Raw genomic sequence first — 288,358 nt, forward strand, 5'->3', positions numbered from 1 at the left:
CCCTTTAAAAAATCCTTCTTATCCCTTGTATAACTTCAGTGAACAAAATTTAGTGGAAAGTGTATCACTGGGGGCTGGAGAGAGGGCTCAGAAGTTGCAAGTGCTTGCTACTCTTTGAGGGGACCAGAGGTTGGTTTCCAGCACCCACAACAGGTAACTCACAACTGCCTGTAACTCTAGCTCCAGGTGATCTGATGTCCTCTTCTTGCTTCCATGTGTACCTTCACAGATGTGTATTATGATTAAATCTGCAAACATTTATATAATTCCAGGATTTCTTTATTAATCTTTAGCTTTATTGTGATTAGAAAATAAGCAGGTATGGCTTCCCCCCCCCCCAATTTTTAAAAAGATTTGTGTGTGTGTGTGTGTGTGGTCTACTACATGGTCTATTTCAGAGACAATTTCACATGCTATTGGAAATACTGTAATTTTAGACCTGTGGATTCGCTTTCTGTTGATAAAAATAGGCTATTAAAATATCCTACTATGATTGTATATGAGTATATGTCTCCCTTTAATCCTAATAGCATCTGTTTTGTAGTTGGGTACTGTGATACATGTGTATATGGGCTTGCGATTATTATCTTCTAATGATCTTTAAAGGCTTCTGTTACGGTGTATGTATGATCACTCACAGAGGTTTCCATTCACCTGTTGCCCATCTTTTCACTGTGTGCATCTTTACTAGTGAAGTGAGTTTCTTACAGGCAGTGCGCTGTTGGGTCTTGACTCTTTCTTTCTTCCTTCCTTCCTTCCTTTTTTAATCCATTGATTTGGACTGTATCTTTAAGATAATCATTATCTTTATCTCATTTCTGGTTCTGAGACTTCCTTCATCACCTTTTGTAAAGCCCTGGTAGTCAGGAATTCCCTCAGATTTGGCTTCCTTTCTAAGGTCTTATGCCTCCTTCATCTATGAAGGATTGTTTACCTGGTTATAATAACCTTGACTAGCAATTTTCTTTCAGGACTTTGAACATTTCATTCTACTTCCTCCAGAGCTTCAGGGTTTCTGCTGATGACTCTGTTATTAGTCTAATATGTTTACCCTTAAAGGAAAATTGGAACGTTTCTCTGTCAAATTTAAATGTTATATGCCTTGTATTTTTGGATAGTTTGGTAATAATATGCTACTGATGAAGATATCGTCCCTGTTTATTCTATTCTTCCCTTCTAGATCTATTTAGGTCTTAAAGGCTTCTTGTATATTGATAGTTACAGCTTTTCCAAAATTAGGAAGGTTTTAAATTTTTTCCTTTGACATGGTATTTTGGTACATAGTCCAAGCATCCTGGAATTCACTATGTCTCTGGTTGGTATCAAACTAAAAATGCCTCTAGTTATCCTCCCAAGTGCTGAGCTACAAGTGTGCATAACTAGTCACATTCCCCATGTCCCTACACTGAGAACATAGGATGTAGCTGGTGAATCAGCTCTTTCTGTGATTTTTATGGGGTGGCCTTCTTAGAAGGTAGCTTTTTCTTGAAGATGTGTGGTTTTGGAATGCCAGTATACAATTGAATTTGATTTTAAGTGTGCACCATAGTACTTTCGCGCTCTCTCTCTCTCTCTCTCTCTCTCTCTCTCTCCCTCTCTCTCTCTCTCCCTCCCTCCCTCCCTCCCTCCCTCCCTCCCTCCCTCCCTCCCTCCGTCTTGCCATTGGCAGAGACTCTTGACTGGTTGTCTTACTTGTCTTACTCCATTAAGGAGAGATTTCCCCTCTAAGCTGTGGAGATTATGGAGCGAATGCCAAGGTAGCTTGAGTCTGCCTCTGTCCTGTTGTCCCAGTTCTCTGACCCTGAGAATTTCTATTCTCTTCCTTGCTAACTTCCAACTGTCTCTACATAGGAAAAAGCACAGATAAATAAATGATACAATTTGATTTGATGGACAGATACTCTACAGATGATAGATAGCATTCAGTTTCAGGTACCCACTTCTATAATCTCTGTGATTAGTAAGCGGACCTGGGCTGAGGGAAAGGCATGAGGCTAGTGCAGGCTTTCTCTGCACACACTGCAGTTGGGCAGGGCTCAATGCATTGGCTGTAGGCTCTGAGTCTTTTATTCTTATTTTACTTATTCACTTTACATCCTGCTCACTGCCCACTTCCTGGTCACCCCTTCCCACAATCCTTAGCCCCTTCCCCCTGGGTATCCCCCCACCCCCACCCTCACCCCTGGTTCTTCAAGTCTTTGAGGCTAGGCACTTCCTCTCCCACTGAGGCCACACAAGGTAGCCCAGCTAGTAGAACACATTCCATGTACAGGCAACAATTTTGGGATAGCCTTCAGTACTATTGTTCAGGATCCACATGAAGGTCAAGCTGCACATCTGCTACAAATGAGTGGGAAGGCCTAGGCCCAGCTTGTGTATGTTTTTTTGGTTGGTGGTTCAGACTCTGAGAGCCCTAGGAGTTCAGGTTGTTAAAAGAGATAGGAACTCCACAGGGAGACCAACAGGGTCAAGTACTCTGAGTCGTTTTTTAAAGGGGCATTTTGCATACAGCCTCTGCTCACCATACATATTGGACATACACATGCACCCACACACATGCACACTCACATACACATGGACTCCTCATTCTCTTATAGGAAGGGTATTTCTCTTGCACCATCCCCATTACTCCCAACCCCCATCCCATCCCCCAACACAAGGGAGCACCCAGAAGTGGCCTAAATAGCACTCAGAAGCCTTTGCGGGCACTGTGTGTTTTCAGGAGTTCCTTCATCGCTACAACAGTATCTTCCTGTGTAGCCAGCTGGTGGAACTTGACATCGAGTCATTTCAGGCTGTACAAATGCACAGAGATTTCATTCTTATATGCTAGGCTGTAGCTTTGCTGGGATGCATACACCCACAACCCGTTTCCATTTCCTTTAACAGCGTTTCCCTTGGTACCCTCCCTTTCTGGGTGAGCTACAGTTCTCAGAACCTACAAGCAGCTTGTAGCTGGCTGGCACAGCCCACCACACCACAGAGAGGACCCACTCTGCACCTGGTTCTTCTCAGGCCCAACAGGTGCTGGTTTGGACTCTTTCTGCACACAGCTGTCAGCTTGTTTCTCTAGGCAGAAGGTGGAGTAACAGTTTGTGGTTTGCAGTTTGCAGTTCCTTCCTGCCATCAGTAAATACATCTTTATCACCTTCCACTGTGGGTATCTGGATAATGCTTCTGCCTCGGTGGAATATTCGAGTCAATTTTTTCCAGCGTATCTCATACAGGTGAAGCTCCAACATCCGTGAATTCAGAATGGCTAGAGGCTACGTGATCTGTGCTACCCATGCTAGAGTATAGGTGGTACCAGGTCATTTCCAAAATGCTAAGATGGGGGTGCCTCTGCCTTTGACCCTACAGATAACCATCAAGGACGTCAAAGCAGATATGTTCTGCCTCTAGAGTGTGAAAGGTCCCAGAGGCTCTGCCATAGCAAGTAAACTCTCATCCAAGTGGTTAAAAATGCTATTTCCCTCTGTCATATGTGTGTGTTTGTGTATGTGTGTGGTGGGGGTAGGGGGTGAGAGTGTGTGTAGCATGGAAACCAACAGTGGGGGCTACTGGAACAGGCACAGGCTGCAAACACAGGCATCAGGAGAGAAGCATGTTCACGTTAGTCTCATGGGCCCTGCTTAGCTGAGTGTCCATGAACTTTCTCCAGCCCAAGGCATAGACAGTTGAAAGTATGCCCCATTCTATCTGTGCTGGTGCATCCCATTCAATGTGCAGTTTCACCTGATAACTCCACAGACACTTTCTGAATACAGTTAGAGCTTCTTCTTATAACTCAACAGTCTTCTAAGGGTGGGTGTTGTAGAGGGGCGAGTTCAAGAGCCGAACTCATCTGCATTGAGGCAGACAGGAAAAGTGGGAGCAGATATTTAGAAACTGATAATGACTGTAGACAACACAGGGCTTTTCCTCTGTCCTTCACACCCATTTGTCTATTAGACAAACATGGCTTTGAGCACACGTGGCTTGGGAAACCCTGGCAGACTAGACACTATATCAGAATCCTATTCCTTCATCATTATCAACAAGCTGGCAGAATCAGAACTTTATACCTGAAAAGACCACACCCAATCCATGTGACCAATACAGAAAGTTATGTTCTGAAGAGTGGACTGACTTGTCTCTCTTGATTAGCCAGGGCTGTGGAAGAAATGTGCGCCGAAAATCATGGCTCCAGTTTTTTAGAGATTTATTTATTTATTTATTTATTTTATTTCTATGTATATGAGTACACTGAGGCTGTGCAGATGGATGTGAGCCTTCATCTGGTTGTTGGGAATTGGCTCCAGTTTTTACTTTGTGCTATATGGATCCTCCCAAAAGCTTGCATTTATTCTCAGCAATTTATATAGACATAAAAGATGATTCCCATCCTTCACACTCCCTTCTAACTCAATTCTAGGTTCTAGGACTTCTAACTTTTTTTACTAATGTTATTAAGATATTATTATTATTTTAAATTTGCACATAGGTGCAGTACCGATGGAGGCCAGAAGAGGGCATCAGTTCCTGTGAAGCTGGACTGATGGGCTGTTGCAAGTCACCTGACAGTGGGTGCTGGGAACTGAACTGAGCCGGAAGTGCTCTGAAACACGGAGCCATCTCTCCAACCCCACTGATGTTTTAAAAATCAAATATAAAGTGGGTTTTCATGATCTCTTCAGGGTTGGATCTCACTGTACTCTGTTCGCACTCACCCAGTCAGCATATCCTATCCTCTACGCCGAGCTTCTCCTCTCTGCCCTGTCCCCTCGTGTTTTTTATGCTTTTTACAATCCAGGCTCTGCACCAAGAAATCTATTCTTTGACCTTTTACACCAACACCCTCTTCCTTCCCATTAAATCTTTTCTCTCCACCAAATGGACCCTTCTGATTTCCTTTGGCTGACACTCACAGATGTGTGTATATTTAAAATCTAGACTCCACATAGGAGAGAATGTGATATTTGAGTCTAGCTTACTCATGAACACGAGGATCTTGAGTTCCACCCGTGTTTTCTGCAAATAAGATCATTTCAGCATTCTTTTTATGGTGGAATGAAACTCTGTGGTGTATCTATGCCGTATTCTATCCATTTATCGGTTTACAGGCATCTAGGCTGGTTCTGTATCTTGGCTATAATGAGCAAGCCACAAAACTGTTTGTGCAAATATCCCTGTGATGGCCATATTCCTTGGGGTATATAGACCCAGGAGGGGTGGAGTTCTACCACATGGTAATTCTATCACACGATAACCTCTACACCAATTGCCAAGTGGCTATACCCCTTTACACGTCTCCTAGCAGTGAGTAAGGTTCACTTGCCCAAGCCCTCTTCAGCATTTATCATTCTTGGGGGGCTGAGGGCTGGGTGAGGATAGTCATTCTGACTAGAGTTAGATGCATTTGTGTTTCCCTGACAACCAGGGGTACTGAGCATTATTTTTCATGTTCTCTGGTCATTTGAGAACTGTGCTCATATGGGCATTTATTGAAGGGGTGATTTGTCTGGTATTTAATTTTCTGAGTTCTAGGATGTATATACTTTTTAAAGTCAGAGATTCTCATTATATATGACAGTGCCCGAGTCTATTGTGTGACACGGGCTAAGCTTACCTTCCCTTAACCTCTCCTGCCTTATTTTTAGTTTTCTAGAAGGTGGTTTCATGTGTGTTTAAAAACATTTTAAAGTATACACCAAGTAGCAGAATAGAATGTCCCCTCCCGAGTTAGGAATGTGGCGCAGGTGTGTGGGAAGGGTCCCTGTTGCTCTGCACTGTGCTTACTGGTGAATTTTCTTTTCTTTTCTTTTTTCTTTTCTTTTCTTTTCTTTTCTTTTCTTTTCTTTTCTTTTCTTTTCTTTTTTCTTTTTCTTAACATTGCTCACATTAGGAAAAATATTTATAGAAGAAGGGTAAATAGATTGTGGTACATCTAGGTAACAGAATACTATGCAGCACTGTAAACCAGTGATTGACAGGAAGCCAGAAATACATAGCTCCATCTTAAGAACAATTAAGTTAATCGATGTGTTTCGGAAGAATGTTTATACTATGGTCTAACTTTTATGTCCTTAAAACAAATACATTTAGCCAAAATGTTTATTATGTATAAAGGTACAGTAAAAAAAAATTTAAATAAGAAGCTATAAGAAATGTAAAGTTTGCAATACCCCATAGGCCTTATTTATTAACACAATTCCTAATATAACTCACAAATGTCTAACTGGAAGCTTAAATGCAAAGTTACCTAATAGCATAGGGTTTTTTTTAATTAGATATTTTTCTTCCCTTATATTTCTAGTGCTATCCCCAAAGCCCCCTATACCCTCCTCCCAGTGGTTAATTTTCAAGCCACAGGAAGAATTTACATGGAGGATGTGACTTCATGTAGTTGTTGTTAGGGCACAGACTCAAGCAGGGAGGAAAGTTGTGAAGCCATGCCAACACACACACACACACACACACACACACACACACACACACACCAGATCTTCAAATGGAAAAACAACAATAAAAAACCATTATCACAGGGACTCTGAATCTGCCAGCATCAGTAGCTTGAACCAAGACACAATTGTGCTTTTGCCTGCACATAGTTTCTTAGATGTTCTGCTAAAGTCTGAGTCCCAGGGCCACTGAAAGGGATGACGGCGCACAGAGGACAAGTTAGAACCACTTACTGCCCGTTAACAAAGGGCCATACACACCCAGTAACTGAGTTCTAGTCTCTGTGCCTTTGGAATCCCCCAGTCTGAAATGTGTAGCTGCTGCGGTTTTTCCCTCGAGGTTCTTGTTCCCACACAGATTCTCCTTCCAAAATCAGGCTCAGGCTCCCTGACCCCCAAATCTATTCCAAGCCAAATTCACAGCTAACCCAAGCAGGAATGCCAGCCTCCATCAGCCTCCCTCTTTTCAGAAGGAGCCTGTGCATTGCAGACAGCAGCGAGAACACAGTCCCTTGATGAAGTGTCTTTGACATGGCCTGACCACATCTCGAAGAAGGGTCAAATATGAGCAGACCCTGTTTGCTTTTTAAAGTGAGAAACAATTAAAATTAGCCCGAGTCCATGCTAACGGCTCCTCCTAAAAGCAAGGCTCATTTATCCAGCTGAAGAAAATCAGCGATGAGCTGAGCTGGATAGGGTGAGTGACAGAAACTCAGCAGCCAGGAAGGAGGAGAAATAAGAATGTGACAGTCGAAGAATGAGATATAGCCAGTGACTGGAAAGCTAGTCACGAACCCACTGGTGACTCAGATGGATGGATCTAACTCCAGGATCCTGGTACAACGACATTTCAATACAGCATCATGCCCTGGATTCACTCCAGGAAGTGGGAAATATGTTTTGTAATGCAGTGGCATGATGTGGTGGTGGTGGTGGGGTTCCTTACTGGGTCTGTGATGAGGCATATCCCCACCCCCACCCTCGTACCAGCCATAGATGGGTCTGGTATAAAATGAAGTTTATTCAGGGCATGGGAAAGGGAGGGGAGAAGGAAGGAGAGGCAGAGAAAGAGAGGGACAGAGAGGGGGGAGAAAGGAGAGAAGAGGCTGGCTGGGAACACATGTAGAGAGAAGGGAGGGAGGGAGGGAAGGAGGGAAATGGAGGGGGAGGGAAGGAGAGAGGGAGAGGAAGAGGGAGGGATGGAGAGAAGAAGAGAGAGGGATGAGGAGGCCGAACAATCCTTTTATAGCAAGCTAGACTCCTACCTGGCTGTTGCTAGGAAACTGTTGTGCAGAGTCTAGAAGAAATGCTAACAGCAGATACTGTTTCTCATTTCTGTAACTATCCAACCAGAGGCAACTGAGAGAGGAAAGGGTTACAATGAAAGAGGAGAGGGTTCCAAGCAGGCTCATGGTTTGAAGAGATACAGTCCAGGATGGCAGGAAGGCATGACAACCTTGGATGTGGGTGAAGGCACTTGGCAGCTTGTTCATAGCTCAGTGGACCAGGAAGCAGGGGAAGGGGCGAATGCCCTCTCCTGGCTTTTAGCATAATTCACCTTGGGCTTCCAACTCACAGGGTGGCACCATTTAAAGTCAGAGCAGGTCTTCTTGCCTCAGTTTGTCTTCTCTGAAAGTGCCTCGAGAGATACACTGGACGGTGTGTCTCACCAATGCTCTGAGTGTTTCTTTATCCAATGAGGCAGATAAAGTTAACCCTCACAGTACTTGACTGAGTTTCGGTTTCCATGAAGGGAAAGAAACATGCATTTACTAAAAAGAAAGACTACTTAATAACAACAGCGAGCTACTGTGGACTTGATATTTGCTATATGCCCCGTGCCTAGACAGTTCCCTTTGTCCCATCAGTAACACCACAAAGATATAAGTATTTCAGCTTTTCACAGGAGGTCTCTCCAGTAGGGAGTGTTCTCATGCTCTAGAGATAACATCGAACTTCATCCTTCTCAGACTTACCACCCGGTGTCTTTACCTCGTGGCTAGGTTCCCTGAAGCTGGTTTACCTGGAGCAGGTTGGTAGGAGAATAGAGGCCTAAAATCAGCCGACACATTGCATAAATACCATCTTATTAGGTTAAATGCATTCCAACACATCAAAATGTATGTAATATGCACTCCAAGTCTGGATAAATTTCTCAGAGGACAGTTTCATCTAGGGAGATCTGAATAGCCCACTGTCTACCATCTACACATCTGGAATTAAGTCCCAAGTATCACAGCATGCCTTGAGCATCCACCCTGATAGCAAAGTCACATTTATGGTAAACTTGACTTCCATACACCATGATGTAACCTAGAGCATGGTCTGAGAAAACTGAGGTCCCTAGCGTTGTCACAGCATAACTCTGAGGGGTGTCACAGCCCATCAGTCACACCCTCCTTTTGTGAATATAATTAAAACTGCACAGCTGGAAAGAGGGGAGGGGAATTGTGAACAAATCATTGGCATGGGTCTGTTCTGAAGCAATGGACACCCTTAATGGTTTTATTAAGAACTTCTAGACAGCTCCAGAAAGCTCTCCCACAGAGCACTTTCAGAGTCTCCTGTACAAAGGTAGACATGTTCCACCGTGTTGTAAGGGAGGGGTTTGCTCTGGTGTGACAAGGCCATCATCCATCATAAAGCAGACTGGCTATGATGTCCCACAGAAGATGTGGCAAAAGCAGGAAAGCTGCATAGTTGACAGCTGATCTCTATGGTAATGGGGTCCTTGACACTCTCACCCTGATGGGGAGTGGAGAGACCCTCAAACCACCGAGACGCCAGTCACCATTCCATTCTGCCCTGCTGTCCAGTGACTTAGGGCAGCTAAAGCACACAAAAGATAAATGCTGTCTGGGGCTGAGACCTGTTCAGTGGAGTAGCTGCCCATGAGCTAGCTGTGCTGTGGGCAGTGCTCACTAGTGATGAAGCTGTCCTTGAATCACCCGTGTTCCTGTAAGTAGCCCCAGGGACCTCACTGGCTTAATAAGCTGGACTTAGCTGCATCCTTTTTGGTCTGTAGGCACTTTCTTCAGCTGGAATAAAGAGGTGTTTCCAGACAATGTCATGTGATTCATACTTAAACCACACTCATCAGCTCCGTTTTTCCATTCAGAATGTCAGCTTACTGAGGACACGGGGGTGTGTTTCATTCTCCCCCCCCCCTTTTTTTAGCATACCCATCTACCCATCTATCCACTCATCTAGTGTGGGAAGAATGCACATGCCATAGCACTTGTACGTAGTAGTCAAATGATAACCTGTAGGAGTCAGCTAGGGAATTGAACTCAGGTCACAAGGCTTGGTAGCAGGCACTTTTACCCAGTAAGCCATCTTGACAGCCCAAGGGGTTCTGTTTCATTCACTACTGGGCCCCGACTATGGGATGCCACATATATAGCATATATAAGAAATTCTATATGCATAAAAAATGAATGGGTGGCAATTTGTTCACTGAGCCACTTGTAAAGTTTCAGTCATACAAGGAACCCTTGTTCTCAAGATAATTACCAAGAATTGTTGACACAATTCATGTGGAGATGTTCCTGAGACTGTAAGGGTGCCAAAGACTAGGGTTGCTTAAATATTTAGCCACATCTCAGGCATAGTAACGAGTTCCAATCTCAGTTTGAGAACGAGGCTGGTTTGAATCTCAGGTCATGTCACCATAGCCCATCCACTGGACAGATCAACAGTCTTTGTAAGGAAACCAGGGTCAGACTCAGCTCAAGTAAGCATGGAACCCACTTGCGTGGTCCCGCCTGAGTCTCTACTAAAGAACAAAAGAGGAACATCAAACCTACTCCAGTGTTACTCTTCCTGTATATACCGCTGGCCAGTGACCGAGAAAAGGACCAATCACTACTCTCAAATTCACTGGCTGAAATAAAGTCCATCAGCTTCCTGTTGATGGTGAGAGGAGAGGAGACAGAGACTCAACTCTGCTGAGGTCACATTCACACTCTGCTGGAAACAGTGACAACTATGGAGTATAGGTGGGAAGAGTTTAAAGAAAGAAAAGAGACACATATCCCATGTAGAAAGCAATACAAAGGGATTATATAAATTTATTTCTCATTTAAAGATTACTTTAGAAAAAAATCCCCACTTTCAATATTGATCCCATCTCACGGGTTTTTAAAAAGTGATTAAAAAGGACAAGGACTCCCCACGACATACAATCCAGGTCTGCTCCATATTTACAGATGACCAATCAGGAGAACAGCCAGGTTGGCTAAAAGTTAACATTACTTCGAACAACCCAAATATTCCGTGCATGGCAAAGAACACCAACAACTCTGCAGGCCCTGGTGCCATATTCCCTTCGCTGCATCAAGAGAAAGGGAGAAAAACCTTCCAGTGTTTTTAATTATTCCTTAGCCTCCCTATTTAATCAAGTTGGAGTGGACAGTTTCCCTTTGGCATGAAATCGAAGCACTGCGTACACAACCTAAACCAGCTTACTATTGAATATTTGGTTCCTCTCCTCCCTTTAGCAAATAAATGCATGGCAGAGTCCACACTGAGCTCTCAGTGGAGTGGAGAACCGAATAGTCCTCTGAAGTGGTCAACCGGATATGTGACGAGCCTCGGGCGGTCATCTGAGCACACAATGCTTGCACAGGGAGTGATTCAATTCTGTATCCTTATGCGGTCAAGCTGAGATTGACGCCAGGTAGATTATTACCGCTGTGGCAAGTCCGTGGTCATCGTCTACTCTTCCAGGTAGCCGATGTTTTTCAAAGCAAAAACCGTTTTTTTTTTTTTTTTCTCTGTGTAAAAATCCCTTCAGTTCTTTAGTGACCAGAGTTAGCCTCGGGAAGAAACCGCTAGGCAAGTATTTCGTACCTCGAATTTGCATAGGCACCCAGCTGTGTGCATGATCCTCCAACTCCTCTCTACCAAGAACAGGAGGGAGGGGTTTATTGTACACAGAAAGCCTTAACATATTAACATAAACACATCACTAAAGGTAACTGACAACATGCCCTATGGGAAAAGTTCCCTCCCACCCCCCCAAAAAAAACCTGTGTACATTTGGTAAGAATATAGCTCTGAAGAGAGAAAGGCACTTGAGTGGTTTTCTTCATTGGACCGAAAACCTTTGTATGGTCTGCAAAGACAGGAAATAATGTTCGCTAATCTCTTGGACTTTCACAGTATAAGATTGTAACAATAAATCTGGCCATTTAGAAAGCCTTTTTTTTTTTAACTTTTTCTCCTCCTTCAGAATTTAGCTCTTGGATAAGCTGTCCCCTGGACCCTTTTTATGTTTCCAAGGGATCCAAGTTGACTCCAGGCAGACAAAGGCACTTTGGGGAAAGTCTCATGACCCACAGGGGGCGGAGCTACTGGGTAAGGAAGCTGGGCCTCTTCTCTCCATAATGGCAGCAATGCTGTCTCGTCAAATGGTTGCTTGTCTTTTTTTTTAAATAAAGTGACAACCTAAGGCTCCAGTTATGAATGCAGCTCGATCTCTACCATAAATCTCTAGAAAATATCAATCTTATCAGTTATCTACTGTATGCTTATAATATCTAAAAATAAAAGTTTGATATAAATAAATGTCCTTTAGTGGCAGTTACTAAAAGACCAGCCCCCTGGCCTTCAGACAGCCATTGAAATTTAGCAATACAGACAGCAGCTAACTATGCCAACTGAGAAGAGTTAGTTTTGCAAAGTCCATTCGGTCTGTCTTTTGTACCTGGTCAGTGGACGGCAGTCATGGCCAAGGGTTCCTAAGATGTTGACACAAATGAACTGAATTTGGTCCGGAGCCAAGTGGCCCACATTTCCCAACAGTACAGAAAATCCTGCATGGGAACTAATTAAGGTCCAGTACCATTTCAAATAACCATGTGATGGAGCCAGGAAAAAGTGTACCAATACCAGAAACACAGAGATGAGAGACAGATTCCACAGGAGGGGCAACTAGACCGTGTAAAGTGCTGGAAGACCTCACTCATCATTTTAAAGCAGAAAATTATACCTTGATTATTTTTTTTTCCAAATCCCCAAACACCAAGACAGTTCAAGCCAACAGAAATAACTTCTAAGTTTTCTGGCATCCCAGATGTCAAAATTCTCCTTCATTATAGGTACCATGAAAAAAAAATCAGTGCATATGTAATATAGGTAAATAGAAAGAAACAAAGCCCTACCCTCATTTTGCAAATTCTGTCCAATTGCCAGTTTATAAAAGCATTTCTCCCTTTGGTGCTTTTATGGCAACGTGAGAACATGAGACACTTTTCTTTTCTTTTCTTTTCTTTTTTTTTTTTTTTTTTTGCCATGAAATGAAGTACGGGTACGAATTCAACACTTTGGTCCTGATACCAGACACTCCGAATGCCAAGGACAGGTGAGTGCAGTGAAAACTGTCCACAGATCGTGTCCACCTTTGCAAGATAGCAGGTGCGTGTCCAGAAGGTACCGCTACCAGCGGCCACTGACGCTGGCAATGTCTGAATGATACTGGCGAGGCAGCCTCCCACTGGCTCCGCCTTCCAGGAAGGAGGTGCATGATGCGTTTGGTGGTTCAAAAAGTTTTCTTCGGTTTTTACTTAGCTCTAGGGAAAGAATGAAAGAGAGAAAGGTCAGTGGAGAGATGCCCTGCCTAACGAGAGCACGTATCAGAGCTCCGAGGATGGGGGGGTAGTGGATTTTGTGGGGAAAGCCCCATTGGAGGCAGAAGGTAGACATTCTAGTTACTAGACAGCATCTCTGAACATCACACAGCCTGCTGTGTGAGAGGCACTTCCTGCTCACCTAGGAAACCAGGGCAAATGGTGTGTGTTATGGTTGTGAAACTCAGGGAGGTGTCATGCTCAGAAATCCCTAGCCATCTCAGACAGTATTGCAGGCCAAAATGTCAGAGGCATGGAGGCACATGTGTAGTTTTAACATGAGATGATAAATTACACACATACATACACACACAGACACACTCCATGTCAAACACAGGAAACATGAAGGCAAGTAAGTCAGACTTGGAGAGGGACTCCCATGCCAGAAGGCTACCCAGGAGAGAATTAAGCCACCACCCGACAATCACACCAACGCACCAAGCCTGTGCTTCCCAAATGGCAGCCAGTTAGCCACAAAGGAGAGCTCTGCACAAAAAAACCATCAACTTAGTAAAGATCTTACCCACTTAGGAAATTAATACTTAAAAACAATACTGAAATCTAAATTGTCAGGGGAAAAAAATAAAATAATCCTTCTTTGATGTCAAAGGATCCCGAGTACTTAGGAAACATATCTGATGATTTTCACATGGCGGTACGGAACCAAACAGGAAGGCACACAGCTAACCATTGCAAGCAGTATTTGATAGACCCTGGCGTCACCAGAAAACACAATAGGAAGCCATGCCAGGGGAACTGTGAGACAGGAGCTTAGGATTTCTCATAAGCAGCAAACATCAACCTCTCCAATTTGCTCAACTGTCCATAATCAGGAGGGCGTAAAACTTGCTTGACGTTGTCTATGTTCAGTGGACTTGGGCAGGAGATTCAACACCTCATATTTGCACAGGGCTCTGTTTCATACTACCCCCTCTATATGCATCATCTTTGGAATTCTGCAGTCATACTGTGAGCCATGGGAGCTGCAGGGAGTCTTTGGATGAGAGAGCAATTGGGTCTCTAATGAGTCGGAAGGGTAAGGACCACCAGTCAGCCATACTTCTGTCTGCTGAGTACTGGAAGGTACTCCACACACACTAACAGTTCCCCTGACTGTTTTCAGAATGTAAATGTCTGTACTGTAAGGGTCAAGTCAACCTTGGAGATACCTCTCTTTGTTAACACACTTGTTCTTAGAGAAAAGATAATATTGTTGCTTTAGAAGTGATGACAGATAACCTTAGAATTCCTTCATTTTGATAAAATTTTCCCTAAAGGGTAGATAACACCAGCATTCTCTACTACATAGATAAGAAAACTGGTTTTTCAAAAGTTGATGTCCTTTGCTGGCACACCAATGCAGTGCAGAGCTGAGTTCCAACCTGCCTGATGCAAGGGTCCAGCGAACACTACGTTTCATGACCATAGATAACTAGGACCCCCAATGGTAGTGGGAAATGTCCCCAGAGACATCACCACTTACGTGTGACCAGTGACAGAGCCTGAGTTTGTACTGCTGTAGACCCAGTCCATCCATGAATTATAATCGTTTGAAATCTGTGAGGAGGTAAGGCAGCGCTACGAACAGGGCACACACTGGCATACGTGACGTGGCTCTTGTTTCCATGTCGCTACAGAATATGGCACTCCTTCTAAGAAGCTGAATGGTTTGTAGTTTAAGGCCCACAAACACAGAACTTCAAAAGTCAGATTCAAGATGGGACCAAGTGGGCTTCAAGGCAAACTAAGAGAAGACCAACATCTTTGGTCTCCATTTTCCTCACAGGGATAAGTGAGGAACTCAGGGGTTTGTTCCCATATTACAGAGAAGAAAAAGTAAGGAAAGGGGGCGGACATTCTTCCCCAGCAGAGGAGTATGTGCCAGGGGCACATAAAACAGTGGGGAGCGATGAAGCAATTTTCAGTTGTTTTTTAAAGGTCCCATCAGCCAGCCATCTGAAAGATTACAACGATCATTAGGGGGATGGATAACAGGTCATTCACAAAGGTATAGTTTCTAAAAGTGTAAACCCATGTGAGGCTCAGAAAACAAAACAAAAAAGGAACAAACCTGCCTGAAACAGGTTGTCAGGTCAAGTCCTACTGATGATATTTTAGGGTCTTAGTCATTTTTAAGATTAAAAAACGAGAGCTCCTCTCTCTAGTCGCTTCTTTTGTCTCAGAAACCCTGAGGGGATAGTTTGTTTGTTTGTTTGTTTGTTTGTTTTTTGGAAAATACCAACCTTTTTTCTTTGAAATTCCAAGGTTCACAGAATCCTGGCAGCTCTCAGGATCTTGTTGCGGATCTGAACAGAGTCACAAACTAAAAGAATAGGTCGGGAGATGTTAGATCTACCTGACGCTGTGGCGGGAGGCTTTGTCAACAGGATGCTAATGTGCCTCTCACTGAGTCTGTCCAGCTAGCTAACCAGTTACTAAACTAGTCTCAGAATCTTCTGATTTAAAAGAAAAAAAAATCAGATCTATACTTGGATGCCTCTCTACATCTCAGGTTCATTTCCTATGGTTTTAAAATGGCAGACTTTCTGCCCCAAGATAAAACCTTGTACCAGAAGAACAACTCCCAGGACAAATTTAACAATCTGCACAGTTCTCCAAAGGAGTCTTGTGCGAATCATCTAACCAGAAGACAAGCAAGACTCTGGGCTGCCCAGCCATCCTACATCCATCTGGGGTAGAATACTTGGGGGTTGTGATCGGGAGTCTTTGTTGCCAGGTAAGCGGAATTGGGAGAGGCATCTTTTCGATGAAGCATATCTTGATGATAACATTACGACTTGCAAAGCAAGCGATTTGGTTCCAACAAATGCATTCAGCACAGTAAAGGCAAACCGCCCTCAAGTGAGAGATCAAAGACCCCGTGATGAGTGGAGCCATCCCTTGGCACCTAATTCCCTTTTTAAAGGCAAGAGAACTTGTGAGCCCATCAGGAGAAGCGGTCTCCAAAACATACACACTGACCTCCAAAGAACACACTAAAGAGGATGTGGTGGTTTGTATATGTTTGGTCCAGGGGGTGGCACTACTAGGAGGTGTGGCCTTGTAGGAAGAAATATGTCACTATGGGAGTGGTCTTTGAGACCCTCCACATGGGAGACAATCTTCTCCGAGCTGCCTTTGGATCAAGATATAGAACTCTCAGCTCCTCCAGCCCCACATGTCTGCCTGGATGCTGCCATGTTCCTGCCTTGATGATAATGGGCTGAACCTCTTCTGAACCTGTCAGCCCTAATTCCACGTTGTCCTTATAAGAGTTGCCTTGGTCATGGTGTCTGTTCACAACAATGGAAACCCTAAGATAGTGGACAATTAGAAAAACAGAGGATTCAAAACCCCATCTCTCTTACTCCACATTCTCCCACACCTAGACTGAGGGACATTGCCATATTCCAGAGGAGAGCTTCCTGAGACCCCAAACACCACCTGTGAAAGTGTTTGGGAGCTGTCCTCTGCGGCAAGGGCTGGGGTAGATTCGCTTAAAATCAACCAAAGACTGTGGGTGTATCTAACATGAGAGTCTTAAGAATAATGACTCCATGGTCTGGCTCTATGTAATCATGGTGAACAAAGCAATCTTATTACTAAGGCGGCCAAAGGAACAGATAAGGGTTTGGAACAGCCCGCTAAGAGCATTCACCGATTCTCTAGCTTTCTGTTTTCATCAAGCCTGGTGATGGATTTCATGAAAGGAGAGGTCTGGGAAATGGAAGGTGAGCCACACAGTCTCCACACCACAGTTCACATTCACGACAAGCCAAAACCAAGAGAGATTTGCAAACTGGCCCAGACTCAAGAATCAGGGACTGGGCCCAACAGAGCTGAAGCCTCCTCTCTGAACCCACTGTTCCCCTCTCACAGATTGTGATGAGCTCGTGACTAATCAGGAATTACATATCTACCTGTATACTGTTAATACAGGCTGGTGCCCCACTCCCACCCATGCCGGGAGGTGTGGAATCCTGAAGCTTATATACACAGACGCTACTGTGGAGGAGTCTAAGGCATAGACAAAGATTTCTTAGGAGCATGTGGGTCTGGTCATGCTGCTAAGTGAAATGACCAATCACTAAGGTTTTTGAATTGTATTTTCCAATCTGATTAGCAGACACTACCTAGAAAGGATATTCGCCAGCCGGATGCAACTGTTCTGTTCACACAGGCCCAGCCTGCAAAGTCACAGTCCCCTAGCAAAGAAAGCTGGGCTTCTGCCTTTATTTAGTGACACTGTCTTTTCAAGGGCCGGGCACACATGAACCTGACATTCAAAAGCACTGCTGGAAAGACTTCTTGCTCTCCTCTCTATGAACACTTTAGAGGCGCACTGACGTACGTGTGCACTGCCCTGACGTCACTGGTATGGTCCCCGGTGAGTGCGTACAGACCACCTGCTAAATGAATATGCAACAGCCCGCCCACAAGGCAGACTAGGGAAGCTGATACGAGTGCTCTTCTGCCTATGACTCAAATTCTTCTAAAACATTTGAAAAAGAATCATAAGGCATTAAGTCTGATAGTTCAGACAAGAAGCAACCATGAGGGCCCGGTTCCTCTCAGGCTGATGTCCCTGGCATTCAAGGGCATACGTGTTTGAACATGGCATCCAATCAAGAATAACCACTCACAAACTGAGCACCTTGTTTATCACAAGGGTTAAAAGAATCCAACTGCTCACCCTGTCTTATGTTCTGATACATCTTTTGTGAGGAATTCTATTAGAAGAAACAGTATCACTAAGGCAGACTTTCCGGCAGGGCCTTGTTTAGGTAGGAGGGTGTTCTCAGCATTAGTTACGTGTTGACAGGAGGAACTACGCCCCAACTGTATATTGTGCACCGTGGTATCAGAGGACTGAGTAGTTGATGGGCAGAACCCCCACCCCCCCCACCCCGTGCTGAGACCCCTAGCAGAGTGTTTTTCAGATTTTAAAATATGAATTCAACATATATTCACCTGAGATTGCCAGCAGCATTTTCCTTCGGGCACCAAAGGTGGTGATTCCCAGCTCCTTCAGATCCTGGTCTGTGAGGGTGAGGAATGTCTGAAGATCGATCTGTGGAAAACAGAAACAAGCTAAAGCCAGTCGGTTAAGTGTGCATCTATTTATCATCGTGCAGTCGACCCGTCTTTATATCAATTCGTTAACTCCATCTACTTCCTAATACCAATGGTGGTGGCACCAACCTGAGGGCCCAAAAAATTAGGCAATGGGTGGTGGGGACTGGAGAGATGGCTGGGCAGTTAAGAGCACTGGTTGCAGTCATAAGCGATGTGTAACAGGGTTCCAAAGGACCCTGATTACATTCCCAGCTCCTACATGGTGGCTCACAACTGTCTGTAATTGCAGTTCTATGGTAGCTGATGTCCAGCTCTGTCCTCTGAGGGTACTACACACACATGGTACACAGACATACATACATCCAGGAAAACACTCATACCCAGCAAATAACATCTCAAAAAAACAAAAACAAAAACAAAAAACAAACCAACAACCCACAAACAAAGCAAATAAAGAAATCGGTGAGTGAATGAACTGAAAATCATTGTTAGCAGGAGACAGAGTAAAAGCACAACTCGATTCTACCAAGATAAGCTGAGTCCTGAGCCTCTTGGCAGCTGTGCTTAAAACAAAACAACACAGATATTGTACCACATTTGTGACCTGATGAGGAAGAAGGGTATGGATCTGTCCAGGGGACAGAATGTTTGTCAGCTTTCGATTGTAGGAAGTTACCAATGGGAAGAATGTTAGCTTTTGGTTAAAGGAAGAAACCAAACTGTACACAAGATGATATCTCCCGTTGTTGTATAAGACCATGCATGAGAATCAAGTCCTTGGGTCACCAAACACAGCAGACTCTCTCAAGAATAATATAGGATTTGCTGTATAATAGCGCAGCTGTGTCCTGTGCCCTCAGCAACAAAGTACAAGAGAAAACAGCTCAAGGGCAGGGCTCTTATTTTGAAGGGAGCCTGCAGGACTAGAAAGATAACTGCAGTGAATTCAGATCCTATCTGCCCCATTACTAACGTCCAGCACTGGCAACAGGCGACAAAGTGCCCTGCAGGCTGCGGTTCATTTTGCTTATGACTGAAGATGTGAACGATAAGGCTCCAGGCTGACCTCAGGGGAGCTGTAAATACCCCAATCCCCTTGCATCCATATCCCAGTGCACTCTCTGGGTTAAAATGGGGAAGGATGGTTGGGGTACTTTTCTGTAAACCCCATTTTTCTACTTCTGTGTTACCACGCTATACCAAATAAGAAATGAAACCACATTTTCCTCGAACAAAGCTAAGTAAGGCCTGACCTAAAAGCCCAAAGGAAAGAACAACCACAGGTCAACGGAGCAGCTTCCTCCTGGAGGTCAATCACACCCACAACCCAAACAAATATGCCCAGGAAGGGAGATTTGATCTGGCCGACCTCTTGCTGCTGGAAGACATCTGTGTATTTGCCCAGGCCCAGCTTGCTGAAAAGCTCGGGGAGGTCGGAGCCTTTGAAGCAGCTGTTCAGGTTACAGCCATTGCTTCCCATCAGCGAGGAAATGCAGTCCATGTAGTTGCTGCTGCTTAGATAGTGCTCTCCTGGAAGGCAAAGGAGAGGCAGTCAGGGCCACGGGTGAAGGCGGTTTAATTGAAAGTCTCCATCACCAAGCATTTCAGGTTTCATCGTTCGGCTGAGCCGAGAGCTCAGGCTGGGGGAGCCTGGTAAGATAATCTGTTACCACAGGCTGAGCTGTACACCAAGGAGACGTTGCTGTTTACTGCTGTAGGGAGGCTCCTGCCATTCAGAGGTTACACTTGCGAGGCAGAAAATCTGTACTGGCGTCTCTGCACTTTATAATCATGTGCTGTGTTTTTTCCCTGAGCCTTTGCTCTTTATAGCAGGTTTGACGGGGAATCAAATGAAGAGCCGGAAGGGAACTCTGGGACATGGTAAAGGAACAGGAAGTGACCACAGGTCCAGGCTCCCTTTGGAGAGCAGGGTGGTTCTCTGACCCCCCACCCTGTGCCTCCTCTTCAGTCAGAGGAACTGTGTACCGCTACAGCACACACATTCCATTGCCTTGGAGAGTGCATCTGGGCATTAAATTGGACATCTCCCGAGTGAGTACCATCTGCAACAGCGAGGCTGAGGTGCCTGGGTTTCATTTATGACTCAGCAAATGTGTTTCTGAGGAAGACTGCTAACAGAGCAGTACACTGACAGCCTGGGCCAGGGGAAGTACCACAGAACCATACCAGACACCCAAGCACACTACTCCAGAGAGTCTTAGCATAGGTGTGAGGCTATGCTGGTCTACTGCCTATCTTGGTGAGGATCCAAATCCTCTCACAGCAAGGATGTGCCCCTAAGAGGGATTCTGAGAGAGAGAGAGAGAGAGACAGAGACAGAGACAGAGAGACAGAAACAGAGACAGACAGAGAGACAGGATGTTCCTCCAGGCCAGGCAGGTCCATGCAGGCCACTCCGAGGCTCTGTAGCAGGAAAACCTCAGAGTCTGCTTTGTATGTGATCGGTGTAGTCACCAATCACACCCTCCCGTTCCCCCATGCAAACCGAGCAGCTCTCTGCAACATCCCAAAGGCCAGTCATTCACTAACATTTCTTTTCCTTTTGAAAACAAGTGTTTTCTTAGGGGAGAAATATGAAGGGACCTAAAATAAGATCCTTGGGCCATCATTGGAAAGGAAGGCAGAAGCACCCACCACCACCACCAAAGGGTACTTCAAGGGTGCTACAAAGCCATGTCCTCGGAGCCCCTCAGCGGCCACTGCCCTTGAGTGTGTACGAGCTGACAGCAGAGTGATAGTGTAAATTGTGTCCAAGTGATGAACTTACCTTCCGGGAGAGCAAAGGGGGTGCTACCAAAATGTACACTTGAGCAAGTGGTATAAAGAGAAGACTGCTAAGAAGGAAGAGACTTTGAGGCTAAGACCCAGGGCATAAAGAAGAAGTGGCCACGCCCATGCCCTTTGTGAGCATTAAAGTATTACCTATACTGTAGATCTGGGCTGAGTAAAACATATCCTTAAAAATGTAAACAGATTTGAAAATAGAGACCCCAGTGGGAACTATTTATGATGGCCCATCACTGTGTGTGTGGATCGTCGGTATGTCCAGTACGTCCGTGTTAGCTGTTGACAGTTCCTCTGCTTTCTTTTTAAACCCGACTCATACTTTTACAGTTTCCTGGGGAAAGCAAGACAACTGAGCCCCATTATCCCCCATCCCCATCCCCCTTTTTTGTTTTGTTTTGTTTTTGTCACAAACTCATCTTAAACCTAACTTTTAATTCAACAACTTAGTACCATCAGTGTAAGTATCTAATGTTAGCAGAAGGAAAGGAGAAACTCAAAGCCATCCTACACTGGGCTACAAGGCAAATACCCACCCCCATCCCAAGCCCTGTGTGGAATAGCAGCCCGCCTCTGAGCTGACTGCACTGTAGGTCATTAGAGAATCAGACAGTAGCTGATGGAGTCTCCAGCTACAAATGGTTCAGTGGGGAGACTTGGCCTGACTGACCTCTCTTTCTGATTTGGACTTGGTAAAGATCAGGACCCATCTTCAACTTGGATACACCTGACAATCCAGCCACCCTGATTAACTACAACTTCGAGGGCTATGAGGCCCACTGCACTCAGCTGTGATTCCTTCAGATATCTCATGCTACATTTTTTAGAATTCCCAATTTGCCAAGAACCCAGAATAAGAAGGCATTATCAACACACTTCATGGTCATCGTGCCATCTTTTGTCTGGTTACCCATTTCTACCACCTAGAAGGGTGGATGCCTTTACAGATTAAAACAACCCCACTCCGTCTCAGCCATATCTGCTTGGGCAGAATGCCCGTGATTTGGAGTGATTTTTTTCTGTTTATGCTAAGCCATCTTGTCCAAACAAGATCTGCATAATGACAAAACCAGCTGATAGGCCAATGTTCACTGGGGAAATCCCATAAGATATCACCCCATAGCTGAAGAGCTACAGGAAACCAACCCATGGCTACTGAGAGAGGAAGTCATGGGAGGGAGGGGAGAAAATGGTGTAGCTACAGTACTCATGTACAACATTCCAAAATTTAAAATTTAAGAGCCCAATTTTCACCTTTAATAGTGAGCTTTCCTTCAGTTGTCCAATGTGCTACTTTGATCATACTTTACTCAAGCACTTTCACAGGTGGAGGCGTATGAGTGTGCAAAGGCTTGCATGATTATCTCCACAGATGTCTACAGAATGTGTTCCTGCTAAATGTGAGGCGCGGCCTGGTGCATGGTACTCAGTAAGCATTCCTAGGTATCACAGACTCACAGATCTCAAATCCTACAGGGTAGGTCGGTCAGTAAATGATGGCATTTGGGGATGGCGCGTGTTAGAGTATATGCCAGTACAAAACCCACTGAGAGGAGGGAACTGAGCGCCCTTGACAGGGAGGAATCAGGAAGTCTTTGGAAAGACGCTGCACACACATGACTCTCACCAAGCCCTTCACACCTCGGGAGTGAGCTGCCTACACCTGGCCCCCTCAGGAAAGGCGTCTAGGCCGATGCCTGAAAGCGTAACCGGAAATCGGGCTCACTTGATTTGTTCTGCTTGCGCTTGGGGCTGCCGATTGGTGCTGAGAATTCATTGTGACCCATGGGGCCTATTCCATTCCGGTCTCTCCAGTTGTCTGACTCGCTTCCACTTGCCAGGTGCTCACGACTGCTGGACCTTGAGAGGGACAATGAGGAGCCCTGGAAAGAGTCCAAGCCAGGGAAGGAAGAGTTCAACAAAGTGGACGTCCCAGAGTGGGAGGGAGAAATGGATAAAATAAATGCAGACGATGCCAACACAATGTCTTTTTTTGCCAGCAACTGGGGCACACCCATTCTCAGGAAGATATCAAAGACAAACATATACAGTGTAAGGTCCTCACCAACGGGACCTGACTATGCAGATGCCCACAGAGTCCCCAGTGAAAAGAATCCTTCTTATAGTTTCAAACTGTCATGGTTGAGTGTGGTGGTTTGAATATGCTTGGCCCAGGGAGTGTGGCCTTGTTGGAAGAAGTGTGTCACTGTAGGGGTGGGCTTTGAGAAACCTTCCTCCTAGCTGCCTGGAAACCAGTCTTCTTCTGTTTGCCTTCAGAACAAGATGTAGAATTCTCAGCTCCTTCTTCAGTGCCAGGCCTGCCTGGATGATGCCACGCTTCCTGCCATGATGATAATGGACTGAACCTCAGAACTAGTAAGACAGCTCCAATTAAATGGTGTCCTTTATGAATTGCCTTGGTCATGGTATCTCTTCACATTGCTAGTCTTACTGCCTCCCTCTGTAATCCAGCACATAAAACAAGGCTAATGTCTTAGGGTTTTACTGCTGTGAGCAGACACCATGACCAAGGCAACTCTTACAAGAACAACATTTCATTGGGGCTGGCTTACAGGTGCAGAGGTTCAGTCCATTATCCTCAAGCATGACAGCGTCTAGGCAGGCATGGTGCAGGCAGAGCTGAGAGTTCTACATCATCATCTGAAGGCTGCAATGAGGAGACTGACTTCCAGGCAGCTAGGATTGGGGGGGAGGGCCTTAAAGCCCACACCCATAGTGACACACCTACTCCAACAAGGCTATACCTCCAAATAGTGCCACCCCCTGGACCAGGCATATTCAAACCACGACAGCTAGTATTTTTAAGCACCAAATCAGAAACAATCTATGCTTCCATGTACATTCTTGAACTTCTGCTATACTTAACTAGAGGCAGAGGTGCTTCTTCGACTGTGAGCATGGGTTGGCCTTGATGGAACCTCATCTCAGATGCCCCAGAGCCTTCTGCTCTGAGACCTCTCCAGTGAGTTCTGATGTTAGAACAGCCAAGCCAGTTATCCTTGGACTCGATGCTCTTTCCCAAGATCCTGTGAGATCGGCCCTATTTTGTCACCTACATTTCCCAGCATGCTGTCATCTGTTCCTAAGGTTCGAGCAGCCTCCATGGCAGGACTAGGACTCTGACTGCCCTCTGCCTCCTTGCTCTTGTTGTTTCTCTCCTACCAGAAGGCAATACTGTCTAAAGCTGCACACTCACGTGTGTCTCGTGGTGCCCCACAGGATGGTCTCAGGGATGCTGAGTCACACTCAAAGATTCCCTTTCCTGCATCAGTGAGGATACTTTTGCTGGTTTAAATCAACCCTACAGGGAAATTATGGTTTCTAAAGATAGGGAAAAAAAAATCCCTAGATCTTACAGTGAAAATATCTTTCATATCCTAAACCAAGATAAATCCAGAGTAGCAAGGGCCAACATCCACTGAATTCTGGCAAAGGCTGCAGCCCTGAGGAGCGGCTAGCATCCTATAGCTTGACATCTGAGTGTCCTTCACCACTCGCCTGGCAGACAGATCCAAGTCAAATGATTTCCAAAGATGGTGGCCCCTGCTCTTCCAGTAGCAGATCTAAAATATCCACTGGGCGGTTCACGTGCACACTGAGCTTTGTGAGAGGAAACATTATCAGACCTGTCTTCCTTACTTAGTCTTGGGGAAGTTGAAAACCACTCGTGGTTCCCAACTCATACTTTGGTTTGCTTTGGAGAATATGTGACCCCTGCGCTTCTGAGAGGTAGACGGGGCAGAAGGAAAATGGGAAAAATCCCAAATGCCTTTGAGGCTCAGTTCAAAGCTACCTTGTTTGTTTTTTTGATGATCCACTAATAACACCAAGCAGGCAGGGAAAAGGAAAGGTGGAAAGTGCCTGCCTCTCATCTAAAGAACTTTTAGGGAGGACGGGGTAATTACTTAGCTGTGTGAAAACTTGAAGAATTGCTCAACCCCAGCTTTTCAATAGTTCAGAGCCCAGAACTCAAAGTATCTAATTCTTACACCAAGCAAGCTTCCTGCAGTATGGAGCTGAGGCACGTGGCACACAGTGGGCTAGGTAGCTTTAGGCCACTGGGACAGCAGCAGCCAAGGCTGTTGCAGCTCACATGCTACCATCCATGTTCTCTTTGCTTTTTTTTTTTATAATAAGAGTAAAAAATAAAGAAGGCGAGGGTGGTTCTAGTCACTCTACAATTTAAACATGGCAGACATCTGTATACTGTATCTATCCTATCTACCTATCTATCCATCTATATCTCCCCACCTCCTATCTATCTATCTATCTATCTATCTATCTATCTATCTATCTATCTATAATCTAGCCTATCTATCCATCCATCCATCCGTTTATCTCTCCCCATCTCTCTATCCATCCATCTCTTGTCTATCCATCCATCCATCTACCCATCCACCTATCACCCACACACCCACTCATCCCTCCCTCTCTCCTCCATCCCTTCCCCCTCACTCTCTCATTCTCCCAATAGGAACTGCCCTCTATTGTTTCTTAGATCTTTCCCCACAGCCTTCATCCATGGAAGCCAGCCTGAATCTTTCCTGTTTTTAATCCTTTTGAGCTAGGAGAGAAAAGCAGAAGCTTGTGGAACTGCTGCCACAGATGACTCAGTAATGTTGCATGGGGGTCCTCTCTCTCTATGAAGAAAGACCTGGCACTGAAGCAAGTCCAGAGCATCACTCCTAAGGAAATCCAGTGTCTACCTCTCTTGGCTTTCAGAGAGGCAATGGAAAGAAGCAGATGCCGTGGGGCTTCTCTGTGTCTCACTGTCACTGCCTGCACAATTGGACTGACTGACATCAGCCAGGGAAGTAGAGTAGGCTAGCCCAAGTCAGTCAAAACAACAACAAAGACACAGGAGAAGTTTGGCTACTAGACAGTGGCCCTGTACATTTCCACCCCCAGAAAGTCATCTGTCTGACCCTGGGTAAGTGCAAGAGTGAAGAACATTTCAAGGTCCCTTGTTTGTGTTGTCCAAAAACATCATTAGTGTTTCAGCACTAAACACTCCTTATGGCAGTGTTTCCTTGGATCATTGGCATCAACTGTAGCTCATATCCAAAACACATCCAAGCCAGGCTGTCCCTGTGACCACATGAGATCTTGGAGAACTTGACAAAAAGGTTCTTCTTCCAAGTGATTAAAAATTATGTATCAGTTTGTGTGTGTGTGTGTGTGTGTGTGTGTGTGAGAGAGAGAGAGAGAGAGAGAGAGAGAGAGAGAGAGAGAGAGAAAGAACAGAAACAGAGAGAGATCCATGTCACATGGCTCTACCTCAGTTCATCTTTCCCCGTGCACTCCTGGAGTTTGCTCATTAAGGAGATGCTCTAGTCCGTTCTGTGAAACGAGGTCAAGTCTTTCTCTCACATTTACTGGCCTATGTCTTGATGAAGACACACCCACTCTGGGAGCGTCTTTTTGAACTAGAAGTTTGTGGGGACTGCACGAAATTATCCATGAACACACACCACATAAAGCACAGAAGTAGTAAGCGAATCAAGGGCAAGGTCACTACCACTGATCTCTTCAGTGCCCACGAAACACCCTGAAACTGTCACGTTGGACACAAAAAGCACGAACAACTTGAATGGCTATTCCCTTCCTCCAGCGAGGAAGACAATCTCTTCCCTCAGAAGCCTGGCTTTTCCTATCGACACAGTTCTCCAGTAGAACCCATGGCAGCTTCCTACTATGACTAGGTACCCGACAACGCAACCCCAAAGTAAACGCAAGCTGATGAGAATCACGGAGCCTCACAAAATCTATATACACAACAGGTGAAATTTTATCAGTCACTACAAGTTCTACCCCTGACCTCTGTTGTTGTGCATAATTCCCAACCTGCTATTGTCAGGCTCCGAGTGGGGAAGTGAAGGGCATTTCTAAAGTCAAATGTCTCATTTCAGAACCTACAGCATGGGGGTTGACAACCCCACACTCTACTCTGCGGCAAGTAGAGGCAAGGGAGGCGGACTACTGGACTACTGACTGCAGGGTGTGGGCCAAGTCTCATTGTTACCTTAATTCTTCTGCTAACAAAAGAGGATGCTATTTCCTCTCAGAGCCCTAGTATCGTGAGGGGGAGCGGACACCTACAGCCCCAAAGTGCAGGCATAATGGTCCCCATATCCCTGCTTCTGAAGATCTTAAATAGAGCCTGCCTGCCTGGTGGCTACTGTAACCCGCCCCCCCCCCCACAATGGAATTCCCCAGGGGACGGGCAGGGGACTATTCAATAATGCTTTCTTCTTCTCTTGCTCAAGAAAGAGAGAAAGAAAAAAAAAGTCAAAGTATTTGCTTTTGCCCTGTATGCCGCAACAATCTTACTACAAAGAAGTCAGTGGAGAAAGGAACTCCATCTCCAAATGCTACTATTAGAGTAACAATTCTGAAGCCCACAGCCAGCACACTGGAAGCCAGCGGGGCTGACAGAGACTGATGGTGCTGTTTAATCATTCTTACCCACCCACGGCCTACAATCTCCCAGCTTGTCTGTGTGCAAGTTGGCCAGACCCCCACTCCTCAAGGCCAAAGTCTGACATTCTCAGAAGGACAGGGTCTGCTCAGAGTCACGTGAAGCCTGGCCAGGAGGATGGAGTTTGGGGGACCTTCCCCCGAAAGAATGCCAGATTGCAACCTCGCCGTGGAGCTGTGCAGCCAACATCTGGGAAACATAAGAATGTTGGAACCACTGCTTGAGATGCTTCCTGCCGAGCTCCTGGCATATCTTAACATACTGAAGTTAACTCAGATTTGAAAATCTGTTTTTATTGAATACTTGCCTTTTCCCCTCTGGTGGCTTGATAGTGATACTCTGGGACAAAAGGACTCTTTGTGAGCTTTTATGAAACACTGCAGCTGCTCTTTGCTTGATCTTAACCCCACTTTATCATGTAGGATACCCTCCATCCAACAAAAACTTACTCCCAAATTTAAATGTCCATCGAAAATATAGATTAACAACTTGGAAGGGAGAGAAAAGTCTACAGTGTAAGAGTACATCCATTTTTAGACGAGTTCACGAAAATAGAGAGGGAGCCAAGCCAGTCTATCCCTATGACCATAAAGAGCCAGGGACAGGATGAAGCTAGCTGTTCTGGGAAAAGATGTACCTCATAGGCAGTGGTCATCGTGGGCTTATAGGATACGTGGTTGGCTCTTCTCAATTCCTTAATGGTTTCTGCCGGCATGGACTTTGAGAATCCCAGGCCACTCCACGTATTCGTAGGTGTTCTGATCTCAGTCACCACTGGCTTCTTTAACATGGCTTGGAAAACAGAATAGAAAGCAGGTGTGTGTTTAATGTAATTCTGAGGGGGAACAAGGTTTCTTCAATCTATGAAAAAGTTACAGCTTAATATTATTCCTTAACATGAAATGCCTAAGAATAAAACATTTTATCCAATGAAAAATAAATGTGGAAAGGCCTGCAGGATTCCTTAATTAGGCTCATGTATCTCACAAGATACATTTTACTTCGGCAGAATCCATGCATCATGAACTCAAATGTTTTGGGTTTCTTGTTATAAACACCCGTTTTTTGTTTTTTTTTTTTTTCAAAACACTTGGAGAACTTTAAAATGAAGGGGTACTGAAATACTGGGTAGGAAACACTGCTTGGTCACTTACCTTTGGTGGCTAATAGTTTCTTCTGCTCATAATCAAATGCCTGAAAAAGAAACACAGAGAGAATGAATAATGGCTTTGTCACCATTTTCCAGAGCATCCTACCAATAATTCCTGACTCTGCTTGACCTATCAGCTAAGCTCTGCATCATGGGACCACAAACATACAACACAAGTGTGATGAACTTAAACACTCCTTCAAAACCAACTGAAATAATCTACTTTTGTCTAACTTGACATCAGTGGTGAGAGTAGGGAATTTCCCTACATAATTAAAGTAAATTCTCATTTATTAAGAGTATCTTCCACATCAGGACTACTGTTTGCAAACATGAAGAGCCTAATAGTTGCACAAGCATCAAAGGAATATGTCACAAAATGGCCGCAAGCAACGGTTGTCTCTCCCTCTGTCTCAGTATCCTTCTTTACATAGGTAAGCAAGATGGTTACTGGGATGATACTAATATCACACAGGAAGTTAATGATGGCGTAAGATTAAACCTATATACCCTGGTACTGCACAGACCAAAGGACCACAGGTCCATGCTAAGAACATTAAACAGCTAACTAGGAAGAAACCAGGACGACAGGCCTTTCTGAAGCAAGCTATGCCAGCATGGTTACATCCCAGATGCTAACCCATTCCCACCTCCCCAGTCTAGAGAACAGATAAGACTTGATTTAAAGACCTACCAGGAAGATCAAGAACCTACTGGCAAGAGCTCTTTGGCTCGTCTCCCAGAAGTCTGTACTAGCATATATAAGGTTCCCAGGTTATCATAGTCTGGAATGGAACACGGAAGAGGGTGCAAAGAGCTAAGAATAACCTTGGGCCAGATGATAAACAGCAGCGGCCCAGCACACACGGTAGCATTATAAATATGGTGGTACCTCCGAGAGCCTGGTTTTTAGATGACACTATTTTATGACATTGGGGGGTGGACAACTTAAAATTGAACTGGAAGTTAAAAATCAAGTTTAATTCTTAGGGGCAAGGTGAAGGAAAACACAGAGGATCTACTACTTAAAGACTGTGCTGAGCTCTGTGAAGGATACAATGTTTCAGACCTTGTCTGGAGCCTAAACAACTGGGAGTCTCTGGAGGACAAAGAAGAGAGATGTGTGAAAACTGAGTGCTAGAGAGGCCATTGCCTTAGGGTGATGGAGAGATGGCTATTGTCTTCAGCCATAGATAGAGGCAGGTTTTCAGTATGCCAGAGCTTACTAGGGATTCTCACGGATTTCCTGGTAATTTTGGAGCCAGATTTCCACTAATGGCATAAACACATCTTATTAAGAGAGTCATTGTGAGAATACTGGTCTCCAACCTACACAAATGGACCATAGAACTTACTCATGGGATCCAAATATGAGAACAATGAAGATAGTAACCATGAGATGGCGCAAGGGTCATAAAGGGAACTTGGTTGTTGTTGGTTTTTTTTTTTTTAAACATTGATATATTGAGAAAGCTTTGTATTCTGTCCACCTCAATAGTCAAGAAGATGTTCAAATGCAATGGATTTAAAAGGAAAAACCAAAACAAAACAGGAGGATTCATTCACACACTGGAATGAAAGTAGTGTTGCTTAATTCTATGAATTAACTTAACACAGCAGGTTGGTTATTTATTTGTTTTTATTTCTAGGGTTTTGTGAAGGTTTTAGAGGTGGCAGGGCTGAAGAGAGAGAATTCATTACCAGGCAGGTGCTCCTTCCCAGTAATGCTGTGCAGAAAGGAAAATGTTTATGTGTGTTACCCACAAAGCACTAAATCTTTGCCTCTCACATATGATCTATGTGAAGATGAGATACCAAGTCTCCTGCTTTGAGTCACGCTATGAAAATGGTGATCAGGCAGGGCGGGCTGGAGGAAAGCTGTCTGAAGCCACCATGAACATTTAAGCCACACGGTTGTCATCAACTTCCACAGAACTCAAATTCCACACTCATTCTTCTCATAACCGTTTTTGAAACGGCAAGAAGTCTACTCTCTCTATTTCCAAGGCTACAGAAGAAAATCATATCTACTAATCCAGGAGGCACACCATCTCTTACATGTCTCTAATGCTTCTCGTAACCGACGAGCATCGTTTGCTTCAGATGTAGCCACACAAATCGCCATTTTTACTAGTGTGAAGAATCACTTTTCCTTCATCTAAATCCTGCATTTCGTTCTTAACGCTCACAGCAAAACCCAATCTGAACTCCTGCATATCTGTTTGAGTGTCACACTGACCAGGAAGCAGAGGGACAGGCTAGCTTCTGCAAAGCTGAACACTCTTTTTCCTCCATACCCAGCCCGGCGCCTGCCCTCGGAAGACTGCTGTTGCACCTACGTTACCTGCATGTGGACATATGTTGGCTGCGAGGCTAGGCGGGCCCTCTCCGAGTTCTGCTGGGCAGCTGCTGCCCTCTCAGCTGCACGTTCGCTCCCCGGGGCCTTCTTGTCAGCAAGAGGACTTTCTGTGGCACTCAGTTCAGGGTCTGAGAGTAATCTGTCAGTGCTGCTGTGAAAGAGAGTTGGGAATTCACTGCTCCACCTCACATGCTGACAAGACTGCATGGTTCCTCTGTGCCTGTTCATTGTGTGTGCTTCAGCCTCACCTGCCTTCATATGTCATTCAGTCACCGATCAATGCCACAGCATGGCAACACTGAGACAAAGGTGTTGCTGTCTCCCTACTAAACACATGAGGAAGGACCTTATCCATGGTTCCTGCTCTAGGGTGACTCTGGGTCTCAAACTATAGGTTAAAACTGCATAGCAGTATGAAGGCACCTACATTATAGGCAGTCCACATGGTATTCTGCTTGTGGTACACGAGGAATAGATACATGGATAAGATTTCTGATGTTGGTACATCAACCAGACACCAAGGGGTTATGCAAAATTGGAGCACAGCCTGAACAAGCCAGAAGGTAGACAGATGACAGATACTGCATGCACAGGGTGCATGTGACACTGGTTAAGAGGAAAAATAGCAAGCTTGTGATGTATGGAGATGCACCTCAAGTTAAAAAAATGGGGGGGGGCTGGTTTGCTGACTTGTTCAATTATAACCAATTACCTCCCCTGTTCCTATGTCAGAAGACAAGACATGAGCAATAAGTTTTGCCTGACACATGTTGACATCTGGAAATGAGGGAGCCTTTCAAATTTCCCAGGGTCAAAGGCCCAGAGAGCAGCAACCCAGGGAGCAGAATGCAAAGGAAGGGGTCCAGGATCAAATCAGCCCCAGTGAGGCAGGACTGGTCCAGCTAAGAGAATCATTAGAGCTAAAGAAAGGGCAGGCCACATTGATGAAAGGGCAAGGAGACAGAGCAGGAGGCCAGGGCTCCATCCAGGTGAGAGAAAAGGAAAAGATTCAGAAGGCAGAGAAACCAAAATGGCGGGCATAGGCTTTAAGGGATTCAAGAGGCAGCAGGAAGCAGATCACTTCAGGAACATACACTGAAGAATGACCTTGTGGGGGAATCAGTGGACAAAAAGGTAAGGCAGAGCTGGGGTTTAATAAGAGATGGAGGAAGTAAATATATACATGCCAATGTTTGCATAAAGACTGTCCTTAGAGATGGTGAGGAGCTAAGAAGACAGAAGAGGAAATGGAGTAGTCGGCAGGTAGGAAACCCTTTACTCTGTAAGAGGATAAGAATAATAAACAAACAAACAAACAAATAAAGGCAATCTCAGGATAGCACAGTGGAAACTGATATGCCCAGAGGAGTTCTAGCTAATAAAACTCAAGGGTGGATCCAAAAGTTTACAAGTCTGCAGCTGCCTGCACTGGAGAGAAGGAAACTAAAGTTTAAGAATCCACCTCAATACCAGGTAAGGTGGATTTGTGCCTGGAAAAAACATCTAACGCAAAAGCCAGAGGCTAAAAGTAGCCCCTACCCATTGCTGAATCACAGAGACAATGTGTAAGCTTCAGAGCAAAAAGGGTTTTTTTAAGGACACATGCTAACAATGAAGTCGGGGGACGCTTATAAAAATGGGCAAGGGTGAACACAGGTTATTCCTTGAGTCTTTGAAAGATAATGGTGAGGGGGGATTGCAAAGCCTATGATACTCTCCAGCCTGACTTGAGTTAGGGTCTTAGCCAAGGAGCTCAAAGCAAACTCCCCCTCCATCATTCCCCGCCAGCGGGATAAGCATACATACTGGAGGTGCGAGTTCTTCGTGCCCTGCAGTAGCTCAACCGTCTGCCGCTTGGCACAGGAGACCTTGGAGGCACCCAGCATCTGCTTCAAGTCGCCAGCGTTTCCGGAATGGGAGGGACTTCGAGGCATGCCCACTTCAACAAAGGCATCATTGCAGCCTGGGTCAGGGTTGCGAGGGGCGGGGGGACGTTGGGGGAAAGAGGAGCCAAATGTAAATATCACCTTAGAGATGCCATAGAGAAAATCAAAAAGTCTGTCTCATCAAGACCCAGTTCTACAGAGGCCTCACAATGTTCTCAGCCGCAAAAACGGCACACAGCAGCAAGCTCAGGCTGTCTCCAGAACTCAACCTCAAGGGAAGACCTGGTGTTTCCTGACGATTATTTGGAATAAGAGATGTGTGTGTGTGTGTGTGTGTGTGTACACATATATACATATATACATACATATATGTGTGTGTATATGTGCGAATGTGTGTGTATACACATATATATATACATATATATATACACACACACATATATGTGTGTGTGTATGTTGTTTTCTTGGCTTCCATTCCCTCTCCTTGTTTTCCCCTTTCCCTCTCCCAGTACAGAGGTTTACACAGGGCTTTGGGCACACTAGACAAATATGTCTACCGCAAGCTATATCCTCAACCCCAAATGTAGTCCTTTCTTTCCTCCCCAGTGCTAGGGACTAACTTCTACGCAAACAGTCATTGCGCTGGTGTGACACAATAATGGAACAGTGGTATATCTGTGGAAAGTGCCCTTCAGTTCTTCATTCACCGTGTTCTTTGGAATTTCAGTCAAGACCTTGACTCTTCGTGGTTGAGGGAGGCAGAGTCAGCAGGGATGAGTAGAAACCAACTCAGAATCCCTGCGATCTCCGGGAGCTGGGGGGCGGGGCTTCACCCAAGCTACAAGCCAGTCTGAGGCAGAAAGTCCCAGCTCCTTACCTTCCACCGAGTTTGATTTAGGAGACGCCTGTTCGGGCCCAGCTGTCTGCATGGATGGATCACCATGATTCGAACTCAGCACCTTTTCCCCAAGCGATGAAGTAGACAGCGGACCGTATTTCATGTTTGCAGGCTGAAATCATAAATAAAATAAAAATACAACTGAGAAAATGGGTTTCAAGTAGCTTCTCATTTGCCAAAAGCACAGAACATCCCCCCTCCCCCACCCTCCACCCCCTGAATCTCACAAGGTGTTACCTGCACATGTCCATTTATAGACGCAGAGATGTTTTTGCCTTCTGTCTGCATGCTATTGATGTGAACATCAACAGGAGTCAAGCCAGGTGGGGGAGATGGAGCCGTGTGCCCGTATGTGGGCACTCCAGACAGCAAAATATTGGTTAATGTGGCCTGGGCAGTAGAGGGAAGCATAAGGTGTGGTATCGTCGAGAAACCTGGAATGATTCAGGAAGACAGGTGTTAGGAGGGAACAGCCTAGAAGCAACTGTTACATTTAATAACAATAAGAAACTTTTTCCCCCCTGTGAGTTCAGAATAATTTGACATCTCTGTAAATAGATTGAACATTAATATAGAAACCATAGCAGAGGCTTAGGAGATAGCTTCCAGGCTGGGTAAGGGCTCCTGCTTCTATGTCTGATGCTCTGAGTTTGATACCCAGGACCCATGTACTGGAAAGAACTCAGTGGCTGCAAGTTGCCCTTTGACCTCAACACACACACAAATACAGAACATGTTTTCTTTACACGAAACAATGTTAAAATGAGATAGCCGTGTCTAATAGGTTCGTCCCCCGTAGCTGGGGAGAGCAGAGAGACTGGGCCTGTGACTTTGAACTAACTCCTCCAAGAAGCTGGGCTCCCAGGCTTCACTTGTAACCTTCACTGTGCTTTGGCCATTGTTCGCTGAGCATCCTGCTGCCTTTCCTAATCTGTTTATCACCTGTGCAGATGAAGCCTGGAGGCTTGAAAAGCTCTTGGCTTTGCTGAGCTTCATTTTAACTAATTTACACAGCAGGGGAGTGTAAATTTCCTTAGGGCTAGAGGAAATCACTGTCTTAGAACAGTGATTTTTTTTTTCACTTGAAGAAATGGGAATCCCTTGTAAATTCTATTGAAAGAAAGAAAAAAGGCAGTGTCTATGAATTCTCACTTCTTGGTGCTTTAAGGGGTACTAACCTGTGGCGCTTGCAGTGTTAGCGATTGGGGGTGCCCACAGTGTAGGACTTGGAGTACCAGAACTTGAACTTTGCAAAGGACTGACGGAAGTGTTGAGAGCATTCAGGAGTGAGTTTGGGGTGGCTGACGTATTGAGCGACAATGTGGTGGGCCCCAATAAACCTGTAAAGAATAAAAGCCAAGTCAGATACACCTAAGTTCAAGATTCAAAAACAGGGCCGCCACTCATACTGTCTTGTGGAAATCTTGCCTTTTCCACATCTCCAACCATGGAATTTGCTCATCCTCAAATAGACAATAGATGCCATAAGACTGGGGAGACAGGTGTGCCCAATCTAGCACAAGCAGCCAGCCATACTTAGAACTCCTAGACATAAGCCCGCTGACAACCTAGGATGGACAAACCTCAGCTCAAGCAGAAGCTTGTTTTGTTGGGTTTTTTTGTTTGTTTTTGTTTTGTTTTTTTTAATTCTCCCCTGACTCACTTGTTATCAGCTTCCCAACAGAACCCTTTCCAAGCATTCACACCCGGCAGCGCCTAGGAGTGCCTTTCCTGTGGTAGACTGGCTAGCTGATACTTCTTTCAGAGAATGCTGGACCAGATGGTTGCATGCGGGTCTGAACACACACACTGACTCCTGTGGGCTCCAATCCAATGACTAAAACTTGCCCAGGGATTGTGCTGGCTTAGAGTCTCTCTCCTCTCAAGTAACCTAGTGCCTGCTGTAACCAGGGAGATTCTCCTTTGGGAATTTGGCATCTAAAAGAAGATGTTCATTTCTGTATGTTTTCTGAAGTGCACATGGGTCAGTGTTATAGGGGCTGGGTGGCCAAGGAAACCTCTCCTCCACTCAGGGAACTCAGCTTCTCCAACCACTTTCTCAACTAGAACGTAATAAAATGGGCTCCTTCTAAGTCAGCAGCTCTCACCGTTCCTAATGCTGAATCTTGGTGTAACTGCCATGTAGGATATATGATAGGCAACCCCTGTAAAAGGGTCGTGCAACCCCCTGTGACCCATAGGCTGAGAACTGTTGTAAGTCCACCAGCACGTCCCGGTCCACAGCATTGCTGTGTTGCTATGGCTGTTGAGGCCTGTGTGGAAGAGACAGCTTTGGTGGAGGAAGAACTGCATCAGCATAGTAGTGTCTGAGTGTGACAGTTTGGAGCCCAAACAGGTTTTACACACATGACGTCTTTCAGTGTTGGGGATCGAACCTAGGTCCTCATGCGTGCATCCTACCAGTGAGCTCTAACACAGCCCATCCTACTAAGTATGTGACCTACTGGGGTCTCTTTTTACATGAAGGCATCTGGGAAACGAGATAGAAAATGGTAAGCCTGGTCTAATGCTAACAGAGACCTTGGCCAGCCTACAAGAAAGGTCTTCTAGATGAGGGCACTATTTCAGGATCAGCAAGGACTCACTACACTTTCCATGAGTGGTATAAGCTTGGCTGGCCTTGGGTTTATCAGGCCTAGCCGTAGGGTGGGGGATGGGAGGGGGGGTTCAGGGACTCTCCCCTCCCCCTTCTCTAGCTGCCCTCCAGATTTGCAATTACTTTTTGGAACAAACTGGATAATCTTTATCTCTAGGGAGGGAGGGCAGTACAGCCAAAGCAAGAGAGCACAGAACGCATCCATCACATCCATCACCGTCAGCGGCTCCCCTCCATCTTGATGGCATTCTTAATTTAGCAGAACAAACACGCGCCACGGAGAACAAGAGCAGGCAGGCTGCGATTTTTTTACACCGGCATAGGAGGAATCTAGACAACCCCAAACCACGGAGGCTAACAAAATAAAAAACTCAGGCCAGATGAATCAGGTCCCGACCCGGTTGCTCATCACCATCACCGGGCTTTGGGGCTCAGAGAAGAAAATAGAATTTAGACACAGCACAATGGCAGATAAGGGCAGGGAACCCGATAAGCCGTTCCCCAGTGGTAATAATAAACTTTATACCTAGTCCAGTGAGTCCGAGGCCTGCCGAAGCTAAGATATCCAGGCTGGGACAGGCCAGGCCGGCAGGGCACGATGCTGGGGATAGACTGGTTGCTATGGAAACCCCACTGCTTTCAAGTCCGAGGAGACACTTCCTTGCTTCATACATATTTAAGGCATTTCGCTCAACACTTTTCACAATCACAGACTATGAAAACACATAATGGGGGAAAAAAAGATGACACTGAGGTAGGCATACAATGACCGAAGGGTAATGAAAATGTAAATGAGTGGCCACAGGAGGCTGGATACCACCCCCTATCAGTCTCTGCTCCTGACACTCCCTGAAAGTAGGTGAGTCCCCACCTACTGTGTGTGTGTGTGTGTGTGTGTGTGTGTGTGTGTGTGTCTGCAAACAATCGAGAGCATGATGCTGTGGGCAGCCAGCATGCAGGTCCCGATCCCTACCTAACCTTTTAAGGTATGGATTCCTATCCAGGCATGCTTAGAAATTTAGCAAATTCTTGGTGTCAAAGTCCAGTTGCCCCACTACACAGCCTCTGGGCTTCATACTGAAGCATCCCTCCTCACCACCTCATTACCTGCAGAAGCCAAATCAAACCATCACATACAGATTGCATAGTTACAGTTGGCTTCTTTTTTTTTTTTAACATACACGGTCTAATGGTTAGCTGACATACCTCCAGGCACCACCAACCCTCAGCAGTAGGCGTGGCAGGACGAATGAGCAGGTAGCTCCACCCTTGAGCAAGCAGGTTCAAGCAGGTTGGGGAAAGGGAGACCACATAATAATAATTGTGTATATATATAAATTTTCCTTACTTCCTATATGTATATAGTATATACATATATAATTATATAATTTATATATCTTTTATATACTAAATTTCTAAGCAGATATATGTATATACATAAACATACATGTGTATATATACATATGTATACATATATAAACACATATTATGTGTGTATATGTGTGTGTATATATGTGTATGTAAGTGTGTATATGTGTATGTGTGTGTATGTGTGTGTAGTAGTAGTAGTAGTAGTAGTAGTTAGAATCCAGCCATCAAAACACAATTTCTTCCAGCCCAACATAGGTTCGTTTTTCTCCTGAGATCTTGGAATTCTTTTTATTTCTGTCTTTGTTTGGCCAAGCCCTTCTCTGAACCTGAACTGATGGCAGTTGTGATTATGTTAGTCAAACAGGGCTTTATGATGTCTAAATCCCATGGCCTGGTCTTAATCTCTGAACTCACTCAACCTTGCTCCCCCAGTCTTGGGGCGCTTTAAAGTTTTCTCTAGAAAATAAAATAAGTGTGGTTGTTTCCTCCAGGTGGACAGAAAATACCACATTTACTTGTGTAGAAATCATACGCAAAACAGATACACATAAAGCATTCTGTATACAAGATGGCATCTATGGTGTAGAAATGTTAGTAAAGTGTGGCAGGTTTATCTACCTTAGTAAGTAAGGTTTATCTACCTTAGTAAGTCAGGACTTCCTACCTCAGAATCCACCTGCACATCCTTCTGTGGCCACATGGATACACACGCGCACACACACGCACGCACAGCTCCATATACACCTGTACTTGCACATATACATACATATGCATCAACACACATGCACACACACAAACACTTACATGTGCACACACAAAATACTGAATAGAATTAGGGAAGAGAAGAGATGTGGGGGAAGGAGGGAGGGAGGGAAGGAGGGAGAGGGAGAGAGAGAGGGAGGGAGGGAGAGAGAGAGAGGAAGAGAGAGAGAGAGAGAGAGAGAGAGAGAGAGCACACCTTTCTCTATGAGAGAGTGGAGTAGCACCTGTGAATGTGGACCCAGGTCCTACCCTGACACCAAAGCTGGTCCAGGGTGAATCTTGTGCTCGCTGGTGTCCATGACTACAGACTCCCTTATCCATGGCTGCCCGCTTTGTGGCGCTGTTAAAGCAGCCCAAACCAAGTAGGGTGATTGCTGGTTTATTCTTTACTCAATGATACCTTCCCCTGCACTAAAGCAGCGGCTCTCCACATTGCTAATTCCGTTCACTAGACTTTATAAAGCAATTAAAATCCAGCATTTAATAAACAACAACAACAAAACATTAGGAAAAACTCAGCTGTTCTTCAAAACATCCCACAAACTTCAAATTTTAATTACAGCCTATAAATCTTTTAAGTTTTAAACATTCAGAAAAAAAAGAGGATTAATATAACATTGCCATACTTAATACCTGGAACACAGACAATTTTGCATGTGACTTTTGTTAACCCCCTGGATTTTTTCATAGCCATGCTTTCTCTCCTAGTGGTGAACTTGGGATGCCCCCCGCCCCAGGCCTCCCTACCAACCAATGCTTCGTGATTTGTCAAATATAAGAATGTAAGTACTGCTACCTAACATGTTTTTCTACTCTGAGAGCCTTCGATTCATTTCACCTCTGCTCAGCGTGCACAGCGGCAGGCAGCACAAAGGCTGTCAGTGACAACCGCTGGTGAGGTCCCAGGGTCCCCAGCTTTAAAGGGGCTGCAGCAGCCTTCACAATACTAATGCATAAACATTCTTCCTTTCTCGCTTTCTCAGGGCACTTCAGATCAGACTCCTCCCACTGCGCATTTACTGTCCATGTAATTTACCAGATAGCATCGGGCAGAGAAGGTGCTAAGGCGGCTGAGAGCTTTCATTACTCATGGGGTTTATTAAAGAAAAGGAGAGGACAGAAAAGGCAGCAGCTAAGCTAGGCCAGCACAGGAAGTTCTGCTAATTGATTTGAACATGCGCACACATACATACACATACCATATAAGTCTCCTTAGCTACTCCCTAGCAACTAGCCTGTAGTCAGCAGGTTGCAAATTAAGAGTCCTTCCAAGAAATACTCAGAAGTGGTGTGTCTTGTTCACACAGTAGGTCTGCTTTGGCTTTCTGGCAGAGTTCAGTATTGACTTCTGTTAACAGCTTGGCTGGTTTAGGTCACCACCATCAGTGTGGGAGCACTTCCTTTGCTCCACCCCCTCACGAGCACCTGGCCGACCGCCACCCTGACTGGGGTGACACGGGATCTTCATGGAGTTTATATTTGCTTTCCTTTGATGGCTAGTGAGGCTGAAAAGTTTTATGTTCGCTAGCCATTTGAGCATCATGGTTTGGTTTGTTTGTCTTTTAGAACAGTCTGTTTGTTTCATTAGCCTGTGTATTAATTGGATTGGTTGATCTCTTGTCAAAATTACCAAGTCAGACTTGGTTAAAAATAGACTTTTCTTTCTCCTGTATTTATAGAAAAACAATGTTACTAAAAACTAACTTAACACGAAAATCAAAAACCATGAAGAAAATGGAGGCAGATAATGGAGGGCACTGTTACAAATGTAACTCTTATAGCCAAATATATGTATCAGAAATTAGTCCCTTGTAAATGAACAACCAGAGTGGGTAGGGAAGGCTATTCCAGATGCTTCGTGCAAACTCTAGACCAACCTTGCTTGGCTGTTTGGGCTTTGGTTTAATACTGATAAAGACATCCAGCTGTTCCATCAGCTGTGCGATGACCTGTGGGTCCACTTCAATGTCTTCCTTCATATCAAACATCAACACCAGAGGAAGACACCCCTAGACAAGACAGCAGAAGTGTCAGGGGTTAGTCACTGCAGCACCTGATACCTGAGCATCTCTCCAAATAACACATGATCTAGTATTTAAACTAAATACCATTCACTTCTTCACAACAAGGAGGGTGTGCAACCAAGGGGAGGGGCAGGAGACTATCTGGGGGACTGGAACTGCATTTGTTAAGCTTGTGGGTTTGGTGTGACTCTTTTCTTTTTTTAAGTCTACTCTTTACTACAGAAAAACCCTTCACTGTCTGACTTCAGTTCCAGTACTGAGAGTCTTCACCACTCTGAGGTTCAGGTCATGTGTCCTTGCTTGGTGATTTCCTGGGAGCCACACCACTGTATCCTAATGGAGAACCCAACTGCTGTTTACTAACTTCTGCTTTGGCCCAGCCTGGCCTATCCTACAACAGATTTGCACACCCTGGATCTGTCTCTTCCACCAGGCCAGGCCCAAATCTCAATGTCCTGTAGGTGGAGTCTGTAATCCCTCAGAGCTCTCCTTTCAAGTTGGCTGAAGTTGTAAGTCCTTCTGCTCAGGCATGTGCAGTGAACCACTGTTCCAACCCTCAACCCTTTCTGGGGAGGTGGGGGGAGGGGTCACTACAGTGGCTACCTTTGGCTCTCATCTCTGCTTTGCCCTTCACTGCCTACAACCACGTGGCTTCTCTTCCTCTGGTATAGAATGCTGTTCAGCTCAAGTCCTTGGTCGCTGGATATTTTTAAAGATTTATTTATTGACCTTATATATCTGAGTACATTGTAGCTGTCTTCAGACACACCAGAAGAGGGCATCAGATCCCACTACAGATGGTCGTGAGCCACCATGTGGTTGCTGGGAATTGAACTCAGGACCTCTGGAAGAGCAGTCAGTGCTCTTAACCACTGAACCATCTGGTGAGCCTGGTCACTGGATGTTTTTTTTTTTTCTTTCTTTCTTCACATGTATTGGACAATGCTGGGTACACTGTGATCAAAATGAAAAATTGCCCTTTTCACTCGTGAATAAAAGTGACTCTTCTTTGTGTATGGATAATAAAAAAAAAAGGTTGTTAAAACCTTTGAATTTCTTTCTCCCTTCTTTCATTATTGCGTAATAGTACCTTTCAAAAAACTATACCTTTGGCAGGTGCGGTTAAAGTAGGAATGTGAGTCTGTGAAGTTTTTCAAGCATTTTAAGCTTAAAAATAACACCTAAACACCTTGGAAAGGAAGGCACTACAATGAGTAATTTGGCAGTTTCTGTATGTAAATATGCCCCACCACTAAAGCATTATTGACCATACAGTAAAATAAATGTGGATAAACAAAAAATTATCCACAGAAAGTGAATCTTTAAATCTCCCACTGCCCTGACTAATGAGAAGCTTGATCTGTCAGAGGAATGGACGCAACAGTACAAATCTGGGCTTTCTCAGTTATTTTGTTTATTTGTTTGTTTGTTTAAATGAGTTTGCCAAGTTAATAGTGAAGACCATGCCTGATGCCTACTGAGTCAAATGTCACTAAAGACTGGGCCTGGAACCAAAGAGTCTAATCTGTTTTTCATAAGAGTCTCTACCGACCCAGCAATACAGCTGTCTCTTCGCACCAATCCCCACACACTGGGGTTTCAAAAAAAAAGCACGTGAGGGAGAGAAGGGCCTTATATCAGGATGCTTCTGATGACACAACAGATGTTTGTCTTTCATAGCATTCGAAATTAATGCATGAAACCCATTTTATTTACATAATAAATTCATTAACTGTACACATGTTTTAGATCACCAAGAGTCAAGGTTTTTTTTTTGTTTTTTGTTTTTTTTTTTTTTTTGAGACAGGGTTTCTCTGTGTCACTCTGGTTGTCCTGGAACTCACTTTGTAGACCAGGCTGGCCTCAAACTCAGAAATCCGCCTGCCTCTGCCTCCCAAGTGCTGGGATTAAAGGCGTGCGCCACCACTCCTGGCTACAAGTTTTTATAGATGTGTGGGTATAAAGTGGACTAGCCAAAGGTAAATAGCAGGCAGTTTCCTTGACTATTTTTTTCTCCAAGATTTTTAAAAAAAAAACAAAAAACAAAAAACAAACAGGTTCTTTTCATGAACCTGAACCTCACAGATTAGCTATCCTGACTGACCAGCAACCTACAGGAATCCCTTGTCTCTGCCCCTCCAGCCCTGGGATGGCAGACATGCATCTCCACCCTTGCCTTCCTACAGAAGTGCTTGGGATCCAGACTCAGGTCTTCAGGCTTGTGTGGAAACTGAGCCATCCTCTCAGCCTTTGAAGGCGACCTTTAAATGGTGTTTTTTAGTTTTCTGTTTACAGTTCAAACTGCATATCAGCACCCCCTGTCAAGCATAGCCACCTTCTAGCCACACCACAAAATGCATTCATCTGCAATCCCATCTGTCTTTAGGCTAAGTTAAGAAAAATATAAAAATGCTTCCCTACACAATAGAATATAGCCTACAGCGACACAATAACCCTTATTCTCAAGTTTATTTATTTTTTCCTTTTACCAGGAAATTTCCCTGTTTGCCTGGTATTCCAAATTGCTTTCTTAAATAGCGGGTACCCAGAATCAGAGTGGGAACAGGATGGATTCAAAGAAGCTAAAGAAGAAGACCACAAAGTAGACTCTAGCAGCCTTACCATGAGATACTGCCTTGCTAGGCAGACAGACTCGATGGTGCCCTGGAGGTAGACAGTGGATTTCTTCTGTGGATTGCTGGGGTCGGGAAAGTGGATCTGCGCCCCTGTCCTCTGCATGATGTGTTTGACATTGCTCCCGTTCCGGCCCATCATGAAGAGGTGATGCTGGGCTGCTATGTCCAGTTGTGTGCTCACGGGGATGGCGGAGGCCAAGCTTCCCGCGAGGTGTTCCAACAGCATGGCTGTCCCTTCCTGACAGAGGAAAGCAGAGTGGGGAGGGAGAGGGAGAGGGGGAGGGAGGGAGGGAGGGAGGGAGGGAGGGAGGGAGGGAGAGAGAGAGAGAGAGAGAGCGAGAGCACTGTAATCTCATCAAACACAACTGTCCCCACACAGGCAACGTTTCTATTGTACCTCCAACAACTCTGGAAACATCAGCAGCATGTTCTCTGAGCCCAGAAGTAGCACAAAGGAAATTGCTAGAAACCAATTAGTCTAATATCCATAAATATAAAACTTGTTCTGGGTGTGGTGGTGGTGGCATAGGCCTATCTATGATCTGGAAGGTAAAGAGAACCATGATATATATTTTTTTATTTTTTAATTAATTAATATTTATTTAATGTTCATTGATATTCTGCCTATTTGTATATATGTGTGAGGGTATCAGATCCCCAGGAACTTGAATTACAGACAGTTGTGAGCTGCCACGTTGGTGCTGGGAATTGAACCCAGGTCCTTTGGGAGAGCAGCCAGTGTTTTTAACTACTGAGCCATCTCTCCAGCCCTGAGAGAACTGTAAATGTAAAGTCAGTGTAAGGATCCCCCTGAACCCACACATATATACATACATACATACATACATAAATGCAAGCTTTCATGATGTGTGTTTTGAGGTCATTTGAAGTTACCAACCTTCACAGCATTAGTGTTATTCTGAGAACCTCGTACTATGACGGTAGCACCATACATTCGAGACCTCTGCTTAAAGGACACAGAAACGCTGTAGGTTTGTGAGATGTGCTGAATGGACGGGGTGTTGGGATCAGGGACTGGCTGGAGAATCCCGGCAATCGGTAACTCAAACATCAGCACCAAAGGAAGCAGCTCCTAGGAGAGGCCAAAGCATCAGTGAGCAACCGTGAAGCATGACGTCAGCAGAGAGGCACGTTGCTCATCTGTTTTCTTCTAAAGATGGGTTTTGAGACAAGAACTGCCTTCATGGGAGGCCAGAGCTTCAGTATAGTGTGTACATAGTACATTTCCTAATGCAGGGAGTCTTTTGCCTGAGCCAGGCAAAAGTAACAATGTTTCCACAATGTTTCCAACAGAGAAGCATTTACAAGCAAACCTAGACTGTTGTGGTCTACGAACTGATGGAAAATGCCTCCACCACAGCCCAGATGACAGAGGCCAGAGTGCTCCCAAAGGCACCCCGCTCCACTGTCTCCTGCTTCCTGAAATGGGACTTGGTAACCAAATGGCAAACCATGCTATTTCTGTCCCCCTCGTTATGTAAATATGGCGAGCATGCACGAACGATCCCCAAAGATTAGCGCAGTTACCCGAATCCTGGCTCGGGCTGATTCTACTCCTGCTGGCTGTCCTGCTATAGACACCTGCAAAATAAGAGAGCAAGGCTTATTACTCTGTCACTCATACATCTATCTGCCTTTCTGGGAGCCACACCCCTCCTGCTGAACCCTTGAGCATGGGGCCTCCTGACCAATAAGCCTCAGCCAAACCCATTGAACCTGAATTTGATTTTAATGAGACCCTCTTCCAGTAATATCTGGCCATTGATCTACCCCATCCTTGGGCTTAGCCACAGACAGTAGCTCCCAGGAAGTCATTCTGACCCCTTTGTCAATATGTCTATCCACAGCATTTCCCCCTTTTGTTTAAAGTCTCTTTGAGTCAGTCTGTGAGATACATATTATCTATATCGGACTCTGTAGCCATAAACCTTCATCCTCCACACCAACAGGCAGATAATCACAGCCTTAGAAACCCCCTCTGCAGCTTTCTCCATAGATCCCTGGGCCTCACCATGACTCACCAACTAAAGCATTAGTGTTGTGCTGGGTGACAGAACCATCTTGTCACAGCGATCACCAGGTATTCTGAATAACACCTGTGTCTTTAATCAAGGTTTTCAACCTAAGCCACAGATACACGCCAACGTAAAAACACTTCCCTGAATCACCCTCAGGACTGACAGAACCCCATCATGGGAGCAGCTAAGAAGACAGAACATATCTAAATAACACAGCGGTAGTATGCACTCTTCAAGGACTGGGAGTGCTTGTGTGGGGGCCAGTGATGGCCAATACAAAGCAGCTGGAGTGTATCTAAGCATCCTCTGAGATGGTGACCTCAGGGGCCACTTCTACAACTGTGTAGCTAGAACCCACCAACTGGACAAAACTCCCGGGCAAGACAAGCCTAATATACTCTCTCAGTTCTTCATAATGGCCCTTGGGACTACCTTGATAGCTACGATTTAGAGATCAAGCAGAGAACCAGAGCCTACAGCTCATCCTTGGTCCCGCAGAGTACTCCAGGCTCCTCCACCTACAACATCTGCCATCTAGAATTCCTCTGGTTGCTTTTTGCCCTCATCTCACAGAAGGGATTTGTCTACTGAGACTCAAGGGTGTAAGGGACCAATCACCTGGTTACTCTTCTCTGCCTGGTTGTTCCTGTTGGAGTCTGGGAAGTGGATGTGGCAGCCCGTGTCTTCCATGACCTTTTTAATGTTGTTACCACCCTTGCCGATGACATGGGAGTGCTCCGTGTGTGAGACATCCATCTTCAATGTGACGCGGTTGCTCTGCACGGAAGCAGGGTTATGTCCCGATGTGTTAACACCACCAAACACTCTTACATTTCGTCAGCATTAACAGAAACGGACCACCACTCCATGGGAAACTACAGATTTCTCAAAAGGATTGTCTCAACCTAGCAAATTTCTATCCGTTTCTTCATTAAGACGAAATCTCATTTTATGATAAATTTTTCAGAAGGTGGTGACAATTTTTTTTAACTGTAATACTTTGGCAGAAGAGTACAGTCAGTTGCAATAGTAGATAAATTATTCAGGTTTTTCTTTTCTTTTAAAGGCATTATTCATGAAATGGTTCAAATACCTGAAGACAGATGAAAGTGTGATCACATGACTAAAGATGCCATGTTGGGCAGAGGATCTATGAGGAGGAGGAATCAGGACTATAAGTAAAGCCCCCACTGAGATCATACATGCCAACAACACATGCTGTCTGAAGTCCTACACACAGGAGCGCTTACGTGGCTACCTGCCCAATCTTACGCAGCCACCCGTTATTCCAGCTGATGGGAAGAGAAGTGGAGAACTTGTAAGAACTTCCACCCTGGCAGACGAAGGCACGGATAAACAAACCCCAATCAGAGGCTCAGTTACCTTAAAGAAAGTGTAAAATCCCAAGTGGTGGGGAATAAAAAGGTGGCAGTCAAATTGGCATCTGAACATTGAATTCTGAGGAGTTTAACCCAATGCTACGAGGACAGATGTAAAACTTTTGGGATGTTCAAGGCTGTTAATGGCATTCCTGAACAGGAAGACTCAAGATATAAAACTATCAGAAATTTAAAAACCTTCTGAAATCGTCAGTTTTTGACTTGTGCCCCAAAATATTTTTATTTTGAAGCTTAACTTCTTTCACTTTAATCCTTGAAATACAAGAAAGTATCCCCCTTTTTAGGGAGGAAAAAAAACTAAACTACTTTAAAATTACAAGGTAAATAATTCTCAAACATTAAAAAAAGGAACAAAAATAAATCCAGAAAAACAAAAGGCCAGAGGGCAAGATCAGAAATATTTCAATAAAATATTAAGTAGTAAAGAAAAATAAAAAGCGGGAGCCACAGCCTGGATTTGAACCACCTCCCCAGTTACCAGCTTTGAGATGTTGGCCAAATTATCTAGCATCTCTGTGATGATTTCCTTTTGAGGATAAATCAAATTATTATCTGTACAATATTAAGCACCTGGCATATAGCCAGGACTTCTGGTGTGCTTAAAGAAACAGCATCACAAATGAGTGTAGGCTTACACGCATTCAGCTTCTGTCATTATTCTTCTGTATATGTACTTGTACTGGATCAAGCATCCCGTTCATTCCAGGCCAAGCATGAGCACATGCAAGTGAGCACACACAGGTGTGAGCACACACAGGCCAAGCATGAGCACCCGCAAGTGAGCACACACAGGTGTGAGCACACACAGGTGAGCTCACTCAGGTGAGCACATGCAGGTGAGCCCACTTGGGTGAGCACACTCAGGTGAGCACACACAGGTGAGCACACTCGGGTGAGCACACTCGGGTGAGCACACTCGGGTGAGCACACACAGGTGAGCACACACAGGTGAGCACACTCGGGTGAGCACACACAGGTGAGCACACACAGGTGAGCACACTCGGGTGAGCACACACAGGTGAGCACACACAGGTGAGCACACACAGGTGTGAGCACACACAGGTGAGCACACACAGGTGAGCACACACAGGTGAGCTCACTCAGGTGAGCACACACAGGTGAGCACACACAGGTGAGCACACACAGGTGAGCTCACTCAGGTGAGCACACACAGGTGAGCTCACTCAGGTGAGCACATGCAGGTGAGCACACTTGGGTGAGCACACTCAGGTGAGCACACACAGGTGTGAGCACACACAGGTGAGCACACTCGGGTGAGCTCACTCAGGTGAGCACACTTGGGTGAGCACACTTGGGTGAGCACACTCAGGTGAGCACACACAGATACTCACACAGGGCCACAGGGCTCCTATGACCTCAGAAAAGCAAATGTGCTCATGTCTGTCATCATTGTTACTTATGTAGCACTAACAAGGGCCAATGTGTCTTTCTGAAGATGGTATATTGTGTGTGTATGTGCGTGCACTTGCATGTGTAAACGCGTGCATATACATAATTACTTGCTGTGATAGAAACCATTCACACTAAGCACTTCCGCTATCCCCCTCCCCCAGCAGACTCCCATGCACCTTTCAAACTTTGCCCATTTCTTTTCCCTGGTCCTCCCTTCTCCACACGATTCTTGGGTACCAGCTTGGAGTGTTCACTTACTTTTGTGTCTAAGACAGACATGATCATTTCTTTGGCTTCCTTCACATCTTCTTTCTTCCCAGAAACCTTGATGTGGGGATCTGGAAAGAACCAGAAGGAAGGCTTACATGAGACGTCACACCTCCCTCAACTGCCCGCTTTGAGACCGATTCCGCAATATGAAACATTCCACAATAAACCCTGTAGTTACTGCGCTGTGTGTATGCGATCACTATAATCACAAGCATAGGAAAGTAACCAGCATCCGCATTTATCAGTGGTATTTTTTTCCCTCTTCTGAAAATTGGATGAGCAATTTACCTTCAACCTGTGCAAAATAAGCAAATCACACCACTGCGAAATAAAATAAGGTATTTATGAATTCTACTTGTGAATTGAGTTCCCGTTATATTCTTGGCGGCATTCTAAAGATAATAATTTGTTTAATCCAAGCTATTGCTTTGTGAACTTTTTTTTTTAAACAGAGAAAACCAATGCAGAAAGCAACAATAGTAACTTGCCCTAGAAAAGTAGATTTTACAAGACTCAGACCTGGCCCTATAGTGCAATGTCTTCCAACTCTGTCCACAATTTAAACCGTGATGACGTATTACAGAAAACATCCTCATGGGCCAATGTTCACAGAACAACAAAGTCCACTTGGGAATATTCCATATTTACCCAGAGTTCATTTTGAGTGACTAATACACAGCGTGATTTCTTTATTGACCATGATTGTAAATGGGGAAGTGTCCAGTCACTCAAGAGGGATTACTGATCGCCTTCACTGCACCAAGGTCTGGGGAATGTGTTGGTAAAGACGATTCCAGCACACACAGGCCTGAGTGATGCACAAGGAGGCTACACAACATTTCACAAAGCCTTTTACATGTTATACCTAATTACCGTATGAAGGAGTGTGGGATGTAAGATGTAAGGGTTGGAGAGCCGGCTACAGTAGGGGAGAGGCCCATCAGGCTCACTAAGAGGAACTGGAGCGAGGGCCAGACACAGCCGAACTCTTCCAGCAAAGGGAGGGTCCTGCACAAGTCTTCAGGTCAAGGTGTGTTGCCTTGCTGTTAAGGTCTGAGTCTGTTGTTAACAGACAGCCCTGAGCTCCCTGCAAAAGGGCAGACTCTTTCGTCAGCTGGGGCGTCTTCTCCTCTGAGGGCTCTGGATCCCATCTGAGGAATGTCATGTGATCCTGCACCTGAGATTTCTGGGATGCCTCCCCATGCTAATGAGGCCTCTCAGTGCCTTAGCCTTCAGCCAATGACCTCCCCCCACACCCAGATATTCTCACCTCACAACTAGATAACCATTGGTTGGTTCAGCCCAAAGGTTTCTGTGTACAAGCCCATCCTGAATAAAGGTATATACCCAGGATAAGATCGTCTCAGAGAGCTGTTTCATTGCCGATCATCATCGGAGAAGGCCTTCTCACTCTCTCCCCACCCCCAAGGCACTCGCTTCAGGGGGACCGGGATCCTGTGCGATCTGGACTCTGCTTCATCCTTCCAGCCTGGTGTGCAGTGGCAGGCATCTGGACCCCCCAAGCGGGAGAAATCAAGGACACAGAACCACGAGGATGTGTTTCCATTTCTCTTTCACTGGGTTCCTAGAATTGAGTAGTCTGGGAGTTCTGACACCTTACTGTCCAGCCTGGTGCAGATGAAGACCATCCTGGGGTAAGTGGAGAGTCCTTTGTCCATTTGTATTAGTGATAAAGTCAAGGAACGGATATGATCCTCAATAGGTCATGATCATGGTCTATGAATTCCCTGAGTCCTTTCTGTCCAGTACAGGAGAGAGATCCGTAAACATCCAGGTACCGTCCACAACCATTGAGCCTTTTGTTCTTCCAAAGCAGGAATTAATTACCCAGTTTAAGGACCCAGAGTCACCGAGTAGGGATTATATCTGGACTACATACTTCGGGATGTCTCCACTGCCAGCATACCCCACAGGTCAAGGTCAAGTCCGTGCTGAACACATCACCTATTTTGAGGTGCAACCAGTCAATCCAGGGGGGAGCCCAGGGAAGGAAGGAAAGACTACCCAGCTCCTCTGACACCACAGCTGACCACACCCTGCAGCTTTGGAATGTGGAATATGGGCTGAACCCCCACTTAATCACCCCTTCACTGGCACCCTGCCCTTCTCTGCCCTGTTCCCCCGGCTACTCCTGACTGAGGCTCTCCTTATCCCATTATCTTTTTAGCCCTGTCTCCGACATTTGCAATGACTTTAAGATTGCTCGAAACTTTCCAAAACTGTTTTTCATAGGCTCTAAGTTTAGGGAACCCAAAAGCAAGGCACACCGATGCCCACCCACCACAGTCTATGAACCCGTTTTTATCTGGTTTCACAGAAGTGACAAATGATTCTGAAGAATATAGATCAGTATTATTTACACACACACACACACACACACACACACACACACACACCCGCGCTCCATGTGCAAGGTATGTTAACTTGTAAACCCATTACTTCCCAGGCTGGATAAACACTAACATTCTTATACACACTAAAATTCTTATACACCTGCACCTGTAGAGGTGCAGGCATGCTTAGTTTAAGGATAATTTGGTTATCAACCTTCTTTCCAACAACAGAACAATAAGCAAAAGGAAAAACAAAACAAAACAAAAAAACCAACAAAAACAAAAACCAAAAACCAAAACCACATCATCAGCAAATTTAGAAGTGAATGAGCACCACCTAGTGGTCAGAAAGTGAATTATTCAATGAAGCTGGGACTGTACAATGCCTTCAAACCGCTAACCCCAACCCTCAGGTTCAGCTCTTGTTGGGAAGTGGCTCTTTGATTAGCCAAGCATAATAGAAACAAAGGAAAACAAACACTACCACATCGGGTAAGGGGGCTAAGATGGCTAGGGACATGCTCGCTATCTCCCCCCACCCTTTGGGTCCTCTCTTGCCTTTACTTAGAAGACACGTGCATGCTGCATGCTGCCTGCTTCTAGTTTGAACAGAACCTCAGTTCATTTCTTGCCATGCCTGAGAGCCAGTGCCTGGTGAAGATTTCAGTTTAAGATCGTGTAAAATCACAGGGGATAAATGTTGCATTCCAATTCACCCTAGAAACACTTGACAGTGAGTCGTTGTATTGACCCCACTGATAAGCACAAAATGAATTAGGCATCAGCCAGAAAGCATCAAAAGACAGAGAGCTGCAAGTCTGTTCAGTGGCACTATGGGTACAGACTAGGGATGTTATAAACCAAGCAAGTCACCCACACCCACAGTGGTACTGAACAGACTAGCAGCACTCTATTGTTGAAAATGTCTATATGAAGGAGACTCTAGGCTCAGGTTCCTTCATTTCCGAGGTAACCATGAGCACTGGACATTTCCAACAAAATTCTAACTTTCAGCTAGTCTGATCCTAGTATCAGAGGTGTGCGAGAGTGTTGGTTTTCGGATTCAGACCACACCCATCTGCTCCTGTCTTTTAGGCGTGTCACCTCCCATGGAAGAGAGGAGACTGGATAGCAACCACTCTCATTGAGAAATACAGCTGTGCTGGTATGTGTACACCACAGAGGGAACAAAGGAAAATGGGCCTTGCTCTGTGGAGCTCGATACCTTTCACAGGAGTGTTCTCCTGGCTTCCATCTGTGAGTTCATAGACACCCTTGATGGTTCCAAAACCACGTTTTTGGTAAACATTTTCGAGTCGAGATGCTTTCTGGATCTAACCTTCAGCTTTGTCGAGCTTTTAGGAAGATGGTCTGGCGGTGCAGGATTTTTCCTGTCCAAGTACATTAGTGCAGCGGAGGTCTGTGATTGGACAGGAAAAACGGAGGCGGAGCTAAGGGTAGCCACTAACAAGCTCTGTGGGAAAGTCACAGAGAGACTCTGGAGGTCAGTGGGGAATGGGGAATAATGGGAAAGAAGGGAGAGGTGAGAGTGGTAGGAAGAGGCAGAGAGAAGGGGAGAGGGAGGTAGGGCGGGAGAGAAGAGAGAATATGGGAGGGAGGGAAGGAAAGAAGGAGGGAGGGAGGGAAGGAGATGGAGGGAGGGAGAAGGAGGGAGGAAAGGAGGAAGAGAGAGAGGGAGGGAGGGAAGGAAAGAGAGGGAGGAAAGGAGGGGGAGGGAGGGAGTGAGGGAGGGAAAGGGAGGAAAAGAGGGAGAGGAGAGAGAGGGAGGGAGAGAAGGAAAGGGGGAACAGAGAAAGGGGGAGAATAAATACAGAAAATATGGCACTATGCTTGAATATTCGAGGTCCCTATTGACTCCTGATTTTTGTTGCTGCTGCTGCTGCTGCTGCTGCTGCTGCTGCTGCTGCTGCTGCTGCTGCTGCTGCTGCTGTTTTAATGCTTGCTGCACAGCTGGCGGAACTGTCTAGGAGTCTGTGAAAACTTTAAGTGCAACAAGTAGATCAGGGGTTTAGAGCTCTAAAATATATTACCCTTCACTCCCTCTGTAAACTCTACCCGCTTCTGATCCACAGTGACATGAACAGCTACCGCCCCCCCTCCCCCCCCCCCCCGCACGTTGAGGTAAATATTATTTGGGGGTTTCTACCCCACATTTGATCATTTAGTTACCAAATAAAAGACACAAAACCTTTACAATAAATTTTAATAGCACTAGATCTGGGCAGATATCAGCCCTCTCTGCTATTTTGTCTACTTCCCTGTCAATAACCCTGAGGTATGTTCTGCCTGGATCGCTCCTACTCCAACTGGCCAGGCTTCATGGCCATACTCTCATGATCCACCAACCCCATGGCACCTTCTTCCTTCTCTTCCCCCCTCCTGGTCTCTGCCTTAGACCCTCTGATGGTGTGCATATGCTTGGCCCAAAGAGTGGCACTATTAGAAGTTGTAGCACTGTTGGAGTGGGTGTGGCCTTGAAGTAGGAGTGCCACTGTGGGTGTAGACTTTAAGACCCTCATCCTAGCTGCCTGGAAGTCAGTCTTCTAGCCTTAAGATGAAGATGTAGAACTCTCAGCTCCTCCTGCGCCATGCCTCCCTGGATGCTGCCATGCTCCTGCCATGATGATAATGGACTGAACCTCTGAACCTGTAAGCCAGCCCCAATAAAACATTGTCCTTATAAGAGTTGCCTTGGTCATGGTGTCTGTTCACAGCAGCAAAACCCTAAGACAGACACCAAGCCCAAGAAAGGAAGCCCTGCCTACCTCTCTTCTGTTAACCAATCACAGATAACTTGGGGGGCAAGGTTTACACAACAAAAGCTGGTATATGTGTGAGGATCTCTCTCTCTCTCTCAGATTTATTTATTATATACATGTGAATGCACTGTCACTGTCTTCAGACACAACAGAAGAGGGCATCAGATACCATTACAGATGGTTGTGAGCCACCATGTGGTTGCTAGGATTTGAACTCAGGACCTCTGGAAGAGCAGTCAGTGCTCTTAGCTGCTGAGCCATCTCTCCAGCTCCATGTGTGAGGATCTCTTCTTCTTGAGGAAATTAGACCTTGGGATATAGAATCTAGCCTTATAATACATAGCAACAAACCAAACCTCAGCACACATAGTCGTAGCTCTCTCTGTCTCTCTGTCTCTCTGTCTCTCTGTCTCTCTGTCTCTCTGTCTCTCTCTCTCCACTAAGTCGCTGTCAGCTTTGGTGATCCGGGGCAGACTGGTTAGCTTCCTTACAAATCCACATTGCTTTACTGTAGAGTAAATACTACAATATTTCTGTAATTTACTGTAGAGTAATACTACAATATTTCTAAGACCCCTATTAAAAGTTGTCTTTATTATTTTTAATTACACATATGTGATGTGTGCCTGGCATGGAGGAGGGACTGCACCCCTGGGGCTGGACTTATGTATGGTTTGGAGTCTCTGACAGACAGGTGCAGAAGCCTAGGGTCCTGTGCAGGGGCCACCCAGGCGTTTCACCTCTGAACCATATAATGTTCTTAAACTAACCCGATATCTTTATTTTGCAGTTTTTGCGCTGTCTTGTTGTATGTAGTTTATCTAACCTCTAAGGCATTTCCAAGAACCCTAATGCTAATGTGTTGGCACGGTGCCCTCTGCCCCAGCAGAGGGAGGGAGAGCAGCCCAGAGATCTTGGCGTGGATCAACAGCTGGTGTGGATCAGCAGCTGGCTTCCCAGGCCACAGCTTGGCCTCCTCTTCTGCCTTATTCACTAATGTGTGATTCAGTATCAAAGTAGATGGAAAACAGAGCTCGCCCGGCTGGTATTTCCCTAATAACGTGCTTCATAAGACACAAAACAAACGCATTGCATCTCATATGCTGACAGGATTTGGCTTCAAACTTTCCTTGAACAGAGTCACAGCTGAGATATCACTGACACGACCCCGTCCGTCCCCCGGGTCTAGATTTGATTGCATTTGCTTTAGGTTGGCAAACGACTCTGGGGATCAGCAGAGGTGAATTCAACTTGAGGGTGACCAGCGGCTGCTCATACTTACTGTGGAACAATTAAGTTTCTCTCTGGACACCTCAGAGATAGACTTGAACTTTAGTTAGGGTTTTTATTGCTGTGATAAAATCGCCACGACCAACAGCAACTGGAGATGTTTATTTTAGCGTATAGGTTTAAGTTCATCACTGAGGGAAGTTGGGGTAGGAACCTGAGGCAGGAGCTGATGCCGAGGCCATGGAGGGGTGCTGCTTACAGGCTTGTTCCTCATGGTTTGCTCTGCCTGCTTTCTTATAGCATATAGTACCACCAGTCTGGGGGGGGGGGGTGGCACCGCCCACACAGAGCCGATTCCTCCCAGCCCAGAGGTGGTACCGCCCACAATGAGCTGGCTCCTCCCAGCCCAGGGTGACACCGCCCACCATGCACTGGCTCCTCCCAACCGAGGGATGGTACCGCCCACAGTGTGCTGGCTCCTCCCAAGTCAATCATTTTCAAGAAAATGTTCTATAGGCTGATCTTATAGAGGCCTTTCCTCAAATTGAGGTTCCTCTCCTCTCAGATCGCTCTAGCTTGTATCAAGCTGACAAATAACCGGGTAGGACATTTGCTTTTTACAATAAAAGCTTTACATAGGCTGAGGTAGCAACATCTCACTTTTATCAAAAAGATAGAAAACCTGAGCTGGCCGATGAGCCCTGACTACAAATGATTTCTAGAATAGAACAGGAACAGAGTAATACAGAGCCTAGAGCCAGTCAAGGAAGGTCCTTTCCCAACAGGTACCCCAATAAACTGAGTCTTAACGTGATGTTCAGGGTAAGGCCTAGTCCTCCTTGCCTACCTTGGTTTAAAACAGAAAAGAAATGTTACCACCTCAATAGCCAACAGGAGAGCAAAGGCTGTCTAGAATCAGATATATGTAAATTCAAAACCCTAGTTTGCACAGGAATAATGATCACACACTGGGTGGGTACCCATCTGTTGGAATCCAACAAAGCCCAACATCACAGTCCTACCAAGGCGGTCTTTGGAAGGATGATGCTCAAACTCTGAGAAAGAACAATTTGTGACACTCAGTTGACACCAGGAAGTCAAAGGAGAAAGCATCAGGAAATGGCCTTGGGACATTTTAACTCAGTTGTTCAGCTCTGCTTAGAAACAGCTATCCCTGTCGCTGGAACTTGGAGAAGGCTTTAGCTTTTAAAAAAAGGAAAGGGTGAGAGGTACATCCATGTACCAAGATGGCGCCCATAGGTCCTTCTTCAGTTGGATAGAAGGAGCAATGAGCCTTGGGAGACACAAGGGTCAGGCCTTTTGTGGATGAAGCACTAATTTCTCAACATGGTGACTAAGATTTGGAAATATAAAGATATCAGTCCATCATCATGTCCTCCACCAGCCTCCAGCCTTCGGGGGAAAGGGAACAGGGGAAGGAGGGCTTAGATGCATCTTCTCTGCCTAGAGTCTAGAGGGACTTCCCAAAGCTGTTTGATGCAAAGCAGAGTTATAGAGACTTGGGGGAAACCTAGAAATAATCTCAGAAAAGAACAACAGAACACACACCAAATACGAAGCAGAATCAGGGCGCACCAGCAGGAATAATCAGTACCAGATGTCCTCATGGAGCGTGAGAACAGAATCAGAGGGAAAGGGCTTTATTGTACCGATCTATTCAAGGTGACACAAACTAACCTCTGTTGTAAACCGCAGAGGTGCCCTGCAGGTGGGAGACAGGTGTTTAACAAGTGCAGAGCTGCAGAGCCAGAAGAGAAGGAAGTTAGAAACGTAACTAGACTCGGCTTTTGGCATCAGCCCTCTATATTCCAGAGATAAGGAAGAGGATTCTGGGAAGAGGGAGTTGAGGAAGCCAAGTGCCAGGAAGAAATCTGGAAACAGGGGAGTCTGCACAGGGGTCACAATGAGGTCACTGCACAGGGGACGTTAGACAGGCCGCTTTAATGAGGAGGGGGCAGTGCCCAAGACACGCAACATGATCTTTTAAAAAGTGTTGCAATGACCTAGGACCCAGGAGGGGTATGGCAGGGAGAGACCAGATCAAATACTGGCTACCTGCAATGCAACGGAATCCCAGTCTGACCTCAGAGGCCCCCCAATGAATGGGGGGGAACACATGCATAAGCCAGGAAAGAGCCTCCCCAGGAAACTACTGAGATTACAGCAGGTTATGAGGACAGATCTAAGAGCCAGAAATGACCAATGCTTACTCTCTCCAAGGAATACAGGTCATCATGTGCATGATAGGCCCCGGGGTTCTGCCTGTGGTCATCCACAGCCAAGGAGGAGTGTGTCTTTTTAACAACATCTGGGGCTGTTCACAAAACATCTGACACACAACTGCTGGCTGTCGGTACAGAATAAAGGGGACACACTCAGGAGGCCAGCAAGTCCCGTGAATAGACATGTGACACCACACACACACGAGAGAGAGAGAGAGAGAGAGAGAGAGAGAGAGAGAGAGAGAGAAAGAGAGAGAGAAAGAGAGAGAGAGACTGGAAGAAGAAACCTGAGGAAAGAAGAATTTAAGTCACAATCAAGGATGACAGGAGACAAGCAGCCAGGTACTGGCCATGACCTTGAAGGTACATCACTTCTGTGCTGTCTAGTGAGACAGTTCCCTTTGTTATCATGAAGGACAGCTCAGAACAGGTCCCATGACTGTATGTTATAGCCTGTGTTTCAAGCTTCCTCGCATGATCTCAAGAAACTTGAAAATATGCATGAAAATTTAAAACGTCTAAAATTAAGGAACTGGGCTTTCAGGAAAACTATCATTGGAAAAATGCCTAGGGTCCTTTTTCTTTTCCCTCCACCCCAAAGATGCACATTCTGAAAATGGTCTCACATCCCTCCCCCTGGGCCTGCCTGTTTCTCTGTGCCTTGTGGTCCCCCCACTCTACCAAAGGGAAATCGGGCCTTAACCCCTTAGTCTTGGGAGATGTGTGTCTTCAGGGATGGAGGGCAATTTGAAATAGTTCTTGAATCACAAATATCTTTAAATCAAGATGCACCAAGCACTTGTCAAAAAATAATACTCTGTTTACGTATTGCAAGTAATGGCAACTGTGTGTGAGCTCTGGCTTTAAAATTTTGCTTTTCCTGTGAACAACAACAACAGCTCCTCTCCCCAAAAAGTCTCAGAAAATGAACAAAGAAGCCCTCCTCTCACTTCTAAAAGGAAAGACAGTCAGTTTCTCTATTCCCAGAAATTTGATAAGTCAATTCAAAAGGCACTAATGATCCCATGGGGACATGAGTGAAGGATATGAATAAATAATTCAGTGGAAAGATGGTAATTATATAAATATGAATAAAATTCAACCTTAATCGTTGTATTGATAAAAAATCAAGAAAAAAATATGCTTTAAATAATTTTACAGACAGCAAAGTCTCTCTTACATTCTTCATGAAGTTGCATATTGCTATAAAATGCCTGGAGTAATTTGGAAACATAAATAAAGACTTAGAGTATTATTTCTTTTTAAGGATATACACATATTGAGAAGAAAAAAGCCATATTAATAGTGATTACTTCTAAGTGTAAGAATCATGGGTATAATTTATCTCACACTTCAATCTCCTGTGTATTTTCCATCAGAAACTAAAATATTCCCACATGAGAATTCAGAGGGTGCCATTCACTTCAATTACAAGCTCATGATGTAAAAGCAAATGCATTTAATTTAGAGCCTTTGATATTCCAGGCACTCTTGCCAGGATCCCTTTAAGAACAGAGACCTTTAAATGTTAAGGATGAGGGCTGGACAGCTTTCTCAGGGGCACAACTTGGCAAGGGGCTTTTGGCCATGTACATTGTCAATGTTTTTGTCCGGCATTTGCTGTGCTGTTGCTCTGGGTAACTTACAAACATACTCATTCCCTGAAACCAAGTCCTCCAGTGAAACCGAACAAGAGTATTGGGGACAGCGTTATCACCACTCAAGAACTAGATTTGAACAGAGTTAAGACGAATGGTGAAGGCCCTGTGCTTGTGCCCACTAGGAACTGTCCCTGGGACTCTTTCAAATATCCACATCCACATCTCTTTGTCTTTAGTACAGTTTCTGAAATCCTGGAAAGCAAGAGCAGGATGAGGAGAGGTTGCCTATAATACTCTTTCTTTGAAAACGATTCCTATCTTTTTCTTGTTCTCCCGCGTCACGATCCCACCCAAGAAAGTTGGAAAAGTTGCACATTACTGTTGGTCTCTGTGCCTGAGAGCCTTCTATGAACGTGTGTTAGTAAGAGCCTGAAAGGATGGTACCTTACTAATGGAGGAGTCTCGGTGATGGCCTCTGAAAAGATCAGATTCATCTTCGTAGAGGTGTCCCCATGGTTGGTGGTGGCACTTGGTGATGCTCTAAATGCCCGTCCTGGGGTGCTCTGGCTTTTGCTCTGCTCTAACTTCTTGGGTTTCTGGTTTGCTCTCCTGAAGCTACAGGTATGCACACATGACCACCATTCCACTGAGAAGTCCCTTGGCATGGGTTCCCCCTGTGATGGTCTTGCCCAAATTCACAAAATCCTCCTGTCTCCCAACACATATCATTATCCATCCCTATCCATTAGCTTGCTGCTTCTGCCTGCAATCTGTAAGCAGTGCTTTGGTGGAGCTAAGCAACAGCTCACTCTACTTTCTGCCGGGTCTGATATGATGAACTGTTTCCCTGTCCTTGTCCTCCCTCAAGGAAGACTTCCAAGTGTATGGGAGGAGGGCATTCTCTATTTGCCCTTGACTCTTTTCAACCACAAACATTTGGGAGGGGAATTCTATGCTCTACAAAGGCTATATTCCCAGGGCCATCAAGATGGCTCTGAAGGTAAAGATGCTTCCCACCAGGTCTGATGACCTGAGTTCTAGGACCTAACATGGTAGGAGGAGAAAATAAGAGTCCCGAAAGTTGTCCTCTGACCTCCAAACACACCCCATGGCCCAAGTGTATGGCATTTGTCCACCCACACAAAGTCAATAAATAAATATTATGTTTAAAATAAAAAAAATAATTTTATCCTTTAGATCTTAGTAGATGCTCCTTCCCAAAGACTGATTCTTTCCAATGTAATCAGTCCACGGGACTTGATCTCACCGCAAAGCAGAAACACCAGTACAGCTTACTGCCTGTCTCTGCCCTACCTCCAACCTGCTACAGGCGCATTTTCTTCATCTGCTTATTACTAGAAACATCCTGGCACTGGCAGAGGTTCCTTGATAAGTGTGTGGCAATGTGTTATCAGACCTCTGAGAACTATGTGTGGATTCAACAGCATTTTGAAATCTCTAATGGTTTCCTGGCCTCCTCCAACTTTAACCTCTAAAGGCACTGACTGGTATGTGCCCTCCAGTGGACACCCACATATTAAATAAATAAATGTTGTTTTACGAGCCAACTTCAAATCTACTCAAGGGAGAGGGGTGTAACTACTGATTCAGCCAGTTTCATACGGAGGAGGCTGATGGGTTCCCCCGAGTAGCTTGCAAACTTGCCTATAATCGCACTTAAAGATGGGACGCGTGCCCTTTCAGTTACCATTGGAGGCACAGGAGAAAAGGGCAAACACCAAGGACCAAAGATTTGCATGAGGAGCCGCAGCTGAGTCAAGTTGAAATGCAAACCCTGTTATTAAAAACCTTGCATGCTTCCTCGGAGTAGAAATTCTTCAACTTTTATCCTTTCTCCGCCTTGGCAGAAATCAGTTCTTTTGCATGAAATCTAATTTTTAACTTTCATTAATCTAAACGCAGGTCTCCAGACCTAGAATGGAACACAAAAGCCTACTCTTTCGGGTCCGTTGTAAGGGTTCATCAAACGCCCAAGCTAGACCAGGCCCAGCCTCTGGAGCAGAGTCACAGAGAAGGTGACAACTGTTCATAGTAGAAAAGCATGAGAGGGATTCAACTTCCTTTTCCATAGGAAGGGGGAATTTGTCGAGAAAATGCATGGTGGTCAGAGAGACCCTATCCAAGGATTATTAGACCAGTGGAAGCCAAGTCTGCACCCATGTGAGCCATACTGATCACTGTACTGGCCTGTCTAGAAATACTTGATCCTCCTCAGTTCACCCGATGCGCTTGGGTTTCTGATTCCACTTTCTTTCTTTCAGTATTCCAAGTTCAGCCCACTATTTTACGTCTTTATCAGACAAGGATTAGGAAACGAACATGAAACCTCAGGCCAATGCCTCTTCTGTTCCAGGAGGAGAGAGTGGGGATGTCCACCCTGGAGCCGACATGGTGTCTGAAGTAATGGAGCTTACGGACCTACTTCTAAGCCACGTGTGGTCTCCTGACTTCACACTGGGTTGTAAGCTTGCTCAAACCGGATTCTCTTCAGCGCACTGTCTGCACATGCTCTGTCCTCTGTCTGCACATGCTCTGTCCTTTATTCTCAGCCTGCTTTATTGCAGGACACACACGTTTATTTTTGTCTTCTTCAACCTCAAGAGAATTTTGATTCCTTTCCATGCTAGGGATCTTTTTCCAATAAGCTATCAGGCATAAGATCCAGCAAGAGGGGAAACATGGTTCATGTAAAGGGGCCATCCTAGACTGGGATTGCTGGATCTTATGCAAGAGGCAGCGATTATTCCTTGATTTAAAAGATCTTGGCAGGAATGGGGTGGGGTGGGGCTGAGTAGCAGGGGAACCACTCAGTTTTCTTTAAGGACCTGCCCACTGGGAGTGTGACCATGCTCTAATGAGTATATAGGTAACACACTGGGTTAGATATATTTTTTTCTCTCTCTGTTTTTTTTTGGGGGGGGGGATTTGAGGGGTAGGGGGTAGAAGGATAGATCTGGAAGGAATACAAAGCTAGTGTGATTGGGGTGTGTCTTAGTTAGGGTTTTATTGCTGTGAACAGACACCATGACCAAGGCAAGTCTTATGAGGACAACATTTAATGGGGGCTGGCTTACAAACTCACATGTTCAGTCCATTATCATCAAGGCGGGAGCATGGCAGCATCCAGGCAGGCCTGGTGCAGGAGGAACTGAGAGTTCTACATCTTCATCTGAAGGCTGTTAGCAGAAGACTGACTTCCAGAAAGCTAGGATAAAGGTCTTAAAGCCCATGCCCACAGTGACACACCTACTCCAACTGGGCTACACCTTCTAATAGTGCCACTCCCTGGGCCAAGCATATCAAACCATCACAGGGTGCCTTGTACAAAATTCCCAGATAATTAATAAAAATACTATGTTCGAGAAGAAAATAATAAATAAAAGTTGTCAAAGAACAACTGCAAGGTTGGCTGATGCCTATCAAATCCAACATCACAAGAAAAACTGCCACCGACCACCACAGGTAAATGAGAAAGTCCCTGTGGTCATCTTGGCTTGCTGTGAGCCCTGGCCATCTTTCAGTCCATCCTTCCTCCCTTTACCATAAGGTGGGGGCAGGGGGGGGCGGAGGAGACAGAAAGCTGACTGCGTTCTTAGTCAGTGGCCGCTATAAGCTAAATCACCCAGAGCCTTGAGAGTCTTGATTTTGGCCACTCGCACAGTGTGCTCAGAATTATTTCCCCTTGTTCAGCAAACCTGACCCCCTCCATCCTCCTATAGCTTAGAGGCATTCCGTCAAGCCTGAACCCGGTTCCCAATGTCTGGCTGCAAGCCAGATCTTAGTGGCACCTTTTACCTTCTCTTCAGACTGCTGTGGCTTTGATTTTCCTGCTTGAGCATCCACTCTGTGCCCTCTGAGTCTGTCTGACAAATGTTTATAGAAAAGGTTGGGGTGAGGGTGGGGGTGGAGGTGGGTGAGGGGGTTGCACTAGCAACAGGCTGCTGACACACAGCACCTGTCAACTCTCCTCCAATTCTGAGTCCACAGCAGAAGTGTGTGGCCAGCTGATACCAGAAGGAAATGGCTGGATCGCCAAGCAACAGCTTGCCAAGGAGCTTCAAATGCAAAGGAGAATGCTCCGAGCTCCCCAACCAGTGACTCGAGGTTCTCTCTGATTGGAAACAATTTTGCTAGATAATTCCTTATGAACCTGTCTTGCTTTCTTGATGATGATTTAGCTCTTGAGCAGGGCAGTATAGTCACTCTGTCTAGACCTATAAAGACAATGGTCCAACGTTTAAAAAAAAAAATCAAACCAACAACAACAACAACAACTAGATTCCCAAACCAATATTTTCTCTGTAGGCTCCAGCAGAGCAGCTCAGTCACCTCACCATTCACTGTTTCCACTGTTTTTCCTCACGCTGATCCAATAATCAGCAACCTCAGCTGGGCCATTTATCTTTCAGACATCCAGTCTCAACAAGCCTTCGGCCCTTGAGGATATAACTCATCTCCCCATTACGATTCTGATACACATAAATGCTTGCACATTTTCATAAGTGATTTCATCAACAGACAAAAGGGGGGACACACAGAACTCATTAGTGCTCACAGGGAATCACAGTAAGCTGTCCTCAGAAGCCTTCATTCACAGCATCTCTGCCATCTCTCTTAATGAGAAACTCAGTGGGCGGAGATGTTCAGGGATGCAGTTCTCAGGAAGACCTGTGGCCACATGGGTACATGCTCTCTCCTGGGTTTTCAGACTTTCTCCCTAAACAGCAATGGAATCAGCTTTGCTTCCAGCCCTAACCTTAAGAGACAGAAGGAGCGAGGAGGGTGTACCTCTTGGCCTCTAGATCTCCAGTGTTCCTTACCCCTTACTAGGCAAAATCTCAAAGCAGACCTTTAAAGGATGCCATTTATACTGGGATATGATAGGGTGCACTTCAACCCTCAGGACCCTGAAGCAGGAAGACGTCAGGTTCAAAACTAACCTGGGCAGAATATCAAGACATAGAGAGACCCTGACTCAAAAGTCAAAACCGCTACTTTGTATCTATTCTAACAATGAAGAAATCTTTATAAGGGAATACAGTGACCCGGTGCCATGGAACACAGTTTTCTGTGACCTTTCCGACAACACAGAAGGCAGAAGGTACTTCACTGCACCATCCAATGCTCACACGGATCAATTATAACCCCTGCAAGCACATGCAGCCCCTGGGCATCACTGATGGAGAGGTGTGCATGCCCGACCCGCAGCCCTGGCTTCTCCGTGCCCAGCTTTTCACTGCCTTTGATATACCTGATAATTCTAAGTTTTAAATAGCAGAGGTCTGCGCAGATTACATCGTGTCTACAGCAAGACAAACAAACCGTCCGTGGGGGAGGCCAACTGTCCCCTGCCTCCCATTTGCACTAAGAAAGCCAGCTTCAGATGTGCTCTAAATGTATCTCACATTCCGTTTCCTGCCTAAGTTCAGCCCCTTTTGATTGGTTACCTCTGCCTCATTCTCTCATGACAAATGAGATAAATACAATCTTTAACACATGTTCCTTTTATGTTTATACTAGCGGCATGATTCGCCACATTCTTTTTTAAAAAAGAAGAAGAAGAATCATTTAATACTAAGACAAATGGTCCCCAGAGCTATTAAAAAGGACAATTTAAATCCCATTACAACAGATTCCAAAAGTCATTTGTTTTGGGGGTTTGGGGCTAAAATTACTTCTCTGTGTTATCAGTTAAATAAATGGCCTAAGCAATGTGTTTGCGGTGTCTTGTGGGGTTTGATTTACTGGGGATGGGACCTCACCTGGAAGGAACCCAGGGGCCTCTCTGTGGAAGAAGACCCAGCTCCTGAGCAGGCAGCTTTAACAAGAATCTAAAGGATTAAGGAGAATTCAGCAAGACAACTGGGAAAACAGCAGGAATGGCTGGCCACCAAGGACTTACTGAGTTCTTGCCTGAGGTTACTCGCAGAAAGGCAAAGCTCTACATGGAATGAAGGACCCTGAGAACCATGGGGCCTAGTCTTAAAGCTGTCGGCAGCCAGGCTTCTTTTAAACACCATTCTCTCCATAGTAATGCCAACTGACAATGGGGCTCCTAACCACATCTGGAGACTAAGGGAGGAGTACATTGGCATTAATGCTTACAGCAGGGGTTCTCCACCTTCCTAATGCTGAGACCCTGTAGTACAGCTCCTCATGCTGTGGTGACACTCCTCCCCCACCCACACAATTATTTTCTTTGCTACTTCATAACTGTAATTTTTGCTACCGTTATGAATCATGATATAAATGTCTTTGTTTTCCGGTGGTCTTAGGCTACCCATGTAAAGAGTCTTTAGATACCACTCCCCAAAAGGGGTAGTGTCTTAGGGTTTCTATTTCTGCACAAACACCATGCCCAAGAAGCAAACTGGGGAGAAAAGGGTTCATTCAGTTTACACTTCCTGAATAAACTACATTGCTGGTCATCACCAAAGGAAGTCAGCACTGGAACTCAAGCACGTCAGGTAGCAGGAGCTGATGCAGGGACCATGGAGGGATGTTACTTACTGGCTTGCTTCCCCTGGCTTGCTCAGCTTGCTCTCTTATAGAACACAAGACTACCAGCCTAGGAATGGGACCACCCACAAGGGGCCCTCCTGCCTTGATCACTAATTGAGAAAATGCAATAAAACTGCATCTCATGGAGGCATTTCCTCAATGGAGGCTCCAGCTTGTGTCAAGTTGACACACAAAACCAGTCAATACAGGTAGTAGCCCACAGGTTGAGAGCCAGTGATCTGTGGGAAGCACACAGCATCACATTACACAAAATGGCCTTAATTCTCTCCCAAGGGGTACAATCCTCTGTCTTCTCTCACTCTCCTTTGCTCTACATTACAGATAACTCAATTACTATGTTTTGAAAAACGGGAAGGTCAGGAGCACTAGAGAGATGGTGCCGAGAGGAAAGGGTTTTGCTGTGCAGCATGAGGGATGAGTTTGGATCCCTAACATCCACAGAAAAAGCTGGCATGGTGGCACATGCCCATAAATCCAGGGCTGGGTGGGTGGAGACAGGCGGATACTAAGGGACTCACTCAGCAGCTATCATAACCTAAACTGGAAGCTGTAGGCTCAGTGAAAGACTCCATCTCAACAGCGGAGAGCAAGAGGAAGACATTCAGAATTGACCTCTGGCTTCTACAGGTACATCCACAGAGGTCAAAACACAGTTTTCCACAACCTAGAGCAGCAATTCTCAACCTTCCCAATGCTACACCCCTTTAATACAGTTCCTCATGTTGTGGTGACACACCCAACCATAAAATTATTTCTGTTGCTACTTCATAACTGTAATTTTGCTACTGTTGTGAATTGTGATGTGAATATCTAATAATATTCAGGATACCTGACATATAATGGCAAAGGGGTCACGACCCACAGGTTGAGAACTACTGATCTAGAAGAAATTATAAATAGGAAGTATAGTTATAGCAAAAGAAAAGCTTCATAGCTTGCATTCTGTAATGGCTTTAGTCTGTGACACAGCAAATCACACATGTACAAACACACATGACAGACACATAAAGCTGTGGATGTTACTGTGTCAACCCTTACCACATTCCAGTAAAGGGTTAATGTCCCCTTCCCAGAGATGTGACCTGGTTGTCTTTCTCAAGAAATTTTTCATAGATTTTAGGATTTTCCAGAATTTGTTTATACATAAAATATAGTTTGAGTTCCATAATTTAGGCATTTAAATGTGGGCTGGAGAGATGGCTCAGTGGTTAAGAGAACTGACTGCTCTTCCAAAGGTCCTGAGCTCAATTCCCAGCTACCACATGGTGGCTCACAGCCATCTGTAATGGGATCTGATTCCCTCTTCCAGTGAGTCTGACACACCAGTGTACTCATACACATATAAGATATTTAAATGTGGCTGGGGAGGTGGCTCAGTGGTAAAGAGCCCTTCCAGAGGACCTGGATTCAGTTCCCAGCACTTGTTTGGTGGCTCCCAGTCACCTGTAACTCCAGGTCCAGGAGGTCTGACGCCTTCATTTGAATTCCACAGGCAACAACGGGCTCACATGTGGTACACAGGAATATATGCTGGCAAAATGTGCCTAGGCGTGAAATACATAAATCTTTCCAAAAGGATTTTTAACAAGTGAAACCGGTATCTCTGGAATCTATGTTGAGCTTTGAACAAATGGCCATGTTTAAATTTTTTTCCAAGGGAACAAAGTCTCAATTCTTGTTAACTATGGTCGGTTTCTTTTCTGACTTTATAGAACTTAACCACTTTTATTCCAAATAGCAACATGTTTTTAACTGGAAATAAAGGCGGCCAGTGCCATTTTATTTTGTTGCTGTTGTTGTTGTTGTTGTTTTGGTTTGGTTTTCCCCATTGATTTGCACCTAGAGATAGTGAGAGAAAAAGACTCTGGTAAAATATTTGTGATGTGGGTAGTGCCTGGTAGTGCCTGGTAGTGACTCAAGAGGGCAAAACAAAATCACCATTGAACCCAGCAGAGTAGTTTTGAGAACAGACATGACAATGTGACAGGGGATACAAAGTAACAGTGGGCTGTTACTATGTATTTTAATGCTAAGTGTTGGCCAGAAGACCTGGTTGCCCCAGAGACAAGAGAATCCACGGGTAGACCCAAGTGATGCTATGTGACCTTGCCCCAAGTTACTATTGATTGTTTAAATAGAAATGCCAACAGCCTATAGTTGGGCAGAATTGAGGTAGGTGGGGCTTTGTGTTCCCAGTCTTGGGGTCTGAAGAGACCACAAGGAGAGAGAGAAGATGGAGAGAGAAGAAAAACGCCATGGGTTAGGAGTCAAGAAACCATGGCCCTGAGGCTGGCCAATTGGAGTTAAGAGCAGTCCAGATGGAGCATAGTGAGTAATAAGACAGAGTTATCAATAGGAAAATAGACTCTAATAGCATAGAGGGTAGATGTGCCCAGCTCTTGTGCTGTTTAAGGCTTATTGTAAATATAAAGGCTGTGTGTGTGTGGGGGGTCTTTTATCTGGGAACTGAATGGTCAAAAGTGGGAACAGAAACCCTAGATGGGGATTAAATATTTTCAGCACCCCCACCCCCACCCCCACACATGGTCACCAAACAGCAAGCTTAATAATCACACAGGAATGCTGTGTCTTCTCCAGTTTGTAGAAATCCACGGTACTTGTTCAAAGCTTGCTATTTGATGACTACAAAGGAGAGAGACTGGTTTTTAGGATGCAAAGGGGAATTTTAAAAGGTCATCCTTCAGGCAGGAGTGAGCTTTGTCAGGAAAGAAAATGTTTTTCAAAAGAAAAGAGAAGAAAGGAGTCAAAATGGAGTAAGCAAAGGTGTGCTCTCCGAGGTTACAGGAGAGGCACAGGTGTAAAGCATCATGGGAGGAAGGATCCCAGGGGTGATGGAGAAGGCAACAGTGGGTGGGACCGGGCGTGCATAGCTTGTCCAAAGGGCTGCACAGAAGTTAATTCTTCAGTGAAAACCCACATCTCCAAGGTGACTAGTCACCAAGTCATGGAAAGAGGCCACAGGCAGCACCTGCCTCTCTGGATGCAGGAGAAGGCAGATGTGGTGACCGAGGAAAAACTCCAACAGCTGACGCAATGTGCCTCACCCAGACGAGCAACACCCAAGTTAAAGTCACTTCTAGAATCCCACTTGACACTCAGGCCAAAGTACGTATAAAGGAAAACTTGTTTTCAGGGACACACATTACAACATTCTTCCTTTCAAACTGAGATGAAATGGGAGGTGGGTATATAGCCGGGATGTGGATTCAGGTTGAAGGCTTTGCCATCAGAGAAACAAGAATTCCAGCAGCTAACTGTCTGAGGCCTAGGGAAAGGACACTCACTGACCACCTCGAGCAATCTTACTGGCTCCTCTAATAAATCCTATAATTTATCAGATTATAACCCCATCCAAGACACCTTTTGGGGCTACCTGACACCTTTCTTATCAGTAGAGAGAAGAGGAAAAGGTTTTTGTTAGTAACCTTTAGAGCTACAAAGTGAGAGTTACCAAGAGAATTTAAATGACTAATATTCTGTCTTGGTGACTCCAATACCCACATCTGTGTGAGTCTTCATTTCCCTTATTCTCCATTGGGGAAGCACATGCCCCCCACTGAGGCATCTGTTCTTCTGAGACACCCCACTTTGTCTTAACCCTGATGCTTTTAGTAAAATATATTTGGCAATGTCTCCCACTTTGCTTGATAAGTATTGGTTGGCCCTGAAATTCTTTTCCATGTTGAAACCCTTTCCTGGGTTCAGCCTGAAGAGAGGCCATTAAATGTCGTGGGGGAACTCCTTGGGCCTTTTGAGGGTGGCAGTGTGGAGCTGTGTGTCTGCCTCAGCAGTGCTGAGAAGATCTGAGATGTGTGTCTTCAACTGCGTGTAGAGAACTCAGTGTTCCATTATTACATGATTTTTCCCCTGACAGCCTTAGGGAAGAGATTCCAGATGCCGAGGCCATGGTGCCTGGAATTTTCACTCCGGAAACAATTTAGCAAAGGTAATGTAATGAGAAACTAAACTAAATGTGAAATGAGAAGACAGCGAAGGCGGGGAACATTGGCTGTCCACCAAGGAGCCATTTGTAACTCGGGATGATGGACTCTGTGGAGACTCTCTCCAAGTGTAAGCAACAGCAAAAGCATGCCCTCTGAGGAACAAAGAGCAGGTTAGTGCTGACAGGGGTGTGTCCCTGGCAGGTGACCCAAGGAGCAAAGAAACTAAAGCTCACCAGGCTAGAACAAGGGTGTCTGTTTCCCTCTTTTGTTTGCACCTGATTTATATAAACAGTTGCCAAATCCCAGAACAGCATCAAGACAACAAAACCGGACAAAGCCATGAGCTAGGTACAAGGAAAAGGTACAGCTTTTCAAAAGTTTTGCGGTCCAGCTTCCATGCCGAGAGCTTTTGATTTACCAAGGAACTTTTAAGAGGAAACAGATGTAAACGCAATGTCTGCAACCCACACTGTAATTCATCTGGTATTTGAAACGGTGACACTTGCATCTTCAGGGTACTCATTTGCCCCTCTCAATTCTGTTGAAGGCCAAGCATGGAAGGCAAGAAGGATGCTGGAGGAGAAACATCTCCAGGACCCAGGTCCTTCATAGACTACCCATGACACAAAGAGCTCAACTGGAGGTTAACAATAGCAGCTTGGAAACTGGGGCTCGTGCAGGGCTTTCCAAAAACATAGACTTACACACTCACACCCTTACACACACATTCTCAAACTCTCCCATACACACACATCCATCCACATGCTCACAGTCACACCTGTGAACTCTTATGCTCATGTGCCCCAACACATCTGTGCACACACATACTCTCATGCATGCACAGGTATTTTATCACACTCCCTGCCCCATAGACACACAGTCACATGACTGTACTTACTGGAATCACAGACTGGAGGGTCTCAGCATGCAGGAGGTATCCCTGTACTCCCAGATGAAGATGACCCACCCTGTTCAATGTCTTGTGAGGACTGAGGAGAGGGTGCCAACCCTTGGCTACTTGTGAGATTGAGTAGAGAGCTGGAGGAGATGCCCACCTTGAAACTGCTGTGCATTTTCTTAGCTACTGATGCTCCAAACACTGTGACTGACACCCGTGATCTTTACGTTTCCTGAAAATTCTCTAGAGTTATTCAATCTTTCAAGTGCCGTTAACCTGACTTTTCAAAACAGTCTCTCACGTACAATAAAAATAAACACCTTCTCAAAGACAGTCACTCGAATGTCCCAGTGAATGAAGTTTTTTGACAAGACAAAGTGGGCTGAGAAGATGCTTAAGATGGGAGAAAGTAAAGGCCACATTACACAGAGCTACGCCACAGCTGGAAGGAAACACTTCCCCCAACCTAGCAGTGCTGAGAAAAGCAAATCAAAGCAAACAAACAAAGGGCGAAATAAAATAAAATCCACAAGTTTGGCGAGTATACGGTAATTTTCATGTCCTTTTAGACTGTGACTGCCGATTCCAGACTTCTTTCAAACCCTGTACTGGAAACACAGTCTCGGGTTCTATTCCACAGTGAGAACAGACAGACACATCCTAGCACAGAGACCCAAGCTCTATTCCACAGTGAGAACAGACAGACACATCCTAGCACTGCCATTTTAAGGTATGAAAGGAAATAGAAAGGGAGGAAAAAAGAAAAAAAAAGGCATTTTCATGTTTCTTGGTTTAGCATATATTAACATTACGAAGAGACCAATGGAAAAGAACAGAAACTTTATAAAAACAATAGAGGGAATATATAAGTAGGATATGTAGCTGTTTATGTGGGTATGCATGTGCACATGCTTATGTGTATACATGCCCAATGTGTATGTACATGCATACATGACTATGACATACAACATGACTGCAGGTATATGCATTGTGAATCATGTTCATAAGTACATATGTGTATGAATGTGTATATGTGTGTGCATGTGTGCATGCATGTGTATGTGCATGTATACAGGTATGTGTGTGCATGTGTTTGTGTGCATTTGAATGTATGTATATGCACATGTACAGCTGTGTCTGTGTGTGCATATGTATGTGTGCACATGTGTGTGTAGATGTGAATGTGTCTCCTTATGCATATATGCATGTATTATATATAAACGTGTATGTGCATTGATGTATATATTCAAATATGTTTGTATGTGTAAATGTGCATGTATATGCCTATGTGTTTGTGCTCAAGCACTCAAAACAATTTGGTTGACAGGATAATTTACATCATAAATCTGTGAGCAACAAACATATGTAGGAACTGATGCTCTCAGTAGGAAAGTAGTAGATTGCCAACTGTCATCACAAGACCACACTTCAGTTGGATCAAAGATCCCCTTAGAAGGGTAAAATTAAGCCGAAGCAAGGAGTAAGGTAAATTGGAGACGGTAGTCTCCATGGAACCCATCAGAGCAGTGTAACTCAGCAGGGGAGAACACTGGGTACCACGTGGCCTTCTAGCCTTCCCACCTTTCCTGATGCTCAGAGATGTAGCCACCATCTGTGGCCACCAGTGCCAAGCACAGAGAAAGCCAGCAGGGCACCTCTAGAGCAAGCAGCTAGGTCTGTGGCCATGTGCATTAGCTAGCAGAACCAGCCAGCTTCCAGTGGAAAGGAACCTCTTATCTTCTGTCTGAAGCAATTGCTGATCAGGGTATTGGTCCTCTACAGTGTGACTAATGTGATATGGTTAAGTGTACACCCAAGGTCCATACACAGGCTCACAGATGGAATTATTGGGTTGCCTCATTTTCTCTTTCCTCATCTCTTCATGTATTAATCTGAACCCCACTGCAAGTCGAGACTTTCAGGAGAAAGAACCAATTCACCGATACCATTGGGATGATGGGGTCCCTAATACTTTATTCCTATGGATATGCAGCACATGCAAGACATTCTAGCTTACACTGTAGTCTTTACCATCTACAGCTCCACTAGAATGTGTACTCCTCAGGACAATTACACATTTTGTTTACTTAAACATCCCACTGGGGGCTGCAGAGGTAGCTCCATGCTTAAGAACACTGGATGCTCTTCCAGAGGTCCCAGAGTCATTTCCAAACACTCACTTAGCACCTCACCACTTTCTGTAACTCCAGTCCCAGAGGATCCAATGCACTGTTCTGGTCGCTGTGCACACAGACATACATGCAGGTAAAACACCCATACACATAAAATAAAAATAAGTTACATCTCACTGCTTAAAGCACACTGGCTGTCATGGGGGTATGCCAACAGACCAAAGTCAACCCATTTGAGAAATTAAATAAAGAAATTTAAATTTGATATTTTCATTGCTCAAACTCTTAATAGGTCTATATTCATCTATATCAAGACTTCATTTCTCAGTACAACTCAGCAGGTATTATGCTCCTTGCCTGTCTAGTCTCTCTCTCTCTCTCTCTCTCTCTCTCTCTCTCTCTCTCTCTCTCTCTCTCTCTCTCTCTCTCTCTCCCCTTCCCTTCCCCCTTCCCTTCCCCCTTCCCTTCCCCCTTCCCTTCCCTTTCCTCCCTTCTTTCTTTCTTTGTTTTCTTTTTTTTTTCCTGAGAAAGTCCATGGTAAATATTTCAAGCTTCAGGTCCTCAATTTTGGACACAAAAGAATTCAGAGACACAGTGGGTGAGTAATGATGTTAATTCCAACCCAGCTTTATTTACATAAACCACAATTATGTCAGAATAGGCCTGGGATACAATCTCTTGACCAAAATCAAAAGAGCACACAACTATTAATGGCTTCCAGTTAAAAGACAGATTCATTTGATGGGGACAGATGATCTAGCCTATAGAGGGTACTTGAATATTTGCTACTTAAAACTATCCTCATCAAGAAAAAGGGTGCACCCTGGTAGAGACAACCTTGGTTGCTCAGGCCAAGTCATCTCTGAGTTGGTCAACATCAAGTACTTTTCATCTTTTCTTTTCTGGAAGATGCTAAGACCTACTCAAGATGGGTGCTAAGGAAAGGCCAACTTTATTGTTTCTTTTACGCCCCTGTAGCTGAGGGTGATGGAGACAGTACTGATTTCTTTATCAAACCCAAGTTTACTTTGGCACATCCAAGGAGGCTTTAACACACCAATGAACATATGACTTTATATTCCCATTTTTAAAGAAAGAGTACTTCCTTTGCGATCATAGTCAGGGAAAGACATCCTAGCCAAGGGACCACACAGCTGCCTGGAGCAAGGATAAATCATTTGGTCCTTTGGACATAGAGGGAGAAAAGGAAGCCAGGAGCCGAATGTCACCTCTGAAATTCTTCTCTGTTCCTGTGATCCTGGTTATTGTTATTGGCACTCATTTTTCCAACGGAGAATGAAATATTTCTTCTCTGTTGGTGTCTCAGCTGACTTTACATTTTTTCCCTTTCTTTCTTTCATTAGTGACTTTTATGAACTCAGAATAGATTTGTTTCTGGACACCGCCTTTTATTACGAGATCCCAATGAGAGCTGGAGATGTAGGCTAACTCCAGAACAACTCCCCTCTCTGCAGACCATTCATGCAAATGAACCACACATGGAGCAAGAGAAGCAAACAAGACCCCAAAAGAGACACTTCACTTCTGCTCACGGTCAGCCCTTACAGTTTGTTTGTTTTTCTTTAAACTAAAAACTAGCCTACACACCCGCCGGCTTCTTCTCATCACCCATATCACTGCCATTTATTTACTTTTAATTAATTCATCTCCTTATTTATTTTGGAGACAGGGTCACACGTATCCCTGGCTCTGGCTATGGAGCTGAGGATGGCCTTCAACTCAAGACTCTCCTACTCCCTCGGCCAGGATGCTGGGATGCCAGGCGTGTACCATCACTAAGGGTTTACAAGGTGAAGGCGACAGAACACAGAGATCTGTGCGTGCTATCTGAGCATTCTAGCCACCGAAACATCTGCAGCCTAGAGGATTATAACACGGGAGAGGAAGGCACCCCTGGCCCCTTTGGCAGAAGGGATGAGCACACTTACATAGAGGGATGATGCTAAAACCTTGAACTGTGTTTATTTCTTCAAACGCTGAGACAGACAATGCAGTGATAGTCATGAAAACATTTGGCATCTTACAAATGTTTAATTTTTTCCCACTGTTTTGAGGCCTCAACTATTATAAATCAGAATATTTGACAGAGTTCAGTCATGTTTTATGGATTAAGTAAAAAATATCTTAATCTCTAAAATACAAGCCCTTCTAAGATTAAGTTTAAATACTTTCCAAGGCTTTAAATACTGTCCAAAGCTTATTATTTCTCAACAACCCTTCAAAGGATCACCAAAGGGAAGTGAACAATTTGTACTGCTACAAAGATCTGACAGAAGGAGCTGTAACTGTAGCCTGGCAGTAGATAATAGCTTAGCAGGCACCAAGCCATGGGCTTAATTCTCAATATGGTAAGGAGAAAAGAATTCTTTACCTAGTGGTGCACACCATCACCTAAGCGCATAAGAGCTAAGGCAGAGGACCTCAAGTTCTACATCAGCTTGGACTGCACAGTGAGGTTTAGGCTAGCCTGGGCTACACAATTCCCCATCGTTCTCTGTGTCTGTCTCTCTCCTATATATGTGCATAGATCACTACCACCATCACTATCAAGAATTTTTTTTCTAGATTACATCCCAGCTTTGTATCTCTTAGGCCCACTTCACTTACCTATGGTTTGCTACCTGTTCCACAATAGAAACATTCATGGGAATATATTAACACCAAGTAGGAACGAGAGAGAATAATGACCTAGCTAAAGACATCCTTAACCTCTGAAGCTTGAGAGCATGTGGCTTGTAAACCAGGGAGCATGCAGGTGCCTAACGAAGAAGCATGAGTCTTTAACCATGGACAAGTGAGGCAGGATAGCAGGGATGGGAGAAACCAATGGAGGATGGGGCCACAAGCACAGGATGGTGTGATGTCTCAGCTAGGAAAGTAAAGAAGATTGTTTCTTCCAGAAGGGAACTTTGAGAGGCTGACACTGTTAACTGACACCTTTATTGCAGTTCTTATCTTCAAAAGCATGGTTAGTGTCTATAAACATGCCTTGCATTGTCTTAAAGGCACCAAGTTCATAGTGTATCAGAGTAACAGAAAATGAACCCACTAGCTAGTTCTAATTATGGACCTACAGCCTTAGTACAAAGATGAGTACCGTCTGCAACTCACAGGTGAAGACTCGACAACTGGGCACATTACCAAGTATGCAAGACCATGAGACTCCGCAGCCCTAACCCTTAAACCAGACTTTAAAGGTTTATTTTCAATTGTGTGAACATGCACATGTGAATACTGTGCTCATGGATCCCAGAGGCAACGGATCCCGGATCCCAGAAGCTGGAGTTAGAGGTGGTTGAGAAATATCCATCAATCTGGGTTCTCTGCAAGAGCAGGGTGCTGCTCTCTTAACTGCTGAGCCATCTCTCCAGTCTGTAAAGTAAGACTTAAAATCATGAAAGATGTGACACAGCGGAAGACAGGCTCGTCTTACAGTTAAAACCGGAAGCTTCCAGAACCATTCAAAGATGAGCCATGATATTGACGGAGGGAAGAAAGCTGCTCATCAAGACTGAATCAAGTCACAACCGACTATATAAAGTCTAGTGACAACTCTCAAGGTAGCTCAGTACACTCATTTCTTCTAGTTGGCCAGCCAGTTCCATCTGCTGCCCACATCCTACAGTGTAGCCTATAGAGTGATCCCTCAACAGTGACCCCTCTCACCTCCAGGTGTTTCACTCTTGGCCAAATCTAGGGGCAGGGCATAGCGATCTGTGTCCTTCGAACAATATAGAAGTGCATGTTGTATCAAGTCCCAATGAGCCCCGATGAGAGGCACTGACTTTGACAGAGTCTTACTGGCAAATGGCTTCTTACCCAAGAACTGAAAATGTGAATCACAAAATGTCATAATAAGAATGTATTCCTGCCCCATGACCAACAGCAAAACCAGTAGACAATAAATGAATCACTGCTATTAAAAAAATCATATTAAGATTCCATAGACAATGATATTCCCCCCCCCCCCGGCCTCCCCCCCAACGCCAAACTGAATCCATTATGCCTGGATAGCTGTCTGGTTTTTAAAGCAAATTGTAAAAAACACACTTTACATTGGCCATTGAACTAAGACAACAAAACAAAACAAAACAAAAAACAAAAAAATGGTTTTTGTTTTAAAATGCCTATTCTAAAAAGAGCCATTATCTTTTAACAATTATATAGCTATTTTTGTGTTGCAGCTAAAAGATGAAGCCAGGTGGCAGGAACCTGAGGCGGGTAGTGCCAAAGCCCAAACTCCATCTGGAGGAGGAGGAGGAGGGTCCGAAATACCATCTATTGCAGCCACCAATGTGTTAAGTTTTTCTACGGTTTAAAAAAAAAAAAAGAGTCTGCCAACGAACAATTGAAATAATACTTTTTTTTTTAAGGGAAGAAAACATCATTTTGAGAATATGACACAGCCTGATATCATTACTCAATTTAAGAGTTCACTTATAATTGTAATTTTAGTAAGCCCTTAAAATGATTTTACAGTATCTGCCCACATAGTACTTTGAATAAGCTACATTTTTGCCTTCGTTTATTGGGGTAACATGAGGATGAAAGGAATTTTTGTGGCATGAATATTTTACAGTAGATCTGATACTTGGTACTTGCACTAAGTTTTGTTGCCATGGAGACCATCTAGAAGAAACCATTTAAATGCCAGAACATCAAACCCATTAAAACCCATTGCCTTCAACTCTGGTTTCATTTATAACTTGGAAATCAAGGTTGTAGTAAAACCACTTTTATTATTTTTTTTACAACAATGTATAACCCATCTGCTTTCAAAAAAAAAAATAGTATTGACGACTTTTTGAAAAGCCCTGAATTGCCTTTTCATGAAAAAATTCTGATATAACCCGGGGGGATTTGGCTGCCTAGCAGGTAGCCATGGAAACAGGAATATACACTGTGCTGGCTCTCAAGCTAATGCGAGCAGACTGTAGCTGAGAACTCTGGAATATGTTTCTACAGATGCTTTTTAAAAATCTACCTGTGAGATGAAAGTCAGTTAATTTTGTCTCTTCCTTTAGCCTTATCTGTCGATTATCATATATATATATATACATATATATATATATATAATTTTTAAATTTTTTTTAAAAATTCCAGCACACAGAAAGACCACATAGTGCTTTGAATATACAAATTCAAAGCAGAGCGATGAGAAGAGGCCTAGGTTTCCAGTCAGTGGGAACCCTATGCACATCTAACCAGCCTGAGTCTTCATGGTCTCCTCACAAATGACCACAGCAGGACTCACTGAAAGACCTAGAGATGGAACTCTTATAGAAAAATTCCTACCTGCCTTGACCCCAAGCCACCTTATGTTGAAACTCCTTCTGGCTGCTCCTGCCCATGGACCAGCATCCCTAAATGTGTTTCTTGACCCTGCTCAGCAACACTTGCCTCCCCAGTGCCCCTTGCCCTTGTCAGCCTAAGAGAAATGACTTCTTTGTAAAGACTAGATCAATCTTCTACAACAGGTACCTTCTGCACTAATATACCATTGTTTCTCATCGTGTCCATTTGACATCTGTTTTAAGCCTCTCAAAGCAGTCAGGTGTCTCTACTGCCTCTCCAGGATTATCGTAAGCATTTCAGGCCGGGTGGCTTTTGTCTAGCAAGAGACCTCCCTCAAATTTGGATGAAAATAACAGAAGAAAGAATATTTTTTAAAAAGGAATATTGATCACAATCAATTGATATTTAATAATTCCGAACTATAACCCTCTAAGCAGATCAAGCCAAACTACATAAGGCATACTATTATGGCAATTAAAAAAAAAAAAAACTGTTTAAGTCACCCACAAGTCTTGTGCCAGAAGTTCAACAACTCAGCAACAGCAGCAGCAGAGACGAATCAATTTGTAAAACATGAGGACCTGAGGTCAAATTTCCGGGGCACATGTCTGTCACACTAGAACTTGGGAGGGTAGAGTGAAGCAGATCCCCAGAGTGCCCTGTGTAGTTAGCCTAGCCCAGTTAGTAAGATGTGAATTCAGTGAGAGACCCTGTCTCAAAAGCTAAGATGACATGCAGTTAGAGCAAGACATCCGACGTCCACTTCTGCCTCCCCCATACATGTGCGTACATATGATATAAGCAAAACAGATAGCTTACTAAAGAGGCAAACAGCTCTTGAGCATCTTATGATACATCAATTCTCATGGATACTTAGTCATGACAAGAAATTCTTATAATACTCAACAAGAGCCAGAGAGTGTGATACTCTCTAAAGAAAAGGATTAGAGAATATTTCCCTAGAATTTGCCCCTAGATTTCTGTTATATATATATATAACAGAAATATATATATATATATATATATATATATATATATATATATATATATATATAATATGATCTGACCCGGGTATGAAGGATAATTGAACCTAGGGGGTAAAAGTCCCCCAAAATGTTCAAAGTAACTCTTCTTTGAGTTGTAGTGGAAATCAACTGAGAACTATTTTAAAAGCCATAATAAAAGTGAATGTTCAACTTTTAATGGTCCATTTTAATAAGGAAAGAGGCTAAAGTTTTTGTCAAAGCCCAAAATTTATCCCTCACTTTGCCATATTGACCTGCCTGGTGAACATCTCTGCTTGTTCCTCAAAGGCACCCACCCACTCCCACATGAACTAAGCAACCAAGCAAGATGACCTGCCCCGATCTACGGCCCCTACTTCAGTTTAAGAGCAAGCAGCAGCCAGGATTATTCAAAACTCTAGCCTCAGGCTCTAAACTGATCAATTCCAATAGCTAAAGGGCATTGTAGAAACTAGAGAGTGTGGATTTGAAATACATGAGTCATCTTAAAAGTTTTATAATGCTTGGGCAACGTAGTCAACAGTTTTGTGTCTCAGTTCACCAGTTCCTAAGGCAGGAATATAATCCTGCTCTCAGTAGGAGTCTTAAAAGAAATATTATTGAAATTAAAGCAATTTTCAAAGCCAGTGTGGTGGTACATGCCTACAATCCCAGCAATTGGGAGGCTGTCAGACTGTGTGTGTGTGCGCGCACATGTGTATACTTGTATCCATGCATGTGTGTCTACACACATGCTCATACATACATATATAGAAACTTCAACTAATACCATTCGAAATACCCTCTGAGGCTGGAGAGAGAGCTCAGCAGCTAAGAGCATTTGCTGCTTTTGGAGAAGACCCAAGGTCAGTCACCAGCAGCCAGGATCACTCAAATCTGCCTGGTCTTTATCTCTAGCCCCAGGTTTTAAACTGACCCATTCCATCAGCTAAAGGCTACAGGCCCACAACTGCTGGTAACTTCTGCTGCAGAAGACCTGATGCCTTCTTTAGGCTTCAAAGAACCACATACACACATGTGGATTACACAGAGAGATACATATACTTACACATGAATAAGAATGCACTTTATAGCAAGAAATACTTCTCTATCGCTCTTTGGGGGATTGATAAAATACTTGAACAAATTAAGGGTCACATAGCTAATTAAGTTAAGTGCATAGTTAGAGCAAACATCTCTTGTCTTAACCACTCCATCAAATGTAGCTGACTACAAGCTTCTCTTAAAAAGCAATCCGTGAACATTTCTTTCAAAAGCCAACACCTGTTACAAAACAGAAACTATTCCAAGGTCTGTCACAAGGGTGCCTGTGTGCTGTATAATATACTACTCCGTGAATATTAATTCAGATCTCGTCTATAGCACATTGATCTTGCCAGCTAAACATCTACTCCAGTCCACCTCTCACCTGACCTGAATCAGACACGCTTCAATCCATCTGCTCTCTGATCATTCACTGAGAAATCTTCCTGTATAGGCAGGCAAGCCCTGCCCTCCAGGCAAAGTACAGATTCTTCCAAGACCCACGGCCTTCTCATTTGTCCACAGTGCTTTTCCGCCATCTACACTATACCCCTCAATTTGAAGCCACTCCTGCACAATTCTGGGATGCCTTTCACATTGCAATTTCTTAGGGTCCCGGTCACTAAAAGCTGAGCGTTAGTGAGGTATATGGGCTTTCTGGGGTCCAGCTTTCCATGTGTCACTCCCCTGGTCTGTAAAAGCCACCCCACACCCATCCCTTTCTCCATTTGGCAAATAGTTTATCTCTCAAAGCCAACTCAAGTCTCATTCCTCTGTAAGCCCTTCCAGAAGGAGCTGGTCAACTCTTTGAGGAACTCCCAGGGCACTTTGTTCTCAGTTCTGTCCTTGTAAGATATTGAAATTTGGAAACAAGAGCTGGAGAGATGGCTTCATGGTTAACAGCACTTGTTGCTCTTAAAGAGGACCCAGACTCAGTTCCCCAGCATCCATATGGTAGCCTATGGCCTTTAGCAACTGCATATCCAGGAGATCTGATGCCCTCTTCTGACATCCACAGGCACCAGGCACATGTGTGGTACACATATAGGCATGTAGGCAAAACACTCATTCATATGTGTGTGTGTGTGTGTATAATATGTATGTGTGTATGTATGTATGCATATATGTATATGTGTGTATATATTATATATATATATATATGTATATGCACACATATATACATACATACTCTCTCTATATATATATACATATATATAATAAATTTAAAAGAACTTAAAAAAAACTTGGGAACAAAAATTGAGAGGTCAAAAATTTAGAAACGATTAATTCCTAAAACACACTCATAAGCCAAATCCTAGGCATTCTATGTGTTCTTTTGACTAAACACACTATACACTTGCACATGTACATACACACGCACACACAAATCAGATCCAGGAAAATGTGGGAACAAGAAAAAACAAACCCTTCAGTCCAAATAAACTGAGAAATATCCAGCTTACCCCCGATGAATCAGACACGGCCTTATTTTGAAATACCTGATGGTGCCTTGACCACTTTTAAATGTCAAACGAATTTCAGAGAGCAGCCAAAAACATTTTAAGACTCTTGTAAGTTTCCAAAATATAATTATAAATTTATAAGTCCTCTTCTTTATGCATGCACAGAAAAAAAAACTTTTAGAATTCAATGGGGAAATAAGCCTTCATCTCAAAAAAAAAAAAAAAAAAGAAATGAACTTGGAAATTGGGAAATAAAAACACACGCTATTTCCAGGCAGTGGCCATCTTAATAATAGCTACCATTCCTTGAGAATCTGCTGCCAGAGCCGTGCTGGGCACTCTCTCCAAGAAGTCTTCTCTGCAGTCCCGCTGCCATCCTAGGGAGGGAGCCTTTCCTTGCTCCTGATTTTCAGATAAGGAAGCTGATTAAAGATAAGAAGCAATTGTAGCCAGGTCTGGGTCTCCTGAGTCTGCTAACCCCAAAGGTGCTCTACAAGTTAGACTGCATCACCAGAAGGCCAGACAGGCGACTTTTCCACAGAGAGAATGACAAGCCTGCTCAGAGGACTGAAGGCTAAGAAGCGATCGGCTTAACTCGGGGGAAACTAGTGTCAGCCACTCACCTGAGATTTACACCCAATCCCCCACAGTGCTGATGAACTCAGGAGTAGTCTAATTTCTAATTACGATAGAAATTACACATTTTCTTTAGAAAGAGAAAAAAACGTGTGTGTTGAAGCACTGTTCAAATAGAAATAGAGTTTCTAATAAACAAAACTGCAAATTCCAGGTAGATCAGCTCTAACTCCAGTCTCTTCAGCTACAATGTATTAATTTTGTTATCAATATATCAAAAACTCAAGAGAGGACACAAAACATTGCCTGTGAGAATTATCAGAGAGAAACTGTTTCTGCAAGGAAGGTACAGAAATGTGACCCATGGGTTTTATAATCTTAACTCTGCTTTCTCTACTTGTTCCATTAAATCCAGGATCTTTATGCTGCTTACCCCAGGGACATACGTGGATTCAGACCTCCCTGGCACTGCCTGGCTCACCTCTCTGCCTGGAATTTCGTAGCATAATGCAATCTGCTAAGTCTTCTACAAGGATGACCTGGAGTTATCGACCTCACTAATACAGGTTTATCTCCATTTGCACAGTGTGTATGTACTTAGAATAGATGCACCTTCCGATATCTGCTCCCGTATTTGCTGTTTCTAAAATTACATCCATAAAGCACTGGGCAGGCCAGGGAAAGACACCAGGATGACAAAGCTTACATTTCAGACTACAGTCTTGCATCGGCTCTCGGGTACTTGCTTGGTTTTTCACGCAACAATTTCAAAGAAGCAACAGTCCATTGAGTTTGATGTATGACTAGTTAAAGCGGTTGTTGAACTGGATGATAGGAATGTCAAGTTGGCTATACTGTTTGAAGGAAGGGAAACTGTCCCTTGAAACTGGTGACAGACAATACTGTAGTCTACCTTGGGATAAGGCTGTTTTCTGGGTATCCATTATGCACACTATTCCCTCTGGAGACATGGTGGGACCATACACCACTGAGCCTCCTACAGCATCCACTGCCCCAGACAAGAAGGACAATAAGTTACTCAAAGAAGAGATGCGGCTGGCTTCAGCTCTGCAGAATAAGAAAGTCAGCACCCAGAGCTTTCCTGGAGGCACAAACAGGAGTATACGGCAGAGGAGGGTTTCTCAAAGGTCTGAGGCTACAGGGAGAAGTCAGGTGTGGCTGAAGAAAAGATCCCTTCAGGATCAAAGACTTCTTCCTAGAAGATCCAGGGAGCGTTGTCAGCCTCCTACAGGACCCATGGACTCTTAGAATCCTGCACAGGACCTGGCCCTCCCTCCCAGCGTGAGCACCCTGAGGTCACAGCATGCTCAGCTTCCCTTGGAATAGGATGCTTGGCAGCTGGCTGCATCCCTTTGACCAGCTCTGCTTAGCTTTGTCTCCCCTTCCAGGTGTTGACCTCCAAGTTTTCCTCAACAAATGCTGTAGATAAACTACCTGGAAGGGTCCTTCTAGCAGCCTGGGACCTGAGGCGCGCTAAAATTAGAAGCTGGAGAGGCAGGTAGAGGAAAGTTCATTCCAGGCCTTATCTGGATTCAGTGTAGGGGTTGAAACAAAAGTATGGGGCCATAGCTAATAACTTCTTTATAGATGAGCTCACCAAAACACTGACAGAGGAATACAAATGGGGAAACACAGGGAACGAAAAACATGACTATAGAACCTCTGGCCTTAAAGCCTGGTACACTCCACAGGAACTACCTCAAGATTTTAATGGGAAAAAATATACAATAGAATGCTAAACAGGGCCATGCCTCTGTATGTCCTGGTGGTCATTCATCCCAAGGGGTCACACAGTTCCTGTGATGTCCAAAGACCAGAGAACAGGGGATGGCACCTTTAAACACACTTACATGAAATCACCAGAACCCAAGTATGGTGGTTTGAATATGCTTGGCCCAGGGAGAAGCACTATTAGGAGATGTGGTCTTGTTGGACTGGGTGTGTCACTGTGGACATGGGCTTTTGATTGTTTGTTTTTTCGAGACAGGGTTTCTCAGTATAGCCCTGGCTGTCCTAGAACTCACTTTGTAAACCAGGCTGGCCTCTAACTCAGAAATCCACCTGCCTCTGCCTCCCAAGTGCTGGGATTAAAGGCGTGCGCTACCATGCCCGGCTGGACATGGGTTTTAAGACCTTCCTCCTAGCTGCCTCGAAGCCAGTTTTTCTCCCATTGGCCTCCAGATGAAGCTGTAGAACTCTCAGCTCCTCCTGTACCATGCCTGCCTTGATACTGACATGCTCTTGTTTTGATGAGAATGGACTGAACCTCTGAACCTGTAAGCCAGCCCCAATTAAATGTTGTCCTCTTAAGATTTGCCTTGGTCATGGTGTCTGTTCACAACAGTAAAACCCTAAGACACCATGAGTGAAACACAGCCCATGAGACTCCAGCTGCTGATCTTTTAGAGAAAACACGAGACAATTTTAAAAAATGGGGTAGAGGTGGGAAATTATCTTACTTTTCTATTGCTGTGACAAAACACCATGACCAAAGTAACTTATAAAAGAAAGTATTTAGCTTGAAGGCTTATCATTCCAGACATTTACAGTCCATCACCATCATGGTACACTGGGTAGCATGTTGCACCCAAGGACATCTGCACTCAACAGAGCACCATAGGAATGCTGCTTTCAACCAGCTTGATCCAGAAGAAGAAAAACAGCCCTTCCCTGTGGCATCCAGATGGGAGACCCTTCCCAAGGAGAACCCTGCTCCAGTGGAAACAACAGCCAGGAGCTTGAGAAGAACACTGTCAGTGTGTCCTTACCAGGAGAGCGCATGTGTAAAACAAACTGCTTTTGTAGATTTTTGTTCCTCTTCCTCATAGAAAGAAAAGAGTGCATTCAGCCAGTAAAGGCTCTTGCCATGCTAGCCTGATGATGTGAGCTCAATACCTGGGACCCACGGAAAGGTGGGAGAAGAGAACTGACTCCATAGAGCTGTTGTCTAACCTCCCCATGTGTGCCTTAGCACCTATGCTGAGAGAGTGAGAGAGGAAGAAGAAGGGGAAGAGGAAGAAGAAGAGGAGGAAGAGGAAGAGGAGGAAGAAGAATGAGAAGGAAGAGGAGGAAAAAGAATCAGGAGGAGGAGAAAGAGAAGGAGGGGGAAAGGAGGAAGAAGAAGGAAGGAAGGAAGGAAGGAAAGAAAGAAGGAAATTTTAAGTTGGGGAGCAACTTACCTCAAATTAAGGCAATTATACATCAGCCTATTACCATTTTTAAATATGTTTTTATTAATTCCTTGAAAATCTCATGTAATATATTTTTATTATAGTCATTGCTGACTCCTCCTACTAACTCCTCTCAGGTTCAACCTAGGCCCCTTCCAACTTCACATAGATAGATACAGATACAGATACAGATACAGACAGAGATACAGATACAGACAGAGATACAGATAGATACAGATACAGATACAGACAGAGATACAGATAGATACAGATACAGATACAGACAGAGATACAGATAGATACAGATACAGATAGAGATACAGACAGAGATACAGATAGATACAGATACAGATACAGACAGAGATACAGATAGATACAGATACAGATAGAGATACAGACAGAGATACAGATAGATACAGATACAGATACGGATACAGACAGAGATACAGATATGTATCACCAATTTGAGCTGTTCATTGTTCATACACTCCAGTATGAGGCCATCCACCCGAGTGTGGTCTACCTGCCAGAAGCCACACCCTTAATGAAAATTGGCTCCACCCATTCCAGAAGCTATCAATTATCAATAGCTCCTCAGGTGGGGTGGAAGCTAGGAAGGCCTTTCCCGCTCCAGACTGGAATGTTGGCTGGATTGATCTTGTGCAGATCTTGTACAGGCAACCGGAGTTGCTGTGAGTTCATGACCATTTCCAGAGATGATGTTTGACTCTAGTCCTTTCTGACCTCTGGCTATTAGTTTTTCAATCCCCTCTTCTGGAATGCTCCCTGAGCCTTGGGAGGAGGGTATGGTACTGTCTTAGTCAGGGTTTCTATCCCTGCACAAACATCATGACCAAGAAGCAAGTTGGGGAGGAAAGGGTTTATTCAGCTTACACTTCCACATTGCTGTTCATCACCAAAGGAAGTCAGGACTGAAACTCAAGCAGGTCAGGAAGCAGGAGCTGAAGCAGAGGCCATGGAGGGATGTTACTTACTGGCTTGCTTCCCCTGGCTTGCTCAGCTTGCTTTCTTATAGAACCCAAGACTACCAGCCCAGGGAGGGCACCACCCACAAGGTGCCCTCCCCCCTTGATCACTAATTGAGAAAATGCCCCACAGCTGGATCTCACCTGAAGCTCCTTTCTCTGTGATAACTCCAGCCAGTATCAAGTTGACACACAAAACCAGCCAGTGCAGGTTCATATTTTTATTCTATTTTGGCTGAGGACTCAACAGATACTATCCCTTGCACTGTGACCAGTCACGCTTACGTGGTTGTTTCATTTACCTTTTCCAGAAAAGCCACTGTGATTTATTCCCCCAGAGAACTGGAATTTCCATGGCCCTAGGGTGGGAATGCAGTCTTCCCTAGATCTGCTTGACAGACAGAGAAACCAGCCCCACTAGCAGATGTGGAAAAGATACATGTCTGAATCTACTGCCCTCTCATTATAGACCACAGAGGACTCTCCCTTCCCAAAATGCTGATTTAATACATAGACAAAGAAAATGATTTCTTCATGTGCCAAAAGGTCAAGTTGTACCCAACACCGCAGTAAACTTGGCAACAAATTCCCTCAGAAAAGAAGTTTTTCTTAGTGGGAAAAAAATGGGCCATTTGCCTCTTTGTTGAGAATTTTTCAATTTGGTGGGTTTTTTCTTCAGCTAATATAAAGTTACCACCAATTTCCTGAAAATCCAAACATGATTTTGAAACCCTGAAATTATTTTGACAAAGAAATATTGCCAGTTCACTTTAGCATCAGGATAAAGTGAGAAAAATATTTTATCAAGATTTCCAGACCAAGAGTCCTCTTTTGCCCAATTCTCACATTGGGAAGGGAGAGGCAAAATGGTTATGGGTCTATATGCATGCCTGGATACATGAGGGGCTGTATTTAAAACAAAAATAAACTCAGCTATGTCGGCGTTGCAGTAATTTCAAGCCAAAGACCACAGCTAAGACACGCCAACAATCTTATGCTAACCAGAAAGGGCTTTCCAACGTTCCCAGAATGAACATTTTTATCATAATGATCGTAGGCTCCAATTTAAGTACCCTCTGGCACCTGAGGAGAAACAGTGACCTGGAAAGCCCTGGCAGGCTAGCAGGTCACAAAGAGCGGTCACTACCCATTAGCGGCTGAAGGTCAGAGTCAGGGTGGCAGAGGTGTAATTAAGCATAGCTCCGGCTTGCATGTTATCATCATCCTGTTTATCCAGACTCCTGTGTGGATTAGTGTCAACAGTCAAGGGCTTTTCCCATGATGAAGGGTAGGCTGCACAATCTAGGGCCATAGAAAACCGTCTCCTACAATGTGCCAGCTACTGTACGAAGGCCTGGCCAAGGGAGGCTTCCATAGCTGCTCAGGAGGGACATCCTCATTACACTGACTGAACAAAGAGTCTCTTGAAAAGAAAGACAAACGCCTCTGGAAAACCAAGGCCAGCCATACATAAATGTGGCAAGTGGCACTGATATCCGCGACAACCTGTCTGCAACAGCTGACTGTTTAGCTTGTGATTTTAGATGGATATCAGAAGGTGGGGAACACAGGCTGACAAGAGAACAGCCATTCTAACTGTGTCCTCAGGGACAGGCTCAGCTGATGCTGTCGGTGATGACGCCTGGAGGTCAGAGGGGCTTCCAAAAAAAGGACTGGTTCCTTCCCATGTCACCCCCAACAGCAGTCTCCACCTGAATGTACTGTGGACACCTGCATGTGTACCAGTAGCTTCTGGGGATGCCTGAAGAAGGAGCCATTATGACAAGAGCCACCATTTTTAAGATGAGGATCACACTGTGCTGCCCTGGCAGACAAAGGAGAATGGTGGACAGAAGTTACAACATCACTTTGTTCATGCAGGAGCTTGGTCATGGTTGTTACTCTTATTCATAGGCTCACAGACCTTTCCCAGTACTCCCTAAGACTGACAACTGTTTCAAAAACCATCTCTTCCCAGAAATTCATTTAAAAAAACAAAAAACAAACAAACAAAAAAAGCATGGGTACTCATTTTTTTTTACCAATGACAGCATTTAGTCAATCTTCCGTCATGTTTAGTAGTGTTGGATATTATTAAGAAACCATTAGCTGAGGCTAGAGAGATGGCTCCACAGTTAGGAACACTTGCTGTTCTTCCAAACGACCTGAGTTCTATCCCAGCACCCACACTAGTCAGCTCACAACCACCAGTATCTAGCTCCTGGTGATCCAATGGCCTTAGTGCCTCTGGAGGCAGCTGAACAGATGTGGCACATGTGCACACACACACACACACACACTCCACCCTCACACACACACAGAAACACATACACATAAAAATTTTTTAAAAATCATTTTTAAGTAGCCACTCACTGATATTGCTCAGTCTGCTGCTAAACTGATTTAATCTCGGTTGAAAGGCATTTTTAATGCAAATTGTGGTTCCCTTTCATAGGAACTTTGCTGAGAATCTTTTTGTATGAAAATCATTTCTGAACTTACCTGTTTAAGAACTTTAGATCTATAGAGCTAGAGAGATTTCTCAGTAGCTAAGAGTATTGGCTGCCCTTCCAAAGGACCTGGCTTCTCTTCCTAGCACCCACAGGGCAGCTCACAACAGCCTATTAACTCCAGTTCCAGGGGATCTGATGCCTTCTTCTGGCCTCCACAGGCATTAGGCATGCAGGTAGTATGCAGATATGCATGCAAAAACCAACCAAACAACAAAAATAACTCATATAGAAGACAAATCATTGAAAAATGAAAAATAAATTTTAGATATGTAGATATTCAACATTGTCAAAGAGGCAAACACACAAAAACTGAACAAGGAGGGGGGAGGGGGGGAGGGAGGGAGGGAGGGAGGGAGGGAGAGAGAGAGAGAGAGAGAGAGAGAGAGAGAGAGAGAGAGAGAGAGAAACTTCAGTCACATATATATTAAATTCTTACTCTCCTACCAGAAATTCCCCTTTTTCTCAGTAAAATTCAGTTGGTCTTGTGTACTGAAATCCAGCATCTTTAAGATGGAGTCAGAGAGGTCAGGGCTGCTGTTGTTTTTGTCAGATGCTTACCTTTCTCAAGCTACTTTCCCCTGGGGCTTCTTCCCTAACTCACACACTCCCTCCTCCTCCTCCTGGCTTCAAGAATCTGCCAAGTTCTAAGAGGCTAACATTTCATCTTTCACAACAACCTTCTGAGGTCAGCCCTCCTGTGGAGCAACCATGTTCACCGAGATAGTTCCCATGATCTGAGTTACTCAGCCTGAAGAAGGTATAACTTTAACGTCGTCATACCAAGAAGGCCAATTACATTCACCCAAAAGGCAGAAAGCAACGGCATGGTATGAGTCTCACTCAATGATAAGGCTGAAGAGCTGAGCTTTCTTGGTGCCTACGAAGTGTAATGAAGAACACCATCTGAGGATATCAGAAAGAGGCCACGATTAAGATGCTCAACACCGGGCTGGAGCAATGGCTCATGGGTAAAATGCTTGTGGTGCAAACATGAAGACCTGTGCTGGAACCCTAGAACCCATGTAAAGCTACACAGAGGGGTCTGCAACACCAGTGCCAGGAGCAATATGATACAGTTAGAAGCCGAGACAGGAGGATCTCTGAAGCCAGCCTTCAGACACAGATATCCATTTCTTTCCTTTAGTGTTGTGCCTGCATGCATGCATGTATGTATGCCTCATGCATGCACAGTGTCTATGAAGATCAGAAGAGGGTGTTAGATCCTGAGACTAGATTTACAGATGGTTGTGAGCAACCCTGTGCATGCTGGGAATCGAACCTGGATCCCCTGGTAAAGCACCCAGTGGACTAAACTGCTGAGCCATCTCCCGCTCCGACCCCTTGTAATTTCTATTTTTGACTTCTCTTGTTCAAAGCTGCAAAGCCTTTGGTTTCCTGAGGGAGGCAAAACGTATGCATGGCACTGAAAGGTCTCCTAATTAAAACTAATATTACACAAGAAATGCATTCTAATCTCTCAGGGATATAAGAAAGATATAACACAGGAATGTTTTTTTTTTTTAAGGCATTAACAAATAGCAGAGCTAGAGGAAGGACTGAAGGGGCTGAAAGGGATTGCAACCACATAGGAAGAACAACAGTATCAACCAACCAGAGCTCCCAGGGATTAAATCACCAACCAAAGAGTACACATGGAGGGACTCATGGCTCCAACTGCACATGCAGCACAGGATGGCCTTGTCAGACATCAATGGGAGGGGAGGCCCTTGGTCCTGTGGAGGCTTGATGCCCCAGCATAGGGGGATGCTAGGGCGGTGAGGTGGGAGTGGGTGGAAGGGTGGGGGAGCACCCTCATAGAGGCAGGGGGAGGGGATGGGATAGGTGGTGTGTCAAGGGGAAACTGGGAAGGGGGACATTTGGAATGTAAATAAATAAAATAACCAATAAAAAAATCCATATGAAAGTGGGTTTTGCCGCCCTCTAATAATAAAAGGCATCTCAATGTACCAAACTCCCCGTGAAGTTAGCTGTATCAGAAAAATAATGAGGCAAGTTATTATTTCTATCTTATAAAAAATGGGGGAAAGGGAGCCCTGTTACGTAAAGCATTATATGTGTGTGTGGGGGTATGTTATAGCTTTATAGCTAAGCGCAAATGACTACTCATGCTAAGCTTCCATCCTGGAATGGAGGGACATCTCAGGCAGGGGAGGGCAGGGCATACAGAACACTCAACTCAGTGCGACTCCAAGTGATCTTGTACATGGCTTTGCAATGGCCCAGCCCATAGCCTTTGATGTCCTAGGGCTGAAAACAGTAACCAAGATGCTCTCAGCTACAGGCAGGCAGGAGGATCCAGAGAGAAAGGTCACATCACACCTAACTGCTTAAGTATCTTGTGTTTCAAATACAACAACAATGACAACAACAACAACAATGGTGCCCAAGTTACACACACATACACACACACAAATCTTTGGTTTTTTTTTTTTTCACTGTAAGAAATATCTTTAGAAAATAAAAAATAAAAATAAATAAAAATTTAACATCTTGTTTTTTCTCTTTGTAAAGAACCCTGAGATGGTGTGACTACACATTACATAAGTCATAAATTATGAAGTCCCTAGATTATGCAATCGTTCAGAGCCATGGCCACATTCATTGTCTTCAGCTGATAATGTTAAGTCCCCCCGGGAAGCATGCATAAGTTATGAGGTGTTTGCGCTTGGAACATCTGGAAACTGGCTTACTGAGCGCTGGCGGGCAGTTATATAAGACGTCCTTCCATTCATGACACTGTTAATCCAGGAACGTGAGCTTGCCTGTTCCTGTCTTAAAGTCACATAGGACATCTTAAACGATAGCCATGGCAATACGGTCTCCAGCTTACTGGATTCTAAGTCATCGGTGAGTTTTGCTTTACCTGTTCAATGGAGTATGATTTGACTTAGTCAAGCTCTTCTGATGATGCTGAACATTGCTCAGTTGTAGACTAAGTATGCACCAGGGACCTACAGACATAGTCATCGCTTGGACTTCTACACAAGCACACCCTCTCCTCCAAATCTATGGTGACCTGGATGCCGTATGCCACGGAGGCAAAGGGTTTGCCTTGCTCACTAATGTGTGATCAGGGAAGTCAGAAAGAACCCAGTTATGCTCAGATATGCAGCTATGAATTTACGGGGCTTCAGCTGTCGGCTCAACTCCATTTGGTGGGGTTTTTCCTCTCTGTGCTTTCTGGAAACAGTGGTTCAGAGCCATCTGCAGTTCCCTCAAGTCCCCAAACATCCTCTACTAGATGCCTATCACTTCTTACGTAGACTGAAGCTTCTCTTCTCGACCTCAAATCTAAAATGTTCTTCCTACCCTCCCCCTCCTTTTCTAACTCAGGGGAATACATCACACCCGTTTCGTCAGCCAAGGACCTGATACAGACCAAACATTTCATTCGGGCTCACATCTGGCAGAATCAGTGGCTTCAGTCACGAGATGTGTGACCATACCTAACAGAGGGGTTACTGAAGTTACTCTATGTCCCAAGCAGAGGCCACATGTCAGCGGAAGGGCTCAGCATATGCCAGTGCCTCTACCTCAATACCAGTTACACCTGGAATTCTTTCAAAGTCCACTTCTCCTCTGCAGGCTCTCAGTCTAGAAGCAAACTCAGATGACTCTCGCTTCTTCTGGAAAAGCAAACCAAGATCGGAGGTAGGATTGCTCATGGAAACTGGATGAGTTCACTGTAGCTTTCAGTCAAAAGCAGCCTTCTTGCCATTATCTCTAGGTCTCACATCCAACAGTGAGTTTCCGAGAGACCAGGATGTTAATGTCACCACCGGGCCAGAACAGCAAACTGAGAGGAATCAAATGTTTATTGCCATCAAGTAACTTCTTCGGATTCCCCGTGGAGCACACTTAAGAACTAGATCGCTAGAAACGGAAATACTTCCCTAACTTGGCTCAGATCGCTTGCCGTGACATTCAGGAGAGTTGACAGGCATGATCTGATGGCTGGTCCCTCCCGCCCCTCGACCTCCATGATTGATCATCAGTGATTGCTATCCTGGCGGGAGCCATGTCCAAATTGCCAAGGGCTTGGGAACCCTGAGCCACCTGGGTGACTCCCAGGGACGAGAAAACTCAGGAACTCTGGCTGCTCACACGCTGATGAGATTTCTCCTGGAATGCTGAAGTCAGGACTTTTAGACCCTTTCTCTCTTGATTCTCGCTATAGTGTATATTTTTCTTCTTGTTGACAACAATCTAATGTGCCTGGAAACCACTCTGCGAGCCTATGCTCCACTTGGGAACACCTTAATACTTTTGCAGATGGCTTGGAGCCTTTCATTTTTTAAAACAAGCCATGAACCCTAAATCATCCTGCCATATTTCTGCACTGCTATAGAAAATGCACCGGAGGTAACTGCACTCATTTTTCTCAAGACAACAGAGCTGTCAGTGAACCTGGACAAGGAGTCTGAGTTCATTAGCTCAAGGAAGGGATCCAGGACGCCCACATTTAGTTTGAGTTCTCTCCAGAAGGCCTTAAGACAGGACCCTTGGTTGGCTTGTGTCACATAGGATAGTTAATCCAGAAGGCAGCCATAGGAGTACAGGTCAGACTGGGACTGTCTCTGAGGATAATGGAATGCTAATGATATTCAGGACATGTAGCAGTCAGTGCTGGGATTCCATTCCCCCAGAGCACGCTGAGACATGAACAGTGCATCTCCGATTGCCTTACAGAGGGAGTGGGTGGGGTATTTGTTTTCTGGCTTCTTGTGAAGGCTACCCTTGGATACTGAATATCCAGAATCTTCATGCACATTCCAGGCTGTTGTTGAGTCAGAAAACATTCCCACGGGGCCCTCCAAAGAGGTGAAGCAGATCTGCAGAGACTAACACTAGATAGGAGGTGTCAATATGCACAGGAAATAGCTATCATGGAGTTAACCAGAAGCTGGTCCCAGGGCAAAGCAACAACGTCTTCACCAGCATAGGCAAGCAGCCAGTTCCTGGCTCAATCGAACTGACATGATCAGCTAACTCTAGAAAGTTCTAAGGCTTTTTCCAATGCCTACAGAGTAGGGGAGCCTCTCATGGGATCATTGCCCCTCATGGCTTAATCGAGGGTTTCTCTTTCCCAGGCTCCCCTCTTCAAGAAACATCTATTTCCCCCTCCCCACCACCCCAAGGTTAAGCCTCTGCTATGGCTTCCATTATTCAAATTCACCCCACCTTTGCAGATACATCCTAAGAAGGATAAATCCCTGAAAATGCCTTCCTTGGCTGTGGCCTCTACTTCGCTCCTCTTCAAAGGTATTCTAGTGGTGATGGTGAATTTGGACATTTTAAAGCATTTTTTTTTTATTGAAAAGAGCAGGAATCCTCAACCCCAAGGGCAGACACTAAGATGAATGTTTTGTAAGCTCCTTCAGTCTCACTAGAGTACCCACTTAGCAAAGCTCACCCATGACAACTGGAGAAAAATGAGACACGGGTTCTTCCTGTCTCTGCACCAACAGACAGGGGTCACTTGTGTTTGCTGTGGGTGATTCTGACAGGGGTAAGCAGTGGACAAGTTAAGGTTGGAAGCTTTGAGATCTTTGACCTCTAAGGATACTGTGTGCATGCACAGACACACACACTTTAAAATATTAAATATAACTATTTTTTAAAGTGATCTTACTTTTTTATGTCTGTGAATTACTGAGGATATAAATCCTATGAGATATTTACCCAAGAGAAAGCTTGGGCGGGTTGTGTGGAAATACACTCACTGGGTTATAAAACAAAGGAAATCAAGACATGGTGCTTGACCTCAAATATTAACATCTTTGGTGAATGAAAATTGTGCCTTTCCTTTCTTCTTCCTTCCTTGGTTTACACAATTCCCAACTAAGCAGGACAAACCAGGGCTCCCCAGTGCTGGGTCACACCTTCGAGACAGGTGGGACCACACAGAGAAGGCATGTGGCACCTCTGAAGTGCTGAAGGTCAGAAATCGGTGTCTATCCTTGGTAAGAAGCTGAACGCCAAGACAAGGAGAAATCACTCCCAAACCTGAATGCTCTTAGTTACAAATCTCTCTAGAAATAAAGACGGGCCAGAAATGGAATGCAAGCCAACCCCAAATCACATACTGAAGTTACTCTCTCTTCGCTGGAATATAAGAAATTGGAAACAATTCGGAAACTTCTGCCATTAGAATAGGGAATCAAAGCCCAACACTCAGAAATAAAGCCAAGCAATTTACTGGGTATCCTTTCTGCCCTGCCAAGAAAACTCTGGAATTTGATGACTCTTGTACAATATTTGTAACGACTTCTCATGTCCTGACAAAATAAACACAGACACACATTTTCATGCTATTAAAAATCTAAGGTCAAACCTTTGGGTGATTTACATTAGCATTCCAAAGTTCTACATGTTAACACGCACTTTTTTTTTTTTTAAGCCTTTAAAAAAAATCAACACACTGCTATTAAAGTCAACCCACTTCTCTGCAGTTTGGAATGGAAATACTCCGTGAATTGCTTACACTACCAATAGAATGAAACAAGAGCCAGAGATGCTAAGGAAGTGTCATCTGAGTAGAAAAACCATTTAGAGAGAGACAAGGGAAGGGTATGAACAACGAGCCAGGAGGAAGGATGGACGGCTCTCAGCAGACCATGAACGTTTCATGAACACATGGACAGTGCTTGGCCCCTCTACTCATTGGGGTCATGGCTAATCCTGGTTGTCAGCTTGACCACATCTGGAATGAACTACAATCCAGACTACAAGTTTCTGACCTAGATCTTGACATGTAGATCTTGAGGAATGGTGGCCATGAAAACCTTAGGCCCAGGCAAGGTTGTACATGCCTTTAATTCCAGGAGACAGAGGCAAGGAGATCTCTGAGTTCAAGGTTATCTTGGGACAAAGCAAGTTGTAGATTCAGGTGTGGTGGTACATACCTTTAACCTAGGCCACACCTTCTGCTGGAGACCTATAGAGGGACAGTGGAAGAAGGAAAACTCACTCTTCTTCACCTGCTTGCACTTACTTGCCAGCACATCTGTTGGAACCAACTTCTACAGAAGACCAGCAGAAACAACTAGCCTTGTGGGACTGAGCAACTACTAGATTCTTGGATTTCCCATTCACAGTTGCCCATTGTTGGGTTAGTTGTATGTAAGTCATTCCAATAAATTCCTTAATACATAGAGAGACATTCCATAAGTTCTGTGGCTCTAGAGAACCCTAAGACAAAGGAGGAAAAGACAGCAATAACAGTGCTTTTCAATGGGTATCAGAGGCTGGCCAAGAGCCGAGGAGCTGTCTCTCCCGTCCGGAACTCATTTCCACATGGTGGAATAGCAACTTGGAAGACAGGATGAAAAAAATCTGGAAAACATTGGAGTTGCTCACATCCTGTGACCTAGGAATTCTACTTGTGACACTTCAGGGAACCTGAAAACATACAGACACAGACAGATCACTCTGAGTGTAGAAGAAATAGAACTCTCAGCCGGCTAGCTATGAGACAGATTCACCCAGTTACATTATTACCTATCCGTCCCTTACACACATACAGTGGTATTTCAAAAAGTGACAAAAATAAGAGGTTATTTGTATCCCTGACCAGGAAGATCTCCATGTAGTATTCTTCTGAGAAAATCTGATTGCAAAATGATGCGTAGAATGAGCCTATCTTCAAACAACAGAAAGACGCAATGTCTGTGTAAACCAAGCAATCAAAGCCACACATACGGGGCTGTGATATTCATTTTTACTTCAGGCAGAAATTATTTTCCTTTGAGAGTACTTTCTGGCAACAAGGATAGAAAGGGAACATACCTCCTCATTCCTGAAATCTCTTTAATATCTTTTGATAAGAATGTCTCTCCCTATCCAGGACTGTATCAAATTGCAGCAATGGGCCACTAGTCATTCTGTAATGACTCCAAAGGGGCCACTGGGTAGAAAGTAGACGCCACCATGATTTATGATCTTCAGCTAATGAGCAGCGCCACATAACAGCTCAGTACTGTCAGCAACTGCAAAAGCCCTTCATGGGAATAATTTAATTGCTACTGACAGGCCTAATAGATGTCACTAGAATCTGTCCCAGCAGTACCATGACTGACAGAGCCGAGGGAGAACTGGGAAAGGTCCACACAGGATTTGGGAAGCCATAGAAGCTGGGTGCCCATTTCCAGTCCATGACAACCAGCATCAGCAGCCCTGTGACACTGAATAATGATGGTCAGAAACCCACAGGCTTGTCACTTATCAAAGAGACATGTGTCAGTAGGGAATGGAAGACAACAGGCATAAAACCAAAGGATAGAAAGTCTGTCCCAAAGCTCCGAAGCCAAAGGCATGAAGTATGAAACACACAGAGAGGACACAAGTGGGCACCTTTGCACAGCTACCCATGGGACTCAAACTTAATCACAAGGTAGCTTCTAAAATACACTGTTCATGCAATATAGAATATATGAACTTCAGAAACTTCTCACCATGAGCAAGCTGCATCCTCTCTCGCATCAGTTATTAGTATACACACACAAACACGCACACATGCATATCCACAAAATACACACACACATACACAGATACACAATCATACACATACACTCACACACACACATATGCATACACAAACATGAACATACATATACATACATACAGACACATGCATGCACCATACATATACACACATGCATATGCACCCCAACACAATGCACATAAACATGCACATACACAGACATGCACACACACATATATACACAACATGCATATATATACACTCATATACATATACTCACATGCGTACACACACATATGCATATACACGCCAACATGAGCACACATATACATACATATACACACACATACACACATGCACATATACAGCCATACTTACACACACATGCATGCACACACAGACTCACACACACACACAGTGGCACTAGTAATATTCTGTCATGCAGGTTCTGTAAGGAAACCAAAATATCCTTCTGAGGGAATACTGCACAGTTCTAACAAGAAATTGGGTACTCAATCCACAAGAGGACACGGAGGAACACCTATAGGCACCCTGCTAAGTAGGGGACAATCAGTGAAATGAAATGCAGTAGATGAGTGGCGGATATGCCTCAGTACTTTCCAAAAAGAAAGCCACAAAAGCCCACAGAGGGCACATAAGTGTATATTACCAAGAAAAGGAAGTCTTTAAAGACTGGCTCTCATTTAGTCATGTGCATTTGAAGTTTCTCAGCTGCTTTGGTGCTTAGTAACTCATGTCTTTTTAGCTGCCAGCTCCACGGTGCATGGCTATATCCATCCAGTCACCACTTGGAGAATATCTTGGTGCTAAGTTTTGAGAACCATGAACAAAGCCCCTATAAATATGTATGTGCAGGTTTTCTCTGGACGTGAGGTTTTATTTATTGATTGATTGACTCAGTTGGCCACACCAGAAAGTGTGATCTCTGAATCATTTTGGAAAGGCTCTGTTTACCATGAAACTATCTTCCAAAGTGGCCTTTCCATCCTGTAGCCTACCACCTATGCATCAGAGTTCCAGTTGCTGCACTGTATCAGCATCATTTGCCCTTGGGCAGAGCCATTCTAACAGGCTTGAAGTGGGATTTCATTTAACATACATACAGAGACCTAGATGGCCAGCCTCTTACCATCTGTTTATCTCCCTTGATAAAGTATCTATTTGGATCCTTTGAGCACAGTCTAAGCTGTGTGCCTGGTTACAGTTGATGTTTAAGAGTTCATCCTATATTATCAGCTATGCCTTTTGTAGCTATCTCCCCCCCCCACCTCTGGATTGTTCTGCCCCTGCTTTCCCATTTCTATTATTTTATAATATCTCTATCCAATGCCAACTAATGTGCTTCCTAAGTTAATGGAAAAATGCCTTTTCAAAACAAAAACAACATCAAAACAAAACTACTGGATATAGAATATTATGTTTAACAGGAAATCTAGAAGATTAGGAAAATCCTCACCTCTGTCCCAAAACTCATACAGGAGAGAGAGAGAGATTGATTATCAGTGCTGCTCAGAGCAGTGGCTGCCACTCATACAAGAAAGAAAGAAAGAAAGAAAGAAAGAAAGAAAGAAAGAAAGAAAGAAAGAAAGAAAGAAAGAAAGATTGAGAGAGAGAGAGAGAGAGAGAGAGAGAGAGAGAGAGAGAGAGAGAAATAGATTACCCATGCTTGTTACTCAGAGCAGTGGCTGCCACTCATACATGAAAGAAAGAAAGAGAGAGAGGGGACAGAGGGAAAGACAGATATTATTCACCAAAGCTGCTGAGAACAGTGGCTGCCACTCAAACAGAAAAGCCACCATTCTAAACCACGCTTCAAGTCTCATGTACATCAGGGGTTCCTGTGTCAGGCTGATCAAATGTGAGCTGAGGGCTCACTATGCACCAGAAGCAAAACAATGAGGGCTGACTATGCGCCGCTAGAACTCAACCTGCGTGTTCTTGACCTCTAGAGAATGAACTACCAACCAAGCCTACAGCTTTCCCTTGTCACATGCATACACAACGTTATAATCTAATAATACACATGTGCACACACAACATTATAATCTAATAATATAAATGTGCACACACAACATTATAATCTAATAATACACATGTGCATACACCCAGCGACAGATGGGGTGAAAACAGTGTCCTCGAAATCTTTTCCAATTCATCCTGACAATGTTACAACTTTTTGACACCCAAGCAAGTTACAAACTCATTGATGGGAATACTATGGTTCCCCCGTATGGGGTCATGTTTCTCTTTCCTCTGACACTGAAGCATTAGCTAGCCAGCCATGTACATCCCCTTAGATGCTCAGCCCGGGAAACAGTAACGAGTGTGTGGCTTTTCCTCATGTGAAGACAACCTATCAGATACCCATTTGCTCTAAGAGGATGCAACCAAAAATAATAAAACTCAGGGAAATGTTGGCGATGCTCTTGTTTCTTTTGGGAGGAAGAGAAGAGCCAGATGTGATTCTATTCACTTCCAAGCCAGGACATGCACCCAGCAATCCAGAGAATGCCTGGTGTCCTTGCTGGTCCTGAGGGGCATCCAATTTTAAACTGTCACTGAAGCGACCCCTGGAGAGACTAGTGCCTGTCACTTTGTCTAACTCCGGAATGAGGTTCCATCAATGCTGACCCCAGAGTTACTTGTAATTGGACGTAAAAACGTTAATATCGACCCCCATTTACCTTCACTAGTCTACAAAGAGATTGATGAACCCATTACAAGCAAAGAGAGACTGTAAGAAAAATATTTACCTAATTTAAGAGACCGAGCCATCCAATTTGAGTATGCAGTACAGTCATCCCTGTGTGATAAGTTCTCATTACTAACCGCTTTTATCTCTGTGTTAGGGCCGATCTAGCCAGAATTCCATTTGGAAAAGCAAACTTGTTCAAAATGCTATTCATATTTTAATGAAGTTTCCTTAACTTAAAATAGCCCACAGCTCAGAAAAGCACACTCAGAGACTGAAAAGACTGCCTGAAGTTATTCCAGGTTAGTAAAACTTTATAGTTTTAAACACTTTAATCCTTAAATACTGGTTTCGCTAGCACAGACCTCAAGCTTTTTCTATGTAAACTCTTTGGCTTCAACAGCTCCAGTTTTATATGCTCCCACACAAAATAAATTCATAGAGGAGAGAAGAAACATGAAGTATTTATTTGTCTTAGTTGTAACTCCCCTGAAGAGAATCTTGGAGTCACAGAGGCAGATGCCTGTTGCTAGAATCTCAAGTTCTCAAGTCCTCTGTCTTAAATGAACCTTCTGCCTTCCAATAACCCAAACACTTTGGGGAAGAGCTATAAAAATTCTTTATTCCTCAGTCTACACACGTGCATGCATGTGAGTGCACATGAGTACCCACATACGTACATGCAGGCAAACACACACAAACACACGGTCACAGTGTGTTTCTGTTCTGCTTGTCTGTGTGCACTTCTATAAAATACTGTGAAGAAAACAACTTGGCTGATATACTTCCTACTCTGTTCTACCAAGCATTTGCTCAGAGGGGAAAGGAAGAAGGAGGAGGAAAAAGAATGAGAAGACTTGAGTGGGGAAAGGAGAAGACAAACACCAGATGTTCCTTTGCTCGGAGCCGCACGAAACGCAGAGAGCTCTGGGTTATCTTCACTGCAAATGTCTCCTGACCATGATGATTGGCGGAAGTATCTTCTGCAGTAGTGCGCCTCTTAGGACGCCAGGACAGACAGCATGGTGGTGCTTGAGAGTGGGCTTCTCTTGTTGTCAGCTGTGGCTGCCCCTGCCCCAGTACCTGACTCCACATTGTCTTACCAATGAGAACTCTCCGACCCTTTAATAACCACCATAGGAACTTGTCGAACACAAATCCCCAGCCCACCTCTTCCTGGGTCACCACTTCGGAACGATTGAGAACTTTCTAGAGAAGAATCTAAATTTTTCTAACTGAAGTAAACTCAGGCTCTGGCTTTCTGCCTGTGTGCCAGGCAGTAACCACCCGCGCCTTTGCCAAGGTGGGCTGCACAGGCATCCGGGCAGCCCTTCTGATAAAGCAAACACGAGGGCTTAAAAGATAAGGTTTGAAGAGAGCTACTGGGAGCTAAATTTGGAAAACACAAAACTGGACTCCGGTAAGATGGAGGAGGCGGCAGACAGGAAAAGAGGGAGCCATAAAAAAAAAAAAAAATCTTTGTGTGGATGCAAATATTTAGGCAGAGCACCGGAAAAGCAGATGGAACAAACCCATAGTGGGGTCATCCCTCAGCAGGGCCCGGGGTATCTCCACATCTCTGACCTTCACACCACCGTGAAGCTTAGATTTAATAAACCATCTAGTACACAGCCCGGGCCCAGGAACACACATGCATACTCTAATCTCTTTCATAATGAGGGCTGGGAATGAGGGAAGGTTTGAAAACGAACAGCCCTCTCTCTTACACACAGGGCCAGAAGGCAACAGCCTGCCAGATGAGCAAACAAATCCCTTCCCAACCCCCTCTTGCTGTTTAATTTTATTAGCTACAGAATAGAGTGGAACTTCATCTCAAAAATTAAACCATCTTAAAAGAACAGGAACATTTATGTATATTCCGTTCTATATCAAGAAGGAGGCTGGTAGGATGTTAGGCCCAGAAATGATCTATCAGCACATAAAAACAGTAATCAAGCCAACTGAACAGTAAATCCCTCTGAGGTGCACCTTCAACTCTTTCTCTCTTCCTTGATCTCTTCTGGCATGTTGCTCTCCTTGTGTGGCATTATGTACAATCAGAGTACTTCTTCAATAACAAAATGTAAAAATGAAGTGGGTTCGGCCTGAGCCCGCAGAGGCCAGTCCCTAAGCAAAAATCCAGAGGTTAACATCAGCCAGGTGAAAACTGACCCAAATACTCTTGGACGCACTGCTGGAGCTGTTGTATCTGCTAAGTGTGATACATCACCAGGATGTGCGGCGCAGCTGAGCACCCCAAAGAGCCAACGATGCCAGTGACAGAAGCCATTCCGAAACCATGACATGGTCCTGCTCATCCCCACAGTCCCTAACTCTCTAAAGTTCAAGCCACATTTTCATCAACAACAACCATAACAACAATAATAATACCAATAGCAAAATTTATCAACAGTCTCTCACGAAAATGGGGGGAAGATCACCATGGATACAAGAACAGAACATTTGATATCATCCCAAACTATCCTAACATTCATATTTCTTCAGGGTTTCCATTGGGACTGGTTAAATTTTGTTCTTATTAATCCAGAAATGTAGTTAATGTCATTTCTTAAATAAAAACACTCAACAACAGGGACTGGGGCCCGAGGGTATGCTTACGTTTCAATTCACCCACTTGGTTAAACAGGGATTTTTTTTAACAGTCAGATAAACAGAAGACAGGTGAGGAACTGGTTTCTTCTATTGCACATCCAGAACAAGACAGCGAGACCCATGACAAGAGGACTCAATGAATCAGGACAGAAGCATCTTCTTTAGCATTGAGCACACGCACAGCTTACACAAAGACTTGGAACCACACACAAAAACGGAACCTGTCTGATTTTGACACTTAAAACTAGCGGTCCCAGGCTGGAGAGATGGCTCAGTGGTTAAGAACACTGGTTTCTCTTCCAGAGATCGTGAGTTCAATTCCCAGCAACCACATGGTGGCTCACAACCATCTGTAATGGGATCTGATGCCCTCTTCCGGTGTGTCTGAGGACAATGACAGTGTCCTCATGTACATAAAATAAATCTTAAAAAACAAACACCCCCCCCAAAAAAACTAGAGGTCCCAATTCCTTGTCACCATGAGCTAAATAAAAAGTAATAAGACTGAAGTTTCTATAGGCATGCCTTATTTATACTCAGACAGACAGACACACACACACACACAAAATGCTCTGTAATATTATTTCTATTCTACAAGATGGGAACACAAAGTGAGACTGAAGGAAATCTAGACTAAAACATGAAAGGAAACCGAGACCCCATGCCATGTTAAAATGCCACTTAGCAATATAGTCACAGAAGGTAGAACAAGACGACAAACTGAGCCACAGCAAGATGACAAGACAAAGGGCAGACCACAGGACACAGCTCAGCTTGCACGAATGCTATATGTAGAACTGTTTGGTGGCATTTGTATTATTCTCCTGATAGCTATACAAATTTGTATTCTTCGTTAAATACAGACAAGCAGGATTCCTGAAACTATAGTATATTTGAAAAAATACATATATTTACATATATACTATGTATATATATAGCATATATTATATTCCTATATATTATATTCACATACCTATATTTATATCTATATAAATATAATAATAAATATTAATATATAAGTATATATAATACATATTCTTAAAACACGTACTGGAAAGTCACATTTGAGAATACATAGAATCCTAGAAAAAACAAATAAGATAGTGTTCCCTCCCATCTCTGACCATCTACGGGTAGGCAGTTCTATACATAAGGCAGGGAAATGTCTGATCTAAAATGCAGTTCGTGCAATACTGTCATGTAGATGGAAAAAAATTCATTTGAGAAAGGAGGAAGTTACAGCTCATTCATGTGGAAGAAGGGCACAGTATATAACAGCTCATAAATATAGGCCATGACAAAACAAAAAAACAAAACAAACAAAAAACAAAACAAAGAATAAAAAAAACAACAACAACCAAAAAAAAAAAAAACCCACCTTAAGGTCTACACAAGGGAAACACACAAGCTACCACCCCCATGTAGAACTGCCATTCTGCCACAACGCCACCTATTTATTTTAATCATGAAAATCCTCCCCAAATACAGCTATTTGACAAGCACTTGAGGCCAAACGTGAACAGAACTGAGCTCCAGCAATCCCGGAAGCTCGTTTTTCAAACATACCTACTCCCCGTCCCAAATTTACCTTTCTTGGATTTGGCCCCGATCTTCAGTTTGGACGGCCATGCAATCTGCGTGTTTGTCTCCTCCATGATCTGAGTCAGGGATCAAGAGAAAAATATTGACTCAATTAAGAACTTGTATTTACAGATAAGATTTTCACACGTTCAAAAAAAAATTCTTATTTTCATGTTTCTGGCTTTGTGTTGATACAACAAGATGATCTCAGCTTAAAACAATGCAAACATCTTTTTGAAAGCTCGAGGGAGAAGAGGGGGTGTGTTTTCCTAAGCCCTTAATCTACTGAGAGCATCCAAGTCTGTGTTGTTCTCTCCATGAATCCGGAATTTTAACAGAAACAAGACCTCAAAGTACACGGACAAGTGACTAACCCAGCTTGTTGCCAGGACCATCAGAGATGTTTGCACTGAATAAAATTCACCCGAGACCATCATCTATATACTAGATGTGACCCTTGTAATACAGAGTTAAGTCGTACTAAATGAAGATTTCCTCCCATCCCCCAAAATGAAACATCTCCTTCTCCCACTCTCTCTCCATTTGTATTTCATTAAAACTGATGAAATGCTTCTAAACACAGCATCCCTTCATAACGCTCCATTTCCCGTCAGCCTTCCTGTGGGCCAAGATAGTGTTTATGCTATCGCTCCACCCATTCATATATGCAGATAATACCAGCAGAAGGGAGCCTAGCACATAACGTGAGAGAGGACAGGCAGCAGGCATCGAAAGTGGAGGTGGCAATGACGAGGCAGAAGCCACAGACGACAGCATGAGCGAAGCCAACAAGTAATCGGAAAGGAATCAGAGTCTCCCAAGACAAAACAGTCTTTCTTGCTTGCCAATTCCACGGGGCTGTTCACTTGGGAACACGAATAGAAAACTAACTCTGCACAGGCTAACAGGAACAGAAAATGCAACAAACTAACAGCACGTCACTTCTAGGTCTATCAGCACCCGACAGTCAAGAATTACTCAGAGCAAGACCCAAAGCAGAAAGACCAGGCAGAGCAAGATGAGACTTATTTACTAATATGGATTTAGAGTTAATTAAACAAATCAATGGCGATGACAACTGAACGCACTATGAACACAACTAACAGTAATTTCCTTCTCAGGCTTGTGTACCAGACATGAGAGTAAATGGTTGACGCAGGTCTCCTTCATTCAAGCACCCGACAGCTCTCAGCAGATGTCTCAAGCTGGCAGCCTACCCATGGGTTCAGGCTGCTGTCCAAAGTGTTAGGGGTAGGGCCAACATTTGAAGATCCAAGAACCTGGCATAGCCATTCTGATCTCTGATTTTCCAGAAAAGTTGGTGGATTCGGCACAAGGAATTCATGACAGCATTTGGCTGGCACAGGCAATAGTTGCCTGCTGTGCACTGGGCCAGTGGGCCCTCAGATGCTCCTGAGCCCAACTGTGTCCCTGATGCTGAGGTCAAACGTCACTTGTATGCTGCCCCTGACTTGTTTGTAGTACTTACTGGTCACTTGGCCCAGTGTCCACACTGCTGTTTTTCTTGGAAAATATTTCTACTTGAAAGCAAGAAAACAAAAACCAAGCCCCCACTGTCTTTGCTTGGTTTATATACGAATCTGATCCAGAAGAAATGTGGGCGCTCTCACCCTCACCCTCACCCTCTAAGTCCTGATCCCTGCCTGTCTCACCTTTGCTAATTAACTGAATTGACATCAGCATTCATTTGATTAACTATGTTATTGGTTTGGGGTTTTGATACTGTTTTGGTTTAAGTGGGTTTGTTTGGGGGACGGTGGTTATTTTTGGTTTTTGGAGGGTTGTTTTTGGTTTTTGCTTGTTGTTTTGAGACAAGGTCTCACCTACACTGGCCTCAAATCTCCAGTCTTCATGCCTCAGCCTCCCAACTTCTGGGATTACAGAGTGAAGCAATCAAGCCCCCTTCCCCACCCCCGGGAGTATTTTTTTAAAAAAATAAAATTAAAAAGAAAGAATGGCTCACTGGTTAAGAGTACTTGCAGTTCCCACTGAGGGCCTGAGTTCTGTTGCCTGCACATACATGGCTGCACACAGTCATCTGTAACTCCAGTTGTAGGGGATTTGATGCCCTCTGTTGATCTCTATGGGCACTGCTCAAACAAGGTGCACATATATACACCTATCAGAAAAGCAAATCTTTTTGTCTTTTTCAAAACCATTTCTTTTTGGTTTTGAGATTATGATATAATTACATCATTTCTCCCCTTCTCTTTCTTCTCTCCCAACCTCCCATATATGCCTCCTGGCTCTCTTCAAAATTCACGGCCTCATCCAGAGACTGCCCCACCTGGAGATCCATCCTTTATACAGTCACCAAACCCAGACACTATTGTGGATGCTAACAAGTGCTTGCTGACAGGAGCCTGATATAGCTGTCTCCTGAGAGGCTCTGCCAGTGCCTGACAAATACAGAGGTGGATGCTCTCAGTCAACCATTGAACTGAGCACAGGGTCCCCAATGGAGGAGCTAGAGAAAGGACCCAAGAAGCTGAAGGGGTTTGCAGCCCCATAAGAGGAACAACAATATGAACCAACCAGTACCCCCAGAGCTCCAAGGGACTAAACCACCAACCAAAGAGTGAGTACACATGGAGGGACCCATGGCTCCAGTCGCATATGTAGCAGAGGATGGCCTTGTCAGGCATCAATGGGAGGAGAGGCTCTTGGTCCTGTAAAGGCTGTATGCCCTATTATAGGGGAATGCCAGGGCTAGGAATCGGGAGTGGGTGGGTAGGTGAGCAGGGGGAAGAGGGAGGGATAGGGTTGTTTTTGGAGGGGAAACCAGGAAAGAGGCTAACATTTGAAATGTAAATAAAGAAAATATCTAATAAAAAAATTTATGACCTCTTTTCATTAACTGTTGTAATGTTTATATATGGCTATGTATGTACATATATTCATAAGTATAATCACAGCAAACCTTTTCAAAAAATAAATGAATTAATTAAAAAAAATACTATCCTTTTCAACTGCCTCTATACCAGCTGCCCAGTAGATGATGTCCCCTCCCTGGCTCACCACTTCAGGATGTAGGAATCTACTGGTCTCTCTTCCAAAATGTTCCAGTCCCAGCTCCTTCTCACACTGAACCCATCACCTGCTCAAGGATTCTTTCCATCCTTCTGCCACCCAGTTAGAATCACCCTGACTCATTACAAAAACTTGACTTCTCTCTTATCCTGATGTCACGCAAGTGTTTTCTTACCTTCCCTGTTTACAAGTTCACAGTCCGAATGATAGAAATTGTGCTCACTGTCCAAATGCACAGTAAGCACCAGGTATGTTTAGGCAAACGCCCTTACCTAGTTCCCTACCTGGAGTGAGGTCTCATTCTCAGCTAAGTTCAACTACATCATGCGGGGCAAGTTAGTCTCCTTCACCCTCTATGTAAATTGTTTGTAGTATCTACTGCTTGAGCAGTCACAAGGACTTGAGAAGATGGATGAAATCCTGATTCAGTAACTGCTTACTGATGCTGACGGCTCTATGGAACCAGCTACTTGAGAAAGGGCGCAGACCCAGTCTGTAACGCAGGAGGAGTGCTTAGGGGAGATCCAAAAGGACACGTGGGAGAGCATCAGTCGTCACGAGAGGGGCCTTGAGTCTCAACTTGTGTTGTGAGGAAGGATCAGGTCTCCTACCATCTGCATGTATGGATAAGCCCCAAACAGACTTGAAGACGTGGCACAGACCAAGACGTTGAGGCTCATGTGATGGACTGTCACTTCGCTACTCATGACCAGGTAAGAAGCTAGAGCAGGATGGAACAAATTATTTTGCTTCCAGAGTCAGAAGTTTCCCTCAAGAGCTTATCAGTTAATCAGATAACTTGTCAGTCTCTTCAAGGATGCAGGGCAGGTGTATCCCAGTCAAGTTGGAATCAGAACAGCTAGGAGGAGGGGGAGGGTGAAGGGGTTCAGGAGGGGGAGGGTGAAGGGGTTCAGGAGGGGGAGGGTGAAGGGGTTCAGGAGGCCCAATCTCTTTAAGCAAGGTGCACAGAAGAGCCATAGAGATGGAGCTGATTCCAGCACAAGAAACAGCTCAAAGGATGTTCATGCAGCAAGCTATGCAAAGCTATGCTTTGGTCTGCAGCAGACCAAAGCAGAGCTGGAAGAAGTGAAGTTAGGAAGATGGGAAGGGAAAGGAAAGACACCATATGAAGCCCCCAAGAAGAAAACAATCATCTCAGTCTCAGGAGGAAAAAAGACAATTTCTGAAATGACTTCCAGAAAAAAACCAAATGGTTCTAGGTTTTCTTCTGTGGTTGTTTGTTTCTGTGACTTCTGCTGTTCTCGTTTCTACGTGCCATACAACCAAAGCCCAGAGAACAAACTGCTGACTTCGCCTCACCTTCTATAAACAGTAAAAAAAAAAATAAGTATCCTTTTAAATTATGGGACTAGGAAGAAAATTTTGTGGCTTTATAGTGGGTGGAGGCACCTTCTTCTCTTTAATAAGAGGGTCTCGTGTGTTTCCTAAGGTCGTTTAGTTATTACCAGGAAGTCACTTCCCAGAAACCTGCTGTGAGCCTTAGTTCACATGTAAATCAATACTCTGTCCACAATGTTCTCTATCCATCCCTGGACTAATTGGATTAAGTGGCTAATTCTGACCACCTCTCTCCCAGGAGGGTGCTGTCCTCAGCCAGGTGAAAAGTGACCTCAGAGTTGGGAAATGGCCTAAAACGCCTCTCGCTTCCTTATGGAAATAAAACTATAAATACCATCGTGTCTGCTAAGCTACAGAATGCAGAAGGATGCCAAGCCACAAAAACCTTGGACAAAAAGAAGAAGACTGTTCTCTGCACCGAAGGGGGAAAACCTGAAAGTGAGTTCAAGTAGACTCTGTGCACACATGCACATACCACTTGCATGTGGAGGCCAAAGATTAGCAGCTAATAAATGTCATGTATCAATCTTGGTCTTTTATTTTTCATGTCCTTTATTTGTGTGCATAGGATACAGAGGGTGATGGACACGTTGTGGTGAGTGTCTGGAGGTCTTTCCTTCTATCATCTGTATCCTGGGACTGAACTCAGGTCATCAGATTTGGCCACAAGCACCTCTGCCTGCTAAGCTAACTTGCTGGCCCCTCTGCCTTATTTCTTAAGACAGGATCTCTCATTGAGCCTGGAATCCATCAATGTATGAAGAATTTCTGGCCAATAAAGTCCAAGGATGCTCTTTTCTACCATCACGGGCACTTATGTTATAGATGTTGGCCACTATAGTCAACTTTCTACTTGGGTTCTGGGGCTTCGAACTCAGGTCCTCAGACTTGAGTGACAGGCACTTTACCAACTGAGCCATCACTGGAGTCCCTAAGAGCTAGGTTCTTAAAAACCTTAATATTGTTTATTTCCATCTTCCTCAAACCAAAACTCAAAGAATAAACATCACATTGTGAATAATCTTCTGTAAACATTCAATCATTCCTTAGGTTATATATTTGAGACAATGTTTCACTTATGTAGCCTAGACTAGCTTCAAATTCTCCATCCTTCTGCCTCAGCCCCTCACGTTGTAGGCTCCTGGGATCACCAGGATACAACATCCTGGCCAGCACACCACGAAGATTTAAAGGATGATTTTTCTCATTTATTTTAGCTCCTGTATATCGGATAGAAGTCTTCTATGTTATGACAACAGAAGAGATTTTGAAAAGTCCACCTAGAGCAGTCAACTCCACCCTGCTTCTGACTGGCCACATCTCAGGATGGCTGAGGATAATGGCCTGAGACATCCATAGATGTCCAAAGATTGACACCCAGAATTGGGACATAATCATAAGTAACTTTTTAAGTTTCTGTTAAATTAGACTTACTGTGTTCGGGACTTACAGAATATGAATAACTGAGTCACAACTCAATGATTATGCTACTATCAGATTTGATGGGTAGCAAATATTTATAGCTAAAAAATGTTATTGCTAAGACTATCAACCTTCACAAGGAAGCAACTAAAATATGGAGAGGGGCAAGATACGAATATACAAAGCTACTTGCCTTCCCCTCTTAATTCATAAAGTGTACTTTTTATTTTACTTTTCTATGAGTACATTATAGCTGTCTTCAGACACACCAGAACAGGGAATCAGGTTTCTGTTACAGATGGTTGTAAGCCACCATGTGGTGATTGGGAATTGAACTCAGGACCTCTGAAAGAGCAGTCAGCCCTCTTAACCGCTGAGCCATCTCTCCAGCCCTTCCTTTTCTATTGATTGAGAATTTTATACATCCATGTGTGTTTTGTGCAACCCTCCTCTCCTCTATTCCATCACTCCCTTCCTCCCAAGTTCATGGGCTCTCTTATTTAAACCCGCTGGGTCCTCTTAGTGCTGCCTATGTGTGTGTGTAGGACCATCTCCAGGACCATCTACTGGGTACCCTTTCAGGGGCTGCATCCCTGAAGAAAAGAGGAAATTGAGCCACCCTTCCCCACCTGCAATTCCTAAGAGCTCCTCAGCTAGGGCTGGGACTCCATAAGCTCCCCCAGCATTGACAGTGTGATGCTGCCTGGCTTGACCATGTGTATAGATCATGTGCATGCAGTTGCAACTACTATGAGTTCATGTGAATGACAGCCCAGCCACGACCAGCAAATTCTGTTTCAGCACAGACACCCTATACTTCTGCCTCTTACAGCCTTTCTGCCTCCTCTTCCACACTGATGGATGAGCCCTGGGGGAAGGGTGTGTGGTATAGAAGTCCCTTGGAGAGACGCACACTCGGCTGTCTCTTGTTCTCTGCAAGCTAACCAGTTGTAGGTCTCTGTATTAATCACTATTCAATGAAAAAATAAAATTAAAAAGGTTCCCTGACAGATGAGGAGAGAGGCAGTTTATTACCACATCCACTTAGCAGGTTAATGGCAGGATAAGCTACTCCCTAGGTCCTCTGACCTAGCCAGCCATAAGCTTGAGCCCAGTTGACAGTATCAGGATTACAAATTAAAAAAAGGCGGGGGTGTTAACATTCCATCCCCCCGGGGCCAATGTTTTCTTTTTCTTTACTATAAGTATCCTTAATAAATATAAAATTATGTGTCTCTGCTAGGCTGTAGTTTATGCAGGGGTGGAGAGATTTAGGTGGGAAGAGATGGTACCACTTACGTTGGAAATTTTTTACCTGTTTGGAAATTTTCCACCATTTTTTTTTAATTTCAGAGATTTACAACAAACTGTTTATACAATTTTATCAGCCTAAAATAGACCAAAAGTTAGGCCAAAAATGAGCAAGTACGAACTCGAGTTCTACAAAAACAATCCCAGTCCTGTCTGCAATGCTCATCACAGATTTCAGGTCTCCAGCAAATTTCCAATTTGTATGCCACAAGAGAAGAAACATCACAAAACTACACGCTTTGCAGGTTTGCGGCAATTACAGGATAATATGTTACAGGTGAACAGATCCCATGCCAAGCCCCAATCAGCCAGTCTACTAACATGTTTATTTCACCAGTCTTCCCAGGCAAGAGTAATCAGCACCTGAGATCAACCCAAGGCAAGGGACGTTTACACCGACTTTACATGAAATCTGCATTCTCCGGCCAGGAAAGGAACACTGGACTCCCTGACTGGAAACTTCTCCTCTAATCCATTGTACACTCATCCAATGGCTACCACATGGGGGCCACCTACAGCCTGCTACAACCATGAAGGAAGCCAAGCAAGAGGTGAGGAGAGTGTAGTAAACTCTCTCTGGAGGGATGTCTGAAAGCTTAAGATGTTTATTTTGCTAGGACATTATGTATATGTATAATGTATATGCATATGTATATATACATGCACATACATATATATGCATATATACATACACATATACATGTATGTGCATATATGTATGCATAAATATATGTGTGTATGTACATATGCATACGTATATACCCATACATATATACATATGCATACATATATACACACACACATATATATACATATACATACATACATTCATATATACACATATATACATACATACATTCATATGCATATATATATATATATATATACATACATACACACATGTGTATATGTATATGTAATGGGACATAGTGGGTCCTGCTAGTTTTATTTTAAAACAAGAAATCCCTTTCATCCTCCTGGATCTTCATAGCCTACCAATGTCTCTTACATTCACAGTTGTCATACACACTCTTCTTGTATGTGCCTCATATAATAACCTCGTAAACATATATGATATTTGAAACCTATCTGCAGTTGAGGAAAACAGGACTCAGAATTTATGTGTCAGAGTATGAGGCTGCATGGAGCCAGAATCAAGACCATGTGGTCCTTCCTGCCTGGCTTAGAAGCTGAAGGAGGAGAAGGGTCCCATATACCAGGAGGCTATTCAGAGATCCCAAATTCTGTGCCCCTCTCCTCCCCAACACCAAAGTAACAGAGGGTAATAGACAATTCCTCAATACTTCATTAGTGGAGTAACCCAGGGATGGCTGAGGATAATTGTCACACCACAAAGCGTTCCAACTCCTAGTTCCAAACACACAATGCGCATGCCAAGAGTGGAGAAGAATTGAGTTGTCATGGTGAGCAAATTAGCATCAGGTGGCCAAGGCTATAGTTGCCAGACTTTGAACAAAGGACCGGACATATCTACACAGAATGTCAACACACAGCCCCTGTGGTGTACAGATCTGATACACATTCATTTTGTTACCATAGCTTACGAAACAAACCCAATCCCCAACGAGCTCCCAGCAACATGGCATGAGACTGAGCTTCAATCTCGTCTGTTACAATCACTACATAAATAAAAATGTTCAGAGAAACCCATGGCCAGTCATGAAACTTCTAAGTCTGGCATGACTACACACAGAGCTCTGTCCAGCATCTCCACAAATACAGACATGCCAGTCATCCCTCAGTATCCATGAAGAATGGATACCAGGGTCCTTGTAGATACCCAACCCAAGCCCATGGATGTTCAAGACTCCGGTATAAAAAATGCACATTGTTTGTGTAGAATCTACACAGTTGCCTTCCATGTTAAGTCATCTGTAATTTAGTATACCTAACATCCTGTAAACATCTCTATTGTTTATGGATTGATGACAAGCAAGAATGTCCAGTCCTAGTTGGACCAGATGTAATTTTTACATGTATCTTTCAGTTCAAAGTTGGTGGAATCCACAAATCCAGAAGGCCTAGTGTAGGCATGATGAGCCCTGGTTTCCTAGGCTTAAAATATAGTGGGGTTTGATGGACATAGGTCATCAGAAGGGGAAACAGGCTGGCCACATAATAGCATAATCCAGATGGCGAGAGCTAAACCAATCAGATGGCAAAGAGCAGAGGAAAGCACTGAGTGTGGAGTGTTGAGAGGCTCCCTGTGGACAGCCAGAGGAACTCTGAGATGGCTCAGTGGATAAGAGCACTGGCTGCTTATGCAGAGGACCTGGGTTCAATTCCCAGTCCTTGCATGGTGGCTCACTACCACCTGCAACTTTAGTTCCTGGAGTTCAATACCCTCCTCTGGCCTAGTCAGGCACTGTACACACATGGTACCCAGACATAGTTACAGGCAAAACAACACGCAAATGAAATAAACAAGACTTTTATGAAAGGGGATTCTGTCTGCTGTTTTTCACTCTCTGGAGACTCTCCAAAATCTAAGCAGTACATAACTGTGGCACACACCACGTGCCATTCGTACATTTTTATGTATTTCCCTAGGAAGACAGTTGACAGCTTCCATTTTTACTATCGGCCACAAAAGCTTTTAATTAAATCAAGACCCCCTGATCCTTTTCTCCAAACACCAGCAGTGACAAATTATGACAGGCGTCAGCGAGTTTGACTAAATATTAATCTTCAGAGAACAAAGCCAAGTGGTCCTACTAATTAAAACTTAGAAGCTGAATTACCATAACTCACTGCAAGCTAAACTGCCCCACAGCCGCTCTCACGCAGCCAATTCTTGTAGGGACTTTAAACAGGGCAAGCACGTCCTTAAATACTATTGTTAAACTCTTCCGGTTAGTTGCACTAACAATGACCTACTTGGTTATACACATTGAGGAAACTACTGTCACACTCTCAGAGATGCGATTTCGTTCTTAGTACAGAAGCAAGCACCTCACAATGCTGAAATGATTTTCTTTATCACACACACTCTTAAATATCCCCCCAATAACATATGGCTTTTTATAAATTGTATTCATTTATTTTAAAAGTTATAAAATTCTAGCATGACGTTTATTAACCCTTCATGTAAATGCATGGGCATTATCTTGTCCTAGAGCCCCCCTGTTGGTGGGGTGCTAAGAGAACTCAGGGTAAGTCCCATCTTCAGTTTCTGGACCCTTCTTCACTCTGACCCATAAACATACTGAACAAGATGCACACACCCATTTTAGAGGGGAAAAAGGGCTACGTTCCTAACTTCCTAGGTACTGTAACCAGCCCAACCCAAGCAATGTGCGTGAATAAGAGTGGCTAACGAGCTCAGGGATTACTAACATCCGTAAAGCTGAGTTTTCCTAATTGAGGAGACGTCTCATGTGGTTCCATCTACACCAAGGTCTTCTCAGAAATGTACCTTCCGTAGAACAGAAACGATGTAGGGAAGCCCAATGGGACCAGTGAAACCCAAGACTCTTCATTCATGGGCAAACCTTAAGGTGACATTCAAAACATTGAACTTGTCTGAGAGGTGACGGGACGGGGATGAGTGGAAAGTGTAAGTTTTCAGCTAACTTCATAAGCTCATTTGGTGATGCTCAAAGGTGTGTATGTGTGGGTATGTGTGTGTGTGTGTGTGTGTGTGTGTGTGTGTGAGAGAGAGAGAGAGAGAGAGAGAGAGAGAGATTGAAATTTTCTGATTACATAAGTTGGTGCACCTGGCCCAAGACTCCAGCGGCATCTGAGTGCCTGTGGTGAGATGATACCTCGTCTAAACTAAACTAAAAAGACTGAGGAGCTCTTCCAGGAGAATTTTTTTAATACATCTAGCCTGCACACTTGTATGTTTTCTTAAACAGTAGAAGACCATAAAATGTTTGACTCTGTATAAACTGTCTGCTGGCAGTGTTTAATATATAATGCTCTAAAAATATCATTTACACTAAGCCAGGATACAGTTACTGAACACCTGGGTATGTGTGTGTGTGCGAGTGTGGAGAGAGAGAGAGAGAGAGAGAGAGAGAGAGAGAGAGAGAGAGAGAGAGAGAGAGCGCGCAAGTCTAGAACCTAGAGGCTACTTGGTACTGACCTGTAAGCCTGGACTATTGAGCTGTGGGCCTGGCTTTGCCTCTAAGTCATCTCCCTATCATGCCATCTCCTCAGAGGCTAAATTAAAAGGACCCAACTAACACTGAAAGGCAAATCTGATCTTCCAGGTACAGTAATAGTTTTCAGACTCCTATCTCCCTCCTGACCTGCTGCTTTGTCTTAAAAAGATGGAGGAAGAGAGGAGGGAGGGAGAACAGAGGGAGGACGGAGAGAAAAAAAAATCTTGAAAGTTTTTATCCTAGAGAATGCATCTCATTTTTTAAAATCCTGAAGAGAGGAGCAGAAAACTATAAGGACCAGAGGACCAGGAAGCAAACGTGCTATGAGATTGTGTCTACTAGGATGTCAGAGCTACAGCCATAAAGTCTCACCAGCATGACCCTCCAAATGTGAGCTGAACAAGGACAACCATAGACATGGGCATGGGAAGGACTACAGTCCTCAACCCCAGACAAAGAACTACAGGCAACTACATACAAAACGCTGACAGTGGGGGAAATAGTCTTCCCCAAGTAAGGACAATGCTAATTATTTATCCACTATCAAATGGTCAGCTCTGGAAACATATGCTTACAAGTAACATATATATTATATATACACACACACACATATATACATACACACACACACATATATATATATATATTTCAGTAAGTGTTGCTATAGATGTCTGATTTTCTAGGCATGTCAATATTTTCATACATACTATATACATATATAATACACATATGTCTATATTATATGTATATAATATACACATGTATTATACATGTTTATATGTATATGTGAATATCATATATGTGTGTATATATGTGTGTATACACACACATATATGATGTATACACACATATATGATGTATGTATATACATGTACACACATATACATGTACACATATATATGTATGTATGTATATATATACATATATATATATATCAACAATTACTGAAAAAGAGGCCATGAATTTAAGAGAAAGAAGAGGGTGTATTGGAAGGTTTATTGGGAGAAAATGATATAATTATATTATAATCTCAAAAGTAAAATAATAGAAGATATAAGAAGAGAAGGAGGAAGGAAAGTCTACTATGCAGGAACTAACCCTAGACTAACTCAAACAGGCCGAGTCTGGCTAGAAGTACCTGTCCTTCTTCTCCCTCTAAGGAAAGTCACACTTCTTTATCTTATATGTCTCAATTCTGCTTCCCTTAGCCCAGCCTTGGTCCTGCAGATGCCCCAAGAAAGAGTCACCATATCCATCAAAATAAAATTTTCAAGTTGATTCCCCTAGAATCACAGGAGGAGAGTACATTAATTTTATCATGAAGCCTGTACTTAAGTTACTCTGCTTTTGACAAGTGTTCCCATCGTGAACAGCCTGAGGAGCACAGCCTGAGCACCACCTTTGCCCAGGACTCCTTAAATCTATTGTATTATTGGTGAATCCTGCTACCATTAGTATATGGCTGCAGATCTGTAGTCAAAATCTGGGGGTGGGGGTGGGGGCGGGGGCAGGGGCGGGGGCAGGGGCGGGGAATGCCGCCACTGCCACCAAGCCAAAGTTCAGCACTCATTGCCACTGCGTCACTAAAACAGAAGTCTACTCTTTCTTCCTCTGGCACTTCATGCATTTCTGATCTGAACAAGTTTTTCCAAACCCTCTCTTCAAACCCAGGCTGTAAGGAGCAGGTCATCACAGATATTTCCAAGGCCAGTGCCGATGCTAGCTCGCTCCTTTCCTTATCACTTCCGCTCACTCCAACAGTATTTTCTTACCTTATTAAGTATATTGAGATATATCTGGGTATGCAGTTGTGGTGGTTTGAGTAGGTATGACCCCACAGAATCATGTGTTTGAATGTGTGGCCCTTAGGGAGAGCATTATTAGGTGTGGCCTTGTTGGAGGCAGGGTGTCACTGTGGGGGTGGGCTTTGAGGTCTCCTATGCTCAAGCTATGCCCGTGTGGCACACAGTCTCCTTCTGCTGCCTGCAGATCAAGATGTAGAACTCTCAGCTTCCCCAGTACCATGTCTGCATGCTGTCATGCTTCTCACCATGATGATAATGGACCAAACCTCTGAACCTATAAGACAGCTCCAATTAAATTTTGTTCTTATAAGAGTTGCCTTGGTCATGGTGTCTCTTCACAGCAATGAAACACTAAGATACCAGTTGACCCTACTGCTATAAACAGGTTTTATATGGGATCCTCTCAGAACACCTATGTCTACCCTTCCACGCCTCTATAACAGGGATGTGGATCAGAAATCATGGGCTTCCTTTTCTCTAGCCAAAAGTCTAAAGTGACATGGGTTTATAAACTTTGACACTTCTGGTGAGGCTCACAGTCACAAAAGTTTTTTTTTTTTTTAAAAGCTTTTTTGGCCAATAAGATACTATCAAAAATTGTTCTTGCTTTAAATGATCCTCAAAAATATTTGTAAGAGGCAACCACTAACCAAGCTGCTTTCTTAAATCCTGGGAGCCTGAAAGGGAGGATTCCCACTCCCCACTCCCAACTCTTTCCCTACCACAAGGGAATCCTGCACCTGAGGATAAAGGCACTAAAAAACACAGGAGGGTGGGGTGGGGTTGCTGATGCCTGGGAGTGGCAAAAAAATGCTTTTCCTCACCCCAAATCTGCACTCCAGCCTGCCACTCAGCTTAAAGTGGCTGTGGGAGACTCCCAGCAGAGAAATATGGAGTCTGTGATGGAATCACAGTAGCCATAGCAACATAATTTCAAAGCCTGCTCCATCAGCAACAATACCGATCAACAAGCTGCCCACCTTAAGGACATGAAGGAAAGGAGAAATAGCTATCTGTGAGCCCAGGTGGCGTGTTCTTCAGCAGAGCTGCTTGTCTTGTGTGTGTATTTTCTACCTGAGCATCTGTTTCACTTTTTTTGCTGCCTTAACAAAAAAGCAACTTAACGAAGAAAGGGTTTATTTTTGACTCAGACTGACAACTGAGATTAGTCATGACAGCATCTGTTTATAACCTTCTGTGACCAACAACAACAACAGCAACAAAAAATATTTGTTTGGTAGGATTTATGATTTTGGATTATCAGGTTAGGGATTTTATTTCAACCAGCACTGATTTGAGGTGCCTAAGTCTCTGTGGTGATTTGAATAAGAACAGCTCCCACAAGCTCATATGCTGGAATGCTTAGACACCGGGAGTGGCATTACTTTAGAAAGAACAAAAATAAGCAGATGATATACCTGAGGACCTGGATAAATCTCTGAAGATTTTTTCAAATGGTGACTGAGGACTATTGACTGTGTGTGTCTTAGTCACAGTTACTATTGCCGTGTTGAAAAGCCATGGCCAAAAGCAACTTGGGGAGGAAAGGGTTAATTTTGCTCACGGTTCCTTATAACAGTTCATCTTCAAAGGCAGTGAGGGCAGAAACTCACACAGGGCAGGAACCTGCAGTCAGGAGCTGATACAGAGGTCATGGACGGTGCTGCTTACTGGGTTACTCCTCATAGCTTGCTCAGCCTGCTTTCTTATAGAATCCAGAACCACCAGCCCAGGGTTGGCCCCTCCCACAATGGGCTGGACCCTCCCCCATCAATCACTAATAAGAAAATGCCCTGCAAAATGCAAACCAAAATGGCTCTGAGACTCCATCTTTACACCTGTCAGAATGGCTAAGATCAAAAGCCCAAGTGACGGTGGCGCTTGTTGGTGAGGAGGAGAAGCAAGGGAAACGCTCCTCCATTGATAGTGGGAGTGCAAATTTGTACAACCACTTTGAAAATCAATTTGGTGGTTTCTCAGAAATTTTGGAATAGTTCTACTTCAATACCCAGCAATACCACTCCTGGGCATGAACCGAAAAGATGCTCAATCATATCATAAGGACACCTGCCCAATGATGTTCATAGCAGCTTTATTTTTAATAACCAGAAACTGGAAGCAATCCAGTCATTGTCTCTCAACTGAAGAACGGATAAAGAAAATGTGGTACATCTACACAATAAGATATTATTCAGCTATTAAAAACAAGGACATCATGAGATTTCCAGGCAAATGGATGGAACCTGAGAATATCATCCTGATTGAGGTAACCCAGGCCCAAAAAGACATGCATGATACTCACTGATAAGTGGACATTAGCCATAAAGTACAGGATACCCATGCTACAATCCACAGACCCAAAGAAGCTAAGTAACAGTGAAGGCCCAAGAGAGGATGTGTGAATCTCACTCAGAAGGGGAAATAAAATAGTCATCTGAAGTGGATGGCGGGAGAGAACTGGGTGGGAGAGGGGATAAGGAGGAGAATGGGGGAGGGGGGAGTCAAGGGTTGGGAGAGCAGGAGAGAGGGCTGGAAGACAGGAGGGAGCTGGGTGCAGGAGCATCTCTGGGACCAGTTAGAGACCAGGGTCAGGGCAGTTCACTAACCTTGATGAACTGGGGTGGGGAGAGTAGAGGTGGGGGGAGGGGGTGATCTCCATCCCTGGGAGGTGCGTAGAACTCCTCGGAAAGCTCACCTTGTCTGCCTGTTTAAGAATGGAATGCCGGGGGCTGGAGAGATGGCTCACCGGTTAAGAGCACTGACTGATCTTCTGAAGGTCCTGAGTTCAAAGCCCAGCAACCACATGGTGGCTCACAACCATCCATAATGAGATCTGATGCCATCTTCTGGTGCATCTGAAGACAGCTACAGTGTACTCACATATAATAATAAGTAAATCTTAAAAAAAAAAAAAAAAAAAAAAAAAAAAAAGAATGGAGTGCCAGGGCCCAAGGATAGAGCTCAGAAGAACAGAACTTGTAGTTTTCCATAGATCATTATCTTTTACCTTAGACAAAAGAAGCTTTGAAAGATTTTTTTAAATTCCTACAGGTAATCATTGTGTCTGTGAGTGTGTGTGTGTGTGTGAACTCCAACAATCCTAATCTTTTTATATCAGCTATTGAGCTCTTCATTTCTCTTATACTCCCTGAACATTTCTGGGAGCATGTTGATTTTTTTTTAGGTTGGATTAATTCCACACTCACTGAAGTCTGCTTTAGCTACATTGAATGAAGGAAACACACATGTACACACACACACACACACACACACACACACACACCACAAAAAAATCTAACAATCAATCTTTAGTCAAATGAGCAACACTATAAAACTCTTTCTTTCTTAATTGATTGATTGATAGGAGTCTCATATAGCCCAGGTTAGACCTGAACTTGCTATGTATCTGAGGATGATTTTGAACTCCCAATCCTTTGGTCTCCACCTCCCAAGGACTAAGGTTACATGTGAATATCACAACATTATTCTTAGGACTTCTTATTTCAAAGTCCAAATTTCATCAGGTTTAAAATCAGTATAAACTCAATAATACTTAACCCAATTTTAGGTGTGTTTTAAAGTATTTAGTTACTTTCCAATGACTTCAGCTATTTCCCACTGTGAAAGAAATTATGTAACAGATACTCGTGTCATACAGTAACAGAAACTCGTGACATATAGTCTTTGCTGGAGGAGCCTGTGCCAGCAACTTAGTAAACCTGAACACAGATCAAGCAGCTAACTCTATACCTCCACATTGATTACTGAACGGAAACACTGTGAGGACGGTAACGACTCACACAACAGACTCCGGACAATGGGAAGTAGGTGGAACTCCTCAGACTTCCATGAACCCTGCAGCTGCAGACTTGTACTTCAGATCATACTACACTTCTGTAGTCAGGGCTGGGGCTTTGACAGTGACCAGCTTGACCAGGGTCCTCCTGAGAGAGGGGAAGGAAGGCTGGAGGGGGCCTGTCCTCTTTAGACGTTATTTCTAATACCTGGGTAGAAAGCACATAGAACAGGCTTCTGACTCCAATGAGGAGGGAGAAGCTGGGTCAGGCATGAGAGAGCTTAAGAGGCTCAGAACACGATCAGCATAAGACCCCTTAATATGTTATTCAGTTCCACATGATCAGCGCTGAACACGTGTACATACATGTAATCCAAGATGGAGTCACTAGGTTTTATGGGTTATGAATTTTGAGAGGGAATTAGGGTAAGAAACACGGGAGAGATTGAAGAGGGGATAGATATGGGTGGAGATGTTATAACAGTCTACTCATGTTTAAAATTTTGAGAAATAAAAATTTAAATAAAAATTATTTCACAATTAAAAAAAAAAGTCACACACCCTTAAAATACAACACTGGCACCAGGTTGAGACCAATGAACAAGCCTCTCCCCTTGCCCAAAGCTTTGTCCTACTAACTGCAGGAAACAAAACTATTAGCCCAAAATACACCTGAACCCTACGATACAACAAAGATTAAAGCAAATTACTCTGCAACTATGTATTTAAAAGGACATACTGCAAAACACTTGGCAACTATGTATTTAAAAGGACATACTGAACACGGACAGGTGACAGAGGTCATTTGGGATGCTGACAGTACCTCCCATTACCTGGTTACCTTGGTTACCCAGAATCACTGTGAAGACCTGCCAGAAGTGACTTCAGCAAGGAAAGACTTTGGTTCATGGTTTCTGAAGACCTCAGCCCACCATAGGAAAGGCAGGGTGGACATCTGGGTTATGGCATCAGGAGTAACTGACAGGATTCTTCATATTATGGGAGACCAGGAAGCAAGGGGTCACAAAAGAAGCAGGGCTTTCGAGAAGGGGTCCTGGTGACTTACTTCAACCAACTAGGACACTCTCTGTGTTTCAGGACCTTCCCAGATGGCACTACCAGCTGGGGACCATGCACTCACAGCATGAGCCTCTGAAGGACATGTCAGATGGAAAGCATAAGGAGGGTGCGGGATTGGGGGAGGGGGACTGAACTCTTAGTCCAGCTGTGATGGGGGCTGTGAGCAGGTGAGGATACTATGGAGATGAATGGGGATGATGCCAAGGTGGCACAGGGTTGCTTTGGACTCTGAGTAACATTGAGCAAAATTAACTGGAAATAAACTTAATCCACTAAGGATTACGGAAACCTGACTTCGCACCTTCCTGGAAGAAGGTCAGCTACCAACAACCCTGAAATATAAGGTTAGAGCTGTTACCAAAAAGTACTCATCCTTAAACTAAATGTAATGAGCGTTCTTGCATAGGATCCTAGCCAGAAAGTGGAAATGAAAATGACTGGGACATTTAATAACACATGAATTCCACATATGGCCCTGGGCCACAGCAAGGGATGCTGGAGACCCAGAGCACATCACAAGATGGCTTCTAGGCTCTATGGTCATGGGCCTGCTGGATGAGGGCAGCTGAGGTGGGCTTTCAAGAACATTGCCTTGTGCCAAGTGTGTTGCTAAGCATCAATAAACCCAGCATTCAGGAGACTGGGGCGGGGCTGGGTGGGTGGGTTGGGGGAAGACGCAGACAGCAAGAGTTCAAGCTCAGCCTGAGCTACTGAGTGAGTCTAGAGCTAGGCTGGTCTGCATAATGGTACCTGCCTCAAACTCAGAATCATTTTTAAAACTAAGAGTTTGTCAGTAGCCAAGACTGGGATCAGGTGGAGCCTGTAAGCTTATGGGAATCTCGAAGTTATATCTGAGGAGCAGCCAATGGCCCATATCTTGACAATGATACCTCAAGTAAGATACAAGAGGCTACAGTGTGGCCTATAATGCTTTGCCAACCCTAAGTGGGTCTCTGCCTCTCATTCACACGGTGACCAGTCACCTTGGCTGACACCCGTAACACCAGCATTAGAAAAAATAAAAAATCACTGCAGCATGATTTTGAGTTCAAGGCCATCCTGGGCTACACAGTGAGTCTAAGGCTAGCTTGGACAACCTAACAAGACTCTGGATCCAAAAATAAAATGATAAGACTAGAAGCTCAACATACATGTTCTATCGATGTCTGACCTTGTAAGTCACAACAGCAATGTCGCTGAGATTGTATGCAGTTTACTAAGTTTTGAAGGAGTCTCAGTAGAGGACAGGGGAGGCAAGGACCCAGGGAGGCGTGTTTTTTTTCCTCCTCCCCTGGCCGTGAAAACATGAAGCAAGCAATAGAGCTGCGTTCTCAGAGCAGCAAGAGGGCCAGAAAGTCCTGGAAGACAAAGCTGACGAAATGCTCTAATGCAAAGTCTGCACTGGCTATGTGTGCACATATGTATATGACTTGCACATGCACACAATGGAGCATGTGTGTGTGTGTGTGCGTGCACATACACACAAACATATACACACACATACACACATAAATGCTGAGACAATGCAAAATGGCATCCTTGTCAACAGATGCCCAGGACACTGCAGCAAGTAAGACCCACAGTTGAAGAGCCTACAGAAAAACCAGACCAGCAGGCTCCAGTTTCCACACTTCATTTAGACCCTGGGCTTCAGATATTCTGAAGACACAGAGTCACATTCTCATGGGAATCAGCATCCTCTTCAGAATAAAAGTCAACGGCCCATTGTTGGCCCGCCACGGGGCTGGGATGGTCTTGAGTGTTCTGCCTCAACGTGGGTGTGATTATTGAATATTTGTCCCGTCAGCAGGGCACAGTTTCAGAAAGAAGTGAAAACAAACCAGAGCCGCTAAGAGGATGTAACAGCCCTGGAATTTTGGAGAGAACACCATGAATCCCTAAAGTATTTCTGGCTGCATGGCTAACCTCGGGGCAGCGTTTGTCTCCTCCTGGCTCTGAATGATGTACACCCCCTCCTATAAAATCCGGCAGCTCGGGCAGGCGCCGTCGCCCATCAATCTTGATTCATGTCTACTAGATAGTCCACACATGTTGCAGAAGGCCGGCTTTTAAATGCCATGGTCCCGTTGACTTTATAAAACTAAATCCACGGTCAGTCAAAAGTGGCCCGGCACAAATTTGTTTTCCTAGTGATCTGACTTTCAAGGTTAAAACTACTTTTGCATGCCAAAAATATTCCAGCATAACACGGTATGGAGGAAATGGTTTAGTGCCGTGTATAGACTTTTTTTTTATTTTTTATTTTATTTTATTTTTGGTTTTGAATTAGAAATAACAACAAAGAAATTCAAGAAAAGAGAGTTCACTGTGCACTGTGTTAGGTAAGGTGCATCCCCACCACCACCATCATCATCAATATCCCCATCATGACCAATATCACCATCAATGAAAAGGATGTACTTAAGAAATTTGAAATAAAGAAAAAAAAAAAGAGCAAGAGGCCACAAGACAGTAACAATTTTATGTATCCTTCTTCCTCCAAACCCTGAAACAAACAAAAAAAATATTTAACAAAAGCAGTATTCTAAGGTCCCTTCCAAACTTTGACATTTTATACCTGGATAAAATTTCTTTTCAAATGAATCTCAAAACAGAGTAACATGGCATTTTTTAAATTGGCAGTTTTTGGTGGAAGATGCTTAAAATTCCAAGCCAGAAAAAAAAATTGTCATTCTCTGTATACCTATGATGGGCACATTAAAACCCACCATGAGGGTAACTGGGGGCATGCCACCCTTCCGTGACCACTGTGGTCACACGTATGTGTGCTGTGTGAGAACATGAACTTTCTGCTCTGCTTCGCTGTAAGTCACTGCTGTACACAGAGAAAAACCTGGGGGTCCTGGGTTTGGAACCCTGGTTACCAGCTCAGAATAGCACTCAAAATCTGGGGGTTCCAATACTCACGAGGCATCGCTGATGCTTCCAGACTCATGAGATCCAGGATCTATGTCTCCAAGCTCTGGATAAATCCTCACCCTGAGGCTAATTTCCGTGTCTGACACACTCAGAGCTCAGGTAGTGGCATCTGCTTGTCTAGGTTAGACCTCGAGTTCAGAGGATCAAGGGGGGATCCAAGGCTATGAAAGCTCCATAGTGTTCACAAGATACGTCCCACACCTCTCTTCTCTGAACTACCACATAATTACTGATTGTGGCAACACCTGGTAGCTCCCTTTATTTTAATGTAGCAGGGGTGTAAGGAGTGGTTCTGACACTAAGGTCTTGTTCTCTAATTGGTTCTTGACTTGTCAATAAAGGACAGGGGGTCAATTGCTGGACAGATGGTATAGGTGGGACTTCCAGGTCCCAAGAGGAAAAAGAGATGCAGGGGAAAAGAGAGGGGTTTTTCTGCCATGCTATAGAGCAAAGAGGATGCTGCAGTCATGTAAGGCCTCAGGGCAGCTAGGGCCTACAGCCTCCACTACAGGCTGACGGCCAAGGATGTTGGCAGGGGCTACTGATACAAGCCATTAAGTTTATGGCAGAGGGAGAAATAGAGATAACAAGTTGGTAAGGGCACGCCTTTCCAGGTGCAATTGTGCCGCAGAATGCAAGCTGTGAAGAGACAAGCTGAGTGTGTGTCTTTCATCCTCAGATTCAGGGTCTTAGGTTAGGGCTTGGTGGCAGCTGATCCTGGGCGGAACAAAAGGAAACCGGGAAAGACCAGAGTGTGGGCTGTGGTCCCAGGCATAAGGCAGCAGTGTGTTTTTAAACTACCTGCAACAGTTGTCTCTACAGAGCAATGATCATGAATGTTCACCATCTAAATCCTGTCACTTCAAAGAAAATAAATCTTTTGTTGTTGTTGTTATTGTTTTTGTTTTGTTTTTCTAGACAGGATTTCTCTGTGTAGCCCTGGCTGCTTTGGAACTCACTCTGCAAGCCAGGCTAGCCTCAAACGAAGAGATCCACCTGCCTCTGCCTCCCAGGACTAAAGGCCTGCGCCACCCCTGCCTGGCAGAAAAAAAAATCTTTTTATATGTTTTTTTACGACACATTTGTGAGAGGGAGCTGCATGACCCCAGCACCTAGGTGGCAGTCAGAGGGGAGCTTGTGGGCGTCGGTTCTCTCTGTCTACCATGTGGGCACAAGGGATCAAACATGGGTCAGTGGGATTGCAGGCACGAGTCGTCCCCCTCCCCCGCCCCCCCCTCCCAAATCCATCTTGCTAGCTGGGAAAAGTCACTTTTTCCTTACCTTTGGAAAACCTAAAACAAGATTTTGGGTGTATAAAAAGCTGTGGACCCAAGCTCCTGCACTTCACAGCCATCGCTTACTCTGGGGGATAACCTCCGCTACTTCAGTCGGTAGATAAAAAAGGAGACTGGCATCTTCAAAGCACAGGCTGCCTGGATCGGTGGTTCAACGTGAGTGTGCGGATAAAACAAAAGCTTCAAATGGAGTCTCGGGAGGAAAATAAAAAGAGAAAAAAAGGAAGCCAGGAGCAGGAGTGGAATGTGGAATTTCCTACCCCAGGGCTGGGACAGTTATTGGGACTCCTGCCTCTCTAGAATAGACAGAGAGAATCCTGTATGGACACAGCAGCAGGGCTGGCGAGTTATCAGCAAGCCACTCAAGCAGGATGGCAGGGGCTTTGAACCATCTACCCAGGGCTCTGCATATGAAGTCCCCAAGGTGCCTCTGGGACAATGACCTCCACCCACAGCTCCAGTGTGTGCTGCATCTGCTCCATCTCTCAGTATAGACAGATAGTCTGGTGCCAAAACAGAGACAAGACAGAGAACCCACCTCACTCTAGAGAAAGCCAAAGTCTCCCCCCTAAGAGCCAAGCCTGGCTTCACTCCACCTTCCAGACAATGCTTAGAGCCTGCCCACAGTCATTCCAGCCTGGAAAACACCCAAGGCAGGCATTCTTCATGAAAGCGACTTGTACGCTGTGGTAAGGTGAGGTGTGCCCTCTTGAAACTGGTACCCTCTGCCAATGTCCCAGCTGTGTCTCACCGACATTTTTATGGCTGGTACAATTTTTGGAACTGCTGGCTTCAGCTCTTCCTGCCAGAGCATCTCTTGGCTCATTTATTTATTTTTAACAAGAGGTCCGGGCTAATTTTAAAAGCAAAAGACATGTAAAGAAGTGAAGTTTGGCTGAACAGAAGTTATAAGCAGGGAGAAGGATGGATATGGAGTGTAGTACTGAAAGCAGAAATAAACACAGCACATTGAGCCAAATGCATCTATTTCAGTAAAGCTTCTGAGCCCCACTAGGCCCACTTCAGCCGTTAAGAGACAGACAAGGCAATGGCCCGTGGCTAACCCCTGGGACGAGACAAGGCTGCACTTACGAGACTGAAGTTCCTGGTGTCGCCTGGCTCATCGGGCATACGGGAGCATGGACTCTGTCCGCCACTGATCTTTCAGCTCTGACCTCTGGAATCTCCTTCCCCCATCTTCGCTAAGCTAAGAAGCCAGAAACTTCTGGTTATTGCCCATGTTGGCAATACACTCTAATGAAGGGGAGCGTCTGAATCCCAGAGGCAATTGATTGGAACACAATACTAACATAATACCCCATGGCCAACTGGACTTATTAGGAAAACTCAGTGCCGTGGGGTGCAGTGGGGGATGCAGATAATGCACAGTGGGAAGGGATGGGAAGAGATGGCCTTCTTATTCCTCCAGACCCCTCCAGACCATTGAGTAGATACTGATCAAGGATATTAGTGAAATAGGAGGCATAGAGAAAAGGGTTGGATTGATATGATATATTGTATTACTTTTATGAGTTTTTTTTCTTGAGTAGGTGTAAAGTGGGATGCAAAATGTTTCTATGCGCGCGTGTGTGTCTGTGTATGTCTGTGTGTATGTGTGTGTGGTAAGTGTGTATTTTCTTTAAAAGTCAAAAAGTATTAAAAAAAAAAAGAGTTCTAAACAAGTTTGAGTGTAAAAAGGAACAGCGGTGCCACCTCTATGCAAATGTCAGAGCCCTGCAGCCACAAAAGCATCTCCTGCAGGAGGACCTAACTGAAGACTTCCTGAGAGACCAAGGATTGCTGACGCAGGCAATGCCAGACAATCAGGAACAACTGTTTAGAAGAGACCCTTTCTTGGGACCAATGGGATGCCAGTGGAGGGTATTAAAGGAGCTTGCAGCAGTGCTCAGATGAGCTTGCTGCTGCATTTCTCACCTGCTTCCAGAGTCTGTGTCATTGATTTCTGTGCCACCTCACCTCCAACCCCCAAGGACAGGTAGGGTCCGGCGTTAAGTACTTAAGTAGTCCAGGGCACAGGCAGCATGTGAGGACCACAGCTCAGATCCTCAGAACCCACAGGAAGAGTCAGATGGGTGGGAGCCTGCTTATAATCCTAGCAAGTGGGAAGTACAGGAAGGAGATCCCTGGAGCAAGCTGGCTAGCCAGGCAAGCCAGAAGCTCCAGACTCAGAGACTGACCAGACCCCGTGTCATATCTAAGATAGGAAGTGATCAAAGAAGAAGCCTGGTATCAACCTCAGGCCTCCACATACCCACATAGACATGCACACACACACACACACACACACACACGTTCTCAAACACATGGTAACACACACCTGTTGCAGGATTTCCCTGTCCAATCACATTAGGGCAGTGGGAGGCTTGTGATTGCACAGGAGAAGGGAGGCGGATCGAGGAGTTGTGGAGACAGACAGACAGGTCTGAGAAGGAGAGGGAGAACCAGAATGGAGGCTGACATGGTGTTATCAAAAGGCAGGAATAATTGTGTTAAAGCTTTATCATTACCATTTGACTCTGAAATAATTGTATTGGCATCTTGTAAATTGTGTTATTATTGATACATAAATCTGACTGGCTAATTAAGCATTAAGAGTCTTGATTCTACCGGGTAATTAGCTATTGAGATGGTTAACCAGGGTGCATGGGGAGTTGCATAAAAGCAAGAGGGGCCCGACTGAGAGATGGCCTGGTGGGAGCCATGTGACCTAGCAGGGCTGGCGAGTTGGTGGGCCGAGACAGCAATCAAGTGAGATCACCTGGTACAGGGGCTAGCTCTAGTTATTTCCCTCATCATGCACACACAAAGAAATTATTGAAAGGAACTCCTTGCAATGTTAGGGGGTAGGGGTACTTAACTTAGTACAATATAAGGGTGATGGCTTGGTTCCCGAAACCAGATCACCTGCCTCTAACCCCAAGTGCCAAGACTCCTGAGTTTTGATTTTCCAATGGATACAAGATGAGAACGGCAGTGGTATTAGGGCCTGGCAGAGTAGCTCATGGGCTCACACACAAAAAGGTCAGAGCTTTTTTAGCAAGATTCACTTGCAAATGCTTCCCACTGCCTTGCTGGTACCCACAGGCTGCCATTGCCTCTTGGAGAAAGTCTGCAGCTACACCTCTCTAATTGAGACTTCTGTGTGTACTTTGAAAAGCTTCCCACAAAGGCTTCCCTTGCCTGTCTCATGGGAAAACCAAAATTCTCCGGATCTCCTTTCAGGCCAGAAGCATAGCATGGCACACATCAGCAGGTGCTGTACCCAACTCACCCAGGCTTGGAGAAGAGCTCCAACCTGGCCACCATCAATGGCACCTCCTGCCCTCTGCTAAAACATGGGAGAGTTCTTCCTCTCCAAGTCTCACAAAAGCATGCTGTCACACAGAGGGCATGCAACAAGAATAAAATGCTGGTCTCTCCATCCACACTAGCCACGCCTGATGACCTCCTTCTTCTCTCTCTTGTCCTCTTGAGAAGATGCGTGTGGGGGCAGGATGCTTTTCCTCCCTGGCTGTTATGACCAGAGAATTCTACTAAGCCTGAAGGAAAGAGGCTTGCCCTTTGCTGCTGGTAGGTCTTCCAAAGTTCACCTTGCCAATTATGGAGTCATAGGTCGTCAAGCCCTACTGAAATAATGTGATACAAATATTCACAGTGGAGCTATCCACAGGTAAAGAAGAGGGCAAAGAGATGTCTAGAGAGAGAATATCTTATGTACTGTATGGATGTATCACCTATCAATTAAGAAGCCTCTGGCCTATAGGAAAGGGTAGGGTAGAAGGTGGGACATCCCGAAGGTAGAAAGTATTATGGGATGGAGCCAGGTGCAGAAGGAGTCTCCAGGACAGACCCATGCATGGTACCTTAGCACAGGTAAGCCACATGGCAGAATGTAGATTGTGTGAATGGGTTGTTTTAAATTATTAGCTAGTCAGGGAACAAGCCTAGCTATATGGCCTAGGTAGTTGTATATATATTTTCAGTCTTGAGTCTTTACTCTGGGAGCTTGGGGTGGGAGGAAAACATTCCACAGTGCAACTGAAAAGTGAGCAGAAGTCCTCATCTTTGGTAAAAAGAAAAGGTCTTCCATAGTCCTTCGGAACAGCAGAGCATCAACAGAGCAGACAGTGTGGACAGGTCTGCACAAAGCATTCTTGGGGAAAGAGTGAGGATGAATACCATACAGGAACTAATTCGGGTGCTAACATACCGCAGGCTATCTCCACAGAAAGAAAGTCCAAGAGCGAAAGACTGTCCCACAGGAGCACTGTGCACACTACTGAGTCAAACGCCACGTGAGGAGGGCTTGGACCGACTCCAAAGCTTCTCCTGCAGAAGGCAGAGGGAAATTAAGAACATGAGGAGCTGGGACAGGAAGATCCTGCAGGGGCAGCACACAGCTCAGGCTGCCCAGGGAGCTGGGAGTGATGTAATACTGAGGAGTAATGGGAGATGTTTTCATACTCTGAGCACCTGCAGCTTCAAGGGGCCACACCCTCCCTTCCACAGTAGGTGACCTCAGATGGGCTCTACCTCGCCCGGAGGAGAGGGTCTCTGTCAAGTTGACATCATTCTCCCTGTTGATGGGCCAGTGGTTTGCTCAAAGGGTAAAGCTGTTGACCTGCTTAGGTTTTTGGGTTTTTTTGTTTTGTTTTGTTTGTTTGTTTGTTTTCCCCCTTGGACACATGATCTCACACTCTGCAGACCAGCCTGACCTGGAACTCTTTATGTACCTCAGGCTGACAAGAACTAGAATTAGACTTGTGAATCATTAGGCCCAGCTTTGTCTCTCTTTTTTTTTTTAATATATTTTATTACGTATTTTCCTCAATTACATTTCCAATGCTATCCCAAAAGTCCCCCATAACCTCCGCCCCACTTCCCTACCTACCCATTCCCATTTTTTTGGCCCTGGCGTTCCCCTGTACTGGGGCATATAAAGTTTGCAAGTCCAATGGGCCCCTCTTTCCAGTGATGGCCGACTAGGCCATCTTTTGATACATATGCAGCTAGGCTGGCGAGGATGTGGAGAAAGAGGAACACTCCTCCATTGTTGGTGGGATTGCAAGCTTGTACAACCACTCTGGAAGTCAGTCTGGAGGTTCCTCAGAAAATTGGACATAGTACTACCGGAGGATCCAGCAATACCTCTCCTGGGCATATATCCAGAAGATGTCCCAACCGGTAAGAAGGACACATGCTCCACTATGTTCATAGCAGCCTTATTTATAATAGCCAGAAGCTGGAAAGAACCCAGATGCCCCTCAACAGAGGAATGGATACAGAAAATGTGGTACATTTACACAATGGAGTACTACTCAGCTATTAAAAAGAATGAATTTATGAAATTCCTAGCCAAATGGATGGACCTGGAGGGCATCATCTTGAGTGAGGTAACACAATCACAAAGGAACTCACACAATATGTATTCACTGATAAGTGGATATTAGCCCAAAACTTAGGATACCCAAGATATAAGATACAATTTGTTAAACGCATGAAACTCAAAAAGAATGAAGACCAAAGTGTGGACACTGTGCCCTTCTTAGAATTGGGAACAAAACACCCATGGAAGGAGTTACAGAAACAAAGTGTGAAGCTGCGACAAAAGGATGGACCATCTAGAGACTGCCATACCCAGGGATCCACCCCATAATCAGCTTCCAAATGCTGACACCATTGCATACACTAGCAAGATTTTGCTGAAAGGACCCAGATAGAGCTGTCTCTTGTGAGACTATGCCGGGGCCTAGCAAACACAGAAGTGGATGCTTACAGTCAGCTAGTGGATAGATCACAGGGCTCCCAATGGAGGAGCTAGAGAAAGTACCCAAGGAGCTAAAGGGATCTGCCACCCTATAGGTAGAACAACATTATGAACTAACCAGTACCCCGCAGCTTTGTCTCTTTTAACACAGTTGACCACATCTTGTGTTTTTCCAAAAATACGTTCTAATTAAAATGAGGCATGAGAATGTGCTAGATGGGGCTTGAGGGAAGATCAGTATTCTACAGTGCTGGGGTAAGCTGGAGGGTTCTGAAGAAAGCCACCAGACGCAGCTTATTATAACTGACAACTCATTAAAAAAAAAAATCAGTAGATCATATCGATCACATTAACAGGATCAGCCCTTCAAAGATGGGACCAAAAGGCGCTACAGAAAACTACTGGCTGACTGTTGGCATGTAAATCTTACCTCTGAGGAACACATAGGGACAAGCTATCTTTGCATCCCATCCTGAGATAGAAAAGTATCTAGAAGCAAGAAAGGCTGATGACACAGAAAACCAAGCAGAGCACACCCTAGCTGGCAAAATAAATGGCTAATAGGAGGTGTCTCCACACACACAAGTCTCAGGCAGGCAATGAGAAAGAGAACTTCAAGGGGCACACAGAACCCCATGGCGAGGGTTTCTCCCTTCTCCGTCCTTTATTGAAACCATCTACTTTTCTTGTATTTACTTCCCCCTGATGACTCTAAACACTAAAAGGAGGAGTCTGTCCAAACAGAAAAATTAACAAGCAAAAAGAAATGTTTTCCCATTGCCTTTGAAACCAGCATATAAATCCTTAAAACAGACTGAGGTATTTGATTTAAAAACAAACCCAAGAACCAGGCACGATAGCACATGCCTTTAATCCCAGCAGTCTAGTGACAAAGATGGGTAAGATCCAAGTTCAAAGCCAGCCTGGTCTATAGAGCAAGTTCCAGGACAGCCAGGTCTACAAGCAAACCAACCCAGGAGTGTACCACCCAAGCTCAGCACCACATGTCACATGTCACTTGTATGGGAATCCCCACCCCCACCTCCACCCCTACCCCCGACTGCTTCTGTCACTCTTGCTGGGAAGTTCCATTTGGGAAACATGCCTAGCTTGTGTGCTGTTCTCCATCAGAATGTCCCAGACACACGAAACTAAATAAAAAGAGTGAGGGGTGCTAAGCTCATGCAGAGCTAATCTATCTTTGCTGCTGTTGTCCTAGCCTCGTGTCTATGGTGACTACCCTGATAAGGAACATCAGCTGTGAAACCCTACAGGAACTTCGCACTAGGAGCTTCGAGAGTCGTTCCTCAGGAGGAAACAGGAAAGAGAAAATTCTGGGGCTGTACTGTGGAGAATCTCAACCCAGATGAAGGGTATGCCTAGGGCTTCGTAGGTGGCCTTTAGATCAGAACAGAGAGAGGGGCAGAGGGAGGGAGGGAAGAAGGGAGGGAGGGAGGCAAAAGAAAAGGGCTATGCACATCTATAACCCAGCACTGTGGGGTAGCACAAACCAGAAGGTGGGGGGCTTTCTGGCTGTCAGGCTGGCTCCAGGTCCTGGTTGGGGATAAGTTGACAAAAGATAGAGCCCGACATGCCCAAGGACTCCCTCCAGCCTCCACACCTGAGCAATGAGTTCACCAGCTCATGCATGCAGAGACTAGTAGGCCTGCCTGCCTCTTACAGATCAGGGTGACCTTCTCTGTCACACTCTTGTCGCCTCCTGGAGAGAGTGGGCAGCAGGTTCTGTCTATCAGCAAGCTGCGCTCTGCAGGACTAACACATTTAAGGTGCTGTCTTTTAAACAGCCAGCCTTCATGAATAGTGTGTATTTGTTAATAAATGGTGTGGTGCCATCCTCAGGAGAAGTTGCTCTGGTGGCAGTGAAGCCAAAACAGACAGACCTACAGACAGTCAAAGTCTGCAACGGGCAGACTTGTAGATACACCATTCTTACATCTAATCGCTAGTCCAGGAAAAAAAAAAAAAACCTGTATTACTCCAGTATCTCGAGCATTGCTCTGAATTAATGGAGAAAGCTCACTGCAGTAAACACTGTCTGCACAGGGGTGTCTAACGACTTCTTCCCCTTGCCAGGCAAGAGAGGAAGACAGACTGAGGGAATGCTCAGCAGGACAGGCCACTGATCCCTGGAGGGCAGCACATGGGAACAGAGCCAGTGCTGACTCAGAGACAGGTTTACTCTAGACAGTTTCTCGTCACCTTTGAGAGGGCCAAGGGAACCAGCCCGAAATCTTGGATAATGACAGTATGCCCTTCCTTTAAAGTCAGTCAGCTGGTCCCCTGGGGGAACCTACCTCAACTTCACAACTGCCTCAGAATGCCCACAGGAGAGCTGGCAAAAGGCGTCACGGGTTCCAGGTTCAAACAGAAAGAGGGCACGCTGCCTTCTCAAGCCAGGGTCACAAAACCACTTGGCTTGAGAAACCTGCCAGGCAGCAGGCCAGCGATGGCCTCTGTGTTTGTTGAAGTCTGCCTAGCAACCGCTGGCAATTTCTGAAAGCACGTTCGGTCATCCTGGAAAAATAAACACCTGCCAATGGAACGGCGAGGTTCAAAGTGTGTGCCCTTCCCTCCTGGAGAAGAAAGATTGCTGTTAGCCTCCCTTCTGTGGACAGAGGTGCAGTGGCTGCAGCCAAGAGCATGAGGGTGGGGGTGGCAGAGAGGAGAGTGAACTCTCGGTCCAAACACCAGAGTGACATTCTTCGGAATACAAACCCGAATGATACTTGGAGAATTCTCACTGTTAGGAAGTGACATTTATTTCACTTAATATAATCATCCCCAGATCCATCTGTTTCCGTACGGTGCATGCTTCCTCACACTTACATTTAAATACACATGCTTTTGACATGAACATAGAAGGGGCGTAATGAGAGGGAAGATGAAATCTAAAGTGAGAGGGAGGAAGCGAGAGAAAGGTAATGACCTCGATATGTCTCAAAGAAGCAGAAGGGAAGAACTAGACAAAGAGAAGCGGGAGATGGGACAGCAAAAAAGCAGCAGGGGCTGGAGGAGGGCCCACTATACTGACATACATTTGTCCATACATACACACATATATGAAGACATCACAACCAAACCCTTCTCTTTGTACATCCACTTTAAAAATCAATCTTAAAAATCGAGAGAGAAAAAAAGAGTTGGCATCTAAAAATAACTGTGTGGTCTGGAGAGATGGCTCAGCAGTTAAAAGTGGAGATGGATCTAACAGAAGCCCTCAAGTTTGGTCCCCAGCACCCAGGTCAGGTGGCTCACAATGGTCTGTAACTCTAGTTCAAATGGATCTGGCGCCTTCTTCTGGACTCTGCAGGCACCTGCATTCGTGTGCACACATCCACACATAGACACCCACACACAGACACATACACACACACACACACAAGTACAGATGATTAAAAAATGAAATCAATGTTCACAAATAATTTTTGCCTCTGGGTTAAAGCGTATGTAGGACCTTATTAATGATTTGAATGTACGCTAAATGTTACAGTGGTATAAGCTGGCAATCTACACAATTGCTCTTAACTTAAATTTCTAATATGGAAAAGACACAGAAGTATTCTCAGGTTTCTAAAGTCTTTACATGGAAGACAGCTTCATTTTCTTCTTAGAAGGCTGACCTTCTGAACAACAATAACAAGTTCAATTCAATTACAGTTTCAAAGACTAACAATGTTTAAAAGTCCAAGAAATTAAATACTGTTCTTATCTAGTTGTTTCAAGCATGCTCAGGTGGCTCTGGATGGACAACCTCCCCAGAGTCTTGAAAGGCACTGGCTGTGGAATGCCACAAACACAGCTTGCCTGGAACACACATGTCTTTAATGAAAACCAGAGGTTCCCAGGCCTGGGAGTAGATGGGTCCGTGCACTGCACTCTGACCAAGCTAATATGAGAAAGGGTAAACTGTGGGCTCCAAGAGCTAAACACACACACACACACACAAACTAACTCTCTTATGCAAGCTATCCTTCTCACAGAACTCTCTTACACAACTGTGGTAAATGTATAGGTTCTAGTGGCCCCATTGTCCTGTGGTCCTGGGTGGGTTGTGAGCAGTATTATGAGTTTTTATTTTTCCCTTTTAAATAAGCACAAAGCATCCGAGTACATAATGCCAAGAAACAAGTCTATTACATCCTACACTTAGAACAAGAATCATGGGCAGGGGAACTCAGCTGGTACAGTGCTTGCTCAGTATGCATGAAGCCCTGGGTTTGGGTGTAATAACACAAGACCTGTAATCCCTTGGAAGGCAGAAGCAAAAAACAAACAAACAAACAAACAAACAAAAAAAACATCCACAGTTCGAAGTCACCTTTGGGTTCATAGCAATTTTGAGACTAGTTTAAGTTATATAAAACCCTGTCTTAGAAATATAATTAAATGGAAAAACAAAAACCCAGTAAAAGGCAAGTCTAGGTTGATGGGTTGCCTGCTGTGGAGGGCTTCTACTACCTGCGCCCCAGCATCTCCTCAAGAAAGTTAACAGAAGCCTTTCCAAGCTTGAGCGGATGCCAAGTCTGTGGTCTTCCAAAGCCACTGGTCCTGTCTTCCACAGTCTGCACCCCAGAGTCTTGTAGGTTTCTGATTGAGCCCTGAATGACATTTGGGATGTTTGTGCAAACCTTCTGTCCCTCACCTCGAGGTATGTCTAGCTGTCCCTCTTTTTTGCACTATTTATTCAGTCTTTGTCTCTTTGTCAATTCCTAAACCATTTCCAGTCCCTTTCTGGAAAAGGGTTTAAGATGGTATCGTATAAAACTCCATTTCTGGGGCTAGAGAGATAGCTCAGCAGTTAGGAGCACTGACTGCTTTTCTAGAGGTCCTGAGTTCAATTTCCAGTAACCACATGGTGGCTCACAACCATCTGTAATGGATCTGATGCCCTCTTCTGGTGTGTCTGAAGACAACTACACTGTACTTATATAGATAAAATAAATAAACCTTTAAAAATATTTTTAAAAATTAAAAATTAAAAATAAATAAATAACTACATTTCTGCAATTCAGAGTTGACTTTATGAATGCCAGAATCATGCAGTCCAACTTTGCCTAGCCTTGCTCAGACGTGAATGTAATTGAAGATGCCTCTGAAGGTCTGGTAGTGATTGACAACTGTAGAGGGAGTTGCTTCAGAAAATATCTAGACTACTTGGCAAATGTGAGACACAAGAAGACAGTGAGGAGTACTGCAATCAGAGAGCTCCAAACTGAGTACACAATCAGTTGACATATAGCCAAACTCTCTAAGGTGCATACAGTTGCCATGCAGTCAAGAACACCATCCCTCCCTTCGATGTTCATGTCCCAACTTGTCTGTGAAATGTCACAAAAACATTCAGTGGCCCAACAAAGAACAGGGACCTCAATATCCCAGTTTACAGTGGAAAAATCAGCTTATCTTTAAGTCATGGTTTGCTTAAAGGGGTAAAAAGCACAAAATTTTATTCACTGGCATTAAAAAAGGGACAACTAGTTGACCCACATACTAGTAAATGACACTTGTAGGCATGAAGGTATATGAAAGATAAGGAAGAAAGGCCCACATTTCCAGAGCACACGAGGCTTGGGTGATCTCCATAATGGAGGTTTGCATGGTCAGACACAGGATGCGTGCAGTGGCTGCCCTGAACCAATAACTGCAAGTCAGAGTCTGAACACAACGTCTGCAGATGTCCTCAAATCACCAGGAACTTGTTAGAGGAAAAGTTCCACAACATTCCAGGAAGAAAGCCAGCCTCGAAATCATCTCTGTGACCTTCTCCTCTCCCTGACTAAGCATCATTGTTTTATGTCCTAGAACACAGCACACATGGACTGAATAAACATTGCAGGGAAGATGGGCTGGGATCTACACAGAGCAGAATTTAGCTCTTGACCCTAGAAGCCTCAGTGCCAGTTACCCAGGAAGCTCAGAGCCCAGATCACATCACACAGATATTCTTAGCCACTCTTCTAGGCAGGTTGCACCACTAGGTAATTAACAAATTTGAGTACCAGCTTAGGGTAACTGGGGTTTATTCACAGAGCAATGCCAGCATTTTGGAGCCCTGGCTACTTCTATGCTAGCACAAACTTGTGACACCTCTGCAACGTCACAACTTGCCTTTTCCACTACATAGTTTTGTACCTAGGCTCAATTTCAAGTCTGTCCCTGTGAACATGAGGGGTCTCTCTCTCCCGGCACCACCATCCCTTAGTGCATGCACCACCACTCTTGGTTTTTACAGGGATGTTAGAAACCCAGACTCAGGCTGGAGAGATGGACCTCTTCCAGAGGTCCTGAGTTCAATTCCCAGCAACAACATGGTGGCTCACAACCATCTGTAATGGGATCTGATGCCCTCTTCTGATGTGTCTGAAGACAGCCTGTGTACTCATATACATTTAATTAATTAATTAATTAATTAAATCTTGAAAGAAAGAGAGAGAGAGGGTGGGGGGATGAAGGGAGAGGGAGAGAGAGAGAGAGAGAGAGCAAGCAAGCCAGACTCTGGTCCCCAAACTTGTGTCTATCTATTTTACCCAATGAGCCATCTCCTCTAACTCAACATTTTTAATGAGTGAGTGTATTATTTCCTTCACTCATTCAGCAAGCACTGCTGAGTGCCTTCTTATCCCATGGCTATAATAAGCAAGTTATGATTCAACGGGTATGTAGGGGTGTGTGTGTGTGTGTGTATGTGTGTGTGTGTGTGTGTGTGTGTGTGTGTATTTGTGTGAAGATCCTCAGTAGTAAAGGAAGGTGATTCTTTGGATTCTAATTTGGCTTATAACACTTCAGCCTATTAAGAAGTTTAACTATACCCTTCTCTGGAAACTATGGATGGTTGATTATCCCATGGCAGTCTGTTTGTAGGCAAACATTTTTGGTACACACACACACTTTATCAGCTTCTTTTTTATACAACCGGTACCACTTAGTATCCAAAGAGTCCACATGGATGTTGTTGCTGATAGGAAGGATAACTGTGTCACACTGTAACTACACAGGCATCAACAGTAGACAGAAAAGTTGTCATAGTTAGGGTTTTACTGCTGTGAAGAGACACCATCACCAAAGCAACTCTTAAAGAACAACATTTAATTAGGGCTGGCTCACAAGTTCTGAGGTTCAGCTCATTATCATCAAGGCAGTAACATGGCAGCATCCAGGCAGGCATGATGCAGGAGGAACTGAGAGTTCTACATCTTCATCTGAAGGCTGCTAGGAGAAGACTAGGTTTCAGGCAGCTAGGAAAAGGGTCTTAAAGCCACAACCACAGTGACACACTTCTTCCAACAAGGCCACACCCACTTCAACAAGACCACACCTCTTAATAGTGCCATTCCCTGGACCAAGCATATTCAATCCACCACAACAGTGTAGGCTCGAGTCTTTCTTCAATTCAATCCTTTATGAGATCTGTAGGCTGCTTAGTTCACGAGACATTGCTGTCAACAGAGAAGGGAACAGAGAATCGTTCTGGCTTATTTTTAATGAAATATGGCCACTCCTGTCCAGATCTTACTTAGCCATGAACTGGGTGTGAGATATGGGGCTAAAAAGAAGCCCCCTGCTAGGTCTGACCCTGTTTCTCAGTATCATGTTCAACAAGATTAATTAGATTTAATTTTGGTGGCAGGCACCCATCATCAAAGATCTCATTACCCAACTTACTGAGAAGTCCAAGAAGAATCGGAACCTTGGAAAACACAGGAGGACTACATGCCTCTCACAACGCAAACACCCAGTGAGCTGAACCTTCAACCTGAAACTGAGAGGAAGTCTCTGTTCCCAACTTTTGTACACAAAAACAATTAGAATTTTTAAAATTTGTTTTTAGATAGGATCTTAAGTAACCCAGGCTGACTTCCAACTTGCCAAGTAGCTGAGGATGACCTTGAACTATTGATTCTCCTTGCCTTTGCCTCTGAGTGCTGGGATTACATGTGAGCACCAATCTGCCCAGCTTAAATGATGCTAGGGATTGGACATGGAACTTTAGACATGCTAAGCAAGCATTCTGCCCACTGAGCTGGATCTCTAGCTTTAAAATGTTGCTTTAGTAAGACAGGAGAAATATGCTCAGATCCACCATGCATCATGGTGACACCCCAGTTAATTTACCGCAGCTCAATGATTGCCAAGAGTACATCTTAAATGTTCTGCCACAATATAATCATAGGAAGGATCGACTAGCTTCACTTTACCATATCTCAGCATCTACAGATACCAATCAGAGCATCATGCTGAAAAGCATAAATCTGTGTATTTGTCAATTGAATGGGGAGGAGTACGGAGAGAAGGGAAGAGGAGGAGGATTCCAGGGCTACTACAGACCTGTGACTCCATGCCAATGCTGATGCATCATGGGAGAACAAACCCTATTGTTGGGCTAGCCACCCTTGGCTTTCTCCAACTTGTGTGCTTTCAGGACAGTAAGCTATATCTCCCTTGGTATGTGGAGTCACTGGGCACTCTCATCTTCCTGTGTCACAAACCCTAGCCCTTGTTGCTCCCTGGCTGACACATAGGCTCTTTGGACGAGGCAACTTTGTAGTCTGTGAACTCTGGGTGCCCCACATGCTGTGCCTACTCACAGTGAGACATGATCAGTATCTCAGAGACATCCAGACCAAAAGAGGGAAGAGAAGCAGAAAGACAGGAAGATGGATGGAGGGGATAACAAGAGTCAAATAAATTAAGCTTTCTCCTTGTGACTATGACTTCAGTGATATCAATTCAGAGTCCATCTGTGCAAAGAATAAACAACACCATGCTCCCCACCTTCCCTGCCCCTTTCTCCCCTCCCTCCCTCCCTCCTTAGAGGGCAGGACTAGAGATTGGATTTAGGGCTTCATGTATACAAGGCCAGCGCCCTATTAGTAAGCACAGTCTAACTTTAGCCATTGTTTTCCCAAATGGCCTTTCGAAAGCTCTCGTCATTATTTACCTTAAATAATTACATTTGTTATTTTCTGTACGATTAAAGAGATGACTAAGAAAATAAAATCCATCTTCATAGGCAATTCTGTGCAGACCCTCTGCTGCTCCTGGGCATCCATTCACTCCTGGTAAGATACAACTTCCATCGTCAGGGTCTCCCCTGAATGTTGTCTCTAACATTCCTATCTGGACTTCGAAGTCAATGTAGTAGATAGAATTCTGCTTTGCCATTGAAAAATAGCTCTCCAGTAGCTGTCATGCACCTGCAATTTTTTTAGGAGAGACAGTAGTCACCCCTAATTCTCTCCTGCTGATCCTCTTCGTTCTAGGACATCTTACAAAGATTCTTGTGCCTCTTTGTCTTCATGCATACCTCCCCAAAGTCTCCAGGTCACCCTTGCTCCACGGTTTAAGCAGCTCCCTGAGAGCACCACAGCACTGACTTACTTGGTGCCCCTAGTCCACCAGGCCTGAACTATCTGTGACATCACTGATATCCACACTGTCCACCAACAGCACACACACCTTTAGTCCTTCTCATGTCTAACAGAACAGTTCTTATTCAATACTAACAAAGAGCTTATATGGTGATATTGGTTATGGCCCTGTACCCAACCCAGTGGGTCACAGAAGTCCCTGAGCAGCCTGTGGGTGACTCCCATTGCCAGTCAAGGGCTCCAGACCAATAGGCTAAACATGGAATGCTCAAGGAGCCAGAGTGACAGATACTGCAGCTAATATGCAAACCATTTCCTGAGCTACAGAAATAAATAGCCATACCTGGACAAGTCACTTATACTGTCTGTTTAGCCCATTCTGCAAACATAATTATTCTTGCATTAAAAATGAATCTCAGGCTGGTGAGATGGTTCAGTGGTTAAGAGCACTGACTGCTCTTCCAGAGGTCCTGAGTTCAAATCCCAGCAACCACATGGTGGCTCACAACCGTCTGTAATGAGATCTGATGCCCTCTTCTGGAGTGTCTGAAGACAACTACAGTGTACTTACATATAATAAATAAATAAATCTATAAAAAAATGAATCTCAGTCTGTCCTGGTACCTTCAGTCCATCCTAATTAAGCCATGGCCTTTCTGTCCCGGAGGATTTCATCCTTCACAATATAGGATCAACAGAGTAAGGCCCTTAAGGTGACCAACTGCCTGTTACATGTGCATTTACCATGTCATTAGCAGGAGAAAGGGGAGGTGAGAGAGGAGGACAAAAGGAATATCTATAGGTAATAAAAAACTGTCTGCCCCGAAAACATAAGATATAGACATCTAAATAGAAACAAATTGGTTCTAGGGTATCACCCTATAGTAGAGCACATGCTGTCTTATACAAAGTCCTGGGTCCGATCCCCCGTATTGCAAAAGAAAAATAAATTTTAAAGAAAATCAAAGCAGCAAATGAGACAGAAGAATTAAGAAAAAAGGATCCTCCAAATACAAGACACAACCAACTCAACCCTACGGTGAGACAAGCTGCCATATGTATTCTAGAACTGCATGTGTGTTCAGAGGAGGGCCTTGTCCCATGATGCTGGCAGCTGTTCCACCATCTTTTGTCTGTAAGATGCAAACTTTATTGTCTTCTGTCAATCAAACCTCCACTTAGGTTTGTTACTATACCTTCCTGCTTAAAAACCTGGCATGAGAGCATTGTGTCAGCTCATTTTGCTCCCAGATCTATAAGAAATTACACTTTTTTTTTTTTGCAAGAAAGCTGACACCCAGGTCTTCCAGGGCCAGTCCTACACTCTGCAGCCACTGGTTGTTTTAATGCTGAAGGCCAGATCTTGTGGCTCCTACCTCAATGCAGCATCCCTGTCTCTGGACCATCCAAGCTATAAATAACCTACTTCGCAGACCCTGACTCGCACCACGGCCTCTGAAGGGACCCACGGCACCTTTGTGTATGTGTTGGGAGAGGGCCCAGAACTGATCAGGCTTTTAGTAGCAATCTTTAAGTGCTGCGTGTTCCAGTTAAACAAGAAGACAGAGGTGAGATCACCTTTCTCCTTGAAAAGGCGTGTGGATTTGGGGAAGATATGAATGACCTAGGAGAGGCTTTATGCAGAAAGGCCACACAGCATCCGTCTGTTCACAACTTGGGCAACTGGCTTCAGTTCCCAACGTCCTGTTTTCCCCATCTATCCAGTAACCTAGGAACTCTCTGAGGTCCCACACAACACCGACATCCCTTAGTCCTAACCAGATGCACAGAGCAATGTGCTAGGTCCCCAAACAGAGACTAGATGGATTGCAGGAGGGCCTCTCATTTGAAACCAGAGTTCTCTGAGCAGCTAGTCTGGCTGTCCAGATTGCTCCCAGAAGCTCCTATCTCTGCCTCCTCAGGTGACAGGGAGCCACTATGCCTGCCCAGACTTCGAGTGGTCCTCAGCATGTGAGAGCTCCAGTCCTCAGACTGCACAACATGTGCTTCACCCATGAAGCTATCTCTCCAAATCTGTAACATTAAATTTTATGGAATAAAGCTGAACAGAGAGTTTAAGTCATAAGTAAAGGACATACAAACAATAAATAAGATATATCATTATATATAATTAATAGTGCACGGGACTCCAGAATCACTTTTATCGGTACTGGTGATACACATGAGTGTAGACTCTGTCCCTGCCTGTTACCCACACTCCATCCCAGTGCCTCCCAACCCTGGTTTAAAGTCACCTGACCTCCTTTTAAAGAACCAATGCCCATCCATGCCTTTCTACCAGGACAACAGAGCAGGAACCTTCCCTCGGAGCCTCAGGAGGTTAAAATCTTATGAGCAGACTTGTAGACAAAGCTTTGAGGTTTCAAGTTCCCTCTGAGCTTTAACACCAGGACTGAAGAAGTGGGAGGGCTACAACATGAATTCCCGTCGGTGACTGAGCTGGAAGATCCTTCCCAAGAGCTCCTGGGCCTCAAAGGCTCTTGGCCTTGCCTCATCGTGCGCATTTATCATTACACTGGTGGTTTAATGCTAATTGTAACATATGCTAAAGTGATAGCCAACAGTTCCTTAATCCTACAAACAGAACCCAATTTCCCACGCCTTGCCAAATCTAAATTATTCGTATCCATTTCTCAGAAAGTTTTTGTTTCCTTTCCATAAAACGGGGCCAGAAATAAACTGCAGCAGCCAAAACTTTCGACTTTTTTCCGCCCTGAAAATACATTTTTAAGTGACATATCAAGGATCAGAACTTAAATTAAATACGGTAACATTTATTTTATAGACATCATTCCGAACTTGGCCATTTTATGATCCAAAATATAATAAAGGTATCGCAATAGCTGAGAACCCGTGTTGCAAAACCTCATTAAAAAAAATAATAATAATCTTTGCTGAGACTGCCATGGTTCTTCGGGAGAGCAGTATTTATGTGCTCCTAACCCCAAGCGAATAAAGGAGTCAGGGCAGAAGATCTTCCCAGCAGGCCTGTGTTCCTGGGCTCAAGATCCAACAGCCATAAGTATTAGAAAAGCAAACTGTATGGCCAAGTATCTGATCATCTTGAAGACTGATTTGATTTGGTTTGTGGTTTTGTTTTGTTTCTTTCTGGGTTTTTTTTTGTTTGTTTGTTTGGATTTTTTGTTGTTTGTTGTTTTGTTTTGTATTCTATGACAAGGTCTGACACTGTAGTCCAGGTTAGCCTAGTGTTCGCTATATAGCCTAGGCTAGCCTGGAACTTACAGCAATTCCCCTGCCTTAGCCAACCAAGTGTGGGGGTTACAGGACTAAGCCACAACAGCATTTGCAACCGTTTTCAATTTTTGACTCTTTCTGAGGAAACAGCTCATGGAACAAATGATCTGCTGAGTTCTGGATTCAAATCCTTCCTCTCATCCTTATGACTTTCCAGTGAAAAACCAGAGGCCATTATAAGCACACATGAAATCATTTTATAAAGTTTAACCTGTTTTATATATATATATATTTATGTATTGTATATATATGTACATATATATGTATATATGTGTGTGTATGTGTGTGTATATGTATATATATGTGTGTGTGTGTATATATATGTATATATACATATATATATATATATATATATATATATATATATATATATGAATGAAGGGGTATCCCTGCCTCTGCAAAGGTTCCCATTGATTCTTTTGCAAAGATGTCTTTCCACAGAGCCCAGAGCCTCCTTTAGACACTATGGGGCTATGGGTATAGAAGACACCATAACCCCGTTAAACCCTGCCCAGCAGCTCAGCCACAAGGCCTTCCTTCCCTCAACACACCAATTGCACCAAAGACACTCCCTTCCTAAAGGAGGCAGTCTCTGGAAATCAAAATCCTACTCAAAACATGGGCCTCAAGGAAGCCTTGAAGTCTCTAGAGTGGAAAAAGGATCATGGCCTACATTTCCCCTACGTTTCCTACCCAATGTGTGACATTTACAATCTCCTTCTCGAGTGTGCTACCCGAGGACAGGAGCCATCTGGGAACCCCTGTCTCTCCACAGTCATGGCTTCCAAGGATGACGGCATCAGTGTCCGTGAGTTCAGCTTTGAAACCAGCTCGCTCTCTCTCTCTCACTCTAATGCCTCCAGCTAAGGGCCTGGTCTCTCAGAGTCAAGCTTTTTGGAAGTCAGTTTTGCCTCTTCTTTAGCATTCCCAAGAGACCCATCAGACAGAAGGGATTCAGGATTCCTTTCTTACAAAAGAACAGGTCTCATTATCAGGAGACAAAAAGCATAAACGGAGAAGTACTCAAATAGGAAGAAACTCACAGCCCTGTTCCCATCAAGCCCTGAGAAAAATCACTGCCTCAAGTTTGCCAATACCTCCCTCTCAAGAGCTGGCTAGAGCCAAGAAGAGCCTGGCCTCTCCAAACCTCCAGAGCTGGGGAACAGGCCACACCACATGGCTCCCAACAGCACCCACCACCAGAGAAGATCTACTTAACTTAAAAACAACGCCAAGCCCTCAAAGTTTCTTGCTCTCTTATTCAAGGGATATTAAGGTTCCCCAGTAATTCCAGAGTAACTAGGCTCATGGGAAATACAGTTTTAATCATCTTCCAAAATAAATAATGGAAAACTCAGGAAAGAAAGTCAAAAGGAAACTGGGGGTTGGGGGGGAGGATCCACATTACACCTGTCCAGTCTGTTGTCATGGTGATAACAAACAACAGAAACTGTGGGCGATCAATGGTCACCTATGTTGACAAATTCCTCAGTCAATGCAAAGGAAAGGAAGGCATTCACGTATGGTTCTCACTTCACTGGGGGCGAAGGGGGCAAAACAAAAATGAAAAGGAAACATTCCCAAGTCCATTTCTCCACCACGAAAATGCCCGAGACCACTCTCTTTCAGGAAAGAATGTACATCCGAATCAATTTTTTTAAACTGCCAAAGAGCGGGTTTAGAAAAGCCACAAGTGCTACATATTCGACATCAGACAATAACATCCAGGATATTTGATCACTTAATTCAAGGGTCAAGTTACTTAGAGAAGAATAAAATGATAAGATGTCCCCCTGAACCATTATTACGGAAAACAGAAATATTTACATACTGTACTGACTTCTCTGTGTATTGGTCACACACACACTCACATGCATGCATGCACGCGCGCACGCGCACATACACATACACAAATACACACACACACACACACACACACACAGAGAGAGAGAGAGAGAGAGAGATAAAAACAGTATCAATGGGCACTGGAGAGATCACATAGCAGTTTAGAAAACTTGCTGCTCACCTAGAGAAGCCCAGTTCAGTTCCCAGTGCCCATGGCCAGCAGCTCCTAATCTCCTAATACCCCAGCTGCGGGGATCTGAGGCCCTCTTCTGGACTCTGCAGCTCCTGCACCCTACATGCCTTGCCATACAGAGACACACAGATACTTTTTGTTTTCTTTCAGAGTCTGTCTTATTTTCTTTTGCATGATGACCTCTGGCCTATCCATTTTCTTGAACATTTCATGAATATTTTTTTCTTTTTTTATCTTTTATTTATTTATGTATTTATTTATATATCTATTTATTTCCCCTCCTGGTCCACCCTCCAACTGTTCCACATCCCATACCTCCTCCCTGACCCCTGCCTCCACGAGGACGTCCCCATCCCACCCACAAATCTAAAAGAAAAAAGAAAGAGTACGTTTAAGCATAGAGACTCGGCATTTGAAAAGTCACCTTTGTAAATCACAGTCAACTGAATACGCTTTTAAACGATGAGACAAAATAGAGGAGGGTCAGGCTTCCAACACTTACAGAGCAATGAATGGCCAGCGGAGGAGACTCCATGAATTTTATCACTTCTAACACCCTTCCAACTAAAGACTAAGGTTGTCTCAGCTGAGACAACTGACCTATCCATTCTGGGGTACAGGGGACTAAGCTTTCCTTGAAGCAATTTTTCCTCTAGAAGGCCACACTCCTTAACTTTGTAGTTTCAAAAAATACCAAAAGCAATCTTTTTTCCTAAAGGGCAGGAGTTTAGGGTGATAACAGTATAATATTAGCCACCGAGGAGTATCTCTTCCAAGTTAGTTATGCCATTAGCCCTAGGCCAGGGCACAATTGATTGGTCAATTTCCAAAGAAGCATCCAATATCTAATTACAAATAAAATAAAAAAAAACCCTTTGTTTAAAATATGTGATGTGTGCTTTGGGGGGTGCAGTGCATAGCCCCGTGCAGAGGAGCCCTGGGGATCCCATCAAAGGCCACAGAGATGCTAAGTGGACTTCAACTTCATCAGCCATCAAGACCCAAGTACCTAAGAGCCTTTGGCTTTGATGAGTCACACTGGAAAGACATCCCCGAATCCATCCCCACCTTATACACTGTAACACATTTTCCTGCCAAGAAAGGGCTGATTAGGATCATTTTCACAAGAGGAGGGAAAAAAAAGATGAAGAGGAAACGGAGTAGACAATGAGTAAGCCATGAACCACTGCCCAAAGGAAAAAAGCCACAAGGAAGAAAACAACCTGGAAGATCACTTCCATGTGCTGAGATGAAAGTTGCTGTTAGGCGTGGAGAACAAATTAGAGAGACCACTGATAAGCTGAGCCACTCCCTCCCTTGTAAAGAATAGACAGAGCCAAAGAATGAAAGACATAATTGTTAGGGAACGTTGCAAAGCAAGCTTTCTCTCTCTCTCTCTCTCTCTCTCTCTCTCTCTCTCTCTCTCTCTCTCTCTCTCTCACACACACACACACACACACACACACACACACAGAGTGCAAATAGTTTAATCCATAGCCCTGTTACCCAGAAAATACTGAAAGTCACCTTCATATACGCGAGCAAAAGAATGATTACATCTACGGTTCTATTTCAATATAATGTATGGAATCACAGGTTAAGTCTTTTCCTTTCTCAGATTGATTGCATTTTTGTTTAGAGATGACTTGCAACGATGGCAATAGAAAAAAAAATAATAAATGACAGGCAATTGAAATATGTCAATCAAACCGAATATATACATTTAATAAACAGCACTTTACTGTGTTGGTCTATTTCTCTGTGACCGTAAATATTTCCTACAGAATCATTTCCTACATTAGAAGGTGAAGAGGTTTAAGCTTTCCTCCAGGATGATATATATTGAATCCTTCACCCCCAGCAGCTTACTCGGATACAGGGCAACGACGGATGTAGTGAGTTAAAAATCACCGCATGTGACCACAGAGAATAGGGTGGGCCCTTAGTCTTGTATAAAGAATGTGCTGTCTACTTTTATATCAACTTGACCCACATTATAATCGTCTGAGAAAAGGGTACCTCAACTGGGAAATCACCTCCTTAATATCAGACAAGTCTATGTTCTATAAGTGAGGCCCAGCCCATTGAAGGGGGTGGTACACCCATGGGATGGTGGTCCCGACACTATAAAACAGCAAGCCGAACAAATCATGATGAGCAAGCCAGTAAGCACCACTCCTCCATGACTCTGTATCAGCTCCTGCCTCCAAGTTCCTGCCCTGCATTGATTCCTGCCATCAGTGATGAACTGTGATGTAGAAATACAAGAAAAACAAATCTTCCCCTACCCATGTTGTCTTTGGCCATGATGTTTGACCACAGCACAACAGTAACCCTAACTAGGAGGGAAATGAGCACCAGGATAATAGGGGGTTGCTGTGACAGACTTGGTCATATTCTGGGGAGGATTGTAGAAGGGCATTGGAACTCAGGGCTAGAAAAGCCATTGAGTGTTCAATGCTTGGTGAGCTGTTCTGTAGGAGTCTGGAAGTGTTGAGAGAAATGCAGATAATGGAGGTCTGGCTTGTGAGAATTCAGAGAGAAACAAAGACTATCAGGGCTGTTTGACATTCTGAACTAAGAATTCAGCTGGGCCTGAAGAATTAGGTGGGATTAACAACAACAGACCAACACTACTGAAGTAAAGCCTTGGCTTCGCTGGGACAAGGGATGCTGGTCAGCTGTGGTTCAAGAATCAGTTGTGATTAAGAAGAGACCTGCATCACAGAGGTGAAATCTTCTTGGGAATGTTGCCTCAGGGCTAGCACACAGAAGCTGCGTTAGGCCAAAGTTGTGCCTAGTACTGGCAGCTGAACTCTGTCTTATGGAAGAGTCTCCCAGGTTGTACTGGTTTTAAAGGCAGGAAGGGATGGTAGAAAGGAGCTGAGGCTCAACACTATGAGAAGCAAGGAGAAGCCATTAGTGAGGTGCAGCCTCAGTGGCTGCTGAAGCCCCAGGATTGAATGGGTCAGAGAGAGAAATTGAGGCTTGGTACCAGGTGAAAGATCAGGAGTCTTTGAATAGAGCCCAGGAGAGGCTGTTAGAGAAGCTAGAGCCCTCATCCCTTTGGAGATCCCAGTACCATGGGACAACAGCCAAGGACTGCAGCAGCCATGGACGGGAGCCAGCCTGAACCTATAAGACAAGCTGTGTGTACGGGTAGCAAAGCCTTTAAAGGAGCTCAGAAGACTGTGACTGAATCCCAGACACTGGATGTGGGGTTATTTATCCTGTGGAGTTTGGTTTTGCTATGATTCGATTGTGACTGCACTCTGCTTCTCCCCTCTTGGAAGAAGAAAGGTCAAGCCAGTAAAACAGCATCTCTCTGTGGCCTCTGCATCATCCCCTGCCTCCAGGCTCCTGCCCTGTGTGCTCCTGCTTTGACCGTTGTCAATGATGAACAGTGTCGAAATGTAAGGGGGGGAAAAAACCCTTCGCCCTGGAGTTGCCTTAAGTTACAATGTTTCATCACAGCAACAGTAACCCCAACCCCCCCCAAAAATGTGTCCTTAGCAAAGGAGGGAAGTTTAGACACTGATGTACAAAACCAGAAAGCCCCATGAAGATGCAACAGACATCAGCTGATGCGCAGATGACACCTCAGCAAACAAGAAGACCGACATGGATCAGACCCTACCCCGGGGTCCTCGAATAGACCCTGTCTGCACCCCCAACCCTACATAGCTAGACTCTAGAGCAGAGAGAAAACAAACTCTTCATGGGGTTGGGGCTTCCTATGTGCGCTCCAACAGCCCAGAGACACAAAAAAATGTACCATGTGATGGCTCTGCACATGAACCACACGTCTTCCTAACCATTTAGCTTTTGGTGGGAAGCATTTGAAGAGTCCCTTTTCTTTTGCTCCAGATGACCCCTCCCCCAGCTGTCTCCTCTCACTCTTTGCCCTATTTGTGGTTACATTTAACTTCCCATCCAGGCCTGGCTTCAAGGACACAGCATGCGATACCTTAATAGACCCATCCACTCTGAGCTCATGCCTGCACGTGGTGGCAGCCAGATTCAAACAGGGACACAACTGCCCCATGCCTTTAGGAGTGAGCCAGCTGCATGGCAAGAACTTGGGTCTCTTGTTGGGGTTGGTCTTATGTGCCGTGTACTCAGATGCTGAGTTCTGTGCCCAAGATCAGGTTGCAGTCTGGGCAAGGGCACTGTATTGACAATGTGCTGTAGAGAATGCTCCCCAGTAATCTCTGATTGGAGGATAAAAGCCTAGAGCCTGTGACTGGGCACAACAGGGGGCAGGGGGCACTTGAAATGTGGGGAGTCCCAGACTAAGACCATAAGGAGAAAAGGGGGGTGGAGAAAAAGATCACCATGAGGCAGGATGGACCATGAGCAGTTGGCAAAGAGAAGCTCACCCTAAGGACACATATGAATCAAAGCATGTCGGGCAAGATCCAGACTTCAAGTGACATAGGGGCTATTGCAGGGATGTAGGTTAGGATAGTCTCAGAACTTGCCCAATTTAGCTTGTTAATAAATTCTGATATTTGTTTTTGCGGGAGCTAAATGAGAAAGTGTGGGGCAGAAATGCCCCCCAAAATTATTTCAATAGTCTCTCTGTAGTGCTTGCCCAGGCAGGGCCACTATTAGGAGGTGTGGCCTTGTTGGAGGAAGTGTGTCACTGTGGGGGTAGGCTTTGTGACCCTCCTCTTAGCTGCTTGAGAGATAGACCTCTCTTGGCTGCAGTTGGATCAAAATGCAGAACTCTCAGCTCCTTCTCTAGCACCGTATCTGTCATGTTTTCCTTGGTCATGGTGTCTTTTTCTCAGCCATAGAAACCCTAACTCTCTCACTGTAAGATGGGAGAAAATAACCAGAAATCTGGACCAGCATCCCCTTGAATGTTACAGGCCAGAGAAAACCAAGTCTGCACCGACTGCCAAACTCACCGAATCCATTCCTTAAGCTACGGAGTTGCTCGTTTTCCCAGTGACAGAACATTAAGTCTTTTACCCCATCATGTATATAAAACATTTCAAGAAAACATGCATGGTATGAGAAAATAATGGGCACAGAGCTAGGAGATGTCTGGCCTCCACATGCATATATACAAATATGCATACACATCACACACACATATATGTGTATGATATATATATATGTATATCTATGAATATATGTATGTGTATATATATGTGTATATATGTATATGTGTGTGCATATATATATATATATATATAGAGAGAGAGAGAGAGAGAGAGAGAGAGAGAGAGAAGAAAGAAAACCAAGCATATCTTTGGTAGAAGCAGTAACTGGGGTTCTGTGAGAGAAGACATCTAGGAGCAGAAAGACAGTAACCATAGTAGCTTGACAGACATGGTATTTAACAAACTTTACTCTTGTTAAATTCTAGTTTAAGCTCTGTAGGCTTCTGTGATTCCCTATTCCAAACAATATATTCTATTTTTCTAATTTGAAAAAGATGACACAGAGCAATTTAGCATATTGCAGCAAGTACTCTCATGTTTAATATGACTTTTACATAGATCTCCACAACACATAATGCAAAGTGGCACAACGTCTTTCCTCCCCTCTTTAAGAAGGGTCACAATAAAGGAGAAAAACCAACCTCTCCAGACCTGGAAAAATGTCTGAAAATCTCCAGATGAATCGAACTTGAGTCTCGGAAACAGAGGGGTTTAAATGTTTGTTTGGCGCTCGCACAAGCACGAGCACACATGCACACACACACACACACAGAGGAGGGGGGGAGGGAGACCCCAACAGTTAGAAGAGAGGGTATGTATGTTCCTTTACAGACACACAGTAACCACCAGGTATACCAGCTCACCCCTGCAATCCCAGCACTAATTCGGAGACAAGAGAACTCCTTGAGTTTAAGTCTATCCTGGGCTACAGAATAAGATCCTGTCTCAAACAAACAGATGTGTGGGAGCACCGGTGTGTCACTCTAGGAAACTAGAGAGTATATGGTTAGGTGGCAGCTCCTCCATGCCTCATTACTCTGCAGAAGAGTCATGGTTCTGTTGCTGTCTGGTCCAAACACTGACATGTTCTTTCCAGTAAACTTGGACATTTGCCTTTTATTAAGTTGATTTTTTCCAACATGAGCCTTCAAAGCCTTTGAGGGCACCAGTCCCTCCCACAACAAACCTGCAGACCTTTTCACCTGAAGACAAGAGTGGCTTCTGCACTTCCAGGTAAGAGCCCGAGTAGTACACGACGTGTGCCTGGATTTAGACACGTGGTTCCATTTACACAGCTGTGTGAATATAGATATATAGACAGACACAGACAGATAGATGGATAAACAGATATATGAATGATATATACATATATGTGTGTATACATATACATTTATGTATACATGTTTCATATATGATATGTATATGATATACATATATGATACATATACACATGTATGTATATATGGTGGATATATACATACATACATACATTTATGTGTGTGTACACATGTATATGCATATATATATATATGTGCACACACACACACACACATATATATATATGTATGTATATATATATATATACACATACATGTATATATATACATATATATATATATATATATATATACATACATACCTATACAGCAGGTACCATGTAGTCACCTAAGGCACACTTGCCTGGCTGGTTTTCTTCTCTCCAGCATGCAGGAGAGATAAATGACAGATAAATGACAGATAAATACTTTCAAAATGGAGAAACAGTTTGAGCCCCAGGTATAAGGAAGCCTGCTTTTCAAACTTTTGGATGGAGCCACAGATGAATGATGAATTTGACACCCATTCCCCATACCACAAAACATGTACCATACGGAAAACAAGATAAAAACGACTTCCCAACGGTTCCCTCCCCATTATTATTTAACCTCCTCCACACACCCGGCTTCCTCTGCTGTGGCTGTCTCTTCCAATGTGCTCTCCAAATCTGGATGCTGGGGTTTGAGCACAGTGATACAAGGAGAAAAGGAATGAAAACCACGGACTCCAGCCCATCTTTTCAAAAGGGAAAGCCTCCTCCCAACCAAAGGCTTTCTGAGGAAGAGAACTCAAGTTCATCAGCTAGCATTCTAATTTCTCATCATCATCTTCACAACTGGACCCGACCATAGTTCTCCTTGCTATGTGTGTGATGGGCCCAACTGGCTTCACTGACGGTCAGAACATTCAGGGGACAGAGGAGACAGAACAGGCATGGTCCCGACTTTGAGCAAGCAGTTCTGAAGAGACATCCTGTCACTTGTTACAAAACCCAACCCATGTTCTGCTCACTAAAAAGAAGGACAGCGTGAGAGATGCCCACCCACCTCTAGGCCAGACACGGTTTGAGCAGGAACATGCCAAGAGCAGATGAGTAGAACAGGTCGGTGTTGTCCTGGGTGGGAGAAACCAGCCCGGCATCACCAGCATAGCCGCAGACACAAGGGGATTTCCTATACATCCCCCAAGCCAGAGAAGGGCAAAATGCCACTCACCTTTTGAAAAAAGTCTTCCCCACTTCGGCCTTTTCCTTCAGCTGCAGCTGTAAATAAATAAAAAAAAAAATGTACACATTTAAAAAGACTTTCTTTGTTTCAATGTTTATATTTAAAACCCTCAAGCACCAGGGCTGTGATCACAAAGATAAAGACAATCCCATCCAGACCTCATCAGGGATTGAATTGAAGCATGAGATACAATATCTTATTGATTACCCATTCTTGATTAAGTGGAAGACCCAAGAGAGTCTGTCTCCATGCTAGATGGAAGCTGCCCTACCCTTCCACACTAACAAAGCTGGGAGAATGAACCATAATCAAAGCTATAGTTCCCCATACTTCCCATCTGTAATGGATCTTGGGCATCAGGGCATATCCTAGTCAGCCCACTTCTGAGCTGGTTAAGTTTTATGCTCATGGGAACTGAAGTTTCCATGTATGAAAATGTATGTCTATATCGGATATCTGGCTAGAACTAATTGAACGTAGAGATTTGGAAAGTTTGGGTTATCTTTAGGTCCTGTTAAGTCACTGATCACATCTGTGTCTGAAGCAACATCCTTGTGATTATTGGGGTGATACCTTTTGTGATTATATTAACTCAGCAAACCACTAGCTTCTACCAAATCCAAGCAAAGAAGGGCCTTAGCATCTGAGACTACAGCAGGTTCCCCACTTCCATGCAACCCAGGTGCCGATATTCCCACCAATCTACTTGCAAAAGTGCCTTAGAAATAGGTCTTTTGTCTGTTACTAAAAGCTGTTCATGAAACCATTTCCTTGTAGAAACACATTCCTTGGGATAACCTGAATCCATGTCCCCAGGTCAAGTCACTCATCTTTGGCTTCAGAATAGACTGACTCTCTTTGAGGTGAGGGCTGTGTTTTATGTCAATAGTTTAAATGACAAAATGCCATACTTGGACCTCAGTTCATCTCTTGCAATACTTCAATCCCCTCCTCCATTCACTCCTACAGCAGGAAACGTGGCAACATAAGAATAAGCAATGGCAGTCAAGGTCAAGACCAACAACAAATTTAATGTGGGATGAGGGGTTTGTTACCGTGTCCTGAAACACCCTGTGACCTGTGAGCGTTTTAATTGGCTTTCAGTGATGAGTGGAGAATCGGAGAGGAGGGAAGAGACTTAGCCATCAGCACAGGGATATCATGGTTATCACAGTCCCAAGCTGATTCTTTCTAACAAGAGATGCAAAGATGTAGTAGTGGTGACTGGACAGGCAGAAGCAGGAGCACCAGCTCCTGGATGTTAAAGTCCAGAAGGTAGGGTGACCCAGACACATGCGTTGTGTAGCATGTTTGTATGTGTTTGTGCACATGTGGGAATGTATATGTGTGAATACATGCATGTATGTATGTGTCCATATGGCCATATGTGTACATGAGTAATGTGTATGAAGACATGAATATGTGTATTAGTATTTACACGTATTGTTAGAATACGTGCACGTATTAGTATTTGTGTATGTGGATGTTTATATGTATGTGTATATATGTGTATGTGCCTGTAGATGCACATGTGTGTTCATATGCACATGTTCATAGCACTTGTTAAAATGACTAAAGATGCAAGAAGTGTCCCCTTAAGAATGACACTTGCCCCTACTGTGAGTCTCACAAACAGAAGTAACAAATGATAAAGCTTAAATTCTTCTTTCATCAACTGAAATTTCACAACTACTTATATGTAAGTGCTTTTTTTTTTTAACCAACATTTCTTTTATCAAAACAACAGAACAGAAAACATGTTTCTGGTATTTCCAAAGACAATTAGATAAAGGAAAACAGGAGCTAAAATGAAATATAATAATTCTATCTAATATGTGGTGGGATTGAAATAATAAAGATACTCATATCCTAACCTCTGAGACCTGGGATTACATAATAGAAGGAGGAAGATTGCCCTGGGTTATCCAAATAACCATCCTTAAAATAATGAAGCATGAGAATCAGGATACAACAGGACATCGTGACAGTAAAGGCACCGGGGAGAAACAAGACAGAGATCAATAATGAGAAAGACTTGAAAGAGGAGGTGGGGGCCACAAGAGAAAGAATACAAATGGCTTCCAGAACTGGAAGTCAAAGAAATGCAGGATTCCTACAGCCTCTGAGGCGACATGGCCCTGCTAAAACCTTGACTTTAGCCCAGAGAGATCCACTGCAGACGTCTAGCCTCAGAACTGTAAGATGGTGAATGCCATCTGCTCTGGGCCAAGAGAATGGTGGCAGTTTATCTCATCAGCAATAGACACTAATCCCTAAAGCTAACCCCCTTATACTCCCTTCTGCACCAACCCCATACAGTCAATACACACTCGGTGGCCCTGTCATTGGAAAAGCCTTGTGTTTATTCTGTGGGGTCAACTGCCTAACTTGGAGACATGTCAATACTAATATACTAAAACAAACAACAACAAAAAAGTAAAACCGAATTCTGAATTCAGAACAACTGATCGACCCCAGCTGGAGGGTCTGAAAGGTTTCTTCTAGCAGGATAAAACTGACAGCCTAGCCCTAAGGATATTAACCAAACAGCAAATGTCTTCGAGACATTGCAGGCCATCCAACTCTTGAGCAAAGTCCTTACTTGAGGATAAAAATAGTTGAAAAGGGATGTGTTCACTCACTGACAACTTCATGGAAATAAAGTAGCAAGTACAACAAGATTTGAAAGAAATCTAGTGACAGCAAGGGTTCCCTTAGAGAGAGAAGGTTTAGCATCTCAGATATTTTCCAACATCCATACTGGAAACAAAATAATATGCCTTTGACTGTATAGTCTCCTTCAGAGCAAGTATCTGCAAATGTCAAGTCCCTGAGGCAAAGGGAACATACTACAGATGTTCCCTTCAGGAGACCGCTCTACTCAGAGTCAGCTCACCATGTCATAACCTCCAAACACCTTCAAATAACAACAGCAAGGAAACTTCTCCAATTGGAACCAATATATGATGGCCTACATTCTCGAACTGAGTAGAACACTAAAGATCAATCAGAAATAGGTATTGTTAGAATGTTGATGGGGTTTTAAAAGAAACAGCAGGCCAAGGAGTCACAACTGGATGTTTACTGGTATCAAAGATCATGGCTCTTTTTGACTCTATAAATTTCTGTAGAACACCCACCCCTACCCCAATTTATAAGGTGTACAATCTAAGGCCACAGACAGAGGACTGAACCTCAGTTAAGAAACCCTACCTATGCAACTTGTCCCTTCATACAGATACCTAGCATAAAGTTTACTTTGTAAATTAAACACAGTAAGAAATTAACAATTAACAGATAATCATAAAATGAACAATTAAAAATAGGCTGTCGTTAAATTTGTTGCAGCAAATAGGATCCAGCAATGCATTATTGTGGCACTCAAGCCTCTTGGGATGATGTGAACAGCTGCCATGCGTGTGTGAGGTGACAAAGCCAGGTGGATGTCATGGCTCTTAACAAGAAGCTTTAAGCTCCTGTTAAGGGACCTTGAACATAAGCTCTGTGGAGCCATGAGTCTACGGGATAACTGAGAGATGGAATTCACAAACAGGTAGGTATAGCAAGGGAAGCCAGCTGGACAAGAAACTACAGATGAGCCTGGCTTTCCTTAAATTCTGATGTGAGTTTTTCCTAAGTTCCTAGAGTCAAGGCAAAACATCCTGGTTGGATGCTTGGTTGAATCATTGTCTCAGACACCACTTTGGGCTCATCTATGCCTGACATGTTGTAAGAACTCTCTGTACTTCGACCTGAGGTTGCTGGACCTCCTTGGGGACTTCTACTGACTCTGTGAAACACATCTGAAAAGGCTGTAGAAGTCAAGAGAGAACAGCATGCCCCTGCCTTCTTCTCTTCTCTCAAACACAGGTCCTTCAGAGCTCTAACGGGAGAGTCCTCCTCTCAAATGCACCCGATGTTCTCAGTATGGAAACCCCAAGTTCCTCCCAAGAAGTTACAGTTTGGGGGGAGAGGGATGGGATCAACATGGAATGTTTTTCTCAATGTAAACTCAAGACATTTGACATGCTGAGTCTATAGACCCATGATAAAACAGAGACGGTTACTCTCCATCCACAAATATCTGGGGCCTCTGCCAAGCCAAAGAAGCAGCCATGTCCAGACCTTTATTCAGCCTACACCCCTCACCATGCTAAGAGCCAAAGCCACCCAACCAGTGAGGCAAAAGCAGAATGACAACTTAGCTCTACCACCAACCTTCCCAGAAACCTTTGCATACCGCCAGTGCTGTCCAGATTAAACTTTACACGAGTTTGATTATTTCTCTTCTTGTAATAGAAGCTACATCCAGTTCTGTCCCCCACGGGGAAGCAGCACAGCTAAGCTACTGCTATCCCTGACCAGGAAAGAGGACTTTGGGCGGACCACCAGAGAGCTGTATTCCAAGGGAAAAATAAGAAACACAATACTATCTTAACCCAAAGCATTTCAATATGTTTGGAAAGGAAAATGTTGCCTATGAAATAAACCGACCTATGCTTTATGTTGGGGGGGTTGCTTGATGACCACTGAAGTCTTCTTATATTCTGTGGGAAAGATACTCTCCCTTAAGCTTAAGCCTGCAGCCCTTCACAGTAAGACTTCTTTGTCCCCTTCTCCCACAAAAACATGGAAAGCGCATCACAATTTAGTGTGATTTTTATTTTTTTTTTTCACCAATCTTTACACTATCACACTGGCACGATGTTCCAAAGCTTACTTCTCTTGGATTTTTAAAACCTTGTCTTTTTCCTGCCAATGAAAGCAGCTGCCTCCCTCCTTCCTAACACACAACTCCAGGATTAAATTCCTTCGATACTACTGAAATATGGCTGGCTAAATGTGCAGGCAATGAGTTTCATGTTTTGAGCTGAACAATTCGTTTTTATGTTTATTATAGTTTCTCCAGGGCTCTGCCATGTTTTATTTCATATTTTTACCTCACAAGAAATATGGGATGGCACAGTCCCTGCCAATAAAAACGGGAGAGGTTGAAACAGGTGTAAACTATTACCAGAACGGCCCCCCAACTCCAGAGCACTCCTGGGTAATTACCGAATTAAAGGGGTTGGGGGTTCTTTTTTAAAGTCTTCCTAGGGCTCAAGGAAACTTCTGTTTAAATATCTTTTTCCTTTCCAACTGTTTTTTTCTTTCATAGCATTTGATGCTTCGTGGACCTAAGTCTAAAAACACAGGGATGAGGAATTTTAGATTTAAAACATAATATGAAGTATCTTTCAGCATGACCTAGACAAACAATGAGATTTCCCTGAAAAAAAAAAAAGCTTAAATTAAAAATAATAGTTGTAGCGCAGCAAGATGGCTCATTGGTTAAGAGTACTTGCCACCAAGTCTGATGACCTGAGTTCAATCCCTGGGACCCACAAGGATGAAGGGAAAAGAACACACACACGTTGTCCTTTGACCTCTACAAGCATGTTGTGGCGTGCACCACAAACACACACACATACACACTCAAATAAATAAATGTAATAATTTTTAATAACTGTAAAATGATTTTTTCAAGTATATACATTCCTGTTTCCTTTTCACATATGTGTATATGTGACAGAGAGAGAGAGAGAGAGAGAGAGAGAGAGACACGTATGTGCAACTGTGTACGTATGTAGGGCAGAGGACAACCTCGGGTATCAGTCAGCTTATTTCGAAAGCGTCTTTGTGATTCCACCACACTAACTCTGAGGTCTTCTGGGGAAGTCTCTGTCTCCCACAGAGGAGAACTGAGATGACAGACCCACACTACCCTGCCCTGGTTTACATAAGTTCTGGGAGTATGAATTCAGGTCCATACACTGCACAGCAATGAGCACTTTACCTACTGAGACAACTCTCCAGCCAGCCCTGTTTTTAAATCCATCTCACGAAGTTTTGTTTTATTGCTTTTTTACTTGGAGCACAACCTACTAGAGCATATGTGCAACAAAGTTGCTTTCTGGTTACCACATGGACAAACTTTGCTGTTCAAGAAGCACCATTCTTGCCTGCAATGTTGCGAATATATTTAATTACCAATCGCTTTAACTTAGCTATGAAAAAAAGCTATACCATACATTGTATTCTGCACACTAAACCATTTCCGGAAAACTTCCCTGGGAGGTGGCCAGTTCTACTGAAAGGGGAATGAGATGTAGTTTAGGCTTCTACTCCAGGAGAAAGGTAGACGCCAACCCAGCAACAAAACTTGCAACCTACAATTCCTGCAAGATATACTGGTTCCACTGTGGCATAAACTGGGCCACTGGCCTAAGGGAAAATCTACTACTATTCTGCTAAAGAAACACACCACTAAAATGACTCCTGGCATCATAAGGCTCCGCCCATAGATCAGTGCCTTGCTCAACCCACATCAGAAAAGCTTCTAACAGGAGATGGCAATCAACCCAGAAACCCACAAGTAGACAATGTACAGAGAATAAGAGACTTAGAAGTACTCAGCCCTCAATAGGATATCTTCATCAAACCCCTCCCCCAAGGCTCAGGGAGCTATGCAGAAGAGAGAGTGGAGACCTTGTATGGCTGAGAGGTGATGGGGATTCAAAGTAGCCAGTGTCTTCCAGATGCAACAGAAGTAACAACATGTTAACTCACAGATACCATGGCAGCATGCATGGGGTCTTCACAGAAAGACAGGGGCGCCCACCCCTAACCAAGAATCTATTTCCAACTGACCTCCACTTGCAAAGGGAAAATCAATTTCTTCCAAGGAAGTCAAGTGGTTAGAGATGTAAGGAGATTCTGAGAGGGATGGGAACCTGAGGGATGGAAAAAGTATGATCAAAATACTACACAGAGAGAGAGAGAGAGAGAGAGAGAGAGAGAGAGAGAGAGAGAGAGAGAGAGAGAGAGATCACAGGATGGTGGCCTTCTTGTATAACAATGTGCACATGAGCACAAATAAACACATACATGTTATTTCTGTGTGTATATATGTTAGGAAAGCCCAACAAATAAGCTCAAAATGCTCACAGTTCTCATCTGAAGAGTAGAAACATTGGGAAATTTTTAGAAAAAGCATTTAATAGCTTGCTTCAGTTCTTGGGTTTGGAATAAAATCCTTCTCAAATCTACCTTCCTACTGAAGAGTGAAACAAGTTATTGCCACTATTGGCTTGTGACAGTGTCATTTCAGCTTAGAAGGCAGCCAGGAAAATATATAAGACAGAGACTAATTGAGGAGGCAGGACAGACAGCACCATGTCAGAGGAGCACAGTGGGAACAGAGAGCATCTTGCCAGACTTGAGTCCCAAACCTGCTGGTACTTTCAAGACTGAAGCACTGACATTACTCAGATCTTGGATGACAAAGGTTTTATATAGCCCAGATGGAAAGCATGCATGCCTTCCCCAGACCCCGGTTTTGTGGGAAAGATAGTAAACCAGACAGCCCCTATCCACAGACCTTCAGATATGCCTGGAACACATTTGTTTCTGATTTGAAACAAGTTGACTTGCCTATTGTCGTGTTATTGCAAACCAGAAGAAATATAAACTTCAGCCCATTAAACAGCTATCCACATAAAACTCTTAAATGGTTTCATGGCTGTAGGTTGGGGCTAGACATTAAAGAAATGAACTTCAATGTTGCATGATACATTCAAACTGCTGATACTTCCTGCCTTCCCAACAATACCAACAAACCCTTGTCTTCCCTCTTTCAAATGTCCCCAGGAATTTAAGACAACTACAGCCCAGGTCTCATTGTACTGGTTCCCATCATGTGGAAATGTTTGTTTTAAGTCCTTTTGAGCCTGGGGCTGTACTTGACATTAGCATCTTTCTGATCCTTGTTGTATAACACAAACGTGAATTATTAGTCCCCAGCGTGCTGCTGTACAGTGGAAAGATGATGTTCACCTCTGATGCAATTCCAAGTTTTATAACCATATTAAGAAGGTTGGAGATCAAGCAGGTGAAATCAGTTTTACTAGTAATATCTGTTTAGTCTTCTATATAAAGGTCTTATCATTTTGACATGTAGTCCAACATCAGTGAGACTTTTGGCTTTTGTCTTGCTCTGTCTTTAAAGTCCTCTGTTTGCTCTGTTGATCCTGTGCTTCTGAACTCTCAGACTATGTGTCTCATGTTCTCACAGTCACATGTAGCTAGTGACTGCTGGGTTAGACAGTGTGTGTTGACCAGGTTGTGTAAGTTCATTATGGGATGCTAGGTGTCCAGAACTCTGTGACAAAGGTAATGAATATCCTTTAGCTATTATTGACAAAATTGTTTGAACTAGACTGACGCTATACAAACACCCAGAGTTGTAAGACAGTGTTAGCTAGGCTCAGTGGTGCTTTAGGAATGTCACAGCCAAGAACAGAGCCTCAACATAAGACTTTGCCATTACCCAAGCTGTGGTTGACCAGTTCGACTGAAATTCCATCGATGTGTGCTGGCATCACTAGTCCACAAAAAAGGCATCATAGTCAAACCATGATGTAATGAGTCTGAGCAGATGCTCCCCCAATTACAAGGAAGGTTCATATTAATCTGTTGACATGTGTGCATGTAGTATATGCTCAGATTTTCGTGGATACCTATTAACTTACATTTATAATAATCGATGTTTCCTGATACAAAATCTCATAGATAATAGAGAACTTTGGACTCTGAGTATAGAGGAGCAATCACTGAGATTCTGACCAGAAGTGGGATATCAGCAAGGCTTCATCATTCCAAGAAATTGGATGTGTTATCCATGTGTGGAACAGTATAGTCAGACACCTGACAAAAGCCCCAGTGGTCCTCAGTGGCTCAAGTCGATCAGAACTCCTCCAATGACTTCTATAGTCTTTGTTGGCTTGAAATGCAAATTTTACATATATGTATGTGTATATGTATATGTATATAATTGAAATAAAATTTATACAACATATTCTGATCACAGGTTTCCCTTTCCCAATCCAGATCCTCCACACACCCCACCCACCCAACTCCACATCCTTTGTTCTTCTGTCTTCAGAAAACAAACAAGCCAACAAGGAGAACCAGGGTAAAACTTTAAAATAAATAAAACAAACACACAAAAAGCTCAAGAAACAATTTAAAAACACAAAGGCAAAAGGCGGAAAGGCCATGAAGACAAAAATATCCCAAACAAAACCATATGAGAAAAACAGTCTACAAAAATACCATTGAATTCATTCTGTGTTGGCCATGGCCATGTGCTGCTGGGCATGGGGCCTACCCTAAGTGTGGTTTAAATACCCAGTAAGATTCCATTTGAGAAAATCAATTTTTCCTTCCCAAGAAGATAGCAAGTGGAGATAGGTTCTGGGTTATGGGTGGGAGCTTGTATCCACTTCGTTCTTCTCAGCACTTGGACCCTGTCTGGCCTGTCTTGAACCTGTGTGGGCCCTGTGTGTCCTGCCATAGTCTCTGTGGGTTCATAGGTGTGTTAAGTTTGGTTGTGTCCAGAAAACACTGTTTCAGGGGAAAGCAACTTTAAAAATCGCTTCGGTGGGTACCTGAGGCTACTGTAGCGGTTCTGTTGCTTACTTGTACCCCTGGCCCAAATTCCCATGAATTAACAATTGATCTCCTTTCTTCTCATGCTCTTAGCCATAGAGGCAAAAAGAGAAGCAAAACATAAAGGGGGGTGGAGAAGGAGACTAAGCTGGGAAGAAAAGGGGATGAAGGAAAGGAAATAAGACAAGGAAGAAAGAGGAAAAAAAGGGTGAAGGGACTGGGGAAGAGAAGGGAGAAGAGAATGTCTTTATTTCCAATTAATATTATCAGAAAGGAGATAATAATGAACAAAAGAAATTTTTGGAAAGAGGGATACTTTTAAGTGGGAACATCTAAAGAACAAGAGAGAAATTCCTTACATTCAAATATGTTTGATGGTTTATATATGCTTGGATAGGAAGTCGCATTATAAGGAGGTGTGGCCTTGTTGGAGTAGGTGAGTCACTGTGGGTGTAGGGTTTAATACCCTAGTCCTAGCTGCCTGGAAGGGGATCTTCTCTTAGAGGCCTTCAGATGAAGATGTAGAATTCTCAGCTCCTCCTGTACCATGCCTTCCTGGACATTGTTATGCTCCTGCCTTGATGATAATGGACTAAACCTCTGAACCTCTAAATCAACCCCAATTAAATGTTGTCCTTATAAGAGTTGCCTTGGTCATGGTGTCTGTTCACAGCAGTAAATCCCAAAGACAATATGGAAACAGTCCAGTTCTACCAGAGTGTGTATCTGTGTGTGTGTGTGTGTGTGTGTGTGTGTGTTTGTGTGTGTTTTCCCAAAAAGAAAAGAAAACATACACACATTGTTAAATGTCAATCCAAGAGTCTACAACCAACTGTACGTTCCTATGAAAATACATAAAATATTAACTATTTTAAAAATCAGATAGAATAGACATCCTCCAGAATAAAGTGGTATTTCCCTGATTTACAAAGCTAACTATATTTACAACTGAATGAAAAATCACTCAAGTAAAGGCATATGCTTCTGAAATTTCACAATTATCTGAAAGAGAAATTGCCTTAAGAGCTTCCAGGAAGACCAAAAACCAAACCAAATAAATAAATAAACAGTCATAGCCAATTAAGATGGAATCAAAACTTTCATTCAAGCCCCAGGAAGCTTCTTGATGATGGAGAAAAGCCCCAAGTGATAAGAGGAAACAATGTTCAACCCAAAACTTGGCTGAAGTCTCAGCAGATGAGAAGAATGTAACAATGTCTTGGGGCTTGCAAAGTTGACAAAGAAACAAAGCAAAACAGAAGTCCCCTTCCTGAAACTTTCACTGGTAGCATTTGTATCCTCCAACGACCCAAGAGAGCCCAGGACTTTCCTTGACTCGGGAAACTTGGAACTGAATAAACAAAGGCTTGTGGGGGAGCTTTCAGAGACAGAAGCAAAATCCCAAGTCTCAAAGGCACTGGCATGAAAGCCAGCCCAGAAGGAAGGGGTACAGGAAGGTGCTTGGGACTTAGCTCAGTGATAGAGCTCTTGCCTAACAAATACAAGTCCCTGGGTTCAGTCCCCGAGATGGAGAGAAAATAAGGGCACAGAATTTAAAGTAAAAGAAGAGGAGCAACAGACGTCAAGAGGGCAAGTTGTCAGTGTCAGAGAAAGGCGTTTTTTTTTTTTTTTTTTTTTAAGTAGCTGATTTGTTATCTGATGGCGTACTATGAGGGAAAGGATAAATCTAAGAGGATTTACAGGGTGTGGAAAGAATTTGTGCTAGGCAAAAGAAAAAACAAACAAACAAACCTGTTAGAGCTGCAGAAAAACAATAAGGCAATTACCAATTCAAGGAAAAACAAAGTTCTGGCAAAAATATGGTACTTGTATATTCTCTGACATGCTCAGGTAACAACAGAAAGTGTAAATACTGAATACAGAATTAACTAAACTTGATATTCAAAATACTGAGAAAAAAAGGGAAGATAGGGGGGAACTGGGTCCTTTCTCCTACATAAGAAGACATCTACATATAAGAAAACGACCTCTCCTATATAGTGAAGACATCTAACATTAACTAATGGGCAGAAGCTATGCATCTAAGCAATTCAGGAAACAGACACAAACATGATTGGAACCAAGAAACAAGACATCGCAGGAAAAGGACATTAATGTCCCATAAACCACCTTACACCATCTCATTTTCAAATCATGTATGTATTGCTGGGTGATACTTTTACTCTGTTAGCCTGGGTTAGCTTAAAATTCGAAAAGAAAACAAAAAGTACCTTATCTGTCCTATGTTTAGGCTCAAATGCTCTCGGAAAAAGTTGTTATGTGAAATCCTCTCCCTGAAATGTAGGATTAAATTTGGCACCTTTGGGGCATGGTTGGATCCTGCATGTGGCACTGTCATCAAAAGGATTAGTGACCGTATAAAGCAGAACCTACGACAATCCCTCAACTCTTCCAACACTTGAAAGCCCAGCACAAGGGTAGCCCTTATGAAACACAAAGTAGGACGTCATAAGATATCAAATCTAGAGGCTCCTTAAGTTTAGGGTTTCCAGTCTCCAGAGGTCTGAGACTAAGTCTTTGATGTCTACAAGCTATCTAATCTATAATACTCTATTATAGATATTGTATCTACTCAAACTAGCCAAGACACCAGGACAACTACAGATTCTCAGGTAGAATGTTTGAACCTTCATAGATTATAAAAATTATAAATTGCGCTTTTAGTTAATTTCATTCTTGACCTAGTATTATCTGTGTTTGAATTGTGTTTTGGAGGAATATGAAGTTCAATGGTTTAAAAATCACCACCATCAACTAAGACTCAGGTCAGCTTCCTATCACCCCAGCAAGCGGTTCCTCTCCCCAGAATCTACATTGTGTCTTCACCTCAGTACATAAAGAAACATGGTTACTTAGATGCCAAGAAGGAGTTAACCTAAGAACACTCATCACTCTACACAGGTAGGCCATGTGGCCTCCAGGGTGCTCAGCATAAAATATTGTAACAAAAAAAGCTGCCATTCAAGACTAAGGAGTTATGTAGAAACATGATTTTGCTTTAACACAGAACTGGTTCCAGCTCTAAATCTGCTCCCCTCTATTTGTGTCTCCAAGACTGCCCCATGCTCTGTGTCATTGGAAGGGCCAGTTCTGGAATGACCAGGCAGATGGACCAGCAGAACTGGGGGACATTCTCCTACTCCAGAAGATCAAGTCTGTGACCCATAGTTACATGCAATGACTGAAATCAAAGGCGAGACTGGTAGTCACTCCGCATGGACCTGGCTAGCATCCCAACAGGTTCTGCTTCAGCCTTTCTAAAAACTGTGGCTTTGCAAAATCAAGTCACTGTAAATCAAGGCAAGCCTGCTCAGAAGGCCTACGAAAACATTCAAGGGATCTCATTTCCTAACTTAAGCATTTTGTGGCTGATAAATCATGGGCCTATTTGTATAAAATTATACAGGCCTCCTCCACTTGAGATGTTTAGGTTAAAAAAAAAAGATGAAGGTATGAAGGACTAAGCCATCAACTTATATCTCAAAAAAAAAAAATCGTTTGCTTTGGTTCAGCCAGCTCCGAAGCTCACATCTGATTACAATTTAGTCCATTTAAAGCCCTCGCTGTGTTAACATGAATTTTGTTTTTCATTGGTAGGTAGAAGACTCACCTTTAAATGTGGTTTCCATCTCAAATAATGCCTAGAGAGTAATTTTAGGGTAATAGCCTTTGGCCTCAGATAAAAGTTGGAACAGGACACCATTACCTCCGTTTCCTGACAAGAAATGTGTCTGTGCACCTACAGTGCAAACCTGGCGGTCATATCCTAAACCATAAATGCATTCCGACTCCCAGAATTGTTACAGAGTCGGACTCTATCTGGATTAAAATGTATCCACTGAAGTTGCAGAGTGGGACAGTGTGTATTTGTACTCCTGGATGGGTTTGTGGGCTGCTGTTCACACTGTTGAAACTTGTTTTTCTGAAGTTCAAGGAACTGGCTGTCAAAGGTACAGACTATCCATCTGCCCCAGGATAGTCAGGCTTTCCTGGAAGCTTAAGGGTGGCTTTGTTTCCTGCCAATTGGCAACAGTTCTGGGTGTTTAACTCTAAGTTCTTATTCTGAAACATATAATTAAAACAATAAAGCAAAAATAATAACTTCTAGGTCATCATTCTGGTTTGGGTAAGTCTGCTATCATCTAGATCTGAGGGTTCTAGAGTTAAAATCCTTGGCCCTGGCGAATAGTGATGGGGTGAAGGTTTGAAAGGGTGGAGCCTGGGAAATGAGGTCAGGGCCTTATAGACATATCCTTCGAATCACAGTCTCCATTCCCATCTCCCTTCCTTTCTGGCCTCTGGAACGTGAAGAAGTTTCCTCAGCCAGGTGCACCTCACCATGAGGCTCTGCCTCAGGCCCGAAGAGATGGGGTCGAGCGACTGTGTAGTGAAACCTCTGTCAAAACCAACCTGCCCCTGGGGTGCTAGAGAGCTGCCTAATGCAATCTGTTAATTTTGGAAATGTTTAAAAAGCAATTCTTTCTTAGATTCTTTTCTTTTCCTATTTCTTTCTTTTCTTTTTCTTTTTATGTGCATGGGTGTTTTGCCTGCATATTTTAAGTGCACATGCAGTTCCCTCCAATACCAGAAGAGGGTGGCAGATCCCCAGGCACTGGAGTTAGAGGCATTTGTCAGTGGCCAAGTAGGTTCTGGGAACTAAACCCAGGTCCTCTGGAAGAGTGGCCAGTGCTCTTAATGGATGAACCATCTCTCCAGCTCTGAAAAGTAATTCTTTTTATATATGATCTCTCAGGAACTTTTATGGGGGGGGGGTATTTTATAATGCATATAGCTCTGAAATTTAATAATGTCATAATCAGCAATTAGTGGTGGCCGTATAATACCATACATGTAATACACAGGTATCTTGTAGACTAATTTGATCTATAAGAGGCATGACTTATTTCTCTGTACTTGACCCAGTAATTCTTCCTGCTAGGCAGTCAGGCCTCAAAAATGGAAGCGTTAATGACTCAAATATGTTCATCTGACAAACATATAGTCAGCAAAAGCCGAGAGAAAAATGATGTGAGAATTAAGAAAATTTAGTTTTAGGCCAACAGTTCTCAGCCTTCCTCCTGCTGTGACCCTTTAGTACAGTTCCTCAGGTTGTGGTGAACCCCCCCCACACACACACAATAGAATTATTTTCGTTGCCGCTTCATAACTGTAACTTTCTACTGTTGTGAATCATCATGTAAATATCTGATACACAGATGGTCTTAGGAGAGCCCTGTAAAGGGGCCATTTGCTCCTCAGGGGGTCACGACCCACAGTTTGAGAACCACTGATTTAAGCATTCAAACATTTTTATGGCCATTAAGGAAAATGATATACTAAACTACTAAAAAAAAATAAACTAAGCATAGCATTTGGCGCTCATAAAACTAAAATATGATTTTAATGATTATCCTTTAAACACACACACACACAAACTAGAGACACTCAGGGAGAAGTCTAGGTTATGATTATATTTTATTGCCTTCAATTTTCTTACACTATAGATAAACTATTGAAAATGACTCCTGGGTGCTGGCGAGATGGCTCAGCAGATAAAGTGCCTGTTACACAAGCTGGAAGGGAAAAGCTAACTCCTGAAAGTTGTCCTCTCACCTCCATATTCACATGCACGCCTACACACATACATTCATCTACACACTGTGCACATGTACATACACTGTGCACATGTGCACACAGGTACACACACACACACATGAAAATAAATTTTTTTAAGTTAAAAAAAAGGCTCTTCCAAACATTATATACAGAGAGTAAAACCAACTAAGGGTTTTCCTAAATCTAATTATATCATTCAGTGTTTGTGAGAAACATGAAATACCGTGAATTGGTCATTACTCGCAGATCTAACTAAAGCCAGGTGTGCATTTTAAATTCAAATCTCCAGAAAGGTTATCCCAAGCTTGATGAAGTAAAAATGAATGTGCGGGGTTTTTTTTTTTTCAGCTCTCTCTTTAGGCCCTAAACCCTCACATTCTGGTGGGACCTCCCTCCAACCCTGTCTACAGCAGCCCGACTCTCCGATCCCAGATGCTGTCCTCACCACATTAAATGCCTTCCGCTTAATTGTACCTACTCGGTGGCTATAAACAGAACTGCCCAGCTGCTGGCTTTCCAAATAACCACCTTTGCAAAAATAATCACCAGCCAGCAAAAAATGATTTTGAAAAATAGGGTGCCATGTTACCCTCTAGTTCTTACAGCAAGAGCTGTGAGCAGACCTCTGTCACCCTCTGAATGAACTCTGAGAATGTCACTTGCAGGGGATCATGGGAGATAAAAGGGAGCTAAGTCTGGCCCAGAAATGGGAAAGTAGAAACTTGAACTTCACGGCGAGCATGCTACAGCAACTGTTTTAAAGTCTTCATCAAAAGTTCCAAGAATGTAATGAATCAGAAAATGCACAGAGACTCGGGTAGTTCTCTCCCTCCCCCTTAAATTAGGTTTTTGTGAAAGATGATCAGAATTACACAGAGCACCTCTGTGGACACATCTCGTGGCTTCTGTTCATAGAAAGCCATTCCCTTCTCTCAGCCCTCTCTTGCTGCTGAAATGGAAGGAACCCAGGAACTGGCCTGAGAATGCTTAAAAGAAAATGTCCCCACTCAGGCAACCAGCCACTTGCTTGGTGCTATACCCAAACCTCCCCAGGGACAAGGTGAGAAAAGGAATAGAGAAGGGGGAAGGCAGAGACAGAGGTAGACAGACAGAGAGGCAAATACAGAGAGACAGAGAGAGACAGAGAGAGACAGAGAGACACAGAGATAGAGAGACACAGAGATAGAGAAACACAGAGAGATAGAGAGACACAGAGAGATAGAGAGACACAGAGAGATAGAGAGACACAGAGATAGAGAGACACAGAGATAGAGAGACACAGAGATAGAGAGACACAGAGAGAGACACAGAGATAGAGAGACACAGAGAGACACAGAGATAGAGAGACACAGAGAGAGAGAGACACAGAGAGAGAGAGACACACAGAGAGACACAGAGAGAGAGACACAGAGAGAGAGACACACAGAGAGAGAGAGACACAGAGAGAGAGACACACAGAGATAGAGAGACACAGAGATAGAGAGACACAGAGATAGAGAGACACACAGAGAGACACAGAGATAGAGAGACACAGAGATAGAGAGACACAGAGAGAGAGAGACACAGAGATAGAGAGACACAGAGAGAGACACAGAGAGAGACACAGAGAGAGAGAGACACAGAGAGAGACACAGAGAGAGAGAGACACACAGAGATAGAGAGACACAGAGATAGTGAGACACAGAGATAGAGAGACACAGAGAGAGAGAGACACAGAGAGAGAGACACACAGAGATAGAGAGACACAGAGAGGGAACTCAGAGGAAGGGTTGCTTTCATCTGCGTCTTTAATAATTTAAAGGATTTATAGTTAGATCAGAAAAATCAATGTTGATTCAGATTACTCTCTAAAGAAATTGACTGAAAAACCATCTGCAAATTTCTCCACCACTGCTCTTTCCCAAAACATTAAAAAAAAGAAATTCCTGATTTTAAAATTACTATTCCACCTTTCCTGGAGTACAGCCTGTATCTCTCATCATAGCACATGAGGGAAAAGTCCTGTTCGAGGGAGAGTGCTTAGCATGAGGAATGAGGTTAACATTTTCCCATTAAACCATTTTGTGGAAATTTCACTGATTTGTAGAGAATCTAGAGAGATTATAAAAACCTTTTCAGAGGTAAAACAGGAGCTGATATTAAAGCTATCCTTATCAGTTACACAGAAAAGTCAACGCCTGCCTGGGCTATGTGAGATTCCCCATCTCAAAATGTGTGTGTGTGTGTGTGTGTGTGTGTGTGTGTGTGTGTGTGTGTTGACACACATGTGTAATGCTAGCTGAGGCAGGAGGGTCCTGACTTCAAGATCTGCTAGGGATACAGAATGAGTTCAGAGCCACAATAAATAATGTAGCCAGACCGTCTCTCAGTGTTTAGAGATGCTAAAGCTCAATGGTAGAAAACTTACTCAGGATGCAAGAATCCCTGGGAGCCATCCAGAAAACTGTAAAATACTTACATTTATACATACACACAAACACACACACACACAATATGGAAAGAAGACAACGTTCTATCTTATTATGGAAAAACCTTCTGTCTGTCTTGACAAGCAGTAGCCGTTTCCCTTTGAGAAACACTGCTAACCACTCCTTCAGATGCAAGCAGTGCGCGTAGGTCAAATTTGGAGGCACAGGCTGAAAATACAATTATAGTTAAATAAAGAGTTCGTGGGCTGGAGAGTTGGCTCAGTGGTTAAAAGCACATGGCTGCTCTTCCAGAGGTCTTGAGCTCAATCCCCAGCAACCACATGGTGGCTTACAACCATCTGTAATGGGATCTGATGCCCTCTTCTGGTGAGTCTGAAGACAGCTACCATGTACAAAAAATAAATAATTCTTTAAAAAAAAAAAAAAAAAAGCTCAGAGGAATTCATGTGCTTCATACGGAAAGGCTGGTGTGTGCTGGGTTATCAAGCACACAGTTACAACCTGAGGAGACAAAGGGCTTCCTCGAACCAAGGCTGAGGGCTTACCTTAAGACCCCTGACACCATCTCCTTACTATGCCTAATTCCCAGAGAGTGAAGCTTCTATCTCCTGCTGTTCTCTGAATGGCTATGACCCCCAAATCCTTATGCTGAAAACCTAACTTTGAAGGTGGTGCCTTTGGGAAATAGAGAACTTGCAGGGTGCCAGAGTCATAGAGGGATGCCATCCTGAAGAGAATGGTTATCCTTGTGAAGAGACTTCTTCAGTGCTATCATCATGTGAGGCTGACAGGCGGAGGGTGAGCCATGAGCAAAGAAAGTGGGGCAGAACATAACGAGACCCTGACCTTGCTCCCCTCAGTCTCCAGATGATGAGAATGATGCCCTAGCATTTCTAAGCATGAGGGCTTCGTGGGGAGGAGGGGGCTCCAATCATTTGACATTGTAACATGACATCGTCATCTATCACCTACCAACATGGTGGACCTTGTTTGTGACTACCTGAGCTGCCTGGGGCCCACAGGTCATAGGATGGGCATGCCTGGAAGATATCTCCCATAGATTTCCCCCAGCAAACAACAAGAAAGATGGATCTGCTCTACAATCTTAACCATGAGAAATGACCCAGAAGGAAGAGCTCCATGCAGGGTTGGATGTGTCCTAGCTTCGCTAACCTTCTTAAATGAGCATCTAAATCGAGTCTACAGGGAGAGATGTCTGTGGCCTCTGTGGAACATACTGCCTTGAGCAAGACTGCGGCGCTGCAGCAAGTATGCCTGGGGAAGGGAGGACACTCTAGCTAAGGAATGCCTGCCCAGAGCTTTGCAAGAAGGGAGATGTGAGCTAGCAGGAAAGATCTGAAGTCTGGGAAAGACAAGCCTGGTCCTGGCACAGTCTCCACAGCAAGATCGGCTTCTCAGAAACAAATTCATTTTCGCATCCTCGCTGAAGTGAAATACATCCCATGGATTCCAGAGAGCGGGCATATGGTTGTCGTCTGCACTTGCACAATGTCTCAGCATGTCAGTGGATCATAAAAGACACTGCCTTTTCCTGACAGCTAATCTGAAAAATCTAATAAAACCACAATGAGGGATTAGAAGCGGCGGAAGAGAATCTTAAACACTAAGGTAAGTGAAATTGCTTTTATTAGAGCAACATGGGGCAATTTCCATTAGGTGCTGGGTTCACTTCCTCTCCAAGTCTAGTCTGGTTCCCAAGTCTTTCTAGCCAGTCGAGGAAGCTAGACTCACTTCTGGAAGTGACCTTCTTCGTAAGAAACTGACAAATACTCAACCTTCCCCTCTGTGCATTAAATTTCTTGCCAGTAAGGGGAACGGAAGGTCCTAAAGCTCTTTAATGGGGGTGGGAGAGGGGAATATGAATCTTAAAACAAAACTTAAATTTAGTTTTAATTTATACATATACTATAGATTGTATAATATATACAATAGTATAATATATAAAATATATGTTATGTATATATACTATATATTATATATGTATGTGTATATGTATGTCTATAACACACAAATGCATACATACATATAATACACATACACACATATATGTATACACACACCATGTATAGTATAATATATTATAGATGGTAGGGAAAGCCGAGTGAACATGAGCACAGTTGCCAGAGATGGCCAGAAGAAAGTATGAGATACACAGAGCCAAAGCTATAGGCGAATGTGAGCCACTGTGGGAGCCAAGAGCTAAACTCAGGTCCTCTGGAACAGCAATATGTACTCTTTAACAACTGAGATCTCACTCTAGACTCAAGAAACTTTCTCATAATGGTGATACTGGAGATACAGAACTCCAGTACAGTGCCTAGACAGGCACATAGAAGTCCTGGGTACAGCACACAGGTAGTTTACACCTAGTTCTGCCCTCCATCAAAGGCATGAGCACTTAGTTTCCCTCAGTGACTGCTCTTGGTTTAGAAGTGTATATAGGGGCTGGAGAGATGGCTCAGCGGTTAAGAACACTGGCTGCTCTCTTCCAAAGGTCCTGAGTTCAAATCCCAGCAATCGCATGGTGGCTCACAACCATCCGTAATGAGATCTGATGCCCTCTTCTGGTGTGTCTGAAGACAGCTACAGTGTACTTACATATAATAAATAAATCTTGGGGCTGGACGAGTCGAGGTCCTAAGCTCAATTCCCAGCAACCGCATGATGGCTCATATTCATCTGTACAGCTACAGTATACTCACATACATAAAATAAATACATAAATCTTTTTTTAAAGTAGTATATATAAAAGATTATTTCCTACATGGGTTTAAAAAACACACCTCTAAAACCATTAGCATCAGGGCTTCCTGTATCGAGCTCCATCCTCTGACAGAGTACACCAGACACACACTAACATAAGGGATCCAGGGTCTCACTGGGCTGCTGATTGCTTAGTGCTAGTCCCATATAAATAAGTGGAATTGAAGACTTTCTGGAAAGAACCATGAACAATGAGAACAGGAACAAAAGCCTCGGCCATCACAATGACTGGGAGCTTGTTATCAGCACTGCATTGGTAAAACCACAGAACCTTCCTGCCTCCATCAGCTCTTACTGGCATCTGTGACACCCATGTGACACCCGTGACATCTGTGACACATTGGTTTATGCTGATTCCCTCAGGAGCAAATCCTGTGGTGAGAATTAGAGTCAAGACCTTTATATAAAATAAAGTGGTCCAAGGGGTACCTGGAGGGAGGAGGCGGCCTGCGGAGCGGTGGGTGGGCTCTGCCAGAGTCACAGCACCCATTCTGAGGGCCTCCTCAGAGTGAACAGGGGCATCCTCATCACCGTCTCACAAGTGGCCAGGAAGATGGAATATTCTGGATACCCTTTCATAGTCTCTCCTTCCATAACTTCCTCGTACAAACTTTAAGCCAAACCATAAACTCCCATGATTCAACTGTTTGAGAAAACAGGCTTGAGCTAAGCTGGGATGGCTCAGCAGTTAAAAGCACATTCTGCTCTTGCAGATGATGTGAGTTCAACTCCCAGCATCCATGTCTGGCAGCTCACAAATGCCTATGACTCCAGCCTATAGATTCAATACCCCTGCCTTCCAGCGGTCTCTCTCTCTCTCTCTCTCTCTCTCTCTCTCTCTCTCTCTCTCTCTCTCTCTCTCTCTCTCTCTCCCTCCCTCCCTCCCTCCCTCCCTCCCTCCCTCCCTCTCTCTCTCTCTCTCCCTCCCTCCCTCTCCCTCCCTCTCTCTCCCTCTCCCTCTCTCCCTCCCTCTCCCTCCCTCTCCCTCCCTCTCCCTCTCTCCCTCCCTCTTCCTCCCTCTCCCTCCCTCTCCCTCTCTCCCTCCCTCTCCTTCCCTCTCCCTCTCTCCCTCTCCCTCTCTCCCTCTCTCTCTCTCCCTCCCTCTCTCTCCCTCTCTCTTTCTCTCTCACACACACACACACACCACCCAAAAAAAGAAAATATACACACACAAAACATACATACACACACAAAATACACACTTGTACACACAAATAATGTAAAACGTTTAAATAAATATAAAAAACAAAGAAAAGAGTCTTGTCCAAAGAATATTTGTTCATTTTTAGTTTAATAAATTCAAGTTTTTCTAAAATCCCTTACTCTATGAAATATTTATATGGTATGTACTGACTTAAAACTTCAAATATGAAAAATTATTTTCCCTGAAGACTATAGGCACTAAGGTTGATGGAAGTTTATAATCAAGTAGCTATGAGGTACATTTTTTACATTGCTTGAGAAAATTCAATTCTTCCCTTTAAGACAGGAAAATGGGTGGGATGGAGAAACCCAGGAGAGCTTAGGCACAGGTTAAGGAATAAGGCATTCGAGATGAGCAAGAACCTACTTGTGTGGAGGAGAAAAGGAGAGTCTGAGGGGCCTAATCTTCATAGGGTACCAAATAGGCACTAGGTTTCTGAGGCACTGAATATTCATGGGTCATAAATTATGTGAGCCGTGAATGACACTGAATATTCATGAGGCCTTAAGTACCATGTTAACACCCATTCTTGTTCTCGGCACAAAACGCCTCAAGGACCCATAGCTGTATGAAACAGATCAATAATGATGTGTGGTGTTTACTGAGAGGAGGAGGGCATATTTAGGACAGTCTCTGTTATGAGATGTTTCAACAGACTGACAGGCAGACCTCTCTGTCGCAGGAGAACAGTTAAGAGCCAGTTCAGAGAAGAACATGGCCACAGGTTAACCCTGCTAGCTGATCCTTTATCTCTCCAATCCCATTCACACTAGTAAGTGTCCTGATTTAAACACAGATACATGAACATGCATTTCCAGATGTCTGAGTGTCTCCTGACCCGCACACGCAAATGATTCTGCATATACCGATGTGCTGTATCTGTGGTACGTGTAACATGAAGGTACCGTTTAAAAGATTTAAATGGAAGAAAATGTGTGATGATGGTTTGAGTGAGAAATGTCCCCCTTATGCTGAGGTATTTGAACACTTGGTCCCCAGTTGGGGGCGCTGTTTGGAGAGGTTATGAGGAGGTGCAGTCAGTAGGTCAGTAGGTTAGTAGGGGCAGGCTTAGAGAGTTCATAGCCTCCCCTGCCTCCAGTTCAATCTCTCTGCTCCATCCCTGCAGTAAAAGATGAGATCCCTAAGGTGTCTGTTCCTGTCACTAGTCTGCTGCCTGCTGCTGTCACCATGATGGACTCTCATCCCTCTGGAACTGTAAGTCACCCCACCCCCGCAAAACAACAACAACAACAACAAAAACCACTTTTCTCCAAGTCTCCTTGGCCATGGAATCTTATCACGACCACAGAGAAATAACTGGCACAATACTCAAAGAGAATCCCTGAGTAGTTTGCGCAGCAAAGCACCTTCTGCCTCAGAAGAGAGTCTGTAATTCTATCATTGTATTGCGTACCATGAACTGGCTTAAGCAGCCCTTGGATGCCTATCACTTACGAAGAGAATAAAACCTGTACCGCAATGGGCAGTGTTTTAAAAGGGTGAACTAATGAGTAATGATTATTAATAACTTCACCGGGGCTGGCGAGATGGCTCATCAGGTAAAGGCACTTGAAAACCAGCCCCTAAAAATTGTCACAGACTTCCACATACATGCTATGGCATGTAAACCACAGTCACACAGTAGTTTTTAATTATCTCAAATATATTTTTAATATTTTATAATATTAGTATATTATGTTACTAATATATAACTTTGGGGGTGTTCAAGACAGGGTTTCTCTGTATAGCCCTGGCTGTCCTGGAACTCACTTTGTAGACCAAGTTGGCCTCGAACTCAGAAATCTACCTGCCTCTGACTCCTGAGTGCTGGGACTAAAGGCGTGCACCACCACACCCAGCTATAATAAGTAATATTATGTAACATGATATATGTCATAAATTATATTATTATATCATATATAACATTGTTTAATACTATATATGCTATATGCTATATAGCATATACTATATTATATATAATATATAGTACAACAATATCATAATATATTATATTATAAATTTTAAATATATAATTATAATGTTATAGTTATATAATATTATATGTTATAATATTAATGATAAATATATTATAAAATATTTTAAATATTTTAAAAATATATCAAATGTATAAATAAATACATAGAACAATCTATTTTTCTTCCGATTGCTCCATCAAAAACAGAAACTATAGTTTACCATCCGTTTGTATGAAAGAGAGATCAGGGCATAAGGTATTGTTGTTTCTAAACAGGCAAGTTCAAGTTCTTATAATGTGCTCCTCCTGCTTCCCCTGTCAGCTTAGGACATTACTGATCAAGATCGCAATAAGAAAATATAAAACACAGAGAGAAACTGCAAGAAAGGAGCTGTCAGTTTACCAAAACAGACATTTTTCCATTCACCTATGTTTATATTGTGATGCTCAGAAAACAAATCACTAATAAGGTGTAGACACATCCTGATATGATGCGCAGTAGGTCTACACCTTCATTAACGATCCATGATCTTTAATAACAGCACTTGTCCTTCTCAAACACTGTTCACAAGACCAAGACTAAGCCCATCCTAACAGTCTGCAAACAATCCTGTCAGGAGCGTGCTGCAGCCTGGATGGAAAGAGACCACACAGACGACTTAAGCCTCTCCTGCTAAGGCAAAACAGTGCTGGGGAAGAAAGGGAAACACAGCGGTGCCGCAATCTATCCTCAGTACCCGGCTCTCCTCGCACAGAAAACCACAACTGAATTACTGTTCTGGCTGGCGCGGCATTAAGTCACACTTTACCTCTGCAATGCTTTGTTATCACTTTCAAAGGGAATCTTTACACTGCACATCTGAGTTGCCTTAAATTCTCATCATTGCTATGATTTTTAAAAAAAGTAAATAAGCAACACTCTGACAAATAACAAAACTTAAAGAGAGAACAGGGAACGGGTTTACTTGGCTCACAATTCCAGGTTACAGTCCATCGTTGTGGGGGAAATCAAGGTGGCAGGATCCTGGAGCAGCTAGTCACATGGTCCATCCATAGTCAAGAGCAGAACGCAATGAATAAGCATATGCCAATGCTCAAACAGTTCTCTCCTGTACATTCGGCCAGGATCCAGCCCATCAAATGGTGCCACACATATTCAGGGTGGGCCTTCTTACTATAACTAGCCCAAAGAAAAATTCCTCGTGGGCATGCCTACAGGCCAACCCAAGTCAGAAAATCCCCATGTTGCTCCCTTCCCAGGTGGTCCCGCATCTTGTCAAATCAAAGGGATCTATCACATAAGGCAAAAGAGATTAATCACCAAACAAATGGAACTGGACCATGACTGGCTTTACTTGTTCTGAATTTTTATTAATAAAGATAAACAAATCAGAAGATGGGTGACCCACCTTGTCACCTACTCTCAAACTCTCCCATGCTCTCTCATGAAAATTGATCCATCTTAACTTCATCATTGAGCTCTGTAAGGGAGCTGGGCTAGGACAGAGAGGTGGGGGTGCAGCTCAGATCGGCAGGGTGCGTGTGTGCATACATGAAACCCTGCCTTCTAACACCAGCATTCCGTAAACTAGCACACAGGGGTATTTACACCCCAATTCCAGCCTTTGGGAGACAGGACCAGAAATTCAAGGTCATCTTCTGCTACACTGTAAAATTCCAGATCAGCCTGGGTAGCCTGAGACTCTGCCTCAATAAAAATATATTTTTAAAAGGCACAAAGAAAATACTTAACAGCCTAAGCTGCCCAAACAACGTGCACAACGGTTTTCTGGCTTTGGTACTAAAAGCTCCATGCCCTTCGAAGTCCTGAACTATGCAGAACAAGTCTTACAACAAGGAGAAGTCAAGGGAATAGAAGAAATATCAAGACATACTCCCCTTCCTCGTGAGCTTCCCTGCTCAGTAAGGGAAAGGGAGAATTAGTTAATAACCACAAAGACAGATGGCACTAATGCCAGCAAGCCATGACACTCCTATCCAAAAATCCAGCTCTAGAGTTAATCCACGAAATGGACAGCCACTGAAAGCCAGACCGGCAGCTGATCTTGTAGAAGAACCTTTTCTTAGCCTCTAAAGAAGATGCAAGGGCTGGCTACTAGCTCCACTATCCAGCATTCCACCCAACCCACCAACACAAGCAGAAGGGGAATTCAGGGCCTGGTCAGCCTTTGAGGTTAGTGTGTTTCATGGCGAGAAACTATTTCTTTCCTTCCTTGAAAGCAGGAGCTATAAGATGAAATGAAAGGGAAATTACAAAGTCTTTTTCAAGTATCAGTAAGGAATATCCTGTATTCTATCTTCCAGGAATAAGAGCGTCACCCGTGCAGCTGAGGTAAGTTATACTGAGCCGTTCTGTGTGTAGTGGAGGCGGGAGCAGGGGGCGGGGCCACTCCATGTTTACATTCAAAGCAGAGATCTGAGCTCAACAAGACAGAAACAATCGATCAATTGATCGCAGATGCCGACAGCAGTTGTAAGAAAGGATGGAGAGAGGTCTGAGAGCTTCTGACTGGAGTCTTCGACACAAACTCAAAGTACAAGGCCCCTGCCCCTAAAGAAGGGTATTGATTAAAAACAAAGTGTGTGAGCCAGGCGTGGTGGTGCATGCCTTTAATCCCAGCACTCAGGAGGCAGAGGCAGGCAGATTTCTGAGTTCGAGGCCAACCTGGTCTACAAAGTGAGTTCCAGGACAGCCAGGGCTACACAGAGAAACCCTGTCTTGAAAGAAAAATAAAAAAAAGTGTGTGAGCAGAGTTTACAGAGTTCACTGGGCAAAGATGGCAAGAATGGGGTGAGACAACTTCACGGCAGAGAGTGTGGAAGCAGGGAGCTTGCATAGAGCGCACCAGAGAAGGGAGGTGGCCATTTAACAGGCTCAGGTGTTTGAGACTTGGTCCTGAGTTGGTGGAATTGACTGAGGAGGTGATAAAATCCTTTTGAAAGGACAGCTTTGCTGGGGGCAGGGATGCATCACTGAAGCAGGATTTAAGGATCCATAGCTTTACCACACTTCCTGAATACACTCCCCCCACCCCTTCATAAGTGTTGATGAAAGGAGAGCCTCCTGTTCCCACCACCACACCATGCCTTCCCCACCACTACAGACTAGCCCTCTGGATCCATAAACCAGGACAAACCCTTTCTTCCTTACGATTCTTTTGAGTGTGGTATTTAAACATAATCTAAGTCGCTAGCACAAAGGGCAAGGGGGAGTCCTTCTTGAGACAGCACACTTTTTTTTTCTTCCAAAAGCTTTGCAGAAGGGAATTAGAACCTGCATATTTGCATATTTAAATTGCCACCTTCAACCAATGTGTGGGGCAAGATAAGTCAAAGAACATACTAAGAAAACAGAAAATCTCTGGTAGGGGCTCCATCCGGACCTAAAGGTGCCTTGCTGTCAATGGGACAGAGAAATCACTCTTGGCAACAACGTCCACATAGAGAGATGATAAACGAGTTCTAGAAAATGAAGGAGAGGGGTGTACTCCAGGTGGTAAAGTATTTGCTCTGCAATATATAAAAGTCACGGGTTTAAGCCCCAAGAGCCACATAAATTAAGTATCATGGTACATGCCACCATCTTAGGAGAATATCGGACTTGGGAGGTGGAAGCCTGGGGATCCAAGGTTCAATGTGGTCACAGAGGGCTGAAGAAAAAAAGAGCCTTGGCTACAGAAGGCCATGTCTGGTGGACGGAAAACTAAGAATTCTCCTTGGTCCCACTGAGGTCCCTCTGTTCTTAATTGTCTGTGTCTAAGAAAACTTTAGGGAAAGCGTAGATCAGAGAGCGAGGCCCACTCTTGTGGATGTATACACTGGGTTTGGCAATGCAGCAGGGAGACCAGTGCTCATTCTGGTTCCTGGAAACAGAATTCATCTAGCTTCCTAGTGAGAGAAACAGAAGTTACAGGTAAAGTAGGGTCACTGATTGCATCGGATTCTCTGGACGGGCTCCATACACTGCAAAGGGTCCTGGAAGAGAAAGTGCTATGCAGGTTTCTCAGTCAGTCCAGCCTTCATCACACTCACATGAAGAGTATGATCCCACACCCATGTAAAACCTGAGGGTGACCGTGCTCAACTTTTACATGAGTAAGCGAACCGCTGGGGCGTGGAGACAGGTGGACTCCTGAAGGTCACCGGCTGGCCAGCCAGTTCAGACAAATCAGCTCCAGGTTCTGCAAGAGGCCCTGTCTCAAAAATTAAGGTGGAGAGCAACAGAAGATACCTGATGTTGATATCTGGTCTCCACATGGACACACACACCAACACCACATGCAGGGGGAGGAGCAGGGTGGAACAGGAGGATCAGGAGGAACAGGACCAGGAGGAGGATGAATAGGAACAGGAGGAAGAGGACCAGGAAGAGGAATAGCAGGAGGAAGAGGAGCAGCAACAGGAAGAGGAGGAGCAGCAGGAGGAGGAGCACCAACAGGAGGAGGAGCACCAACAGGAGGCAAATAATCATTTTAAACGTAAATATTACCACCACCACCACTTAATTTCTGTGGGTCTATGACATGCTCAGATTGAGAAAAGCACAGTTATTAAAGACAACTTCATTAGCATCTTCTGAAAAGATGATTCGGCGTGTATTATTGTTGTTAAACACAGCCCAAGACTTGAACCATCCTTAGGAAATAAGTTCTGTAGAGATTCTCGCTGCCTCCATAAAAAAGACTCAAGGTTTTATGGATTTGAAAACACAGGAAAATGAAGGTACCATTTATTGTTTAAAAAGTAGCAGCAGCCTGGAGAGACAGGAGATGGCTCAGCAGTTAAGAGTACAGAGTACCCGGGATTCCATTCCCAGCCACCACAGCACACAAAACCACTGGCAACTCTAGTTCTAGGGGATCCAATGCCCTCTTTTGGCCTGCATGGGCACCAGGCATACATGCACATACATATGTACAGAATAAAATGTATTTCTGAAAAGAAAAGAAATTCTCTGGCCACCCTAGCAACTTTCTAGACACAGTTAATTTCCAAACTTGAATATCACAGCCCTTGCCCCTGACTAAAACCTTGTCTAAAGTCAGGTCCACTAGCTGTCATATCCCTTTTGTTCCTGCTCCCATTGTTGAGATGCCATAAGTAGACTTTAAAATGTAATAAATATAAACTCCTCATGATGTCTTGTCTTTAAGCACCCCTCCCCAGTATACACTGAGTTAACTTTTCAATTACCCTCCATCGATAAGGGAGGCTTCAAATTTAATGGAAATTCTTGATCCTAAAAAGTGGGAGGCTGTGTTCTCCGCTTCTTTTTATTATGACTTGAAGCATGTAAACAGAGTGGATCTGTTTTTATTCTAACCATGGAAAGAAATCAGGATAAAATATATCACAGTCGGTTCTCATCCAGTCATAAAACAGAAGCAATTGAGAGCAGGGTGCAATATATTCCCTTTATTATCCAAACACTGGGTGATTCAAAGAGTCACTGAGATGATGTCAGTGCTCTCGTGGAGCTGTGAATTCGCCTTATGTGATCAGTATTCCTTTAAGCCAAGCATTCCTTCTGAGAAAGACAAGTCAGCCCAGAGCAGGTCAGGTGCCAGGACATTGCTCCATCAACTGACTTGGCCAGAAAACAATATACTTCACTGCCTTGAAAACCAAGGGTGGTTTAGGGATGAACAGTGCCTACTTAGCCACTTCCTGAAAGATGGAAGCCAGAACATGGTGGGACAGGGTACCAGTCAGTAGGAGCCTGTACAATCAGAGCTTGGCAGCTAGGAATAGCTTCTTCCTCATGAAGCTTGGCTCTGGGATCTGCCCTGTATCATTAATGTTAAGGGCTTATAACACATGATGCCCATATACACATAGCGACTCCCCAGTGCAAAGGATTCTGGGTTGATCATCAATACAAGACCATCTCCCTGCACTTCTTTTACTTCTACAAGCAAGAGAAATATAGAGTCAGGGCAAAGGCTTCTCTCCACAGAGTGGCCCTTCCTAGTAAACACCTTCAGTCCTAAGAACAATGGTGATGTAGGTCAAGGGGCATAGTGGCAGTCATGAGCTCAGCTCAGTGCCAAATGTGGGACATCAGGTGGGGTGTACAGCAACAGGGGCTGTGGTTGATCACCATGGCATCCGTGAAGAAGACCTCCAGACTGTTCAACGAATTTCACAGCTGAAACTTTATGAGCTGGACTTTGGTGAAGAGTCAATTCTGAAGTCTAGATAAGAGGATTAGCCATAATTCTGTGGCTGAGCCTAGCCACCTGGGGAATACCTCCTCATCTCCTGTGCATGACACGAGAAGTGAGGAAGAGGAGGCCCACGAGAAGCAGCCTCATCAGGGTAGAGAAGGTTGACTGCACACAGGTAAAGGGCGGTGAGCTTCAGGAGGGGCAAGAGCCAGGTCCCATGCCCTCCTGACAATCCTGGCTATCTACGTGTATTCCTTTCAAATCTCTACTTAGACACAGAGAGGGAAGTCTACAGAAGTCATTCAAAGTGGCAAGGCGGCGCAGGACCTGAGACTGCTTTGGTTGGGGAGGCAGAAATCCGGCCTCAGTAGGGCCACAAGCCTCTCCGGTCAGAAAAGCGCCAGGGTAGCTAGGGCGCAGGGTCGGCTGACATTCGCCAGCCACCCACAACACCCGCCACAGGATCTTAAGACTTCTGGTGAGTGGAACACAGCTTCTGCTCCAATCCAATTGTGCAGGACCTGAGACTGCTTTGGTTGGAGAGGCAGAAATCCGGCCTCAGTAGGGCCACAAGCCTCTCTGGTCAGAAAAGCGCCAGGGTAGCTAGGGCGCAGGGTCAGCTGACACTAACCAGCTACCCACAACACCCGCCACAGGATCTTAAGACTTCTGGTGAGTGGAACACAGCTTCTGCTCCAATCCAATTGCGCGCGGGACCTGAGACTGCATTAGTTAGGGAAGCAGAAAAACGGCCTGAGTAGGACCACAGGCCACTTCTGGCCAGACCAGCACCAGGGTAGCTAGAGTGCAGGGTCAGCTGACACCCGCCAGCTACCCAGGACCCCCGCCACAGGATTTTGAGACTGCTGGTGAGTGGAACACAGCTTCTGCTCCAATCTTTAAACAGTGACAACGACAACAACTAACCCCAGAGATTACCAGATGGCGAAAGGTAAACGTAATAATCTTACTAACAGAAACCAAGACCACTCACCATCATCAGAACCCAGCACTCCCACTTCGCCCAGTCCAGGGCACCCCAACACACCGGAAAAGCTAGACACGGATCTAAAAGCATATCTCATGATGATGGTAGAGGACTTCAAGAAGGACTTTAATAACACACTTAAAGAAATACAGAGGAACACTGGTAAACAGGTAGAAGACATTAAAGAGGAAGCACAAAAATCCCTTAAAGAATTGCAGGAGAACACTGCTAAAGAGTTACAAATCCTTAAAGAAAAACAGGATAACATAATCAAACGGGTAGAAGTCCTTACAGAAAAACAGGAAAACACATCCAAACAGATGATGGAAGTGAACAAAACCATACTAGACCTAAAAAGGGAAGTAGACACAATAAAGAAAACCCAAAAGGAGGCAACACTGGAGATAGAAACCCTAGGAAAGAAATCTGGAACCATAGATACGAGCATCAGCAACAGAATACAAGAGATGGAAGAGAGAATCTCAGGTGCAGAAGACTCCATAGAGAACATCGGCACAACAATCAGGGAAAATGTAAAATGCAAAAAGATCCTAACTCAAAACATCCAAGAAATACAGGACACAATGAGAAGACCAAACCTACAGATAATAGGAGTGGATGAGAATGAAGATTTTCAACTCAAAGGACCAGCAAACATCTTCAACAAAATTATAGAAGAAAACTTCCCAAATCTAAAGAAAGAGATGCCCATGAACATACAAGAAGTCTACAGAACTCCAAATAGACTGGACCAGAAAAGAAATACCTCCCGACACATAATAATCAGAACAACAAATGCTCTAAATAAAGACAGAATACTAAAAGCAGTAAGAGAAAAAGGCCAAGTAACATATAAATGCAAGCCTATCAGAATTACACCAGATTTCTCACCAGAGACTATGAAAGCCAGAAAATCCTGGACGGATGTTATACAGACACTAAAAGAACACAAACTCCAGCCCAGGCTACTATACCCAGCCAAACTCTCAATTAACATAGATGGAGAAACCAAAGTATTCCACGACAAAACCAAATTCACACATTATCTCTCCACGAATCCAGCCCTTCAAAGGATAATAACAGAAAAAACCAATACAAGGACAGGAACCACGCCCTAGAAACAACAAGAAGGTAATCCCTCAACAAACCTAAAAGAAGACAGCCACAAGAACAGAATGCCAACTTTAACAACAAAAATAACAGGAAACAACAATTACTTTTCCTTAATATCTCTTAATATCAATGGACTCAACTCCCCGATAAAAAGACATAGACTAACAAACTGGCTACACAAACAAGACCCAACATTTTGCTGCTTACAGGAAACTCATCTCAGAGAAAAAGATAGACACTACCTCAGAATGAAAGGCTGGAAAACAATTTTCCAAGCAAATGGTATGAAGAAACAAGCTGGAGTAGCCATTCTAATATCTGATAAGATTGACTTCCAACCCAAAGTCATTAAAAAAGACAGGGAGGGACACTTCATACTCATCAAAGGTAAAATCCTCCAAAAGGAACTATCAATCCTGAATATCTATGCTCCAAATACAAAGGCAGCCACATTCATTAAAGAAACTTTAGTAAATCTCAAAGCACACATTGCACCTCATACAATAATAGTGGGAGACTTCAACACACCACTTTCACCAATGGACAGATCATGGAAACAGAAACTAAACAGGGACACAGTGAAACTAACAGAAATTGTGAATCAAATGGATCTGGCAAATATCTACAGAACATTCTATCCTAAAACAAAAGGATATACCTTCTTTTCAGCACCTCATGGTACCTTCTCCAAAATTGACCACATAACTGGTCACAAAACAGGCCTCAACAGATACAAAAATATTGAAATTGTCCCATGCATCCTATCAGATCACCATGGACTAAGGCTGATCTTCAATAACAAAATAAATAATAGAAAGCCAACCTTCACGTGGAAACTGAACAACACTCTTCTCAATGATACCTTGGTCAAGGAAGGAATGAAGAAAGAAATTAAGGACTTTTTAGAGTTCAATGAAAATGAAGCCACAACATACCCAAACTTATGGGACGCAATGAAAGCATTTCTAAGAGGAAAACTCATAGCTCTGAGTGCCTCCAAAAGGAAACTAGAGAGAGCACACATTAGCAGCTTGACAACATACCTAAAAGCACTAGAACAAAAGGAAGCAAATTCACCCAAGATGAGTAGACGTCAGGAAATAATCAAACTCAGGGGCGAAATCAACCAAGTGGAAACAAGAAGAACTATTCAAAGAATCAACCAATCAAGGAGCTGGTTCTTTGAGAAAATCAACAAGATAGATAAACCCTTAGCCAGACTCACTAGAGGGCACAGGGAAAGCATCCTAATTAACAAAATCAGAAATGAAAAAGGAGACATAACAACAGATCCTGAAGACATCCAAAACACCATCAGATCCTTCTACCAAAGGCTATACTCAACAAAACTGGAGAACCTGGATGAAATGGAGAAGTTCCTAGACAGATACCAGGTACCAAAGTTGAATCAAGATCAGGTTAATGATCTAAACAGCCCTATATCCCCCAAAGAAATAGAAGCAGTCATTGATAGTCTCCCAACTAAAAAAAGCCCAGGACCAGACGGGTTTAGTGCAGAGTTCTATCAGACCTTCAAAGAAGATCTAATCCCAGTTCTTCACAAACTATTCCACAAAATAGAAACAGAAGTTACTCTACCCAACTCATTCTATGAAGCCACAATTACTCTGATACCTAAACCACAAAAAGGCCCAACAAAGATAGAAAACTTCAGACCAATATCCCTTATGAATATTGATGCAAAAATCCTCAATAAAGTTCTTGCTAACCGAATCCAAGAACACATCAAAACAATCATCCATCCTGACCAAGTAGGTTTCATCCCAGGGATGCAGGGATGGTTCAGTATACGGAAATCCATCAACGTAATCCAGTATATAAACAAACTCAAAGACAAAAACCACATGGTCATCTCGTTAGATGCGGAAAAAGCATTTGACAAGATCCAACACCCATTCATGATAAAAGTCTTGGAAAGATCAGGAATTCAAGGCCCATACCTAAACATGATAAAAGCAATCTACAGCAAACCAGTAGCCAACATCAAAGTAAATGGTGAGAAGCTTGAAGCAATCCCTCTAAAATCAGGGACTAGACAAGGCTGTCCACTTTCTCCATACCTATTCAACATTGTACTTGAAGTCCTAGCCAGAGCAATTCGACAACAAAAGGAGATCAAAGGGATACAAATTGGAAAAGATGAAGTCAAAATATCACTTTTTGCAGATGATATGATAGTATATATAAGTGACCCTAAAAATTCCACCAGAGAACTCCTAAGCCTGATAAACAGCTTCGGTGAAGTAGCTGGATATAAAATTAACTCAAACAAATCAATGGCCTTTCTCTACACAAAGAATAAACAGGCTGAGAAAGAAATTAGGGAAACAACACCCTTCTCAATAGTCACAAATAATATAAAATATCTTGGTGTGACTCTAACTAAGGAAGTGAAAGATCTGTATAATAAAAACTTCAAGTCTCTGAAGAAAGAAATTATAGAAGATCTCAGAAGATGGAAAGATCTCCCATGCTCATGGATTGGCAGGATCAACATTGTAAAAATGGCTATCTTGCCAAAAGCAATCTACAGATTCAATGCAATCCCCATCAAAATTCCAAATCAATTCTTCAACGAATTAGAAAGTGCAATCTGCAAATTCATCTGGAATAACAAAAAACCTAGGATAGCAAAAACTCTTCTCAAGGATAAAAGAACCTCTGGTGGAATCACCATGCCGGACCTAAAGCTTTACTACAGAGCAATTGTGATAAAAACTGCATGGTACTGGTATAGTGACAGACAAATAGACCAATGGAATAGAATTGAAGACCCAAAAATGAACCCACACACTTATGGTCACTTGATCTTCGACAAGGGAGCTAAAAACATCCAGTGGAAGAAAGACAGCATTTTCAACAAATGGTGCTGGCACAACTGGTTGTTAACATGTAGAAGAATGCGAATCGATCCATTCCTATCTCCTTGTACTAAGGTCAAGTCTAAGTGGATCAAGGAACTTCACATAAAACCAGAGACACTGAAACTTATAGAGGAGAAAGTGGGGAAAAGCCTTGAAGATATGGGCACAGGGGAAAAATTCTTGAATAGAACAGTAATGGCTTGTGCTGTAAGATCGAGAATTGACAAGTGGGACCTCATGAAACTGCAAAGCTTCTGCAAGGCTAAAGACACCATCAATAAGACAAAAAAATCACCAACAGATTGGGAAAGGATCTTCACCTATCCTAAATCAGATAAGGGACTAATATCCAATATATATAAAGAACTCAAGAAGGTGGACTCCAGAAAGTCAAATAACCCCATTAAAAAATGGGGCTCAGAACTGAACAAAGAATTCTCACCTGAGGAATACCGAATGGCAGAGAAGCACCTGAAAAAATGTTCAACATCCTTAATCATCAGGGAAATGCAAATCAAAACAACCCTGAGATTCCACCTCACACCAGTCAGAATGGCTAAGATCAAAAATTCAGGTGACAGCAGATGCTGGCGAGGATGTGGAGAAAGAGGAACACTCCTCCATTGTTGGTGGGATTGCAAGCTTGTACAACCACTCTGGAAATCAGTCTGGCGGTTCCTCAGAAAATTGGACATAGTACTACCGGAGGATCCAGCAATACCTCTCCTGGGCATATATCCAGAAGATGTCCCAACCGGTAAAAAGGACACATGCTCCACTATGTTCATAGCAGCCCTATTTATAATAGCCAGAAGCTGGAAAGAACCCAGATGTCCCTCAACAGAGGAATGGATACAGAAATTATGGTACATTTACACAATGGAGTACTACTCAGCTATTAAAAAGAATGAATTTATGAAATTCCTAGCCAAATGGATGGACCTGGAGGGCATCATCTTGAGTGAGGTAACACAATCACAAAGGAACTCACACAATATGTATTCACTGATAAGTGGATATTAGCCCAAAACTTAGGATACCCAAGATATAAGATACAATTTGCTAAACGCATGAAACTCAAGAAGAATGAAGACCAAAGTGTGGACACTGTGCCCCTTCTTAGAATTGGGAACAAAACACCCAGGGAAGGAGTTACAGAGACAAAGTTCGTAGCTGTGATGAAAGGATGGACCATTTAGAGACTGCTGTATCCAGGGATCCGTCCCATAATCAGCTTCTAAACGCTGACACCATTGCATACACTAGCAAGATTTTGCTGAAAGGACCCAAATATAGCTGTCTCTTGTGAGACGATGCCGGGGCCTAGCAAACACAGGAGTGGATGTTCACAGTCAGCTATTGGATGTATCACAGGGCTCCCTATGCAGAAGCTAGAGAAAGTACCCAAGGAGCTAAAGGGATCTGCAACCCTATTGTCGGAACAACATGATGTACTAACCAGAACCCCGGAGCTCTTGTCTCTAGCTGCATATATATCGAAAGATGGCCTAGTCGGCCATCATTGAAAAGAGAGGCCCATTGGACTTGCAAACTTTATATGCCCCAATATAGGGGAATGCCAGGGCCAAAAGAATGGGAATGGGTGGGTAGGGAAATGGGGGGCGCTATGGGGGACTTTTGGGATAGCATTGGAAATGTAACTGAGGAAAATATGTAATAAAAATATTAAAAATTTAAAAAAAAAAAAGTGGCAAGGCCTCTCTGCCTGTCACAAATCAGCCAGCTGAGGTCATGAACAGCAGCCATGAGGGCTATGGGTTTTGACACAATGATCAGAATCAAAAGGTGTACAGAAGACACTGCCCCCCAACTCTATTAACGCAAACACAGGTTAACGGAAAGCCAGTCCTCTAAGTCTCCTATAAACTAAGGAGCATTGGGATTAAATTTGTAGCTAGCTTTATCAGGATAAAGTGAAAGAGAGTACAGAGTGTGTTGGAAGAAAGGATCACGGGGCATGTAGCTCTCACCCATCGTCCCAGCCCTCAGCAGGAGAGGGCAGGACTGTCTCAAGTTCAAGACCAGCCTAGGCTACATAGTGAGTACCAAGTCAACCTAGGCTACAGAGACCCTGTCTTGAAACACTACCAAAAAATATCCAAACTCATAAAAGTTAAATGTACAGAGGTAGTTCAAGCCTTTAATCCCAGCACTCAGGAAGCAAAGGCAAGCTGATCTCTGAGTTCAAGACCAGCCTGGTCTACAGAGTTCCAGGACAGCCAGGGACACACAGAAAAACCCTGTCTCAAAAAAATAAATAAATAAATAAATAAATAAATAAAAATAAAAATAAAAGTAAAAAATAAAAAGAAAGAAAGAAAGAAAGAAAAGAAAGAAAAACAAAGTTACAACCAGAAGAAACTCCTATAAGGATTCAGAAACAAAAATAAAAAGAAAAAAATAAAGAAAAAAACAAGAAATAAACAAGAATTAGGGGGAGGGGCAGACATTGCTGCAAGACTCTGGAACCAAAGGAGTAACGTAAAAATACTCTCCTGAAAAAGGGGAAAATATTGACCTAAAGCAAAGCCACACAAGCTGCTACCTTAGTAACGAGGACGACACACAGGAAACAGATAATTAGGGGACAGAGATTACAAATAAAACAGACCTTTCATAAGAAAAAAATGGCCTTGTCCTCATCCCCCTCTGGGAACCCATCAGCGGGTGACAGAAATTACCCTTCCCCTTAGGACAACCGAGGAGAAGCTCATGGGCCTTTAAGTACAGAGTTGAAAACAGCGCAACGAAATCTCCTTTGAGCACCCCCACACACACACACATTACGAGATAATTAACATTTTAAGTAGGAAACATTCCATGTATATGTGGTAAGAGATAGCTAAAGACAACTTTAAAAAAAAAAAAAAAAGCAAAAATAAGGCTCACTCTAGCTACAAGGACTGCCAGCGCAGAAATCTCTTTTCCACTTGGAAAGAAATACTTGCAATAGCCATCTGGGCTGCTCCCCTTCTCTCTCCCACCATTGCTATTACAGAGGAGATAGAATTTTAAGAGCATATTTTGGATTCAATGAGCACGGTTTCAAATTCGTGTATGTATATTTTAAAAGCTCAGAGCAGCTTTGGCTAGATCGTTGAGCGGGAGTGGAGATCCAGAAAGTATGGAAAGACAGCCAAGAAAACTTTTGGATAAATAACATCTGGCCACGGGGGTTTGTATTCCTTGAGTTTCTCAACTTCCTCTCTGGAGAAACCTAAGTCCCCGCTGGCCTTTCTCTGACTTCCTTTAAAACATTTCTACAAATGGATACCGCTCTATCACTCATTTCTGTATCTGGAGGAATAAATGCAGCAGGAGTTGCTACCAGGAAATGCCATGAAACTGGAACACGTGTGCTGCAACAAGCTTGTGGGCATGCCCCAGTCCCAGTTCCATACCTTTGAAACGTGCAGGGAGGAGGAGCCTCAGCATCAGATGGATATGGGTTTCACCCCAGCTCTGCCACTTAACAGCTTGTGGGCCATAATGTCCTCTTTCCCCTCCTGAGGGATGCTGTTACCAAGGCTGAGGTTCTAGGAAAAGGGACCCACTCCTGCTGGTGACAAGTGTCAGAGAACCAGGTGTGACATGCGATGGTGTGTCATCCAGATGGCAGGTCATAGAAAAGAAGCTCACTCTTTCAAGACTATCTCCTGGTGCCTGTTCTAGCCCAGCCAAGCTACTTATCTGTTCCCCTTCATTTTCTCAGCTGTTGCTCCTTCTGACCAACTGTAGCTTCCTTCCTCTTCCCAAGCCTCCAATCGAACAGCCAAAAAAAAAAAAAAACCCCGTGAAGAAAAAATAAGCTACCCTGCTCTTCCCTTGACTCCAGACACCTGGGGAAACTCGAGTTGTTCATTCTCTCATTCCTTCCAAACAAGTTAAGCAGTGACCTACCTTAGGACAGTGGTTCTCACCCTTCCTAATGCTGTCACCCTTTACTACAGTTCCTCATGTTGTAGTGACCTCCAACCACAAAATTATTTCATGGCAACGTCCTAACTGTAATGTTGCTACTGTTATGAACTGTGACGTGAATGTCTGATAACGCAGGATATCTGATACCCTGTGGGAGTTATGATCCACGGGTTGAGAACCACTGCCTAAGAGGTTTGAAAACAGCCTGCTTCCTTAATCATATACTTTGAATGTGAACGCTTGGATTTTTCTAGCAGTTTCCAGTGCTTAATATTACTTGATATTATTTAAGGACGCAAAGGGAGGGGAGAGGGAGAAGAGAATTATCAACCTAATCTGAGGCTGAAGGAAGGAGACAGGATGTAAAATAGATAGAAAGATAGACAGATAGATAGATAGATAGATAGATAGATAGATAGATAGATAGATAGATAGATAGAATCCCAGCTTTGAATTACACGAGGCACAGTGATAGCAATAAGAGACACTGGCGCTGTTAAGTCTGTACTGAACCACTGCTGCCATGCAAGCTGTGAATTCCCAGCAAGCAACAAGGGATGGGCAAAGCACAGAACTTGAAGACAGGTGCTTGGCTCTTCTGACAATAGCTCCAAACGCTATTGCTCGTGCTCAGGGTAAACCAATAAAAACCCGGGGTCATGATCTGAATGTCTATTGTTTTCCTGATGACTTTCGTTTTTCTCACAGCTCACTGTATCAAATATTGAAAGCTTAGTAGCATGCATGGCCAGCATTAAAGTGTTAAAAACCACAAGCCTACAACTTGTATTCCTGAAATGTTTGGAAGACAGACCTGCCCAGACCTCCACAGAGGACAGACACCAGACTGTGTAGAGAATGAACACAGCCAGTTAGGGCCAGGTGACATCCTGCTAGCCCCATACGCTCTTCTAGGAAGTGAAAGTAATCTGGGTATGGATGAGAAGATAAAAATATTGCCTTTGCATAACAGACTTAAATCATACACCAAAACGATACAGGAAGGTAGTAATCACGACTGCCATGATTTTAAAACCATCTGAAGCTGTAAGTATCTGCAGGTGATTCATCTCCTAACCTGTCTCCCTGAACTCTGCCTGTCAGAGAAGGTAAGCAAAGCTACACAGTGAAAAAGAAGCAAACCAAAAACAAAAATCCGACCTTCAAGACGAGGTACCGAAGTCATGGAAGAACTTCCTTTAACAACGTTCGATGGGAGCCTTCCCGGATCCTAGCTTGCTCAACCGAGTGATGGAGTGGATATTTGAGAATAAGAATCAAATAAGAAAATGGGGGGGGGGGAGGCGGGGGAGTTGGAGAGATGGCTCAGCGGTTGAGAGCACTGACTGCTCTTCCAGAGGTCCTGAGTTCAATTCCCAGCAACCACATGGTGGCTCACAACCATCTGTCATGCGATCCGATGCCCTCTTCTGGTGTCTCTGAAGACAGACAGTGTACTCACATATAGAAACTAAATAAATAATTCTAAAAAAGAAAAAAAGAATGGGGGAGGGGCGGTATCCTTGGATGTCCTTGATAGCCTTGAGTATCTGCAAGTGTAAAGCCATTAGCTCACTTGTCTACAAGGTTTTCAATGGAGAGAGGCAACTCAAATTCATTTACACCATAGACATCCACCTTCTCCCTAACACTCCAGATCTGCCCAGGATTGCGAAAGAATAGCCCAGTATCATTTAATTTGAAAACTGAGGGGGTTCTTAATTACAATAATAATAATAATATAACATACCATTAATATGTAAATATAATATAGTATAAAATAATATATAATATAAAATAATAATAGTGATAATTGTAGAGTGGAGCGCTGGCTCAGTAGTGAAGAGCACTTTCAGGGGTTCTGAGTTCAGTTTCCAAGTACTTACACCGAATGATTCACAACTGCCTATAATTTCAGCTCCAGAGAATCTGACACCCTCTTCTGGACTCCACTGATGCACTCACACACACACACATGAATAATAAAAATAATAAACTTTTTAAACAAAATTATTTTATTTGCATGTAATCATGTTAGACTCACATTGAAGTATATTAATAATGGCATTAAATAAACTTACTGTATCGAGTCTATCATCAACACCAACAGCTATAACTCATAACAGTAAAATCTTGGGGTCCGTTATAGTTTCTTCAATGAAGGGAGGCTCTGGTACCAAAACGTTTTGAGACTTTTGACAAAGGTGGGAGGGGAAGGCTATGTGTCTAAGCATGTCTTATGAAGTTGGTGTCTGTTAATAGACAGGATTCAATGGATACACATAGCTGACAAGAAGGAAGCCTATGGCTGGCTTCTACACTTGTATTTCGCGGCTCAGCCGTATCTGTTCCAAAGAAACAAGATTCAAACTGCTCTCTGGCAGCCATTTGCCCTAGGTTTTCTGGGACAAACTTCACATCCAATCTGTTTCTAATTCTTTCCCCCATCGACCACAAAAATGTTCCCTATATGTCAACATTTTTGTGTCCAAATACGTCTCCCGATCTGAGTAGCACACACAGAAACATCTTAAACCGTCTCCCTGTTGCGGTGCCTGTAATTATTCTCCAAGTGTTTCAGCATGGCTCGTGTGACCGACACACGTGATGGTTAGGGATAATCTTCACCTCTCTCAGGAAAGGCATGTTCTTCAGCTGAGCCTGGCCCTAGAGGGCTCCCTTAGCATTGAGAGCCCTCCACCCTGTTTGCTATGCACAGTTAATAAAAAGTCTGTATTCTTCTTTATCTCGGAAAAACATTGGATGTTTTCTTTTCTTTCCGTTTCATTTTTTCTTTCATTTATTTAAAATTTTTTGGCATTTATATGTGTGTGCATATCACTTGTGCCACAGCATGTGTGTGTGAAGGTCACAGGAGCAAGGTTCTCTTTTTCTCCCACATGGATTGCCAGGGTTTGAACTCGGATCATAAGGCTTGGCTTCAGGTACTTTTAACTACTAAGCCATGTTGCAGGCCCACCATGCAGGTTTCCTTAATCAGCAAGATAGATAAACACATGAAATACTGATAGGAAAATATAGGTTGGTTGCAAAGACTGCCCAGCCGCTCTGCTCGTATTAGATGAGGTCTTTGAACTGAGGAAAGCCATGTCCCCAAGGTCTTTAGAAAGGATCCCCACTTTAGGCTTTTGAGTCTAAAGCAGATTATTCAAGCTGCTTGAATAATCCCTTTCCCCTTTAGATGAACATTTCGTGCCCAGAGCAGTGAGGTGGAGGTCCTTTTCTGGATCATGGAATAGACTGGAAAACGGAATACAGCATGCACGTCTGTCACAAAAGGGGGCCAGAAAAGAAGAGGCCCTTCGGCAAGCCTCAAACAGAAACAGCATCAGGAAGCAGCTCGCCAACACGGGTGCCTACGCCCCTATTTCCTGTCTCACCTAAAGCGAGGGCATCTGTGAGAGCCTGGAAGCCAGGCCCGATATGCATTTGTTTCTGCTTAGGCAGTGTCGATGCTAAATTAGCATTTGGCTTTTGTGAGTCCAGGTTAAAGTGGGTTCAGGTCTGGGGAACACACGGTTTTGGTTTAGATTTCCCATTTGCACATAACTTCCCTAACCTTTAAGTTCCCTCATGATGTTTGTACAAATTAGGCACCAATTCCAAACCCTGGTGACTCAAATATCTCGTGGCTGGAGAGTTAAAGGAAAGGTAAACACATACAAACCAAACAGGCAACAGCTAGTTATAAGAAGGAAAAGCCAACTCCAAGAAAGCGGTGGATTGAGAGTCGGTGGCTGTCTGTTTTACTGTCTATCACCTTAACACCAGGTTCCAGTCCTTGTGGCTGCTCCGGTCCTGGCCTCCAGCCTATCACACTGAAGAGTTCACTACGAGGGCTGGCCAGCCTGGAGAAGCCAAACCCAAGAAGAGAACAGCTAGAGCGCAGAAACACATGCAGGCCTCATGCAACTTGTGTGCACGTCACTGCTTCGAAGCAAGACAGAAGATAACATTAGCCAAAGATAATTTCTCCTACCCCTGGCATCAGAACGGGACACCACGTGTGTTGTTTTTAAAACAAATTCACTGGCAAACGTGCTTGTAGCTCTCCTGAGTAAAAAAAAAAAAAAAAAAAAAACTAAGGAATACCTGCCTCGCCCCTGCTTCCTGCTAGGCGGCCATGTTTGCCTGTTTACAGCTCTCTGTGCTTCACTGGGCAAGCATCTTAGGTTACAATTCCCAAAGCTATAGTTTTGAAGAGTACTCATAAAAATAAGTATTTCCCCCTCAAACATTCCTGACATTCCATCCCCGTTCCAGCTTGGAGCGTTTGAAGTGTTTCAGTATTAGGACTGGGATACGAGTTCCCGTTGGTGAAGGGGGATTACAGAAAGAGGAAAACACAACCCTGTGCAGTGAGTTACTGACATTCTAGACTGAGGGACTTCCAGGAAACTGTACAGACAATGTTGAGTCACGCCATCTGTAAGCGACTGTTACTGGATGTATGAACTGTATTCTGCATGTGTGACTCAACTTGAAATTTGAAATGCGCACACACACACTGCTTATGAGACAATGTTTTAAAACTTCTGATGGAGGCCAAAGGAAAGGCTATGTATATGAGAATGTATTAATAAGTTGGTGTTCGTTAGTAGACAGGGCTTAATACATATACATATACATACGTATCTGATGGGGGAAAAGCATAAGGCCGGGTTCTGAGTTTGTATCTCGCATCATCATGTATTTTTAATGAACATACAATCTGCAGGTCTGCTGGAGTTTTGCTAGGCTCACTCACAGTGGTTTCCTAAGCTGAACTATTTGGAGTAAGGAAAAACAAAACTAAACAAAACAAAACCAAACAACACAACAGAGCCCAAACCGAGTACTCTTACGCATAACTAACGGAAAAGTGGAACATCTTGATTGGCACCTAGCCGACGTCTGCCCTGAGAATGCAGAAGGTAGTGGAGCTAGGGTGGGTGGGGCAGCCTCAATACTCTCCACTTCCAATCCGAGGCGAAGGCTCCAGCAGCCTGCGGCTGTGGGGAGACCTCTTCCATTCTCAGAGAGCCTGACATTTGTCTGTTATTTGTACAAACGGGATGGTTTACTCGTGGTTCTTAGTTCCCCTCTTCTGATAATCCTTCCTGGAGAGAAGGTGGGGGCCGGCGACAGAGGCATGAGCAAAGGAAAGAGAGTGCGAAGTCCAAGACAAACAGCTAACACAAAACAGCTAACATGCACAGCGACTCTTCCCCAGGACAGCTCTCAAGTAGGCAGCTGCACACATGCCTCTCCTCCATGATTCTCTGGCTTTCCCTCCATCGCTGCCAGGAGAGTCTTCAACTTCATCTTGAAGGTGAAGCAACAACACATTGGAATGTTAAAAATAATGCTCCATTATACAGTTATCTTTAGAGCGCTGTGGAACAGATCTGAAACAGACTTCAGTGAGGCACTCTAGTGTGACCTCTGCCCTGGAAGCAGTAACTCCAGGGGCTGCCCTGAGAGTTCTAGCAATAGTCAAGGGACTCCCTGAGGACAGCAAGGGACAGGATGACAAGACCGGGGACCTTATTCCAGACTGTGCTCAACGCTTGTCTGTCTTCCCATCATCCTTCGAGAAGCTCACCCAGCCTGACATTGCTGATCACACAGAGAAGGGAGCCAGGGAGAGCCAGGAAAACATTGATCAAAGCAAGACAGCAAGCAAAGTCTGTAAACTTTCTACTCCAGGAGGGGCAAACTTTTCTCCAGCTTCTGCTCTGCTCTAAAAACACACACACAGAAGTACACAGACATATGCACAGATATACACACATGCTTAGACACACAGACACATATACACACATGTACACATATAGAACTTATTCACAAACATACATACACACTTATAGAGGCTACACACAAACATAAGTATACACATGTATATGCAAACATATGAATAAACATATTCATATGCAAACACCTGCATATATATGCATGCATATACACACAAATACATATATGTGCAGATATTCATATATACATAATATACATGCACACATGTAAACACATACAAACTCACATGCATATACACATAGACAGATATATATATACATACATATAAACACAAATGCACACATACACACTACCATAGACACATTCATATTCATACACAAATACAAACACACATATATTCACACACATACATTTACACATATGCATATATACACATAAACACAAATACATCTATAGGCACACACACATATATACATGCCTACATACACAGACACACACCAGCATCTAGTCCACATAAACTCTGAGTGCCCTATAAGCACAGTCCTTTCCACTTCTGCACTGAGGGCCTCTCTGCCTGGTGGTCAGGAAGTTGGCATGGGAAGGTATAGCCACCTCCTCTGGGCTTGCCTTTCACTCTCCAGGCTGGCCAAGGGGTACTCTGGACACAAAGAACTTCACAATGGTATGAGAAGTAACTGTCAACCAAAAGTATTTAAATCCCAATTTCAAGTGGCTGGCAGCTAACTGTCTAGAATCTTACCTGGCTATGCCATTGATCACATTTGACCGTGAAGTCAAAAGACACAGCAAGTGAGCACTAATACAAGAGCCACATAAACAAGTCAGATACATACATGTGTACACACATATATGCTCACATATGCACTCATATGCAGACACACATGTGGACACCTATGTACACTCTCATGCACATATACAAACACACACACACACAGAGTTTCCAAAAGATTACAAATCACTGTCATTTTCCCATGTAATTCTTAAAGAGTGAATTGTTTCACAGAGATGAAATAATCTTTAGGGCTAATATAGAAAGTTGATTATTGAGATACATATAGATACATACATATCCAAACCTTAACTTTGGAGACTGGGCTCTCATAAAAACTGTACCCTTACACCCTTGGCCGAAATGATAAAATTTAAGGTCAGAAAGCACAAAAAGTCTCCTGTGAGCCAGGTGTTTCAGTGGAGGGGAGAAATCCCAGAAAACAAAAGTCCTCTCAAGGTGTCAGAATAGCTTCCTCTGTCCTCCATAAGGCCTGGGAGGTGACACAGTCGCGCACACACAACTCTGAAGTTGGAGGCCTGTGGGGTATATGCAGCAGCTGCCATTTTCCCAGAGCTCTCCACCATCCCGATAGTATTCTGTTCTTCTCGTGCATCTTCATACTTCTCAACTTCAGCTGTGCTTTGTGTCAAGGATTCCTTCGCCAGCCTTCCAGTGACTCACTCGTGTCTAGTTAGCTGTGGATCTCAATACCAGGCAAGTGAGATGCTCTTGCTGTGCTAAGAAAAGCATACACACATAGGTTCCAAGTAAGAGCCTCAAAAGTCAAGTAACAGAAAAGGTCCAATGTCAATAAGATGCCCTCTTCTGGACTCCAAGGGTACCTCGGCTGACAGGGCAAGAAAAGTGGAATTGGGTCAAACTGCCTTAATAACCCTGGGTTATTATCACACTCCACACGGGTCAGAGACACCTTTGGCAATGGATGACAGTTAATGCAGAGACTTGCAACTGGCCAGAGTGCTAAGAAAAAAATGATTGTTCACTGCTCAGCTCTTAACCAGGACATCTATACCATCCCCTCCCAAGGAATCAACAGATACAAATATGTACCCGGTATCTAATAGTTTATGCAAATCACAGAAACAATGTATACATAGTCACCTGATAGCATAGGGTCTAGGAGAACATTTGCCAGCAGGCCCTGGAACTGGTAACTATTATTGCCAAGACAGCATGGAAGAGGACACAGGGAAGCTCAGCCGAGGTGTGCTCAGCCCCCTCAAAGATCAGAATAAACTCAGCACCTCAGATTTAACTTGTGGTAATGTTATTCAGAGGTAGACAGCCCTCCAGCCCCCCGTTTGTGGAGGAGTACTAAATAGATGTGTTATTTGCACATTTATTTTACCTCTGGCTTTATCAGGAAACTTGAAATTTGCACCAGAATCTTACCCTGGCCTGCCCTAACTGACAACTAACTCTTCTTTTAAAGTAGCATCTCCCGTTTCTTTCATAGACTGCCCAAAGCTTACACAGACCTCTCAGGAGTTTCCAAATGTTAACCAGTGTCACAGCCTGAAACAGAGACCAATGCGGTGGAGCAAAAGGTCCCAGCTACAGCGTTCTTGCCTTTGCATGTCTGGCACCTTTCCTGGGGCAGGCACTGTGTGGCAAACGGAACACGGGATCCAGCTGTGATGAATCCAGCTGCCATGAACAGCTCACCCCTGCCACACAAGCCTGCCTGCCTTCCCAAATCCTCAAGTGACCAGCCACCCAGAACCGAGGAGTCTAGCCAGTTTAACTGACAGCTCCCCTGAGCACAAGAAGAAATGAGCTCTCCTCCTTATCAAGGTTCCAAAACCCTGTGACCCTTACACGGAGATAATTAGAGATGAAGCCCGTCTTATCTGCACCATTGCGGGGCACAGACCTGATGTACATACCTGATGACTGACACAGGCTGCCTTAAAAGCCACAGGTAAAGTACACGGGCCAATAAAATCCTAAATGCAGACTGTGCCCCTCATCAACTATCCTGTAGAGAATATTCTCAGTAGGTCAGAAAGCAAACAGGAGAGACTCAGGAGTGTTGGGACTTTGTGTATAATAAAGGTTTCTCAGGGGACAGGGAGCACAGAGGCTGAAGAGATTGCTCAGTAGTTAAGAGAACGCACTGTTCTTCCAGAGCCTGAGTTCTCAGCACTCATAGTCAACCACCAGTAATTCCACTTCCAGGGCATCCAACGCCCTCTTCTGGTGTCCACTGGCACTGCATTTAACAATAATAATTAAAGATGATGAGATCATAAATTTGAAAGGGAGTCAGGGGAGATGAAAGAGAGCTGGAACGGAGAAAGACAGGGAGGAAATTATATAAATCCATTACTCACATATAAACGTATCAAAGAAATGTTTAAGGTTTAAAAAGTTCAAATCAGTAAGTACTAAACTAACAGATTAGTTCTTAAAGAAAAAAAGTCTATCATTTCATAGGCTTTTTCTCAAATTGCTACTTTACTAAAATCATAGAAAGTGGTTTTGGCCTCCTTATTATAAAGCACTGACTGACTCTGAAAGAATATTGGCAAGCTGGTGCTCCCAGCGACGAAGGTACAGTAGCCTTCACGATGACAGACTGCCCATGGGGAAGGCGGGAAGCCCTACTGTTATGGTCTGCCTGGGACTCACTGACTTGCAACGGAAGGCTCACTGTGGCCCTACTAAGTGTTCATCTATGCTATGGGGACCCTGCCTTAGCTTGGTGGATGACACACACGAACCACTACAATTCTACACAGCCATGCTCAGCCACACTGGTCCAGACGCGGCTGGGCCCTGTGGTCTCGCTAAAGAGGCCAGGACCATTTTCTCTGTTTATGGACTTGATTTCCAGCCATAGCAAATAAACAGTGGCTGAGAGGGGAGGTTTTGTAAAGACAGCTTTAATACAGTCCACAAAAGAAGGGAAAGAGCTAAGATGGTTTCCCCTCCCCACGCCTTGATCACACACAGAGCAAAATAATACAAGGCCGCTTTTTTTTTTTTCTTTTAACTCAAAAATCAACAGTCACAGGTAATAAAATGTGAAAGAGAATTCTAAAAGCAATCAGACCCCAGCCTCAGGGTACTAAATTTGAAATCCATTTCTCGGGACAAACACTAGGAAAATTCTCAGGATGTTTTTTCAATAAGTTTCAACAGCCAGTTTGCAGCATTAAAACTTTTTATCACTTATGAAATATGCAATCCCAAGAAAATTATTTGTTTGCCGTTGCCAAAGATAGCAGAGGCGGCTTTAAAGTTGTTGGCTTCTGAATATTAAATCCTGTGCATCCCACAAGATAGATACACACAACCTGTTGCGTAGGCTTTCAGAAACATAGACATAAGTACATGAAGATATTATATCTCAGTCTTAAACAGAACAGTGGGGAACCTGAGTTTGTTGTATTAACAAGGCACATTATCAAGCTCACAACAGGGACATCACTCAGTCTACTGCTTGAAGGGATTGTTGTTGTTGTTGTTGTTTTGGTTTCTTTGTTTGGGTTTGTTTGGGTTTTTTGGTTGTTTTGTTTTTTCAAAACAGGGTTTTCTCTGTTTAGCCCTGGATATCTTGGAAATGGCTCTGCAGACCAGGATCTCAGCAATCCCCCTGCCTCTGCCTTCCAAGCACTGGGACTAAAGGTGTGCCCCACCACCATCCAGCTCTTGAATGGGTTTCCTGTTTTACCTTGTATTTTTTTTTATACTGGGGGACCAAACATGTTCACTGGGCATGCTAGGCAAACACTGAGCTGCATCCCCAAACTTAAAACACTTTTATCATTCCAAAATTCACTTGCTGATACCTAAGCTCCACGGAGATGTTAGTAAGAGGTGGAGCTTTGAAGAAGTTATGAAACGGGACCACCGCCTTCTGAACTGGGTTCACATCCTCATCCAAAGAGGCCCAAGAGCTGCCTTGCCTCATCCATCACGGAAGGACAACGTTAGTAGAGGCCCTCCACCAGACACCTGCCCTGCAGCAGCCTGAGCTGCACCTCCAGACCCTAATGCTGGGGTTCCCAACCTGTGGGTTGTGACCTCTCTGGGGTTAGCACATCAGACATTTACATTATGATTCATAACAGCAGCAAAACTACAGTTATGAAGTAGCAATAAAAATAATTTAATGGTTGGGAGTCACTACACCATAAGGCACTGTATTAAAGGGTCGCGGCATTAGGAGGGTTGAGAACCACTGCACAATAGGGAGAAACAGATTCCTCCTGCTCTGGAGGTTTCGTTACAGCAGCCCCAACAGATGAAGATGCTAGCAATGTTACGGGGGGGGGGGGGGACTAAGATCTCCAAGACAACAGGCAGGAAGAAGCAGATTATACTTAATTTCACATCTGAGCATCTTAAAAAACAGACACTACATCTTGAATGCTTTACATATCAAAGCAGTAAGAGCAGAGACAGGTAACAAGCTGGGAGACACACGTCACCCAGTTCAGATCTCGGTACAAGCTTCAGGTGACTGCAAAAAGAGCCAGCCTTACACCTGGAATAGGAACCCTTCTCTAACAGACTCCGTGTGTTGGATGCCTGGTCTCCAGCAGGTGGAACTATTCTGAGACTTCTGGAAATGTTAGGAATTGGGGCTTAACTGAGGAAGTAGGTCAGTAGGGCACATCTCTGAATGGGCACACCTGGTCCCCGTCCCTTCTTCTCCCTCTCCGTCCTGTCCTCCCTGAGATGAGCCTTCTCCCACACTGCTAAGCTCTAGCTAGCTGACATCATGGGCCCAGAATCAGCGACACCAAGGATGGTGGACTGAAGCTTCTCAAACTATAAATCAAAATAAATCTTCCTCCTTTATTCCTTCTCTCTGGACACAAGAAGAATGAAGTGACCGACACTTCAGTAATACTCCAAAGAAAGAAGTCATTCCAAGAGAAGTAGTCCGTTGCCTGCGACAGCCTTCTCTGTCCTGTACATTGAGGAATTGAAGACTGTTTTGGTGTTTTGCTTGTTCAGTTGGTTGGTTGAGATTTTTGTTTTGGTTTTTGTTTCTTTGTTTTTGTTTTCCTTTTTTCTTTTCTGTAATATCTTCAGGCACACTCTTTGATTTGGCAGCAAATAATATTGACATAATATATCGATGTAGTTTTAAGACATTAAAAAATCTTAAGCAAGAAGGAAAGTGATTTAATACAAAATTCCCAAGGTGCCTGTCTGCCTTAATTATCTGTCATATTCCTTCTCGGTTTGCAGTTATGGTGGTCTTGGGGGCAGAGTAGCACACGTGTGGATGTCTGAGGACAACTTCTAAGAACTGGTCCTCTCCTTCCACACGTGGAACTGGGGATTGAACTCAAGCATCTTTACCCAGAGTCACCCCACCAGCCCCGCCTTCTTACCCTAAAGGGGGAAATTCATCACTAGAGAGGTTAAGATTCTGCCGTCTGTGTCTCAGTGTCTTGTAACATTTCTTGGTCAAAGTTCACTTCCCTACCCTTCCATTAGCCAGGTGGCGACATTATACTGGGTGGCTTGATGAACCATCAAATCTTTCCATCTAATTGAGCACGCATTTTCCTTTGCACAAAATGCTTCACTGCACGACTAAAATGACCTGCTGTGTTTGTTTTTATATCTAGCAATGGGATTTCAGATTTTCTGAAATACTGCAAGAAAAAAAAAAAAAAAAGGATCATTTTCTGATTGCCCATCCCCCACCCATCCCACCGAGACATCAGACACAGGCAAGGCTCCATTCAGCCAGAAGAGACGGGAATGCTGAACACCACCTAGGAGGTATAACTTTAACCGTCGTCTCAAGTTAATAATTTGTCACGAAATTAACCATTGTCCAACTCTAAATAGCAGTTCCAAAGTCTTACGAACAGGCTTGATCACCTTATAATGTAGGAATTACCTAAATAAACATTTTTTTAAAGCATAAAATTTAATATTCCTTCTTCCGGTGTGACAGGACTTGAGGGACTGGTTCCACCTCATTGAGAAAGGGGTCCTCTCCACAAAAGTGATTCCTTCTGGTAATAATGCATGGGGTTACACATTCTTGCTTGCCTCCAACAGAGCTGAAGGCTTTGAAGTCGCTCTGCTCGACAGTTTCTCCCATTTCCAATAATGATTAAAACCCATTCGGCCACTGTCTGAGTTCCAGAGATTCCAGGCCAACACTTGGTTTCACATGAGAGACTGCAGTGGCCCAAATGGGTCACTCACTGGAACTCCCCTGACATAAAGCTGCCAATCAACCTGGTGAGTTGAGCTGAGAGCTCTGATCCCCGAGAATTAACAGAAGATCACATTAAGCAGACCCCAGCTTCTCTTGATTTGATCTCGATCATAAGAAGAGAAACTGCCTGATGTTTGAAGACTCCCGCTGGAATGAGAAGTAACTGTATTTTTATCGAGCTGTGTGGTCAATGATTTGAGGGAGTAACAATGAATCCAGTTAGCTCTACAGACAATAGACCACACCTGGAGTGTGCTACTTAACCTCCTAGGTCAACTGTTAGAAACAAGACCAACAAGCCTCACCTCTCTTGAGTCCTTCAACAGAATCAAGATCCACCAGGGTGTCACAAGAACAGAATCGAGTCTCAGAAGTCTCTACGGAAACGTAATTAAAATTTTGGGAGACTAAAACTGGGAGTAAAGGAATCAAAGAGATGGCTCAGTGGTTAAGAGCTTTGCAAAAGACCAGAGTCTTGTTTCCAGCACCCACACTGGGCAGCTTACCTCTGATTCCAGTTCCAAGAGGGATCCGACTCTCTCTTCTAGTCTCTGAAAGCACAGTATCCCATGCACATATGCACATACAGGAATATACACACAATTAAAAAGAACATACTACAGGTTTTTTATTAACGCTAGAAATGCACTTTTATTTCCAAATGATTATTCTAAATAGAAACAATCCCAGCTAAAGTAATTACTTTTCCATCCCTACTATGTGAATTACTTCTTACTAAGCACTTTTATTTTTGAGGGGATTTGTTTTTAACTCCCACATCAGGACAACCTTTCAAGTTGAAAATAATGAGTTCAGCATTCACACATTTATTTACGTTCTTAATCAAGCACAAAGCCAAAAGAGAAACACATATGTTAGGTGTCACCTGCTGACTTAAGTAGTAAAATGTTAATTAATATTTATGATAGAAAAAGACACATATGTAAAAGAATTTGCAGCAGAATTGGGCAATTGAAACAAAGCCTGCTGAAATGTCATGTATTCTCTTGGGAAATACCAGAGCTACCAACCTCCCCTTGGCCTCTCCTTTGTTCCTTACCAGTTGCTACTTGGCAATTCTTCACTTCTGCTTTTCCTAGTTCTTCTGAGCAGATAGCCATTTAATGGCATGCCTGGGTTTTCAGATAACCACAATAGGACAGTCTACACTGCTTGGTCTACTATACTAAAGTAGAACCTCTCCGTTTAAAAAAGGAAAAAGAAACTCCCATTTTTTTCTCCTCTTAGTTTTAACTATTCAGATACAAGGGTGCATCAGATATTAACTTTTAACAAAAACAAGCTTTAAAAGGATTTCTTTAGAGCTTTATCTGTGGTTTTGTTACAAAGTAGTCCTTGGCCATTCAGGGATTCTTATAATGTGAGTATAAATCATATTTTTGGCTCTATGTTTGACAGTATGATTTCTTGATGTTTTAGAAATTCTACTGTCAGTCCTTTAAAGTCAAAACTAAAGAGAACCAATAATTCAAGAGACCCAATAATTACAGCCAAACTTAATATTCTATATATGGAATTACATTAACAGGGACAAAAGTGCCTTCTTCTACTGTAAGGTCTTAACTTGGGTTAACACTCCCAAGAAGACTACAGTGTCACTTACACATTTGTTGAAAAAGCACTAACAAAGTATGGATACACCAGCCAGGCAGAGTTAATTTAATTGGAGAAGACAATTGAATTTCCCAACCCAGTGGGTAAACAGATAGATGTAGAATAATGTAACAAAAGGGACCTGAATATAGGACAATCTTTTTTTATATTTTATTGATTCTTTGTGAATTTCACATCATGCACCCAATTCCACTCATTTCCCAGTCCTTCCATATCGTCCCTCCATCTTTGTACCTCCCCCAAAACAAAATAAAATCATTATACTATATATATAATGATATATATATATATATATATATATATATCGAGCTGTATCACAGTGTGTCATCATTGGTCTGGTTCGAGGCCTCTGGCTTCTGCTACACCATCAATACTAAACCCTCACCATCAATGCTGGCCTCCTCTCTGACATCCTGCTGCTACCCTGAGTCACTGAGATCCTGCAGCTTTGGTTCTGCAGGACCAGTGCTCCAGCAGCTCATAGGTGGAGAATAGGCCAACCCAAAGCCCTAGATCTGGGCCTGGGTGGTAGCTGAGTTGGTCAGCCAATCAGCACTCCCAAACCCTCTATCTGAGCTGCCTAGGCAAGGTGAGAGGGCGTGTCTCATCTGGGGAGGGGCGGAGCCAGCTGCTGGTGACCTCTCCACTGGCTGGTGCTATCTTGCTGTAGCTGGTGAGGGGCGAGGCCACCTCAGTGAAGCCCTTGAACATCACCATGATGTAAGGTGGCAGCCAAGCCTCTCACATCAGGCTGTTCCTCATAGTTCCGCCTCTCCATCTTCCCATATCTCCACCACACACTTGCTCAGCATAGAGGCCCGTGGCCTCAAGCTGTCTTCTCCCAGGCCCACCGAAGGTAGGACATATTTAATAATAGCAAAAAGTACGGACAACTGACTCCACATGATTCTGAGTCTATATTCTATCTACTAACACCAGCCGGTTATCACACATACGGGAATGGGGTCCAATGAGAACGTCAGGAAGATCTTCCCGTCACTGTGACAGGAAAGGAGGAAGGGAAAGAAAGGACCATTGCATCCCAGGCACCATGCGTATACCCATCACTACATAAGCTTTCTGACCAGAACATGGTGCGGATATCCTGTCTGATATCGACAGTGGAGGCTTTTTTGCGACAAATTGAAACCAACATGGTGACATCCTTTGACACAAATCGTTATATCCCAGCTCTTTGTCCTTGGTTACCTGCTGTTTGATTCTCTCCCGGGTTATCCTCAAGGTTCACGTGCTCATGACCCATCCTCCAGCCTAAAGGCAACCCTCTCTCCTTTCTCCTCCTTCCTGGTCTCTCCTGAGAGCCCTTACTCGATCCTCAAGTCTTGCCTTTCCCTCTCTCCTGTCACAGGCTCCAGCCTCTTATTAACCAACTCACTTGAAATTGGGGAGCAAGGTTTACATAATGAAGGCTGGTGTACATGGGAACTGTCTTGGGGCAAGCAGATCTTGGGGGTACAGAATTTAGAATTTGAACACGTAGCAGAACCAACCAAACCCCCCCACACACACTTGTTCACATGAGACACATGTTCTGTAAAGAGAAAATCCTGGTTTACACCCTTAACAAGCCTAAAGCCAGAAGGTAAAGAGAAAAAATTTAGGAAAACGGGAGCAGTAGCCACTCCCTTGATGATGTCATAATCGCGCGCACCTCAGCTCTCAACACACACTCACTCCCTAAGCCAGTCACAGATACCCAGACCTTCCTCAGCCTCTGAAGTTACCCACTCCAGCCCCGCCCCAGAAGCTGCTCGAAGAGTTTTGCTGCTCAACCTACCTTAACTTCTGACTCAGATAGAGTAACTTGACAGCTAAAAAGAGAATTTGACTTTCTTTGACTTTTCAGAAAGTAAGCCCCCTTCCCTTCCCTTTATCCCTTCCTGCCTCCCTCCCACCATCCTTCCCCTTCTCCCTCTGTCCCTTCCTTCTCATCCCATGTCCCTCCTCCCAGAACCCACTAAGATAGCCAGCTTCCTGCCCTGCTGTTTTCTCCCACTGGGTCCAATAAAATTGTCCTTGAGTTCCCTGTGAGGCAATTTTTTAAGTTCTTTTATCTATGAAATCAAGAACCTGAAGAAAGGTCTGTGTATCCCTTCGCAATACCACCCACATACGAAAATGAGCTGAGTTCTAGAGAAATGATAACTTTCCTAAGGCCACATGGGAAGGGAGTTTCAGAAATAAGAGATTAATGAATTTCTTGATCTCTGGCCAAAAATAAGGGCAATGTTTAATTGTACTTTGAAAATATCAGCTCTCTGCACAATTATTAAGCTCCTAATGTCACAGAAAGACAAAGTGTGCATTATCTCAGTTATGCAATCTAAAAGTGCCACGTTCGTGAAAGGGACTGACTGGGTTGGGGAAGCTAGTGAGAATTAGCAAGAAATTGGTCAAAGGAGCCGAAATTTGAGTTAGGAAAAACAAACTGAAAACATTTACTGTGCACAGTGTGAACTATAAGTAACAGGAATGCAGTATCAGGGCCAGCAAGAGGGCTCAGCACATACAGACGCTTGCAACACAGCCTGGGTGAGCGGGGTTCAATCTCCAGGACCCCTGTGAAGGTGGAAGAAGAAAACAGACACCATAAAGCTGTCCTCTGACCTCCACATGTGTGAAAAGGGGTATATGTGCACACACATCACCCATTCTGTTACTCAGATGAGAGTAGGGTGGAGAAAAATTATATAAATTCATGTAAGATGCAAATAATTGGTTCTTGGATACACAGAGCTAAGGAAAAAGAGCCAGTCTAAAAGGCTACATACTACACAATTATTTTATTGATGTGCTGTGCACTTCTGTCAAAAGCCAGGGAGCACAGGGCAGACCTTACTGTCTGCATGATATGAGAGAGATCATACCTGGGAAAGAGCTATAATGACAGAAATGGATCAATGTGAAAGTCAAGGGAGGCAGAGGTGCTGACCTATGTGTCACCAGATGCCAGTAAGATGTGTAGCTTGAGGCAAAGAAACTGTGCACTGGGCTCTGCTGATGTCAGTCTTTCATAGGCTATCGGCCAAGAAGTCAAAGACAGGTCTACACTGTATCCTAAGTCAAACAATAAATGAACACCGATCACAGGAATCCCTGTTAGCAGCCAGGGAGAATGCTCAAGTGACCTCTACTGTGAAGATTAGAGATGGTGCCTCACTATAAGTCCTGTCTGGCTTACAATAGCTACAGATGGATACTATCACAACTGCTTACAGAACCATTTATAGACATGTATTATACAAACTATGCGCTGCTGGGTCAGCTGGAAGGACCTAAAGGAACAAATCCCAATAGGGATGAGAGCACCAGATCTTAGCTCTAACGCCATTTTCTCATCAAGGCACTATGACTCCTTTGAGCAATGGAACCTGGACAATCGTCTGACACAAAATAAGAACCATGTTCAAAAGTAATCAAAAGGGAATGCAAGGGGCGAAGAGGGTAAACCAGAGGGGCCATGATGCTCCAAAATGAAACTGTCTGAGCAATCAAATACGGAACAGTGACGATTGATGTAAGCCTAACAAATACGTACAGCTCAACTGCAGTCCAGACTCTGTGACCCCAGAGCAGCACAAAAGCAGCAGACAAGCCAAAGACGGGAACCAAGCACTAGGACTGAGACAGTCACAGTTCAGAGAGGGGGGCGCTCACATGTTAGTGCACTGTGTTGTCCTGAGCAGAATTCTGGAATGCAGAAAGGAATGGATGGAGACGGGGAAGAAAAGAGGAAGACTGAGGTGAAGGGAAAGAGACAAGAGCAATCAGAGAAACCCGGCTGAAGCATGGACTTTGGATCAGAGTCATGTGCCCCTAGGGTTCATTAATTAATGTAAATTGTGAGTAGCAAGGGAGAATTGGGTATGAAGTATGTGAGGACTTTTGTCAATTTTAAATCTACTGCAATGAATTACAAGTTCACATAATGAAGGAACTAAGATGCCTCCATCACACCTCCAAACACCAATTTAACTAAGCGTGATTTTACCTAAGCTTAACATACTCTTAAAATATTAAAACAAATATTAAAAATAAAACCAAAGCTACTACATTCACAGGGTAGAGGCTAACATGTTTTTGGTCTGTTTTAAAGATTTATTTGTTTGTTTGTTTGTTTATTTTATGTCACTACACTGTAGCTATCTTCAAACATACCAGAAGAGGACATCAGATCTCATTTCAGATGGTTGTGAGCCACCATGTGGTTGCTAGGAATTGAACTCAGGACCTCTGGAAGAGCAATCAGTGCTCTTAACCACTGAGCCATCTCTCCAGCCTAAGCCAATATATTTTAAGCCTGTTGTTTCTTTTCAATAATCTAGATATTCTCTAGGTTGCAAAACTGGAATATTGATTTTTTTCGAGCATCTAAAACTATTGATAAGAGCATCCACAGATAAACTACAATAGCAAGAGAGCCTTTCTTTCATCAAGCAAAACTGTGGCCTGGGCCTTTTCCATAATGAAGGGGCTGTTCAAATCACAGAGCCCCAGAGATGGAGCTTAAAGACATCAGCAAAAACACAGGTGGGGTGGCATTACGTAATGAACATTTCCATAATCTGAGCTTGTTGGCAATAAGCGTCGGGAGACTGTTTGTAAGCATTGAAATCCTACACCCTGGTTTGAACAATTACTAATTCTGTCTACTGGAAACCCACAGTGCTCCGGGCAGCAGTGAGCTATGAAAACTCTGGTCTCTCACCATAGGGAAAACGTTGCTAACTAGATCAGAGAAAAGATTAGCCCAAGAAGCCACCTGGGACACAGTGTAATTCCCAGAGGACATTATCCAACTCAGCCAAACAAATACTCAATCTTAAGTGTTTCTATCTCAAAAAAGAGTCATGATAACACCCCACAAACAGCTCATGGCCACAACAAGCGGCAATGTGTGTCATAAGGACACAGCAAAGTCAAAATTCTCTATTTTAATATTTCTGTGGGATTTTCTGTTTTGTATTTTTTTTTAAACTTTGTTTTGGTGGTGATGGGTGGAGTTTTCTTTTGGTTTTGCTTTTCTATGGTTTTGTTATTGGTTGTTTTGTTTTGCTGGGAGACAAGGTCTCCCTGTCTACACAAGCTTGGTCCAGCCCAAAACTCCCTATGTAAGTCCAGGCTGGCCGGGAACTCAGAGATTGACCTGACTCCTTTAAAGTATTAAGAAAAGGTCCTGTGCCACTACACGCAGGAGAAACATCTCTTTTATGAGCTTTAATCATGAATAATGTTCAAATGTACCTACATTTCAAATACAATCTGACACTGTAACACATTCTTGGAGTGTCTTGTAAACACTGGCCACATCTGTGTAAACAGAACACAAACGGATACCAGATCAGGTAAATGAGGATATTTGATATTTAAGACTCCACAGTAGAAGAACCTGCTTTTGTCCCTCCTGCCTTAATTACAGGCACAGATTAATCTAGTTCATAGTCCTCTATTAGACCTCCTGAAAGCTCAATTCTAACTTTAAGACACTGGCTCTAGTTTTTCTAAAACATCAAGAAATAATATTGAAAAAAATAGAAGCTGAAATATAAGTCCTTTCTTTGCACAAGAAATTTTCTAAAAAGCCCAAGGGCTGTTTTGCAACAAAACCACAGATAAGTTTTAAATAAATTCCCTTAAAACTTGTTTTCACTAAATATCAATATCTGATGACACATTTTTCTCTATTTAAAGCCAGTAAAAAAATGAGAGTAGTTTTATTTTTCAAACATAAAAATTCTACTTTTAATTAATAGCAGAACAAATAATATGGACTTTCTCATTGTGGATAAGTGACTGGAAAACGTGGGCATAATAACACACACACACACACAAACACTCATGCTCAGAAGCAATAGAAAAATATCAAGAAAGTGAAGGATTGCTAAGCCAGCAACCAATAGGGGAGCAGAGAGCTGAGACAGCAAGGATATCCATCAAAAGCATTATCCATGAGAACAGATGCTAATTCTGGGGAGAGTAACATGAGAGCCCAAGTCACCAAGTTAGCCGACTCTCAGGCAGATGCAAAGAGCCAGGCACTGGTACCATGTAAAACAATGTTACATAAATAAGTACAATGTGATTCCCAAAGTGACTCTCCAAACAGCCAACAGACAGGAAGAGAAGCCTAACCGTCATCCCTGATGGAGGAAGGACCAATGCACTGACGAGTGGCTCTAACGAAGAAGACTGATGCCACTCGTGAGGACTGGCAAGTTTACTGAGCATACGGAAAATCCTTGTTTTGTTTTGGCGCAAGCTGGTTTTGATCCGCAGCCCACGCTGACCCAGAATTTGCTACATAGCCCAGGCTCAGGACTTCAAACTTGTAGCAAACCTCCTGTCTCAGCCTTCCAATTCTGGGATTTCACAGGTGTGAGCCACCGCACCTGGCTGAAAATTCCCTTTTGAAAGAGCCTACACAAGGCACTACAAACAACCCTTTGGGAAATTAGAAGGTAGTATTCACTAAAGCTAAACCTATCCTTGGTTTATACCTTGTTTTACCCCTCTTGGACCCGCGAGAAATCAGCCTCCACAACAGCTGTGGGCAAAACATGCACAGCTGCTTCATCCCAACAGCCAAAGCTAAATAGGACATAAAGAGCTGACCACAAATGAACCCTGGAGTGTTTATATGTCAGAATATCCCAAACACAAAGGAGCAAACGGGCAACAGAACACAAACGCAGCCGGTTCAGACAGGAGAGAACCCACAGAGCTGGTCAGGAAAAGCCATAGGCCAGTTTATCAGGACAAAAGTCAGTATTGTGACAAATCTGTTATTAAACCAGCTACACACAACATTCATGAATCTCAAATGCAGAGTGGGCAAAGCCAGACATAACGGATTATGTCTTATGGAATTTTATTTCTGAAGAACATACGCAGGCAGAGTGCTTAGGGATCCATATCCCTGCACATAGTTAAGGCTATCCGGAAAACTCCAAAGGATACTATCTCAAAACTAACGCAGCTGTAAGCATCAGAGGTAAGGGGGTGGCCAAGAAGGGAGCATGTCTTGGATGTGTGCAGTATTTTCTTCTTTTGAATAAAAGAAATTTTATTGATCTGCACCTTCTGCCTATATTTTATTGGGCATTATTCCTCATGATTTAAATGCTAGAAACAAAAACTTTGAACTGAGGAATTGGAATAATTTTTAATCTAAAAAGATCTGGGTAGTTGAAGTCTCAGACTGAAAATGGATATAAGAGAAGCAGATTCATATTCACCAAGGCCACTCATGATGATGCACAGAATAATTCTGTCCTTCAGAAATAGTGTCGTCAAAGCCTCTAACTCATAAACACAACAAACCATAGATTATCCCTCAACTGACTACATGTAAACATGAAATTCAATTTTGGAACTCATTGCTGAAGTTTGTCAATAAATATTAAGACCACGGTTCTGAATAAGTTTGAGTTCTGCGTTGCACCAAACACTTTATAAAGTCTCACACTAAGCAACACTTGAAAACCTTTGGAGGCTGGAGAGATGGCTCAGTGGTTAAGAGCACTGACTGCTCTTCCAGAGGTCCTGAGTTCAATTCCCAGCAACCACACGGTGGCTCACAACCATCTGTAATGGGATCTGATGCCCTCTTCTGGTGTGTCTGAACACAGTGACAGTGTACTCATATACATAAAATAAATTTTTTAAAAAAAGAGAGAAAGAAAACGCTTTATTACATGACATACCTTGGCATGTTTGAATTCCTAAAATATCAGACAACTCGGTGTGACTGAAAAATGCAAGTGCCAGCGTAACAACCCTGCTCTCCTGTGTTTGTGTGTGTGCACTTGCGTCTGCACATGTATGTGTACACAGGTGAATGGGGAGTGTTTGCATGTATGGATGTGTCCATAGGTGTGCATCCGCTACAGGGGTGGGCGCTTGTCCACGCATATGTGTGTGGAGACCAGAAGTCAACATCAGTGACTTTCTCTCTTGTTCTCCACTGAATCTTTTGAGGCAAGGTCTCTCACTGAACCCGGAGCTCATCCATGGGCAAGATTGGCTGGCCTCTGAGGTATTAGATCCTATCCGGCTTTCTATGCCTCTCCTCCAGTGCCACAGTCACTGAGGCAGGCCACCATGCTTGGCTTTTAGATGGTGTTGGAGATCTGAACTCAAACCATCTTGCTTTCAAACAAGCACTTTACCCATCTCAGCATCTCCATCGCTCTGCTTTCATTTTCTTAATCGAAAACCATCTTTCAAGCCTGTCTCCTCCGCAAAGTTCGTTCTTAGGTCTGAAAACTCAAGCAACCACAGAACCATTTTCACCCGAGATTAGTATTTCTCAGGAACAACGTAAATCAATGTCCCACTAAACCAGCCTCCCGTTCACCACTGACATGTGTTCCCCAACCCAGGGTCTGGTCATCCAGTGTTCCTCATCCACTGGGCCCCACAGACACCCCAGACGCCTCAAGCAGTGTAGAGGGGTGGAGGGACGGAGGGGGAGAGGGGTGGGACTGAAGACCACCACACCTAGCCTCACAGGCGCTGAACTCCACTGAATTTCCCACTGAGGGCAAAATGAACACAATTCAACAGAACGAAGGGCAGTGGAAAACTGATCATCTGAACACAGCATCTGTTTCTAATCTTCAGGAAATTTAATTTCAACATGTGGACTTTTGAGACTTTATTTTTTTTTTCTCTTCATTTCGGTGCTGGAGACGAGTGAGTGGGTGGGTTGTTTCTGACTCTGCCTTTCCAATCTGTCAGTGGGCTCGGCTGCTGCTACAGCTGTTGCAAACGTGGAAACTCCTCAATTAGGAAGTCTGAGGATTGTTATGCAAAATGGGGTCAAAGGGCCAGAGTCCACTTTACACATAACTGCTTCATCCTAGAACGTGATTTGAATTTCTCTCTTGAGAAATTAGGAAATGGATTGTGGGGTGGGTGTATGTGTGGGGGTGGGGGGGTGTGCATGCCAGAAGAGGTTGTTCAGCATCTTCCTGTGTGTCTCTCTACCTAATTCGCTTAAGATGGGATCTCTCACTGACTATAGAGCTTGTTCTGTCAGCTAGATGGGAGGCCAGCAAGGCCCAGATATTCTTCTGTCTCCATCCCACACTCCATGGCAGAGCTGGGCTATCGGCACACATACCTCTTCTGTGAGTGCAAGAGCTTCATGTTTACACAGCAAGCACACTTGCCCATGGAGCCATCTCTCCAACTGCATAAATCCACTTCTTAAGAGTTACGGGCTGGAGCGATGCCTCCGCTGTTAAGAGTGCCGATGCTCTTCCGGAGGTCCTGAGTTCAAATCCCAGCACCCACATGGTGGCTCACAACCATCCACAATGAGATCGGACGCCTTCTTCTGGTGTGTCTGAAGACAGCTACAGTATACTTACATAGAATAATAAATGCTTTTTAAAAAGAGAGAGAGATGAAGAGAGAGTAAAGAAGTATCAATTTCGATTACTATGAGCAAAATAATTCTCCCAAACTTCCTGGATAACTTTTCTAAGGAAAACAAAACGCGTTTAAGGTTGTGAGCATTAAGTTCACGTATCAGTTATATAGGAAGGCAGGCAACAATTACCAAAATAAATAAATAAAATAAAATATTTAAGCATGAATCGATATTGCTAAGCATACATATCCTGCTTTGTGTTAATTAACCGTCTTTTCTTTTTAATATGCACTGGTGTGTGGGAATCGGATGCCCTGGCACTGAAGTTACAGACAGTTGTGAGCTGCCATGTGGTTGCTGGGAATTGAACCTGGGTCCTCTGGACGAACAGCTAGTCCTCTTAACCACTAAGCCATCTCTCCAGCCCCCCTGGTTGGTAGTATAATAGCAATATACATTTATTCCAGTTCACTTGAATTGCCATTTGGTAAAGACCCCAAAACCAGTTGTAGAAACAATTCTAGAGAAACAAATCCCAAACCAAGCATCAACAGGTGTTCTATCTGAGGGCCCTAAGAGAGAAGTGTGAGTTCGACGTACCAGTTGGTTACAGATAGCTGACACTTCCTGTGTCTCACACATTGCCTTCCCTCCACACTGTATCTCAGTAGCCACGGTTCCCACTTCTCACAGGCCCACCCTAATACTTTTAACTTGTTACCTCTGCAAGACTCCATCCCAAGTGAGGTCACATTTGGAGACACAAGGAGCTAGATCTGAATATTGGATACACTCCAATCTGTAATGTATGTAGACCTGTATGTGTGCACAGGCAGTCATTTATGTCATGTCTAAGTGCATATGAATACATACATATATGACCAGAACCATCCTCTTCAATTCTGGGGGATTTAGTTGAGTTCTGTCCCCATGCCATGACCGAGGCCTGTCACATCCCTAATGTTGTCTACCTACTCTGCTCATAAGCTTATTTCTGCTTTCTTTTTTAGACACATAATGAAGACCACACATCCATACATCTATACGTTTCAAGACTAAAGAGAGCTGCTTCAAGCCAAGCAGCCTTAAATGCCGATTTATGCCAATAAATGCCGAAAAGGAAGCATACTTTCCAGTGGAGGTAAAGCTCACAGTGAAACCAGGAGGAATGTGCAAGCCAGCAGAAACTGAGCTCAGTTGGGCCAAACCATGATAGTCTACTTGAAAAATATGGAAATCCGAGAAAGTCGTTCTGTTACGATTGTTAGCTGTGGAACTCAGGCAGGCCCTCTAAACGGCAAGTTGCACAAATCCGTCTCATGCATCTACTGTTGAAAGAAGTGTCTACTCTGCACATTTGGGTTTAAAAGCTTGGAAATAACTGAATTTTGCCTGCTGTGGCCTCCTCAGCACTGAATGTAAATGCTGTTACCACAGGGGGCTGGCTGCCTTTAGGAAGGTAGGCTTTCCACAAGTCTCCAGAGCAAGGACTCGGAGCTCAGGTTTCTTGGCAACCACGCTTTTACCCTTACAAAACAGAATTTTTCTCTTTCTTTTCATCTAGTAATGGGTGAACTCTTTGAGGCATCTTGAACTTTTTAAACAGCTTTTATGGAATTGGCATAGATGTCCATCCATCCAACAGATGAGTGGATCATGAAAATATGGTATGTACACACAATGGGATCTTATTTGGCTGTAAAGAAAAAAAGTGAAAGTGTGGAATTTGCAGGAAAATAAATGGAACTAGAAAATATTATATTAGGTGAAGTAATCAGGGTCAGAAACACAAATACCCATATGGACTCTGATAGATAGATAAATAGGTAAACATATCGGTAGATATAGATAGATAGATTAGATATAGATATACACACATACAAACACATATTCTAACTTCTATATATGTAAGTTTACATGAGTGAGTTTGGATAGAGAACAGAAAACTGGAAATGAGTCCAAGAGATATGGAAAGGCAGCTTTAAGGACCAGGTAAGAAAACACAGGGAAGTAGGAGGGGGCTTAGAGAAGGCGGAAGATCCAGAGTGCACATTGTAAAATACAAGCAAAATGGGTTGAAGGAGATCAACCAAACTTGGCATGTATGAGGCTAACATACGAAAGCCTGCTACTCTGTAATGACAGTTAATTTTTCCCCTAAAGATCATGGAAGTATCTTTATACAAAGAATTTGCTAAGGCAAATCTGTTTTGTCTGAAAAGAAATCAATCCGGAGCCGCGAGTGGTGGCACACACCTTTAACCCCAGCACTCAGGAGGCAGAGGCAGGCAAATTTCTGAGTTCGAGGCCAGCCTGGTCTACAAAGTGAGTTCCAGGACAGCCAGAGCTACACAGAGAAACCCTGTCTTGAAAAAAAAAACCCAAAAAATAATCAATCCGGGTATTTTGTTTTATGGGGGAAACCGTGTAATATAAACATTACTATCTGAACTATTTTAAGTGTGTGGTGCTTGCTGTGTACAGAGTGGTGCTTGGAACGGGCACAGCTCAACAGATCTCAGATGTTTCCTCATCTTGCAACATTAAAACTCCATTTCCAGGAGCTACAGAGAAGGCTCAGTGGTTATGAGCAGGTACTGTTCTTGCAGAGGACCCAAGTTCACTTCCCAGCATTCACAGTGGACCACTAAGACGGATACCCATATATCTATCTGAGTCCATGTGGGTATTTGTGTTTCTAACACATATATGCAAACAAACCCAAAAACAAGTTCCTCAAAAACTAAATCTATTAAACAGCCCTAATGCTTGCCTCAGTGTGTGTGTACAGGTATGTGTCTATGTCTACGTATATATGTGTATGTGTGTGTACATGTATGTGTGCATGTGTGTATTTGTGCTCACTAAGGTTCACTAAATATAAAATTACCTCAGGCGAGTGAAACCGATTGTCCTACTGTCCTATCTAGATGCTTCCCAGTTTTGAAGCCTAGGATGCTCTTCAACGTGGCATTTCCATATCCCTATCCATTTCTTCTTCTTGTCTGGTTGCTCAGATGAAGATGTGGTTCTCCATTAGACAAAGGTAGTGGGAGAGAGAATCTGACATTGCTGCTGAGCTTAGTGGGAAAACATTCGATTTTCCACCCTTGAGTGTGCCTGGCTGTTCTCTCTCACTCTGCACTCCCTGCGCCCTCCTCTCGCATGCGATGCGGGATTTCACATGTGGCCTTTATCTCGTATGTGTGTTGTACTTTCCATTTCTTAATCTTTTGAATATTTTCTTTCGATAGAAAACTTGGTTTTTCTCAAATGCATTTTCCTCTATCCACTTAGTTATCTTTCCATGTGTTAAAATAAAAACACAAACAGTAGCAGTGATTTTCATATTCTGTCTCCTTCCTGCATTTCAAGAAGGAATCTCATGAGGTCACAACCTGTGACCAACAACGTGTGTTGTTGAGTTCTGTCTGCCCAGATTTTGTAGCAATAGACACAAGAGACAGTGTCCCTGGTCCAGTTTCCCTGAAGTGCTGTTGCTTGGAGCTTCTCCTCCTGGTTGATTTTTGGAAGAATTTGAGGTCAGTGCCAATTAAAACTTCTGGAAGCTTAACAAAGTGAAGCCAACCCACTTTGGGATTTTCTGTTGAGAGGTTTTTGTTTGTTTTTTTATTCTAATTTAGTCACCTAATTAGGTCTGTTCAAATACTGTATTTTTTTTCATAATTCTGTCTCAGCAGATTATATATTTTGACAGTCTTCGAGGTACATGACTGTTCAAGCACTTCATTATGACCTTTTGATTTCCGTGGCATCTGTTATAATGTCTCATTTCCCATACCTGATTTTTCTCATGATTTTTTTTTCTTTTTGATTCCACATTAGGTAAAAGAGGTGGTGGTGGCGCACGCCTTTAATCCCAGCATTTGGGAGGCAGAGGCAGGCGGATTTCTGAGTTCGAGGCCAGCCTGGTCTACAAAGTGAGTGCCAGGACAGCCAGGGCTACACAGAGAAACCCTGTCTCGAAAAACCAAAAAAAAAAAAAAAGAGGTGGGAGAGAGACTCTTACATCACTGCTGAACTTAGTGGGGAAAAATCAGATCTTTCACCAGGAGTTTTCATTTTACAGTTTTCTTTAAAAAAAAAAAATGTTGATCTTTGGTTTTTTATTCTTTTCATTTGTTTATGCTCCACTCTTCCGTCCTTCTCTCATGGGCTTCAATTCAGGGTGGAATTTTGGCTTTTTGATGTTTTGGTTTGGTTTTGGTTTGGTTTTTGGTGTGTGTGTGTGTCTGTGTCTGTGTGTGTGTTTGTGTGTGTGTGATTGTTGTTCAGCCCACAACCATCTGCCAAGTGGGTTCTACTGGGCGGCTTCCAAGAACAGAGCCTAGGTCCCCTGCAAGAGCAGCAAGTGCTCTTAACCACTGAACACTTGCTCTGTCCCCCTCGAGTGGCTTCTCGTGAGATGCTTCTCCATCTCCGTCCTGGTTTATTGCCAAGTGCTAGATTCCTGGTGTGATCAAATATGGGTTACATAGATCATGCAACCCCCATGCTCACTCTCTGATACCAACCATCTTATTGCGACAATCTTTTTTTTATTTTGGCCACTGTGAAACTTCAGACAATGTTTTCCTAAATTGTAAGCCCCTGGGGGAGAAAAAAAAAATCATACAAACCCTACAGATCTGCAATGATTCTGTGTTTCATTTTCCAGTTTCAGCAAACCTAATCTTAAAATCCCCTTGCGAGATGGGGGTGGTAGCTTAATCAGACGACCTGTGACACCAAACAAGAGGGCCTGAGATTAGATTTCAAGAACCCACACATATACCAACACTTGCAGAGGTTGCTGAGAGACCGATCTCTGGAGCTCAGTAGCTTGCTTTCAGTGAGCACTAGGTTCACAGAGAGAACCCATTTCCAAAAATAAGGTATCGAGTCACGGAGAAAGATGCCCATTGTAAACCTCTGTGGCTTCCAGACACTGTACATCTACAAATGCACACACAAATATGTACATATCATACGCAAACACACATGCACGCACGCACGCGCACACACACACACACACACACACACACACACACACACGGTAGGGGAGGGCTAGACAGATTGTTCTGTGGTTAAGAGCACTGGCTGCTCTGCTTGAGGGCCTGGGTTTGCTCCCCAGCACCCACACAGTAGATGACAACTACCTATCACTCCAGTTGGAGGTGATCCAAAGCGCTCTTCTGGCTTCCGAGGGCACAGCACACATGCAAGCAAAACATACCTCTGCATAAAATAAAATATCTCTCTTACAACTTACTAAACAAAAATAGATTTTTAGAAACCCGTATTAAAACTGACATTTCTTTCCATGACTGTATCCGCACCACTCAAGCCAAATAAATTTTCTAACTTTTTCAAATTAAGCCAGTTAATAATCGACCAGTTAATAAGACGAATCTCACCAGGATTGGCTTTGCTGTAATTGGTTCTTTTAACAACAGCAGCAGACACAAGAACAACAACAAAAACCTCAGAAGTTGATTTTAAAAGGCCGTCTGAGAACAGAGCAGAGCACACATCAGGGGGTCTTCTGTGACACCCGAGGAGAACATTAAACCCTTCTCAAGAACTCATTGAAACAATTCTGAAAGGTGGAGATCTGGCCATACAGGGGTCCTCACGACATTTAAAGTGAGAATATTAGCCACAGGGCACAAACCCTACCCCAGGAAACAGGATAACTGGAGTCACTGGCTGAAGAGAAGGAAACTATGATGAGACCTGCTACATGGGAGAGATCACTCTCTGCTGTCGTGTAACAATGTGTCAACACGAACAGGCGCCAAGGATGGTTTACTCAATTACTATAGAAAAGCCCAAACAAGCTGCTGTCCAGCCCACAGGATACCGGGTGCCGCCAACCTGCCTGCCCAGAGGCCAGGAAAGAGAGCGTGTGGTTTGCTCTCTCTTAAGCACTGGACCCTCCACCGCCAAGACACTCCAGCTATCCTCCTGGGAGACGTACACACAGAGACAAAATCCTACCGATGCCACCCTCGGGGATCACTGATGGAGAGCCCAAAGTACCCACTCACCGTCCAAACAGACAGAAATTCAAAGAACTGGTGGGTCTGCAGCTCGAACTGTGCAAAGGCTCAGGACACAGGAGCTTCCAGGTGTCTTAAAGGGTTTTCCCACCCAAACCCCTGAGAATTTTTTTGAAACAAAGTTTTAAAGGCAAGAGTTAGCCACCAGCCTGTACCTGACTGCTAGCCGGCAGGCAATGTACTAAAAGAAGAGGAAGGCTCAGCTAGTTAACATGAAAGAGGTCTCATTTTCCAGAGTGGATGGATTATGTCATCTGACAGGTTTTTAAATTATGTTTATGATAGCCAGGGTGGTGCCGGCCTGTAATCCTAGCTCTTGAGAAACCGAGGCAAGAAGACCAAGGGTCCAAAGCCAGCCAGAGCAACGAAAGTAAAATAAAATTTAAATCCTATTTTAACCACGGATACATGCTTGCCTGACTACTAGATGGGCCGGTACTTACAATTAATTTGAAATTTTCTAATAAACTTGACTAATTTTAATTTAACACCGGCCCAGGTGAGATATGTTTAAGAATTACCCAGCATTCCCCTCCCTTGAGTTGATTTTGCATGTCCTCCTCCACAAGGCCATTGTCACATCGGCAGTCCTCTCCGCACTCCCTCAGCTGAGCATGGCAGACCGCCCTGTGTGTGGATAACACCTCTGTCTTCTTATAAAACACAGCTGCCCAGTATCTCTTGAGACCAAATGCAAGCCCTGGGTGTAAAGTTCCATTCCATGAGGCCGTTAGCCCAAAACGGGCCAGTTTTTAATTCAAACCCACTACGTGTCAGTGACTTTGTGTATATGGTTCAGCTATTTCACAGCGCTGGGCTAGATGCTACAGTCAAATAGAAAATGGATATGAAAAACACAGACCATCCACAAGGCACCAATTGTGAGTCAGCTTTATAAACATTATTGTGTAATCTTCACCACAGCCCCAAAGAGAGGCATTATTATCCCCAGTTCACAGAGGAGGGAAAGACAATTTAACCAAAGACAACAGAAGGCAGAGCCTTTTGCCTACGCTCCCACTGAGATTCTCAGCCATTCTCGACTCCACTACCAAGACCCTCTGAATTTTCACAGGATTCAAAAGGTCCCTTGCCCTGTGGGGAGGGTGGCATACCATACCAGTTGTGATGTCTCTCCTCCCCACATTAGAGCCTGGACTCTAGAACAACCCTTGAGGATACTGTTGCCCTGAGTCATTCAGAATTCCAAAAAAGAAACCAGAGCCCCCAACTTAAAGAATTTATGGGGTTGGTTTGTTCATGGAAATGTATGTCCCGACAGCGTCCATGTCTCCTGGGTTGTTCCTGAGAGCTCAGAGCCCTGGGAACCATGTCTCAGACACAGTGAGCACGCAATAAAAGCTGCCAATGCTTTCAAGGTCACCCTCTTTCCTCAAAGTCCACATGCTTCAAAACTTGCCTTGCAGTATAGTTCCCCACCCACCCAAAATTATGTAATAATCACGGTCACTACAACTCTGCCTATAGTCAAAGTATGTTTCTGACCAAATGTGTCACAGATACAAATAATAAAAGTGTATTTCTAACATGTGCTTAGAAATACAGGAGTAGCTAATTGGTTAGGTAAAAAGGATGGACCGAAAGCAGCAATCACAACTTTAAGAACAACCCCAAAAACCATGCAAACAACCCATAAACCTATTCACGTCAGGAAGCTGAGACAGCTCCTAGGATGCTGAGATTACTTGTAATTATATTTCCTTTTAAAAGTTCTCTTCAAGGGGCTTAAAAGATGGGTCAGTGGTTAAGAGCACCGACTGCTCTTGCAGAGGTTCTGAGTTCAATTCCCAGCAACCACATGGTGCCTCACAACCATCTGTAAAGGGATTTGATGCCCTCTTCTGGTGTGTCTGAAGAGAGTAATGGTGTATTCATATACATAATAAATAAATCTTTAAAAAAATGAAGAAGGAAGAAAGCATCTTAAGTACAATGAGAACACCATTCAGGTGGAGTAGTTCCAGGGTAGCTGGGAAGCCAGTGGCATCCTGAGAAAGTCTCACCCACTGCTCAACCTGGTGCTGGACAGAACCACTGAGTCTAAGGGAGATCCTGATGACCGGTACAAGCTGAAAGAGGACATGAGGCAGCTGGGGCTCGTGCTGTGCCATGGCACCTCAGTGATGCTCACCTGCCTGCAGGATGGCATGGATGCTATCCCTCACCACTTCATGCATCAGCAAGACTCTTAGCAGCTGGTGGAGGGGAGCCTGGCCCCAGGGACCTCCCTCCCTTCCAAAGGGTGAACTTCTGCTTGGTGTTTTTGTCTTTTGATTTCGTTTGTTTATTTGTTGTTTTTTTAAATAAAATTACCCATGTGGGGAAAAAAAGAAGACTATTTTGCTTGTCTTGGTATGTGTTTGTATGTGTGTCTGACTGTCTGTCTACATGTGTAGGAGAGGTCACAGGTGTTTTATGTGTGTCCACATGACAGACATCCAGCCTTTACTGTCATCCCTCAGGCACCATCTGCTTTAGTTTTTGAGATCTCTCACTGGCTTGGAACTCACCAAATGGATGAGGCTAGCTGGCCAGGGAACCCCATCATCCCCCTGCCGCCTCCTCCCTATCACCAGGATTATAAGTGCACGCCACCACATCTAGGTCTGATGGGTTGTGAGGCTCAAACTCAGGCCCTACAAACAACGACAGAGCCGTTTCCCCAACCCTCCCACTCACCCCTCCCCCCCCAAAAAATGTGTTTTTAAAACTATTTTATAAAGTACTTAGTAACTATTCTATCAACCCACTAAAGAAAACACATTTAAAAACTGAATGCGGTCTGAATTGCAATGCAGCAATGGAGACAAGTTCTCCCCTTCGCCAGAGTGTAAACAGCTGTGCGCTCCCCTGCCAAATCCATCCAACGAGCCACTGTACACAACCCACAGACACTACACTCCTAGATGCAAAGTCTCAAGATGGCCTCATAAGGAGGCAGAAATGCTAGCTCCTAGGGCAGCAAGGAACCCCCCGGAAGACAAGACTCTGAAGTCCCTGGAAGTATTTAACCATCTCTAACCACCTACTCGTGTTTCTCAATGTTAGGTCCCAGGACCACCTACAAGAGTCTTGGACTCAATGGTTTCAAGACACAGATCTCTCTGCCCCCCTCCCCTCCCCTACACCCTGCTCAGACATGAAGAGCCTGGACTCAGAGAGGATGAAAGCTGGCTTTCTTAAAACAAACCCTGGATTCTGATATATACATATTTTAAGAAATCCTGATTCAAGACATGCTAATCAGATAAGACGGACATTGCTTAAATTTTTCAGTCAAAAAAGATAAACAACTCTCACCCTGCACTGGCCATCTTGCTGCTGCCAATATCTCCCAGCTGTCATAGAAAACAAGCCACGCTATCAGAACCATGGGTACAAGAGGCAGGTAGCCTTCAAACCTGCTTCTCTTCTTCCTAACCTCCAAAGTCTTTTAGAAAATTATCTTTGAAACATCGCTCAAAAGCCTTAGAACGGCCAAGCGTGGTGGCACACGCCTGTAATCCCAGCCCTTGAGAGTCTGAGGCAGGAGGATGGTGAGGATGATGTGAGGCCAGCCTGGGTTCATAGTGAGAGCCCACCAGGAAAAAAACAAAAAACAAAAACAAAAAAAAATGGAAGGAGGACTGCAGGGGGGTTGGGGGGACCAAAAGATCCATCGTACTAAGCCCCAAATTTTACCAATAAGATTTCCTTCCCTACTGAAATAAGGGAGGATTCACGCAAGGGTTTTAGGGGAGTGTCTGGAGCTTATGGATGATGTATCTCCATCTCTGCCTCGCCTTGCACTGTATGGATTTCACACAGAGCATCTCTAGTCCTCACAATGTAGAAGAGATTCTGTCCCCATGTTAAAGATGAAGACACCAAGCCTGAAAGAAGTGATTCACTTGTCCCAGGCCACACAGCTAATGAGCACAGCGCCAGGAGCTGAACCCTGGTGAATGGATGGAAACGTGATTAGGCTCTACTGTGGGCCCACCTAAGACATTCTATACTGAAACAGTTCAACAAAGTCAGTCAAAGGGATAATAGAGACCCTTGGAAGTATGTCCTTCAAGAATTTCAAAGAGAGCGGGGCAGCAGAGATGCGTGTCTTTAAATCCCAGTACTTAGGAGGCAGAGACAGGCAGCTCTCTGTGAGTCTGAGACTAGCCCGGTCTATAGAGTGAGTTCCAGGTTAGCCACGGCTACACCGAGAAACCATGTATTGAAAAACGAGAGAGAGAGAGAGAGAGAGAGAATGAATATGAATCTCAAAAAGAAAAACACCAATGATAAAATTCAAAGGACAAGAGAGAGAAGAGATGCTCTTGCAGTAATTTAATTCACACAGGCTGGGAGCCACAGTTAGCTTAGGCCATCTGCTTCCCAGCGGGACAGCAGGAACTTCATATGGTTTTAAAAATATATGATGTACAGACATATGCTTTCAAGACCAGGAAAAAGCTTCCAAAATACAATCACCAATGATTGACAAATTTTAGATCCAGTGGTGGAGTCTGTGTGTTCATTTTGCATACCTGTCTCTAATCTTCAAATATTCTGTAACTTTGTATTTGCTTTTTAAATCAAGGGATAAATACAGTGGGTAATTTTCAAATCCTGTCATTTAGTACCTCCCTATAAAGGAAATGTCATTGGGTTCTAGATCAACTCAGTGTAAAGTTTTATGGGGTGTCTTCTCTATATTACATACCTAACACACACACAGAGACACACACAAACCTACCACTCGGTTAGAATGTGAATGTTGTTCCTCCAGGATCCAGCCTCATAAAGGGGAACAGAACTTAATACTTATCTCAAATAAATGTGATCAGAATCCACAGTTATCGGTGTGTTAGCAGGTAAGAAAAGGTTGTGTAAGCAGGGCTGAGGAGTGGTTATACAACCATAAGGAGCAGAGTTTGAATTCCCACTATACATATGCACATACACACACATACACAAACAAACACATACATACATACAATACACAAACACACACACATGCATACATATACACATACCCACGCATACATACATGCACACACACACACATATACACATATATACACATACCCACACATACATACATGTACATACACACATATATACATACACACACATACATACATGCACATACACAAACATGCAAATACACATGCACACACATACCTATACACATACACACAAAAACACACATACATACACACAAACATACATGTACATATACACACATACAAATATACAAACATACCTACATACATACACATAAATACATACACACACATACACACACATATGCATGCACACACGTAATAGGCAAATGTAATGTTAAAGTTTAAAACAGGAAACTGTGAAGACATGTAAGTGCGCAGTGCACTCAGAGCATTTCCGCTGATGGCTTTACACATCTTGGACCTTGTGCTAAATGCTAACACTAACGGGCTAAGCATTAGATGAGCTGGCACTTACAGACTCACAGTTAAGCTCACTTGCTAAGCATCCACACCCACTGCAAAAACCTTCAAAAATTAGCCTAAGAACTGTGCTTCACCCCCTACACTTCACTAAGTATTTAATGAAAAGAGATGGTCCCTCTTATCCAATGCATCCTTATAGGAGAAATCTAATAAAATAAACACCACACGTCAGGTGCACAGACTAGCACACTGTATTAGCTCATCCTGAGAAATTTCAAACTACAAACGAGGGCACACGCGGATGCTCACCCTATCACACTACCTCAGAGAGATTTCAAGAGCAAGGCTTTGTAGGCCAGACTCTGCTAGACCAACCAATTAACAAGAAGGAGAAAAGAGGGAATAAGGAGCTATATTCCAAAAGAAAGAGCATGGCTGGAAGGGAAAAGGGCACAAGATACAGTAGAATGAGATAAAATGAGTATTTGTATATGATATTGTGTCACTTTTTGTTATTAAAAAAAAATTAAGAAAAATGGTGACCATACAGAGGAGAATTTCAGGGACGGGGGACACTTATGGAGAGGTTGTGTGGGGGACAGTTATGGAGAGATTGTGTGTTCCGCATCTGTAAAAGCTAGATCTACAGTTCTATGGTAAAGCCACATCCGGGACTTGGGGGTCCTGGGTCATCTGGTGAAGGAGCAGGGAGAGGTGGTCCTCTCTGAGACACAGGCATCCTCCCTGTGTGATGCTTGTTAATGCCTGCATCACTCTGAGAACATTACCCACCACTCCAGGGTTACAAATACTGCCCCAAACCCTCCAACGCAGGTAACCTTTGGCTTCTGTCAGGTTTAATCTGTGCTTTGCCCACAGTCAGGAAACTTGAATCAAATGACTCAATGAATGTCCGCTCTTAAACCATGCTTGCTTGCATACTTCATTCATAGAGGGTGGAAAAGGAGCCACATTCCCCAAGACTCTTCAAGAAACGATGGCCAAAGGACAAATGGGTGAACTTTCAGGAGACTATATTCTTCGTCACACATAAAGGTGCAGCTTTGCCTGCATAGATCCCAGATGTAGCTGTTATGGGCTGATACTTGCAACCATACTGCATAAAACAAAGCAAAGGTCCCAGGCTGAACTAGCGATGCCCCACAAGAAAGATCTGAGCTCCTTGAAGTCCTTGCTCATCTACTGAGGCCTGGACCACATGACCCTGCTTTGTGTACGTCAATGTTTGTTTTTTGGGGTCTTTTTTCTCCCCTTCTTGGCTGCTGCCAAATACATTCCTACCTACAAAAGTCATTGATATAAAGAACTCTCCAACTGTGCTTGAATTTATTAATGATCAACTTGACCAGAAACCCCCAACAGCTTCACAGAGATAAGACTTACTGAGCGTGTACACATTAATGAAAGTGCTTATCCTACGCCCTTGGGTAAAGGGGACATCTTCCCAGGCCTCTTCAGCTGGTTAGGTGGCTAAGACAAAGCCCAGTCCAGGACAGTCTGAGAGATAGTCCTGGTTGCTTCATTGCAAGCTACAGGACCTCTGAAGTGATTTCAACATTAGGCTACAAGGTAAAGTCAGCTTTGCATGCTGTTCTCTGGCTGAATTACAACAATCCTATATAACATCCTGATTTTACTCAAGAAAGAGTTTCACTACAAAATCAATCAAGTAACACATACACACACACACACACACACACACACACACACACACGATTCACTTGCTGGCATGCTTGCTTGCTTGCTTGCTTTTCTTAAAGAGACCTTGCAATGCTTGGGGGCTTGTGTTTAGAATTTTTGCCTGCACATATGTGTATGCAACACATGAGTACAGTACCCATGGAGGCCAGAAGAGGGCACCAGGTCACCTGGAGGTGGAAGTTGGCATGCAGTGGTTGCTAGGAACTGAACCAAGGTCCTCTGCAAAAGCAGCAAGCATTCTTAACTGCTGAGCCGTCTCGGTAGAGTATGTTTTGAACATTCTCAATCACAAGGGACATGGATGCTGACGCTGCTGTCACTGCACTGACATCTCCAAGTGTCATGTGCCCTGCTCTGCAACAACATTCTACACACAACTCAGTTTGTGCTTACATCCTCCTATAATGAGACAAATCTTTAAAGATTTTTTTTTATTCTATTCATGGGTCTATGGAAGTATATGACTGTGAAGGCCAGAGAGGGCATTACAACCCCTAGAACTGGAGTTATAAGGAGTTGTAGGCTGCCCCACAAGGCAATTATTAACCTCTGCGCTTCCTCTCTCCCTCCCCTGTCTCTGCCTCTCTCTAGCCCCCTAAGATGAGAGCACCCCTTCCCCTTCTGCATAGGTAAGTAAATGGAATCTTTTCACTGAGCAGATACATCCCCAGGTACAGTATTTTCTTGTAAAAATGTCCTTCCCACATGCTGATGAGAGAGGCTGAAGAACAGAGAGTTTCTAACAGAAGAAGTGCTAACAAGCCCTTGAGAAAGTACTGGGTGCACGGGAAGCCTTTCACAGAATGGAAACTACACAAAGCAAGAAGGATCACACAGCTCAAGAGGTTCCAAAGACCTCTGCTTCCCCAGTCCCATCTATAAGAGATCTACTCAGTCATACACTTAGTCATATGCAGGGCTAAGCTGCCAAAGAGCTGACAATAACCACCAAATAGCTGTGTGAGTCCATGATATTTATTCTTTAATAAAATGGACTTAGATTCTTAATATATGAATACATACGCTATGCATTGTGGCTCAAGAATGAATATTGTTTGGGTGCAAATATGGACAGAAGCTGCTGACCCCTGTGGTTGAATTAGGGGAAAGCTGGAAGAAGCTGCGGAGGAGGGTGACACTGAAGGAGGACCAGCAGTCTCAATAAACCTGGACACCGCCCCCCACCCCGAGATCTCTCAGAGACTGGAACACCAACCAGGCAGCATACAACAATTGTTATGAGGTCCCCAACACACACACAGCAGAGGACTGCCGGGTCTGGGTTTAGTCCGAGAAGATGCACCTAACCCTCCAGAGACTGGAGGCCCAGGGAGTTAAGCTGTCTGGTGGAGTGGGGGTGGGGGGAGTGGGGACATCCTCATGGAGACAGGGGGGCAGAGAGGAGGTATGGGATATGGTATGGAGGTGGACCGGGAGAGGAATAAAATCTGGAGTTTAAAATAGATAAATAAAAAGAAACAAAAGAAATAACAGAAGTATAGAACTTTGTATAACACCCCCCCCAAAAAAAAAACAAAATAAGAGTGAATATTGTTCCAATGGAGGAGCTAGAGAAAAAGTATCCAAGGAGCTAAAGAGATCTGCAACCCTGTAGGTGCAACAACATTATGAACTAACCAGTACCCCGGAGCTCTTGACTGCATATGTATCAAAAGATGGCCTAGTAGGCCATCACTGGAAAGAGGTGCCCATTGGACTTGCAAACTTTATATGCCCCAGTACAGGGGAATGCCAGGGTCAAAAAGTGGGAATGGGTGGGTAGGGGAGTGGGGGGGGAGGGTGTGGGGGAACTTTTGGGATAGCATTGGAAATGCAATTGAGGAAAATACGTAATAAAAAAATATTTTAAAAAAAGAGTGAATATTGTTGCTATAACTGAATTATTCAGCATTTCCTCTGCAGCCAGCACTAAGATATATATTTTTTGATTTATATGTATGTCTATGTGAATATATGCTACCTGTGGTCATCTTATCCACAAAGACCAAAAGGATTCTGGTTCCTTGAAGCTGAAGTTACAGGCAATTGGGAGCTGCCAGATGTAGGAGCTGGATACAGAACCGAGCTCCTCTGTAAGAGCAGCAAGTGTTCTTAACCACTGGGCAATCTCTCCAGCCTCCACTGTGATATTTTATATGCATCTTTTTTTTCTCCTAATTGTTACAACCACTTCAAGGTTCCAAAACAGCTCCTAACATTCCTTTTTAGAAAAGATAGCATCACGTAATAAAATCCCAACATACAAGTCTTGATCCTGCCCAAAGCCCTGTATATGTACCCACTGTCCTTCATAACGCTATTTGGTTTCTTAATATTTGTTAGCCTTGATGAAGCACCAGCTAGAAAGCTCTACTCGCTTAAGTTTTCCTCACTTCCGGAACTTCTGCATCTTCTCGTATTTTTGCTTCGTATTGCTTCCACCTCCACGACAGTATCTAAGGCAGGATGACCAGTCACAGGAAGCTATATGGTAATTATATGGTAATGTGTGCTGAGTTAGAGCCATGGCACACTTGCGGCTTGCAGAGCTAGCCTGCACTGATAACCAGTCCTCCTGCTTAGGCAGAACAGGATCCCAATTTGTCCCAGCGCTGTGAAAACCCTACGTGGTTTCTGAAGTCTTCCCTGTCTTAGAGGTTTGTAAAGCTCACTGGAATCAATCTCTTTTACAAACCTCTACCTCCCTCGACCCCCTCTCTCCTTTACTACTCTGCTGAAATGCCTTAGGATGCAACCCTGAAAATGTTTATGCTTCAACACTCTCTATGGGGGAATTCTCGTTCTCTATTGAACACGTGATCTGCGATGACAAAAATGAAGTACTCATACAGGGATCCCGTCTTTGACGCTGTTCCCTGGCAGGAACCACCACTGTATCCTAGACACTGGACCACTTCCCCATCTCTTTCAAAGCAATCCCTCCTTTAAGCAGAGTATAATTCATTTAACTGATGTGAATCAACACCACGACTCCTTGGTGAAGTCTATCAAAATGCTGAAGGCTAGTTATGAAAGAAATAGAACATAATGATCCCTTACCACCAAAAAATGCTAGACATGGCATCCATCCCAAGGTGAGCATGCCCATGAAGAATCTAAACTCAAAAGTAAATTCCCATGCCAGAGAGAGAGAGAGAGAGAATATCACTGACTAACAAGATCGATAATTATCATCAAGATACCAACAAAAATGCCAGACATTCTTTATGGCAATTTCAAAGTAGTTGGTTTTTTAAGGAAGGAAAAAAAACTAGTAATTTTCCCTATATTTTGGTCTAGTGGTTTTTATGTATATCAATTAGACTCCGTGATCATACAAGAATGGTATTTTATTTCTTTGACTACGACCCTACTGCCCATTTTAACCTCGGTGAATTTTTGGTCCATTACATAGAAGACTCTATCCACTAATAAAAATGCAACCTATTAAAGATTAACTTGCCCCCAGGACAGTCTCTCTAAAAACAAATTCCAAGCATTATAATCGACGATTTACACTCTGAAGACTTGAAGGCCAACAACCTTACTTACCCTGGAAGTTTTAAAATGGAAAATCCCATATACTTTTAAAGGCTATTGTAAAAAGAAAAAAATGTAAATCACAAATTCACAATAACCAGAAATACAAACAAATGTAACTTCTCCATCCTTGATCCTTTCCACAGAGTTTCCACCTAAAAATACCTTTTTTTTTGACAGATATCAGTTTTTATCTATTTTGCTTTTGCAACTCTGAACTGCAAACGATCTGTGCTCCCCAACTATCTGTCAAATATATCTCACATGTTACAAACTGTGGTATGTACTTGAAATGAACTGGACCCAGGAGGTAACGCTGCTTTGTGAAGCTCTTGGCATTTACCAACACTTCAGCAGATCTTGTTCCTTGGGCATCAAATGTTTTCACTTCCTCCAAAAAACTACAAAGGTTCTAAAAAAAAAAAAATCAATGTCTATTTTACAAGAGGGGAAACTGAGGGCAGAGAGAAGCCTGGGAGCTAGCCCACGGTCCCACAGAGATTTGAATGCTAGTGTAAGCAACTCTGAGGCTCATACCCACTATAGCATAAAGAAAATAAACACAAGGTCACCCTTGGTTCACAAATGTGGTGATTCTGTGGAGTCTTAGGTAGATGGTTAAGAGTAATGAGCTTCCACGGTGCGCTGTGCCCTCAATGGGTCCTATCCTCTAGGACTTCGGGGCTTACTTTGCCAACAAGGTAATGTATTTGTTAAGTAACTCTGGAAAAAGACTCAAAGAACTTTCCAAGCACTAAGTGCTTAACTCATTATGTATAGATCAATACAGGCTCGCTGCTAAACAGTTGACCACTGAAAAGTGATTCAGGCCTTCAGATGTTAAAATGGCCTGCCTACAAGAGAGTTAGCCACAGTTCGTGTTTTCTAAATATTCTACCCATATTTCATTGAATCAAAAATGAAAATTCACTGAAAAGAAAAATCCCCTAGGAGAACTCAGATTTTACAAGTGAGTTGCCCAGAAACTGGCACCCACCGCAGCATCTGAGCAGTGTATCCCTAAAGGATGATACCGCCATATCCTTTGGAGGAATCACCCTTTCTGTTTCCAACACAAGAAAGTTGGATCCGCCTGGGAGTCTTCCGGTTCACTACGATCTTACAATCCGATCTTACAATCCGTCTGTAACATAATTGTAACGTTTTGTTTGTAACCCCCCCCCCCAAAAAAAAAAAAACTAGGCAGACTCGTGGAACTAATAAGAAAGCTTCACAAATGAAAAATTCCTGAAATGTAACCCGGCTTCAATTTTCAGATCCATTACTTTCCTCCAAAGTTACATAATCTCGAAGGGGAGGGGGGGACCAAGACTTGACATTTGGAATGTTTATCAATACAAATAAGCAACAAAGGAGAGGAGCTCTCAGCCCTTCCAGAACCGCTTGCCAAGCACTCCTGATACTTATTTCCACCAAGTTATTGTTTAGGAAAACATGTTGTTCTCTCTTAAAATAACCCTCTTAATTGTTCCGAGAAGCCACTGCAATTTCCAGAGAGGAATAACTTGCTCCCATACTGCGATACATTGACAGATAAAGTCAAAATAAGTCACGCAGACAGCTATAAAAGCGGGTCTGTGGACCTCCAAGCTTCCCGGGATGAAGGATGAGAGCTACCGAATCCTCACCTCTCTCCTTTCCTGGGAGCAGGGGCCAGGACTCCTCAAGTCTTAAAAATAATGCACATTCCAGCTACCTCATCTCTGCCTTTGGATGTGGGAGGTGAGCCACACAGGTAGGCTGCGAATGGTCATTTTTAAAGGTCAAAATGACCTTGGATCTGTTACCGCTCACTAATCCTAAAGCAATAAATCAGTATTTGCTTCCGATCCAGTGTGGAGAAAGTTTCTCTTCCTGGGAAAATCCCAGAAACTCTATAAAGAATTTGAAAAAAAAATTGTTTTTAAATTAAAAACCCAAATTATGAAAGTCAAGTCAGACTCCCACAGCTGCAAGGGAGAAGTTTATGGACTGAATGTAACTCAAGATGTCTTTTAGGACTGCCCTGACACATGCTACCCTGACACATGCTACCCTCGCACTGCCAGGACACAGATCCCCACGCCTGGGTGACTTGCTCCAGCCCAAGACTCCGGCGTGGGGGCGGGGGCTCCCAGCTGAAGCCTTGACATCTGCAGCGCTTTTCCAGGCGACGAGAGCAGGCCCTAGCTGGAGGAAGCGGATACTAAGGAGGGGAGGGAAAAGACGCGGCAGGGGTGGGCTGCGGGAAGCCGGGCAAAGTCCCGCACACTGGGCGGTCCCGTAGTGTAAAGATGCCACGGCCCAGATGTCCCAGCTGCAGCTGGCACCGCCACTGTCCTAACGGCAACTTCGGGACTGCAGCACAAACTCGGGCCTCCAGCTCCTCGGATCGGAGCAAGCTGACAAAGTTGGGGGGAGGGGGTGTCCCGTGAGCGGACTGGGAGACGATCTTGTGGCGGACTTGGGAGAGGATCCGGAGCAGGGGCATGCCTACCTTGGAGCATGGCCTCGAGTTTCTTCCTGTCCACGCGGAAGCGCTCCTCGCTCCACTCCGGGCTGTGCAAGAGGGGCGCCGCGGCCACCAGATCGTCCTCGGAGCCGGCCACCGGCGAGTCGGTGCTGCGCTCGCTGTTGGAGCCGGGGTCCGACTGCGCCGCCGCCAGGTAGCCCGGCTCGCTCTGCGAGGCCATGGTGCGAGCGGCGCTCGGGCTGCCGCCGCCCCGGCCCCGGCCGATGTGGCTCGGCGCGCCGCAGCGCTAGCTCGTGCCCCCGCCGCCGCCGTGGCCGCGGGAAGCCCTGCGCATCCCCGCCTCGGGCGCCGCCCCCCGCCCCGCCGCGCCGATCGCTTGCACCCCGGCCCCCGCCCGCCCGCCCGTAGCGCCCGCTCCGAGCGCACAGAGCCGCCCGCGCCTCCGGCCGCCGCCGGCCCCGCCGCCGCCTCGCGCGCTCATTGGCCGGCCAGGCCCACGGGGAGCAGCAGGCGGGAGCGGCCAGCCCGCGCCCTCTCACACGCACCACGTCCACACGCCGCGCGGCGCCGCCCGGAATGCCTGACCCATCGCGTGGACCCTCGGGCTCTTGGTCCCCCTCACCAAGTTCGAGCCTAGTGCTCCCCGAGTGCGTCCCCGCCAGACGCCCTCCTCAATTACTGCCACTTTTTTGTACTTTGATGGAGACTCCGTCAAAAACTCACAAACTTTGATGGAGACTCCATCAAAAACTCACGCCTGCCAGGCGTACAAGCTTGCTTAACCACACCCGAGTCCCTTACTGTCACTTTTCTGTCCCTATACCCGAATTCTATCCCTCTCCATACTCAGAATACTCCAAACTTAGATCAAGTTCACCCCAAAGTGCTCAAAGGTTGTGCTCCCAAGTCCACTCCTATTTACAGACCCTCAGAACACCCTGAGTCTGTCCCACAAGCCTGAATGAGAATAGAGAGTAATAAAAGGAGATCTGGGGACAAGAGGGATTGATGACCAACTTTTGCAGATGTCAGACTTGACTTGTGTGCACCTAATTGGTCCAACCCAAAGATACCTTCGCCAGAGGTGCCCTTCTCTGACTTTAATTTCTGGCCATGATTCAACAAGACACTAACTAGTTTCACCACCTGAAGCATCTATCCCTGTCTGAGATCACAGAAATGGCTGGCTCATTCTCTAGACAGGCTGGGAGCTCCTCTCTGTTCTAGGCGGCCCACAGATGAAAGCCTCACAACTTCTGATGCTGACTGCCCACCAGCCCACGCACCATCACTCTCAAAGCGGAGCACAGAGCTCAGAGGATGAAGTCCTGCTGTGAGCTTGGAACACTCGCCCCCCACGCCACACAGACTCGTACTGCCTTTTATTGAATGACCAAACGCACAAGAGTATCTGTTCTACGTGGGAGGAGGAGGATGTTAAATATGGTAGAAAAGCACTGTGCTACCGAGGGAAGAAGTAGGTTTACGAGCCATAGGGTTCACCTGGGGCCCATAAATAATCATGAATCAAAACTCTGACAGGGGCTGGAGACGTAACTCAGAACGTAAGTGCACTGGCTGTCAAGCCAGACAACCTGATAGACCCTCAGGTCTCACATGGTGGAAAGAGAGGCCCAATGCAGGCAAGTTGGCCTTTTTGACCATACCAAGAGCACTTTGGAATACACACTCTCACAAGCATACACAAATAGATAATAAAACGGAACTTTAACATATCTCCAGCTGGAGAGGTGGTTCAGCCGTTATAGAGTTCTTGGTGATTTTCCTGGGGACCAGAGTTCCATTCCCAGAGCCCACCTTGCAGGGCTCACAACTGCCTGTAACTCCAGCTCAGTGGTGTTTGGTGCCCTCTTCTGACTTCTGGCATCTGCACTTGAGGACATGTACACACACACACACACACACACATACCCCATAGATAGATAGATAGATAGATAGATAGATAGATAGATAGATAGATAGATAGATAGATAGATAGATAGAGAGAGAGATAGATAGATAGATAGATAGATAGATGGATGGATGGATGGGTGGATGGGTGGAGGAGGAATGGGTCGCATCTTTCCCTTGGTTCCTGCTACAATGAGAAAACCAGCAGGGCCAGGACATGGAAGTGGGGGACTGGATGATGAGAGTTTCAAGTTCGAGGTGAGTTAAAAGAAGAGAGTTCCAGCTTGAGACGCCCCAATCAGCCCAGTCAGGGGTTCTATCTTTATTCTCACAACAAAGGGGAAGTACACAAACATTTTAGGTAAAAGGTGGCATGGTTAAATACGATCATTAAAGAGGTGCCAGTGTATTTCAGAGGACATTGCAAGGCAAGGAGAAAAGAGTTGGACCAATGTAGACGATACATGGAAATCTTAGACCATAACAATGCCAATGGTATCTGAGGCAGGGACAGTGTAGAGAGACATGAGAGGATTGTGGAAAGCCTTCCTGTGAGTCATCAGTTACACTGGCGGAGGATGAGCCACAGGATGATGGGAAAGGTATGTCTACAGGATTACAGCTGACACAGAGCGTGGTGCTGTGAGCTGAATTAGAGATTACTGGGAGATTGTTGTACCAGAGGAATGACTACAATGTCCACCTCAACCTAGTGAGGATAGGGAGTCGTTGAGAACTCCGAAAATATGTCAGATAGACAATCGGATATGATGGTCTGGGCTATACAGATGGGGGAAAGACTATGATTTTTGCCTGTATGCAATCATTCTAGTGAGATGCAGGCATCGGGCGTGGCTGGTTAAAGAGGAGAAAAATAAATAAAGCTTAGGAGAGAGTTAAGTAAGCATTCTTCTGTGGGCTGCTCACATATCAGACACAGGACACAGGGCAAGATAGAATCGGCAGTAAGAGAAAGGAGAAAAGCTAGCGTGGGTTTTGTGATGTCGGCCCATGAGAAAGATGGTTTCTCAAATGAGAACACAGCCATGCCTGTGCAGTGTGGGGAGATTGATATGCTCTCTACTAGAAATCACTGAGACTTTAGAAGCAGCCTGGAGGGCTGGAGAGATGGCTCAGAAGTTAAGAGCACTGTCTGCTCTTTCGAAGGTCCTGAGTTCAAATCCCAGCAACCACATGGTGGCTCACAGCGATCCATAATGAGATCCGAAGTCCTCTTCTGGTGTGTCTGATCACCTACACTGTACTTAGATATAATAATAAATGAATCTTTAGGCCGGAGCAAACGGAGCTGACCGGAATGAGTAGAGGTCCTGAATTCGAATTCCCAGCAACCACATGATGGCTCACATTTTTAAAAAAAAAAAAGAAGGAGAAGGAGGAGAAGGAAGAAGGAAGAAGGAAGAAGAAGAAGAAGAAGAAGAAGAAGAAGAAGAAGAAGAAGAAGAAGAAGAAGAAGAAGAAGAAGAAGAAGAAGAAGAAGAAAGGACTTCCACTTGTGTGGATTTCAGGTCGGAGGGAGCATTTCTAAGGAACACCCCAGGACCCATGCACTTCATCTCAGCAGCCTTTAGACACTGCAGAATTGATAGTGTGGACTCTTTCAAGATGAGCTTCCTCTTGCCCAAATTGACCAGCAAGAAAGAAATAGACCAGGCGATCAAAAGCACTGTGGAGGTATTGGTTCTCAGGTTTAGGAGGGATGAGGACCCCGTCTGTCTGCAGCTGGATGATATTCTCTCAAAGACTTCAGCCGACCTGAGTAAAATGGCTGCTATTTAGCTGGTGGACGTGGACCACATGCCGGTTTACACACAGTATTTTTTCATCAGTTACATTCCCTCTACCGTATTTTTCTTCAATGGGCAGGACATGAAAGTGGGTTATGGGTCTCCGGATCACAGTAAATTTGTAGGAAGCTTCAAAACCAAACAAGACTTCATAGATTTGATTGAAGTCATCTACCAGGGAGCGATGAGGGGGAAACTTATTGTCCAGAGTCCTGTTGATCCCAAGAACGTGCCCAAATATGACCTCCTCTATCAAGACATTTAACACACTCACTGCTGTTGGAGCTGAGAGAAGCAGAGGTTGAAACAGGACCTGAACCCAGAGGGAGTGTGATCTGGAGTCCCTCAGAGACATGTTCATTGCCTGAACAAAGAGATTTGTGGTGTCTGTAATCAACAGGCCCTTTTGCAGCAGCCCCAGTACTCCAAGAATCGTGATGCCTGAGCGTCTGTTCTCTGAGAGCCTCACAGCAGTGAGGCAAGAGCCCAAGTGGTACCTGTTCGTGACTTCCATTTATCTTGACTTTGCTTTACCCATTAAGGTCAAACATCCTCCTAGACACTGTGAGAACAGCTTGGTTAGCCATGTTTGTGCACACATTCTCCCCCATGCCTCCGTTCACTTGCCCCCTTCTGCTCCCTCCTACTCCAGCTTCTCTTGCACTAACAAAGAATTAGATGCAGGTGAGTTCATGGTTTCCTCGCAGTCTGAAAGCAGTACCCTGTCCACGTGTTTATAGCCATCTGGCCATTGATTGCCAGGAGAAAAGTGTGGCTCTTCACCATCCTGCACAGCTTGAGCTTAAACAAGAAGTTTGGGAAGTAAGGGACAGAGCTCCCCAGAAATCACTGCCACCACCCATTACCTCAAGGACTAAAGACCAAAAGGATGTCAGGTTTTAAGGGGGAAACGCCTTGAGGGGATTGCAATTCTGTTCAAGGGCTTTTGAAGAATGTGACCCAACCTCAGGAAACTTGTGTTTCTCCTAAGCCTTATTAGAGTGGTTGTCCCCATCACTCTGGAATGAGAGAGCAGGCACAAAGCTGGAGGGCCACGGCCAAGCCGCTTGTGGCCTGCTGGGCAGCAAGGGACTTGTTGCCAGCAGTGGCCCAGGTGTGCAGGAGGCAGGGCCGACCCTGGCATCAGCTGCTTATTTCTAAGCTTGTCCTTTAGGGGAAAGTAAAACCATGACTTGATTCTCACAGATGGGGCATAGAAAGAAGGTTGTTTGGGTTTTCTGTGTCCTCTGCCCAAAGCTGAGAGATGCTTCAGGGATGGGCAGAGAACCCTTTGCCATCACCTCCTTAGGATGCTCGGGGCTATGGAAGCCACCCTGGACATTCTAAGAGTCAGATCCCTAATGCTACTGAAGTCCTAGGTGAACAATAAACGTCCCTCCACATCCCTATGGTGGAATAAAAGGTCTTTGTCCAAAAAAGGAGGAGGAGGAGAAGGAGAGGAGAAGATGAAGATGAAGAGGAAGAAGAAGAAGAGGAAGAAGAAGGAGGAGGAGGAGAAAGAGAAGGAGAGAAGGAGGAGAAGGAGAAGAGGAGGAGGAGAGAAGAAGAAGGAGGAGGAGGAGAAGGAGAGAAGGAGGAGAAGAAGAGGAGGAGGAGGAGAGAAGAATAGGAGGAGGAGAGAAGAAGGAGGAGGAGGAGAAGGAGAGGAGGAGGAGAGAAGAATAGGAGGAGGAGAGAAGAAGGAGGAGGAGGAGAAGGAGAGGAGGAGGAGGAGAAGAAGAAGAGGAGGAGGAGGAGAGAAGAAGGAGAAGAAGAAAAAGAAGGAAGAGGAGGAGGAGGAGAGGAGGAGGAGAAGAAGAAGAAGGAGGAGGAGGAGGAGAAGAGGAGGAGGAGAGAAGAAGGAGGAGGAGGAGGAGGAGAAGGAGAGGAGGAGGAGGAGAAGAAGAGGAGGAGGAGGAGAGAAGAAGGAGAAGAAGAAAAAGAAGGAAGAGGAGGAGGAGAAGAAGAGGAGGAGGAGGAGAGAAGAAGAGGAGGAGGAGAGAAGAAGGAGGAGGAGGAGGAGGAGAAGAAGAAGAAGAAGAAGAAGCCACCGCCGCCTGGAGAGGAATGGTCAAGAACGAGCAGGGATAATTAAATGAGGGAAGAGGACTCCCCTCTTTGGGAGGCATCTCACTCAGAACGGAAGAGGAAGTCCCTAGGATAAGAGGCAGAGAGCAAAGACTGGAGTTCGTTGGTTGGTGCTGGAGTATTGGCTTCATGGTTTCTGAGGTTTGAGTATCGTAAATGCCCAGGAAAGATCCAGAAATGGTAGAAATTGACTGTTCAAAAACAGTCTTGATACAGCAGGGCTTTGAGACTGTCAGTAACATTATTAAAAGACCTACAAAGTAGAAACCTATCCTCTGTCAACCTGCAGGTCAACTGTTGGGTTTTATTCCTACAGAACAAGGAATCCCTATGTCTCATGGCTTTTCTTTTCCTAAGACAATAGTGTCAAGCTAGTCTGAGAAGAGTTTGGAGAAACGAGAGTTCTCGGTGGAGTGGGGAAAGTAGGGGGGTTGGTTTTGCCTTTTGAGAAAATGTTGGGCTTTGTGTGCAGCTGCTCATGTGTGCACATGCGGGTGGAACTCCAAGGACAGCCAGTGTCATTCCTTGGGAACCTTCCATGTTGCTTTTTTGAGACATAGTCTCTCGCTGATCTGTGGCATGCCACGTAGGCTAAGCTGACTGGCCAGTGAGCCATAGACAGTCCAAGACTCTGACAGTCTGCCTGTCTCCACTTCTCCAGAACTGGGATTATAGGCACATTCCAACACACCTAGATTTTATGTGTGGGTTTTGGGGAGGGAACTTACAACTTGTACAACAAGCACTTCACCAACAGAGCCATTCCCTGGGCCTTTAAAAACTTTTAAAACTAGCCTTTCCTTCTGTGAAAGGCTGGGCCGGCCTGGATCATTGATTCACGTGGGCACTTACAATCTCTAATTGCTTCGGGATGCTTGCCTTGAGATTTTCTCCATGTCCAGTCCATGCTGCTTCATGGGTACAGACACAGAGAAACCATGAGTCTCATCAAACATATACATCATCGGGAATTAGAAAGCAATGGATCGATGCCTAGTGGGAAATCATTTCACATGCAAACTATCCATGAAACGCAAATCTAAACCTCGTTCTTAAAATAAGAGAACTGTGGATGGGTGAATGGGTGGGTGGATGGGTAAATGGATGAGTGGATGGATGGATGGATGGATGATGGATGATGGATGATGGATGATGGATGGAATAGATAGATAGATAGGGCTGGTAGATATAGAATTTTCATTATACTCTAAGGCAGCTAGTAAAGACTGCATAGAACTCCAAATAAGAGAACAAAACAAGAACTAAAAACCAGAATACAGAACCCGAATGGCCTTGCACAAGGGTGTGAAGGAACAGTTCAAGACAGCAGTGCAAGAACCTGAGCAGGAATAGGTCGAAACGGTGAAGATCCGATGTCTTCCGGATCAAATTGAGTTCTTGAAGTATAGGAACGCCCAAAGGCATTTAAAACACCTGGTGAAAGCTTTGATATCATCGACTGACAGCAAGCGTGAGCTGTGTATGAGCTCCGATCTTGAGACCGAGTGCAACAAGCTGTTCTGCAGGAATGTCAAAGTTCTTGGTCTAAGCAACATAGCTGAGCTGCAGCCAGTGGCCTACAGATATGATGGGGGCCACTAGGGACACCCACCGATCTACCCCCAAAGTATGTTTGGAGTTTGGAGTGCCGAGAAGTGTCTGGGGGTGCAGAGTGGGTGAAGGAGCAGTGCTTCTACAAAGAATACGTCACTCCTGAGGAGACGTCAATAAATTGTGACGAAATCTCTTTGAAGATCGAGAATTAGCTGTCTTCCCAGGTTGTTCAAAGATGTCTGAGTGGACATAGAGTCCGTCAAGAGGTTGGAAGTTGCTACCTATAGAAATTGGGGGATGGAAGTGGCCACCTTAGAAAGCAGGGGATGGAAGTGGCTACCTGTAGAAAGCAGGGGGTGGAGGAAAGGCATTTCAGGCTTTTATTTTGGATTGTTTAAGTTGTATGGGTGTCTTACTTTCATTTTGGAAAAGCAATTAGAAGAACGTATTCTTATTATATCGTCATTGAAATGAAGAAAAAGATGAAAATAGCAGAACCAAAAACTCAAGGGAACTGCAATCTTTCCACGAAAATTGGAGCACACTTGAAACCACACCTTTTGTTTTCCTGAACATGAGGTTTTTGTTGTTGTTTTTTTTTCCTGGCTTTTTGTTTTTAACTTTCCATTTCTTGAGGAAGAAAGTGGTTTTTAACCCACTTGAAACTGAAACTATAGAAACAGATCCATCAATGAATCAAGCATCATCTCTAAAAAAATAAAAGTCACTTGAAAAAAAAATTTTTATAAAAAAACTACAAGTACATCAAGTCTTCAAATTTGCCTGGTACTAGCAACCAATGTCTTTAATCCCAGCACCTGGGAAGCAGAGACAGGCAAATCTCTGAGTTCGAGGTCAGCCTGGTCTACAGAGCAAGTTCCAGGATGGCCAGGGCTACACAGAGAAACCCTGTCTTGAAAACAAAACCAAACAAACAAATAAAAGAGTCCCAAATTCACTAAATAAATAAATAAATTCTTTAGAAAAAATAAGATCCTCATGTTATTTACCTTAAAATATATATCTAATCTTAACTAATGGACACTTGATGGAAAGACTACTTGGACTGTTTCAAGAAAAATGGATTGGTAGTTTTGTTGTTTTGTTTTTGTTTTGTTTTATTTTACAGGCACGATGTCTTCTGGTTTGTTTCTTCTATGGCAAAATACAAAAATACCAATCCCAAACTTAGAGAGGGCTCAGTGGTTAAGAGCACTGACTGTTCTTCCAAAGGTCATGAGTTTAAATCCCAGCAACCACATGGTGGCTCACAACCATCTGACACCTTCCTCTGGGGTGTCTGAAGACAGCTGCAGTGTACTTAGATATGATAATAAACCTTTTTTAAAAAATAGAGTTTATATTAAAGAAGCTGTTCTACTTTTAAAGTTGTTTTCATTTATTCTTTGAAAACTTCATACATGTGAACATCATTCTTGCATCTTGTTTCTTCATTTTCTTTCTTTCTTGTTTGTTTAATGAGACAGGGTTTCTCTGTGTAGTCTTGGCTGTCCTTGAACTCACTCTGTAAACCAGTGTACCAGCTGGTCTTATGTGTCAACGTGACAGAAGCTGGAGTTATCATAGAGAAAGGAGCCTCCCTTGAGGAAAGGCCTCTATGAGATCCAGCTGTAAGGCATTTTCTCCATTAGTAATCAAGGGTCAAGGGCCCAGCCCATTGTGGGTGGTGCCATGCTTGGGATGGTGGTCTTGGGTTCTATAAGAAAGCAAGCAGAGCAAGCCATGGTGGACAAGCCAGTAAGCAGCACCCCTCCATGGCCTCTGCACCAGCTCCTGCCTCTAGTTCCTGCCCTGTGTGAGTTCCTGTCCTGACTTCCTCCAATGATAGGCTACAGTATGGAAGTGTAAGCTGAATAAACCCTCTCCTCCCCAACTTGCTGTTTGGTCAACGGCGTTTCATTGCCAACGATGGAAACCCTGACTAAGATTGGCCTTGAATCCAAAGATCTGCCTGCCTTTGCCTCAAATGTTGGGATTAAAAACCTGTGCCACCATTGCCTGGTGGCATTTCTGTTTCTTCAGCCCTTGGCATTCTCAACACATGGCCAGGTACTTCCCAGGTGGCAGCTCACAGTGCTCAAACCAGGCTCCTACCGGACCGTTCTGCCTCAGACTCCAACAGCAGGGAGCTATTTGTGATCCAGACCAGTCCAGCTCTCTCCTCAAAGTGCTTTGCCAATGCTGTCTCCCCATCTGCATATTCTCCTGTTTAGTTCCCTCCGCCTCCATCAATACCCACTGCCAGCTTAGCCAGCTTCCCTGACCTTTAATTTCCAAGGATGTCATGCTGGTCCTATTAAAACAATTGTTTACGCATTCATGATATCTTTACTGTGTCATCTTCCCCACCACCGCCACCATCATCATTATTAACATCACTGTTGTCTTCATAATGCACCTGATGTCTGAGAGTCTCCAGGGAGGGCGCCTGCCTTTCATGTTGTGTTTCCTAGCCCCAGCAATTCTTTGGTTAAAAGTTCAGGGTCTTTTACCCGAGCAGCTAAAAATTCACACTTGGGTTTTCATTCCATTTAGACAACTGTGTAGCTACAATGTAACGACTTGAGGAAAAAACACAGAGTTCAGCGAGACCACAAGCTGCCTTTAAAGACGATCAGTAGGAAGCAGAATTCTCTGCCGGCTGTGAGATCAGACCCATCGAAAGACACAGGAGTGTCATCTGACACAAAATAAACATAGACTCATGGGGTCAGGCTGCGAAGATGGCTGTGACACCCCAGTTTGATCCAAGTGAAGACTGAAAGAGGGAGAAAACTCTACAAATGTGTCCCCTGACCTTTGCATAAGGTCACAGTCACATAGCCAGAAGCCTCAGGCTGGCGGGGGGTGGGGGGGGTGGGGGGGTGGGGGAGGGTGTTATCACTTTCTAATGGGAAGAGGAGGTGTTGAGTACATTCCAGTTGTGGGTAAAGCCCTTCTAGGTGTAGAGAGACTGGTTAGAGTTCTCTTGCTATTTCCATAAGATGAATCTGGAACACCATCAACAGAAAATTCTCAAACGTAAAAACTTACCATTGGTATTTTCAAACACCTCAATGCAAAAAAAAAAAAAAAAGCAAACAAACAAATAAAAAACCAGGACCATCAAAAAGAGACCAGGCTGGATGGATGTGGACAGGTAAGGACAGACAGACAGACAAGGATCCTGACGATAGACATAAGCTTTCACAGTTATCCGAATCTCAGACAACGGTAGCACCCTGCTGAGACCACCACCCAAGGAGGTGATCCACCCAGACTCACAGCTTCTCCCGTTGTCGTGGTTTCAAGGCTCCTGTTAATTGTGCTTTTGATCTACAGTGCTGACATCACCTGTGGTCCCTTTATCCCTAGACTAACAACCATGTGTAAGTCTGTCCGCAGGGCTCCCTGGAACTTAAGAGAATGGAATGTTTTGGAGAAAGACAACAGTGAGTATGTGCAAAGTTGTACCTTCCTGTACCGTGTTTTTTAACGAACTGACAGTCTGCTGGCAATATGACTTGTAGGTTTAGCCAGAATGGAAGCGTTCAGAGCCAGAAAAGCATCCAGCCCTCAGGCTGGCTGGGTTTCTGAGGCCACACTCAGTCACAAGGTAAAATGCCACCATGACCACTTACGTGCTAAACCTCACATCAAACGAGGAGGAGAAATCGCTTCCAGGAATAGGAGCCGGTGGCATCTTCAGAGTGAGCCTTCCCGGGCAGCTTCTGTGGGAAGTGTGGGTCATAGCAGAAAGAGAAGATTCTCAAAAGCCAGGGCCAGGACCAAAGTGCACAGAAACCCCAACGGCCAAGTCCACAGCTCTCCCTACACCATGCCCGGCCTCTTTGATGGCTGCCATTACTAGCTGATCATAGCTCTTTTCCACTCCAGGTCAGGAAATGCTTTTCCACACACAGTCTGCGCAGCCAAGGCTAAGCACTCGCAGTTGGCTCTCACTAGGAATTTCGCTTGCCGAGTTGGATCCACCGCTACGGTTTAAGCGACTAGAAGACAGCTCCCAACAAGCCTCTTCCTCAGTGGAGGTGAGCCTGAGAAGAGGAGACAGATACGCTGGTCACTGTGTCTCATCCCTTCAGGGTCTTTGTACAGCTGGAAATGAGTAAGAATCAAACAAATGCACCCCGATCAGACTGGGGAATGAGCGATGGCCAAGTGTGATTGTGAATCAATACCTTCAAGCATCAACAGCCCTTAACTGGACCTCAGGAGATGCAGTCTTTAAACCCACACATGCATGCTTTCTCTAATTATGTAGCTCTGGGCTAGTCTTATTCTTGATGGACTAAATTCTGCCTATAGTTGGAGACATGTTGTTGTGGACTGTATGAAATTTGAGGGGTTGCTCATAACACAAAGTCTTCGCCATTTGAGGGAATTACTCACTTGGAAGATCAGTGATGGGTTCAGCCACAGGCTGAGGGAAAGTTGGACACACGCAGAGAAGCCCCCAAAAGATGATGGATTTGGTGACCATGTGGGCAAACCGCCTCAGAATGAGGGAGGTGAATCAGTCATTGTCAGGTGGAGAAACGAATATAGCCCCTCCAGCCAAACCCCTGGTGCCACCCACTGGGCCACCAGCCACTTGGACCTGGGTCTATTAACTATTTCTGCAAAGCTAACTACTCCCAAATTTAGCAGTTTAAAATGGCAAACATTAGTTATTTCTAGGTCTTGGGTATTTTTTTAAACTTTACTATGAAGATCTTGCAAATTAAAACAAAACAAAACATAGCTGGGATATTTCTGCCTTCTAGAGGTCAAGAGTCCCTGTATAGTCTAACTTGGGTGCTGGCTGGCTGCAGGTCATTCTGAAGGCTTCACTTGGGATTGTCTAGGACAGTGGTTTTATGCCAGGGCTTAACTGAGTGAAGATAGGCTTCCGACTCCCGTGGTTGTTAGAGCAATCCATTTCCTTACGGGCTGTCGGGTCGGGGGCCTCATCGCCTCTCTGACAGTTATGGTTTGGATCTTCAGTGTCTCCCAAAGGCACATGTTTTAAAGGCTTGACGCTGCTGAGAGGTGAGACCAAGAGGTTGCATCCTGGAAGGGAACACTGGGACTTCAGCCCCTGCGGGTTGCTGTCTTTGGTTGCTGGCCATCAGGAAACGAACAGACCTCTTATGCCTCGTGCTCCCTCCAGAGCGTCCATTACAGACCCGAACCAACGAAACCGACAGATCACGAACTGAAACTTCAGAACTAGGAACCCATCGGAAACCCTTCTTGTTTTCAGCTGTTTATCTCAGATACGTGCCACCACAACTGAAAGTTGGCAACACAGTTGCCTTGGGCTAGATGCTCCTGTGGGTTCTGCTTGGTCCTTTCCGTAGAGCAACTGGGGAGTGGAAGCTTGTGAGCTACTCAAGACGTGACATAATATGGGGCTGCAGAGATGACTCAGAGGTTAAGAGCGGAAGACCTGGGTTCAGTTATAAGCACCCACATAGCTGCTCACAGCAGTCTGTAACTCCAGATCCAAGGGAGCTAATGCCCCCTTCTGGCCGCTTGGGGGCACTGCACATATGTTATGCCCCTACGTACATGCAAGCAAATCCCACCCAGTACACATAGGTAAAATAAATATATCTGTTTTTTAAGTGGCATAATGAACTTTGTACATTTTCTTCATTAGAAGCATACAGTTCGTTCAAGGGGGAGGAGAGAGAGAGAGAGAGAGAGAGAGAGAGAGAGAGAGAGAGAGAGAGAGAGAGAGAGAGAGAGAGAGAGAATAGAGAGAATGAATCAGCAGAACTGTTAACCAGCTCCGTTATGACCTTGTCCACTGCTCAGGAAGCGCTTCAGTGATGTCATAGCACTATGTCAATGAGGTTTGCACATGTTATAAGGTCACCAGGGCTCCCTGTGGCCTGCTGAGAAACAAGAAAAGTTAGAGTTCACAGTGTGACGTGTCAGCGTGTCTCTTACTATAATACGTGCAGCTTAGAAAGCAGCTTTCAGAAAAAAAAATTCCCTGTATATACTGAGATTCTTATGTTATGAATGTATAGTATTCTTAAATTTAAAGCTTTTAAATCCTGACTGTGGGGCTGAGAGATAAGTTCAGTGGCTAAGGCCTCTCACTGCTTTTACAGAGGACCCAAGTTCAGTTCCCAGCATCCACGTTGTCAGTTCACAACCACCTGTAACTCCAGCTCTGTGCTTGTCTGAATTTTACACACACATGAGACAGACAGACAGACAGACAGACAGACAGAGAGAGAGACAGAAAGAGACCTAAAAACCAAATCTTAACTATGACCATGTGATAGTACATGGGGCTGGTGATATATAGATAGAGATATTGAACTTAAATGCTTATTTTAAGTAGATTATAATTATAGAATTTCAAACAGTACTTGGCTTATCTGTATTTTATATTTTATCTTTTAAACAAATGTAAACAATATAAATTTCCATCTATACACATTGAATCATGAATTAGAGAGACTTCTTTCAAAATTATAATTATTCATCTTCCTTCCTACTAAAGAAAATTAAATCTCTGCATTGTGTATGAGTAAAAAACAACTTTTAAACCCAACATATCTTTGTCCACCCTTCGTGAAGAGTGTCACTGCTGGCAGCTTCCTCCCCTGTCCACAAGTTGTAGGCACAGTAGCCTTCACATGGCTGAACGCCCCGGCACAACACCCCAAAGTTGACTTGATTGTCATCTTGAGCATGCGCCGGCCTAAAAATGAGTATGTGACACCAATCCTTGTATTTCAGTGATTTAAAAATATATAGATCATAAAACCAAAGGCTATCCGTAAAGATCCTAAAACTGGAGACGAAGCAAAACAAAGCTGCATTCTTGAAACCAATGGCATTTGTTGTCTGGGGAGCTGTTTATTCTACGAGTGCCTTCTGGTCTGGTCCATTCATTCTCCTGTCTTTGGCCTTTTTCTGTATACCACATAATCACAGCCATCTCTAGCGAGGGAACACATACTATTTGTGCTGAGAGAAAATAAATGCCTTGGGCCCTTCCGTCATAAGTTTCTTATTTAGGAGGTTTATGTTCCTCTTTCGTTTTCTTAAGATTCACATTGCCACTCAACACCAAGTCAGGGATTATAAAATTGGGGGCATTTTCTACCTTTGAGACGTATTCTATCTTTGCCTTTTGATGGTAAAATTAGACATGCGTACAGGTGTGTCTGTATGTCAAGACAAGCTGGCATATGGAAATGGACTTCCCAAAAAGCAGAGATGTGGTGTGCCCAGAGCCCTCAGCAGTGGCTCTCGACATTAGGTGGTGATATTTACATTATGATTCATAATTGTAGCAAAATACAGATATGAAGTAGCAATGAAATAATTGTATGGTTGGGGGGAGTGGGTTGTCTCCACAACATGAAGATATTAAAGGGTCACAGCATTAGGAAGGTTGGGAGCCTCTGCCTTAGAGTTAAGAGATAGTGTGTGCTAAGCCCTGGCTTCAATCTACAGTGCAACAAGCAAACAAAGTGTTCAAAAAGTAAATGAAAATGTCAGTCACTCTAATTCCAAAGGCAGGTTGTGTACTAGGACCAGAGGAGGCTTGGAGGAGATATTGGCAGGCTAAAAAACAGAAAGCATTAAGAAACACTTCAACCTAAATAAAGTATGAAGTGTCTGTAGTAAACACACTTTAAATGCTTTCACCGTGTTTTAAATATGTTTACTACAGACACTTCATCCCTGCACACAGGAGGTAGAGGCAGATGGATCTCTGAGTTTGAGGCCAGCCTGTGTCTACAGAGCAAGTTCCAGGACTGCCAGGGCTACACAGAGAAACCATCTCAAAAAAAGGGAAACAAACAACCAAAGAGATTCAGGAATGGATTTATATTGTATAAAAGAGAAGCATAAGATTGGAGACGTATCTCTGAGGTTCAGAGCACAGGCTGCTTCTGCAGGGGGCAAGGATTCAGTTCCCAGCACCCACATTAGGCAACTCGCAATGCTTGTAACTCCAGCTCTGGGGATCTCGCGCCCTCTTCTGGCCTCCTTTGGACACTGCACACATCTGCACATACACTCAACATATACACACAGAAAAATTTTAGGTCCTTAAAATAGTTTGCTTGTTCTTTTTTTTTTTTTTTAAGAAATGCATAAAGTAATTTAAAATCGGTGGCATCAGGAACACTCATGTTCTTAGATGAGGCAAAATGTCAGGATGATAAAGAGAGGCTGAGCACAGAGGCCTGCCAGGAGCCAGACATCTTCTCTTTCCACACGATTCGCCTTTTGTTCTTCCAGAGTAGACTAAGTGCCGGCAGACCATCGAGAGCTGTGGAATTTTTACTATGCATATTTGATAGCTCATACTCCAAAGCTGTCCCATTCCATCTGCACTGTGATGGGGGGCAGGGGGAGGGGATGGTGACAAGACACTTTCACTACAGAGAGAAGCTGATGAGTTACTTGGAATCACCGAGCTAAGGGAGAAAGGAAAACATGTGGAGCTAGAACAAAGATTTTTGAGAACCGAATAACCATTGTAGACCCGGGATAATATCTATTCATGTTTCTGAATACTTTCTGTTTATTATTTCATTTCATGCTCTTTTTTTTTTTTTTAAAGCAGGGTCTCCTTATGTAGGCCAGGTCAAACTCAAGCTCACAAACCTTTGGTTTCAGCTTTCCAAAGGCTAAGATTAGAGAGAATTGGGGGAATCACAGACTACTATCCCTGCCTTAGCCAACCATCTTCTAAGGTAGAAGTCTATCATGACCCCCCTGAGAAGTGAAGTCTAGGACTGAGAGACAGGAAGTACCATAACTGGGGACACACAGCTACTAACTGTTGAAGCTGAACTAACAGCATTGGTTTTAACTCTGAACATTTTTTTTTTACCCAATTTATGGGTACTTCAAAGCTTAACTATGTCTTGTGGTTCATTCTTTATTATTATTATTATTATTATTATTATTATTATTATTATTATTTTCTGGAATTTTAATGTACTCCACCCTACCGGTTTTCCTGTTGATCATTTCTGTATAGACACTTTTAGAATCACCTTTCTCATGCTTTGAAAGGTTGACTTTTCTAAGCAAGTACCACAGTAGCTATTTTGGGAATTTATTTGACAAGAATTTTATTTTCCCATAAACTAGTTTTTGAGCAAACCGTGAGACACTCAAAACCGAACAAAGCTAGCGACGGTCAAACTCATTGGCGGTCCGGCAAGAGGTTGGAAAGAACACGCATGCAAGAACGGTTTAGCTTCTCCTCCTTGTGAACCTCTAAGACATCTGAAAAGACTTAACCTTTTCCCAAAAATGTTCACCTTTGGGCTGGAACCAAGTAGGAAGAACTTGGGCTCCAAAGGAAGCATTCTTTAAAAATCAACTCCTGAGTGAATTACAGGAAGCAGGCTGCCTGGAATCCGGGCGCACATGAAGCTGTGTTTTCTGCCCACATGTGCACCGCTATTCACTTCCTGCTTGGTCAGCACCGATCATTATTATTCTGGGAAATAAATATTTGCTTCTTGGAGCTCTACATTCCAAGACCACCGTGGATTTCATCTTTAATGGATTTCATCTCATAAATCAAGGAGGGACGTGGGCTGCTTTTGTTTGGGTAAATGATTTAGATGTCGGGTTTCCAACCTGCCAACCGAGTCCCATTTTGGGGAGACCTTAATTATATCTTCCAGAAAAAATAACTAAGACCCTCTCAATAATACAGGCCATACCTCCTTTGCTCTAAATCAAGTTATGGATAGATTTTTGGCTGGGGATAGAGAAAGAACAAAGACAGTACTCACTGATGGGGAAGTGTCACTAGATATAACAAACGCTGCATTGCATAAAGGGGCATCTTTAGGGCTGAGAGATGGCTCATCTGATTGGCTCTTCCAGAGGATCTAAGTTCAGTTCCCGCCATCTATGTTGAGTAACTCACAATCACCTGTAACTCCAGCTCCAGGAGAACATGACATCTTCTTTTGGTTACCACAGGCATCTACACGCACCTTTCCTTGTCTCTGTCTCTCTGTCTTTGTCTTTGTCTTTGTCTTTGTCTTTGTCTTTGTCTTTGTCTCTCTCTCTCTCTCTCTCTCTCTCTCTCTCTCTCTCTCTCTCTCTCTCTCACACACACACACACACACACACAAATGACACACACTCACACACACACATACATACAAATGGCACACACTCACACAGACATACATAAATAAAAAATAAAGAACTACTTTAATACTCCAGAGTAAAATTAAAACGATTCACCCCAAGCCAGAGCATTCCCAGGCTAGGTTCAAATTAAAACCTTCCCCAACTCTTGTAGTGGTTGGCCTAATGCTGCTTGTATTCTAATGCTAATTAGGGGCCCCAAGACTCGTGCCCAGGAAATGGGAGAGTCCACACAGAAGACACTGAGTGACACTGCCCCCAAGTTACTTCTGATTCATAAATAAAGACGCTGACAGCCAATAGCCCTGCAGAAGAGACAGAGGTGGGGTCGAGGTTTCTCAGGAGGAACACAATGGGAGAAGAGTGGTGGAGGAGAGGGAGAGGCAGCCACGGGTTGGGTGAGTCATAAGAACATGGCTGGGATTAAAGGCATGCACCACCAGCACTCGGGAGGTAGAGGCAGAGGCAAAGGCAGGTAGATTTCTGAGTTCGAGGCCAGCCTGGTCTACAAAGTGAGTCCCAGGACAGCTAGAGCTACACAGAGAAACCCTGTCTCAAAAATAAAAACAAAAGCAAACAAACAAACAAACAAATGGCCCTGAGGGCTGGCCGACTGGCGTTAAGAGCAGCCCAGATGAAACATGGTAAGTAATAACTCAGGGTTATGCATTGGAAAGTAGATTCTAATAACATGGAGGGCAGACAACTGCCCAGTTCTTGTGTTGTTTAAGGCTTATTGTAAATATAAAGGTTTTAAGTGTATCCTTCATTCAGGAGCTAATTGGTTTAAAATGGGGTAGAAACCCCAGGTCAGGATTTAAATAATTTCTACAACAAACTGGTCCCCTTTCTGGTCTTCCCAGCCATGAATCAACATTATCTACTTCCATGTTGTGTGACCAAAGTTGGATCTGCGTTGCCTTTGAGAAGCCATGCTCCAGATGGTAGTTGAATATCCATATAGCACCCAGCAGCTTGTCTTACCTGTCATGGATCTGCTGCCCCCGCGGTTTACTTAGAAAACAGTCTAGGAAACGCTGTAGGAACGGTAGTCACTAAGCAAAAACAGGACGTGAACTAAGAATGCTCTCTTGCATTTTCAGTATTTGTTTTAAGAAAGAACATTTAGTGGGAATTCTGGCCAACTCCAGAGAACAGGTCTGGGTATTTTCCAAGGCTTTGGAGATTGTGGGAGATCAGAACTTCTCTACTGGGCTTATTATTACTAACATCAGAATCCAGCACCGTTCAAAAACAAAAACCAGGCTAGACAAATAGTACCTCAACCGCACCACCACCTCCCCGCCACCCCCAATGTCTTCCATGAGGCTCTGTCCTGCTTACTCAGATGTCTCCACTGCTCAAACGTTCAAAGCCAGCATATGTTACTTTTAGAAACAGATCGAAAGCAAGAAAAACAAAACAAAACAAAACACAAAACCCCTTACAGCTTCCTTTCCTAGGACGGTGCTATCTTATCACAGGCCTCCATGTTTGTTTACATTAGTCATGTCGTTTTCAATCAGGGTTTCAATATGCATTTCAGTATTGAAATACTCACTCCATAGCCCGTGATAGCCTCTATAGCCCATGATAGCCTCAATCCTGCAGCTGTCCTTCTGAGCATTGGGTTCATAAGCATGTGCCACCACGCCATCAAAGGCCCTTTCTCTTGTGCACAGCTGAACCCTGAGGGAGGATTTGAGGTGCGAGAGACCGTGGTAGAGTCAGAAGCTCCTGAGCTGCGCTGGTCTAAGCATCATCACTTTGAGAAAGAAAGACACGGGGCGCATGTTGAGAGTGTTCCCACTTCCTCGGACCTAGCAGGATCAGCAGATTAAAGGGAAGGCTCAGGAAGTGTGCACACAGACTGTCACAAAGAGCACACACTTGAAACCAGGGAGCAGGGCTGGAGGGATGGTGACAGTTCAGCAGTTAAGAGTGCTTGCTACTCTTCTTCTTGCAGAGGACCTGAGTTCAGTCCCCAGCACACACAGTGGGTGGCTCACAAGCACCTGTAACTCCAGCTCTGGGGAATCCAAAGCCTTCTTCTGGACTTGGGAGGCCTTGCACTATGTGTACACTCACAAATACACCTAAGTAAAAATAAATCCTAAAACTAGAGGGGAAATCCTCCATAGCCTATAGGATCATGAGCATGAGCTAACATTTAAGGCATTCTGAGTATAAATTAATGTATATAAATTATAATATATTAATAATTACATACATTATATAATCATTAATCATATAGTTATTAATTATACAGGTCACACAGTTATTAATTATGATTGTTAATTTGTTATATTATTATGTGATTATTGTATAATTGTTAATTGTTATATAAATTTAATGAAGAGTTGTTATTGATACGATACTAAAAAGTGAAAAGCTGTCCCCCTCATCATGATGCTTTATCCTCTCACAGAGCCTGTCAGGGATGACCACACCAGACCAAGGTTGCCAGTACCACAGGGCTACTGGAGTCCCGGAGGCTCCTGAAAGAGATCTCACAGATCCTGCCCGGGTACATTCTGCTTTGACCTAAGGGCAACTGGGCTATCATTTGATTTTTTTTTTTTTTTTTTTTTTTTGAGACAGGGTTTCTCTGTATAGCCCTGGCTGTCCTGGAACTCACTCTGTAGACCAGGCTGGCCTCGAACTCAGAAATCCTCCTGCCTCTACCTCCCGAGTGCTGGGACTAAAGGCGTGCGCCACCACACTCGGCTGGGCTATCATTTGAAAGAGGGAAATCGCATCACAATGACAGGTAGGAAGGGACACAGAAAACAACACGGGATACCCCTGAGCCCTTTTGTTCAGAATACCGCAGAAGTGGGAATGTCAATTCCCTGCTCCTTAGACAAAGGTGGGTAGACACCCTGTCCCAAATTCTCCAGTTTTCTCACCTGTAGTTTGTCCATTGTTCTGTCTGTCTCTTTAGAGCTTTGTAAACAACGTATACAGATCCCTCACACACACTCTCCCAACACACACCTTATAAATGGGGTGTGTGTGTCATTTGGAGGGAGTTTCATTACAGACAACATAATAAATACATTTTGTCAGCCTAAACAAAGGAGACTTCATAGAAAGCAATGGCAGAACAAAGAGTAGGCCCCCAGTGTTTACTTACAAGTCAGCAGAAAGCAACATGGTTGCGAGGGCTTTTTAGACATTGGGAGCTACAGGACTGGTATGAGAGCTTTTTAGACATTGGGAGCTACACGACTGGTCTAGGTATGAGAGCAATCGGAAAGGAATGAACTTTACAGGATTAAAAAAAGAAAAGAAAGAAGAGAAAAAGAAACAAATAAAAGACCCAAAGCTATGCTTTTTCTATGTCCCATACTCCAAAACTTTGGTACTCTAGCACTGAACCTGAAGCCACCTGCAGGCTAAGACAAGAGGGGACAGGTTACACTTTGGTGGTTTAGCCAGATGGGCACCTCCACACTGCAAAACTGTACACAATGGTGAAGCCTGTGTGCTGTAGACAGAGACAACTTCTGCTGAGAAACCATAAAATGAAGCATATTCTTATGCCACATAAACATGAGGTAATTTTGAAATGGAAAAAGTATAAATCAACCATGTATATGTGTATGTGTGTATTTATTTCTAGATTTGCTTATTTTTATTTAATATCTATGACGCTGGACTCTGTGTGTGTGTGTGTGTGTGTGTGTGTGTGTGTGTGTGTGTGTGTGCCATGTGCATGCAGTGCCCATGGAGGCCAGAAGAGGGCACCAGATCCCCCAGTATTGGAGTTACAGATGGTTGAGAGCCACTTTGTAGGTGCTGGGAACTGAATCCTGGTCCTTTAGAGGAGGTGAGCCAGTGAGCCGCCTCCCCAGCCCCCCAAACCCTATATTATAAAGAGAAACTTGTGGAAAACGAACAGCAACAGTGCTTGCCAGCTGAGGTAGGAGGAGTGTGGCTTTGAATCCGATTAAGATATGAAAGTGTGTAGGACCCATCACCAGCAGGGTATTGGCTTCCAGTGTTTGAAGATTGAGCGCCCAAATTCACTCAAAGACATTGACTTTTTTTACTTTAAAACTGAAACTTGCCATTTAGACTAAGCTGGCCTCCAGTTTACAAAGACCCGTGCCTGCCTCTGCTTTCCTGACTGCTCAGCCAGGTCCCACTAATGCAGAGGGTGCAAGGCACTGTAGACTTCATAATGCATAGGATAAGACTAACATCCCCAAAACATCCCATTTCCATAACTTCATGAAACATCTATCTTTGAGTCTGCGTTTTAAAAACTGGGATACAATTTTGAAAGCAGCATACAGTATGAGTTTGACATGACTTGACACATTATAAATCTACACAAACACATCTACATCAGAAAGGAGTGTTTCCACCACATCTAACTGTTCCCTGATGGCCTGTCAAGTCTCTCTGGAGGACACCACTCTCCATATTTATATTGTCAGATATTAATTTTGCCTGTATATTCTGTATAAATGTCTTTCTCCTGTATCAGCTCCTTTGAGCCTGTCTTTGGCAAAGCAATCTTTTTTAGTTTTCCCATACTGCCATAGATATAAGCTATTTTTCTTGTAAAATGTTAAATAAATTATAAATTATAAATATGTGATGTCACTGAGCCAGGTACAGTGGTGTCACCTTTAATCCAACACTTGGGAGGCAGAAGCAGGGAGATCTCTGAGTTCCAGGACAACCAGGGCTACAAGAAGAAACCTTGTCTCAACAAAACCAAAACTAATTAATTAATTACAGCTTGGAAATTAATTAATTAAATGCCTCATCAAACAAAAATAAGTGAACAGCTTAGGAAGGTCCGTAGGAATGGCACTGGAGGATGCCCTTTGACCTCCACATGCTCACATAAACACACACACACAAAGTACAATAAATTTTAATTGTTAATTAAATATAAACTGAGACTTGAGGGAAATGAATGATGAGCTAGAGTGGTAGGCTGACTTAAAATTAGAACAAGGCAGACTTCTTCCCCAACTGCTTCCCCAGGTTCCCCTGGGGATTTGCAAACATTTGCCAACCTCCCCTGTTTCCCAAGCCTGAACTTCAAAGGCCACAGAGGACTGCTGGCATTTCCTGGTGCTGTGACACCCTGGTCCCCCCTGGTATGATGAAGCTCAGAGCTTCTTCTGGGAGCACTACACCAAGTGAGGAAGGAGGCCGGATATGGGAAAGAGGACATGGAAAGTCTAGGAGCTAGAAAGCCCTGGAGAAGGGAGTCCTCCCTAAAGAGGAGGTAAAAAAACAGTAGTTAGTTACTGTCACAAAAGAAAGGGGACAAAAAGCCAAACAATCAGTCATCTTGCTAAAGAAGCAGCCATCTTGGCAAGTCCACCAAGAGGTGCCCAATCAGTTACCAGCTGCCAGACAATGAAACCTCTCATACCCTCTCTGGAAAAAAACACTTCTCATGACAAGTGATACACTGTAACTGTCTCAGGTTGTCCTGTCTTGTGTGTACATTTTTGAGTTATAGAAAGGAACTGAAGTAATGAATTATAGCTATATACAAAACTCTTTACTGTAAAAGAAAAATTAAAATATAGTCGTATCAATGAAGTTTAGCAAACTTACCTTCAGGCCCGGTATTCTCTGTCACATCTCTGAGCCCTGACACGTCCACTAGAAGAATACATTAACAAATAACTAGGTTTTGATAAATTATTAATAAAAAGCCAGGCAGAGATCAGATTTGGCCAGTTTGCTGTTGATATTTTTATGACTGTGTGTGTGTGTGTGTGTGTGTGTGTGTGTGTGTGTGTGTGTATGCATACCATAGAATGTCATAAAGGATGACCTTGGATATCAGTCCTCACCTCCCTAACACTTGAGGCAAGCCCCTCTGTTTTGTGCTCATCCTCCAGGCTAACTGGCCTGTGGGCTCTGAGATTTTCCTGTCTTGGCCTCCAATTCCCTATAACAGGGCTGGGATTATAGACAGTGTCTCTGCACCCCTACCTTTGTGTGCCTAGTGCTTGCCCACTGAGCTGTCTCCCTCACTCATCCCTTGCTTTTGTGTTTGTGGTACCTAATCTCAAGCTTTAGTGCCCCAGAGAAACATAAGACCAGCGGGTTAAGCATCGGCTGAAATTCCTATAGAAATGATAACACTGACTATAATTTATGAAGTTCTTCCCACATGGCTTTATTTCATCACTCCACCAGTCCTAAGAGGTGGATACTAGTATGCCTTTCATGATTTTTTTAAAAATAAATAAGTATACATATTGAAATAATAACCTGGAAACTTGGGGTGGGAGAGAGAGCCTGTCTTCACTGCATTTCAAGAACTTTCTGTTCAGTTCCATATACATATATACACATACATATATGTATTATGCATATATACATACATGTATACATATACACATTTGTATATACATATATACACATATATACATACATAAATGTATACATACATACTCATATACATGTATGCATATATACATATACTTATATGTGCATATACATATTTACATATATATGCATGTACACATATACTCATACATACATGTACACATATAATCATATACACATATACATATTTATATACCATATATACATATATGCATATATGCGTATCTACATCTATGCATATATACACAAACATATATACATACATATATGCATATGTACATTTATCATATATACATATATACAATACATATATGGACATATATACACATAATACATATATATATATTTATATATGTATATATGTTCAGTTCATATATAGATGAGTTTAAATAGAGTTACCCTGTATGGGTCCCAAATATCATAAGACAGCAAATAAAAAGAATCTCAGTGCCAGCAGTGGGTTGCTTCCCTTTGGGGTCCCATAGACACCCCCCCAAACAATACACTCCTTACAGTCTCCATTCTAACAAGGCAAGGGGCTAGACTCACATTCCTGCCTTGAAAACCAGCTGCCAGAGGAATTCGATTCCTCAGCTATGAGGAAATATCTTCTGGGGTCCTAGTGGGTTAATATTGGGCGTTCCTATGCAGGCTAGCAGATAACACTGTTTGCTCTGATAACAAGCTGGCCTCTCTCCCTTCGCTTAATCTGAACGTGTCAAGCATAGTCATGACATCTTACATTTTTTCCTTTTTCTCCCTCTTGCCCTGGCCCCTGTTGGGGATAGAGCCAGGTTTCTGTTTGCCCCATACGCTGATGGCTATAATCCAGTATTCGCACCTCCACTGCGTTCAATAAAATCTTGACACAGGAAGAGCTCTCATTTGGAAAATATAGATTTTGTAACTTGGGGCAGCTACAGAGGGAGAGTGTGTTAACCGTTCCAACTCCAGTGTTCACCTACGTGGCCTTGCTCTCTCCTGTTAATTCAGCTGGTGTAAGAGGTCATTCCCCAGGTGGGAAGGTAGCAGCTAGATAGAAGGAAGAAGGGAGGGGGGGAGGGGGCCCAGGCTGGGTTACCAAGTGCTTGCAGGAATACACCAGCTTTGTTTGGCGAAATGACAGAGACTATGTTCAGAATTGCCTGCTATCAGTGAGTTAATATTCAGAAAGAGTCACTGACAGATGGAAATTTACTCCCGGCTAAACCTTCCTAGTCTGTGAGTTTGGTGAGCTTTAAGAATGGGATGCATTAAGTTCTCAGTAAATACCACATAAATAAATAACGGGTGAATATATAGTCTTTTATATTTCTCTGTGTGTCAGTGTGTGTGTCTGTGTGTGTGTGTGTATCCGTGTGTATCTGTGTGTTTGTATCTATGTATGTGTATCTATGTATATGTCTGTGTGTGTATCTGTGTCTGTGTGTGTCTCTGTGTGTTTATCTGTGTCCTTGTGTGTGTATCTATGTATGTGTCTGTGTATCTATGTATGTGTCTGTTATGTGTCTGTGTCTCTGGGTATGTCTGTGTATGTATCTGTGTCTCTGTGTGTGTGTGTGTGTGTGTGTGTGTGTGTGTGCATATGTGTGTGATGTAAGAGTGCGAATGTGTGAGTACAAGGCACACCTACTAATGTCGGAGGACAACCTCAGGTTTCTGATCTTATCTTCTATCATATGGAGGCACTGGCTCTTGTTATTCCCCTTAGCACATGCCAGGCTAGCCCACACATTCAACATATACCAGGCTAGCCCACAAGCTTCCAGTGATTCTCCAGTCTCTGCCTTCCATCTCACCAGAAGCATTTTGGGATTACAGACATGTTACTGCTTACAGATTTATGTGTGGTCTGGGGATCCAACCTCAGGTCCTTGCACTTGCCTGGCCATCAGGTACCCACTGAGCCACTTCCCCAGCCCTCTTTGTGTCTGCAAAGCACAGATGCTAAAGCCCCCAGATGTTCAGTGAGCTCTTCAGGGACATGTGCAAAATCTTAAGTGATGAAGGTTACAAGATGGGACATTTTAAAAATATCACCCAATGTGACCAGGGGCTCTGGAGTCTGGCTCTGGGTTTGTTTCCAGATTGTACCTCTGGGCCTATAGATCACAAAAGGCAGACACTCATCTCTTGCTTTCTGCAGTATTTCCAACACCCGGTACAGCATCCGGTCCATACTCAAGCAACATTTAAACACTTGCCATTTCTCCATCTGGGAAACTGGGTCCCTCTGCATGAAACTGGAGGATGTTGGTGCCAAGGTTTCCCATGTCTCTGTGAGAGAGGCCGTCTGCTCCCTGTCCTTATTTCAAACCCCATTTCCCGGTTCCCTCAGTGAAGGTGGGCAAGGTTCCAAGCCATTCCTCCCGTATTGTACCATCCTCCCTGCTAGCTCTTATTTTCATAACGAAAACCACAGAAATGTAATCATAATGGCAAACAGTGAGTCGATCAATTACTTCATTGTCCGCATTGTAAAATGAATCCCAGAACTACCACAGACCTCCCGATCTCCAACCTCAGCAGCCAGAGATCCCCTGAACTTTCAAGCTAGGTGGTTCTAGCCACTCTGCCCAGAGGACGACTCCCATCCCAGTGACACGCTTTCTCCATGACTTCTGGGCCAGTCCCCACAGGAGTCCTCGGTCTTCTTTCTCCATCTCTTCTCTGGGGGGTGCCCCACAATTGTCCTCAGCCTGGAGCAGCAGAAGTCACCTATTCCACGGTTCGCAAGGCCATGATTGAAGAACCAAGTCCCCCACAGAGAATGTAAGCTCTTCCCCTCTTGGGATTCTCCCACAGCCAGGGGATGATCACAATCCACGAACCACAGTGGAGCGAAAACAGAAACGCAAGCCGAGTTTCTCTGCTGGTCCCAACAGGCACTGCCTTAGCCACCCAAGAAGCTCATGTCTCTCATCTGAGAACTCTTTTTCCAACGAGAGACAGCCAGCAGTGGCTCGTTCTGTGAGGCTGAGGTCTACACTATCATGACGAGGTCCAGATGTGAAGATCCGCCCTTTGACCTCGAACAGACTGTGTGACCTCGCTGCCATCACACCCTTCAGACTCTTCCTTTAAACCGTAGATCTAAGGCTGGCAAGATGGCTCAGTAGGTAAGGGTGCTTATAGCCAAGCGTGACAACCTAAATTCAATCCCAGGACCAAATGGTAAAAGGAGATGACCAACGCCTATAAGTTGTCCTCTGACTTCTACATATGTGCAATGGCAACAGTAGGTAGATAGATAGATAGATAGATAGATAGATAGATAGATAGATAGATAGGTGATAGTTAGCTAGATACATAGATAAATGTAATTTTAGATACTTTAAGTATGAGTTTTGAAAAATAAAGGGTTGAGCCAGTGAGATGACTGAGCAAGTAAAGAGAGACACCGGATTCTATGTCTAAAAACCTAAGTTCTGCGCCCTGGACCACTATGATAGGAAAAAGATGACTGAAGCCTGCAAATTGTCCTAAGGCTAAGCTTTATCCCTCCCCCAAGGTCTGCCTTCTGCAGCATTCCCTCTAGAATGGCTCCACCTCCTAAAAGATCCGCAGCTTCCCTAAACAGTGGCTGCAGCTGAGAACCACGTATTCAGTCACGTGATTCCATGGGAGCAATTCCCATTCAAAGCTAACATTCTGCCCCTGGCTCCCCATGGACAGAGGGCATTACATGGAGGAAAGAAAAAGTGCATCTCAGAGCAGTAACCATGCCACAGGGTACTCACTGTGCAGTCATCAAGTTTCTTCTGACCAACGATTTGTTTCTCAATCCAGACCTGAAAATATCCGGACATGGGCAGGACACCATTAGAACTTTAGCCAGAACCTTATACAAATGGTCTCTAGCCTGGCTCCCAAGAGAGTCCTTACCCCTCTGAAATCCCACAAACGCGGCCTTTAGCAAGTCTGTACCCCAGTCTCTGCGTCCCCACCGGGATGAACCACTAAGCTCCGCTTGTAGCATTCTGGGGATCTCTGGCAAAGTTAAGCTTGTCAAGGCAAAGACCCTAGTTACTGTACAAATTGTATATATTAGCTCTTTATCCTATGTCTGTGACAGGACCACCCTAGGGGACGAAGGATTTGCAATTTTGACTCATAATTCAGAGGGAGCAGCCCATCACAGTGAAGAAGACAAATGGATACTAAATTGGTTTGATCCATGGTGGCCGAGTGGGAGTTTATTTCTCATCTCTCAGTAGTAAATCAGGGTCATACCAGAGACAAGTTCCGTTCCTTCAACTAGGCTAGCCCCACCCCTGCCCCGCCCCTGCCCCGCCCCTGCGAGTCCACAACCTCCCCAACCATCTGGGGGGAAGGGGGGCGCGGGGGGTGCGGGGGGTGCGGGGGGTGGGGGGGTGCAGGGGGCGGTTCAGACAAGTGAGAGGATGGGACTTCACATTCAAACTGCATTATCCAAAGAGCCACCATGTCCTCCAGTGACCGACCATAAGAAGGCTGAGCACTTGCCTTGTCAATAACTCCTGATAGGCTGCTGCTGGAGCATTTGAATGCCAGTGGTAAGAAGGCTATCTAAGGGTGATTATGCAGGGAGGAAATCACTGGAAGAAGAAACCGTGATTTAAATAATAAATGGTCAAGTCTACTATTCCCATTAGTGGTTTGGTTTTTGTTGTTTTTTTTGTTGTTGTTGTTAAAGATAGTCTTAGCAGCTTTAAACACAGGGTATCTTATTTCTTTGAGATTTGAAAAACCTGTATCTTAAATTTATGGAAGGAACAAATCCCATTACAATAACACTGCTCACAATGTGTTCCACAGCAGGAAGAGTCTCTCAAAAAGAGTTCTGTGGTGAGTGGAGATTAGAGAAAGCTATGTCCTAAATCTACCTCCTTCAAGGTTCCCAGGGCACAGTTAGTGTATCTTTTCTTTTAACGTTTAAATTACATTGTACTTATTTTGTAAGGGGGCAGGGAACAGTAATCCCATAATGAACATTTGGAGGTCAAATGGCAACATACTGGAGTTCTTCTCTTCTTCCACAGTGTGTCTCAGGAATCAAACTCCAGGCACCGGGCCTGGTGGCAAGCATGCATACCAGTAGAGCCATCAGGTGGCAAGTGCCCATAGCCACGTGTAGTCCATGTTTTACCTTGTCACTGGTGTGTGGAAACTAGAGCACTAGTTTGCATTTACACTGTGCCTGCCGTCTGGTGCTGGGCTAGAGGGAAGCACTGATACCCGACTCAGGGGGTGGGAAAACACAGCATAGGATATGGGAGGTCAGGCTGGTGAGATGGCTCAGCAGTTAAGAGCACTGACTGCTCTTCCGAAGGTCCTGAGTTCAAATCCCAGCAACCACATGGTGGCTCACAACCATCCTTATGGGATTTGATGATCTCTTCTAGTGTGTCTAAAGACAGAGACAGTATATATATATATATATATATATATATATATATATATATATATATAGGAGGTCAAAGCTGGAGTTCCTGGGCATCCAGTCACTGCTGGAAACCACAGAGGAGTCAGGATGGAGGGTTGGGGTCCATGGGCGTGCAATGAGGAGCCCAGGCTGGGGGTTCTCAGACTCCTAGACAGCCAGATGCCACTGCAAGTTGTGGAGGAGCTGAGAAGAGGAGGCCTCGGGGGCTGAGGACTAGCTGCGGTTGTCTGGGAGTGCGGGAGGGGCTTTCTTTGGGAGACTTGGGTTGCTTGGCTCTGTACATGAAGGTTTTCTCCATGTTCCTCATAGTGGTTCTTGATGAATGAGACCATCCTTGGTTCCAAACTGTTTATTGTGAAAAATAGGTTCATACCACCTCTCCAGGGTGGACCAGAGATTAATGGCCTTTTGCAGGAAGGGATGTCCGGGAAGGGGTGCTTATTGGCATGACCTTCAGAGCCTCTAGAAACTCATTAGCATGGAGAACTCTGTTATGATCCACAGGTCACGTTTCCTAGGTGGGAAATGTGGCACGAGTTCCAGGCCAGGAATTTGGTACAGAGCAAGGAGCCACCTACCGGCTCAGGTGGGTGCCTGGGTGCCAGAGACTTTGAACCCACTCAACCCTACCAAGTTTCCTGGCACTGTCCATCATCCCACATCCACAGAGCCATCTCACAGAAGTATATTTAACATTTAAAGAGATTTCTGCCGGGCGTGGTGGCGCACGCCTTTAATCCCAGCACTCGGGAGGCAGAGGCAGGCGGATTTCTGAGTTCGAGGCCAGCCTGGTCTACAAAGTGAGTTCCAGGACAGCCAGGGCTATACAGAGAAACCCTGTCTCGAAAAAACAAAAAACAAAAAACAAAAAAAAAAGAGAGAGATTTCTCTGCGAAGACCATGTTTCTTTTTTCCTTCAGTCCTTTCTAGCCCTGCGCTTCCTTGGATGCTCATAAACTCACTTGATTTCCAGGCAATCACTTGAATTGCAGCACCTGCTAGCATATAAGTCAGGGATGGCCGTCAGCCTGGTGCAGGGATGGCGGTCAGCATGGTGCAATGGGCAAGCTGTCGGATTCTCATTGAGCACATTGCTCAACATCTCTAAACTCCTGACTCTTCTTCTATAAGTTAAAGCTAAGAATTTACCTATATCACAGGGTTACCTTAAATACTAAATAAAATAAGATATTTGACATACATAGCCAGAACCAAGCACACGGTAACTGCTCAAATACATGAGAGGTTCTATGATCACATGGTAAACACAGGGCAGGGATGGTGGGTTTGTGGTGGAGATGGCAAGGGCAGTGGCCCTTCTTAATGAGAGAGCAGACTGTTTTTATCTTCCGAGAGGAGAAGAACCTAGGCTGTACCTCTTTCTACCTTTTAGTTTACAGTCGTATCCTGCCCCTAAACATATAGCATGCTTTGTTACTGATACTGGTATAGACCTTCTTGAAATGTTTTATGAAGTATGGTGTTTCTATTTTTTTAAAAAGATCTATTTCCATGTGTAAGTGAGGGAGGAGGGCATGTCTGCTTTTCCCCCTGGGGTAGACAGGCTGCTGTATACCAGGGCTGAACTGTAGGAAGGAAAGCATAGCTGTGGTAGATGGGTGCAGGCAGGATCTTGGTCAGCTGTGAGTGCCAGGTAAAGAGCATACCCAGGAATAACTTTGAAGATTTACTTCATTTTTAAACTATTTAAACTATTAAACTATTTAAACCTTTGAGGAGGTGAGAATGGGCTACAGAGGTGAGTGTGCATCACTGACAAGGGCCTGGGTGCTGGGGCTGCCTAATTAGCATGAGGAGGAATACCAGGTGCTACTGGATATGACCTTATAAGGGGAAAGAAAATTTTTACCTGGCTAATGGCTATGTGACCTCCCCTGGTGAGGTAAGGGTGTGGGGCACAGGGTTACATACACCAGGACATGCAGGCTTGGGAAGGGGGCGAGCAATCCTACTCCTGCCAATCTCAGGATGAGATTTCTGTGTTTGGACATGCCTCCACACCCCACTCTTGCTCCAGACCTGCTCCTCCCAGTCCCAGCGCTCCCTAGCCCCACATACGTGGGTGGGTGTGTGAACACCATCACCTGATAATTGGCATTTACTAAGTACTCAACAAATTCTACGATATGGAGATGTAACTCAATGGTAGGATATCTGTCCAGCATGGATAAGGCCCTGGATTTGCTCCTTGGAAGAAAGATAAATGGGTGGGTAGGGAGAAGGAGAGAGGAAGAGAAAGAGAGAAGGGGAAGCAGAGAAAGAAAAGGAAGGAGGAAGAAAATGATTTCCCACATCAGTGGTCACAGCACTAGGAAGGTAGAGGCAAGAAGATCGGGTTCTAGGCCAGCCTACATTTTTCAGTGAGATCCTCTCCCAAAAAGAAAAAAAAAAAAGTTTTGCTACAATCACATATGCAATGTCATATGAAGGAAGACAATAAGACAGGAAAGCTTGGAGCCTTGGATCTGTATTTTAGTCATGGCTGTCCTAAGAAACTGGGCTATTAGAGATTGTGTGTGTGATTGTATGTGTGAATGTGTGTGTGTGTGTGTGTGTGTGTGTGTGTGTGTGTGTGTGTCTAAGGAATTGGCTTATAGAGTCTGGCAAGTCCACATGGCAGAGAATGACCTCATGCTGGGGACTCAGGTGAAATAAGGTTACAGGCCAAGGCTGAAGACAAAGCTATCATCAGGCAGCTCATCCCTCTAGACAGGGGTGAGGGGACATGGGTGAAGTCTTTGGGTTTTTTTGAGTTTTGGAGTAACTAGGTGAGATGCACCCCACCATACAGAGAACGTTGTACCATTCTCAAAGTTCACTGACTCAATCCTACTCATGGTGAGAGACATCCAGAATGATAAATATACAAGTGGGTACCAAGGCCCAGATAAACTGATGTGTACAATATACCACATCAGACTGAGGGTCCTAGGACCATCTCCAACCTATGGTACCATATTAAGGGCAGATATGTTGGCCAGGTTCCACTACCTCACCTACAACTGAAATAAATCAGCTTAAAGAGAAAAGGTTTGGGTTTTAATTTATTTTTAAGATTATAATGAAATTACACTTCTCCTTTTTCTTTCCTCCCTCCAAACCCATATGTTCCTCCTCACTCTCAAATACACGTGTAGAGGAATTTTAATCCAGCAATGGCTGCTCTGACTGCAATACAGACACACCTTTAGTATACACACTTTTAATCCCAAACATTGTTGGTAAAGTTAGTTGGCAGGAGGAAGCAACTGTGTTTGAAAGTGATGTCTAACTAAGGGGCAGACAAAGTGATGAATCAGAGAAAGATTTGACAAAATGAGTCAGAGATAGGATATGCCCAATTCCCATGAGAAAGGACAAGGAGAGTCTATTTAAGAGCAATGCAGGGTGAGAGGGATAGTCAGTTCTGTTCAGTCTGTTGAGTACAGCACAGTGGAGTTGAGTTCATCCCGGAGTCCATGAAGTTCACTGCAGGGCAACAGAGGCTGTGGAAACCAGAGAGTAAGAAGGAGTCAGAAGATTAGAACACACTGATAGAGTTAGTATGAGGCCAAGCAGCAGAGCAGTTCAGTCAGAAATGGAGAGAAGCCAGTTTGAATCAGTCAGTTTTGAGAGAAGCTTGAGCCAGAACATCTGAGTGGAACCAGCCAACTAGAGTTCAGAAAGAACTAGGAAGGATGAGCTTATTCAGAAGTGAGCCTTTGAGACAATAATTATATCAGATGAATAAAATTATTTTACATACATGATAGCTTTTTTATTGTTATTAGATGCACATATATACATGTAATAAACTATATATATGTATACACACACACACACACACACACACACACACATACCCTGCTCAGTTTGTACACTGTTACTTGTAGACATGTTTTCAAGGCTTTGGATCACGTTTCCAGGGGTCTCAGCCATAACCGATTAGCCCTCTCATTTATTCCTACAGTGACATAGTACATCGTGGTGTTGTATGTAGCATGTGGCTAAGGCTGAGACATAAATAAATAGGCAAGAATTCTAGAGCCTCCTCCAAGGGTATGTCCCTCAGTGACTCAAGGCCTACTCCTAGAACGACCTCTTATAGGCTCCAGCTACCCTTGATAGAGCTGAAGTGAGGACCAAGCTTTTATTACACAGGCCTTTGGGAACCACTTAGGATCTGAGTTCGGTCCCAGCACCCACATCAACTAGCTCCTACATGCCTGCAACCCCAGATCCAAGGGACCCCATATGTAAACCACACACATATGGCAATACACACACACACACACATACAGAGAGAGAGAGAGAAAGAGAGAGAGGAGAGAGAATAAAAGAAACCTTAAAATAACAAGAGTGCAGTTGATGCCATAAATGGTAAAGAGCCAATTAAAATTCAGTGACATGGTCTCAGTAGCACTCAAGGAAGGCAAAGGTGAAGATATTTGCCAGTCCATAAATGGTCTCCATCATTTCTGCTAGAAGTTGGACAAATGAAACTGGTGGGGGGAGGGGGTGTGCACGTGCATGCATGTGTAGCCACGAGATCTGGGCAACCAGAAGTTGCTATTAGGAATCCCTTTTTCAGCCCTATATCCAGAGACAATTTCCCATAAGTCAGCCTGCCTGTGTTCTGCAGGAGACACGTGGATCTTTCTCTCCTCTCTTTGCTGGTGTTTGGGAGTTGCAGAATCGCTCTAAAAATAAATGACCGTTTTAAGGGATGAACAGGAGTTATCTAGGAATGAAGGGGTCAGACCCAGGCTCAGCAAGACAAGGTTGCTTTCACAGCAGAGTCGAGGGGTGAGCAGGGCGTCCTCTGTGGTATTTTACATCTCTGGCTGACTTACGCAAGAGGCGCTGGGTTTCAACTTCTCCTGACACATGCAGCAAAGGGGCTGTTGGAAGCGCCGCCCGTTACAAAATCAGAGACAAGATGGAGTTTACAGAGCCTGGGATCCGGACTGGGAAATGGCCCAGGAGTCTCTGTTTCTTGTGGATGACACAGTCAGCTCGATGGGTTGTGTTTGTCTGGTTGTGATATGTAAATAATCTCAGTTGTGTATTTACACTTGAAATTTTCACTGATTCCTGTTATTTCAGACCACATACGCCCACGAGGCTACGGTTTCCTGGAATCCCTCGCTGGAATCCACGAGGAGTCACTGGGTCGGTATGCTATCTTTTGTTGATAATTGAGAACCTTTTGGATACAACACAAGAAGTCAACACCCGCCCCCCCCCGACTCCCCCACCCCTGCAACCCCCACCGAACTTGGCTTTGTGTTTGAGGAGTTGCAGCAACATTCTGTCTGTATCCAAGCTGGAACTTCTTGGGACTCTGTGACTATGGCTCAGGTCTAGTTCCAAGGGCCTCCATAATATAATTCAAAAACAGAAACAAGATCCTGGCCTGATAAATTATTCATAGATCTGCTCTGGACCTCATATTGCACAAGAGTTATTCAAAAGGCCTTTCTTTCTTATTTAACTACAGTCAAGCTGCTGGGCAAAGATAAAGATTTCCGTGGGAAAGCAAATTAAACGGTCCCGTGCCGTTTATCACATATGCCAATTTTAACTGAGAACCCGCCGGGATATTAAATATTTTCCACATCTGATTACAGAAGCGAGAGAGGAAACACAGATGGAGGAGGTGACTGTACTTTGGATGAATTTGTGAGACCAAGGATACAGTTGATATAGATCATATTTTCTTTTCCTAAATGCTTGTGAGTGAGATAGTCTCTAGGAAAATCTCTCTGGTCTGACATCAGCCCAGGAAGATGAGAAGGCAGAAGTGCCTGGCAGCATTTAAAAACAAAAATACAAGGAGCAAAGTTGATAAATAGGGAAATATTTTTTTTTAAGTTCTAAGATTGGATAAGTTTATTAGGCAAATTTATGTGAAGAAAATATGAAATAACCCCATGATCAATACCTCGTGAAGTCAGTGGAGATCACGATGTGCACATTTGGGGTAGCAGTCAGTGGAGGTCACAGTGTGCACATTTGGGGTGGCACTTAGGGGCTAATCGCAGCTTGCACTCTACTGCTAGCATGCTGTGCATTACTGGGTAAACTGCTTACCCTTTCTGAACCTTCATTTCTTTCTCTGCAAAATAAAGAGGCCTAGGCAAATCATCTTAATTCCCCTGTTTACCTTAAAAGGGAATTTTCTACTGTTCTCATACTTCCAGATGTCTATGGTAATAAATGTTTTGGGGGAGCTGAATAGACCTTTCATGGGGTTTGATATGAAAAGCTCTCTGGAAATTGATAACTTGACTTTTGTTTTATTCTTTTTTTTCCCCTATCCATTCAACAAAAATTGATGTTTAAAGTCCAGTGCCTATTATGAACTAGAGACTGCAACGTCCCATAAAAACTCCCCATATAAGAACTCCATTGGCGCTTTAGTGACTTTATAGTCTGATGCCAAACAGAGGCACATACATATATAGATTTATTTAAAAAGTATTAAAAGTAAATGAAAGAAGTATGTGTGGCAAGCTTCGGCAGGAAAGAGAAAGCACAACCCTGGCCTGAAGGAGGAGATGCTGATGGGCTAACAGAGGGGCTAAGATTGCTTGGTCTACGTAGGAAGAGAGAGGGATACCACATAAAGCATGGAAGTAGAAGTTAGCACAAGATGTAGCACGCGGTGAAGGCACCTCTGCTCCCGAGTTTCCCTTTGCCCAGCAGCCAATGTTCCAAAGAAGAGCAAGACCCCCACACACCAGAAGCAGCTGGACTTGTGAAGACCTCTGGCTCCAGCCTTGGATTCTTACTCCCTGGGCCAGATGTCTGGGGATCTGTGCTCTAAACACAGTATCCAGTGTTCCAGAGGCAGCCTATGGTTGGAGGCAGCCTTCTGTTGTGGCTGAGATGCTCACTGTGGGACAGCCCAGAAGCATGTGTGTGCACGTGTGCGTATGTGTGAGTGCATGTATGTGAGTGTGTGTGCGTGTGTGCGTGTGTGTGTGTGTGTGTGTGTGTGTGTGTGTGTGTACTAATACAGGGGTACTGGGAAAGAAAATAAAACTGGGTGTTCAGGGCCAAAGGGAACTTAACCTCAGCAATAAAGCAGAATATCCCAGATATGGGCTGAGATTTAAGCAACGACAGTGTAATAAACACCAAGGGTCACAACACCAGCTGACACTAGGTTCTAGTTTGCAGAATGGGAATAATAAAGTTTTTTTGAAGTACTATGCAGGGTCTGAGGTGTTTTTCCTTGCAGGCTAAATTATTAGTCTTCCTGTGGAAGACACGGGACTCCAGGGGTCAGATTAAAGGGACAACTCATGGTTTAAGAGAAGAGGGAAGAGCGGCTGCCAGAGCATCCTGTGCCTCGGGGTGTCGCCTCCCTGAGGAGAGACCAAGAGAAAGTCCTGCTGAGTTCAGGCAGGACAGATAGATCTATGATTCAGGAAGCATTTCTTGTCTTTTACTCTTCTCTCCCTCCCTCCCTCCCTCCCCTTTTTCCTCTCTCCCCCTCCTTCAACCCTTCCTTTCCTCCCAAACCCACTCTCTGATCATATAAACTCTGCCCCCCTTTCTTGGACAGGACCTGTTTTCCCAGCATGCCTTGCCCCCTTCTCTCATCTGAGCACACCATCTTCCTCTCTGAGGACGCTCATTCAGAGGCCATGTGACAAGCAAGAAGCTCCCTCAGACATCCAAGTCTTCACATTCTTTGGTCGACTTCCCAACCCCCAGAACTACAAGAAAAGAAATTTCTGTTCCCTACACATCAGCCAGGCTTGGGTATTTTGTTATAACGAAACAAGTCACAAAATGAGCTTTTGTTCCTGTTTGTGTGGTGTTGAGCGTCGAAGCCTAATCCATACTAAGCACACTCTGTCTATGTGCTGCGTCTCTGGTCCAAGGATGTTCAGTTTTGGTGGCCTCTACTGAGGGGGATGGGATTAATCTAGATTTGCCCCTGAAATTCTCAAGTGAAGGTATTTATTGCTGTCTCACGTGCTCTGACCACTTATAATCGATAGTTCCAGGTTAGCCTCTTTGTAGGATTCTATACTTTTAGCTTAGCTCTTTTTAGTAGCTTCCAGGTGTGTTTCTACGCTATAATGACCAAAATTTGCTATCTACCCCAAGAGCACAAGCCAGATGTTTGGTGAAGGAAAGTCTACTTTCGGCTTAGGAGCGAGCATGGTACAGTGTCCTGGGGATGTCTGTGGCCAGGGAGGTCATGTTCCAGTGGGAGGGGCTCTTTCCTTCCAGCTCCTCATGCTGCTGCCCCATGAGCTATTCTCCATATTTTCCTTTACTTATGGAAGCCTCTGTGCTTCTGACTGCATTCAGAATACACAGTGGTCATTGCAGGTCTAAGACCCAGCTTTACCTGAGTGGGCAGGCAGCCCATGCTGCGGGAACTCAGATGACCTAGGTTTGAATCCTTACTAGTCACTAACTGGTTGTCTTCCATGGGTCATACATACATTTTCCGAGCTTGCTTTTCCCATTAGGAAAAAATGGAAGGTTAACACCTGCCTGGCAGGGTTCTCTGTGAAGAGCCAAGGAGGAAGAAGCACCATTGATCCCAGTATCTGTCACGCTGTAATCAGTGTGACATCCACACCTGTGCTTGGGCATCCTGTCTGCCTCCAAACTCACAGAACTGGAAAAAGCCCATAAGCAGGGAATGTTCACATATCTGGGGCCCAGTGCAATCTGGAGTGGATGCAAGGAAGAGAAACCATGAGGCCACTGAGAGTTAGCCTCAGCACCGGGAAGTGTGCAGAAGCTCTAAGACTGTGGCAAGATGCTGAGGTGTGATTAGCTAAGTCACTAACAGCTCCATCAATGCCCAAGGGACTAACGTGTCTTTAGATGTGTTTCAAAAGAAGGCAGAAATAGATATCTTTGTTCAAACTCAATTTTTATAGCATTAGTGTATGCATGCTACTGTAAAATTAAGACAAGGGCTCAGGCCTTCTCCTTGGTCTAATATCTTCCCACTATGTTTATGTGGCAAACAGGCATTCCTTGTCAAATACTCAATATGGATTACACATGCATACACACACACACACACACCAATCAAAATATCTATGAGCTCCAACCAGCCTACCACTGGGGAGTACCCTGTTATAAATCATAGTGGCCTGACTCCACTTCCACCCAGTTCTCATTATTCTGCATTTGCCACACCCACGTCCTTCCTAGCAGCATCTCCTGGTTGGCTAGAATGAACTGTGTGAGAGCAGGCTAGTGTCTCACTCGGGAAATAGCTACATGGTGAACTCTCTTTTGGGCTATATCCTTTAAGATCTTCAAAAAAAATTTTTTTTCCCCAGAAGAACTTGTTGACTCCTCTCTGCTGTGAGGAGGGACACAACAGCTGGATGCCTCTGGGAGGTTGAAAATAAACAGGTTCAGGAGCTCCTAGGAAGTCAACGGGCATTGTAGGTGGAGAAGCTGCCCAAAATAAATACAGCTGGCTGAGGCGGAAAAATCTGTTTACTTTGGCTCTTTTGAAGTCTACACTGGAGGCTGGGGAAAACCTACCCATGCTCAGCCTCGGCGTGTACCGATGGTGGAGACCCAGTCAAGCAAGGTCCCCAGTGTAGACACATTCATCTAGATAGTCTGGGAGGATTAGTGGGGAATGATGCGTCTCAAGTGTTGGAGGACGTTTTGACAGAACCAAAATGATGAGCCCAGGATTGTTGTGTTTTGCGGTTGGGCTGTAACTCACACTGAGCATTTTGACAGTGAATGTCTGTTGGCCACATAAACACAGTAGGAAGATATTAACTTGGGAAGCAGAAGGCCTGAGTGCTTGTCTCAATTTTACAGTAAGCTGTGATCCTGTGAACCACAGAGACATTATAGTCTCCTAGCTCCTCAACTCTACTCTTAGCAAGATGGTGAGGAGCAGAGGTTTTCATCTACACTCCGGTTCTCAGGATTCTACCCAGAGTGGGTGGCCCTGGACAGCAAAAACACCATCCCCAAAGTATCCTACATCTTCAGGACATGACTACTCAATCTGAACCACTCAATCTGCACACCCCTCAATTGCAAGCAGGAAGGAGAATTGAAGATGGTAGACAAAACCTTTGCAAGGGACCAGAGGAGCAGAGACCTAGCGATCACATGAGCCCAGCTTTGAATCCTGACTTGAACACTTCAGTGAGTTTGTGGGCAGGTGATTTCAAGTCTCAAAGTTCCATTTTGATCAAGCAATGAAGAATGGAAGGAACGATTCCTACTTCACAATAGTGATAAAACCGAATGACGGAAAGAGGGTGTTAGAACAGGGAAGACGACAGATGTTCTTCCACATAGAACTCAGGACAGATACCAAGCACTCTTCCACACAGTACCCCAGGTAGGTACTAAGCACTCTGCCATGCAGGACTCATGATGGGCACTGACTACTCCATGCAGTGTTCAGAGTAAGTACTGAATACGCCTCTATACTACTATCTCCACGGATACTAAAGTAGCCATTTCAAATGGTTTTAGTTCAGGTTGGCCGGATCCCAAATCAAACACAGATCTAAACTAAAATTATGTTTTCCTTTTACAAAGGAAAAAAAAAAAAGAAAAACCAACATCATGGAGATAACAACAAGATTCACTTCAAGTTGAACACAAACCTCCTTGTTATTTTGGAGCTTGGAGAGAGCAGAGTCAAGCCGCCAAGTATCCTGGCCCAGGGTCAGCTGTCTACCACCCAGAGATAAAAAGTATGGGAAAGTCCTTCCACCAGAGGCGAGAACTTTCCCTTTCTCAGAGGGGGAGTGTGTGGAGACACTGGTGGACAACGGTCCAGCAAGCAAAGCCCCAAACCTCACACAGATGCCATAGATCATGTTCTCGGGGCAACACTCCAGACTCCGGCAAACCTCAAGCACAGAAGTGCACATTCTATCTAAATCACTGTCCAGATCTTGCCAACATCAGAGTACACTGAAAATAAACTGTATCCAGATGGTGAGGCATTGGTTTGATAGCTGATTGTGAGTGAGTTAGAGCCATTCGTTGACTCACTCGTTCAAAACCCAGCAAAGGCCGGGTCAGTGTGCATGAAACACCAAAGTGATACCCTGACCACAGGAAAGGCAAAGTCTTCATGACTCAGTAGTAACCTAAAATGCAACAGAATTTCTAGCGCTTTATAATGTCCAATCTTAACACTCCAATATTAATGTACAACAAGAAATTCTTTGATATTTCTAACCTCTACACAGATAACATGTGCCTAAGAATCCATCTGTGGTGGTTCAAATATGCTTGACTCAGGGAGTAGCACTACTAGGAGGTGTGACCTTGTTGGAGTGAGTGTAATCTCGTTAGAGGAACTGTGTCACTGTGGGGGTTGGATTTGAGACCCTCCTTCTAGCTGAGGATGCTGAGTCTTCTCCTGTTTGCCTTTGGAACAGATGTAGAGCTCTCAGCTCCTCCTACACCATGCCTGCCTGGACACTGCCATGCTTCCTGCCTTGATGATAATGGACCAAACTTCTGTACCTGTAGCCAGCCCCAATTAAATGTTGCCCTTATAAAAGTTGCATTGGTCATGGTGTTTCTTCACAGCAATGGAAACCCTAACTGAGACACCATTCTTCTTACAAAAGGAGCATCAGTCATTTACAAATACAAGCCCTAGAGCATGATTTCTAGATGTAGCAACATGAATCAGACATCGGGCAAAGCTTCCAAGGCCAGAATGTATAAAGCGATGGATTACTACACAAACATGGAAAGTTCATAATGACACAGATTGGCTTCCTTGTGAGAGAACGGAAATAACAGAAATAGGTTTTTTTTTTAAGTTCAAATTTGAGGGTCAAAAAATATACATGTGTCTTATTAAGGCTGGGAAGATAGCAGGAGGCATTGGTAGCTATAGTCATGTAGTGGAATAGCTTATACATTGTCTCAGTTTTCTACAATGTGTTTACTTGTAGAAGCAAAACAAGATGCTGGTATATCCTGTGATCTGACAGATGGGAGAGATTTGTGTGTGTGTGTGTGTGTGTGCGCGCACGCGCTCCTGATACACTTAAGCTTCTATGTCCGGCTGTATATGTCCACATGTACACACGGAGGCCAGGAGAGGACATTGGGTATCCTACTTGATGCCAGTAAGAGCCATGGATCCTTCCACCCCCCCCCCAATACACATAATACTGTGTCATAGGACTACACAGGGCCATGCTCAACTTCTGTGAGTGGTAGAGACCCGAACTCAGGTCCTCAAGCTTGCACAATGGAGTCGTACCCACTGAGCCGTCTCTCCATCCCTAAGATTTCTTATCCTTATAAATATCTCACTCAGCAATGGTTACGTTTACATGACTACAACAAGATCCCTGAGGGACTCCACTTAAAACCCAGAGAACAGCCATTTTGGCTCGTGGTTTTGACTCGTTGCCTTTTGATTGCTTTCTGGACGTGTGGCAGAGAAGGGTGCTGCAGTGGGAAGCCTAGGGCCGAGGAGACCTGTTCAACCCTCAGTGCCTGGGAAGTCAGAGAGCAAGAAAGAAGAACCCACAGTCTCAGTCTCCTCTGATGTGCAGATCCATATTGACTTAAACGTTTACTACTGGGCCCCCACTTAAGAGCCCCACTTTCTCTCAACAGTGATGCTGTTATAAGTCTGTGACACAGGAGACCTGTAGGGAACCATCATCCCTTATATTGCTGAATGACTTGTGCTGCAGGAAACACATAATGTATTCAGGGGCTCGGTAATTCTTTTAATTCTGCTTCCAACCTGCTTCCTTCCTGTGTTCCTGCTGGGATAACGTAAAGTAAGCTCGGTTTCTCCCCTCGCTCCCATTGAGTTCATCTTGGTCCCCAGTTTTCAAACTGTCCGGTGGCTTAGCCCTTCCATCCAGAAACCTCTTTTCCTGAGCATCCTGCCCTGGTTTGAATGACTTCCTGATGTAGCAGGCATGTGTGCCCACATAGCATCTGCAGGTCGCAGTAGCTTCTGACATTTTGAGGATATGAATTAAGCTATAACGGCTCCTTACCTCTGCTTTGCAGCTTCTCTCTTTAACAGAATTCCTAAGACCTCCCATTTGCAACCAGAAAGGAGAAAAGCACACTAGCTGAGCCTGCAGCTTCTGCGAAAGGGGTAACTATGCTGTTTCTAAAGAAGTGGGGGTGCACCATGCATGAAATAATCCTGCTAACCAAACAGATTGGGTGAATCATTAGACAATTGCTGGGTGTGTGGCTTGCAATTTCTTTCTTTTCTTTTTTCCAGAGGGGGTTTCTCTGTGTACCCCTGACTGTTATAAACTGGCTCTGTAGGCCAGCTTGGCCTTGAACCCACAGAGATCCACTTGCCTCTACCTCCTGAGTGCTACGATTAAAGGCAAGTGCCACGACCTCCTGGCTTCCTGCTTGTAATTTGAACACTTAGGAGGCTGAAGCAAGAGGATTGCTGTGGGTTCGAGGCTTAGCTTTTTCTATAGGTGCGGGAATCCGCTGTGGGCCCTCACACAGCAAGTACTTTATTCACTGAACTATCTCCTGGCCATGGAATGCTTAAACTGGGAACAAAACGCTCCAGAGACTCTCTTGTGTATTGTATGGATGTGTTACCTGTCAATTAAGAAGCCTATGGCCTATAGGAAAGGATAGAATAGAAGGTGGGACATCCTGGAGGAAGAAAGGATTCTGTGATAGAGCCAGGCCTGGGAAAGAGGCCAGGGAAGATATGAGGAGCACAGATGCACAGTACCCTGGCGGAGGTAACCAGCCATGTGGCAGAATGTAGATTAGAATAAATGGGTTATTTTAAATTATTAGCCTAGCTATATGGCCTAGGTATTTGATTTGTTTTGTTTTCCAAGACAGGGTTTCTCTGTGTAGCCCTGGCTGTTGGCCTAGGTATTAGTAAATATATTTTGAGTCTGAGTTGTTATTCTGGGAGCTTGGGGCAGGATGAAAAACAGCCCATCTTATAACATAAAACCTACTCAGCCTAAAATTACCGATCAATAAATTTGAATTGTTGAATGTTGAAGTAATATATAATACTTCCAGAATATTTGATATTTTAGATAAGAGAGAAAAAAAGAGCTGGGGATAAAAACCTAACCAAAAACAAACAAACAAACAAAACCCAAAACAACAACAACAGCCGCAGCAAAAAAACCAATGCTGGAGTATCACAATGTTTTATTTCAAATTATACTACTAATCCATAGTAACAGAAAGCTTAATAGTGGCACACAAACACACACATACACACACACACACACACAAAAAAAATAAGATCAATAAGAGAGAATGAAGGACACAGAAATGAACCCATGCAGGCATAAATTAACCCAGCTGTGACATATCTGTGTCTGGTTTACTTACATGTAGAGCAGAGACAAGGCTCTAAATTGCTGTCTTGGATTCATGAGCATCAGATAAGAGGAGGGTAAGAGGATATTTACTAATTATCCTCTTAATTGGTGGGGCCTTTCCATGCATTCTTTATGTGTGTATGTGGAATACATGTATAGGTGTATGCATATGTTTTGCTCACATGTATGTATATTTATCGTGTGCATGTCTGGTGCCCACACAAGACATTGGATCTTTGGAACTGGAGTTATGGATGGTCATGAGCTGCCCTGTGGGTGCTGGGAACCAAACTCCAGGCCTCTGTAAGAGCAATTAGTACTCTTAGGCACTAAGCCACCTCTCCAGCCATCCCTGTACACTCTCTGGCAGCCTGCGGCAGCTGCCATTACCAATAGCTTTCATAGTCCTAGTATCTCTCATCAGGTGCTTGTAATATCTGCCCGGGGAAGAAAAAGAATCCTCTCTGACCTTCTTTTCATTTCCATCTTCAAGTCATTGGTCAGGCACCTGTCTGCACCAAGTTACAAGCAAGATTATCATCTCAATGGGTTCCCTGTGTAAGAAAGGAAACTGGCAAATACAAAACCCAGTCACCCTTCATCACCATGGGCTCTGCAGCAGTGCATTCTGCCAGCTGTTGGCTGTAAATATTTGGGGTGGGGGCTGTGTGCCCAACCTATTCAGAGCTTGCCCTGTGGTGATTCAGGAGTGCATGCCTGAAATCCCAGCATTCTGGAGGCTGAAGCAGGAGGATTCATGAGTCCAAGGTCAGCCTGGGGTATAAGATAGACTACCAAGTTCACCAGGGCTGCAATAGTACAATAGCAAGACATTGTCACAACAGCAAAACAAACAACAAAGACAAACAGTAAACCCACAGTACAGAGCCTATTTACACAGAACTTACACAATGTATCATGTCACTCTGTACCTTAACATAGACAGGACAAAGGTTGCTGGGGAGTGGCATAGGTCGTATGTAAATACTATATATACCACATTATATATGTGACTACAATTTCAATGAAGATATAGATTGGAAAGTGGATAAAGGGAGGGAGGGACGGAGGGAGGTGGGAAGATGGGATGGATGATGGATAGATAGATGCATAGACACATAGGTCAATACATAGATACATACATATATACATAGATAGATAGATACACAGATAAATACTTAGAGAGATACAAAAATAGATACATAGATACATAAGATAGACAGCTAGAGGGATAGATAGATAGACAGACAGACAGACAGATAAATTAATCATGGTATTCCAAAACTAAAAGCCCCTGACCACTCTTAGAGATCTCTAGAGTGTGAGATCTGAACTGTAAAAAGAACACCCAAAAGCAAAGTGTCGTGTGTACTGCTTTCTCTGTGCCTGTGTTCAGGCCAAGTCAGTCAGAAAGCAAATGTCTGCTCTGGAAACACACTGCAGTTAGCATACAGAAAAAGAATGACACACTTAAAAAAAAATTCACCTGTTTGAGCCCTAAATGGGAAAAAAATTATATATATATATATATAATAATTTTTATACATGTATGTAACATATATAATTTTATATATAAATATGTATATATAATTTGTATATATACACACACACACACATATATATCAGCTTCTCATCCAAAGGCCTTAAAGCTCAGAAAGCATCATGGAATGTCAGAACACAGTCCAAGCGTGGAGTTGTGTGGGCAGAGTTCTGAATGCTTGTAAGAAAACGGGACAAGACTCTTGCAACCTCAGCTTCTTCAAAAAAAAAAAAAAAAACAGAATTGTTCTTGGACTGTGCTTGCATGCCCATTCCAGGTGTAGTGGACTGGAGTGAGATTACTTCAGATTATTCATTACAACTGGCTGTTGTTATTTGTTTAGACAACTCTCTGGAGAAACACATTTTTGCTCCTGTGTCCTTGCACTTAAACATCTTACTCACCTGATTCTTCTTAACCCCTGAGTATAAATTGCCCAATGCTCTGAATAAAGTTGGCAATTTCATGAGACTGTACTCTGACTCATTTTCAGGCCCTGCTTTCCCGGGTCCACACAGCCAGCTAGAGCAGAAAACAGTGGCAGAGAGGGTGAAAAGAATATATGGGCTAGAGAGGGGAGCCTAGCCTCTAGGCTAGGTGGATCTCCAAGGCTCACTGCTCAATCATAAGCTCTAGCCTTTTATTGGCCAGTTAAATTGGGGAGAAGGTTCACATGGCACCACCTGAGTATGTGATGGTCAGGGGCAGTTACCTCATGAGGAACCAGTATCAGCAGTAGGATACAAGAAGCATCAGGCCAACCCACTACAGCAGCGGGTAAATGTGAGTAATATCCAATGGCAGATATGAAATATCATAATGAAACCCAGTGTTTTATAATAATTTTTAAAAATCTGTTTGACAATATGGGCAGCATTCTGAAAAAAAAGATGTTTTTTTAAAGCACTACTCCCCAAGGTTCAGGTTCCACCCCAGAAAAGGGGGCAGAAAGATCATAAGAACCAAAAGTTAGGAAAAACTGGACAGTAAGTGTCTTCTGAGCATGATGGGACCCTGTATTTATGATACAGTCTCCCAGCAGCTGTGGTTATCTGCACACGTTCAAGCCAGTCAACACTCCATCATGGAAGGGGAGGGGCTTGTGAGACCCACCCCTAGATGAGGAGCTACTGACAGTTGGTGACTTCAGATGAGAGGGAGCCAGTTTTCCCTGAGGCTGAAGTAGGTTGACTGTGCTCCAGTGAGTGCCTCTATAACCAAAAGTGTAAAAGCAGTGCCCAAATTGGAGTCATGGGTAATTAAATAAAATTTTTTTAAAAATTAAAAGGACATGAAATCCTTGAATGGGAGGTACAGGGAATATGATGGAAATACATTTTCTAAAATACACGAAGACTTAATGATATATTTTTTAAATAAAAGGATGCTGAAGAGATGGCTCAGTGGTTCAGGGCATTTGTTATTGAAGAGGACCCAGGTTCAATTCCCAGCACCCACATGTCAGTTCAGAACTATCTGTAACTCAAGTTTCAGAGGATCTGATGCCCTCTTATGAACTCTGTGAGCACCAGGCACGCCATGCTGCAGACATAGATACAATTGACAACATGAAATAAACTAAGTTTTAAAAGAAATTAGTAAATAAAAAGAAACCTTTAGAAAAATAAATTTTAAAAAATGAAAAGGCAACCCCATGTACTATGAAAAAAAAAAACTTTTAAAAACATAGCTGGTAGAGAGTTGATACCCAGAAAAAATAAAAAGAACTCTCCAAATTCAATAAGAAAACCTGAATCACAAATTAGACAAAAGGCTGAATCAGACACTTTGTCAGAGCAGGAAACACATGAGAATATATAATTCGTCTTGTCACAAAAAATGATTAAGTTGCTGGAATGACATCATGGGTGACAAACACGTTCTAAGGAAAGGAGTTGAGTAGGAAACAATACATGGATGAGACCTTGTACACAGCAATCCTGACTTCAAGTAACCTGAATGAATCTATAGAGGCGGAGAGCAAGGGGAGATGAACGCAGCAAAAAGGACGGTGTGGTGGTTTGAATATGCTTGGCCCAGGGAGTGGCACTGTTAGGAGGTGTGGCCTTGTTGGTGGAAGTGTGTCACTGTGGGTGTGGACTTTAAGACCGTCATCCTAGCTCCCTAGAAGTCAGTCTTCTAGCTGCCTTCAGAACAAGGAGTGAAATGCTCAGCTCCTCCAACCCCATGCCTGCCTGGATGCTGCTATCCTCCTGCGTTCATGATCACAGACTGTGATGGTTTGTATATCCTTGGACCAGGGAGTGGCACCATCTGAAGGTGTGGCCTTGTTAGAATAGGTGTGACCTGGTTGGAATGTGTGTGTCACTGTGGGTGTGGGTATAAGATCCTCACCCTAGTTGCCTGGAAGTCAGTCTTCCACTAGCAGCCTTTGGATGAAGACATAGAACTCCCAGCTCCTCCTGTGCCATGCCTGCCTGGATACTGCCATGCTCCCACCTTGATGATAATGGACTGAACCTCTGAACCTGTAAGCCAGCCCCAATTCAATGTTGTTTTTTTATAAGACTTGCCTTGGTCATGGTGTCTGTTCACAGCAGTAAAACCCTAAGACAGGGACTGAAGCTCTGTATCTATAAGCCAGCCCCAATTAAATGTTATTCCATATAAGAGTTGCCTTGGTCATGATCTCTCTTCACAGCAGTTAAACCCTAACTAAGGCAGAGGGTCACAAAGGGTCATAAGGAAGTGGTTCCAGGATACCATGAAGGCCCCTCTGGCTCAGCACCTGAGGGACCACAGTTGACTTAGGGCATGCGTATGGATATGGTTGAGTAATTAGGGATGGGCTCTGCATACCTTCCCTTTTGACTGGCTACCTTTTAACCTCACAGGGAGACACTAGAGAGAAAAAAAATAAATTTTGCTAACACTGATGACCCCATGAGTGCATGAACATTATAATAAATCCCCAGTGTGCCTCCTTCTTCTCCCCAGAGCACATGATCTCATTAGCTACATGGCAAGAAGTCTGCTGCTGTCTGTTGACCTTAAAATAAGGATTATCTGGGACTAGAGAGCTAGGACCAGGGCTTTTACAAAGGTGACAAAAGAAAGTGGAGGTGGGACAATGTGGGTCAAGGAGAGGCTTGAAGGCAAAAGAAAGTCCAACATGGTGTTCACACCTGCCATCTGTGTACTTGGGAGCCAGAGGGAGGAAGATTGCTACAAGTTTGAGGCTAGCCTGGTCACCATAGTAAGGACCAGGTTAGCCCAGGCCAGGTCTTAAATCCGAACAAAGCAAAGCCAAAGCAAAAAGATCTGGCATGAGGAAGCGTCGCCTGGCTGCCGTGGGCTTGTAGGTGGAAAGGAACCTCCAGCCAAGGAATGTAGGAATTCACAAATGCAAACAGACTGAGTCTCTAAGCCCTGGGGCTTAGAGAGAGCAAAGCATCCGTAGGGTTGATTTCATCCCAGTGGAATCATTTCAGACTTCCAGCCTTCAAACAGGAAGACGATAGAGAAGCTGTCGAGGCCCCAAGTTTGAAGTCACCTGTTATCAGCACATTAGGACACTCGCATGTTGGGAAGCAGCCCACTTGGACAGAAAGCTTAGACTGGTAGTAACCTTGGGCCACTTAGGGTGATCAAGACAGAGCTCCTTAGGGGTGAACTTTGGCCCCCTAGTGATGAAAAGGAGAGGGATCCTCCGAGATCCGTAATTGCTATGATTTATTGCTTTGTGTTTCTAAACAACCCCTACCTGCAAGCCCCCCCAAAAATCAGGGAAGAGGGGGAGCCCTCTGGTATTTCGCAGATGGTTAGAAACTTGCTGAATAGCCCAGGCAATCGGCCACCACATTGTTCTTCCAGGCTCCTCAGTGGCTGGCTTGCCCAGGACCTGAATTAATTCAAGGGGCAGAGTCCCAAACTGGCATTTTTGAGCTCTGACTTCGACTGATTCCTGAAATCCTTGAACAAGCACAGCTCCACTCATATGTAAGTTTTACTTGTGTCAGGCTGTTAGCCAGAGTTTCTAAACTCTCCGTTACATGATTGATTGATGACCTTAAGCCACACTAACCAGAGGATAAGGTGCTGGAAAAGAGAAGGATCTGCTTACAGCATCTTTGGATCTGAAAACGGAATGGAAATATTAATTTCTTAAAGCTGAAAGCAGTTACTGGATAAAACCGCTAAGGAGCCTTAACCAACCTACTGAACCAAAACAGCATTCTGTCCCACACACGCTTCCAGTTCGTGGCATGAAATAAAACAGACACTGTGATTTTTTTTTTTAGCCGCAGAACGTAAAATACAGTACTGACCTTCCATTGAAGAGAAGTAGGTGTCGATGCTTAGCATATCATTTTCCCCCAGATTAAACCTATTGCTAGATAATTATACCACAGTAGATGCCTTTTCAATTCTCTGGGAAAGAATGGTTGGTATGTTTTGTTTGGTCCCTATACCGCCATCCATACGATGAGCCCTTTGCTTAAATCAGATGTGCCTGAAAATCCATGCACTAAAGAGCACACCCGGAAGAGAAGGAAGATGCCTGCTCTCTTCAACTGGCATTCCCTTAACTTCCTGAATCAAAGGTAAGGAAGCCAGTGCCATCCTCTGGATAGGTCATTTGCCCACGACCCTCAACAGCTCCAAGTACTCCTGAGCTGCCAATGCACTCAGACCTGGAGTGTGTCCCAGAGACCTTTGTCTCCCCGAGGTCACGTGATCCCCAAGGACCACATGGTCTCTGTGCCTAAAGCTGTGCTTGATAAGTAGTGATTTCCATACAAATGTTTTCTGAATTGACTAAATGAGACAGCAATTGTATTCCCTTCTCCAGGGCTGGGAATTTTAACCCCTCCCACCCAAATAACAACTAAGTGCTTTCAAAAATAACCCTTTTGGCCGGGCGTGGTGGTGCACGCCTTTAATCCCAGCACTCGGGAGGCAGAGGCAGGCGGATTTCTGAGTTCGAGGCCAGCCTGGTCTACAAAGTGAGTTCCAGGACAGCCAAGGCTACACAGAGATGCCCTGCCTCGAAAAACCAAAAAAAAACAAAAAAAAGTAACCCTTTTGACATCAATAAGAAGTGATGGTAAATCTCTAAACATAACATTTATTGAAAGAAAATTGTGCTCAGTTGTTCTGCAAATCCTGAGAGCCCTCTTACCGAAAATCTCTTTGGCTTGCCGATATTGGGGTCCTACAAGTTTGTCACAGTAACTTTGATGGGATTCCATCCCACCGAATTCTGTTATTTATACATCTTGTGTGTTCTTGGAGGCCCCTTTGCCTGCTTTATTTTGGGGGTGCTTCAGACAAAGCACCTTAGCTAGGCCAGCTTTAGTTCAGGCACTGGGTCCTGGCAAGGGTTCATTAGCACATAGATAGGAAGACTATTGGATACTGTTTGGTTGTGACAGAGAGGTATAATCCAATGCAGAGACACCTTTGAATAATTGACACTAACAAGCAAGAAGATGGCCAAAGCTGACCTTGAAATTTTGTTGGGTTTTTTTTCCTCCTTTCTACCAAAGAACAACCAAAAGAGAAATAAATGTCAAAGGAGGTAGTTTATTGTCTCAGTTTGACTTACAATGAAGAGGTGTGTGATGTCACAAAAGGAGGGAAAAATGAAAACTGTCACCTAGATATTCCATTAGAATACAGTGTTTGTCAGCTGTCACACCAAAGCCCTTATACTTTCTCCATTCACACCTGTACCCCACAGACCAGAACACTGAAGTTCAAAGTGGTGACTTTAGTGGTTTTTCAGTTTTAAAAACCAGACTTTCTAGCCCAGCTGGGGTGGAGGGGGAGGCAATCGGATCTCTGTGAGTTCTAGGACAGCTAGGGTTACACAGAGAAACTCTGTGCTGGCTAGTTTTGTGTGTCAACTTGACACAAGCTGGAGTTATCACAGAGAAAGGAGCCTCTCTTGAGGAAATGCCTCCATGAGATCCAGCTGTAAGGCATTTTCTCAATTAGTGATGGGGGGGTGGGGGCATTGTGGGTGGTGCCATCCCTGGGCTGGTAGTCCTAGGTTCTATAAGAAAGCAAGCTGAGCAAGCCAGGGGAAGCAAGCCAGTAAGCAGCATCCCTCCATGGCCTCTGCATCAGCTCTTGCCTCCAAGTCTTGAAAAACCAAAGCAACCAACCAACCAAAAAAAAAAAAAAAAAAAAAAATCCAACGTTTCTATAATACAAAGAAAGCAACACAAGTAAAAGATATAGTTCATGAAATTCCTTCTAGTCCAGGGCATGATGGGTAAGGGCAATTTCCCATTGTCTTTTGCTCCTAACCTCCCTGTGAGAACTGATATCAACATCATAGCTGTGTTTACGGGCCTGGCTCACTGATGTGGTGAGATGAACTCTGGGAAGTGGAGTTGGGGAAGTTGACTCATCCTGCCAGCCTCTTTTGTCTCCTTGGGTCTGACCAAAATGACAGAGGCTCCTCTCACTAAAGTGTTACTGGAGACCATGGAAGAAAGGGGGTTGGAAGCTTTTCCCATCTGGCTCTGACCATGTTAAGACAAGACAGTTTCCACATAGCAGTGGTAACCTCCAGGCAGCCTCCAATCCATTTTGTGGGTCAGGCCAAGCTGAAATGCGAGCCTTGCTAAGTGAGTGACCCACTTTGAAAAGCAGCTTAATATAGGCTCACCCCATGAGCCCTGCTGATGTGGTTTGGAAGGAACTGTCCCCTCAGGTTTCCCAGTTGGTGTCCCTGTTAGGGGACATTATGGAATCTTTAGAAGTGCAGCCTTGCTGGAGGAATTATCTAATTTGGGGCTGGTTTTGAGGGCTTATAGTCTGACCCCCAATTTCCCCTCCCCTCCACTCTCCTTCCCTTCTCTCCTCTCTCCTTTCTTCCCTTTCCTCTCCCTTCCCTTCCCTCCCCTTCTCCTTCCCTCCTCTCTCTTCCTCCTCCCTTCTCTCTTCTTTTCTTCTCCTCCTCTTCTTCCCCTTCTCCCTCTCTCCCTTCCCCTCCCTCCTGTACTCTCTCCTTCCTGTATGTGGATAGAATGTAATCAGATAACTTCCTGCTCCTGCCCCCATGCCCCCTCTACCATGATGGACTCTGTCCTTCTGGACCCATAAAACAAAAATGGCTTTCCTCCCCTAATTTCTTTGTGTTGAGGTATTTTATCACAGCAACAGAAACGTCGCTAACACACTTACCTTTCTGCTTTAGGGTTTTGTTGTTGTTGTTGTTGTTGTTTTGGAGGGGGGTTAATTTACGTGGATGGATGGATGGATGGATGGATGGATGGATGGATGGATGTGCATGTCTGTATGCATGAGGAAAAGGTAACCTCAGGTATCCTTCATTCCTCAGGATCCAGCCACTTTGCTTTGCTTTGTTGGAGACAGACTCCATAGGCTTGACTGGCCTGGAACTGGCTATCTAGACCAGGCTGGCCTTGAACTCACAGAGATCAACCTGCCTCTTTCTCCCAAGTGCTAGAATTAAAGGTGTATGCTATCACTCTCAGCTTGTTTTTATTGTTGTATTTTGGGGTTTTTGCTTTTTTTGGGGGGGGGGGTTGGTTAAGGGGTTTTTTGTTTGATGTTGTTTGGTTTGATTTGGTTTTTCTAGACAGAGTTTCTCTGTGTAGCCCTGGCTATCCTAGAACTCACTCTGTAGACCAGGCTGGCTTCAAACTCTTACTTGAGTTTGAGTGTTTCCTCCCCTCCCAAGCAACAACAAAAGCCTGAAGTAGGTAAGTGTGTTGCTTACTTACTTCACACGTTCATGCTAGGATTAAAGGCTTGCACCGCCATTGTCCTGTCTCCACCTTAGTTTTTGAGACAATCTCT

The 288,358-nt window shown here is 44.1% G+C and overlaps 1 protein-coding gene and 2 pseudogenes across 5 annotated transcripts; 2 read left to right on the forward strand and 1 right to left on the reverse strand.

Annotated features, from left to right (window-relative positions):
- Positions 1-10,494: 10,494 nt before the first annotated feature.
- Positions 10,495-235,688, reverse strand: Bicc1 (BicC family RNA binding protein 1). 5 transcript variants are annotated; one of them, XM_029482954.2, is made up of 22 exons: positions 235,376-235,688; positions 153,684-153,730; positions 103,531-103,600; positions 48,263-48,342; positions 45,810-45,968; positions 44,701-44,754; positions 44,051-44,245; positions 43,139-43,390; positions 40,370-40,501; positions 36,886-37,072; positions 34,921-35,082; positions 33,980-34,176; positions 33,722-33,854; positions 32,765-32,921; positions 30,944-31,109; positions 28,604-28,643; positions 28,087-28,241; positions 22,677-22,833; positions 19,515-19,675; positions 18,041-18,140; positions 15,313-15,392; positions 10,495-13,012 (listed from the first exon to the last, which is right to left on the reverse strand). In XM_029482954.2, the coding sequence occupies exons 1-21, from the start codon at positions 235,569-235,571 to the stop codon at positions 15,337-15,339; spliced, it is 2,856 nt and encodes a 951-aa protein (XP_029338814.1). In that variant the 5' UTR covers positions 235,572-235,688; the 3' UTR covers positions 10,495-13,012; positions 15,313-15,336. The 5 variants fall into 5 exon arrangements, with proteins under 5 accessions (XP_029338814.1, XP_021029643.1, XP_029338813.1 ...); XM_021173984.3 differs by lacking the exon at positions 15,313-15,392 and having other exon boundaries at positions 30,944-31,106; XM_029482953.2 differs by lacking the exon at positions 15,313-15,392.
- LOC147002670 (U6 snRNA-associated Sm-like protein LSm7 pseudogene) lies at positions 200,071-224,400 on the forward strand (annotated as a pseudogene).
- A 3,200-nt stretch (positions 235,689-238,888) lies between the features above and the next one.
- LOC110304037 (thioredoxin-like protein 4B pseudogene) lies at positions 238,889-239,335 on the forward strand (annotated as a pseudogene).
- The last annotated feature ends 49,023 nt before the right edge of the window (positions 239,336-288,358 follow it).

Source organism: Mus caroli, unplaced genomic scaffold (assembly GCF_978045245.1).
Source record: "Mus caroli unplaced genomic scaffold, Mus_caroli_1 scaffold_9, whole genome shotgun sequence".
Taxonomy (NCBI): domain Eukaryota; kingdom Metazoa; phylum Chordata; class Mammalia; order Rodentia; family Muridae; genus Mus; species Mus caroli.

Bases quoted from the DNA above. Each gene is read 5' to 3' on its own strand.
- Bicc1 (XM_029482953.2), bottom strand. From the start codon at position 235,571: ATGGCCTCGCAGAGCGAGCCGGGCTACCTGGCGGCGGCGCAGTCGGAC. The intron at 45,969-48,262 runs GTAAGTGAACAC...GCTTCCGTGCAG, and splicing joins TGTCTGTCTTAGACACAAAA to AGCAACCGCGTCACATTGAA. The intron at 28,644-30,943 runs GTAACGTAGGTG...TTTCTTTTTCAG, and splicing joins CAACATATGTCCACATGCAG to GCATTTGATTATGAGCAGAA.